The sequence below is a fragment of the Mauremys mutica genome, chromosome 2 (genome assembly GCF_020497125.1).
Source record: "Mauremys mutica isolate MM-2020 ecotype Southern chromosome 2, ASM2049712v1, whole genome shotgun sequence".
Taxonomy (NCBI): Eukaryota; Metazoa; Chordata; order Testudines; family Geoemydidae; genus Mauremys; species Mauremys mutica.
In genome coordinates, this window is record NC_059073.1 from 282,850,864 (window position 1) to 283,095,727 (window position 244,864).

At 43.6% G+C, this 244,864-nt stretch overlaps 3 protein-coding genes across 11 annotated transcripts; 1 reads left to right on the forward strand and 2 right to left on the reverse strand.

Moving 5' to 3' along the window:
• Window positions 1-21,454: 21,454 nt before the first annotated feature.
• On the reverse strand, window positions 21,455-160,082 carry LOC123362874 (sodium channel protein type 5 subunit alpha-like). Of its 9 annotated transcripts, none has more exons than XM_045003413.1 (25): window positions 160,070-160,082; window positions 127,609-127,669; window positions 126,500-126,628; window positions 116,779-116,870; window positions 114,069-114,275; window positions 110,442-110,505; window positions 109,190-109,345; window positions 107,185-107,329; window positions 98,569-98,763; window positions 94,636-94,720; window positions 90,995-91,224; window positions 82,762-82,920; window positions 80,198-80,545; window positions 78,347-78,793; window positions 76,707-76,829; window positions 73,190-73,253; window positions 71,876-72,030; window positions 71,056-71,229; window positions 59,756-59,881; window positions 59,067-59,336; window positions 57,705-57,758; window positions 49,918-50,055; window positions 47,309-47,413; window positions 40,677-40,947; window positions 21,455-23,606 (listed from the first exon to the last, which is right to left on the reverse strand). In XM_045003413.1, the coding sequence occupies exons 2-25, from the start codon at window positions 127,650-127,652 to the stop codon at window positions 22,474-22,476; spliced, it is 4,914 nt and encodes a 1,637-aa protein (XP_044859348.1). In that variant the 5' UTR covers window positions 127,653-127,669; window positions 160,070-160,082; the 3' UTR covers window positions 21,455-22,473. The 9 variants fall into 9 exon arrangements, 8 of the variants coding, with proteins under 8 accessions (XP_044859348.1, XP_044859347.1, XP_044859349.1 ...); XM_045003412.1 differs by having other exon boundaries at window positions 76,707-76,832; XM_045003414.1 differs by lacking the exon at window positions 76,707-76,829.
• On the reverse strand, window positions 139,303-157,996 carry LOC123362876 (sodium channel protein type 5 subunit alpha-like). Its single transcript, XM_045003420.1, has 3 exons — window positions 157,947-157,996; window positions 142,060-142,372; window positions 139,303-139,631 (listed from the first exon to the last, which is right to left on the reverse strand). The coding sequence occupies exons 2-3, from the start codon at window positions 142,330-142,332 to the stop codon at window positions 139,482-139,484; spliced, it is 423 nt and encodes a 140-aa protein (XP_044859355.1). The 5' UTR covers window positions 142,333-142,372; window positions 157,947-157,996; the 3' UTR covers window positions 139,303-139,481.
• A 16,552-nt stretch (window positions 160,083-176,634) lies between the features above and the next one.
• Window positions 176,635-233,919, forward strand: WDR48 (WD repeat domain 48). The gene is made up of 19 exons (XM_045006134.1): window positions 176,635-176,734; window positions 193,148-193,288; window positions 194,189-194,267; window positions 194,552-194,634; window positions 194,774-194,903; window positions 205,869-205,957; window positions 206,280-206,381; window positions 207,787-208,011; window positions 213,383-213,457; window positions 214,993-215,095; window positions 217,230-217,327; window positions 219,436-219,543; window positions 220,024-220,120; window positions 222,201-222,296; window positions 225,416-225,521; window positions 227,119-227,206; window positions 228,552-228,628; window positions 229,761-229,953; window positions 231,956-233,919. The coding sequence occupies exons 1-19, from the start codon at window positions 176,687-176,689 to the stop codon at window positions 232,049-232,051; spliced, it is 2,034 nt and encodes a 677-aa protein (XP_044862069.1). The 5' UTR covers window positions 176,635-176,686; the 3' UTR covers window positions 232,052-233,919.
• The last annotated feature ends 10,945 nt before the right edge of the window (window positions 233,920-244,864 follow it).

Here is a 244,864-nt window from a genome sequence, read left to right on the forward strand (position 1 = left end):
GCCAGTCGTCCAGGTAGGGGAACACATGGAGCCCTTGGCGACGGAGGTGGGCGGCTACCACTGCCATGCACTTCGTGAATACTCAAGGTGCTGTGGAGAGGCCAAAGGGAAGGACTGCAAACTAGAAGTGTCGATGGCCCGCCATAAAGCGGAGGAATTGTCTGTGCGGAGGGAATATGGCTATATGAAAGTACGTGTCTTTCATGTCAAGGGCAGCATACCAGCCCCCGGGGTCCAAGGAGGGGATAATGGTCCCTAGGGAGACCATCCAGAACTTTAACTTCAATAGGAATTTGTTGAGGCCGCGTAGGTCTAGGATCGGCCTGAGACCTCCTTTCGACTTCGGAATCAGGAAGTAATGGGAGTAAAAACCTCTGCCCCAATCTTTCTTTGGTACCTCCTCCACTGCTCCAATGCTGAGGAGCGTCTGTACCTCTTGCAAGAGGAATTGCTCGTGAGAGGGGTCCCCGACGAGGGACTGGGAGGGAGGACGGTAAGGCGGGGTGGAAGCAAACTGGAGGTGGTATCCGTGCTTCACGGTGCGCAGGACCCAGACATCTGAGGTCAGGAGGGACCACGCAGGGAAAAAATAAGAGAGGCGGTTGGAGAACAGGGGCAAAGGATCCCGAACTGAAAAAGGTATGCTGCCCCCGGGCGTGCCTTCAAAAGGACGACTTCGGGTCCGGCTGCGGTTTAGAGGAGCCACGATTATTATGAGATTGCGGCCCCGAATAGCGCCTGCGGTCTCCACGCCCTCGGCGTCTGTTAAAGTCCTGCCTCTGCCTGGGGACAGAGTACGGGCGGAAGTGCTGAGGACAGTAAGTGCGCCGCTGGGTTATGGGGGTATGCATCTCCAGGTTGCGCATAGTAACCCTACTATCCTTTAGGTTCTGGAGCCTGGTGTCGGTTTTCTCCAAGAACAATTCCTTGCCCTCAAAGGGCAGGTCCTGGATAGTGTATTGGAGTTTGGGCGGAAGGTTAGAGGACTGCAGCCAGGAGATACGTTGCATGGTGACGCCGGCCGCCAAGGTCCGGGCTGCGGAGTCCGCCGCGTCTAGGGAGGCCTGCAGGGAGCTCCTAGCCACCTACTTCCCTTCCTCTAGGAAGACTTTGTACTCCTGGCGGGAATCTGGGGGAAGCAACTCCTGGAATTTCGCCATCTCCGACCAGGTGTTGCAGTCGTAGCGACTCAGCAGAGAAGACGGTTACTCACCGTTGTAACTGTTGTTCTTCGAGATGTGTTGCTCCTATCCATTCCAGTTAGGTGTGTGTGCCGCGCGTGCATGGCTCTTCAGAAGATTTTTACCCTAGCAACTCCGGCAGGCCAGCTGGGCGGCCCCTGGAGTGGCGCCGCTATAGCGCTAGATATATACCCCAGCCGGCCCGTCTGCTCCTCAGTTCCTTCTTGCCGGCTACTCCGACAGTGGGGAAGGAGGGCGGGTCTGGAATGGATAGGAGCAACACATCTCGAAGAACAACAGTTACAACGGTGAGTAACCGTCTTTTCTTCTTCGAGTGATTGCTCCTATGCATTCCAGTTAGGTGACTCCCAAGCCTTACCTAGGCGGTGGGGTCGGAGTGAGATGTGGCAGAGTGTAAGACTGCTGACCCGAAGGCTGCATCATCTCGAGACTGTTGCACTAACGAGTAGTGGGAAGTGAAGGTGTGGACTGAAGACCAGGTGGCCGCTCTATAGATGTCCTGGATGGGGACATGGGCCAGGAAGGCGGCAGACGAGGCTTGCGCTCTCTTAGAGTGAGCGGTGAGGCGGCTAGCTGGCACTCGAGCAAGCTCGTAACATGTCCGGATACAAGATGTTACCCAGGAGGAAATCCTCTGAGAGGAGACCACCTTGCCTTTCATGCGATCAGCAACCGCTACGAATAGCTGGGGCGGACGTCAGAAGGGCTTCGTCCGCTCTATGTAAAATGTGAGGGCCCTGCGGACGTCCAGGGTGTGAAGCTGTTGTGCACGACTTGAGGCGTGTGGCTTCGGGAAAAAGACCAGGAGGAAAATGTCCTGGTTGACATGGAAGGCCGACACCACCTTAGGGAGGAAGGCCGGGTGTGGCCGAAGCTGCACCTTGTCTGCATGGAAGATGGTATACGGTGGACCAGCCGTTAGGGCACGAAGCTCGGAAACTCATCACGCTGAAGTTATAGCGACGAGGAAAGCCGTTTTCCATGATAGATAGAGCAGGGAACACGTGGCCAAGGGCTCGAAGGGGGTTCCCATGAGCCTGGCTAGAACTAGGTTCAGATCCCAGGACGGGGCCGGGCATCGTACTGGCGGGAACAAACGATCTAGGCCCTTAAGGAAGCAGGAAACCATCGGATCGGAAAAGATGGACCGGTGATCTACAGGCGGCCGAAAGGCGGAAATGGCCGCTAGGTGTACTTTCAAAGACGAGACCATGAGACCTTGCTCCTTAAGGGACCAGAGGTAGACCAGGATCGTTGGAATAGGGACAACGAACGGATTAAGGCCTCTCTGATCGCACCAGAGTGCGAAACGCTTCCATTTCGCGAAGTAGGTTGAGCGAGTGGAAGGCTTCCTGCTTTCCATCAGGACTTGCTGCACCGCCGCCAAACAGCCAGGCTCCGCGTGTGTCAACCACGCAGGTACCAAGCTGTAAGAAGGAGGGACTGCAGGTCCGGGTGGCGGAGCCTGCCGAAGTCCTGCGTTATCAGGTCCGGCCACAACGGGAGGGGAATGGGATCCCGTACGGAGAGCTCGATCAGCAGAGTGTACCAGTGCTGTCTCGGCCAGGCCGGAGCGACGAGTATGAGGAGGGCCCTGTCCCTCCAAAGCTTGAGTAGCACCCAATGTACGAGTGGGAATGGAGGGAAGGCATATAGGAGGTGATCCGTCCAGGAGCAGAGGAATGCGTCCAACAGGGAGCCTCGGGAGCGACCCTGGTAAAAACAGAACTGGTGGCACTTCCTGTTCTCTTTGGAGGCAAACAGGTCTATCTGGGGAAAACCCCACCATCGGAAAATTGTGTGCACCACATCTGGACGAAGGGACCACTCGTGGGAGAGGAACAACCTGCTGAGACGGTCGGCCACCGTGTTCTGCACTCCTGGAAGAAAGGACGCTACCAGGTGAATCGAGTGGGTTATGCAGAAGTCCCACAGGAGCATCGCTTCCGTGCAAAGCAGGGAGGAGCGGGCCCCGCCCTGCTTGTTGACATAAAAAATCGCCGTCGTGTTGTCTGTAAACACCGCCACACAGCGCCCTTGGAGATGGGCGTGGAAAGCTTGACACGCGAGGCGGATCGCCCACAGCTCCCTGACATTGATATGTAGGGAGAGCTCTCGGGGCGACCAGAGACCCTGGGTGTGTAGGTCGCCGAGGTGTGCCCCCCACCCCAACGCCGAGGCATCTGTGGTCAGGGTGACGGACGGGCGAGGAGGGCGGAATGGGACTCCGGCACACACGACCTCTGGGTCCAGCCACCAGTTGAGCGAAGCGAGGGTCGGTTTCGTGACTGTGACTGCCATGTCTATGGGGTCGCGGCGCGGCCGGTACACCGATGCAAGCCAAGTTTGAAACGGGCGAAGGCGCAGCCTCGCGTACGTAGTCACGAACGTGCATGACACCATGTGGCCCAGGAGGCGGAGGCAGGATCGCACCGTTGTTGTGAGAAAGGATTGTAGGTCCCGGACTAAGGAAACCATAGTCTGATGTCGAGGTCGAGGGAGGCAGGCCCTGGCCAAATTGGAATCCAGGACCGCTCCGATGAACTCCACTCTCTGTGATGGAGCTAACACGGACTTCTCGGCGTTTATCATAAGTCCTAGGTGCTGAAACAGGGCTAGGATCATGGCCATTTGACTTGCTACCAGTTGACGGGATGGTCCGCGGACCAGCCAGTCGTCGAGATACGGGTAGACATGTATACGACGACGGCGGAGGGCTGCGGCAACCACTGCCATGCACTTGGTGAAGACTCTCGGCGCGGTGGAGAGGCCGAAGGGTAGCACCGCAAACTGGTAGTGCATGCTGTTGACGACGAAACACAGGTAGCGTCGATGAGGAGGGTAAATTGCGATATGGAAATACGCGTCCTTCATGTCGAGGGCGGCAAACCAGTCTCCCGGATCCAGGGAGGGAATGATGGTCCCCAGGGTTACCATGCGAAACTTGAGCTTGAGCAGGTATCTGTTGAGCTCTCGGAGGTCTAGTATAGGTCGTAGACCTCCCTTCACCTTGAGGATTAGGAAATATCTGGAATAGAATCCCCGGCCTCGCATGTCGCTCGGCACCTCCTCTATAGCACCCAAACTCAGCAGAGTCTCGACCTCTTGCAAGAGGAATTGCTCGTGAGAGGGGTCCCTGAAGAGGGACGGGGAGGGGGCGAAACAAACTGAAGGCGGTAACCAGACTCTACCGTGCGCAGTACCCAGTTGTCCGTTGTTATCTGGGACCACGCCGGGAGGAAGTGGGAAAGACGGTTGAAAAATAACGGGGAAGGATCCGGTGAAGAGACTGATGGGCCGTCCTCGGGCGTCCCATCAAAAGGTAGACTTAGGCCCCTGAGGGGCTTTGGAGGGCACTTGGGACTGATTTCCCCGGTTGCCCGACGGGCTCTGGCGGTTCACCCTGCCTCTGCGTGGATTGTCAGGCCGTGGCCTGGCCTGATTAAACCGGCAGTACAGCTGCTGCCGGAAGGACCTCCGCTGGGTAGCTGGCATGTGCATGCCCGGGGTGCGGATGGCGACTCGGCCATCTTTAAGAGTCTGAATTCTGGAGCCTGTTTTCTCCGAGAAGAGGCCCTTGGTATCGAAGGGCAGGTCCTGTAGCGTGTGCTGGACCTCGGGTGGCAAGGTGGAAGACTGCAGCCAGGAGATTCTTCGCATGGTCACTCCCGATGCCAAAGTTCTGGCTCCAGAATCTGCGGAGTCCAGTGAGGCCTGGAGGGAGGACCGGGAGGCTTTCTTGCCCTCCTCAAGAAGGGCTGAGAATTCCGGCCTGGAGGCTGCTGGTATCAGCTCCGTAAATTTAGAAAGGGACACGAAGGCGTCGTAGGTGTAGTGACCAAGGAGAGCCAGCTGATTGGCAATCCGTAGCTGGAGGCCACCAGCCGAATAGACCTTCCAGCCCAACAGGTCCATCCTCCGCGCGTCCTTGGACTTTGGCGCCGGAGCAGGTTGCCCATGTCTCTCCCGGTCATTCACGGACTGTACTACGAGGGAGTCCGGAGTTGGGTGCATGTAAAGATACTCGTACCCACTGGGGGGAACCGAGTATTTCCGTTCCACCCCTCGAGCGGTGGGAGGGATGGACGCCGGCGACTGCCAGATCGTAGCGGCATTCTTTTGAATAGTCCGAATAAAGGGCAGGGCCACCCGCAGCGGGGCCTCAGCTCCAAGCACCCTGGTCACTGGATCCTCGTCTTCAGCGACCTCTTCGACCGGGAGGTCAATGGCCTGTGCCACCCGTCGAAGCAGGTCCTGGTGGGCCCGCAAGTCAATCGGTGGGGGGTCCGATGTTGATGCCCCCGCCACCGCCTCATCAGGCGAGGAAGACGAGGATAGGCCCTGGCCCATGGCTTCTGGAGGTGGTTCTTCCATGGGGTGCGAAGCCTCCGCGTCTACGGGGTGCTCTGCTGCTACAGGTGGCGGTGGAGCCTCAACCGGCGGTGATGGAGGAGGCCTGCTGACCGTGGCTTCCGGCACCCTGTGGTCGGAGGTCCTGGGTCGCTGAAGGGAGGGGACCCCTTGAGCCTCGTGATAGGCCCAGGGGGTCCAGAAGCCCCACTGCTGCGGACCGTGGTCCTGCCCTTGGGGATCGGCCCGGAGATCACCACTGCTGCCCGCTTAAGAGGCGACCGAGGGTTGGCGGGAAGGCCACGGGGGGGGGCAGAGGCGCTCAGGGACTGCGCCGTCGATGCCGTCGGTCTGTCCCTGGATGGTGCCGGGGATCGGTGCCGGTCGTCGCGGTGCCGGGAGCGAGAGTGGGACCATCAACCGTGCAGGTACTGGGAGGTCGACCGCGATCTCGACCGAAGTCGGCGGGAGCGGCTTCGTGATGATCGGTACCGGGATCGGTACCGGGATCTGGACCTTCTTCGGTACCGACGGTCGGGTGACCGGGACCGGGACCGGGATCGTCTCCGGGAGTGCGACCGGTACCGCGATGTGGAGCGGTACCGGGACTGCGACCGGCGCCGAGACAGAGAACGGTACCGGGATGGTGACCGGTGCCGGGACCTGGATCGGCGTGGAGGCGACCGTCTCCAGATCGGGACCGGGAGCGTGACCTGGAACGCCTTCTATCCCGTCTGTCAGGGGAAGGCGGCCTCACGATGGCCGGTTTGCCCACTGACTGCACAGCCCGCACCGGCGGTGCCAGGGGCCGGAGGTTTGGTGCCTCTGTGAGCTCTATGAGCTCTCTCGCCGTCGAGAAAGTCTTGGGCGTCGACGGGAGAGGCAGCTCGACCATGGTATGCACCGGGGAGCACGGAGGTACCGGACTCAACGGCCCTGTCGGCGCCAGAGTCGATGGTACCGCGCATGGTCTATGCGCTGTCATAGCCGGTGCCGAGGGAGCCAGCACTGGCAGCTGGACGAGCGGTCCCGATGCAGGTGTCTTGATAGACTTCTGCTGCGGCTTGCGTTTTCCCGATGGCGAGAGGGAACGGTGCCGAGGCGTCGGTGCCGGCTGCTTCTTTTTAAGAGTCTCGGTACCGGACCGGTCAGGAACCGCTGGGGCGCTCCGCGCCGAAGACGACTGCGGAGCTGATGGTGTCGGCACCGCAGGGGTAAGCGCTGACTCCATTAAGAGCTGCTTCAATCTAATGTCCCGCTCTTTCTTCGTTCTTGGCTTGAACGATTTGCAAATTGGGCATTTATCTGCGCGATGGGCCTCTCCTAAGCAGCGCAGGCAGGAGTCGTGAGGGTCCCCAATCGGCATGTGCCACTGGCAAGCTGCACAGGGCTTAAACCCCGGTGCCTTGGGCATGAGCCCGCACCGGGTCAGGAAAAAAGGGATTAGCCCCCCTAATTCCCCCTAATCTACTTAACAAACTAACTTAACTAACTATTTTAACTAACTATATACACTAAATACAACGAGAACCAGAGATAAGCTAGGGATGTGGAGGTCAAAGGAGCACTCCACTCTTCCAACGGCCGTCACGGGCGGGAAGAAGGAACTGAGGAGCGGACGGGCCGGCTGGGGTATATATCTAGCGCTATAGCGGCGCCACTCCAGGGGGCGTCCAGCCGGCCCGCCGGAGTTGCTAGGGTAAAAATCTTCCGAAGAGCCGTGCACGCACGGCGCGCACACCTAACTGGAATGCATAGGAGCAATCACTCGAAGAAGAACATGCTGATTCGCTACGCGGAGTTGTAGGGCGCCCGCCAAATACACCTTACGACCCAGGAGGTCGATCCTTCTGGCCTCCTTGGACTTAGGAGCAGGGGCCGGCTGTCCATGGCGCTCCTTGTCGTTAACAGACTAGACCACTAGAGATGAGGGAGGAGGGTGCATGTAGAGGTACTCATACCCACGGGATGGCACCATGTATTTCCTCTTGACCCACTTCGCCGTCGGTGGAATAGAAGCCGGCGATTGCCAAAGGGTATCAGCCTGGGCCTGGATCGTCTTAATGAACGGCAGAGCCACTCTAGTGGGCGCGTCCGCCGCCAGGATGCTGCAAACAGGGTCCTCAACCTCTGGGACCTCCTCCACATGCAGGTTGATATTTAAGGCAATTTGCCTGAGGAGGTCCTGATGAGCAGCGAGGTCAACTGGTGGTGGGCTCGAAGACGAAGCGCCCGCCACTGCCTCGTCTGGTGATGAAGAGGACGAGATACCAGGAGCCAGGGCGTCTGGAATCTGCTCCTCTAGCTGAGGCTCCTGCTCTGGAAACACTGGTGAGGTGACTGAAGGTGGTAACTGGGCATCCGTGCCAGTTGGCGGAGGATGACTAATTGTGGCCTCAGGGGCCCGATGCTCCGAAGAGGCGGCCCGCGCTGGAGCTAGGGGAACACCTTGAGCCTGATGGTACGCCCATGGTGTCCAAAAGGGCCACTGCTGAGTACCCTGTGCTTCAGACTGTGCCTCCTGAAACAAGCCCTCTGGTACATCCGCTTCCTGGTCCTGGGAGTAGTAGCTTCCCATCTGGGATGAAGCCGACGGATGCCTGGAAGGCCATGGCGGAGCAGATAGGCCTTGAGCCGACGTCCCCACCGACCTGGTGCTCTTCCGCGCCGGGGAGCAGTGCCGCGAACAACTGCGGTGCCGCGAACGGGAACGGGACCTACGACCGGCTCGGTGCCGGGAGGTCGACCTGGACCTGGAGTATCGGCGTCGGGAGCGGCTTCTAGTAGTGCGGTGCCGTGACCGGTGCCGAGACCTCAAGCGGTGCCGGGAGAAGTACGATGGCGACCGGGATCAAGAGCGGTGCCGCGAGTCCGACCGGCGCCGTGCCGAGGAGCAGTGCCGGGACTGCGAGCGGCGGGAGGAGCGAGAACGGTGCCGGGACCCGGAACATTGGTGGGACCGCGATCGGGAGCGGTGCCGGGCGGAAGCGCTGGCGGAAGCAGGATGGATCAACGCTGGCTTCCCCATTGAGTGGATGGCCCGCACCAGCGGTGCCGGGGGCAGTGGCGGTACTGCATCCGAGAGCGCTATCAGGTCCTTCGCCACCTCGCAAACCTCCAGTGTAGAAGGCACCATCAACTCGACCACGGCAGGTGCCGGGGAGACAGGAGCCGGACTCAACGGGCCTTGGCGAGCCGGAGTCGACAGCAATGGCTCAGGCGGCGCCACGGTGGCTGCAGGCACCGTGCGGTGTGGTGGAGCCGTGCCCTCATGCCGCACCGCGGGCGGTGCCGGGGCAGCAGGGGTCTTAGGAATCTTCGCTCTAGGAGAGAGCAAGCGCCTCTGGCTTGACTTAGGCACCGACAACGTTCGGTGCCGAGAAGGAGCGGGTGCACCAGTGCGGCCCGGTGCCGAAGACGAACTCTTCGCGTCCGATGAAGGTGCACTCGGTGCCGAGGACGGAGAGGTTAGAGCCGCTTCCGTGAGGAGCTGTTTTAGTCTAATGTCCCTCTCCTTCTTGGTGCGAGGCTTGAAAGACTTGCAAATGGCGCACTTTGATGATAAGTGCTACTTCCCGAGGCACTTTAAACAGGAGTCATGCGGATCTCCTGTAGGCATCGGGTGATGGCAAGCCGAACACGGCTTGAATCCCGGGGAGCCGGGCATGAGCGCCAGTCCCGGTGCAGGGAGGGCCTGAGCCCCGAACCCGACTAAACTTACTGAACTCTAATTTAACTACTAAGAATCAACTACTAACTAACTTTACACTGATTTTAGAACTATATACACGAAAGCTATGAGAATGCTAGGGAGGTGAAGGTCAGCTAAGCTGCACTCCAGTGTTCCAACGACCGACACGGGCAGTAAGAAGGAACTGAGGAGTGGTTGGGCCGGCTGGGGTATATATCCGCGGCCATGGTGGTGCCACTCCAGGGGGCGCCCAGCCTACCCACTGAGTTGCTAGGGTAAAAGTCTTCCGACGAACGTGCATGCAGCGCGCGCACACCTACATGGAATGGATATGAGCAATCACTCGAAGAAGAACTGTGAGTCATGCATGGACATGTGACTTGCCCAGGTGACTCCTAAACTCCATCTTGGAGCTGGACTTTGCATAGGACAGCGGAGGGGGTCTCCATGCACAAGAGAAAGTCTATTTTAACCCCTGGGAGACCCCTCCATTTTGTTTTTCAGCTGGCTAAAGAGAGAGCATCTCCACCGCCCAGGATACTTCGAAGAAACTGGAACAAAGGGCAGTGACTGCAAGGAGTGCAAGTGATTGCTGGACACAGGCTAAAAGGAGATTAGTCTTTAAAGGGGAGCATTCTGGAACTGGAGAGGATCTTATCTGTATTCAGTTTGATTAGACATAGATTTGCGCATTTTATTTTATTTTGCTTGGTGACTTACTTTGTTCTGTCTGTTACTTCTTGGAACCACTTAAATCCTACTATCTGTATTTAATAAAATCACTTTTTACTTATTAATTAACTCAGAGTATGTATTAATACCTGGGGGAGCAAACAGCTGTGCATCTCTCTCTCAGTGTTATAGAGGGCGAACAATGTATGAGTTTACCCTGTACAAGCTTTATACGGGGTAAAATGGATTTATTTAGGTTTAGACCCCATTGGGAGTTGGGCATCTGAGTGTTAAAGACAGGAACACTTCTGTTAGCTGCTTTCAGGTAAACCTGCAGCTTTGGGGCAAGTAATTCAGACTCTGGTTCTTTGTTGGAGCAGACACGAGTGTCTGGCTCAACAAGACAGGGTGCTGGGGCCCCGAGCTGGCAGGGAAGGCAAGGGTAGAAGTAGTCTTGGCACATCAGGTGGCAGCTCCCAGGGGGGTTTCTGTGATCCAACCTGTCACAGTGGCGTAGTCGGCAGGATCTGTGCACAGTTGATTGCTTTGAGGTACTGGTAGTGATTTTAAGTGAGTTTTTAAGTGTGGTGGCTGGAGAACAGACAAAGTGGTTACTGGTTTGTTATTTTCTGTTTGCTTATTTGGGTAAGGGAAGTAGGGACAGAAAGGAAAGCAAAATAAATAAGATTAAAGATCAGAAGAAGCTAGAACTATACAAGTTGCAAATTGCCCAGAAAGGCTGAAAAGACGGTTACTCACCGTTGTAACTATTGTTCTTCGAGATGTATTGCTCATATCCATTCCATGTAGGTGTGCGCGCGCCGCGTGCACGTTCGTCGGAAGACTTTTACCCTAGCAACTCAGTGGGTCGGCTGGGCGCCCCCTGGAGTGGTGCCACCATGGCGCAGGATATATACACCAGCCGACCCACCCACTCTTCAGTTCCTTCTTGCCGGCTACTCCGACAGTGGGGAAGGAGGGTGGGTGTGGAATGGATATGAGCAACACATCTCGAAGAACAACAGTTACAACGGTGAGTAACCGTCTTTTCTTCTTCGAGTGATTGCTCATATCCATTCCATGTAGGTGATTTCCCAAGCCTTACGTAGGCGGTGGGGTCGGAGTGAGATGTTGCAGAATGCAAACTGCTGAGCCAAAGGCTGCATCATCTCTGGACAGTTAGACCAAAGAGGCAAAGGTCAGGATCGAGGACCAGGTAGTAGCACGACCTAGCCCTTGGAAGGGTATGTGAGTCAGGAAGGCAGCAGAAGAAGCCTGAGCCCTGGTGAAACGAGCAGTAAAGTGGCTCGATGGAATATGGGCCAAGTCACAGGAGGTGCAAAGGCATGACGTCAGCCAAGATGAAAACCTCTGGGAGGAGATAGGTAGGCCCTTCATCCGGTCTGCCAAGACAACGAAGAGTTGGGGCATACGAAAGGGCTTGTCCGCTCGACCTAAAAAGCGAGCGCCTTACGGACGTCTAGGAAGGGCAAATGTGCTCCCTTTGCGATGAAGGTGGCTTCGGAAAGAAGACCGGATGGAAGATATCCTGGATGATAGGAAAGGTCAAAAGCACCTTAGGGAGGAAGGTCGGACGTGGTCACAACTGCACCTTGTCCTTGCGAAACATAGTGCAGCGTGGGTCCACTGTGAGAGCCTGAAGCTCGGAGACTTGTCTGGCCGATGCAAAGGCTACAAGGAAAAAACTGTCTCTCAGGACAGGTATCTCAGCGAGCATGTTGTCAGTGGCTCGAATGGGGCAGGCATAAGTCTGCTTATAACCAGGTTGAAGACCCAGGTTTTGGCGGGGCGGCGAACCTGGGGGTATAATTGCCCCCAAGTCCTTGGGGAACCTAGAAACCACAGAGTGTGAGACTATGGAGCGGCCACTCTCCCGTGGGAGGAAGGTAGAGATGGCTGCCAAGTGTACCCGTAATGATGAACCGCGCCAGGCGCTGCTGTTTGAAAGATCCTAGATAATCCAAGATGAAATGGATCGGAACCTCGGTGGGAGAAACATTGCATTTCGTAGCAGCAAGAGAAACACTTCCAGTTGGCCAGATACGTTAACCGAGTGGAAGGCTTCCTACCACCCAGGAGAATCCTACAGAACCGAGGCAGAACAACGTAACTCGGATCGGTTTAGACCCGCAGCAGGCATGCTGTGATGTGCAGGGATTGCAGGTCTGGGTGGTGACGTTTGCCGTGATCCTGTGTTATGAGGTCTGGGCAAAGAGGCAGGGGAATTGGGTGGCTATAGACAAGTCTAGTAACATGGTGTACCAGTGCTGCCTGGGCCACGCTGGAGCGATCATGATCGGGTGTGCTCTGTCCTTGCAGAGTTTTAGCAGGACCCTGTGAACCAGCGGGAACGGCGGGAAAGCATACGGCAGACAGCTCGTACACGGCATCAGAAAAGCAGCCAAGATCGAGCCCGGGGAGAGGCCTCGGAATGAGCAGAACTTCTTTCTCGTTCTGTTCTCGCGAGAGCGAAGAGGACTATGCGGGGAAAACCCCACTTCCGGAAACGGAATGGATAACATCCAGAGGAATCAACCAGTTGAGAGACAGGAAGGATCTGCTGAGGCGATCTGCCAGAGTGTTCCGGACCCCTCAGAGAAAGGACGCTACCAGGTCCATCGATTGGGCTGTGCAGGAGTCCCGGCTGGATAGCTCCCTGCAAAGAGGGGAGGACTGTGCTCCTCCGTACTTGTTTATGCAACGCGCGTCCGTCGTGTTGTCTGGGAACACCGAGACACAACAGCCTTGCAGGTGCTGCTGAAGCGCGTGTTACACAAGGCAGACTGCTCTCAACTCCCGGACATTGATGTGAAAGGCCAGCTGTTGAGCCAACCGAAGACCTTGAGTGTGAAACTGACCCAAGTGAGCACCCCAGCTGAGAGATGGGGCGTCCATCATGAGGGACACCGAGGGTGAGGTGGATGGAACAGGATCCCAGCACACATCAGGGAGGGCGTCGATCCCCAGTCGAGGGAGCCTAGGATGCTCGGGGGGATCGAGGCGACCATGACCATGCTGTCTCTGGCCGGGTGGTACACGGAGGTGAGCCACGACTAAAGTGTACGGAGGCGAAGCCTGGCATGTTTGGTTACAAACGTGCAGGCAGCCGTGTGACTCAGGAAACCTAGGCAAGTTGAAGCCAAAATTGTCGGAAAAGTCCATAGACCTTGTACAATGGTTACCATCGCGTGAAATCAAGGCGTAGGTAAGCAGGCTGTGCGATACTGGAGTCCAGGGTGGCTCCCAGTTAAGTCTATTCCCTGTGTGGGAATCAGGCGGATTCCTCTATATGGATCACCAGGCCGAAACGCAGGAATAGGACCTTGTCGACGCCCACATGAGTGGTAACTTGGGCCCCGGTGGTCCCTGGAATGAGCCAATCATCTAGATATGGAGAACGTGTATCAGACGGTGGCGGAGAGGGCGGCGACTACAGCCAGACACTGTGGATACACATGGGGCTGTATAGAGGCCAGCCGGGAGAACCGTAAACTGGAAATGACGGTTGGCCACGAACCGGAGGTACCTTCTGTGTGGAGGATAATAGCGACGTGAAAATACACGCCCTTCATATCGAGGGCGGCATACCAATCTCCGGGAGCAAAGGATGGGATGACGGTCCCATGGGCACCATGCGGAACTCCAGGTATATCATGAACTTGTTGAGCTCGCGCAGGTCTAGGATAGGTCTGAGACCTCCCTTCACCTTGGGGATCAGGAATTAGTGGGACTAGAACCCTTTGCCCCATTCGTCCTTGGAACCTCCTCTATAGCTCCGATGGTGAGGAGCGTCCGCACCTCTTGCAAGAGGAATTGCTTGTGAGAGGGGTGCCTAAGAGGGACGAGGAGGGATAGGCTTTTGCCCGATTGGTGGTTAGGAGGACCCTGATTTTGGCCCCTTTGGGGTCCCGACCAACGCCTACGACTGCCTCAGCGACGCCTGCTGGCAAAGCCCTGTCTTTGTCTAGGCGCAGGGTAAGGGCAGTGAGGCAGGGCGGAAAGGCCAGCGGTGAGACATCAGCATGCACATGCCGAGAGGGAGTGCATAGTGACCTCGCTGTCCTTTGGGCCTTGCAGCCTAGGGTCAGCTTTGAGAACAGGCCTTTGTCATTGAAGGACAAGTCCTGTATAGTGTGCAGCAGCTGCGAGGGAAGGCTCGATAACTGGAGCCATGAAATGCGCCTCGTGGCAACACCCAAGGCCAAAGTCGTGGTTGCGGAGTCAGCTACATCCAACAAGGCCTGGAGGGAAGCTCTCGCCACTTTCGTCCCTTTTTCCAGGAGGGCATCAAACTCTTGATGGGAGTTCTGAGAAACCGACTCTGTAATTCTTCCACCGTCGCCCATAGTAACGGGTAAGCAGGGCTTGCTGGTTTGCTATGTGAAGTTGTAGGGCGCCTTCTGAGTACATCTTATGGCCCAGGAAGTCCATTCGCCTAGCCTCCTAGAATTTAGGGGCTGGTACCTGTATGCCATGGCATTGCATCTCATTGACGGACTAGGTGACAAGGGAGCAGGGGGAAAGACGTACATATAGGTGCCCGTCGCCCCTGGAGGATACCATGCACATGCATTCGACTCCCGAGCCCACGGGCGGGACAGTGGCCACTTGGAGATTCATAGTGAATGCCACCCGTCTCGGGAGGTCCTGATGGGCTCCCAAGCCGATTAGGGGAGGGCCCAAGGAGTACGCTCCTGCCACCGCCTCATCTGGGGAGGAGGGAGAAGAAAGGCCGGGGACAAGTGGGTCCTGTGTGGGCTCACGCTCCTGGACGACCTCCTGATCCGGTGGGATGTGGGAATCCGGTGGCTGAACCGGGCATCCTCTGTACCGGTCGGAGGGGGATGGCTAACTGTCCCCTCTGGCACCCAGTGCTCTGACGGAACAGAGCGAGATGGGATCACAGGTAGGCCTTTGGCCTGATGGCATGCTCAAGATGTACAGGGTAGCCACTGATGGGCGTCAGGGTCCTGGGCCTGGGGCACCTAGAAGACTCTGGTGTGCACACCCGAATGGATGGCCATGGAGGAGCTAAAAGCCCTGGGCAGAGTCTCCCTCTCTAGCTGATGTCGCTCGATGCGGTACCGGGGATTGGTACTGGGAGGCATACCGGTATCGGGAGCGAGAATGGGACCTGCGACCGGAGCGGTGCCGGGAGGTCGACCGAGATCCCGAGGCTCGACGCCGGGAGTGGCTACGGGAGTCCAGTACCTGGAGCGGTGCCGGGAGCTGGATCGGCACCGAGTGTACCAGGTCGGTGAACGGGACGCTGATCGGTGCCACGAGTATGACCGGTACCGAAATGGAGAATGGTGCCAGGACCGTGAGCGGTGCCGGCACCTGGTTTGGCGACGGGACCGAGAATATCTGCGGGACCGCGATTGTGAACGCTGCCGCTCTGCGGTGCCGACGCAGGGTGGTCTGAGCAAGGCAGGCTTCCCAATCGACAATATAACCCGCACCGGCGGTGCCAGGGATTGAAGCGCGCAGGCAATGTCATTGCCATCAACTCCCTCACTGGGGAAATGTCTCCGGCGTGGAGGGACTAGGGAGCTCAACCATGGCTCGCACCGGGGAGCATTGAGGCGCTGTACTCGACGGCTCTTGCGTGGCCGGAGTCGATGGTGCCGATATTGTCGGTGCCGCAGCAGGTATCAGAACCGGGCAGACCGACTTAGTATAACGCTCAGGCTGCTGAGCAGGCGGCTCTGACGCAGCTGAAGAGTGAGCTCAACCACAGCTCGTACTGGGGACGGTGCCGATACTGTCAGTGCCGCAGCAGGTAAAGGTGCCGGGCAGTGCGACTTAGTAGAGCGCTCGGGCTGCGGAGCAGGCGGCTCTGACGCAGCTTAATAGCGAGCTCGACCACGGTTCGTACCGGGGAGCTTTCCAGCACCGGACTCGACAGCTCTTGCATGGCCGGAGTTAACGGTGCGGATATTGTCGGTGCCGCGGCAGACATCGATGCCGGGCAATCCGACTTAGCATAGCGCTCGGGCTGCGGAGCAGGCAGCTCGGACGCAGCAAGAATCTTGTGCCTCTTCATCCTCCAGGGGAGGGATCCATGCCGAGTGGACTTTGGAGCCAGCGACGGCCGGTGCTGAGAGGCCTTGGCGGTACCAGCGATCCGGTGACGAGGGAGCGCTCCTTGAAGACTAACCAGCGCTCAGTGCTGAGAACGGAGGAGCAAGAGCTGCCTCCCTCAGGAGCTGCTTGAGATGAAAGTCCCGCTCCCCTTTTGTTCTCGGCTTAAAGACCTTACAAATGCGGCACTTATCTGTTAGGTGAGATTCCTCGGGGCACTTAGGAGAGGATCTCTTGTCGGCATCGGCTTATGGCCGGCCGAGCATTGTGAAACCCTGTGCACCGGGCATCGTACCCGGCACTGGGTGCGGGGGAGGGGATAATCCCCGAACCCCTGTGAACTAAATACACTAACTATACTACAAACGAATAAAGTTAACTACAACTATATAAATCTGAACTATATACAAGAATTAACGAGAGAAACTACGAGTAGCTAGGGAAGTGGAGGTCAGCTAAGCCACACTCCACTGTTCCAATGACTGACACGGGCGGTAAGAAGGAACTGAGGAGTGGGTGGGTCGGCTGGTGTATATATCCTGCGCCATAGTGGCACCACTCCAGGGGGTGCCCAGCCGACCCACTGTGTTGCTAGGGTAAAAGTCTTCCGATGAACGTGCACGCGGCGCGCACACACGTGCATGGAATGGATATGAGCAATCACTTGAAGAAGAACACTGGGCTCTGGGAAAGTCTCTGTTAACTAAGCCCCTGAGCTGAGTGCATCTCAGTTTCAGTGAACTGCTGACGGGTGTGGCCCAACCTCTGTCTCTGTGCTGAAGCTGACTGGAGTGTCTAACGTAGCAAGACAGGCAGAGGTGTAGCGAGCGCCCTCCATACCCTCCGACCGGAGGGGGCCCCACAAGGAAGGGGGCCCCTAAAAGTGGCAAAAAGAAAGTAAGGTATAACTAGGTAAGTGACATTTATTGACGCTATTGCACAATCCATGTCGGTTTTACTGACAAAACCGTGAAGTCATTATGATACATCATAATGCTATTGGCTACATCAGTTGTCTGTCGGTCAGTTTCGAATTTTAGTTGGACCCATTCAAAGAATGTGTATTTGCGTTCATAATGGTGGTCTGCGGATAAATGTTATTAATTTAGTTGTTTAATTTTTTATCGTTTCCAACGCAGAAGTGTGCTTTGTGATGTCTAAGAGAACGTATAAGAGCGGAGCTAGTAAACGAAAGGCAGCAAAAGATGCCGAGAAGGAACTTGAGAAAATTCCAAAGTTGTCAACGTATTTTGCGCTGCAATCCAACGTACAGGTACAGGCACATGAAACGGACAGCGCTAGCAGCAACGAATCGTATCCAGAAGTATCCAGAAGTGCTTCAAGTGAGGTCGAAGGTGAAGCCAGTTGTTCTACCAAACAAACTGTGACAGATATTCCAGCTGCTGCCGGGAAAGAAGTATCTGAATCTGAACCACTGACTGATGATCCAGGAGATTGGCCGTCTATAATATCGGACAGGCAAGTGTGTGACATTGTTGCACGTGGCCCACCGCAGCAGACTGAAAGTTACGAATTTCCATTTAACGAGGAAAGACGGAGGTTCACAAGTACTCATTTCTATCAAACCATGGCAAATGGCGAGAAAATAAGACGTTCATGGTTAATGTACTCAGTTCAGAAAGATGCCATTTTTTGTTTTTGTTGTAAATTATTTGGCACTGGCGACATACCGCTACGTCGTGGAACATCTGCTTGGAAAGCGCTGTCAAAAAGACTTCAGCAACATGAAACAGGCAAAGGTCATCAAGACTGTATGGTGAAATGGTTTGACCTTTGGTCAGGCATAGTAAACCGTACATCTATTGACCAACTCAAATTGCAGGCTTTTCTGAAAGAAAGAGATTTCTGGAGAAATGTTGTCAAACGCATGGTTGATGTCGTTATTTTCTTGTCCGAAAGAAACTTGGCATTTCGAGGAAGTAATGAAAAGCTCGGCGATCCTTCGAATGGCAACTTTTTGGGACGGTTTGAATTGCTTGCAAAGTATGATACTGTCCTCAGCAAACTTTTACAGAGGATTAAGAAGGCAGAGACACATGTTCAGTACCTCAGTCCACAGATCCAAAACGAGCTGATTCAACTTGTTGCCAGTAACATTCAAGAGGCCAACATAGCGCAGCTTAAAAAAGCAAAATAGTATTCAGTTATTTTGGACTGTACTCCCGACGTGTCACATGAAGAACAGATGTCTGTGGTGTTACGCTTTGTTGAATGCAACGGTGAAGATGGTGTCAATATTCGTGAAATTGTTGGTTTTCTTAATGTTCATGATACAACTGGTGAGGGCTTATTGGAAGCGTTTCTTGAAAAGGCAAACAACTTAGGAATAGACATTGCTGACATAAGAGGCCAAGCTTATGATAACGGTGCAAATATGAGAGGAAAGAATAAAGGAGTTAAAGCCCGCATGCTAGAAATAAATGACCATGCCTTGTATGTACCATATGGAGCTCACACTTGGAATCTTGTGATCTCAGACGCAGCAAAGTCATCGAAATATGCCGTTGACTTTTTCGGTCTGATTAACAGAATATATGTTATCTTTTCTTCGTCACCTTCACGTTGGGATATACTTCAAGAACATATGCCAATATCTGTTAAAGGGTTATCGGACACTCGTTGGGAGTCGAGAATTGATGCTGTGAAGCCATTGCATTTTATCACCTTGAAGAATTGTGCAATGCTTTGTCATCTTTGCGAGAATATGCGCTCGAAAAGAAAGATGGCAATACAGCAACAGAAGCCGGTGCGCTTTTAGACCATGTTACTACGTGGCCTTTTGTTCTGACTGTTTACACGTGGTACGATATACTATTTCACGTAAAAAAAAACAGCAAATTAATTCAGTCACCAGATGTGTCAATTGACGTACTGCAGGCAGAAGTCGGTGCTACAATGAAGTTTTTGGAAGACTATCGAAATACAGGATATAACTCTGTGGTCACAAATGCACGTGAAATAGCAGAGCATATGGGTATTGAGCAGGTGTTTCCAGAAACCAGGGTGCGACGTAAGAAGAGAATGTTTGATTACGAATGTGCTGATGATTCGAGTCGTCTTTCTGCCGAAGAAAAATTCAAATCGCAGTTCTTTCTTGTTCTCACTGATCAGGCCATATCTTCTGTTTTGTCGCGATTTGACCAACTCGTGGAGTGGTATAAGTTGTTTGGATTTCTGTACAACACTAACAGCCTGAAGCAGTGTCACAGAGAAAATGAACTGGAGAATCACAGCAAAAATTTTGAAAGAAAAATGGGAGACATTGATGCCAACGAACTCATAATGGAATTGAATCGTTTTATTTATGTCATCGAGAAAGAGAGAGGACTTGTCACGGCAAACAATTTTTTAACGTACATATACAAGAACAGCCTTCAGGAGATATATTCAGATCTTTGCATTTGCATCAGAATTCTTCTGACCACACCAGTTACTGTCGCTGGTGCTGAAAAGAGCTTCAGCAGAATGAAACTGATCAAGAATATCCTGCGCTCAACCATGACAGATGACAGGCTTTCTGCGCTTGCAGTTATCTCAATCGAAAACAAGATTGCCAGATCTCTGGACTATGACACATTGATTAACCAATTTGCGGAGAACAAGGCTCGAAAGAAGCGCTTTGCGTAAATACGGAATACATGTACATTGTAGGCCTATGTATACATAATATGAACCCTGTATATTGTATAAAATAAATACCGCATTCCAGTTTCTGATTTGTAAGGGGCCCCGGACATATGTTCGGAGGGGGCCACGTTCTTTGTTACTACGGCCCTGAAGACAGGAGTGGAGGGGTGCCTGTTCTGGCAGGAGGGGTTCTCTGTGGTATCCCAGCTCATCGAGTGATGGTCTCAAGGGAAGACAAATGGAAATGGATGTATGATTTGCCCGGGAAAAGGCTGCCCTGGAAAAAGAAAAGGCTGCCCACCAGCCTGGACTTAAGAGACAAACCAATTAAGACCCAGAAGCATGAACTGGCTATAATGGAGTGGAAGAGGTGCACAGAGACATGTATCCTGGAGCAGGAAGTTGGGGTCCTGGTGACTGCTGCGGTGGGAACAAACCCCAAGGACTCTAGCTGGAAGCAAACCAAACCTGAGTGAAAGGGGTGGGGGGGATTTTGCTGGCCAGTGAAAGGTCTGTCATAGCTGGTAGCTGTGAGCCTACAGCTGAATCAGGGTCTCTTTCCCTTTTGGGGGACACAGGAGTGTCTGCCCCATAGGGGAGCCCAAAAAATGAATTTTAGGTATACTGCCTCTGCCATTGTCAGTGTCCAAGTCTCTTGCAGTAAGTTCAGAAGGAGGGTATGATGTTGCAGTCTATATAATTTTATAATATGCTAATAAGTTAATATAATGCAACTGGAATATGCTTCATGCAAAAGGTCTCTTGTAAGGTATCATTACAAAGCTTATAATCTACTGAGTGTGGGCATCCTATTTTATAAATGTACCACTCTTGTATCTGAAACTAGAAATATGAAATATAACTCTGAGGGACGATTGTAATTATGCAAAGTGTGGGCCATTAATGGTGGTTTGGAATCTTGATGACTCCCATTAACTAGGACCATTGTCTGCAAATGGCTCTGTTTTACCTGTAAATCTTCCTGTATATGTGTGTGCTGGCAAGTGGACAATGAAGTCTTGCAGTGATCATGTCACCTGAATTTGAATCCCTCTTTAACCTGGTGTCTTTCCATTGAGAAGGAGAGGGTTGAAACCCAGAGAGGGACAAAGGATTCCTGCTTTATGCAAAAGATATATGAAGGGGTGGAAAAGAACAAAGGGAGAGAGGAGCCATCAGGAAGAATCCCCTAGCTACCACCTGAGCTGGAACAAGAGCTATACCAGGGAAAAAAATTGTGCCCAGGCCTGGAAGGTGTCCAGTCTGAGGAAGTATCAGAGGGGTAGCCGTGTTAGTCTGGTTCTGTAGAAGCAGCAAAAAATCCTGTGGCACCTTATAGACTAACAGACGTTTTGCAGCACGAGCTTTCGTGGGTGAATACCCACTTCTTCGGATGCAAGCCGAAGAAGTGGGTATTCACCCATGAAAGCTCATGCTGCAAAACGTCTGTTAGTCTATAAGGTGCCACAGGATTCTTTGCTGCTTCTACAGTCTGAGGAAAACACTTACTGAAGCATTCCTGAGGGTGAGATTATCTGTATTCAGTTTGATTAGACACAGATTTGCACATTTTATTTTATTTTGCTTGGTGACTTACTTTGTTCTGTCTGTTACTACTTGGAACCACTTAAATCCTACTTTCTGTATTTAATAAAATCACTTTTTACTTATTAATTGACCCAGATTGTGTATTAATATCTGGAGGAGAAAACACCTGTGCATATCTCTCTATCAGTGTTATAGAGGGTGAACAATTTGTTTACCCTGTATAAAGCTGGGTCTGTGTTGGAGCAGATGGGAGTGTCTGGCTCAGCAAGACAGGGTGCTGGAGTCCTGACCTGGCAGGGAAAGCAGGGGTAGAAGTAGTCTTGGCACATCAGGTGGCAGCTCCCAAACGGGTTTCTGTGATCCAACCCATCACACTTATCTCACAGCCAGTAGGGAAAAACAGCTACTCCCAAAATCTTCTGTCTAGATACACATGCCTTGAATTTGCATCAGATTACCAGGTAATATTTTCTGTGACAGGTTGGTTGCAGTATGATGATGAAAAATCATATACATCACTTTTTATTTCCAAAGCACTTCAAAAACTTTAATGAATCCACACAACATCCTATAGCCTTCTCCCCTGCCCCCATGTCCCCCCCCCCCACACACACACACCTTTTCTAACAAATTGGGATACAGATGGGTTAAGGGCAAATTTTCAAATCTAGATGCCTAAAGTGAGGCACCTAAATAAATACAGTTTGATCTTCAAAATGTTCTGAGCACCAATAACTTTCTCTGAAGTGAGTGGAAGATGCATGTGCTCTGCAATCTGAAAACCAGGCCACTTTTACTTAGGTGCCTAAATATAAAAATTAGGCAATACCATTCAACATATACAGTAAATTTTGCCTTTTACTGCAATAAACCATGTTTTTTAAACAAACACAAGGTCATCTAATGCTATTAACAAACATACTTGTATTACTCAAAATAAATGTATACAGCAAGGCTTTTTATTGTTTTACAGTCTAATATGTTTATATGCAACCACTGATATAACTGGTATGATCTTGTATAATAGTAAGTTGAAAACTTTACTTCAGTAGCTAAAGATAAAATTGCCATTGTTTGATTTGCAACTAATATTTAGAACTCAGTTGCGTAACTCCTACTCATGTTGGGGAGAACTCGCAAAGCTAAAAATTCATCATTGTAAGGATTATGCAATCATCAACTCTTAATAAAGACTACTATAATTATTGTTAAGTTACAGTATTATATTCTGAAATCAAAAGGTTATTTCCATTTAAGTTAATTGGCTTTGCTTGACTCTGTAATTGTCACCTGCAAGTTATCATTAGTGTCCCCAGTGACACTATCATAAGATGGAGGGAAAGAAATGGAAGATGCAATTTGTGATTTATCTAACTGGCTACCTTCCTTCTCAGATACATCTTCTTCAAAGATGCTACCCTCACATGTTCTGTGTTGGTATGAAAAAGAGCCCTGTTTCATAGAACACTGAATCAAATAGGACCGGAAGGCCCTTTGGATAATAATGGCAGAAAGCTCCTCTTGTCTTCTTCTAAGGGTAGTTGTGATTGGTTTATAAGCAAGCTTGGATGGAATGGCAATCTTAAGCTTATTCTCCATCATTAGTTTGTCCATCTCCCCAGATTCTCCTAACACTCTTTTGATAAAAGCAAGCAAAATATCCCAGTAGTAGATCCTATCGCCACTAAATAAAGGAAGATCCATTACTATAAGCTGAATTTTGTTGGGTTTTGATACACGTAAGGGTTTTTCCAAAGCATCTGCAAAGTCTGAAAGTGCAGAATACTCAATAAACTGAGTCGCCTCAGAATCAAACTTCCCCCATATTTCATAAAACATATCAAAGTCATCTTCACATAAAGGCTCTGTACTTTCCTCAGTAGCAACATTCAAGTTCTCTAAAATAACAGCTATATACATGTTTATAACAATAAGAAATGATATAATGACATAACTTACAAAATATATAATTGCTACAGAGCTATTTACACAAGAAGTATTGTCTATATGTTGTATATTTAAATTTGGAGCGCAAGAATCAGATCTTGGCCTTAAGAAAGGGTTAAGAAAGCCATCCCAGCCGGCTGATGTTGTGATCTGGAAGAGACAGAGCATGCTGCCACCGAAGGTTTGGAAGTTGAAAATGTTATCAATCCCACCATCCCAATGAGCGCAGGCAAAGAAAGACATGCCCAAAATAGCATAAATATACATGATCAGAAAAAGCAGGAGACCAATATTGAACAGAGCAGGAAGGGACATCAATAATGTAAAAAGGAGAGTTCTAATTCCTTGGGCTTGCCGTATTAGTCTGAGGATTCGGCTAATCCGCACCAAACGAATGATTCTCAACAATGACGGAGACTTTAAAACAACAGCAACTCCAACACCTTTAAAATGAAAGAAAAAGAAATGTTTTATTGTTAAATGTTCAGTGTTAAATTATCAAATCAAGAAAACTAGCTATACATATGTACGTTTGATTATCTTTTATGAAATAGCCAGATGAGGTCAGAAAATGTTTAAGGCTTATTTCTGTGTTACAAGGGAGAATGATAATGTTCTGTCAATGCCAGCAAAACTGCTAATGTCCTTGGCACTTAAAGGGAAAGTTACACTGTTAAAAAGGTTATATACACCTGCAAAAGTTTAGAAACAAGCAAACAGACAAAAGACCCTTTAAATGTTACAAAATTAAAGTTCCTAGATAAGTAACATGCATCTGTTTCATTGTGCTGATAAAGGTTGTGCCTAAGACTCATGTCATTGTGCCTAAGACTCACATGGCTTGTTGAAATATACTTCTGTGTTGAATGCAGGATACCTCACTGGATGTAGTACTACAGCAATTGTCGATGTAAATATTTGCAGTTTGAAAAAATCTCTGGACAACAGTTTTAAATCTGCGTGCCTACCAAGTGCCCTTTTTTGCATCACTATGATTTTTTTTTAAAAGGAGGCTTAAAAGGCTTTGCCTTTTCCTTGCAGAGAAAAAAGTTTATCAAAAATGCTAAGCCTTGTCCTTCCTTTTCTGTTTCGGGAATAAGGAAAGGCTCTAACATAGTCTGGTTTTGGCCGGGATACAGAACAGAAACAGTACAGTTATTGCTAATGGAAAATCTCTTACTATACATAAAGAACAAATGTCAATTGTCTCACTCCTGGACCTCTCCACAATATTCATTATGGCTGTTGCAAGATATTATTATCCCATTGAGGGAAATGACAGTGGTCCAAAGAAAGGCTCTCTAATTATATGAATCCTTTCTTCAGAGTCACTCAAAGAAGCTACCTTTGCTACCAGATTTCTCATTTGTGGAGACCCACATGGATTAATTCTCTCCCCAACTTCAATCAGTATTTACATTTAGCCAATGGGAGAAATGGGGAGACTTCATGGGCTCTAATGTTAACAATATGAAAATGGCCCAAATTTGTCATTTTCAACCTAGGATAACAAAATGGTCACCCTGTTTTCCCAGTGACTGGCCAACATCAGCACATGGCTCAGGAAGAGCTTACTACAATTTAATCCCAAGAAGACAGAAGTTAACACTTCAAACAGCTAGCCATCAAGTTGCAGCTCTCTCCAGTCAACAATGCATATCCACAGAACATCAAGACAGTCCACATCTTGGCAGTCTTTCAAGCCTCCTCCCTGACACAAAGTTCTTGCACACACACACAAAAAGGATGTATGGCACTTTTTCTATCACCACAAAACAATTAGGAAGATTTTGTCTCATTCTTGCTACCACTGACTTGGTCATAAGAATACCTTCCCAACTGAATTATAGTAATGCAATTTACTTGAGCTCAAAAACATAAGCCTTGAAAAAACTGCACTGGATGCAGAATGCAACAGCATGCCTCATTGAGGGCACAGATTACCACCAATACAATATCCTGGTGCTTCGCTCTCTTCACTGGCTTCCCATAGAGTATCACATTAAGTTTACGGACTTGGTCCTTATTTCACAGTACTATGTGACCTGATCCCAGGATAATATGAGAGGATGTATGGGTGTAATGAGTGCTAGTCTGAAACTTGGGAGATCTGAGTTCAATTCCCTGCTCTGACACAGGCTTCCTGTGTGACCAGGGGAAAGTAACTTGGTATCTTTGTGCCTATCTTTAAAATGGGGATAATAGCACTTTCCTATCTCTCAGAGATGTTGTGACAATAAATACATTAACAGTTGCAAGATGCTCAGATGCTACAGTAATGAGCAACATGTAAGTACTCAAGATAGATGGATACCTAAAAGATTGCCTTGCTACCACAAGTCCCCCTATGTTTCAATGCAAATGCAAAACATGCTTCAATATTGTCTTCCCTAAGAGCAGTACACTGCATATTAATTTACCACTTCTAACCCACTCAAATAAAAAAAAATTCCTCTGTGACATTACCCAGGATACAGTGTGGACTGCTGAACAGCTGTATCCTCTCAAGTCTTCAGCCTGGGGTGCCTTTTACACTGCTTCACTGTGGGAGCACCATTCCTGTGCTGCTCACACACCACCTCCAGAATGTAAGTTACTCCCAGCTATGCTGTATGAGTGCTATAACCAGCCACTCTTGAATTACACTGCAGAGCAACACCAGCAAACTTCCAGTCCTAGACTTTCCTCCAGAAATGTATGTCTTATATTGTCCAGTCTTCTCCTGGACAATATAAGCTCATATAAAGTCTGTCATTTTATTAATAGAAAATGACATGCTCAAAAATTGTTATCTCAAATGGAGTTTCCCAAACACATCAATCAGATAAAACAAGTTTATTAACTACAGAAAGATAGATTTTAAGTGATTAAAGTCAGAACTGGTTACAACAAAATAAAAGGTAACACACAATATCTAATTTAGCAAGCTAAATGCTGTCAAAGCAAAGGCCTTTCTCGCCACATGCTTCAGCAGTCTTACTGTCTGTGTTCCATTCAGGCTGACTCTGGCTGAGTCAGACACAGTCTGTATGTGAAATAAAAAAAAAGCAGACCCCTTCTGGGATACAATAGGTGCCTCTCTCAGCGCCCTCTGTAATGTTTCTGTCAAGCTGTCCCTGCTCCAATATAGAGCAGTGTCCCAGGGCTCCCTCCCAGAAGGCAATGTTTTCACCCTCTCAGGCTGCAGCTCTCCAGCTGGGCTACTACAGTTCAGCCCCCCTTCTGGGGTGTCTCAAAGTCCAGGCCACTTTCCCAGTGGCTGGTGGTGGGAACCCAGGCCCACCCTCTACTCTGGGTCCCAGCCCAGGGACCCTATAAGATAGCAGCCATCTACCATGATCCTTTAAATAAACTGCATTGCTGCTACAATTCCCTGGGACACTCCCCCATGGCTCCAGAACATTTTTCACCCTTACTTCAGTGCCTTGCCCTGGTGGCATTCCAGCAGCCAGCCCATAGCACCATCCATTCTCATCTAGCTTTGGCCAGAGCTGAACTCACTCTGGCCCTGCAGCTCTTATACTAGCCTGCTGGGTACTGATTGGCTGCTTCCCACACAGCCACTCTAGGCAGCGTGGAGGACCTCTCAATTGCCCTTTTCTGGGGCGGAGTATGGCAGGGCCATAAGGGTGAACATAAGGGTACAGATTGTCACATTCTCTCATTTCATTTCCCTCCAGTGAGAGTGGAATGGAAAGGAACCACATTTGATGGTCTTTTATTTAATCTCCTTACTCTGGAAAGTGCACAGATGTCACAAAGGTGGGCACTGTCAAAGGCGCTAAGTATAGGGTGACCAGACGTCCCGATTTTATTGGGACTGTCCCGATATTTGCTTGTTTGTCCCGCGTCCCGACCAATGTTAGGTCGGGACACTGGACAAACAAGCAAAGGCTCCGGAGCCCGAAGGGCTCGTGCCCTCCCCTGCCCCGACTCCGCCCCCTCCTTCCCCCATTGGATCCGTCCCCAAATCCTCGCCCCCATCCCCGCCCCCTCCTTCCCCCATTGGATCCTTCCCCAAATCCTCGCCCCCATCCCCGCCCCCTCACTGCCCTATTGTCTCCCTCCCCAAATCCCCGCCTCTTTCCAAGCATGCCAAGCCCAGGAGACTCAGGGGAGTGCGGGGCCGGGGTGAGTGTGAGTCTGGCCTGGCCCCGAGCAGGCAGGACTCGGGCGCGGTACCTGGAGGGAGAGTAGGGGGGCGGCCCGTGGGGCTAGGTGGCGGCTGTTCTCCCCACCTGGGCAGGGGACTCGGGAGCAGCCGCTGCTGCAGCTCCCACTGCTGCGGGGGGAGGAAGTGGCCAAGCACGTGGCGCTCGGCGGCTGCGGCTTTGGTGCCCGGGCCCGAACCCCCCGAGCCCGGGCCTGCTGCGGGGCAGCGCGCACACTGCGCTCAGCCCCTGGCCAGTCGCGTCTGGGCTGGCTGCCCAGCTGGTGCAATCCCGTGGCGGAGGCATCGGCAGTCCAGTCCCGTTCGTTCCCCTGCAGGACCCGAGCAGGATGCGGGGGGCTGGGGCCTGCTGCCCCCACTCCGAGGCCGCCCGCAGGATTGCACCAGCTGGGCAGCCAGCCCAGACGCGAGTGGCCAGGGGCTGGGTATGCGCAGCGTGCGCGCTGGGTCCCCGCAGCAGGCCCGGGCTCGGGGGGTTCGTGGGCGCCAGAGCCGCAGCTGCCAAGCTTGGCCAGCGGCCGCTTCCTCCCCCCGCGGCAGTGGGAGCTGCAGCAGCGGCTGCTCCCGAGTCCTGCTGCCCAGGTGGGGAGAACAGCCGCTGCCTGGCCCCGCAGGCCACCCCGTACTCTCCCTCCAGATACCGCGCCTGAGTCCTGCCTGCTCGGGGCCAGGCTGGACTCACACTCACCCCGGCCCCGTGCTCCCCTGAGTCTCCCGGGCCTCCCTCCAGCACTTGCGGAGGGAGGAGGAATCGGGGGTGGGGGATTTTTTTTTTTTTTTTGCTCTGCTGCCATTTTTTCCCCCTCTGCCCCCGCTCCGCCCCCCCGCGTCCCAATATTTGACCTGGGTGATCTGGTCACCCTAGCTAAGTAGAACAGAACAGAACAGAATTTCTTTTTTTCAAGAAGCAACTGTAGGAGTAAACTTCAACACTGAGTCAAAAATAGTGATTGATTAAAGTATTATACAATTTATTCAACTCCTTGCCAAAATCCATGATATACATGGCTTTTTTAATGCAGTTAAAACCATTTATGTCCTGTGCATCTGGAGGTCAACCTCCCCTTAGAGGAGTTGATCAAAGAAATGGAAGCTGTCAATGCACACAGGAAGGAACATTTCAAAGATCTCCTCAACTGGGACTCTGCTGTTGATGACAGTGTCTTCACCCTCATCACACAACACTCGATCAGAGATAAACTCAGAATACCTCCAACCATGGAAGAAGCATGTAGAGCCGTTAAACAGATGAAGAACAACAAGGCATCTGGAGTCGATGGAATTACTGCACAAATCTATAAGCAGTGGGGAGAGGATCTCACTTACAGCTATACACTCTTATTTTGAAAATCTGGAACCATGATAAAATTCCAGATGAACTTAGAGATGCTATGATTGCGATGATCTTTAAGAAAGGAGATAAATCTGACTGTGGAAATTATCATAGAATCTCAGGGTTGGAAGGGACCTCAGGAGGTCATCTAGTCCAACCCCCTGCTCAAAGCAGGACCAAACCCAACTAAATCATCCCAGCAAGGGCTTTGTCAAGCCTGACCTTAAAAACCTCTAAGGAAGGAGATTCCACCACCTCCCTAGGTAACCCATTCCAGTGCTTCACCACCCTACTAGTGAAAAAGTTTTTCCTAATGTCCAACCTAAACCTCCCCCTCTGCAACTTGAGACCATTACTCCTTGTTCTGTCATCTTCTACCACTGAGAACAGTCTAGATCCATCCTCTTTGGAACCCCCTTTCAGGTAGTTGAAAGCAGCTATCAAATCCCCCCTCATTCTTCTCTTCTGCAGACTAAACAATCTCAGTTCCCTCAGCCTCTCCTCATAAGTCATGTGCTCCAGCCCCCTAATCATTTTTGTTGCCCTCCGCTGGACTCTCTCCAATTTATCCACATCCTTCTTGTAGTGTGGGGCCCAAAACTGACACAGTACTCCAAATGAGGCCTCACCAGTGCTGAATAGAGGGGAATGATCACGTCCCTCGATCTACTGGAAATGCCCCTACTTATACAACCCAAAATGCCATTAGCCTTCTTGGCAACAAGGGCACACTGTTGACTCATATTCAGCTTTTTGTCCACCGTAACCCCTAGGCCCTTTTCTGCAGAACTGCTGCCCAGCCATTCGGTCCCTAGTCTGTAGCAGTGCATGGGATTCTTCCGTCCTAAGTGCAGGACTCTGCACTTGTCCTTGTTGAACCTCATCAGATTTCTTTTGGCCCAATCCTCTAATTTGTCTAGGTCCCTCTGTATCCTATCCCTACCCTCCAGCGTATTAACCACTCCTCCCAGTTTAGTGTCATCTGCAAACTTGCTAAGGGTGCAGTCCACACCATCCTCCAGATCGTTAATGAAGATATTGAACAAAACCGGCCCCAGCACTGACCCTTGGGGCACTTCACTTGATACCGGCTGCCAACTGGACATGGAACCATTTATTACTACCCGTTGAGCCCGACCATCTAGCCAGTTTTCTATCCACCTTACCGTCCATTCATCCAGCCCATACTTCTTTAACTTGCTGGCAAGAATACTGTGGGAGACTGTATCAAAAGCTTTGCTAAAGTCAAGAAATAGCACATCCACTGCTTTCCCCTCATCCAATGAGCCGGTTATCTCATCATAGAAGGCAATTAGGTTAGTCAGGCATGACTTGCCCTTGGTGAATCCATGCTGACTGTTCCTGATCACTTTCCTCTCCTTTAAGTGGTTCAGAATTGATTCCATGAGGACCTGTTCCATGATTTTTCCAGGGACTGAGGTGAGACTGACTGGCCTGTAGTTCCCTGGATCTTCCTTCTTCCCTTTTTTAAAGATGGGCACTACATTAGCTTTTTTCCAGTCATCCGGGACCTCCCCCGATCGCCATGATTTTTCAAAGATAATGGCCACTGGCTCTGCAATCTCATCGGCCAACTCCTTTAGCACCCTCGGATGCAGTGCATCCGGCCCCATGGACTTGTGCTCGTCCAGCTTTTCTAAATAGTCCCGAACTACTTCTTTCTCCACAGAGAGCTGGTCACCTCCTCCCCATACCGTGCTGCAGAGTGCAGCTGTCTGGGAGCTGACCTTGTCTGTGAAGACAGAGGCAAAAAAAGCATTGAGTACACTAGCTTTCTCCACATCCTCTGTCACTAGGTTCCCTCCCTCATTCAGCGAGGGGCCCACACTTTCCTTGACTTTCTTCCAGCAACTAACAGAAGTTAGGATTTCACTGTTAAGCCAAGCTGGTCGCCTGCCATATTTACTTTTCTTCCTACACATCGGGACGGTTGGTTCCTGCAACCTCAATAAGGATTCTTTAAAATACAGCCAGCTTTCCTCGACTCCTTTCCCCGTCATGTTATTCTCCCAGGGGACCTTGCCCATCAGTTCCCTGAGGGAGTCGAAGTCTGCTTTTCTGAAGTCCAGGGTCTCTGTTCTACTGCTCTCCTTTCTTCCTTGTGTCAGGATCCTGAACTCGACCATCTCATGGTCACTGCCTCCCAGGTTCCCATCCACTATTGCTTCCTCTACTATTTCTTCCCTGTTTGTGAGCAGCAGGTCAAGAAGAGCTTTTCCCCTAGTTGGTTCCTCCAGCACTTGCACCAGGAAATTGTCCCCTACACTTTCCAGAAACTTCCTGGATTGTCTGTGCACTGCTGTATTGCTCTCCCAGCAGATATCAGGGTCATTAACGTCACCCATGAGAACCAGGGCCAGTGATCTAGCAACTTCTCTTAGTTGCTGGAAGAAAGCCTCGTCCACCTCATCTCCCTGGTCTGGTGGTCTGTAGCAGACTCCCACCACGACATTACCCTTGTTGTTCATACTTCTAAATTTAATCCAGAGACTCTCAGGTTTTTCTGCAGTTTCATACTGGAGCTCTGAGCAGTCATACTGCTCTCTTACATACAACGCAACTACCCCACCTTTTCTGCCCTGCCTATCCTTCCTGAACAGTTTATATCCATCCATGACAGTACTCCAATCATGTGAGTTATCCTACCAAGTCTCTGTTATTCCAATTACATCATAATTCCTTGACTGTGCCAGGACTTCTAGTTCTCCCTGCTTGTTCCCCAGGCTTCTTGCATTTGTGTATAGGCATTTAAGATAACTCACTGATCGTCCTGCTGTCCCAGTATGGGGCAGGAGCCCTCCCCTCTTACACTCACCTACTTGTGCTTTCTCCCGATATCCCACTTCCCTCGGGGCTTTGGTCTCCTTCCCCTGGTGAACCTAGTTTAAAGCCCTCCTCACTAGGTTAGCCAGCCTGCTTGCAAAGATGCTCTTCCCTCTCTTCGTGAGGTGGAGCCCGTCTCTGCCTAGCACTCCTTCTTGGAAGACCATCCCATGGTCAAAGAATCCAAACCCTTTTCTCCGACACCATCTGCGTAGCCATTCATTGACTTCCACGATTCGACGATCTCTACCCTGGCCTTTTCCTGACACAGGGAGGATAGACGAGAACACCACTTGTGCCTCAAACTCCTTTATCCTTCTTCCCAGAGCCACGTAGTCTGCAGTGATCCGCTCAAGGTCATTCTTGGCAGTATCATTGGTGCCCATGTGGAGAAGCAGGAAGGGGTAGCGATCTGAGGGCTTGATGAGTCTCGGCAGTCTCTCTGTCACATCATGAATCCTAGCCCCTGGCAAGCAGCACACCTCTCGGTTTTCCCAGTCAGGGCGGCAGATAGAAGATGACTCAGTCTCCCTGAGGAGAGAGTCCCCGACCACCACCACCCTCCTCCTCCTCCTCTTGGGAGTGGTGGTTGTGGAACCCCCATCTCTAGGACGGTGCATCTCATGCCTTCCAATCAGTGGAGTCTCCTTCTGCTCTGTTCCCTCAGATGTATTATCCACTCCACTCTCTGCACTAGTACCTGTGGAGAGAACATGAAAACGGTTGCTCACCTGCATCTGTGTTACTGGTACATGGATGTTTCTGGTACTCTTTCCTCTTCTGGAAGTCACATGCCGCCAATTATCCTCGCTGGCCTTCTGTCCCCGCTGCGTAGCCTGCTCTGAATCTTCAGAACATTGTGCCCGCTGAAACTGATCCTGACATCTATCCAGGAAATCCTCATTTTCTTTTATGGAACACAGGGTTTATATTTGTTTCTCCAGACCTTGAATCTTCTCTTCCAATATGGAGATCAGCTTGCACTTTGTACAGACAAAGTCACTTCTATCCTGTGGAAGGAAGACAAACATGGCGCATCTTGTGCAGGTCACAACAGCGGCTCGCTCAGCATCCATAGTCTCTTCCTTCTAAGAGCTTCCTTACTTGTGGCAGAAGCTACTCAGAGAAACCTGCGAGAGGGAAGCCTCTGTAGGCTCTCTCCAGGCAAACTCCTTCTGTTTGCCACTCTGCTGTTCACTGCTCAGCTGGTTCGCAGCTGATTGCCTTTTCATAACAGTCAGGCCCAGCTGGAACAAAGCACTCCCAATTCACAGTGTTCAAACAAGCTATCAAACAATCAAGCACACGGTCAAACTGCCAAACTGTCCCCTCAACAGACACTCAGATACTCACCAGCGCAGTCCCCCTAATGCAGCACTTAGCGTACCTCTGCTCAGACAGATCCCAGGCAAACTCCTTCTGATTATAGCGGAATCTCTCTGCTGGCAATTTCAGCAAAAGTCCTTGCTAGATTTTTCATGAACTGTCTTCTTCCTCTTGCCGAAGACATTCTTCCTGAATCTCAGTGTGGATTTAGACCATCTAGAGGCACTACTGACATGATCTTTACTGCTCGCCAGCTGCAGGAAAAATGTAGAGGACAACACAGACGTATTTGGCATTCATTGACCTGACAAATACCTTTGATGCTATAAACAGGAAATCCTTCTGAAGTATGGATGTCCACCAAAATTTGTCAGTATTCTTCATCTCCTTCATGATGACATGCAAGCAGTGATCCTTTATAATGAATCTACTACAGCTCCTTTTAAGGTGAAGACAGGCATTAGGCAGGGCTGTGTCACTGCCCTGAGACTCTTCTCCATCTTCCTCGCTGTGATGCTCTATTTCAGCAATTCTCAAACTGTGGGTCATGACCCCATTTTAATGGGGTCACCAGGGCTGGCTCAGACATGCTGGGGCCTGGGACCAAAGCGAAAGCCTGAGCCCCACCACCCAGGGCTGAAGCCAAAGCTCAAGGTTACAAGCCTCCTGCCTGGGGCTGAAAACCTTGGGCTTGGCCCTTGGCTTTGTCCTCCTTCCCCCGCCCCCCACCCAGCTTGAGCTTTGGCCCTGCCACCCGAGGCAGCTGGGCTCAGGCTTCAGTCCCCACCCCCCTCCGGGGGTTGTGTAATAATTTTTGTTGTCAGAAAGGGGTGGCGGTGCAATGAAGTTTGAGAATGCCTGCTCTATTTGGTCACTGACAAGATCCCAGCAGCAGTGCAGCTAATGTATCGAATGGCTGGTACGCTGTTCAACCTGGGCTGCTTCTGATCCAGAACCAAAACGTCACTGACCTTAGTCATTGAGCATCAGTACGCTGATAACACTGTAGTGTGTACTCACTCAGAAACAGATCTTCAGATGACCATCATCTTTGCTGATGCATACCAGAAAATGGGAATGACACTCAACATCCAGAAGACAAAGGTCCTCTGTCCGCAAGCTCCTGGTGCACAACTCCCAGCACCAGCAACACAGATCCATGATAGCCTTCTAGAGAATATTGTGCATTTCCTGTATCTTGGAAGCCACCTCTCACAGACAGCTGACATTGACAAAGAAATCCAGTACCAGCTCAAATGTGCTAGCCGAGATTTTGGTCTCTGAGCTAAAGGGTGTTTGAAGATTGTGACATCAGAATTAAACCCAAACTTATGGTTTACAAAGCTGTTGTGATCCCCACCCTATGGTGAGGGGCTGAAACTGGGACAACATATAGGGGACATCTTAAGGCACTGGAGAAGTATCATCAATGCTATATGCATAAGATTCTTCTAATTAAATGGGCTGATAGACACATTAGCATTGGTATTCTCTCACAAGCCAATATCACAAGCATTGAGGTGATGATTATCTATCATCAACTTCACTGGGAAGGTCATTTTCTTCAGATGCCTGATACCAGGCTGCCAAAACAAGTTTTCTATTCTCAACTCAGCCAAGGCAAACATGCTAGACAAGGGTAGAAAAAACACTACAGAGATGTCCTCAAGCCTAATATAAAAGTGAATGGTGCCATATCTCCCAGGAGCCTGAGGCAGTTCTTTACTGTGGTTCAGGGTTGGCCCTTGAATGGTGCTCAGAGATCTCATATAGCTAGAAACCTGGGTTGGGGCAGAAAAGCCCCAAGGGTTGAGTCCAGGACCACCCCAATAAACTAGTCTCTGTAGATGCGGAGGTGTTCACTTCCAGGCCTAGGCATTGGAACAGAGCATCCGATGAATTCTGCTCTCCACCTACTGACAGGAATGACCCCACACCAACCAATCAGGGCTCAGGTCAGTGTACTGCCCTCAGGCACACCATGTAGACAAGCTAGTGTTTATCCCAGACAAAGACTTGTCATCTCTGGTTTGGTGGTTCAGCCAAGACAATATTCACTTATGTGACACCCCCCAGACGCTGATCTTGCTCTGCTGATGAAGATGGTAGGTCTGAGGCAGGTTGTGAAAGGTTCCAGCAGCTGCTCAGTACTGACCATGAGCAACCTCTCTGTACTGTGTGGGAAACCTTATCTTCTCAGCAATCTATTTCAGTAGGTTAGCAGCAAAGTGGATCTCGAGTGTGGCCAGTGGTGGGGCTGGTATGGTACTAAAGGCCAGTTATGCCTAGACCAGGCACTCCAGTCTGTAGATCTGCTCTTGTCAGAGTGTCATCTGTGAGAGAAGGAATAAGTCCTGGAGGACACCCTGGATATTCTGAACTGGGTGACGTAACAACCCACTTCACCCTCTGATGAGGAATAGAGTCCTTTGAAGGCCCAGGTGGTGTGGTACTGAGCCACATCATCAGAATCAGAGAGTCATAGACGTTGGTACTGTAACAGACCCCAACATCAGTGCCAAAGTCTGCATTGCATAGGGTTGGAAGAGACCTCAGGAGGTCATCTAGCCCAACCCCCTGCTCAAAGCAGGACCAACCCCAACTAAATCATCCCAGCCAGGGCTTTGTCAAGCCAGACCTTAAAAACCTCTAAGGATGGAAATTCCACCACCTCCCTAGGTAACCCATTCCAGTGCTTCACGACCCTCCTAGTGAAATAGTGTTTCCTAATATCCAACCTAGACTTCCCCCACTGCAACTTGAGACCACTGCTCCTTGTTCTGTCATGTGCCACCACTGAGAACAGCCTAACTCCATCCTCTTTGGAACACCCCTTCAGCAATCAGAGACCGGGACTGAGGGCAGGTCTACAATACAGCAGGGATCAACACATTGAAATCAATCCACTGGCGGTCAATTTAGCGGGCCTAGTAAAGACCCACCAAATCGACTGCAGATCACTCTCCAATCGACCCCTGTACTCTACTCCCAAAGAGAAGAGTAGGGTAAGTCAATGGGAGATTTTCTCCCATCGACCCCCAGCGGTGTAGACCCTGTGGTAATTCGACCTAAGGTACGTCAACTCCAGCTACTTTACTCACATAGCTGGAGTTGCGTAGCGTAGGTCGACTTACCGCAGTAATGTAGACATAGCCTGTGATTTACATAGAGACTGCAGTACTGGTGGTAGCAACAAGAGCTTTCTATCTATTTGTACTGTGAACTGCGGTGGAACAAGGGACTGGAAATCCAGGAGCCAGCATTGAGGAAGCTGAGGAAGATGCTACTAGATCTTAAGTTGTGGGTACTGTAACAGACCCTAACATCGGTGTCAAAGTCTGCACTGCATGTGATGGCCCCAGTAGGGCATTGTCAGCCTTAATGAGTGGTGAAGGCAGTTCCAAGCAGCACAACAGATCCTTCACAGCTGCGTAGGCCTCTGGTGTTGTCTGCACCAATAAGATCCTTTGCCCTGCAGAAATCAAGGGTGATGGATCCTCGGTTGCCACTGATGAAATAGCCAGTCTCAGCAAGCCCAGGATGGATACCAGAGTCAATGGTTCTGTCCTAGGAGAGGCCCTATGTGGTGGTTCTAGGGAGCAGTGAGCCAAAAGGTGTGCTCTGCTTTTGGTACTGGAGCGGCTAACATCTGTTGCAGAGGTGTCCCACATCAAGGACTCTGAGAAAATCAAAACTGTCTTTGATCTCTGTCCTCAGGCAACACCAGGGAAGCACTTTTACAAGGAATAATCAAGGAACTCCCGCGTTCTGACCAAGCAGGCTTCAATGCTGGGTGAAGAGTGGTTTCCCTGTGGATGTATATAAGGGCAGGTCTACACTGGGGGGCGGGGTCGATCTAAGATACGCAACTTCAGCTACGTGAATAGCATAGCTGAAATCGAAGTACCTTAGATCGAATTATTTACCGTCCTCATGGCGCGGGATCGACGTCCGCGGCTCCCCATGTCGACTCCGCTACCTCCATTCGCGTTGGTGGAGTTCCGGAGTCGACAGGAGCACGTTCGGGGATCGATATATCGCATCTAGATGAGACGCGATATATCGAACCCCGAGAAATCGATTGCTACCCACTGATCCAGCGGGTAGTGAAGACGTACCCTAAGTCAATCTTCTCTCTGCTGCTTTGTTCTAGTTTTGAAGCCTCAGAAAACTGGAAACCTGTCTCTGATGTAAACCTCACCCAAACACTTCAAGAGCAAGAGTGATGATCATTTATGGGCATCGGCTTATGAAACCTGGAGCAAGGAATGAAACCAGGTGTCCTTAGCATAGGCTCCCCCAGTACACGGCAAAGCTTAGAGAGCGCACTTAGGTATGATAAGGACTGGTAAGAAGAAATGACAATAATTTACTTGATGACTATTCAAATTTAAAGACTTCATAAATTATGTTTTAAAAGATTATTTTAAGAGCTGAAACCCCTTTCTATAGGGAATAGTGGTGTTGAGATGAATTTGAAACAGAATTTTAAATCCTATTAATTCCTGAGCTGAAGACAATGACCAGAACAACTCCAGGAGGGTGTTGAGCCAATGAGAGGGTGAAAGTGGCTGATATTTGAATCTAGTCACATTTCTAAAAGAGGTGTGTTTTCCTCCTTCAATGAGATTATAAATAGAATGTTATAAATCTCTCTGAATTGAGCAAGAAAGTAGCAACACTTGGTCCTATCTCTCAGTTTCAACAGCAACACACTTCACAGCACCCTTATCTAAGCTCAGCAGCTCATCTCAGCTCTCTAAGAAAATTGCAATAGTAACCAGATAGCTAAGAAGAACAGAGAACTAAATAAACCAAGATGCAGCATAAAAAAGAGGCAACTTTCCAGTCCAGCATTGATTTTGCAACATATACTGATGAGATAGAGTTTGCAAAAGCACTGCCAAGGGATTAGATTAAATTTTCCTTGTAATTATTTTAATGGGCTATTGAAATGCTATTGCAATGTAAGGTATTAACTACATGTCCTGGTACACAAGGTCATTTGGACTATATATTCCTAGAAAGGACACATCAGCTAACCTTGATAAAGTGAGAGAAATAATGGGATTTTATTCAAGTTTAAGATTCTTAATATTTATTAATTTTCCTTTCTCAAGATAGCTCTTTGAATAACTTCTTTTAAGTAACTGACTTTAAATATTGGTTTCATGAGACATAGGGCTTGTCTATGCTTGAAACGCTACAGAGGCACAGCTGCACTATCTCCCCGAAAGGCGGTAGCTAGGTCCATGGAAGAATTCTTTCATCGACCTAGGGCTGTCTACACCAGTTGACAGCACTTAGACTTAGGTTGACTTAACTACAACACTTAGGGTTGTACCGTAGACCAGCCTTAGTTAAGAGTACTCAATTTTATCTGTGATAAACTAAACAGGATTCACCTACCTTTTAAATGAAATTGTTTTGACCCTCTGTAAACTGTGCTAGTTACCTATGCTACATTGAGTCAATAATCAATACTGACCACATACTTTGGTTTATGTTTACCTAAAGAAGAACATCTCCACTCAGGAAAGCGCAACTCTCAAAGGTGTAATCTCTGTTGTAAATTCTCCCCAGACAGGCATTAAGAAGAGATTGTAACTGAAATAACCATTATCTGAGGCTTGTTTATTATTTGTTTTTTCTTTCGTTAATAATAAAATGGTCATAGTTAATAATTATGATTACTTTGTCTTTAATTGTGATGTACTCTCAGCCATGGAAAGAACCCCATGTAACTAAAATATTGGGAGTCATGTCCCTGAATTGACTGTGAGAGAGACAATTATCAAGATTTGGCTTACCATTTCTTGTTTCTCTGTTTAAACTACAATATTTTAATGATTTTGGAGATAAAATTAATTGGCACTCAACCACTTAAAACACCCACTTTCTGCCCCCTCAGGCCTCATGTGCAGGAAGCCTGGCCATATGGCTTGCACCTCACTTTCAATATTTTATTTGAAACTGTGGCCCATGACACCTTCGCCAGGCCCACGTAGATGCTAACTGAGGGACATCCATTAATTCCTGGTATAGCTGGTAATTCCTGGTGGAATTAGCAAGCAGTAAATATAAAAATAAAAAAGAGCAGCAGATTAACCCTTTCATTGCTAATCCCCCACCACACATGACTATGCTTCTATCCAGGGCCGGCTCCAGACCCCAGCGCGCCAAGCGCACGCTTGGGGCGGCATTTTGCCGGCAGGGCGGCAGGTGGCTCCAGCGGACATTCCGCAGTCATGCCTGCGGGAGGTCCACCGGAGCCGCGGGACCAGTGGACCTCCCACAGGCATGACTGCGGAGGGTTCGCTGGTCCCGTGGCTCGGGTGGACCTCCTGCAGGCATGTCAGCGGATGCTACACCGAAGCCGCGAGACCAGCGGAACCTCTGCAGGCACGTCTGCAAGAGGTCCCCCGGAGCCGCGGGACCGGCGACCGCCAGAGCGCGCCCCGCGGCGCGCCACCCTGCTTGGGGTGGCAGGATTCCTAGAGCCGCCCCTGCTTCTATCACTCACTGAATTTAAAATGAAATTAATGGCATATTAGGATTTAGAGTAACTGGTACATTCAGCAACACAGCAGGGGTATAAATGCCAGATGTCATGTAGCTACCCATCAGAGAACTAGACATTTTTTTGAGGTTTGTGGGATAGCTTAGTGTGCTATGCAGAAACAAAGGAGGAAGTTGAGAGCAAGTGTTTTGTCTGTCAGTTCTGGTGAATGATCCATTATACAATCTGTGACTGGGTAGAAAGCATACACAAACCAGAGGACTGGTGAGGAAACCAGAGACAGGGAGAAAGTGGAAGCAACACAGATAAAAGCAGAAAGGATTGGCCTAGCAGAAGCGGAAGATTGTAGTGCTTCACAAGAAGTTGTGGAAGATTTAAAGAGGTGGGTGGTTCACTGCTGTGGAAAGAAAAAGGGATGGTTTAAGCAACTAGAAGCATGGCGGGAATTCTCTTTAGACGGGACAGGCAAGGAAGAACTGAAAATAAGTATATCCACCTTCAGTTCTCTAATAGTAATTATCTACCTTCACCTACTAATAGTATATTTTACTGTCACCCAGTTTTATTTGAAAAGACCAAGTACAATTATATTTTCAACATTCACAAATAACAGGCCAAATCCAGAGAGCTGCTGAGCAACTCCAACTCTCGTGAACTTCATGGTTCAGTACCTGTCAGGATGTAGCTTGATTTTTTAAACAGAAATTAAATAAATATCTGAATTTTCTTATAAAATTCACACAGTGGCCATCATTAACATCTTCACATATGTATCTTTTTGCCTAACTGGTATTACTGTGATATTTCTTATACTTCATACTGGGAAAAATGCAGTAAAATTAATTATTTGCTAGCTGAGAAAGTAAAGATTTTTAAGGGCAGCCACTGTTTTAGTACAAATAACTATACGAAAGTGTTACTGTAATAGAACTGCTGCTTACTATATTATTTACTCAATAAAACCCAAACTTGTTCTTTTCCCAAAAAGCATTTATGGGTAGATTGAAAACTATACCTGTCAGTATATCTCTGCTCTTTTCCAAGGACACTAGTGAAAGCAATGTGGTGGGGTTTTTTTGTTTGTTTGTTTGTTTCTTGGGCTGGAGATGAGGGGGGAATTATTTGCTTTTTTGTTTGCATGCCTTGTTCATTTGGAACAAACGCCTACACCTGGAATAGAACAACTCCAATGGAACCAGAGTTTGTCTATGTGATTTACATGAACATTTACCACTGGTCAAACAAATCTCCATTTTAACCTTTTGTTTGCTTGGTGCTGGCAAAACAAAATTCTTGACCTAACAGCAAATTTTACTTACTAACTAATGAAAGGATCACAACAAGTAAATCAAATATATTCCAGCCATCAGTGAAGAAGTAGTGTCTTAGAGCCAGTATTTTCATGATGCACTCTCCAGTAAATATGGCAACAAAGACCTTGTTGATTATCTCAAGAATATCCTTGCTTTTTTTATCTTGGTCTTCACTGGTCAACATCATAATGATCATGTTAAGGCAGATGAGAGTCACAATGGTAATCTCAAAAGCTTTGCTTGATACAATGTCAAAAAAAAATCCTTGGTATTTGTTCTGATAACAAGAAAATAGTCATTAGTGCTAGTTATAAGAATCAAGCAACACAAAAGTGGTAATATAATTAAATCTCTACCTTCAGGAAAGTAACTCAAGGGAAAATAAATATCACAATAATGTTCCTGAAACATATTTTTAGGTGACACCATAGACATCCAAGATTGAAAGCTGCACCTAATATTTCCACATATCAGACAATCCTGGTTCTTTAATGGAAATTACACAGCAGAGAATTTCCAGAGTGTATTATAACTTATATTTATAAACACTGTTTTAACAAACATTATTAGTATAACCAGTTCTTATTAGAGATGGTAAAACAGCAAAAACCTGATTCACTAATTAATTTATGAAACCAAACTCCAAGTTCAATTTTGCTACTACTTGTGGGTGTTATTTGTTATGTATAAGTATTCAGACAACCATCCATTCATGAAAATGTTAGTGAATCCTGAAATTTTCAAAACTTTGAACATAGAACAATTACTTGCCTTTACAATAGCTGGAATTCTTTAAGATATGCTGTCCATATACAAATACCACTCTTGGTAGTGCGCATGTACTTCGTGACCTTGAGATTTTGTTCAGCAGTGCCTGTTGGTCCACATAGGCACCCTGGATGCCCTTGTACTCATGTTCCGAGGGCCTAAAGGGCAGTGTGGGATCAACCACCACTTAGTTCCTGATCCACAACAAAATCCAATTTACTATGGGATTCTGTAATAGTGGGGAATGACTGTGTAATGTGTGTGTACCTCTGTGTGTGTGTGTGTGTATACCTGGTACCTGAATCAGGCTGTGGAGTGGATTTAAATGAGGAATGAAGAGAAGAGGCAACTGTGACCAATTTTTTGCAGAAGCTGTATGAAGAGGTCTGCTTCTGATTTTAGAGGAATACAAAACATAAGAATGGCTATACTGTATCACACCAATGGTCCATCTAGCCCAGTATTCTGTCTTCTGACAGTGGTCAATGTCAGATGTTTCAGAGGGAGTAAACAGAACAGGAAAATTATTGAATGATTCATCCATCATCTAGTTCCAGCTTTCTGCAGTCAGATGTTTAAGGATACCTGGAACATGACGTTGCATCCCTAACCATCTTAGCTAGAAGCAGCAAAGAGTCCTGTGGCACCTTATAGACTAACAGACGTATTGGAGCATGAGCTTTCATGGGTGAATACCCACTTCGTCGGATGCATGTTATCTTAGCTAGTAATCACTTATGGACCTTTCCTCTATGAACGTATCTAATTCCTTTTTTTGAACCCAGTTATACTTCTGGTTATACTTCACAACATCCTCTGGCAATAAGTTCCACAGGTTGACTGTGTGTTGTGTGAAGAAATACTTCCTAGTTTTAAACCTGCTGCCTATTAATTTCATTGAGTGACTCCTGGTTCTTGTGTAATGTAAAGGGATAAATAACTAAGGCTGTCAAGCAATTAAAAAAATTAATCGTGATTAATCACACTGTTAAACAATAATAGAATACCATTTATTTAAATATTTTTGGATTTTTCTACATTTTAAATATATTTATTTCAGTTACAACACAGAATACAAAGTGTACAGTGCTCATTTTATTTTTATTTTTGATTACAAGTAATTGCACTGTAAAAAAAACAGAAATAGTATTTTTCAATTCACCTAATACAAGTACTGTAGTGAAATCTCTTTATCATGAAAGTTGAATTTACAAATGTAGAATTATGTACAAAAAATGCATTAAAAAATGAAACAATGTAAAATTTTAGAGCCTGCCAGTCCACTCAGTCCTACTTCTTGTTAAGCCAATCGCTCAGACAAACAAGTTTGTTTACATTTGCAGGAGATAATACTGCCCAGTTCTTGTTTACAATGTCACCTGAAAGTGAGAACAGGAGTTCTAATGGCACTGTTGTAGCTGGAATCACAAGATATTTATGTGCCAGATGCACTAAAGATTAATATGTCCCTTCATACTTCAACCACCAAAGCAGTGTGTACCGACGCATGTTTATTTTCATTATCTGAGACAGATGCCACCAGCACAAGGTTGATTTTCTTTTTTAGTGGTTCGGGTTCTGTAGTTTCTGCATTGGAGTGTTGCTCTTTTAAGACTTCTGAAAGCATGGTGCACACCTTGTCCCTCTCAGATTTTGGAAGGCACTTCAGATTCTTAAACCTTGGGTCGAGTGCTGTAGCTATCTTTAGAAATCTCACATTGGTACCTTCTTTGCATTTTTTGAAATCTGCAGTGAGAATATTCTTAAAATGAACATGTACTGCTGGGTCATCATCTGAGACTGCTATAACATGAAATATACGGCAGAATGCAGGTAAAACGGAGCAGAGGACATACAATTCTCCCCCAAAGAGTTCAGTCACAAATTAACACTTTTTTTAACGAGCATCATCAGCATGGAAGCATGTCCTCTGGAATGATGACTGAAACATGAAGGGTCATACGAATGTTTAGCATATCTGGCATGTAAATACCTTGCAATGCTGTCTACAAAAGTGCCATCCAAATGTCTGTTCTCACTTTTTGGTGACATTGTAAATAAGAAGAGGGCATCATTATCTCCTATAAATGTAAACAAAGTTGTTTGTCTTAGCGATTGGCTGAACAAGAAATAGGACTGAGTGGACTTGTAGGCTCTAAAGTTTTACATTGTTTTGTTTTTGAGTGCAGTTATGTAACAAAAAAATCTACATTTGTAAGTTGCACTTTCACAACAAAGAGATTACATTACAGTACTTGTATGAAGAGAATTAAAAAATACTATTTCTTTTGTTTATCGTTTTTACAGCGCAAATATTTGTAATAAAAAATAATATACACGTTGATTTCAATTACAACACAGAATACAATATATATGAAAATGTAGAAAAACATCTAAAATATTTAATAAATTTCAATTGGCATTCTATTAACAATGCCATTAAAACTGTGATTAATCGCGATTGTTTTTAATCACGATTATTTTTTAGTTAATCAGGTGAATTAACTGTGATTAATCAACAGCCCTATAAATAACACTTCCTTATTCACTTTCTCCACATCATTCATGATTTTATAGACCTCTATCATATCCCCTCTTACTTGTCTCTTTTGCAAGCTGAACATGCCCAGTCTTTTTAATCTCTCCCCATATGGAAGTTGTTCCATATCTGTATTCATTTTTTCTGCCCTTCTCTGTATTTTTTCAAATTCTAATATATTTTTTGAGATGGGGTGACCAGAACTGCATGCAGTATTCAAGGTGTTGCATACCATGGGTTTATATAGTGGCATTATGATATTTTCTGGCTTATCATCTATCCCTTTCCAAATGATTCCTGATGGGTCTGTTGGCTTTTTTGGCTGCTGCTGCACACTGAGCTGGTGTTTTCAGAGAACTCCTTCCCTTCAAAATCTTTTTAGCAAATATGAACAACAAAGGCCTATCTTGAGACTATTGTATTTAACGTTATGAATGTTATCTGAATGTTTGAGTCAGCCTTGAAAGCATGAAAACTTCAAAGACCATTATATTGAGGTGGGCCAGATGATATAAGACCACCGAATATAAATAGCCCTTTGTATCAATATATGTTATATGTATGTGTGTGTTATGGTTTACTAGCAGGTGATAAATGCCAAATCCCAAAGCTGGTTATGTTGATATGACTGTGCATTGTGTGAAGTAGTACTTCCTTATGTTAGTCTTAAACAGGCTGCCTATTAATTTTAAGGCTTGACCTCCCAGGGAGAAGGGCAGAGATTGGTTGAACCTGTTTTCAGGAGACTAGGAGACAAAGCAAGAGTTTTGGTATAAAAGGCTGAGTTTATCCTGACAGAGAAGCTTTCTTTTTAATTCAACAAATGGGTGTGATCCATTGCTTAAAGAGGGGACAGGTTAGAAGGACCTGAACCTGTCATCAAACTGATGGCTGACTTCTGGAAAATTTCGTGTGTGTTTAGACCTTTTTATTATTTTATATGTTTTCTCTGTATGCTTTTGTCTTTAAATAAATGTACTAGGCTTTGGAAGAGCTGTTCGATTCCTGATAAATTACTGTCATTGTCCTTCGGAGAGAAAGCAAAGAGGAGGGGCCGGGTGTTAGTCAGACCTTATTGGGATAATCACAGTGGATTGCAGGGGATCTGCAGCTCTCTGGTTAAGAGGAAGTGGAACGTGGGTCCCTGCCTAGAGAGAGGTGACGGCTAGAGGCCTGAGATGGCATTCCTTGAGCAGACCACAGAAGGGAGATTAAAGGAGCAATTACCCCAGAACTGTGACAGTCTTCTTAGGACAGTCCCACCAGAATCCCTGCAAGTCTGTGGCTTCGTCAGTGGCACCCTGGAGCTAATTGAAGCTGAGCTCACAGGGGCATCTCTGGACACAACAGGCATGTGTGTGTCAGTCAATCAGTCAGTATGACCTGGGTTTGAGACAGGCTGCATAGTGTGGTCAAGCAGAAACATTTTAAGCTTCACCTCTCTGGCTTTTAAAGTTCTTTTTTAAAAGGGCTTGTACACAGTGTATTTACTCAGGATATGGGTCTTCCCCAAACCAAAAAGGGACCTATTGTGCTCATCATTAATAGAAAGTACAGCTCACAAAAGGGGCAATATTTAAATCCAGGAGACTTTGAATGTGACATCCTCATGCCCTGGTGCTGGCAAGATCGTGATCAAGATCTTCCCTACAAGGGAAGGTGCAAGTACTAAAATCTTCCACCCAAAAAATGAAATCTATTAAAAAAGAGGTATCAACAGGCAACTAAGTATATTAACTATATTTTTATCAAAAAGAAACAGTGTGGTACATGGATACTGGAATTCTGTCTCAAAGCTATAGGTGGTGAGAAGGAACAGAGTAGTGGTTAGTCCTTCATGGCCTCTCAGTACCTGAGCACAAGTGGGCACAGGGTGTATGCAAGCCCTATCAGACACTGCTGGCCAAAAGACCTCAGTGTCGAGTACATGTGCATCCCCCAAAAATGGACAAGCAGTCAAGGGAGAATAAATATTCATTTGAAATTTAATACTAGGCATGAGTTATTTGTTAATCACTATTCACCTGTTTTAAAAGTTGCAGTAACTTAATCAGGGAACGCAAATCATATTTGTGATTTAGGACAGAGGTTCTCAAACTGTGGTCCGTGGACCACCAGTGGTCCGCGAGCTCCATTCAGGTGGCCTGCAGATAGTTCCCTCTAAGGTGCGCGCCTGGGCGGCCGCACACAAGTAAACAAAGGGCCACCCACCTAATTAGTGGAGCTGCACAGGCGTGGCTCCACTAATTAGGTGCCTGGACCTGGAGAAGATGCACACATAAGGTGAGGTGGTGTCCTTGGGGGAAATAGGGAGTAGGTGGGAGGGCACAGTGGGATGAGAAGAGAGCGTGGGGGGAATTTGGGATGTGCAGGGCTGCAGCGGCCAGAGAAAGATGTGACTTTCCCCAGTTCCAGGGCTGGGGCTGCCGGGGAGAGACGGTCCTCTTTCCCAGCCTCAGCTCTGTGGCTGTTATGGTGTGGGAGAGACCCCCTCCTTCCCAGCCCCAGCCTGGGGGCCGCCGTGGCAGGGGAGAGAGGGCACATCCATCGCATTAGAAAGGTAAGACTACTGATATTAAAATATGAGTTGTGTGCTTTTATTTGTAGAACAAAAAAAGTTAATTATAAAGTTTTTTTATATAGTGCTTTTATCCAAAGCACTTTATAATAGCTAACGGTAAAAACAACATTTGGAAAAATCATTAAGTGGTCTGCCGAGACCCTCAGCAATTTTCAAGTGGTCCATGGAAAAAAAGTTTGAGAACAACTGATTTAGGGTATGTCTTAGCTGGAGCTAGAATTTCTAGCTCGGGCAGATATATCCTGCTAATAATAAGAGGGTTGCTGCAGCAGTTCAGGTGGCAGAATGGGCTAACTCCCACGAGTTTGTAGCTAGGGTTCAAAACAGGATTGCACTTGGGGTGGCTACACTGCTATTTTTAGCACACTAGCTCAGTCAGAGTTAGTGCAGGTGTGTCTACCCAAGCTGGAAATTACATCTCCAGCTCTAGTGTAGACATACCTTTAGGTGACCATCATCATACTGTGAGCACAGTAAATAGTCAACACAAACAGTTCACAAACACCTGATATGATGCCAATATTTTCCCTATGTATTTGGTGAACTTAGAAATAAAAATGTTAGACGAAATTAGGATCAGTTTGCAACTGAGTCACAAATAGAAATAGGTCTGAATTAGTGAAGAATATTAATCCCAATGCATAATTTCATCAGATCTCAATTTGAATGTGTGTTTCCAGCTGATATATTGGTCTAAAAATAGTCACTGGTTATGCATATTTGTTTTAAAGTGATTCAGGATGGACTTACCAATGGCCGTGGGATGGGTTTTTGGGGTTTCTTGGATCCAAGTTTCTTCAGGGCATTATAATACTTTTTCTGTTCCTTTGTCAAAAAGACATGATCTCCTCCTAAGTGCAGGAAAATCATACTGCTATTCATTTTAACTGAAGACAGTTAACTGGGGGGAAAAATGCACTTTTGCAAGAAAATATTTACCTAGTATTGTTATAAGTAGTACCTAAGAGAAATTAGAGAAAAATATGTTTTTCTTGCCTATTTTTTCAGTTGGTTACATTTTGCTTTGGACAGTTTATTGTCAGAATAGTCAGCCAGGACTTGATGTTAAAACTCTTACTCATTTGAGTTGCTCTTACTTACATAAGCAAGGGTTTGCAAGCTCAAGCCCTTAGTCAGTTTCCCTTGTTATTTGTGAGAGTCTTTTTTAAAAACAAATGATGGAAGCAGGGTGTGAATGAGTTCTCTCCTGACATCTAGTGAGACATATGCTGGGAGAAAAGACTTCACGTGCAGGCTGAATTTGCATAAACATGACTACTCTACCTAGGTGTGCAGCAAATGGAGCTGCTTTGCCAAAATGATCAGTTTTGGCTGGTTTGGGTTACAATCAGGGATGAAAGTGAGCCGGTACGGGCTGGTACAGTATACCAGTACGAAGCCGGTACCAGCCTGTACGCAGCCAACATTAAAGCACTGCCCCTTTTGCTTCCCCTGTCGGTGGCCCTGCCAGTATGGTCCATACCAGCAGGGCCGCCGATGGGGAGGTGGGGAAGGGACAGTAACATTAAAGTGTTGTTGCAGCAAAGGACCATCCTTAAGGCTTTAGCATCATTGCCCCCGGCTGCCAACATGGGGGAGGCAAAGGGAGCTGCTGCCCCAGGACTGGTGATTTATAAGGGCCCGGGGCTCCAGCCGCCACTGCTGCCATTTCAATCGCTGCTGAAGGGCTGGCTGGGAGACGCTCACCCACCAGCCCCGCCCCTTCTGCCAGAAGCCCTGCCTCTTCCGTGGGACGGAGCCGGCCCCGGTACGGTAAGTCTTCAGAGATACTTTCACCCCTGGTTACAATCACTCTAGTATTTGAATGCAGAGATAACGAAATGTTGTTATCCTTACTGTATGAGCAAAGAGCAGCAGAACTGTGCTTAGCATGCCCCTATTGAAGGGATCACCCTAACTTGAACCTCACTTGCTAGCAGGGGGTAGGGGTTCCAAATCCCAGTGGAGAAGGGAGTGAGTGAGGATAGGTGTTTCTACCTGGTGGTGTGGCCTCTGCCTACAGTGAACTAGATACCATTTGACCTGCCCCTCTCCAGCATTTAATGACAAAGCTGATTGGACTCATTTAAGAGTTCTGTTTGGTGATTCCTAGAGCTGTTCTCACTGCTAAGCAAGTCTAAGGGTTACATTTTAGACTTTGTGTGGGAACAGTGAAAGGCAACAAAGAAATTGCACTGCCATTGAGGTTTCCCACTGCTTGCTGAAATCACAGAGAGTTGGGTTAAGCAGTGGAACCTCGGAATATGACACTGCAGTAGCACCTGGTGGTGGTGGTAGAAAGTGGCAGCAGACGCTGAGAGCTAGTTGCAGTGGTGGCAGCAGCAGAGGCATTGCTCAACATGCCCCCCTCTTGGGTTGGGAGATGAGCCCCCTCCCTGTGAATGCAGCTCTGAACTCTGGGTCTTCACTGACCAAGGACTGCCAACTGTGGGTGTGGTGCCATGAAGGGAAAGGGGAGTGGTGTATTAAAGGACATCACACCACAAGATGAGAAACTGCAGCAAAGGACACTGTCCACCACACTGTGGGTAGGTGTTTGCCTATTGTCACATCCATTTGAATTGAGGTTGTGATGTTTTCCCAAATTAATGGCTTACTCAAAATGTGCTTGCAAAGCATATTGTCCCAGGTATCCCGGACAAGCCCCCCAAAATGTAACCCTTCTGCCAGGTGGAGTCAGCAGCAACAAGGGCTGGGTAAGATGTTCCCCTAAACAACAGAAAATAGAACCGGCTTGAGCTCCCACCCAGTAATCTGGGAAAACTAAGCACAACTCCTGGGCACCTCTAAGGGTATGTCTATATTGCAATTAAAAACCTGCCACTGGCCCATGCCAGCTGACTAGGCTCATGGGATCGGGCTAAGGGGCTATTTAATTGCAGTGTAGATGTTTGGACTTGGGCTGGAGCTAGGACCCTGCAAGGTAGGAGGGTGAGTGTGTGGGGGGGTGGGAATGGTAGTGATAGAGGAAACAGGAACCTGGAGGTTGTTTTGGAGGGGAAACTAGGAACTTGAATGAAAGCGCGGGGTGGAATAGTGGTGATGAAGGAAGCAGGGATCTGGAACAGGTGGGGAATAGAGATGTGGGGGGAAAGGCGGGACCCAGATTTGGGGAAGGGACTGTTTATAACAAAATGCTAGGTTTCTCAGCTCAGCCTTTACAAATATTGACCCTGGAAGGTGTTAGTAAATAAAGTAAACAAACATAACCCTTTGATTCTTTGTAGATGAGCCAAAGTCCCACCATGACTTGTGTTTATAATTCATCAGTATTCAACAGTCACAGGATTGAAGGGCTTATTTAGGGCTATGAAACACAGTTGATATGCAATACTTATCTTTTTCCTTTGTTGGTTAAAATTGTTGATAACAACTCCAATGAAGAGATTCATCATGAAAAAAGATCCAATCATGATAAAACACACAAAATACAAGTACATGTATAAATGGTGTTCATATACTGGCTGCAGGTCTACCTATAACAATAAATAAATAAACAGAAAAAACTGTCAGAAAAATTGCTGTCATTTCAACTTTGTAATAATTGATCCATTTATCATCAGGAAGGCCCGATTGTTTAAAAGCATTTATACACTTACATTTGCATGCACAAGTATAACAGATCTGCACAAATGAAGACGTAGACAGATACAGATATAACATAAAATCCTGGAACTAAATAACATAATATTAATGCTGACCTGAAGTTATGCTTTTGTTACACTCAATCCAAGTATATTATCTGCTGGGAACCCAATAACAATGTTTGTCTCTCAATACCTGTTGCATTATTTTGCTAGGAATAAAAAACTAATCTTAAATGACTTGAGTTGCCAAGACCACTCTTCTTTCCTTTTTGAAGGTTAGCACTACATTTGCAATTTTCTATTCTTCTGGTACCTAAACAGTTTTCCATTATTTTTCAAAAATAATTGACAGTAAATACATTAGTCAGTTCCTATGGATTAGTCAGTGCCTAGGATGCATATCATCAGGGCAGATAGATACTACGTATTCAAATAAATGCACAGAAGTTCAATACTATCTTCCTAGAATTTCCTTAATACCCAACATCCCAACCAGCCAATATATGACACAATGTAGGAAGAAATGCCACAGGAGGAGATTTTAAAGGCACAAATGCAGCTAGGCATTCATATCCAATGAAAGTCAACAGGAGTTATGCATCAAAATGATATTTGTGCCTTTGAAAATCTCATTCTCCATGTCCATTTTTTCAAAGGTGTATAAAATGACTGTTTCATTAAAGATAATTCATACTTTAATTGAATTAATAAAATAGTTTTATCTTCTTACACCTGGTTTTGGCTCATTTTTGTTCCTTTTCTCCTTATATATTTTCTCTAACACATTTTTTAAATATCCTTAAGTTGTTCTTCATTATTGTCTAACTACATGCCACCCATCTCTTTCCAGTTATTGATTTTTTTCTTCTGTGATCCTGGTTTTGCTTGAATTTTTTTAATCTACTTCTTGCTCCTTAGCAGCTTCTTTTCATTAAGAAATTTTACTTCAGTTTATTATTATGTATCTTCTTATTTTTCTTCTCTTCCTCTTTCCTGTGTACTCTGCTCTCCTAGTCCTTCCTTTCCTTTCACCCACCCATGTTGGGTTCTAAAAAGTGGAAGTTAAATTAAAAAGTGGAAGTTAAATCCTAGTGAGGAAAATAGAAAGGAGCATAAACAGTGGCAAATGAAGTGTAAAAATACAATTAGGAAGGCCAATAAAGAATTTGAGGAACAGTTAGCCAAAGACTCAAAAAGTAATAGCAAAAAAATGTTTAAGTACATCAGAAGCAGGAAGCCTGCTAAACAACCAGTGGGGCCCCTGGATGATCCAGGTGCTATAGGAGCATTCAAGAATGATAAGGCCATTATGGAGAAACGAAATGAATTCTTTGCATCAGTCTTCACAGCTGAGGATGTGAGAGAGATTCCCAAACCTGAGCCATTCTTTTTAGGTGACAGATCTGAGGAACTGTCCCAGATTGAGGTATTATTAGAGGAGGTTTGGGGAAAAAATGATAAATTAAACAGCAATAAGTCACCTGGACCATATGGTATTCACCCAAGAGTTCTGAAGGAACTCAGATGTGAAATTGCAGAACTACTAACTGTAGTCTGTAACCTATCATTTAAATCAGCTTCTGTACCAGATGACTGGAGGACAGCTAATGTGATGCCAATTTTTAATAAGAGGTGATCCCGGCAATTACAGGCCTGCAATCTTGACTTCAGTACCGGGCAAACTGATTGAAACTATAATAAAGAACAATATTGTCAGACATAGAGATGAACATAATTTGTTGAGGAAGAGTCAACATGATTTTAGTAAAGGGAAATCATGCCTCACCAATTTACTAGAATTCTTTGAGGGGGTCAACAAGCATGTGGACCGAGGGGATCCTGTGGATATAGTGTTCTTAGATTTTCAGAAAGCCTTTGACAAGGTCCCTCAACAAAGGCTCTTACACAAAGTAAGCTGCCACGGGATAAGAGGGAAGGTGCTCTCATGGATTGGTAACTGGTTAAAAGATAGGAAACAAAGGGTAGGTATAAATGGTCAGTTTTCAGGATGGAGAGAGGTAAATAGTGATGTCCCACAAGGTTCTGTTCTGGAACCAGTTCTATTCAACATATTCATAAATGATCTGGAAAAAGGGGTAAACAGTGAGGTGGCAAAATTTGCAGATGATACAAAATTACTAAAGATAGTTAAGACCCAGGCAGACTGCAAAGAGCTACAAAGGGATCTCTCAAAACTGGGTGACTGGGCAACAAAATGGCAGATGAAATTTAATGTTGATAAATGCAAAGTAATGCACAATGGAAAGCATAATCCCAACTATACATATAAAATGATGGGGTCTAAATTAGCTGTTACCACTCAAGAAAGAGATCTTGGAGTCACTGTGGATAGTTCTCTGAAAACATCCACTCAATGTGCAGCAGCAGTCAAAAAAGCAAACAGAATGCTGGGAATAATTAAGAAGGGGATAGATAATAGGACAGAAAATATCATGTTGCCTCTACATAAATCCATGGTATGCCCACAGCTTGAATACTATGTGCAGATGTGGTCGCCCCATTTCAAAAAAGATATATTTGAATTGGAAAAGGTTCAGAAAAAGGCAACAAAAATGATTAGGGGTATGGAACGGCTTTCATATGAGGAGAGATTAATAAGACTGGGGCTTTTCAGTTTGGAAAAGAGAGGGCTAAGGGGAGATATGATTGAGGTCTATAAAATATGACTGGTGTAGAGAAACTAGATAAGGAAGTGTTGTTTACTACTTCTCATAACGCAAGAACCAGGGGTCACCAAATGAAATTAATAGGCAGCAGGTTTAAAACAAATAAAAGGAAGTACTTCTTTGCCAGATGATGTTGTGAAGGCCAAGACTACAACAGGGCTCAAAAAAGAGCTAGATAAATTCATGGAGGATAGGTCCATCAATGGCCATTAGCCAGGATGGGCAGGAATGGTGTCCCTAGCCTCAACAGGGGATGGATCACTTGATAATCGCCTGTTCTGTTCATTCCCTCTGGGGCACCTGGCAGTGACCACTGTCTGAAGACAGGATATTGGGCTAGGTGGACCTTTGGTCTGACCCAGTAGGGCCATTCTTATGTTCTTATAACAGGCTGGTATTGATTTCCTGAAACATCCCACCCTGCTATCAGGTACTGGTCCTGCTGAGATTAAGTGGGTTTTGCAGACTCATTGAGGCAAGTTACTAAAGAAAGGATATAGGGCATTGAGACAGGCAGTGCTGAGGGAAGAACTAAAAAAAGCAACCAAGGCTGGGAAGAAGGTTTGGGTTATTCTTTGTTCTCTTTTTTAATAAAATCAAATCCCAGGAAGGGGAAGAGTTTGGACTTTCTTAAACTGTTCTACAAACACAGTGCACATGTAAAGGCATGTGCTGGCAAGGCCCCTATTTCAGGTCATTTCTCCATCCTTCCTATTCTCCTCCTGCTCTTCCCACTCCTCAACTTTCCCTCTCTTTCACAGGTGCCAGTTCTACCCTTTGTCACCTTTACCAGCTCCACATTTGACCCATTTTCTCTTTACCCAACCAATTCCTGGGTCAGCTCCCTCTCCTCAGATAAATTTCTGTTAGCAACTTCTGTCCTCATTCATCACTAATGGGTAATGCTTGAATCTATGGCATTTGGAGGTGCTCTAATATTGTAGAATTCAGGATTAAGCCCTGGCTTTCAGCTCAGGCCACCAGAAGTTTTTTAAAAGTTTTAGAAACACTTCAGCAAGTGATTATTAGCATTAAGACAATACATTGATATAAAATATAAATTTACCTTAATGACATTTATATGTCTAAGTCTCCCCTTAGAGAAAAAAATCCATTCATTACAAATTGTATTCCAGTCATTTATCAAACTACCAGGGTGAGTTGAATAAGGAGAGAAACTGCTAACCAAAAGAAAATTATTAAGTAAGATATTTCTCATTCTGCTGCACAGCTTCTCTGCTCATTCATCACTAATGGGAAATGGTGAGGAATGAATCACAGCAGTAATGTGGAAAGGTTAAGCAGAGTTTTAATTATTACTGGAGTAGAATAATAGACAGAAGTAGAATTCTCACCATATAAACCAACAGTTTTGGGATTTAATAAATTATGTATAATAAATTAATAGCACCTTCCTATCAGTGGACGCCTCAGTGAAGTGTAGCTTCTTTATGAATAGGGGAACTAATTCCAAACCCCGTCTTCGGAGGTAATGGCAACAATGAAGTCCAGCCCAGGCTTCTCTTATCTGTCATTCTGATTAATCTTGACACCTGAGGATACTCAGATGTGGTGTCTGATGTGCCTACCTAAAGAATTCTACTAGGGCTGTTTGTTTCTCATTGTTTTATGGTAGTTAGTTGTAGGACTCCAATCAACCATCCTGCAGAAACTGTAGTGTAGCTGAGATCACCAAAGCTTTGTGGTCAGGTTATTATTATTATTTATTATTATTATTATTATTATTTTTAACAGAGTAGCATTTAGAGGTCAGAGTTCCATTGTGCTGGGCACTTTACAAAGAGATAAATCCCTACCCCAGACAGCTTTCTGTTTCCCCTCATATCAGAAACTTAATTTGACCAGATCAATGAATGAAATTTTCTGGTTGAGTTCTGTCTGGATACTAAAAAGTATCAATAAGGCTAATGGAGAATCCCTGCTGAAGTACACTTCTCTTCCAATGCCTGGGGTGTTAACTGTAGGTGTTCCAGATCCATATGATGATGTCTCTGCTTCAAAAAGATTTGATCTTTTCTAGAGGTGCAACAGAAGTTCCTTAGCTATCAAGTCCCAAGTGCCTTCTGGGCCAGTGGAGGACTAGAAACAGGGGCGGCTCTACAAATTTGGCCGCCGCAAGCAGTCATGCCCGGGAGGCGCCCCCGAGCCGCGGGAGCAGCGGAACTGCCGCGGGCATGACTGCGGAGGGTCCGCTGGTCGCGCGGTTCAGCTGGACCTCCCGCAGCTGCGGGCGGTTAGCTGGTCCGGCGGCTCCGGTTGAGCTGCCGCAGTCATGCCTGCGGGAGGTCCAGCCGAGCCGCGGGACCACCGAACCGTCCGCAGTCATGCCTGCGGCAGGTCCGGTCGTCCCCGGGCTCCGGAGGACCTCCCGCAGGCATGACTGCGGCAGGTCCACCGGCGCAGCCTGCCGCCCCCCTGGGAAAGGGCCGCCCCAGGCGGGTGCTTGCCCCGCTGGGCTCTAGAGCCGCCCCTGACTAGAAAGGAGACTTTAAATCTCATTTATCCTTTTTTCTGTATCCTTTCTGTGAACTGTCTTAAAAGGGAGCAGATTCTTCTCTGGCCAGGACATTATTTTCATTGTCACAGAGAAGCTTTGACCTTTTGTTTTGGAGGAGATATAAACACTCATGCTCCAGTCATAAGCCAATCTCTTACTGGGTGGTAGGAGGAAACTTTCTCTGTGAGCACTGTAATTGCCTAATATGTGGTGCCCTGCACCTTCTTCTGGAGCAGCTTATACTGTCATAGACTGGATACTGGATTCAATGGACCACTGATTCAATCCCATATGGCTATGTTGATGATTGTGTTCAGATACGCCGCTGATAGAGCTCACAAAGTTAACTAAAATCAGATTTTGGAAATCTATCTTCCAGGTATGCTCCCCACCCTGCAAGGCTTGCTTCCATAATGAGCATGCAGTGACAAATGGGTTGGTTTTCAGCATGTTGTTTGTACTTATCTCCCCACAAAAGTAAATGTGGACGTCATCCAGGAACAACATCTAATTTTGCATTGCCTCAGGTGACTATTTCCATGTCCTCACAAGTAATTTCTGGAGGTACGTTTTAAGAAATCTCACTCAGGATTAAAAGGATTCCAGACATCAGCAATCCTAACCACTGGAGATAACTGGCTATGGATTGGCAACTGCCAGGAAATGGCTGATGCAATGAAATTTTGTATCTTTGCATATTTTTACCAGGATGTTAAAATTATGGCCACAGCCGTGCCTCCTTTGATCTCTGGGTGAGCAATCCTCCGTATTGAGTTTAAAAAGTTCTTGATTTTGAACAACGGTGAGTATAAATCTTTTCCAGCAGCTGGACAGTTATGTATAGATCTGTTTCTCTAGACAGGGCACTGATTGGCATGTTGTCCATGAATGCATATAGATGCATAACTTTCAACCTGAGCCTTGCTGTGACTCTACCAGCTATTTCATAAGATTCTGGATGTAAAGGATAGATCAGAAGGAAGAGTCTTGCATAGAAATTGTAAGCCCTCAAACAGAAATGCTCATTTTGTCTTTATCATGCTGAGAATTTTGTTGATCTGTAAAGAAAATTTATCTAGGTTTCCGTGGAAGCTACTGCTCCAAATTTTTTCCTTTGCTAAGGCATCAATCCTTTCTTGAATGCCCTTGGTAATGGCAGTGGCCAGCAGACTGCTATGCTGGCTTTAATAGTAAGGGTTGAGATCTCTCTATTTCAGCTACTGATTTCTCTAATGTTTCCCCAAACAGCTCCTCACCTATACATTTGGATGCACAAGATATCTGTTTGGGATGACTGATTGCTTTTCATAGGTGTAGCATGGCTTCCTAGTCACCACTTTAGAAGCCATAGCTCATCACAAATCACATCAAGGATTTTACTGGGACAAAAGCACAGGGATGGAGCATGCTTAGTCACTCTCTGGGCTTGGCAAATGCACAGTCTGGTCTGTCAGAATTGGAGCAGAGAAGTCCAGGGCTGTTGGCTTCTTGAGGAGGAGAAGGAGAGTGTGGATGTAGAGTAGTGTGGTGCAGGAGCTATTTTTTTACAGTGAGCAATACGGGAGCCACATGTTTTCATGCTCATGAGTGAATGGCTACTTGTGAGAGGGAGTGAGACTGGGAGAGTCTTTATGCATGTCTAGACTAAGAAAATAAATTGTGTTTAAAAACATTTTTAGTGTAGACAGGGCTTAACACCTTTAAAAATGTATTGGCTCCTGTAGAGTTGACCACAAACAGCTAACATGTTTTTAAATACTATCTATTTTGCTAGACAAGGCTTGAGTGAATGAAAGAGGGGAAGTAAATGAGAGGCAAAAAGAAGAGAGTGCGAATGAGGTCAGCTGGACTGAATTTAGGTCAGAGAGTGGGAAACAACACATGAGAATAAGGAATAAAAAGGAAGTGTATGAATGTAGGTGGTGAACAGCTGCAACCATATGTATTAAACATGTACCCAGTAATACTCTTATTGTACACATACAAAAGAGAGAGAGAGAAGGAACTTGGTGCAATTCCTCCAGGAGCTTTCCCTGGAGGGGCTGCACTCTGTTACTACCACAGGATCATACATCATTTTACACAATCTGGCCCTTAAAATTCTCTTAATGTAGAAGGGGTTTTGTATGACAGTACTCAAATTTGACAATGTTGTCCCTAATCTATCCTCTGAGTATTTACTCTTCCCATGTCTATTAATTCCTTATCTTTTTTAGAGTGTCCACATACTGGTATTTTCATCTTGATACAGCTAACTAGACTGAAAAGTGCAACACACAGCTAAAAAGGGGACAATGGCTATAATACAGAAAATTTTCATTTTGATTATATACATCACGTGAATCCACTGCAGCATACATAATGTCCATCCAGCCTTTAAAAGTTGCCTAGAAAAAATAACAAGCACATGATTATGAAAAATGTATTATATTTATTCTCATTAAAGTCAAAAGCACAGTGTTTTAAAATTAAATCATGGTTCAAGTGAGTTTAAATGAGCTGAAATAATTCTACAATGCTAAGGTGAAATGTTATTCACATACGCAAAATTAAAGAGTTCAGGTTGGAAGTATGTTTCAGTGGAATTCACGAATACCTAAAATCAATATTATCTGTAACAAAAAATGCTGCACATTTAAAAAAACCCCAAACATTAGAATATCTGGAAATTAACAATTATGGAAGCCCATGAAACAAGCTTTCAACCTTAAATATTTTAAAACTAAGTTATTTATTTGCAAATTTCCCATTTTTTGAATGAGCACTAAAAGTGTAAGCCAGGTTAGTGTATAAAAGAGGGAAGAACAGCTCTGACAGAGATAATGAGGCCAACAGATCAAAGAATGCCACTTCCCTCCTGAAGACTATAGCAACTCTGTAAGAACTATGGAAGGGTTGTGGGGGCAGAGTGAGTTACACCTGGGGGAGATATAGAGGTAGAGAACACCAAAGGGCATACTTTAAATGTTTTAAATGGTTTCAGTTTTAGATCTAGGAACTTTCTAAAAATTTAAAGTTTACAAGGGTAAGAGTCTAATTTACTAGTACCGCTAATGTCTTTTACTGGAATACTGGGTAATAATGGCACACTGGGAGGATGGACAATCTTGTGATTAAGGCATTGGATTGGGACTCAAGAAACTTGGATTCAGTTCTCAGCTCTGCCATTGACTTCTTTTGTGACCCTGGGCAGGTCACTAAATCTTTGTGCTTCAGTTCCTCATCTGTACAGTGATGATGATAATTTCCGACCTCACTGGGGTATTGGGAGGATAAATTAATTAATGTCTGTGAAGTGTTCAGATGCTACAATAGTCGGAACCGTATTAATACAACTAGGTAGAATACATAGATTATGCTACATTTTTTCTGATCTGTGCTAAATTTAACATTAGAATACAGAAAACAAAAGTGGATTCAGACACACTAAAATACAAACTGTCTCAGGTTTAGCACTCTTGTTAGAGGATTAAAACACATTTGATAAAATATGGCCCTGGGAATGCCTACACTCAACACAAAACATGCAGATACAATGCAGGATTTTAAAATGGTCAGAGTGGCTCAAATAGACATCATTTTCACAGTTAAACATTCTGACTTTTGGTTATCAGGATAAATAAAAGTACAACTATGACGGGGATGCCTGCCCAATACATCTCCCTGCAAAAGAAAGTGTTTGTAATAGAACTTACCACCTGTAGAAGAGCCAAGTACCCCATCCCAACATGATCAAAGGTGACTTTAGCATTCTCCCATTTTAAGGATTGACTCTGATTATGGATTTCACAGTCATTTCTGCTTTTAATTTGATCAATCAAATCACTTGATTTGTTAGTGCATTTCCAAAACTTTCCACGAAATTCTTTCACTCCAATGATGTTAAATGGGAGCCAGACAACAAGGCAGACAAGCATAACATTCATGATGGAAGGGATAGCTCCTACTAGGGCATACACAACTACCTGAAATAAATTAAATGAATGGAGTGGAAAAGAAATGTAGTTATAAAGCAATCACCAAAATATGTTCCCAAAAAAACGATTTTTGAGAACTTTTTTTTCATCTTTGCATCTATCAACTTCTCACTATTCATAAATTAGGCCTTTATCGTGGCTGGCATCTTTAAAGCCAATTTGGATCTGTTAAATATTCCTTTAAAAATAATTTATATATATAATTTAAGTAGGACTCTTTTTTAAAAAAAAAATCGATTTGGTTTTAGAAAAGAAGAATCAACTACATTTTCTGTAAAGAAAGTTTGACTGTGATCAGCATGAAAGACATACACATTCCAAAGGCACATAGTGTGCAGGGGACTGGACTAGATGACCTCTCGAGGTCCCTTCCAGTCCTATGATTCTTTGAAAATAGTTATCTATACCTTTATCCCTTCCAATCTGGATAAGGCTCGGAGGGGCCTCAATGCCCTCAGGGTTCTGAAAGACTTGATGTTTTGGCTGGCACATAATTCTGGTCTTTCCTGGCTGCTAACATTTATAAATGAAACCTGTGTAGATTGAATTGAAATTAAGATTAGCAATCACATCAGAAATGGTAAATGGAATAAAGGGGTTTACTGAATAGATTATAGTAGATATTCATGGCCTGAATGTTATATTTTTTCTTAGGGAATGAAATGGAGTATACATGCCTGTTCTTACTGTACCATAATTACTCTCTAACCCAGGGGTGGGAAAATTTTGGAATTTGTATGGTGGGCCATGAATGCTCATAAAATTGACGGTTAGGGTGCAGGAGGGAGTGAGGGCTCCGACTGGGGGTGCGGGATCTGGGGTGGGGCCAGAAATTTGGAGTTCAGGTTGTGGGAAGGGGCTCTGGGCTGGGGCAGGGGTGTGCGTATGAGGGCTCCAGCCAGGGGTGTGGGCTCTGGGGTGCAGGAGAATGGGACCAAGGGGTTTGGAGGGTGGAAGGGGGATCAGGGCCAGGGCAGGGGGTTGGGGTGCAGGGTCTGGGTGGCACTTACCTCAAGCAGCTCCCGAAGCAGCAGCATGTCCCCACTCCAGCTCCTACATGAAGGCAAGACCAGGCAGCTCTGCACTCTGTCCGGTCCACAGGTGCCACCCCTGCAGCTCCTATTGGCCATGGTTGCCAGCCAATGGGAGCTGTGGGGGCAGCGTGCAGAGCCCTCTGGCTACCCCTACTCATAGGAGGCAGAGTGGGGACATGCTGCTGCTTCCGGGAGCCGCGCAGAGCCACCAGCACACGTGGAGCGGGGCAGACCCCGCTCCATGGCAGGAGCTGGAGGGCTGGATTAAAACATGTCAAGGGTCAGATGTGGCTCCTGGGCCGTAGTTTGCCCACCCCTCCTCTAACCCTTTCTCATATTCATCTACAAATAATAATTCTGAACTGTAGAATAAATCTAAAATTAGAAAATTGAATTAGCTTAAATTTGGTTAAAGAAATCTGTGTTGCAAAGAAAGGCCCTAACTAGATTGGTACCAGGAGGCTTTGTATCTCCTATCTCCTGTCCTGAGGAGATGATGGTTCCTCAGGTGGTTCAGATTCTCCTGAGGAAGAGAAAATTGAGTCCATATCTGTCAGCAGTACTCTCAGTTCTGATGGAGGAAAAACACAACTGGTAGATGGAAGAGGGGATAGACTTCTGTCATAGGTAACAGCTCCTGGTGGAGTCAAAATCTCCCCAGTGAGAGAAGACAGGAGAAACTGAGGCTTGGGAAGAGGAAAAATATCCTCTGGGGTAGTTTAAGTCTCTGTCCTCCCTAGATTGTGAGGGGTCCAAACTGCTCATGCTGACAGAATCGGCGGAGGGAGACTCTGTGCTGACGGTAGATGAGACCGTGACAGCACCATTGGCAGCTGACTCTCTAGCTGTGCTGGAACCGATGGATCCTGGTGTTTTGGGCTTGGACGGTACAAGTGGTAGTGTCACTGGCTTGGTCTACACTACGCGTTTAAACTGGTTTAAGGAGCTTAAAACCGATTTAACGCCACACCCGTCCACACTAAGAGGCCCTTTATATCGATTTAAATGGCTGTTTAAATTGATTTCTGTACTCCTCCCCGACGAGAGGAGTAGCGCTAATATTGGGATTAACATATCAGAATAGGGTTAGTGTGGCCACAAATCGACGGTATTGGCCTCCGGGAGGTATCCCACAGTGCACCACTGTGACAGCTCTGGATAGCATTCTGAACTCTGATGCACTGGCCAGATACACAGGAAAAGCCCCGCAAACTTTTGAAATTCATTTCCTGCTTCCCCAGCGTGGAGAGCTCATCAGCACAGGTGACCACGCACAGGTAACAATGCAGTCTCCTGAGAACTGAAAAAGAGCTCCAGCATGGACTGCACGGGAGGTACTGGATCTGATCGCTATTTGGGGAGAGGATTCAGTGCTAACAGAACTGCGTTCCAAAAGACGAAATGAAAAAGTATTTGAAAGAATTTCAAAGTCTATGATGGATAAAGGCCACAGCAGGGACTCATTGCAGTGCAGAGTGAAAGTTAAGGAGCTCAGACAAGCCTACCAGAAAACCAAAGAAGCAAACGGAAGGTCCGGTGCAGGTCCAAAAACATGCCACTTCTACGCTGAGCTGCATGCAATTTTAGGGGGCTGCGCCACAACTACCCCACCCCTGTCCGTGGATTCCGAGGTGGGGGTTGTAATCTGTGCCATGGCTGAGGATTATGCGGACGGGGAAGATGAGGAGGACGAAGAGGATGACGAGCTTGCAGAGAGCACACAGCACTCCGTGAGCCCCAACAGCCAGGAGCTTTTTCTCATCCTGACGGAATTACCCTCCCAGCCCTCCCAAGCCACTATCCCAGACAATGAAGCCATGGAAGGGACCTCTGGTGAGTGTACCTTTGCAAATATCAAGCATTGTTTTTTAAGCAAGCGTTTTTTAATGATTGATTTGCCCTGAGGACTTGGGATGCATTTGCTGACAGTATAGTTACTTAGAAAAGTCTGTTAGCATGTCTGGGGATTGAGTGGAAATCCTCCAGGGACATCTCGATGAAGCGCTCCTGGAGGTACTCCAGAAGCCTTTGCAGAAGGTTTCTGGCCAAGGCAGCCGTGTTCCGACCACCATGATAGGACACTTTACCATGCCATGCATGTAGCAAGTAATCAGGTATCATTGCATGGCAAAGCATAGCTGCGTATGGTCCCGGTGATTGCTGGCATTCAAGAAGCATCCGTTCTTTATCTCGCTGTGTTATCCTCAGCAAAGTGATATCGTTCAGGGTAACCTGGTTGAAAATCAGGAATTTAAGTAAGGGGACACAGAGATGGCCATTTTCCTACTGGGTTCGTGGACTGCAGCAGCTTAAAAAAAATCCTTTCCTACACGTAGCCAAGCGAGGGGAGGGGAGGAGTGAAATACCGATGATCTTTTTCACGTTTGGTCAGCGGGGATCTTCCCAGCTACCAGCCCCGCGTTGGGGGTGGGAGGGGAGGGGTGGTGATTAGCAGTGAGCTTGCATGGTATTAGCCATGCGTTGGGGGGAGGGGTAAATCACGGCAGAAGCCGAAAGACAGTGGCTTACCATGGCCGCATGCAAGCTGAATTCTGATGCCCGGACCTGTGTCTGTGAGATCTGTAACCCCAGAGCTGCAGGCGCTCAGTATTAAGATGAAAAATGCGACTTTGTAGGGAAATCACATGTGCTATGTAAGGTGAATAGTGCTGTTCACTGTGAAAGAGTATAACCATTGTTCTGTAAAATGTATCTTTTTAAATACTTCTCTCCCTCATGCAGCTGCAAATTTTTCAAGCCTCCCTACTCCATCCCAAAGGCTAGCCCAGATAAGGCGGAGGAAAAAGAAGACGCGAGATGAAATGTTCTCAGATATTATGGAAGTTACACGCAAGGAAAGAGCTCATCTGAATGAGTGGAAGGAGGTGGTATCAAATTACAGGAAAGATGCCAGTGAACGTGAGGACAGGAGGGACACCCGAGATGAGAGATGGCGGCAGGAAGATCGGCAGGAAAATCAGAGGTGGCGGCAGGAAGATCAGCGGTGGCAGGATGCATCTCTGGGGCTGCTGCGTGATCAAACTGACATGCTCCGGTGTCTGGTGGAGCTTCAGGAATGGCAGCAGGATCACAGAGTTCTGCTGCAGCCCCTGTATAACCACCCTCACCCCTCACCATGTTCCACATCCTCCTCACCCAGACGCGTAAGAACGCGTGGGGGGAGGCTCCGTGCACCCGCCCACTCCACCCCCGTGGACAGCCCAACCAGAAGGCTGTCATTACTGTGAAATTTTTTTAGTGGCCTTCTCCATCCCTCCTATCCTCCTCCCAAACCACACCCTTACTTCTCTCCCTCTTTTTATAATGAATTAATAAAGAATACATGATTTTTAAACTATAGTGACTTTATTTGCATAAGTAAGCTGTACTCGAAGGGGGAGGGTGAGTTGCTTACAGGGAATGAGTCAATCAAGGGGGGTGGGTGTTCATCAACAAACACAGCAGTCACACCGTACCCTGGCCAGTGATGAAGCTCATTTTCAAAGGTTCTCTGATGCGCACCGCTTCCTGGTGGGCTCTTCTAATCTCCCTGGTGTCTGGCTGCACGTAATCAGCAGCCAGGTGATTTGCCTTAGCCTCCCACCCCACCATAAAGGTCTCCCCCTTACTCTCACAGAGATTGTGGAGAACACAGCAAGCAGCAATAACATAGGGGACATTGGTTTGGCTGAGGTCAGAGCGAGTCAGTAATGTGCGCCAGCGTGCCTTTAAACGGCCAAATGCACATTCCACCACCATTCTGCACTTGCTCAGCCTGTAGTTGTACAGCTCCTGACCACTGTCCAGGCTGCCTGTGTATGGCTTCATGAGCAATGGCATCAAGGGGTAGGCTGGGTCCCCCAGGATAATGACAGGCATTTCAACATCCCCAACTGTTATTTTCTGGTCTGGGAAGTAATTCCCTTGCTGCAGCCATTTAAACAGAGTAGTGCTTCTGAAGACGCGAGCGTCATGAACCCTCCCTGGCCCTCCCACGTGGATGTTGGTGAAATGTCCCTTGTGATCCACCAGTGCTTGCAGCACCATTGAAAAGTACCCCTTCTGGTTTACGTACTGGGTGCCCTGGTGCTCCGGTGCCAAGATAGGGATATGGGTTCCATCTATCGCCCCCCACACAGTTAGGGAATCCCAGTGCAGCAAAGCCATCCACTATGGCCTGCACGTTTCCCAGAGTCACAACCTTTCGTAGCAGCAGCTTAGTGATTGCTTTGGCTACTTGCATCACAGCAGCCCCCACAGTAGATTTTCCAACTCCAAATTGATTCCTGACTGACCGGTAGCTGTCTGGCGTTGCAAGCTTCCACAGGGCTATTGACACTCGCTTCTCTACTGTGAGGGCTGCTCTCATCTTGGTATTATGGCGTTTCAGGGCAAGGGCAAGCAAGTCACAAAGTTCCATGAAAGTGCCCTTACGCATGCGAAAGTTTCGCAGCCACTGGGAATCGTCCCACACCTGCAACACAATGCGGTCCCACCAGTCTGTGCTTGTTTCCCAGGCCCAAAATCGGCATTCAATGGATAGAATCTGCCCCATTACCATCAGGATCTCCAAAGCGCAGGGGCCTGCGGTTTGAGAGAATTCTGTGTCCACGTCCTCATCACTGTCATCGCCGCACTGCCGTATCCGCCTCCTCCTCGCCTCGGTTTGAAGGTCCTGGTTCACCATATACTGCACGAGAGTGCGCAAGGTGTTTAAAACATCCACGATTGCAGTATTGAGCTGAGCAGGGTCCATGCTTGCTGTGTTATGGCGTCTGCACAGTTCACAAAGCAATAAAGGCGCGAAACGGTTGTCTGCTGCTTTCAGGGAGGGAGGGGTGAGGCTGTACCCAGAACCACCCGCGACAATGATTTTTAACCCATCAGGTACTGGGAACTCAACCCAGAATTCCAAGGGCCGGGGGAGACTGCGGGAACTATGGGATAGCTACGGAATAGCTACCCACAGTGCAACGCTCCAGAAATCGACGCTAGCCTCGGACCGTGGACGCACACCACCGAATTAATGTGCTTAGTGTGGCCGCGTGCACTCAATTTTATACAATCTGTTTTACTAAACCAGTTTCTGTAAATTCGGAATAATCCCGTAGTGTAGACGTACCCTGGTACAGGGTCCAGTACTGATAGAGCCCCTGGCTTTATGGGCTTTTGAGTCACAGCCCTAGGACTTAGGATGTGCTAAGTTATCAGGTACTGAATGAGCAGATTTGCTTGATTTAGGCAGAGTCCTATTCGTCATCTTCAAAGCAGGCTTAGAGGGAGACCTGTTCTCTGCCTTCCCAATGAGATGCTGACAGAGGGTCTGTGGGTATGGATTCCCTTGCACCAGAGTCAGTCCTCATGGTGGGAAGCGCACTCTCTGTTTCAGGCCAATGTACGGGAGGGGATCATTCAGCCTTGGTCTGACTGTGGCCTCATGGCCTTCTCCATGAGGTGCTTTTTAAGTCAAAATTCTCATGCCTCATGGGTGTTTCTAGGGAGAGAGTGGCAAATATTGCACCTAGCTGCAATGTGTGTCTCCCCAAGACAGTACAAACAGCACTGATGGTTGTCACTGACTGAGAAGGAGTTGGGGCAGGACACAGGTTTTTGAAGCTCAGCATTCTGGGAATAGTCCAATACCTGTAATGGGGGTTGGGGTGCAAAGTGTCTCCAAAGCAGGTAATCAATCTAACTAGAAAACTGTGATAAAATATTTAAAAATACTAAAATGATTAAGAATTATGTATAACAGGGGTTGGCGACCTACGGCACATGTGCCAAAGGTGGCATGCGAGCCGATTTTTGATGGCACATGGGACAGGAGCCACTCAGCCCGCCGCCGCCCTGGGGTTCCCACTGCTGGCCCCTTGCCAGCCGGGGTCCCGCCACCGGTCTCACTCAGCACCTGCTGCTGGCCTGGGTGAAGGAACCCCAGACTGGCAGTGGGCTGTGATCCCAGCTGGCAGGAGCCAGCAGCCGGAACCCCAGAGCGGCAGCAGGCGGAGATGCTCAGTCCACCCCCGAAACCCCAGAGCTGGGCGGGCTGACCCACTCAGCCTGCCGCCGCTCTGGGGTGCCAGCTGCTGGCCCCTTGCCAGCCGGGGTCTCCGCCACAGCCCCACTCACCTTGTTTCCAGTTGGAGTTCCAGCACAGGCCCCCTGCCAGACAGCGTCCAGGCTTCCGGCCCTGCTCAGCCCTACCAGCCACCAGCTCCACTCACCTCAGCTGCCAATCTGGGGTTCCAGCCGCTGGCCTCCTGCCAGCCAGTTATCAACTGATCACTGAGAAGCCTGTGTGCAGCTTAAAGTATCCAAATACGTGCCACCAGACATTGGAAAACTCAGCAAGGGAAAGCAAGGGCAAGGATCACACTAAACTAATAAGATCTGCATTTTAATTTAATTTTAAATAAAGCTTCTGAAACATTTTGAAAACCTTGTTTACTTTTCATATAACAGTAGTTTGGTTATATATTATAGACTTATAGAGAGACCTAAAAAAAGTTAAAAAGCATTACGGGCACACGAAGCCTTAAATTAGAGTGTATACATGAAGACTCGGCACACCACTGCTGAAATGTTGCCGACCCCTGATGTATAATGTACACTAAAGGCAATCTTTGAAATATTTACAGATTGAAGAAAAAATGATGAAAAAGTAGCTCCGGACACTGGAACTTTCGACCCAGGCTATGTAGCAGTAAGAAGGAGCTGTAGTTTCCTTCAGGAGGAAACATGAGCAGGGCAAGGGCACATGGGTGAACCAATGGACACTGCTTGCAAGAATTCTCTGACTCTGGGCACATGGAGCATATGTGCACTTAGGGACCAGCACTCAGAAGTAGTTATGCTTTTGTAATACTAACACAAATCAGCATGATACGTATATGACTAGCAGCAACTCTGGTCAGGTTTATAGATTCCAAAACCTGGTGGAACCATTGTAACACATTAATTTGACTTCCTGCATAAGAAAGACCACATAATTTCACCCAGTAGTTCCTGCAGTAAGACCAAATCTTGTGACTGAGATAGAGCAGTTTTTTTCCAGAAAGACATCCAATCTTGACTTAAAGACTTCATGTGATACAGACCACACCACAACCTTTGATTAACTGTTGCAAAGATTAATTGCCCTCTTCAAAATGTGAACCTTAATTCCAGTGTGATAGACTAAACAGATTGAACTCCTAAAGTCTCACGAAGTAAGGCATATTTTCCAGTTCTGGAATCATTCTTGTGGCTCTTTGAATTTTTCAACATCCTTTTTGAAGTAAAAACAATAGAATGTGATAGAGTATTGCAGTAGTGGACTCATCAGTGAAGAGAGAGCCTCCCAAAAGTCTGGTGATGGTGATCTAAAGACCCATTTCCAATCATGAGCATGGATGTCTCTTCGCTTCTAGCCTTTCTGGTTTGTTCTTCGCTGCGGTGCCAGAGGAAGCCCTCCATGGCATCTTTTCATGCTTTTGCACGGGCAACCTTTTTAATCTCTCTCATCTATGTGCAAATACCAAGGTGGTCGCAGCACTGATCCAGGAATTGCTCTATTCCTATGACTCTGCCTTGGTGGCACACTCTGAAGCAGCACTGTGAGATCTTACAAACCATTGTGCTGTGGTAGCTTGTAACTTTGGCTTTACCATCAAAACTGAGGCTATGTTCCAGCCTTTTCCTCAAAAACTTTACCAAGATCCATTAGTAAGCCTGGAAGGTACCATGCTCCAAACCGTCAAACAGTATACTTATCTCAACAGCATGTTTAACAATGGAGCAACAATCGATCACAAAATAGATGCACAAATTAAGAAAGCCAGAGCTGCACATGGTCATCTTTATCACTGAATCTGGAAGCAACACAGAATCTGTCTACAGATAAATATCAAAGTGTATAATGCTGTTGTCCTAATGACATTGCTCTATAAGTGTGAAACATGGACCTGTTATCAATGGCACATTAAAAAGCTTGATAATTTCCACTTGTGACACTTGCAACAACTTCTGGGCATAAATGGCAGGACCGGGTGTCCAACACGGAAGTTTTGGCAAAAGCTGGTTTGGTTGGTATCGAGGCTCATTTGATTTGTGACAAGCCAAGATGGACTAGTCCTGTAATTTGTATGCCTGAGACCTAGCCACCAAAATAAATTCTATATTCTGAATAGAGTTCCAAGAAATAGAAGTATGGAGGGCAAATAAAACACTTCAAAGATACTTTGAAACAAAATCTGCACAAGATGAATACTTCCTATTCAATCTTCGAGCAATTGGCAACTGACTGCATTGCACGGTGCCATGCTGTAAGGGTGCGTGTCCAAAACTTTGAGAAGAACAGCACAGAAGCTGGAAGCACAGAAACTACGTGCAGCTCAATCAACAAAACCAGTCAAATGGCTCTGTGGTCAGTGCAGTAAATGGAGCCATGAGAACTGGTCTATGGAGCCATGGGAACACCTATTACTATAAACTGTAACTGTCAATGTCCTCAAAATCAGTGTGCTAATAGTAGTAGTAGTATACAGAGTTAATATAACCTCCCTACTTCTTCTTAGTATTCCACTGTTTATACATCTAAGGATTGCTTTAGTCTCTTAATCTGGGCCCAGTCCTATTCAACATATTCATAGATGATCTGGAAAAAGGGGTAAACAGTGAGGTGGCAAAATTTGCAGATGATACAAAATTACTAAAGGTAGTTAAGACCCAGGTGACTGCGAAGAGCTACAAAAGGATCTCTCAAAACTGGGTGACTGGGCAACAAAATGGCAGATGAAATTTAATGTTGATAAATGCAAAGTAATGCACATTGGAAAGCATAATCCCAACTATACATATAAAATGATGGGGGTCTAAATTAGCTGTTACCACTCAAGAAAGAGATCTTGGGAGTCATTGTGGATAGTTCTCTGAAAACATCCATTCAATGTGCAGCAGCAGTCAAAAAAGCGAACAGAATGCTGGGAATAATTAAGAAAGGGATAGAAACAGAACAGAAAATATCATATTGCCTCTATATAAATCCATGGTACACCCACATCTTCAATACTGTGTGCAGATGTGGTCACTCCATCTCAAAAGAGATATATTGGAATTGGAAAAGGTTCAGAAAAGGGCAACAAAAATGATTAGGGGTATGGAATGGCTTTCATATGAGGAGAGATTAATAAGACTGGGGCTTTTCAGTTTGGAAAAGAGAGGGCTAAGGGGAGATATGATTGAGGTCTCATTTTTAAATCTATCATTTAGGTAGTTTTTAACCCATTTAATAGATGTACACCGGACCCCGCCTTGAATGCAGGGGTTTAGATCCATGCACAGTCCCGCATTAATGCAGGGACCGCGTTATAGCAGGGACCGTGTTACCATGGATCCCAAAGTAATTAATTAAATTCGGGATCCATGTGCTGGGATCCATACCATGGATCCCAATATAATTAATTAAATTTGGGATCCATGCGCGGTCCCGCGCTATAAGCGAAATTGCGCTATACAGGCATGCGTTCAAGTGACGGTCCGCTGTATATTGATATTGTATTATGCTAATTTTAAATCCGAATGTTTTGTGGTACTAAGTCAAATGCATTTCAGAAATCCAAATATATCATATTACAGCAGTTATCTTTATCAGCTAAACTTGTAATCTCATAAAAAATAATATCAAGTTCATTTGACAATACCTAAGTTCAATAAAACCAAGTTGACTGGCATTAATTATATTTCCGTCCTTTAACTCTTCATTGACAGAGTCTTGTACCAGCTATTCTATTATTTTGCTCACAACTGATGTCAGACTAATAGACCTGTAATTACCAAGGTCACCCTGTTTATTCTTTATTATAGACACATTTGTCCTTTTTTTTTTACAGTCCACTGTAACTTCCCCAGTATTTCAAGATTTATATAAAGTTAATATTAATGTTCCAGAGAGCTTCTTAGCCAACTCTTCTAAAACTCTTGGAAGTAAGTTATCTGGACCTGTTGGTTTAAAAATGTGTAACTTTTTAGTACATGCTTTTAACATCCTCCTTAATTACTGTTGAAATATAAAAGCATGTAATCATTACATGATATGAATATATAATTCAACTTCTTTCCAAATACAGAGTGGAAATATTTACTGAACATTTGTGCCTCTTATACCTCATTGTTGACAATTTCACCATCTCTATGTACACCTATACCAATGTTATATATCCTTTTGTTCCTGATATATTTTAAAGATTCCTTCTTATTCTCCTTAATCTTATTGTCCATGTTTTTTTCATTTATACTTTTAGCTTCCCTGATTAACTGTCTGCATTGCTTAGCTTCTAAATTATATTAACTGCTATCAATTTCCACTTTTCATTTGATATATACTGTCTTTTCATTTATATCACTGCTTCATCTTCCCTCTAAACCAGGATGGTTTTTAAATCAATGTTGCCTTGAGTGATTGTGGGATTGTGAGTTTTGGGGCATCTAGTAAAATGTTCTTAAACAACTCCCAATTCTTGTTCACAATTTTCTATTCACATTTTTCCTCACAGTCAATTTTGCTCAGAATTAGTTTCAGCTTTGGGAAATTGGCCCTCACACTTGTATGTGTGCCTAATCTCATTTTACAGTGGCTTTCTATTTGGCTACATAATTCAGCACACTGAACAAAACAGGTTAAAAGTAATACTTACACATACAATAAAGAAATCAAGCAAACACCAGAAATCTGTGAAATACTTCTGGAAACCATAAGCCACCCATTTCAGAAACATCTCCAGTAAAAAGATGTAAGCAAACATTATATCGGCAAGCACCAGAAGGTATTGAATGGTTGCATATTCCTTAAGGTAAATATCTTCAAATGCCTGGAATTTGAGAATTTAAAAGTAAAACAGTTTTGTAGTTTTATAATGGATTATTTTAAAATTCTGCTAAGATATAGTACTTGTTGTTTGACTTATTAATGTGCTACAAGAATGAGCAAACAATCTACATTTTCTTTTAAAGTTAAAGTCTACATTTTAAAAAGTGCTTTCTATTTTTTGTACCTGAGATATTGGGGGCCTATTTTAAGGCAGCTATGGCCTGATTTTCAGAAATTTGAAAATCAGATATGTTGAGTGCCTGCAGCTCCCACTGAGTCCAGCCACTGTTGTAGAAATCAGGTCCCACGGTTTTCCATATTAGTCTCCCAAAAACTGGGACACCCAAAGTTGTCATGGAGTTAGTGAGTAGAGCTGTCAGGAATTTTCTGATGAAACAGGGTTTCACTGGAAAATGCTGGTTTGTCAAACACAAATGTTTGCAGAAGCATTTCTTGTTCTGTGAACTCCCAGCAGAACCCTGCCTTGTTTCCTGTTAGCTCCCCTGGCTGGCAGCTGGGGAGCCAAAGCTTCTAGAATTTGTAGCTCTAGAACAGCTCCGCTATGCAGGCTGCCTCAGATCTGGGGATCCCCAGGCACTACATACACCCCACAAGCCAAACCTTATAGGAGAGTAAGTTAAATTTACCAGAGTTGCACTGCTCAGGAGAATTATGAATATGATAAAAGTTTCAAACCAGCTATGCTGAACAATTCGGTAGCAGGTTTTCCTAAATCGCCACCAAGTACTTCCTGGAAACTTTGTGATATCCACTGCACAGCATAAGGCACATTGGACACAGCCTGAAAAGAAAAAGCACAGGATAGTCTGTATCCATTTTCAATCAATTTTCTGCATCCTCAGTAAGGGGCAAGAATAGCAGCAGGAGCCCTTACTTCAAACATCAGCAGCTCAAAGTAGGAGAACAGAACACAGGGCAAGAAAGAGAAGGACAGAGGCAGCAACACAGAAAAAAATGTACCAAGATATACAGTTGAACGAGAGAAAAAGCGAGGGAAGGGAAAACAAAAGGCAAGAGAGATATACAGGTTGGTTTTTCATGGTTTAATACATAGCTAAATGTCATGATGTTATAATTATTATGTTTATTCTACTATATAATACATATCCCTACACTCAAAGACACAATAAAGGATCTAGTGAATTGAGGGAAGGAGTTCTATTTTTGTATAATTGTATGGGTCATTCAGAAGATATCAACTGGGAAGTTTGTATTCAATGGGTTCTGGGGACGACAGGGAAAGGATGTAGAAGTGTTTGTTGGCAGGGAGAAATGCCTTTCTTAGGTGAAGGAGGGGAACCCCTGTAGTGCTTCTGAGAAGAGGCCCGAGAGCACCATTTAATGTTGGAGGTATCAGCAGAACTAAAGAAGTTCAGGTGAGGTCAGCATTACCCAGAGGGCTATGGAAAGAAGAGGGATTGATGTCAGCTAGGAAGGCTTCTGGATTTGAAGAGAATAGATGGAAGTCTAAAGGCAGCCAAGAAACTACAGCCCTCCTAGGTTATTCTTGCACTACCTCTGAAAAAGCTCTGGGTCCATCACAACATTTACATATGATCTGATAAACAGGTCCAAGAGTTCTGTCCCAATCTCGAAGCCTTTTTACATCTTGGCAAAACAGAAAAATCAATTAAGCAGGTCAGGAAATAGCTTGCTAATGTAAGCAATAGAGTGCAGAAGGCTATCAAGGTAAAAGCAGTGTAGTGGTTTAGTGAGTGCTTCTTAGTTTGACAACAGGCAACAATTCACTAAGTCACGTTAACAAGTGTCTTCTGAGTTTTACATGTGTTCTGAGAATTATCTGTATAAAGAAGTGACTCAGAGAAACACAAACACAGGTTGCCAGAATGCCTCATAGCTAATATGAAAACATTTTCTAAAGCAATGCCTCTGGAATATTAGTCACACTTCATATCACTATGAAGCAAGCAGATTCTTACCTTCTGTAAAACAGTCCTTAGGGGCATCTAATTTTTCAGTCGATTGGGTGATCCCCGCCAATTCCTGCACAACAGTAGAACAAATAAGGAAGGCAATTTATGAATTTTCCCTTAATGCAGCTGCATTGTCCTAAAATAAACTGGACGTAACAGAAGAAAACATCAAGAAAACAAGTGATTTATCCAACTATTTCAAAGGCCCCTATCACAATGGTACTGAACTGCCAAGACATAATTAAGAATAACATAATAATAGAACAAGGAAACGCTTTTCTGTATTGTTTGGTTCAGTGGCTATTAGTTAAGGTATGTTTAAAAATAGATGTCCTTCTCTTGCTTGTTTTTTCCTCTTCCTTGTCACCTGCCCAACCCTTGTAATTGAGGGGAAGGCTTAGAAGATAAGGTGGGTATTATATTATGCGCTAGGTAAAATCATTAGATTTCCTTTAGAATGGACTTCCACAGTCAAGAGTCCTTTGCTGAGAATGCCCTGCCCCACACTTTTACCACTTCCACACTGGGCTGAGTGTTCACAAGGTTCTGACTGAGCATAGTTGCCTTCCTGTGGATAGAGATGTGAGTTTTCTATGATAGCCAAGCCCTTATACAGCAGGACCGGGTTCTTTAATTTGGATGATGAGACAGTGGAATGCATAGTACTCTGGTATGATGCTTCTCATCTGCCTTTGTTTCTTAGATAGTGGATCGCTGTGTGGTCTACAAGCTGTAGTTTCCTTCCTTTTGTAAGGGGACTGGTATCTCCATACTAACATTCAGTGGGGGTGTTTTGGTTGCTAGCTCCCAGTACCAAAAGGGGAAGGGTCGATGGGAAATCAGGACCTGAGACTGACAGTCCCCAGGGGCAATGGGGAGAGGCCAATGCTCCACATCAGCCTGATTGACAGGGCAGCCAGGCTAATCAAGGAGTCAGGAGGCCAGGGGTGTCCTGTCCTCCATGTGAGCTGGGATTGCCTGGGTCAGACAGAGTGGGGCCGAGCTAAGGAGAGAGCAGGGGCCCAAGCTAAGCTGCTGGGAGCAGAGCTGCAGCTCCAAAGCCAGAGCACAGCCCAGAGATAGCAGACCTGCCTTGGGAGGAGAGCTGCAGCAGCCAGAGCCAGAGGGGGCCAGAAAAGCAGCCCAGGAAGCAGGTCAGAGCTGGGAACAGAGTCACAGAAGCATCCTGCAGAGCAGACCTGCCCTGGGAGCAGAGCTGCAGCAACCAGAACCAGAGGGGCCAGAGAAGCAGCCCAGGGAGCTGGAGGCAGAGCAGCAGCAGCCGTGCTGAGGCAGTGCGGAGCTGGGGCTGGAGCAGTCCAGAGCTGGGTATGGTGAGCAGCTGGGGAGAACCAGGGGAACCCTGGGCAGTAGGCCCAGCACAGGGAGATGCCTCAGCCAAGAGGCTCTGCAGGCCAGACTTGGAGGGGGATCATAACCCTGACAGGGCGGGGGGTGACGCTGGGTAAAAGGGTCCTGCCACCTAGAGCCTGAGAGCGTGTGGCCACCACCAGAGCAAATGTCCAACCCACAGCATCCCTGCAGCACAGCCAGGGCCTGAGAAGGAGGCCTGGGACCTACAAGAAACAGACTGTGAACTGCCATGACGTTCCAGAGACACTGTTTGTGATGTTCCCTGCCACAGAGCAGGGTGATGTGTTTCCTTTAACCTTTCTCATTTTTCCTTATTCCTTTTTAAACTAATTGTTAATTAAATAAACTGTATTGCTTTAAATCGTATGTAATGATCAGTGGGTCAGGAAAGCATCCAGTGCAGAGAGAGTACCCCAGAGTCGGGACATCCTAGCCCCTGACCTAGGTGACCACAGCAAGGTTGGGGGTTGAACTCCCCCAGGAATCCTGGGCCCAGCCTTGTTGGGATTACGAGAATTCTGCCAGACAGGAGAGTGCAAGGGTAGTCCTCGAGGGCAGGGAGGCCTCTGGGTAAAGGAAGTGGGAGTGAGGACTCAGATCCTTCCGCTAACCCATTTCACCAGGATAGTGCAGAAGTCAGGAAAGTTCCGCACAATAGCAGGATCATTCCCCCGCTTACACTTTCCTTACTCTCCAGGAAGTGTGTGTTTTATTTATTTCTCAATATCTATCTCAACAGCTTGTTCAGAAGTATTTCACCTTCCCTAAGACGGAGTGTGATGATCTGTCAGTAGTGGGTCACATGCTCATCACTGGCCTCCTGCAATCAAGAGGGACAGAGTCTTCTTTCACATAAAGGAACCTGGATATCCTTTAGAACTCCTACAAATTGCATTTGTGTTAGTGGGCTAAACTCCAACAGGGAAGGTAGAATAATCCTCTCTCTTTGCTCCAGCTTAATTTACATGGTCCTGGTGAAATCATCATGGATTTGAACAATCTCATTGCTAAAGTAGGTTGAGAGCTCTTAGGAGGTTGGGTGAAGGCAATCTGAGTTAGGTTAATCATCTCACTGTTCAAAAAAGTTCCACTGGCTATGATTTCAGAGATACTATGGAAGAGGGTAAAGAAGGGTCGCATGGCTTCATTTACTGCTGGGGCATAAGACTGTCAATAGTCATTTACTTCACCACCCCAGTGGTTGATAACTACAAACAAAATCATTCTTATTTGAGAGCCATTGCCTAAATATTTTACCAATACATTAAACAATGTTCTTTTTTTCTAAATAGAAAATAGATATTTAGGAGTTCTGTGACTTTACATATTTCAATTATAGCAGATGTCCTTCCCTGGGCTCATATAAGGAAATGTTACTACCATAGTAAATAATCTCTCTCAGGTCTAACAGGTCTTAAAGACCACCTCAAAATTGTAACTTCTTATATACTAGGATATGTGTGACATGTTGTTTGAAGATTAATTAGTCAGGACAAGGAAGGATAAGTTGGTCTGGGTGATCATACCAAGAGATCTTATTTTTCAATATCAGGACTTCAAGTAACTATCCCTGCAGAGTGGTTTCAAAAATACTATTGTTAGAGCTACGTGCTCTTTTGAAGGTGGGGAGTCCATAGACCTATCTGAACTTCCATTTGATTTTCTATATTGCCTAGAATGGAGACATGCTTCTCCACCTTTTTTTGACAGTCATGGATGGACTCAACTGCAATTTAGAAATTAGAGGTACAGGTTTTGAGGATCCACAACTAACATGCCAATAATTTTGCACAAAACTGAATATCAGATACAGAATACCTTTTTTTTAAAATTGCCCTTAAAATTTGGCATTGATCCTAGATTATTTCCTTTGCATTTATTTGGTATAGTACTGTATGTTGTTCTATATTAATAACCTTATCTGTTTATTGGAAATACAAAAGGTCTTTTCAGTTTGGACAGCAATCTCCACATTCTGAAAAAACTATTATGTCTGTTTTATCATTAGAGAACTGCATTGTTTCTTGCATTGCATAAACTTATTACCTCTAGGGAACCACTTCATTCTTCAGCACAGTAATAATGGGACAAATAAAATAATCATTATATCTAGAGCCTTTATAATAGATAATAAAGTTATTACCATTACCTCTGTTTGTTTTTCCTTCTGTGTAATGGTGGAAAACATACTTATGGTATCAGAAGTCCCAGAGGCCTGACTTAAGACCCCTGAGCTTTTTCGTTTCTCTCTCCTATGCTTTAGTTCGTTTTCCTGCTGGAAATAATCCAAGATGGGATTATTTTCTTTATTTTTATTTGGTGGCATACTTATTTCTAAAGCAGAATTTTCTTGACAGAACAAAACACGCTGAGATACTCATAAATATTTTTCTAGAGATAAGGACATTCATCTTCCTCTACTAACACCCAAAACAAGTTGAGGAACTCATAGTTTAGAAAAATAATTGTGTCAAGTATTTTATGTTAGAAATACGTAATCAAGCAATTAAGAGCAGTACTCAAATGACTGATACTTTTTATTTTTCCCTAAAGTAGGTAACCATGTAGAATCCCATATTTTACAAATTTTTACTACTCATTGGAAATAAAAGAAAAAATTGAAAACATGAGGGTAAAGAACCACAGAAGAAAAGAAAGAAAATAAAAGGAAAATAAAAGGTGCAGGAGACATGCAGAGGAACAGGAAATGTTGGTAAAATGCAGAGAAGACATAAGGTAACAAGATCAAGGGACATACTAAAGGCATGGGGGGTGCTCAGAAAATCCAAAAATGAGAGATGGGTACCCAAAAAACATCCCAGAAGTTGAGCTAGAGAAGGGAAAAATTAGAAATAAATTGCTTAATTTTCGTGGTGTAGATTTTATTTGAGTTTCCTTTGGCTATCAATCCAATGAACTATCAGTATTAACTGAATAGCTGAGAGAAATTCAAATAAAGCCTCCCTCAGAAAATTGTGAATCCCACCTATTTGTAAGAACAGAGGAGGAGGTAGCAAGAAAGTAATTTCTGTCTTGGTCAAATTTCATTTAAGGTGATTGGCTTTCATCCAGGAGTAAATGGAGACAAAACAGATAGAAACATAACTTAGGATAGCAAGGGAAAAATGGAATACAAGTCAGTATCAACAGCATCTTCCCCCTGAAGCCACTGGAAGAACAAGGAAGCAGGAAGCTGGTTGTGTTGAGCATTGCCCTGTTACACCCAGGGCTGTGAGTTCAATCCTTGAGGGGGCCATTTAGGGAACTGAGGTAAAAATCTGTCTGGGGATTGGTCCTGCTTTGAGCAGGGGGTTGGACTAGATGATCTCCTAAGGTCCCTTCCAACCCTGATGGTCTGCTTGTATTATTCCTGGGCCACCAAGAAAGCAAATATCCACACAACTAACCCCTTTTTCACATGGACAGAAAATGCACGTCTTTAAACTCCTAACGGAATGGATATTTCACAGGCACTGTGAAATGTACCACACCGAAGTCATGCTGCACAAACTAAATCCTGCCAACTTTCCATTTTCAGATAGACTCTTTCCTCACCCTTATAAAATATTCAGAAGCCTACTGTTCACTCTAGCAAGACTAGGACTCAGAATAATAGAGGTCCATGGGTGGAATGGGAACGAAGTCCACCTTGGACATTAATTAGTTTATTAGATATATGGAAACCACAGAAGGGAAAATGGGTTAAAGTTATAATTTACTGTTGAATACTGGACACTATTTCTTAGAGGTAGAAGTATAAAGAGATATCAAAACATTTAGGCATCTTACCATTGCTGTATATTCCATTTCAGTATATGTGCTATTCTCATCATCATAATCCTCACTGTAAAACTCTGCCTCAGCAAGGGGGACACAAACAAATGTGTTAGAATTGGTCATAAAATCCTCATACTCCTTTGCCATTGGGGATTTCTCTTTGTTTTGGTAAATCCCATTATCGGTGTAATTTTCCCCCATATCTATAGCGGCATGGTAATTCCCACCAACGTTCTGTGCGGTAACTTTCACCGTAACCTTCGTGTTGGTCATTGTTTTCAGCCCTTGTCTGAGTATTTTGCAACACAAATCCCCTGTTATGTGTATCACAAACTGCAGACCCATGCGAATCCGAGAAAAGGCAAGCTGAAGCTTGGTCCTCTTTTCAGCTTCATCTGGTGTTGCTGGATCATCAGTATTGCAGGAATTCAGCAGCAAGGCAATGAACAGGTTAAGCACCTGAAAACAATTGAAGTGAAAAGTAAGTTGACAACACTATTTTGTAATTGAAAAAGCAGTCTTGGAAACCCTTTTTTAAATCCCCCCCCCCCCGCCAATATTTTTTCCTTATTATAACAACATGGTAACAAGAAAACATTTTATACTACACTATCTTATTTAGTGACTACTTAGCTAATGCATGAGCTGAGCATGGATGGATTCCCAAAAGGTGAAACTTAACAATACATCATAAAGACAAAAAACGTATGTCAAAGTTAGAGAGAAAGTATGCAACATGAGGTACAGAAGGGACAGGAAGTAAGTTATATGATAGATCAGTTGTGGTGAAAAATAAGTATATCAGAAACGCTTGGCAGTGTAACCTGCTAAAAGATGTAAGAGCTGACAGTAATTAATTGTAAGACTCACTGAAGAGTATGTTAACCTTGCCATAGCAAAAGAAGAGAGGGAGAAAGGAACCATGGGCATAAATACTGAAGGCAAAGCTTCTGTGATATAATGTATACAATAAAACACTGAACTATCCAAATGGTTTGACCAGCAGTACCCTCTTAAGTCAGGAAGACACCCAAAAACTGGCATATCCACTAATATGCATCTTGCAAAAAATAAACAAATAAATGTGGGGCATGCATTCAAAAACCAACACATTTGCCTCATGGAAACTTCACACTTTCTAGAAAAAATGGCGAGGTTATATTTGCATATGAAAAGGGCCCTACCAATTTCACGGCCTTGAAAATCGTGTCACAGACCATGAAATCAGTCCTTCCCTGTGAAATCTGATCTTTCCTATGCTGCTAGGAGCCTGGGACTCCTAGCTGCTAGTTCAGCCAGGCTGGGGAGGGACAGGAGTTGTCCTTCCCCTGCACACCACGCTTGGTGGAGAAATCAGACCCACCTCCAGAGGCAGAACAGAAATTAGGGTGGTACACCCTCACTTCTGTGCTGCAGCAGCCCGGGAGCTGGGCTCTGGACTTCCACTCCTCCCAACCTGCAGCTCCTGCTGGGACTCTGGGAGCAGACCTTGGGGTTTTCTTCCCCAGTGGCTCCTGAGGGGACTGGGGACTTCTGCTCCCAGTGGCTGCAGCTGAGGCTTCCACCCCCTGCTTCTCCAGGGGCTCCAGGAACCTCCTCTAGCCCAGCCCTGAAGGCAGCACAGAAGTGAGGGTGGCAATCTTGGGACCTCTTCACAACAACTTTGAACCACCACCCCCCAATCCCATTTTGGGTCAGGACCCCCATGGTTATAATACAGTGAGCTTTCAGATGTAAACATTGGAAATCATGAAATAGACCAATTAAAAAACCCTCTGGCCATGAAATTGACCAGAAAGGACCGTGAATTTGGTAGGTCCCTACATATGAGCAATACAAATAGAACAATATTTGGAAACTCACCACTAGGTTTCCTACCACCAGGACCAGCAAGAAAAAAGGAAGACACAGCTCTTTCGTAGCTACTTCCATGCAGCCCCACAAGGTTTCAATCCATTCTCCACATAGAATTCGGAATATAATAAGGAATGAATGGAAGAAGTCAATCATATGCCAGCGTAAATCGTCTGTGCTTAGTTTAGGGCTGTTGCAGTAACATTTTCCAAAAACCTGCGTTCCTACTGCAGCAAAAATAAATACAGTGATACCTAAAACCAGTTGAAGACTACCCAAGGCACCAACTGACTGACACATGATTTTCACAAGTTTATTTAAGGCTTGCCATGACTTTGACAATTTGAAGATCCGCAGCTGTAACACAAAACAAAATAGTACGTCAAATAGCAAAAAAATTAATTCATGTATTTCTAACACTCACTTATAAAAAACTGAGCCCATAATTTTGATATATTTGCTATACTCAGAAATGCATATTTTCTTGTAGTTTTTTTCTGACATCAGAAATACACAAATTGCAATCTGGTAATAAGTAGAACTATTTGTTCTCAATAAGGCCTGGTCTACACTAAGAAGGGGGTTCGAATTAGGGTACGCAAATTCAGCTACGTGAATAGCGTAGCTGAATTCGAAGTACCCTAGTTCGACCTACTCACCCGTCCAGACACGGCGGGGTCGAACTCCGCAGCTCCCCCGTCGACTCCGCCACCGCCGTTTGCAGTGGTGGAGTACTGGAGTCGACTGCAGCGCTTCCGGAGTTCGAACTATCGTGTCTAGATCAGACGCGATAGTTCGAACTCCGAGAAGTCGAACTCACCGCGTCGACCCAGAAGGTAAGTGTAAACCTACCCTAATACTTGTTCTCAATTTAGTCCTTTTGCTCGTTAGAGGATGATTTGCAAACTAATTCTGATTACATTATTTGTTCACTTAAAATATTCTTTATTCACAACTATCCATCAGATAGTTCAGAAGAATAATTTTCAAACTATTGGCTGTTCATGAACAGTTTGAGTTTGCTTATTACTATTTTTTATTTGTGTTGTGTGGCTGCATCATCTAAGTCCCATGGTGTTGTTATTGTTCCCTGACTGACTGATAGAAACTTAACAACAGAATAATGCATTTCTGAAAATTCATTAGGAAGGAGTTATTCATGCTAAAATTCAGGCTTCATGATCATTTTCTTTAACACACAGCAGTTGTCCAAATAAAAATATGACTTCATGAATCAAAGCAAATCATACTTGGTGCTTTTATTCTGGACCATAATTGCAAATATATTGTATGTATTATTTGCACCATTTGACCAGCTCAAGAAATAAGTATTCCTATATAACTAGAAATGGTCAAATAATTAAAAACAAATTATGATTTGTGAATATTTTTGTGAATAAAAATGCTCTGTTTACACTCTGATTTGTGGAGTTCTATTATTCATTAATATTCTAAGCATGGCTATATCAACTATAACTGGCTAGTAAGTCCCTCCTGAACTGATGAGCTCCTTTGCTTCAAGTTGTATAGAAACTTACAGGACTGTGTCCTATTACATTACCATGGACCCAAGCTTCTAGGGCTGGATCAAGAATTGACTGAGTTCCATGAAATGGAAACCAATGGAAATTATCTGAAAACCAAGCTCTTCCCCTAGCCCCCAATCTCATGCATCATCACCAGTAATAAGGGTTTTGCATGCCAAAACAGGACTTTAGTGATCCCCCTTTTTACCCAGTTAGGGCTTTAGTGGCTCCCCATTGTCTTCAGTGGTTTGCACAGATGTCACTGATTATCACAGTAACCAGTCTTGGTTATGATGGACAAGAAGAAATAGAATTCAAATGACTACACCTTAACTGTGGAAGGCTAATAGGAATAAACAGCAGTAAGCACTTATTTTAGTCACAAAATCAGCAGATATGACTCTGAATAAATACAAAGAGGGAACAGATGTGCTGAATAAGAGTGACATTTTTATATAGGGTTACCAGAGCCTATTTTAACTTGCTCTAAACTAGGAGCAATCTTATGAGGAGGTTGCTGGACCATCTTTCCTTTCTCAGCTCAAAGTATTTCTGGTGAGGAAACCTCACCCATAACCCTACCTAAATATCCCAAGAATATTCTTGGGGAGCGAGAGGGGGAAGGCCCTCCAAATCCCCACCTCCGCCAAAAGAAAAGGTCTGGAATGACAGCGCTGATCCTAATCCTTGTAGAGAAATGATAAGGGGTGAAGAGCCAAAGCAGCAGAGCCCCCTGGAGCCAGGCTACTCAAGAGAGACAGCTTCAGAGGTTTTGTAGTATCCAGTATGGACCATTTGGTAAACTTTTAAATGTGTTTTTTGATTACTTGACTTACAGTTCTTGTTGGTTTATTATATACTAACACGCAGTATCAAGTTTACAAATTCATCAAACAATTTAGATATTAACTGGTCACTTGGATGCAGTCTAGAATTTTCATTGTAGCTATTCACTCTCTAAAAATAGAATTATTCGGGGGAATGTGGGCCACTGAAATCATGCAAAGCGTTTATTGTTTTGTCAAACAGATAAAAAAGAATCATTACCAATCTGAAAACTGTCAAATTTTGTTCCAAAATTGTGCTTATTAGGCCTATCATAACAATTATGCTGTCAAAAATATTCCAGCCCTGCTGAAAATAGTAATAGGGATCTAGAGCGATGATTTTGAAGATCATTTCTGCTGTAAAAATTCCAGTGAAGACCTGTGAAAGGGAAAGCGAAACTGATGTCAGCATAAAGGTACGAGGAGCTGGTCTCCTGACAGGGCTGCCTTCTTATAAATATAAGGCTAAAATATTATTTATGTTATTATATTATTATTAATATATTAGCCCACACTAATCCACCCAATATCATTCATGTTATTATATTATTATTAATATATTAGCCCACACTAATCCACCCAAGCAGGCACCAAAGGGCAGAGGAGGTTCAATACAAATTCTCCATTACCGGCAAGCTGATAATTTATCGCTTCCTCCACTCTAAGGAAAAAAAAACACGTGAACAAATGAGCAATGAGCCTTGCAACCTGACCTGAAGAACAACAGTTTCACACACTGGTGAACTAGGTGGGAAACAGTTCTCTAGCTGAGGTGCACACAGTAAGAATAACTTGCTCCCTGCCTCTTTGCAGTTAAACTGGGGAGCGTTAGCTCAGGGGACTCAGATTGTCTCAGTTATTCACAGTATCATATGAAGAGAAAGGTGATCTTAAAAGTAACAGGACCCAATCCATTTAAAGTTAAAAGTTGCATCTGCAAACAAATCAGCAGTCAATGCAGATTGTGTAGCATACATATAACATGCTGTCTCAGAGAAGCACCCCTTAAATGGTATTCTGCTCCAGTGGATGTTTCCAAAATGGTCAGTAGCCCCATGTAAAGCACATTACACCGTCTCCATATGGCAATGACAAGATGCCAAGAATTCATGATGAAAGGCCCTCTGCTGTGACCTAGGCATCCAGAAAAATTCTCAGGTTTCAAACCTGAGTAAGGAACACTTGGCAAACCCCCCAAACTGAGGAAGAAGCTATCTTCTCCAATTCCTCCAGCTTGTCCCCCTCTTCCCCTGCCCCCCGCATAACCATAGTCTTATCTAGACTGAGCCACGACCTGCTTACCCTCATCCAAGCCCCATTCTTGGCATAACACTGGGTAAGACTGTGGGACTAGCTGTTGGAGCGAGGACTCAGATCCTTTCACGATCTGATTCCACCGGGGCAGTATAGATGCCTGGAAAGTTTCCCACAGTATGGGGACCATTCTCTGGCTTACACCAAGGGATCCCACTCCTGTAGTGATGAAAACACTGGCACGAACAGGCAAAGATTTTTTTGCCACCACACACACCTCTGGGGTAGTTGGCACTGGTATCCTTTTGTGGTGCTGAAAAAGATGATGGTGACACTTCTGGCACCAGGCTTGACAGTGCTCTCAGCAGTGCCAGAGCCAACTGTGCCGACTTAGGCACCAATTTGGAGGAGGAGGGCTTAGGTTTCAGGTACACTCTACTCAACTCCTCGCCTTCTTACCAGACTTAGAGGTGGAGACCTTCCATTGGCCAGGGCCTCTTTGGAAGTCTTATGTTTCTCCCTCTGCACAGGTGAGGGAGATCGGTGCCAGGATTCCACTAAAGCTGGAGGCGCACTTCTCATTGAAGCTGCAGCACTTGGTACCGAGTCACACTGCCTTCATCAACAGCGATTTCAGCCTAGCCTCCCTATCCTTCTTCATTCTAGGCTTGAGCTCCCTGCAAATCTGGCACTGGTCTTTTACATGTGCTTCACCCAAGCACTTCAGGCAGCTATTGTGCCGGTCGCTCACAGGTATAGGCCTCCAGCAAAAAGCACACAGCTTGAAGCCCGGTGACTGGGGCATACCTTGGTACTGCAAGCAGAAACACCCCCAAACTGGAAAAACAACAAGTCTGAAAAAAAATATTTTTAAACACAATTAAAACTTACTAACTATACTAATCACTTGATTAACTATATTATAGACACTATTATACACAAAAGCTGAGAGAGAGAACTGTTCTGATATTGAACAGGGTTCCAGCGACCATCACGGGTAGTAAAAAGGAACTGAGGGGTGCTAGGGGCAGCTCTGATCTTTATACCTGCACACAGTGGTGCATGGCAGCAGACCTCTGCCACCTGAAATAAGGTAGAAATGACCGTAGCAGTATGTTGTTTATCTCTAAGTGGATCAGCCCTAGAGGGGCATGGGACACTTTGAAAACACACTCTGGAGGGGAACACACTCTGGAGGGGAGTGTGCTCTAGTGGGCACAGACTCTTCTGCCCCATCCCCTCCAACCTGTCCCTGTCCCAGTACTGTCTCTTCCCCACCACTGGTTCTTTATCACAATGCCATTCTCCTCATCTAGCCAGTTCAGGCTTCTGATCCCAGCCCTTGCCAGTATCTCACCCCTCCAGACGCCCCATCGGAGTCTCCCCCACTCCTGCTCACAGTGTTCTTGCCCAGATCCTTGTCCCCCAGAGAGTCCTAGCTCCTTCACCCACTCCCTGATCTCTCCCTCTTTCTCCCCCGCAGCCTCCAGATGCTGCCTGCCCCCCCAGACTCGCCTTCCCCATTGGCTCACAGTCCCAGTCTTTCTCCATTGGTTTCTCATCCAGTCTCACTGTCCTCCATCTCCCCAGCTACTTGTCAAAGTATTTTTGCCCTGCCATTCCCAGCTCTCTCCCTACACACTGGCTCCTTGGCAGATCTTCCTCCCACCACATGTCCTGTCTTCCCCCATACTTCTTTCTCCCTGCCAGTCCATCTTGACCCCCAAGCTCTTTGTCTTAAACTACTCCCCACGCCATCCCCTGCAACACCCTAGGGTCTGGCTCTTGTCCCTTCTGCAACTGAATCAGACAGCTTCCTTCTCCACACTCTTTGGGTGCCAGTAAAGGGTTCATTGAGAGCACCCGAATGACAGGCTCCCATTACAGGGAAAGTCCTGCTTTGCCCTGTGTTAGTACCTGCAGTTAGAATCTGGGACCATGGGGGTCCTGGGCCACTGATGCCTCTGCATCACACCACGGGAGGCTTAGCCTGGGTTCCCACGGGAGGACCCCTTGAGGCTGAATTTGGCTGGAAGTACTGCCTAGCAGGATCTGATTGGTGGCCCCCTACAGGCTCCAGACTGACTGATACCAGCACTTCAACCAAGACACCATGAAGGGGAGCTGTCTGAGCAACAATACAGACTGCCTGCCCATCTCTGCTCCAGATCCTGCTTGTGAAAGACCCTAGACTTTGGCTTATGACTCTGCTTTGTTCTCAACTTTACTATTCGATTGCTGTCTGTAACCTGATGCCTGATCCTGCCTGTCTCCTGGCACCTGACTCTCGGTTCACCCTTTGGCCCTTCTCGAACTCTGACCTCCCAGTACCTGTCTCGGCCCAACTCCTGCTCTGACCACTAGATCTGATTGCCCTCATCCCAGTCCCCTCAGACCATCTTCACCCACCCCCCAAATCCATCCAACCCCTCCACAGATGATGCAGGGGGTGGGCCACCCTCCAACCAGCAGCTCCCCAAGGACCTGTGACCCAGAGGACCAAGTCATCCATCTGCAGGTGGAGAACCTCGCACTACAGATCCATGCTATGCAGTGTGCACTTGAAGAAGACCCTGTGCAAGGAACTAGCCCTGTCACAAACTCAGGTGGAACAGCTCAGTGTTGGGAGAGAAGGAGTGACACTATGTGCCTGAAGAGATGATTTATCACCAGACTCAGCCCCCGTGGTCCCGCTGCCCAAACAGTTTGATGGGGATTGTTGGAAATACCAGGGTTATCTGAACCAATGCAGGCTTCTTTTCCTGCTCCACCCCTAAGAATACCCCACACACCAGATTGTGCTGGAGCTAGTAGTCAGCCTGTTCTCCAGCGAAGCACTTGATTGGGCCTCCCCACCGTTGGAGCAGAACAGCCCTTTGCTCTCTGACTGGGACGCCTACTCGCAAGCTTTCACAACCATCTCTGATTATTTGCATTACATCCACTCTGCAGAGGCTGCCCTCCAGAAGCTTTGCCAGGGACATGGGCCAGCCACCTCCTGCACTGCCCATTTCCAATGGCTTGTGGCTGGTGTTGAATGGAAAGAGGCAGCCCAACTTTATTATTTCCGGTGGAGGCTCAATGATGAGGTAAAAGACTAACTAGCCAGCATGAAAAATCCCACCTGCCTAGGCACCTTTATTGACCATGCCTACACATTGATTTTCGATTGCATGAACGGAAGGAGGAAAGGAGGGGTAGCCCGACACCTTCACGCCTGCTCTCCACACTGAGGCTTGTAGAACTGAGTCCTAAACCCATGCATGTCCACCTGGGTCACTGGCATCTGACCCCAGGGAAGAGAGAGTGTCAACAACAGCTGAACCACTCTTTTTACTGCAGGAGACCAGGATATTTTCTTACCTCCTTCTCAGCTTGGAAGAACTCAGGAAATGGACCAGTCTAGGCCCAGTATGGACCAGCAGAGCTCCATGCTCTGGAACCACTCACCCCCCGGCCCACCCTCAAGTAGAACCTAGCCTGAGAACTATGGTGCCTCCCTGCACTTCTATTTGCTACTCTGGTTGCAGGTCTTGGGACAGGCACAGCAGATCTCCCCACAACTACCAATGATAGACTCCAGGGCTGCTGCTAACTTTATAAATGCTGAGGAAGACAAAACCCTCCAGATCCCTCTCCAGCTGAAACTCACACTGGTCCTTGTGGAGAAGATGGATGGGTTGCCCCTATCATAGGGACCAGTGACTCAAGAGATGGTCCCCTTAGAGGCTGTAGTGGAAGGGCACTGCGAAACAATATGCTTAGATATGATCCACTTCTCATTAATACTTGGCATTCCTTAATTGGCATAGTATGACCCTTGTATTTCCTGGTGATGGGGGAGCATTAGCTTCTCCTTCGAATACTGTCAGAAAGTGTGCCTCCAAGGAACAACCAACACCCAAGCAACCCACACCTGGGGTCCCTGGATGAGAGGAGATCTTCAGAAGCAGAATCTTGGATGGCAGAGGCTAGCCATATGAGAACAGATTCAGCCCAGAATCTCAGCCTCGCTGACAAGTACTACAACTACCTGGATGTGTTCAAACAGAAAAATGCAGACTCATTGCTCCCACAGAGAGACTACAACTGCCTGATAGACCTACAGCCTGTGGCAAAGATGCCCTACATATGGATATATTCCATAGAGCAAGAGATGCTCCATGGATATATCCAGTAAAACCTTGCCAAGGGCTTCATTTGTCTATCTACCTCTCCATCAGGTGCACCAGTCCTCTTTGTGAAGAAGGATGGGTCACTATGTCTCTGTGTAGACAATCGTGCTCTCTGACTGGGAATCAAGTGACTATTCATAACCGGTACCCCTTACCCCTAATTCTGAAATTGCTTGACTGCCTGAGGACTGCCAGGATCTTCATAAAACTAGATCTTCAGGGAGCATACAATTGATTGCACATAAGGCCTAGGGATGAATGGAAGATTGCTTTTCGTATTCAGTATGGGTATTTTGAATGCTTGGTGATGCTGTTTGGCTTAACCAATGCCCCTGCAACATTTCAACATTTCATGAACGATGTGTTCAGGGATATCCTGGATCAGTATGTGATTATGTACCTGAACAATATTCTGGTATTTTCCAAGAATCTGGAGCAGCACTACCAGCATATCCAGTCTGTCCCAGGGAGACTACAGAAACGTGGGTTGTACACCAAATTGGAAAAGTGCACCTTTGAACAGGCCACCATTGAATTTTTTGAGTACATCATCTCCCCGGAGGGAATCTAGATGGATCAGAAAAAGGTGGAAACCACTTACAACTGGACAGCACCCTGGGCCCTCTGGGAACTGAAGCGCTTCCTGGGCTTTGCAAATTTTACAGGAGATTCATCACTAACTTCTCCCAATTAATATCTCCCTTGACTTCCCTCCTCTGCAAAGCTGTGTAATTTTTTCGGTTGCCCGAAGGCCAACTCACTTTTGCCAAGCTAAAGGCTGTCTTTACCATGGCCACAGTCCTGGCACACACAACTTGTCCATTTATAGTGGAAACAGATGTATCCAATGTGGCCCTAGCAGCGGTACCATCACAGTGACTTGGACCCCGTCAGTTCTGCACCCTTATGCATTTTATTCTCAAAAACTTACTCCCACAGAGATGAACTATGAAATACTGGAGAGAGCTGCTCACCATAAAAACTGAATTTGAAGAATGGCATCCCCACCTTGAGGGAGATTGGCATCCAGTACAGGTCTTCACTGACCATAAGAACCTCAAGTACCTCTGCAAAGCCCATTGAACCAGAGGCAGTTAAGGTGGGCCTTGTTCTTTTCTTGGTTTGAGTTTACAATTACCTACTGCCCAGGAAAGTGAAATGGAAAGCTAGTGTTCTATTGCAGAAGTAGGTATGCTACCAGATAAGTGAAAAACTGACTTCCAAGCCTTCCTACCACCTCAAGTCCAGTAACTTTGCCAATGTAACAATTCAGTGAGACCTACTCTTCCTCATCTGAACCGCCTCCAAAGAAGACCCACTTGCCCAAGGAATGCCACTGGGAGCTAAGATGCACCGTTCCCAGCAGGATGGAATAATATACTTTGATGAGCACATATATTTGCCCCCAGGGCAACCCTGACTGGAGGTGCTATGGCTGTGCTATGATACTCCAATGGTGGGTCACTCTGGCTACCGGAAGACTCCCACATGGTTGCCCATTTTTTCTGTTGGCCCGACATGTGGGCTGAGGTTCAAGCATACACGGACTCCTACAAGTGGTCTGCATGTACCAGGATGCACCAAACCAGAACCATTGGCATCTTAGTAACCCTGGAGACTCCTGGTTTGCATCAGCCTAGTCTTCACTGTGGAACTCCCAGTGTCTGATGGCCATACTTAGTCATAACGGTTGTGGACTGCCTAACCACAATGGCCCACTTCACCCCTGCAACCATCTGCCCTCTGCTGAGGCTACTGCTCAACTCCTACTGCCCAACTCCTACTGCACAGTAGAACTCTATGGATTCCTAGACCACATAGTTTCTGACCAAGACCCATAGTTCACCTCTTGCTTCTGGCATGAAGTATTCAGGCTCCTGGGCATCCACATATACATCTCCACTGCATACCACCCCTAAATAGATGGACAAACTGAACAAGTGAACCAAGGACCGGAGCAGTACTTGAGGTGCTTTGTAAATTATCATCTAGCTAACTGGTCCATACTCCTGCCATAGGCAACATTTTCTTACAATGCTGACCATGCCTTTATGGGTCGGAGTCCCTTCTTCGTTAACTATGGGTTCCATCTTCGTTTCCACCCAGTATTACCAATAGATTTCCTGAACCCTGCCACCACCAGCTGGGTCCAACAGATCCATCTTATTCAGGAAGTGCTCAAGAACCACCTAGAAGAGTTGAAGAAGGCCTACAAAATGCATGTGGACCATTAGCGGCAAAAAATTCCAGTATTTTATGGTAGGCCAGAAGGTGTGGCTTGTCGCCAAACACCTCCAGACCAAATGACCTTCCCGCAAATTGGACCACCAGTTCTGGGGATCCTTCCCAATATGTCAGCAGATTAACCCAGTTACCTTCAAACTTCAGCTTCCCCAATCTCTCAAAATACACCCAGTTTTCCATTTCCCTTCTGAAGCCCTACACCGAGAACCCGCTCCTTGACTGAAATCCAGAGTCACAAGAAATATGAAGTGCATGCCATCCTCAATTCCCAACAGACATGCAGCTGTTTGCACTATCTGGTGAAATGGCAAGTTTACAACTGCCAAAAATACACTTGGGAGCTTGCCTCCCATGTTCACGCCCTTGACCTGATGGAGGAATTCACCAGTCTGAATTGGCACTGTCTCTGACTCTGACCTCACAGTACCTGATTCTGTCTGCCTCCCAACTCCTGCTCCAACCACTAGGTATGACTGCCCTTGTCCCCGTCATGACATCCTGGGTTGGAGGGAGCATGTTCAGATATTCTGTGGGGAAAATGCATGCACAGTCTGGTCAGCACTAGGAACTGTGAGAGACTGGAGCATGCTTAATTAAATGAAAAAACGAAAAAACCTTCAGCCTGAGACAGGCACTCAACATGAAAAAATTTCAGTCTAAACAGCTAATTTGACCAAGTTATAAGCAACTGAAAACAGGGTCTTATATGGGAAGTATCAGACAACCTTAATAATAGGCAGTTACTAGCCATGTCTATAATGAGCATAAGATTTCACTTACTTTGTTGCCTGTAATAATCATGTTCCTAAGAGCTTTTGTCATTTTATGGTGCTCTAGTGCCATGAAGATGGTATTCACCACAATGCAAACAGTGACAGTGAGGTCAGTAAATGGATCCATTACTATAAGCTTCACTTTCTCCTTGAGTTGTATCCACAGTGGGCAACAGTCCCAAATGAGATATTTTTGGGCAAAGCGATTCCAGCATGAAGGACATTTCTGTTTTGACTCTTCCAGTTTAAGTGGGAAGGAGGACAAAGGGACAGTTAAGTAATTTATGCTGAATTATATGGCAAGAAAAGAATTTCAGTCAACCATAGCACAGAGAATTTATTTTAATCCCTCCACATATGACCAAGAAAGTATGGTCTATAATCAAATCACTCACTCATTCTACACAAGCCGCTAATTCAGTCACTTTAAAAGATCTATGGATACAGGTGAAGTCACCCACCTCTTCATATCTGTGTTAACTTTTCTGAGGATGCTACAGTATCTGTATTAAGGGGAGACTTTTCAGGTGCATGGTTAGAAAAATAAAGATTAATTACTGATAAGTACTGTTTTTCATTAGTCATATTTCTGTACTTATAATTCTACAGTTTGGGCCCTGGGCATTGTGCTCTACCAAAGTTGTGTCTCTTGGGGTTGTATGAGTGCCCCTTGGTGATGCCAGTGTTCAACGACAATGTGCACAGGAGGCAGTGCAGACCCCAACCACCTCGGTTCCGTCTTTTGAACAATAGTGTTGCATAGCGTGATAAGAATTCCAAGGTAGAGGGGAAGAGGAAGAGTGCTATCTTATAATCGGTGCTAGCATCGGCTCCTCAGGCATTCTGAGGTAAAATTTCCACTCTTCTTTCCAAATTAAACTAACTGAATTAAGAAACTACAAGTAAAAATGGGTAAAGATGTCTGCAAAGACTGAACAGTAGAAGTGAGAGAGGTTCCTAATGTTCTTTCCCATAGGGGAGAAGGAACTGAGGTGGTTGGGGACTGCACTCCCTCTTCAGTACACTCAGGGTATGTCTACACTAAAGTGGGAGGTGTAATTTTCAACTTGAGTAGACATGCATATGCCATCTTGTGTGGCCAAAGAAGCAGGGGCAGTGGCTTGGGGTATATGCCTGAGTACATAATTAGGACCTCAGAAAGACTGTACTCCGACAACCAGCTTAAACTGCTGCCTGTGCTACCATGGCCACACTGCTATTTTTAGAATATTAATTTGATTATAGCTCCCTCTTGATGAAGATGTCCTTCTGGAATCCCAATGTGGTTTAAGATTGTCTTCAGGCACCACCAACATGACAGATGTTGCATGACAGATCCAAGAGAAGCGTAGAGAACACCAGCCACTGTTTATGGCATTTATTGACCTAACTAAGGCCTTTGATTCCATCATTTGTGAAGCATTATGGAAGGTGCTGTCTAAGTTCAGTTGTCCACTGAAGTACATTTGTGCTCTCAGGCTACTTCATGATGGGATGGCTGCCATCATCCTCTCTAATGGGTTGGAGATGGACCTGTTCACCATCCATACTGGTGGTTAAGCAAAGCTGTGTTATTGCCCTCCGCCCTTTTTTCCATCTATCTTGCTGTAATCTTGATTCTTATTCGTGACTGCCTTTCTTCAGGAATTGGGATTATCGTATCACATGGACGGACAACTCTTCAATCTGCAGCATCTTCATTCTAAAACTAAAGTCACCAGGACTGTTATTACAGTATGCTGATGACTGTGCTATTCTCACGCACACTGAGGCTGACTTGCAATCCACCCTAGATCTTTTCTCAGGAGCCTATGATAGCCTGGGACTTTCCCTCAATATTGGGAAGACTGAGGTGCTCCACCAACCCTGCCCCAGCACAAGTTGCCCCCCTTCTCACACAAATTATCATTGATGGTGAACCCCTGGAAAATGTTGAGCACTTTCCTTACCTTGGTAGCCACCTCTCCCAGACAGCCAAACTTGGTTTAAAGATCAAACACAGGATCTGTTGTGCCAGCGTATCCTTCAGAAAGTTGTTTCATTATGTCTTTGTTGACAGAGATCTGCAGATGGAAACTAAGATCCTTGTCTACAGTGCAGTAGTCATCTCCACTCTTTTTATGGGTGCAATACATGGGTGACATATCGAAGCCCTCTTAAGCATCTAGAATGGTACCAACAGTGCTGCCTTAGGAAGATTATCTGTATCCAATGGGAAGATCGTCGCACCAATGCCAGTGTTCTCTCTGCAGCTAACATCACCAATGTTGAGACAAAGATTGTGAAACATCAACTTTGCTGGGCTGGTCATTGTGTGTGGATGGCTGATACTCATCTTCCGAAGCAAGTCCTCTTTTCTCAAATTAGTCATGATAAGAGTACCCAGGGAGGACAGAGGAAATGCTACACGGGCACCCTGAATGTATATTTTAAGAAGGGAGGCATTGACCCCACAAATTGGGAAGAGCTGGCTGGCAATAGACTACAATGATGTCACATCATACATCAAGCCTCAGCACGTTTTGAACAGAATCGCATTGCTCAAGAGTCTGAGAAACGGCAAAGGAGGAAGGAAAGGGTACAGCATCCCGGCCAGCAGTTGTGCTTTCTCCAAGCAACCACCTGTCACATATGTGGAAACACCTGTACAGCATGAATTGGACTCCTCAGCCATCTTAAGTCTCATCAATGACTTTTCCCCCGGCAGACATCATCCTTGTATCGAGGGATAGCAGCCAACAATTAATTTGATTAGAGCTAGCATGTATATGTCTATCCAAGCAGTGTAGACATACCCTCAGATGTTGAATGCTGATGTCGCTGGAAGGCATGTGTGCAGCCCCAACCGATATAGCTCTGATAGAGGTTCTGTGAGCTCGATGCTGGGGTCACCAAGCATCCAAGTGAAGGTGGAGGCATAGGTTTATTATTTGTGATGATTTAAAATTATTAATAATGGCTAACAAACTGGGTTTTGAAGATCTGAAGTCAGAGGAATGTCATATGTTTATAACGAAATCTCATTTTTATGCCAAGCAACCCAGAGTCTGATTTTCATTGCCAAGAATTCAAGAGTAAAGTTGTCCTGGGTTTTCCCCTTTCTGGCTTTTTTCAAGTCAGCTACAACAGTTCAGTGCCATGTACAAGTAAAGTGGAACTGTGGGGGTATATGTTTTCCACATTATTTTTCGCCATTTTAATTGACAAGGAGTTTTTCTTCTCACACCTCTAGTTTTGATGGCTATTTAATAGTACAAGAATCCTACCTCTCAACTATACCTTATTTTGAGGGATGTCACTCATTTTAGTCCCTACATCCAATTCAAATTTGATGTTACATCACTTATTGAAAATTATTAACATTAGAAATAATCATGAAACTGAGGTTAGATAATGACTTATTTACACTACTGGAATAAATCTCATAGCACTTTTGGGTCTCTGTCACACAATGTCCCATATTTAGGCCTTGACAGGAAGGTGACATGACAATAGCTGTTTTACTAAAACTTATTTTTATTTACAGCATAGCATCCATATATGCTCTACTAATTTTTAAAATTACATTGATTATTTATTTGTAACAATTTGATTTTTCAGATCAACTTATACTAAGTTTGCATTAAAGAACACTGAAGAATGACTTACTTGTGGCATTGGCAATAATATTGGTTGCGCTCATTATCCTTTGTCTTCGAACTGGATTGCTTACAGAGTCTGCTGATATCTGCTCCTTTGGTTAGGAAAATAATATAAAATAAGAGGCAGATGTGGTTAACTGTTGTTTACTATACAAATATAATAGAGCATAAGGTAAATGGATCATATTAAATAAGGATTCCAACACAACCTTGCATTATTGTATGGATGTAAAAATACTAGCAATAACAAAAAGTCATATGAAGTCAAAGGGCATTTCTGAAATAAAACCTAGTATGATTCAGAAAACACCTTCCTTGTGAAATCATTCATTTAACAACAATAATTTTATCATTATTCTGGAAGTGTGAAAACTTAAATTTGATTGGAAACCAATTCTTTGCTAGGCAGTAGCCTGAACTATTTCATGAATATACTGTAACATATCAAATAACTTTAGGCTAGGAATGGAATTAATCATTTTCCCCCCAGTATTTGTTGAATACTGAAGTTAGGATTTAGTATTTGGAGAACACTGAATATAAATCCCCATCCTCCTTGAAGAAATGGGAGGAGCAGGTAGATAAACTGCAACATCATATGGGACATATTCAAATACTTACCAAGATTCATCACATACCATGTTATCACATGCAAGTACATTTTATAAACTGAAAGATTAATGGATAGATCGGATGCAGGGAAGAAGGTAAACACCTGGAACGCAGGAGCAATGCCGGTGTTGGGGAAGAGAAACAGGAGCTGGGACTACAGAATTAGAGATCGGGTAATAAGAGGAAGCCAGTCAAGTAGGAGGGAACTGTTGATTGGCCACAGCATAACCTATGGTAATGAGGGGGCAGTTATTTTAGGCATTCAGTGTTTGTGGAAGTTAAGGGGTTTTTTGATGGGGGAAAGGAGGGAATATTTTAATCTAATCAAAGATTCATCCCATCCCTACTTGAGATAATTTATTTACAAAAATGTAAATGTCATAAAAACTGAGCATTTTCCTCACATTTTTATTCAGAAAGTGGAGCTATCATTGAAATTAAAGTGATTTAAGATGTCAGTAGATTTGCATTCTGATACTATACAGTTTATTTTTGTCTATCAAAAATTCTGATGACTTTAAGTGCTAGGGAAAACTTGGTTGATATGTTAAGACTAAGTCCCTTGTTTTCATCAGTGGTCAAGAAATTTTATTAAATTGTTATAAGGCATAATAAATTCACTTACAATGTAGTGCCATGCAGGAGCCCTGCTTCCTTCCCCAGGGAGCTGGGGACCCACTTTAGAATGTGAATGGTTGGAGGTGTGGGGGGACTCTGAATCCTTTCAGGGTTTCCTGCCCCCCTCCAGCCCTGGTCTTTTGCAAGACTTACCCCTGAGCTGTCCATATAGTTTCCTCCTCATCCTTGGACTCTCTCCCCCAAAAGCTCAGAAGTTCCTGATTGTGCTTTTCTCTGTTGGAGTCACAGCTCCTCGGGGCTGGGTGGGGATCGAACATGATGATCTGACCCTCAGCCCAGTACCCTGACTGGAGACAGGTGGGGCGTAATTCAACCTCTGTAGAGCTACCTCACATAGGGAACACTACTTAGATTTAAGCCAGGTGTTTGTAGGACAGCTCTGACATGGCTGAGTTGGGGCAGAGGAGTCTGGCAGGGAGGCACTGCAGTGGGAGAGCCATATGGTTAAAACCACCATGCTGCTATTTAACCAATCCGGAGGAGGAGGAGGAAGATTATAAATCTTAACAGCACAAAAATGAATAAAAATAAAGGTTTTAAAACAAAATGATTAGGAGAAACTAAACCACTAGTTTGTTCCACTACCAAGGCAAAGAGAATCTGGTGACTGAACTCAAGGGAGGAACTTAGTCCTGGGGCTTCTAGCAACAACACTGGACCACTTCCAAATTCCACTGATAGGAGGCATTAGCCTGTGAGAAATGAATAAAGAGAGAAGCTGTGCAACGGAATGTATGTACCCAGAAAGAGCAAATAATTAAGAAATCAGTTTGCAAACATCCAGAAGACAATAAGGTTATAAGTAACAGTCAGTATGGATTTGTCAAGAATAAATCATGGCAAAACAAAACAATCACTTTCTTTGACAGGGTAGCAAGCCTTGTGGATGGAGGGAAGTGGTAGATGTGGTATATCTTGGTTTTAGTAAGGCTTTTGATATTGTCTGGCATGACCTCATAAACAAATAAGGGAAATATAACCTAGATGGAACTATTATAAGGTGGGTGCATAACTAGCTGGAAAACTGTTCCCAGAGAGTAGTTATCAGTGATTCACAATTAAGCTGGAAAGGCATATCTAGTGGGGTCCCGCAGGGATCATTTCTGGGTCCGGTTCTGTTCAATATCTTCATCAATAGTTTAATAAATGGCATAGAGAGTACATTTATAAAGTTTGCTGATGATACCAAGTAGAGAGGGGTTGCAAGTGCTTTGGAGGATAGGATTAAAATTCAAAATGATCTGGACAAACTGGAGAAATGGTCTGAAATAAATAGGATAAAATTCAATAAGGACAAATGCAAAGTACTCCACTTAGGAAGAAATAATCAGTTGCACACATAGAAAATGGGAAATGACTGCCTAGGAAGGAGTACTGCAGAAAAGGATCTGGGGGCCATAGTGGACCACAAGCTAAATATGAGTCAACAGTGTAACACTTTGAAAAAAAAGCAAACATCATTCTGGGATGTTAGCAAGAGTGTTGTAAGCGAGACACGAAAAGTATTTATTCCGCTTTACTCTGCACTGATTAAGCCTCAGCTGGAGTATTGTGTCCATTTCTGGGCACATTTCAGGAAAGATGTGGACAAATTGGAGAAAGACTAGAGAAGAGCAACAGAAGAGATTGAAGGTCCACAAAACATAACCTATGAAGAGAGACTGAAAAAAACTGAGTTTGTTCAGTCTGGAAAAGAGAAGACTGAGGGAGGACATGATAACACTTTTCAAGTACATAAAGGATTGTTACAAGGAGGAGGGAGAAAAATTGTTCTCCTTAACCTCTGAGGAGAGGACAAGAAGGAATGGGCTTAACTTGCAACAAGGATAGTTTAGGTTGGACATTAGGAAAACCTCCTGTCAGGGGTGGTTAACCACTTGAACAAATTGTCTAGGGAGGTTGTAGATTCTCTGTCATTGGAGATTTTTGAGAGAGGTTGGACAAACACCTGTCAGGGATGGTCTAGATCAGAGATTGGCAACCTTTGGCACACGGCCCATCAGGGAAATCCGCTGGTGGGCTGGTTTGTTTACCTGCAGCGTCTGCAGGTTCAGCTGATCGCAGCTCCCTCTGGCTGCGGTTCACCATTCCAGGTAAATAGGGGCTGCGGGAAGCAGTGGCCAGCACATCCATCGGCCCACGCTGCTTCCTGCAACCCCCATTGGCCTGGAATGGCAAACCTTGGCCAGTGGGAGCTGCGATCAGCCGAACCTGCAGATGCTGCAGGTAAACAAAGCAGCCTGGCCCACCAGCGGATTTCCCCGATGGGCCACATGCCAAAGGTTGCCAATCCCTGGTCTAGATAATACTTAGTCCTGACTTGAGTGCAGGGGACTGGACTAGAAGACCTCTTGAGGTCCTTTCCAGTTCTACAATTCTGTGAACACACCCACATATCTGCAATCCATTACTGTCTGGTAAAATATCAGGTATACTGGATTCGAAAGTGTTACTTTAATTTTAAAAGATTTAATTATAGTTTGGACTGATGTTCCATGCTTCTATCACACCAATGCATATGTTGTTGTGTGAGAAATTACCACCATTGTTCTTGAAAACAAACAAAAAAACTATGACTAAGATATGAGCTGTATTTGTTTTAATCAATGACTGTATTTCCATAATAAAAGGGAAAGAAAAGGAGTTTTATGTGATGTGTATTCTGTACTGTACATAATAAAGTACAGACCTGCTCTTTCCTTAGTAGTTCCTCAGCTTCCTGACACAATTTCTTCTTTGCCTGTGTTTTAGCAAGAGTGGCATTGTTTTGCTCTTCATATGCCATGGTTACTACGGCCAGGATCAAGTTGAAGAGATAAAATGAGCACAGGAAGATGACCACCAGAAAAAAGATCATGTAGGGCTTTCCAGAAGTTCGGATGGTCTGTGGGCACAAAATAAATGTTGTGACACGTATTTTAAAACAAACATAGTTAATTACAGTCTCCATATTGTGAAGTAAGTCAACATATAGTACTGTTTTCTTAAAACAAACTTTCAGCAGCTTGTATCCTGGCCTGTGTTATCCAGGAGGTCAAACTAGATGATCTAGGGATCCCTTTTGGCCCTCAAGTCAAAGACTATGAATCTATGACTGTCGAGCTGTCTGGAGTAGCTCATGAACATGAGTGCCAACCTCAGGGCAGACTCTTACAAATCAGGGCACAAACTTCAAATTGTGTTCCATAACTAGACTTCACTAAGCAAGTATCAAGTGTGAACTCCTCAAGCACTATAACAGCTTTAACATGGAGTCACAGCCAGTCCTCTTGGGCACTCCCGTCTATCTTGCCACCCAGACAAGCCTGCCTTTGTGATAGATGATCCTGTACACCAAAAATCACAACAATATTCAGGCTACTCCCAGTCCCAAAGGACCAATCACTTACCCCAGGTCAATTATACCTTAGATCTCTCACTAGACACAACACTTGTAGCCAATCCTGTAATAAACTAACTAAAGTTTTATTAAATAGGAAAAAGAAATAAGGAAGTTATTTACTTGGTTAAAGCAGGTAAGCATATGAAAACAAATCAGCTACAGTCTTAGGTTCCAAAAGGTAATAGAAACTGCCGCAATATACAAGCTTTCTATGTCTCTAGAACTAACTGAAGCCAAGCAGCACGGGGATTACACTTGCTTACACTTAGAAATATTGCCCTCTACAAATTCCCAGCAGCACAGTGATAGTTCCTTCTGGTCAGGGCTTTTTATTTCCTTCCCTCGGAGTTCAAACTGACAGGACAAGTGTTGGCACCTGTCTCCTTTTCATGGGAGGGGGGGGGGCAGATCAACAAAGTCTTTGTCCTTTGATGTATCACAATGGCTCACTTGGTTTCAATGGGCCTTCTTGTGTGCAGGACCAGCACTTTACATTAATTAATTCTTCTTTCATGTTTGGTGAGTTACATGGTTACATAGTTTACAATGCAAGCACTCAACATAACTTTATACCATGGGATACAGATGTTATAAGTAAGATCAATACATGCAGCCTCCTACAAGCATTTCATCAAGTCTAAACACTAAATACATTGTTATAAACTTAACATTTGTTTTAACAATACACACAGGTGAACCAGACTGTTTTCCAGCTATGCATTTGTCAGTGAGGCTTAGGGACCTTTGCAGGAGCTGGCACTTGGTCTGCCAGCATAAATATTCCTTTGTGCTCATGCAATAATTTCCCCCTCACATAGTCTAATGCAGGGGTCCCCAATGTGGTGCCCGCGGGCGAAATGCACCCGCATCCTGGCCGGCGGTCAAGCATCTGCTGAAATGCCGCTGAAATTCGGCGGCATTTTGGTGGCGACGCCTCTGGATGACGCCACTTGCCACCGACAAGCGACGTCATCCAGAGGCATCACTGCCGAAATGCCGCCGAATTTTGGCGGCATTTCAGTGGATGCTTGACCGCCGCCACGGTCCTTCATCTGGCGCCCGCCAGATGAAAAGGTTGGGGACCACTGGTCTAGTGCATATCATTCATAATGGTAGCACATGCAATTGAAGAGAATGGACTAAAACATTTTAAGTAAATATAATTAAATGAGATATCTCCCAAAAAATACAGCCAAAGAAGCATCAGAGTTTAATTGTACAGAAGACAACTTTATGATCCATTCTAAAAGACACTATAATTAAAGGACAAGAAACTACAATTTGTTTGACAAAGAAGAATGCAAGAAATAAAAGGTCAACATGGCATCAAAAGGGACTGCTCAGAATTAACGTATGAGATTTAAACAAACCAAATACGTAACCTGGAAATGGACAAGGGGGGATACAACCAGCAAGAAAACTCAGCCAATTAAGGCTAGCAGGAAAAAGATAAGGGGTGGGATTTTATCCTTTGCTGTGGCCCACATACACAGCTGGGATGGCATGCAGGAACTGTAAAAGCTCGAGAGTCAGCCAAAGGAGAATTACCACTCCCTGCAGGCATTGCAAGGGCAGCTCAATGAAACCCTTTCCCACACATAACACTATTGGCATTCTTAGCAGTACTATTCCTGAATAGCGCATCTGAAGAGGTTGCTGTAATATAGGTTATGTCTACACTAGGAACTGTACAAACCTCCATGTGTGTTGTTAAGAACATAAGAACAGCCATACTGGGTCAGACTATTGGTCCATCTAGCCCAGTATCCTGTCTTCCGACAGTGGCCAGTGCCAGGTGCTTCAGAGGGAATGAACAGAACAGGTAATCATTAGTCCTGTCGCCCATTCCCAGCTTCTGACAGAGGCTAGGGACACTTCAGAGCATGGTTTTGCATCCCTGCCCATTCTGGCTAATAGCCATTGATGGACCTATCCTCCATTACCTTATCTAGTTTTTATTTGAACCCTGTTACAGTCTTGGCCTCCACAACATCCTCTGGCAAAGAGTTCCACAGGTTGACTGTGCATTGTGTGCAGAAATACTTCCTATTGTTTGTTTTAAACCTGCTCCCTAATATTTCCATTGAGTGACCCCTGATTCTTGTGTTATGTGGAGTTAACACTTAATTATTTACTTTCTCCACACCAGTCATGATTTTATAGACCTCTATCATATCCCCTCTTAGTCGTCTTTTTTCCAACCTGAAAAGTCCCAGTCTTATTAATTTCTCCTTATATGGAAGCTGTTCCATACCCCTGAACATTTTTATTGCCCTTTTCTGTACCTTTTCCAATTTCAATATTGCTTTTTTGAGATCATATATTATATATTGAACAGTACTGGTCCCAGTATAGACCAATGGGGGACACCACTATTTACCTCTCTCCATTCTGAAAACTGACCATTTATTCCTATTCTTTGTTTCCTATCTCCATGAGAGAGCCTTTCCTCTTATCCCATGTCAGCTTACTTTGCTTAAGAGCCTTTGGTGAGGGACCTTGTCAAAGGCTTTCTGAAAATCTATGTACACTATATCCAGTGGATCCCCCTTGTCCACATGCTTGTTGATCCACCTCAAAGAATTCTAGTAGATTGGTGAGGCATGATTTCCTTTTACAAAAACCATGTTGACTGTTCCCCAACAATCGTGTTCATGTGTGTATCTGATAATTCTGTTCTTTGCTATAGTTTCAAACAATTTTCCTGATACTGACATTAGACTTGCTGGCCTATAACTGCCAGGATCACTTCTGAAGCCTTTTTAAAAAAACTACCCTCCAGTCATCTGGAGTTGTTGTGCCATAACCCCCCTCCACGATTGTCCACATCTTAACCCCTGAAGCACATGTCTGATGGAGACTACAGTGAATGAAAGCTAGCACTCATGAGGGGTTTGGGTATGCACAAGCCTCTAATGTGGCTTAGCCCCATACAAGTGCCACAATGTAGTGTGGATGGGGACAAGGGGCATGTACAAAGTCCCAAGTTTCAGTAGCCCATTCTCACAGTGCATTGAACCCTTTTTAACCTTACCCTTACCCATTGTATAAAGGTCCCTGGTCCCTTGTTGCCAGTGGTAGTAGCGAGCTGCACTGTCCACTTTAAAAGAGTTTTCCAGTCCACTTTGATCAGTACAGGTGAACATTGATCATGTTCCAAAAGCAGCCACTTGGTCTGCCAGGCACACAAGGGTGCTGATCAACATGTGGTCACAAGACACTATCCTCCATGACAGGACCTGGAGTGGCAGGAACATTCACGGATACCAGAAGATTCCGTGGAGGTGGAGGAGGCAGGCATTCACCGGACTCTGGCCAAGTGCTGGGAACGTATGAAGCACCTGAGGCTCCTGTACTGAAAGGTAAAGGACTTGAACAGCCACTTAGGGAGGGACTGTCCTTTGAGCCTGTGCTGCAATGAGCTGGACCAGGTGCTCTCCAGAGCTCCCAGGACAGAGCCTGAAGTGGCTCATGACAACCGCCTCAAACCTGCTGGCCTCGTCAGATAACAGTACACCGATGAGGGGCAGGCTGAGGAGGCAGCTGGGACTGTGGAGGAAGCTCTGGGAGACCTGGAGGAAAAGGAGTATATGATTCTGCACCTCTGTCTGGAGGAGCTAGTTGAGCAAGCCACCCTGAGGAACCCAGGGAGGACCCAGAGCCAGGGCAGGAACCATAATCTGAGGCTTTTAAGTTTTACAATGGACTCCCCAACTCTCTTCCCACCAATATCCCCTTTTGTTCTGGTGCTCCATTACTGACACCCTGCCCCTGTCACTCGAACAAGAGACACCTAAAATTTTATTGAACTCCCATGAACCACTGTTGCACATCTAGTGGAAGATATAACAAAGATTATTAATGCACTGTCATTGTGCCCGTGCCTGCATATTTCTCAGCCAGCACACTGGCAACAATAGTTACAGGGCCATGCAGTCCGGGGGAGAGGGAGGGAGGTGGGTTTGAAGAGGGACTGGTTGGGGATAAGACAGCTGTAGAAAACACAACTGTTCAAAGTTCCAGCCCCCTACTCCCATCCCTCTCCCTTGTTTTCCCATTCCCCTATGAACAGGAGCCACATGGAAGGTGTGCGGGGTGTTAGGTGCAGGCCCCCTTATATCTGGGAAGAAAAAGGTGATCCAAGGAACATCCCCACAGTCTTTTCTCCCTGTGAAAATTAAAAATATTTTGTACTATTCCCACTCCCTGGTGTCTGTCCTCTCCCCACTCCAAGCCACTCTGCAAAACCCAGGAGAAGTGGGAGTGGGTGAAGGTTCCACTCTGGTGATTGTACAGACACAATGCCAAGTCCCTTAGCAGTGGAGAGGCGAGTGGCTTGTGGTGTTCATTGGAAAGTTCAGGGAACAAAATAAAAATGTGGTGTAACTCTTTCTTTCCCTGTCCCTATCACTGCTGTTCACTGGACACAGGAGCTGGATTTTCTGGTGATGCAGGGGGCGGTTAGCCATTCTTAGTGGGTCATTTTTCCTCTTCCATGCCTTCCTCTTGAATTGCCTTCTAGTTCTGTAAGCATATTTCAGCAAATGTTTGGTTTAGCTGAAATTTAAGCTGGTTCTTCAGATTTAAAGGCTGTGCAACTGTGCTTGGTTCAACTTCATAGCCAACCACACCCCTCCATTCAGCAATAAGTAGAGATGTATTCATTAGCAGTAACATCTCTCTGGTATAGATGGCCAGATCTCCTCCACAGGACTGGAAAGCCACCTCTCTTTTCCATTCCATACCTTGAAAACTGCTATGTTTTCCAAATGGTGATCAGCCTTTAAAGAAGAAAAAAGTAACTGGTAACATAGCCCCTGGAAGCATTGTAATTTTTAAAAATGTTACTACAGGTGTCTTACCATTATTAGCTTATGCTCCTTCCTTGGAGGCTGCAAAAGTTTTCTGAGAATGAAGGGGAGCATAACAGTCACTTCCTGAATTGATAAAAGGTATCAACATTGTGGACTTCAGCAGCACAATTACATGGGGGGGATTTCTTAGCTTCCTTCAAGGGAAAATAGATATATGATGTTATTTTATGTTTGAATTAACAGGACCCTCTGCTGCCGAGAGGGAAACCGTTCCTGCAGGAAAGAAGGAGCAGCACCCAAAGGCAGCAGAGGCAGAGGCAGATGGAAATGGACTCAGAGGACCTGCTTATTGGCATACACAGGAGGAAGCAGAGGCAGTTTGAGTTCCTCAGAGCAGAGGAGGATCAGGCTCTTCAGCTGGAGGAGGCACTAATGAACCTGTTTCTGCAGCAGGAATCCACATGCCACAGGGAACAACAGTACACCCAGAAGGAATGGGAGATTGCCAAAAGGGAACAGGATGATGTCCAGATGTAATCACTCATTCAGCTAGTGGCAGAAAGAACTCAGGACCTGACTGCCACTATGGCTGAGGCTCCTCTCTGGGAACTGGTACCATGTCCTCCTCCTGCTACTCCTCCTCCAGCTGCTGCTCAGATTGCTGCTGAGGTGGAGGATACAACCCTTCCTCCCTCCGACTGACTGGGAGCAGCCTGCTTGACTCCCAGCACAAGACACTCCGCTAACACCCAAAAACCCTTACAGGGGACCAGGAACTGTGCGCATGAGGGTGGCTGCCTGTACAAGCTTCGGAAACCTGTTCTGTCCTATAACCACTCTGTACAGAAGTATTCCCCTTTACCCTCACATACATTGTGAAGGACACAGTATGTCATGATTACGTGAACCATATTGGCCATATTGTCATTCAGATGGATGTGCAGGCATAGCCAATGAGCTTTCAGTCACTCAAACCCACACTCAACAACCATGCTGCAGCTAATCAGTCTGTAGGTGAGTTCCCTTCTGGGTGGGTCATTGATTTTGGGTATGGCTTCATGATCCAAGTTAGGAACGGGTATACAGGGTCCCCCAAAATAACAGTTGGCACAGGAATACTGTAGAGAACCATGTAGTTTCTGGGAAATAGTCCCTTCTTACCCCTGTAGCAAGGTCGAGACTCACTGGTGCGGCACCGCCTGCTGGTTGTCTTGGGAATTAGCTCTTTTCCAGCTTTGGAGCGCCCTCTGCTGGCCGGTGGCTCACCTGCCTCAGGCCCTGTGTCCCTCCCGGACCCCGGTGGCCTTTGCCCTGGGGTTCTGCCCCAGCCAGTACCCCCTCACTCTGGGTCTCCCCTCCCAGGGGAACTCCCGACCCTCTAACGCCACCTTGCCTTAGTGACTACTGCCAGTCATTATCTAGCCTCCACTCACTGGGGCAGACTACAGTCTGTCATGGCCACTCATCATTGGCAAGGGGTTAGGACCTGCAGCCTTTGCGTCTCCCCAGGCTGCCCCTCTGCAGCCCTGGTATCTTTTCATAGGCCTACATCAAGGCCTGCAGTCTGGAGATTTACCAGGCTGGAGCTCCCCAGCTCCCTTGCCCTATTCCCCAGCACTGCTCCAGTTCAGGTACATGCCTCCCAGGCAGCTAGCTCTTCCCACTCCAGGGCTAGAGTGAGACTTCTCAGCTCCTGGCCCACAGCCCTCTTAACAGGGCCAGCTGGGCCCTGATTGGGCACGGCCACAGCTGTGGCTGCCTCCCCAATCAGCCTAGCTTGGCTGCTTTTAACCTCTGTTCTCCAGGAGTGGAGCAGCCGCCCCACTACAAGCCCCTGCAGTACAATCCTGATCTCTTGAGTACCCTGGAGTCATGAACCTTTCCTGTGTGTCTAGCTTTGGCATTCATAAACTGACCCCGGTGGTCCACTATACCTTGCAGAATGAGTGAATAGTAACATTTTCGGTTTAAATATTTACTTGCCTCCTTCAGTGGGACAAGTATGAAGATGTGGGTGCCATCAATTGCACCTGCACAGTTCAGAAACCCCATCTTCTGAAATCCAGTTATAATTTCTGGTAGTTGGGTTATGTCAACTACCTGTGGATAAATGTCAGTACTGATTTCCTGCCAACCCTATACAATTACCACCCTAACAGCAGAACTCCCAACCCTAAACTGGTTTGCAACTGACCAGAAACTATCAGGTGTTGCCAGCTTCCAAAAGGCAATAGCCACCCACTTCTGCACTAGTATGGGGTTTTGAAAACAAGTGGTCTGGCACTGCAGGGTTAGTGCAAGCTTGCACAGTTCCATGAAGGTCTGCTTCCTCATTCGGAAGTTCTGGTCATCAGCCCAGGTTTACAAACAATGTAATCCCACCACACCATGCTGGTTCTGACCAGAAGCAGCAGTCCATCCATGGGCATACCATGGCAATACTGGCAGTTACAACATCTATTCCATGGGACTATAGTGGATTGTCACTCACCCTCTTGGTCAGCCATCTTCGGTGTGTCAAAAAGTTCTGGCCCAATTCTGTCCACTAGCTTGTGTATTGAGTACTTCCCCACATGAACAGTTGTTTTGCAAGAAGTAGCTGGAGCAGAACCACATCATCTTGGACTTGCTCCAGGTCTTCCACCCAATTTGACAGCAGGGATTGGTGAAGCAGGAGCTGCCATCACCAAATGTGTGAAGGCAGCAGATAATACCAGCAACACACAGTAAGGCAGTTCCTGGAGTGTCTCCTGTGATGCATATAACTCAGAGACACCATTCCTGAAATGGCAGTATGAATGTTGGATACATGGACAATGTATATGGATACTTGGCGCAGGTATGAGGTACATGCACTAACAATACACGGACAACTATCTGAGGATGTGTGCAAGTGTAGACAAAGGCTTAGAGCATTGCCCTGGGCTGAACCAGTTCTGATAATGTTTTGGTCTGTACTTCCATAGTACTTAAAATGTTTTTTAAAATAAATGTGACTGCACAAATGTTAAAAAATAAAATAGTCTATTTCAACATTTTTAGCATAGACATCATACTAGACTGAATGACTGGCTTGCTTAATTATCATTTTAACAACTAAAGTACCTACCTGTCGATATAGACGCTCCCAGTTATCTTGTGTCATCAGACGGAAAACAGAGAGGAAGGCCCAGCCAAAATGATCAAAGCTTGTGTAGCCAAAATCAGGATTGTCCCCAATTTTCTGGCAGGAATAGTTCTCTGGACATTCCTTACTAATAACAGAAGAGACATTATATTATACATGGCTTCCATGTAGAACTGGTTTCCTTACATATCAGATTGTTTATATTGCTCCTGAAAGCGCCAAGCACACAATCTCAAATACACACTCCTTTAGTTCATCTGAAAGTTCACATCCTCCTCCTCAAATATATTTCTGCCATCAGGTGTCATTCAAGTCTCCGATTCCCTGGTAAGTAATGTGGTGGACCTTCTACTACAAGATCCAAGACTTAATATGTGGCCCGGTGGTTTTCAACCTGTCGTCCACAGACTATGTCTAAGATTTCTAAAGCGGTCCACACCTCCCATTTGACATTTTATGGGGTTCACAAATGAAAAAATATTGAAAACCACTGATGTAGTTTGATTCCACACCTCTCCTCCAATATACACCCACCCACACCTTCCCCAAACTCAAATGCCAGCTGGGACAGATGTATACAAGCCCAGGAGAAGCAAGGAATATGAAAGTTCTAGGCATGAATATTTGTGGAGGGAATTGGAAGGATGATGGGATGAAGATTAGATCTTAAATAGTTGGGTGGAGGGGGGAGGAAAGAGAGCCTGCAATGTGCCCAAACCAGAGCTGTACTGAAAAGAGAAACAACCTAATTCTTCAAGCAGCTCAGGTTATCACCACCACAGAGCCACATGTGTAAGCAGGGTCTGAATGAGCTCTCCCCTGACATCTAGTGATCAGCTGGAAGAAAAGACTTCAGGTGCAGACTGTGTTTACATAAACATGCCTGCTGTGCCTAGGTGTGTAGTAAATGGCACTGCTTTGCCAAAATGATCAATTTGGCTGGTTTGGGGTTACGAATCACTCTAGCATTAGGGATAACAAAATGTTGTTATCCTTTTGTATGGGTAAAGGACAGCAGAACTGTGCTCACCATGCTCTTATTGAGGGGTCACCCTGAATTGAACCTCACTTGCTAAACACTGGATAGGGATGCCCAATTCCAGTGAAGATGAGAGTGGGTGGGGACAGATGTTCCTACCTGGTGGTGTGGACTTTGCTTAAAGAGTCCTAGGCACCATTTCACCTGTCCCTCTCCAGTGATTAATGACAGAGATGATTAGACTCAACTGAAAGTCCTTGTTTCCATTCTATGCATCTGAAGAAGTGAGCTGTAGCTCACGAAAGCTCATGCTGAAATAAATTTGTTAGTCTCTAAGGTGCCACAAGTACTCCTGTTCTTTTTGCAGATACAGACTAACACGGCTGCTACTCTGAAACCTGTTTCTGGTTGGTGATTCCTAGAGCTGTCCTCACTGCAGAGCAAGTCTAGGGGAGTAAGCCTTAGACCTTGTGGGGAGAGTGAAAGACAATACAGAGACAGCATTCGCTGTGAGGTTCCCCACTGCCTGCTGAAATCACTGAGCTGCAATCACTAAGAGCTGGGTTAAGTGGCAGGACCTCAGAATATAACATCATGAAAGCAGCAGCAGGGAGGCAGTAGCCAGTGGTGGTAGAGAAACAGTGGCGGCAGCTGTAAGACAATTGCAGAAGTAGCTGCAGAGACTTTGGCTGATGCCCGCTCCCCGATGAACCCTTGTGAATGCACCCCTGAACTTTGAGTCTTTGCTAACTAAGGACAGCCAGCTGTGAGTGGGGTGCATCAGAGGGAGAGGGGAGTGATGTGTTAAAGAGACATTCATTCATCGGACTTTCCCACTGCAAGGTGGGAAACTGAGACAAAGAATACTGCCCAATCCACTGTGGCATCATATGCTTTTGAATCTGGTTGTGGTGTTTTCCCAAATTAAGGCTTGGTTCCCTTTCCCTTTTAATAAAAGTTCTCTTTTGTTTTACACAGACTCAGTGCTTGTGAACAGGGAAGTATCACCTCTTAGAGGCTCCCAGGGTGGTGTTAAGTTTTCCCAGATAACTGTGTGGGAGCTCAAACTGATTTTCTTCTGTACGAACCTCTAGATATTGTACCTGGCCCTTGTTGTTGCCGACTCCGCCTGGCAGAAGGGTTACATGTGTCAATGGACAGGAGCTTGTATTTCACACCACATGGTACGGGAACAAGAATAGTGATCATCACATCAACATTTCAGCTTAGTGTTTGTGAGATGAACACCCACCCACCCTCACGACCAAGGTGCTCCCTGAAGCTGCAAGTCTGGCAGCACTGTGTGAATCAGGTCTGTAAAGCCCTACAAGTACATATAAGAGAGTCTTCATGACTATTAATTCCCTCCTAAGTCAGATATTTTATAATAAGTGTGTAAGATGTCAGTCAAGCCATATAGTGCAGCAGCAAAATAAGTATAATTTATCAAGGTGGTTTTCCCGCCCCCATCTCCAAGTCTATTATCCATGCAAAAGATACCTATTTCTGGATCCACATTTGATAATTTTGATATTACATAAAACCTCCAGTCTTTCAGTGTGATTGTACAGTACCTAGCACAATGGAGCACCAATCCTGAATGGAACCTTTGGGGACTACTGCAATTAAAACAATAAACCGTGTATGGTGCTTGCTAGAGGCCTCTGCACTGAGCTGAATTTCTCCTCAAGTGAATAAAATGTAAATATATAAATAAAACAGGGTCCTGGGCCCACCACCTGACAAAGGGGTTTTGAAGAGGGGAATAGATAGACTCAGCTATGCCCTCCTTCATATGGACTGACATCATAACTTAAGACACAGAGTGGTCTTTGGAAAGAATAAAGGGTTTTTGTTTTTCTATACAAGAGGAAGGCCTTGGAAAGGGAGACACAGACTTTGGAGTGAGCTATCAAGAGAGGAAGTCAGTGCTAGGAACTGACTACGAACAAGTAACAAACTTTGCACTTTAAATTTCCAGACCCATGACCAACTTTATCGCTATATTTTTACCTCCATCTCCCACTCTCTCAGACCACTTATCTTCACTACATCACCAATGTTTAGCAATAGATTACAAGATCATTTCCTTAAATGGGATTTTTTATTCTCCTTATTGTGCAGCCTCACTCTTTCCCCAAAGTGAAAGGAAATCACAGCTTCCAGGAAGCTTACAGTGTAGTTTGTCTACAGCCAAATACAAAACAACAAAAATAGCAAAGAAAAGAAAGAACTAAAAATGGGTGTTAGCTATACTTACCCAAGTTCCCAGCTGAATCCGCACAGTAATACATCCTGGGAATTATTCATTCTGTAGCAGATATCTATTGTTAAAATGAAAGGATCATAAAATCACAAGTTACTTTCTTGTAAGTACCTTCCGAGGTTAATGTGATTGGTCACAAATATCAAGTGAATAGTATATACACGATACATATAATAATCTATGTATTAATGTATTTTTTAAAAAAATCAAGAGGAAATATACATTTCTTTGATGTATGTGCACATGTCTGAGAATCTCCTTTGTAAAAATTTACTATATAAAGCTACATTTCTCTGACAATCTGTGGGCACTATCATTTGTTTTGAAAATTCACTAGTAACTGATCAATAAACAGTATATATCCCTGTTTGTCCTCATATAAGCACAGAAATGTCAGTCTTATGCTCCTTCCAGCTATTCCTCAAAAAGGCAATCTGCATGCCTGGGGGGAGATCTTTATCCTTCTATCTGAATGATTGCAAGACTCTAATTAATCTCTGATAAGGAGTGAGATCGTCTTTTTTCATATGTGTCAAAAGCCGGTATATAGATTGTTCAGCCTAGACGACAGGAGTGAGATATCTAGATTGTAAAGTCTAGATGACAGGAGTGGGATGTGGTAGTTTAAAAGGCAAAAGCGCAATCACCTAGAATTATTATCTCTTGATCTATAAGTGACATGCAATTATGGTTGGAAAGGTGACCAGGCAAAGTGTGCCCTTTTTACCTGGCTTTTCTCTAAAATTACATTTCTGTTAATGATAGGCTGAAGGGTAGCCTGGCAGCTCACTTCCCAAATGAAAAACCTACTTCAGTGCTGCCCTCTTTAAGAGTGTCGAGGAGATATAGCTCATCAACTCAACTCCATTGTGGGAGGATTGTTGCCTGGAATAATGCCACAGGATATCCCATAGGTAACAAGAGATGGAGGTTTCCAAAAAGGCAAAATAGCAGAGGTGTATGTCTTTTTCTACTTAAGTCGAGCTAAGTGTGCACCATACATTTCTGAAGACTGTGAATGCCTAGTGTATTTACTTGGACAAATTAGATGTCTTCAAATCACCAGGGCCTGATGAAATGCACCCTAGAATACTCAAGGACTGACTGAGGAGATATCTGAGCCATTAGCGATTATCTTTGAAAAGTCATGGAAGACGGTAGAGATTCCAGAATACTGGAAAAGGGCAAATATAGTGTCCATCTATAAAAAGGGAAATAAGGACAACCCAGGGAATTACAAACCAGTCAGCTTAACTTCTGTACCCAGAAAGATAATGGAGCAAATAATTAAGCAATCCATTTGCAAACATCTAGAAGATAATAAGGTGATAAGTAACAGTCAGCATGGATTTGTCAAGAACAAATCATGTCAAATCAACCTGATAGCTTTCTTTGACAGGGTAACAAGACTTGTGGATGGGGGGAAGCAGTAGATGTGGTATATCTTGACTTCAGTAGAGCTTTAGATACTGTCTCACATGACCTTCTCATAAACAAACTGGGGAAATGCAACCTAGATGGAGCTATTATAAGGTGGGTGCAAAACTGGTTGGAAAACCGTTCCCAGAGAGTAGTTTTCGGTGGTTCACAGTCATGGCAATCAGACTACAGAGTACACTTATACATTTTGCGGACGATACCAAGCTGAAAGGGGTTGCAAGTGCTTTTGGAGGATAGGATTAAAATTCAAAATGATCTGGAGAAATGGTCCGAAATAAATAGGATGAACTTCAATAAGGACAAATGCACAGTACTTCACTTAGGAAGGAACAATCAGTTGCACACATACAAAATAGGAAATGACTGCCTAGGAAGGAGTACTGTGGAAAGGGATCTGGGGGTCATAGTGGACCACAAGCTAAATATGAATCAACAGTGTAATGCTGTTTCAAAAAAAGCGAACATCATTCTGGGATGTAGTAGCAGGAGTATTGTAAGCAAGACACAAGAAGTAATTATTCCGCTCTACTCTGCGCTAATTAGGCCTCAACTGGAGTATTGTGTCCAGTTCTGGGCACCACATTTCAGGAAGGATGTGGAAAAATTGTAGAGAGACCAGAGAAGAGCAACAAAAATGATTAAAGGTCTAGAAAACATGACCTATGAGGGAAGATTAATAGAATCATAGACTTTAAGGTTAGAAGGGACCATTATGATCATCTAGTCTGACCTCCTGCACAACGCAGGCCACAGAATCTCACCCGCCCACTCCTGTAACAAATCCCTAACCTATGTCTGAGCTATTGAAGTCCTCAAATCATGGTTTAAAGACTCCAAGGTGCAGAGAATCCTCCAGCAAGTGACCTGTGCCCCACGCTGCAGAAGAAGGCGAAACCTCCCCCACGGCCTCTGCCAATCTGCCCTGGAGGAAAATTTCTTCCCGACCCCAAATATGGAGATCGGCTAAACCCTGGGCATGTGGGCAAGACTCACCAGCCAGACACCCTGGAAAAAATTCTCTGTAGTAACTCAGATCCCACCCCATCTAACATCCTATCACAGGCCATTGGGCATATTTATCGCTAATAGTCAAAGATCAATTAATTGCCAAAATTAGGCTATCCCATCATACCATCCCCTCCATAAACTTATCAAGCTTAGTCTTGAAGCCAGATATGTCTTTTGCCCCCACTGCTCCCCTTGAAAGGCTGTTCCAGAACTTCACTCCTCTGATGGTTAGAAACCTTCATCTAATTTCAAGTCTAAACTTCCTGATAGCCAGTTTGTTTAGTCTGGAAAAGAGAAGACTGAGAGGGGACATGATAACAGTTTTCAAGTATGTAAAAGGTTGTTACAAGGAGGGAGAAATTTGTTTTTCTTAACCTCTGAGGATAGGACAAGAAGCAATGGGCTTAAACTGCAGCAAGACAGGTTTAGATTGGACATTAGGAAAAACTTCCCAACTGTCAGAGTGGTTAAGCACTGAAATAAATTGCCCAGGGAGGTTGTGGAGTCTCCATCATTGGAGATTTTTAAGAGCAGATTAGATAAACACCTGTCAGGAATGGGCTAGATAATACTCAGTCCTGCCACGAGTGCAGGGGATTGGACTATATGACCTCTCGAGGTCCCTTCCAGTTCTATGATTCTACGAATGGCAACTCCCATAACCCAGTTCCTTTATACATACCCATGCTTGGGCACACATATGCTTTGCAGTGTAGCTGCCCCCTTTGAATATTCTATAGGCATTTATCTCCCTGGCCTTTCAGTTTGTTGAAGAATATACCATGTTGTGAGAATTTTTATTCAACCATATTTTCAACATTAACTATAATATGTATGTTTAAACAAACATATACACCTAAGGGTATGTCTATACTGCAGTTACTGGGTGTGACTGCAGCTTTAGTAAATACACCCACGCTAGCTTTAATTTAGAGCACTGCAGTGAAGCTGAGACAGCAAGCATTTCAACATGAGCTGTACAACCCTGCTCAGAACCCTGGGTAATTACTTGTGGGGCTAATCTATGCTGAAGCGCACATTGTCATGGCTTCTCTGTCATGGGACCCGAGCTAAGTAGATTAAAGCTATCTCAGTATGTCTACTTGAGCTGAAATCACACATTGTGATTGCATTATAGACTCTTATTTAAAAGAAAAAAGAACAAAAGTTTACCTGACTCCTTTACATGACTTATCTTGGCATCATCACATAATTTCTGATCAAATGCAGTATTGTTACGGACACATTTCATTTTCAAGTTACCCATAAAGAGCTGGACGCCTACAAGGGCAAAAACACTCAAGCAGAAAACGGTCAGGATCATCACATCAGCAAGTTTCTTAATAGACTGGATAAGTGCATTTACGATGACCTTTAGTTCTAGAAAAATAGAATTGAACAAAATGTAGCCTGAGAAGAGAAATTAATATGTAGGCCCATTTGACTATGTACCACAGCTTCAATTATGTAAACAGGGCCCACATGCACTGCACATATTTTTACAACTCTATACCATAAAATGAGGTACAGTAAAACACAGGACTGGGAATAATTTAGTTTTATTGTAATTTTCTCACTAACCTTGGTTTTTTACTTCCCTCTGAGGCTGATCCTCACTCCCCAAGGTCCTGATTTGGCAAAGTATGCAAGCACACTCATAGGAGTTTTGCTGAATAAGGATAGACTTTTGCATGTGCTTAAACTTAAGCAAGTAGTTTGTGTTTTATTGATTTGACTTTTAAATCAAGGTAAAACTCTTATAGACTTCAAGGAGTTTTGTCTGAGAAGACAGTGCATAACAGGGCCCACTATTTTTAAAAGATAACCTATTTAAGACAAAGGAAAAAAAAGTTGCTAATTATAAATTACAGGCACATAGTGAGGCACGAAGTAATCAAATCAATGGGCAGTAGTAATTCAGAATTTTTAATGGCTTTTCTATCTGGAATTCAGAATGCATATTGAAAATAAGAGTTAAATATACAAGACATTTAAGACATTTGTCACCTATTTATTAAAGGTGTGTTAGGATATTGTTTACTATACATAGACTTTATGAAGGCATTAGGGCTGTGAGTGTAAACACTAGAATTTGGAGTTGTTTTTAATGATTTTTTTGCAAGTGAATTTAGCATTCATGTAAAAGGTATTGAGTGCACAAACTTGGAGACTGTAGTGATCTATTTTCCATATTCAATCAGCAGTCCCATCCTTAAATACAGTACTTCTAGAAGTGTTAGAGAAGATCTGTGCAAAAACAGTCTCACCATCTGCAAAACTAATGGCAAACTACACTGAGGATTTGTAAAAACCAAACCTTATTACTATTATTGTGAATTTTTTGTGGAAATGGTAGTTTCCACCACAAAAATGAGAGTTAATTTTAATCTTTGTTCTCAGTGTGGTGAAGGCAGAAAAACCAGTCTGGTTTTTTTTTAAAAAGCACTTACCTCTGTTGTAGCATACATTTACAACAGAATTACAAGCTTTATAAATAACAATTCTGAAGTGACAGAGATAGTCAACACTACTTCCATGTGCAATGAGACCTATAATAAAAAAATCAAGATTTTCAAATATGAATGTCGAAATCCATATTTAGGCAGCTAAATAAGTGGCCTGATTTTCAAATGTGCTGAATGTCCAGAAATCATACCGAAGTACATAGATATGACAGAGCCTCTGTCTGCCATATTAGAGATATGGATTCCATTATTTGTAAATATGTCAGATATGACCTTGTGCAGTTACTTTTTCTGTAAAATGGGTAGATGATCAGAAACTAGCACTTAGCTGTCTCCTGGTGTGGGGGTATAAGGGCTTGCTCAATATTAAGGGGTCATGAAGGGCATGGAGTCATTAACACCAGTGTGTAGAAAATAGGAGATTTGAACTCAATCTCCTATCCTCCTTCACTGAAACCAAAGGTTGGGGTAGGAGGAGGAAAAAGATCCATTTTCTCTGCATCCTGTTCAGCGGTTTAAATTGGTGTGGCTGCTTTAGCAGGCTCAATGAGTATGGAACACATGGAATGTTCAGAGAATTTAGGCGCAAGGCTAACAATTCCTACAGCATATGTGCAAATGGTAATTTTCCTGACACTTATAACTTAGCCAAATGCGCACAAATTTTCATGCAGACAGCAAGAGCTCTCCATAAACATGGCTTGAAAATCTTATTAATATTGTCCAGACTGCCTATTTTTCCCAAATCTTGCTCTTGAAAACAGCAGCACAACTTTTACCTATATTTTGGAAAAAAAAAAATCAACATGAGACAGAAGCCAAAGCGTGGAAAACATCTGCATGAGCAATTACACTTTGGCAAAGTTAGAAGCAATTGAAAACAGGGGGTTAAACAAGAGTGTTAATCAACTTTAATGCAGTGATTGCTACCAGGCCCCAATATGATACAGGGTGCTTCCCAATTTTAGAAATATTGGGAAATATTCACTTGTGCTCACAGATCAATGTTCTAAAATATATTTTATTGATATATTACCTTCACTCACCTGTTCTCAGTGTGTGTATTGTAGTAAATTATTTCTATTTATAGTGTTTGCTAAAAGAAATGGTACGTAAATTTCGACTGCAGATTTGGATATAACCTTGAAGTTCTTACTCATGCAAAACTCTTATTAGCTTTTGTTTTGGACCAAGTAACAACTTCAACACTGGACCCTTAGTGCTTAACCTCATTTTCTCCCAAAATTGTTTTCAGTACTTGACATATTCTGAATACTTTTAAGACTCAGGATTTTGCTCATGTAAGGATAGCCATACACAAAAAGTGACAGAATGATTGAAAACAACAACAGTGAAGGAATAAGAGAGAGAAAACATTTGCAGCTGAGAGCCAGACAGCAAGAATCGTTGCTTCTTACCTGGGATTACTGATATAGCTTTTAAAGACCTGAGTAGCCTGAAAATCCGAAGAAACGAAACCTTCTGTTTGGGTAAAAATAGGCTCACATACCTGTAAAATCAAACCATAGTTATTTAAATTACATGAGAGAAAATACTACTGAACGGAATGAACTGGGGAACCATTTTGCAAGGCTGTTTCAGATATCAGCTTTCAGAGAGTATCCTCATGCAAAATATTTTAAGAGACAAACATGCCATTTAGTCAAGGATTCGATCAAATATTTTCAAAACTGTCTGAAGTCAAGCACCTAAATACATATTTGGGGATTGAAATAAAAGGATGGGACCTTGTCCAGCAATTCTGAAAGACAAAAAGAAGAGCAGGAAATTTTTATTTTGGTGCCTAAATATAAATTTGGCTAACTTTAGGCACCCACATTTGAAAAATTTGGCCTTAATATATACATTTTTGTATTTGCATTCATTTCCTGATTGTTGACTGTGTGTGTGTGTATTCTCTCCGCGTGCTGCACTGGCTCTGGCCAGACAGCCTGTACAGCAGGCTCTGATCAAACTGCCCAAGAAAACCACAGACTCCATTCAGTAACGAAGGCCTGGTTTATTGTTAACGAAGCATGGTCCAAGCTCCCTGGATCAATGTCTACAGTTACACAGACAGGTATGCCCATTACAAATGGAATCAGCTCTGTGAATGGCAGGACTTTCCATTCCCCCCTTGGCTGGACGACTCCCCCTCTGAGACCCCTCTTTATATACTGATACAAACAAGTTATGTATTACCCCTCTGATGTGGTTAGTTACCACCCTTTACCTTGTACCTGTTGGTTCGAACAAAATATCTCTATCCATCACGCTGTCATCCTGATCTTATCTTTAGGAGGGGTTAATGTGTCACTGTTATCTTTGGGGAGTGTGTTTATGCCATACTTGGTATCAGGGTGTTCTGGTACTATCCTTCTGGAATGTGTTTACATGAGTGTCCTATGCCTACCACTTCTTAGGAATGTTTTTGCAATACCAGCTCTGTTTCCACCAGGTTCTGTGAATTTGCAAATAGACATGTTTTGTAACAGGGCCTGACTTTTGCTTATAGCTTTACTCTTGCTAACTTTGCTTTAAATCAGCAGGGCCTGACTTTAGTTCATGCCTTAGGCCTTACACTAGACCCCCTGTCCCATTTCTTCTACATGAAGAATCATAGAAATGTAGGGCTAGAAGGGACCTCAGGAGGTCATCTACTCCAGAACCCTGCAGTGAGGCAGGACCAAGTATACCTAGACCATCCCTGACAGGTGTTTGTCTAACCTGTTGTCAAAAACCTCCAATTATGGAGATTCAACAACCTCCCCTGGAAGCTTATTCCAGTGCTTAACTATCTTTATAGTTAGAAATGTTTTCCTAATATCTAACCTAAATCTCCCTTGCTGCAGATTAAGCCCACTACTACTTGTCCTGCCTTCAGTGGATATGGAGAACAATTGATCAAAGTCCTCTTTATAACAGCCCTTAACATATTTGAAGACTGTTATGAGGTCCCCTCTCAGTCTTCTTTTCTCAAGACTAACAGCCAGTTTTTTTAACCTTTTCTCATAGGTCAGGTTTTCTAAACCTTTCATCATTTTTGGTGCTCTCCTCTGCCCAGTTAATCCACATCTTTATTAAAGTGTGGTGCCCAGAAATCTACTCAGAAGTGCAGCTAAGCCCTCATCAGTGCTGAGTAGAGCAGATAAACTTCCCGTGCTTTACATACAACACTCCTGTTAACATACCTCAGAATGATATCAGCCTTTTTTGCAACTGGATCACACTATTAACTCATATTCAATTTGTGATCCACTATTACCTCTAGATCTTTTTCTGCAGTCCTGCTCCCTAGACAGTTATTCCCCATTTTGTGTATAAAGAAGAGACAGAGAGAGAGATTCTTTGAAAACACAAAGAAGATTTATTAAGGAAGGGGAAAGGGGAATCGCAATCTAGATAAAAGTGATAAATTGCAATTGTGGTTGCCCCAGAAAGGTAGGTGTTGTGTATTTGGTTGTCATGGTTTTTGTTGCTATGGCAACTGAGTTAGATTATTATGGGTTAGCTCAGCCAGCTTCAGCCTGCTGAGTGAGCTCTCTGTCTCTGTAAATAAAATGGTGGTTTTGTTAGCTGTCAGCTCTCTGGCCTCAACTGATTTCTTCCTAAACCGGCTCCCCCCCAAGGATATAACAAGTGGCGACGAGGGTGAGATTCCGGTGCTGCTCCAGTAACAGAAGGAAGTAGAAGTCAAGGTAAAGAACAAACAAACAAAAAAGCTGCCTGTTTGCACTGACTGTGAAAGTGAAACTAAAATCATGGCTACTCTGACCAGGCCACTGGAACCTTTTGATGAGAATATAGAGCAGTGGCATGTGTATACTGAGCGTTTTGAGCTTTTTTTTATTGCAAATGACATTACAGAAGCGAAGAAGGTGCCAATATTCTTAAGTGTTGTAGGGGCTAAAACCTACTCCCTGCTACGCAGCTTACTACACCCTGTTAAGCCAGCAACTAAATCTTACAGTGACATTGTGGAAATCCTGGGGTCCCATTTTTCCCCAAAACCACTGGTAATTGCTGAAAGATATAGGTTCCACAAAAGAGACCAAAAGGAAGATGAAACAGTTGTACAATTTGTAGCCATTTTAAAAAAGCTAGCAGAACACTGTGAATTTAAAGAAATGTTAAATGATGCCCTGCGTGACAGGTTAGTGTGTGGCCTCTACAGTGAAGCTATACGGAAGCGCCTACTGATAGAGGCTCAGCTTACCTTACAGAAGGCTGTTGATATTGCTGTCTCCATGGAACTGGCTACAAGGGAGGCGCAATACATCGGTGCATCCCCTAGGGTGCAAAAAGTGTCACAAGAACCGACCCACAAAACTGTGCAGAGTCAAGAATGTTACCGCTGTGGTAAGCCGGGTCACCAGGCATCGGAATGCTGGTGTAAGGACCTGGTGTGTCGACACTGTGGCAAAAAGGGACACATTGAGTGTGCCTGTAAACAAAAGAAAAAGAGGCCTGTGGTCTGGCCGACAAAAAGAGGAACCCTGCATACCCTAGAGCAGACCCAGGATGATCAAGGTGACACCTCATCGCAAGAGGAAGTGCTACTGCATGTTTTGTCTTTGGCAATGGGCTCACATGAATACTGGGTAACCCCGTTATTGGATGGCAAACCTATACACATGGAACTGGACACCGGTGCAGCCGTCTCGCTGGTCTCAGAGACTGTGTATAAAGAAAAGCTACAGCATCTTCCGCTTAAGGCAACAAAAACTGTTCTGAAGACGTATACGGGAGAAGCTGTGCCCATGTTGGGCACTATTGATGTTAAGGTGGAGCTCAATGGATAGGCTGCTAAATTGCCACTGTTTGTGGTGAGAGGTAACTACCCAGCCCTAATGGGTAGGTCTTGACTTGGGAAGATTCAACTGAACTGGGCAGAAGTGCACCGGATGACTAAAGAAGAAACCAGTCTAACCCCTATACTAAGGAAACATGCTGCTGTTTTTGGAGATGATTTGGGAAGTATGAAGGGAATCACTGTGACATTGAACATTAAACCTGACAGTCCACCAAAATATCTGAAAGCCCGAACTGTGCCATATGCCATCAGGCCAAAAGTTGAAGCAGACTTGGAGCGCCTGGTCACCAATGGAGTCCTAATACCAGTTACCCATAGCTCATGGGCCACTCCTATCGTTCCAATCGTGAAGAAAGATGGCTCTCTCCGGATTTGCGGTGATTTTAAAGTCACTGTCAACCCAGTGTTGTGTGCAGAGCAATACCCGCTTCCCCGCATCTATGACCTCTTCGCAGGCCTGTCTGGGGGACAAAAGTTCAGTAAGATTGATCTGAGTCAAGCATATTTACAGATGCACGTCGATGAAAAGTCCCAAGAGCTGTTGACTATTGCGACTCATAAGGGGCTTTATCGATACTGTCGCCTACCCTTCGGAATAACATCTGCTCCCACCCTGTTCCAGAGGGCTATGGACCAGATCTTGTGTGGCTTGTCAGGAGTTCAGTGCTATTAGGATGATATCCTGGTCACTGGAAGAAATGAAGAGGATCACTTAAAGAATTTAGAGGCTACCCTACAAAGACTGGAAGAGTATGGCCTACGAGTTCGCAAAGACAAGTGTGAATTCTTCAAGCCCTCTGTTGAATATTTGGGACACATCATTGATTCTGCAGGTCTTCATAAGGCCCCTGCAAAAGTTAAAGCTATTGTGGAGGCTCCCCCACCTCGAAATGTAAGCCAACTGCGCTCGTTTCTAGGACTCCTGAACTATTATGGAAAGTTCATCTCACAGTTAGCCACACTGCTAAAACCACTTCATGAGCTCCTTGGGCAGAAAAAGGCCTGGAAGTGGACTGAAGCCTGTGATGTTGCATTTAACAAAGCTAAGGATGCATTGCTAAATTCTGAAGTTCTAACGCACTTTGATCCATCCTTACCACTGCAATTGGCCTGCGACGCCTCCCCTTATGGAGTGGGAGCAGTCGTGTCACATATTATGCCTTCAGGAGAAGAGAGACCTATTGCTTTTGCTTCACACACTCTAAGCAAAGCAGAAACTAACTACGCCCAAATCGAACGTGAGGGATTAGGAATTGTTTTTGGAATTCGGAAGTTTCATCAGTACCTGTTTGGGCGAAAGTTTACTCTTCTCACAGACCATCGACCTCTGGCATCAATTTTTGGACCCTACACAGGCATTCCCCCATTAGCTGCTAGTCGTATGCAACGTTGGGCATTGTTACTTTCAGCACACACATATGAAATCAAATATCGGAAATCCACTCTGCACAGCAATGCAGATGGCCTCTCAAGGTTGCCTTTGCCGGTCAAACACCAAGATAGTGCCCAAAAGGAAATCTTCTACTTTGAACAGGTAGAGAATACACCCATCACTGCTACTCAGATAAAGAAGGCAACTCGCGTTGACCCAGTATTGTCCCAAGTTATGGACCTGGTGATGCATGGAAAATCTCGACAAACCTCTCCGGTCTCATCCGACCTTGTTCCCTACATGTCCAAGCGGACGGAGTTATCAGTCCAATCTGGTTGTTTGTTGTGGGGGAGACGTGTCATTATTCCACCACCACTGAGATCACAGATGTTAGAACAGCTACATTCTGGTCACTGTGGAATAGTGCGCATGAAGGAAATTGCACGAAGCTATTTTTGGTGGCCTGGATTGGACAGCGCTATTGAAGAGAAGGCAAAAGCTTGTATGTCATGTCAGGGTGTGAGGAATGCACCCCAGTGGGCACCCCTACACCCATGGGACTGGCCTGAAAACTCGTGGCAACGTATTCACGTTGACTTTGCTGGCCCCCTTGAAGGAAGCATGTTCTTGGTGGCAATAGATGCCCATTCTAAATGGCCAGAAGTCTCTATAATGCAGTCCACTTCTGCAGAGAGTACTATCCAAAAACTACGAGGACTCTTTAGTCGTTTTGGTCTGCCAGAACAACTTGTGAGCGACAACGGACCGCAGTTCGTTTCTCAGGAGTTTCAACATTTTATGAAGGCAAATGGGATACACCACATCACGTCAGCACCATATCATCCGTCCACCAACGGATTAGCTGAAAGATTTGTGCAGACAATGAAAAACGCTTTGAAATCAGCAAGGGGACAACACTCCATTCAAAAGCGTCTGGATACCTTTTTACTTTCCTACAGAAACACACCTCATGCTACAACCCACGCATCTCCGGCCTTTCTAATGATGGGACGACAGCTGCGCACTTGCTTTGATCTGCTGAAACCTTCTGAACCCCGACAAATTGTGCAACATCAGCAGCAATATCAAGTCATCAGACGGTCACCCAGAGCAAAAGACCGAACCTTTAGCCCGGGACAGCCAGTTTTGGCTTGGAATTATACTTCCAGAGCTAAATGGGTCCCGACCACAGTCATCACTCAAACAGGACCTGTTTCCTACACAGTCCGGACTGCAGAGAATCTTACCTGGCGGCGACATGTAGATCAGCTGTTGCCAGGTCATGCCAGTCCTCAGGACCCATCTGCAGTTGAGGGGTCTGGCTTCACCTCTTCTGGTGAGGCACCGAATCACGAGTCACCTGTTCCTGACTGTTCTCCTCCATTACTGCCGGCGGCTGAGATACCCCTTTGCCCAGCACGAGCTGATACCACCTCCTCACCCGTTCGTGCTGCGGACCCTGAGCCCCTAGTGCTTTCGGGTGCAATAACACCAGAAGTTCGCCGTAATCCGCCTAGAGACAGAAGGCCTCCTCATCGGCTGGATCTTTAGCTAGGGCGAACCCACGGTTATGGGGCAAAATAATCCCCAGGGTTTAGCCGGGAATGGAGGCAGTCTACCCTCCTTCTCTAGTATAGTGTGTGTTTTATTTAGGGGATGTTCTTATTAGGGGGGGAGGAATATGTTGTGTATTTGGTTGTCATGGTTTTTGTTGCTATGGCAACTGAGTTAGATTATTATGGGTTAGCTCAGCCAGCTTCAGCCGGCTGAGTGAGCTCTCTGTCTCTGTAAATAAAATGGTGGTTTTGTTAGCTGTCAGCTCTCTGGCCTCAACTGATTTCTTCCTAAACCGGCTCCCCCGCAAGGATATAACAGTAGGCGTGAAGCCTGGTCCCTCACAACTCCTTTGGCAATAACTTACAACAGAATAAACCCTGAAAAAAACCACCCCAAAACTATACTGTGTCATGACAGATGCCCTTGGTCTGGATTAGGTAACTAATGATGATATCTGTCCTTGCAGCTCAGGTTCATCGAATCCTAGACCTATGACTGATTGATGGGGTAGCTCTTGATCCATAGAGGTGATCCTCGAAAGCCGCACAAACAAATCTGATACCGGCTGCCTCTCAGATGAACAACTAATCAGTTAGGGCGTGCAGTCCTTTTATATATTCTATGGCGCAAACATTCCAGGTTTGAACTGGTCTGAACTGGACCCCTGGTGGCCGTTGCTCCTTCCTGCCACAAGTGACAAGAAGAAATGCGACAAATATGGAGTTGGAGTTGTTAACTGTCCAGTCTTCATTTTGAATCACAGGGTTCTTTAGCCACATTACCTTAATTAACACAGTTCCTTATAACTATACGTTAAAAATACATTATATTCAGTATAGACATCAACATGGACATAACTGAACATTTATACAGGGAAACTTTCCTACACAGTGGAGAAGATGGATGCATCAACTTTTACTGTACATGACAGGGTGAGATCAGGGCATTGAGGTAAAAGCCCTCTTCGAGTGGTTAAAGGCAAGTTGGGCCTCTGGGGATCTGACAAACAGTTTCCTTCTAGGGGAGTGCAATCATTAGAGCTACCAGATGGAAAAAGTCTCAAATAATCCACTAGTAAAAGCTGGAAAAGCTCAGGAGCCACTGCACCCTTTGTGTGTCCGTCAGGGCTGTCCAGTTAGAGATGGTGGCAACCTTGCAGGGATCCACAGTTAGTGCCCAGGAGAAATAATATAACCTAGGAACTTCGTTGTATTCTGATCAAATTGGCTTCTCCAGGATGCAGTGCACATGTTGATTATGAAGAGTCTGAGGATATCATCAAGGTATATCACAACAAACTGATCCAGCATATCCCTAAAGATATTGTTGATAAAATGTTGGAAGGTCACTGGGGCATTACATAGTTCAAAGGTTTTCATCAGATATTTGGTATGGAAGGAAGCCTTCCACTCATCCCCTTCCCACATCCAAGCCAGGTCATTGGCTCCATAGAGATCTAATCTGGTAAACACCATAGTGGAGTGAAGTCTCTCAAAGAGTTCATTGATATACAGCAGGGGTACTGATTCTGGATGGTTATTTTATTCAATGCCTGGTAGTCCACACGAGAACAGAGAGCCATCTTTCTTGGCCATAAAAAAGTTCGGGGCCCAAGCCAGTGATGCGGAAGGGCAGATGAACCCCTTTTCTGAGTTCTCTCAGAGATAGTCTCTGAGTGCCTATAGTTCCAGTCCAGTTCAAAGGGAACCTCAGCTCCAGGCCTATAGAACAATCATAGTGCCGATGAAGGGGCAGAACATCAGCCTTCTTCTTGTCGAAAATATCCGCAAACTCAAGGTGTTTGGCTAGCATCCCAAAGGCTGCTAGGGAGGCTTTTGGGACCTACAGGGACCCCTTCAAGCTGGGTCCCCCTGTTCCTAAAACTGGCCAATCAGGTGATTCTGCTGCATGTCAGCTACGATTCAGCTACAAGTCCCCTGTTGCTCATTAGGCAAGTGGAGCTGCAAGCCCTAATTCTGGATATGCTATTGTAAGTGCACCACGCCCTCTCCTCTGCTCCCTTCACCGGTTCCCATAGAATTATGATTCACGTTTAAGATCTCAGTCCTTATCTACAAGGATATCTAAAAGGCCACCTACATTCTAGAATGAAAACCATGGTCAACAACTTCGCTCCTCAGGCACAATGGAACCCTCTACCATAAGGTAAATGCTCATCTGTGCGAGACAGAACTTTCTCGGTGTTTGGTTCAAGACTGTCACATGAATTCCCCAGGAACCAAGGACCATCACAAACCTTACCATCTTACGGTCCATGCCAAGGAACATTTCTTTAACCTTGTCTTCTCTAACATAATACATAGCAACAGGTATATTTAGAAAAAAATCCCTGCCAAAACAGGACATTCCACTGCACGCACTTCTCCCCCTGGTGAGAGAACAAATAACATGTGACAGATGTTGGTCACATTGCAGCTGATAGGAATATACATAGCTAATGCAGGGATTATTGCACTGTGGGGGAGGGAGTAAAATGAAGTCCAGTCACGACCACCTTGACCCGCCACCCCAGCATCCCTCTGGACACATAATTGTGCAGAAGAGACTCCAAACACACTTTGAGGTCACTAGGACCCACCAGGCAGTGCCACCCCTAAGTACATCCTGTGGCAATTGGGGACAATTGCAAGAATAGCCTGTCAGAGACTCTAACCAGTAGGAACAGGTGCAGCGAAAGCAGGGATCCCTGGACATTCCAATCAAAACTGCAGAATATTCTAACTTTCTCTGTCTTGTATGGATTGGCTATTTGTTCCAGCTCAATCCACCTGCTTCCATCAGTCTCTTCACCTCAGCTTCAGTCCACACCTGCTCTTCCTTTTCTGCCCCACTTACCTTTTTTTAAATTTAGCTGATCCTCTCCTAAATAAACCCATGCAGAGTGAACATGATGTTTGCCATCCATCATCATGTTCACTCTGCTTGAATTTTTACCTCTTCCCCCACTCAGTGTCTTTTCTATTTAGACAATATTGTCTCATTGTTTCCTTGTACTCCTTCATCTGTCTGTATCCATCTATTTTAATTTGCCTTATTTTTGGATTGCAAGCTCTTTGAGGAAGAGACTGTCTTTTGTTCTGTGTTTGTAAAGTACCTAATACAATGGGGTCCTGGTCCATGTCTGGGCTCATACACAATACAGTAGTACAAATAAAATAATAATAATAATAATAATAATAAATAGGTAATGAGTGCAGCGTAAGAACGTACAGAGAATAGAAAGTGAGCTCCACAACAGACATGAGATACAAGATAGCAGTTCAGCCACAATCAAAGTCAAAAGCATGTGGGATATCCAATACTCCAGAGAACTTCAACACAAGCAAAATATAGTTTAACTGAATGTTAGCCCCTTGGGGAAAAGAGTGTTACTTACGTTATAACAATAACAATTAAATCCACAATGTTCCATGGATCGCGAAGGAAGGTGAATTGATTCCAAACAAATCCACTTGCTAATACTTTTATCAATATTTCACAAGTGTAAATACCAGCAAAAGTGAACCTGAGAAGCAAAGTGTTCAAGAAAGCATATATTTTAGTATTTAAATCAGAAGGGTTTCAGGGACACCGTGTTTTCTTATGTTGTGAGCTATTCCCTTTGTGGATGTAGGGAATTTATGAGAAATGGGACAATACATATGCAGGCTACTGCCAGCACTGTAATGTGTTCAAGTTTGAATATGGCATTCCCTTCCTGAATTCGTAGCCTGATTTGCATGCAGTTGTGGAAACAGTATGCACAAATTTGTGCATATTTCTGCACTGTATTTCAAGCCTATTTACAAAAATAAAAATTAACAATACAGATTTCTTTATCTTAAACAGTCTAAAAGGACTGTTCCTCTTTTAAATATACTCAAAAAAACAAAAATAAACCAAAGGACCCAACCTCCCACCAGCACCAAACTAAGTCATATAAATATGGTAACCCCAAAATGCTAGAGGTGAAATCCAGGCCCACTGCAGTCAATGGCAAAACTTCCATTGACTTCAGTGGGGTCAGGATTTCACCCCCAAAAACTAACTATGGATGTAGTGCACAGTTACAAAATGTAACAAGACACTATAATAATCTTTGCTTTATAATATTATGGGCTAAATTGAGGCTGTACTCAGCACAGATGCACAAAGCAGCAGGGATGGTGCAAGGAACTTTCCCCTCTTTATAGCCCCCATACAAGGGCTGATTATAACTGCAGCTCTGAGCTCCCCAAAGTATAAGGTATACTGAGGGCTAGAACTCCCATGTGGAACTGCTTCTCCAAACGGGGTGAGGAAGAAGTGGACATCTTGCATCAGCCAGCGAAGTTAGGTGGCAGAGAAGCTATGCTCTCAAGGAGCTCCCAAGCTGTAGTGACTCCCAAATCCCCAGAGGCCAGGAAGGAAGACTCCACACACCACATCCTACCCTCATTTAATCTATTAGTTCAGTTCTTTATTCTCCCTACTTTGGAGCAGGAGAAAGAGTAAACAAGTACTTACTCAACGTATTCATCTCTCCCTGGAATGTCATTTGGAATCATCATTGCACAATTGAGTAGAACTGTAAACATAATAAACGCAGTAAACCATGTAAATAATAAGTTAAGGAAAGAATATTATATTTTAAAATAATAGAAGTTCATTAACAAACTCAGTTATCACTGTATTTAAGAAATTTTCAGGTATAAAATTTTCCATTCCTGAGAACATCATGTCCATCAGTCTTCACATTGAGTTGTCCCTCTTTCCATAGCACTTGGAGGCATGTCAGGTCTTTGCTGAGATGGAGATAATTTAATGAGAAAAAACGATAACAAATTATCCACATTTGTAACAAAGCCTTTCAATCAAAAAAGAAAAAAATCTTCCTCGAGTCCTACTGGATGTTGTTCATGTCCAACGGGTTGACCCACACGAACATGAGCATGTTGCTTTGATTCTGAAAGTTCCTTTCCCAGACCTGAATAAGAGATCTGTGTAGCTCGAAAGTTGTCTCTCTCCCCAACAGACGTTGGTCCAATAAAATATATTACCTCACCCACCTTGTCTCAATTGAAGACAGTTGGCAGTTTTTCAGAGAGACATTATTAAGGGCACAAGAGCAAACTATCCCACTGCGTACGAAAGATAGGAAGTATGGCAAGAGACCACCTTGGCTTAGCCAGGAGATCTTCAATGATCTAAAACTCAAAAAAAGAGTCCTACAAAAAGTGGAAACTCGGTCAAATTACAAAGGATGAATATAAACAAATAACACAAGTATATAGGGACAAAATTAGAAAGCCCAAGGCACAAAATGAGATCAAACTAGCTAGGGACATAAAGGATAACAAGAAAACATTCTACTAATACATTAGAAGCAAGAGGAAGACCAAGGACAGAGTAGGCCTGTTACTCAATGAGGGGGGGGAGACAATAACAGAAAATGTAGAAATGGCAGAGCTTGTTTGCTGACTTCTTTGTTTTGGTCTTCTCTGAGAAAGTTGGTGGCGTTTGGATATCTAACACAGAGAATGCCAGTGAAAATGAGGTAGGATCAGATCTAATATAGAGAAAGAACAAGTAAAAAATTACTTAGACAAGTTAGATGTCTTCCAATCACCAAGGCCTGATGAAATGCCTCCTAGAATACACAAGGAGCTGACTGAGGAGATATCTGAGCCATTAGCAATTATCTGTGAAAAGTCAGGGAAGACGGGAGACATTCCAAAAGACTGGAAAAGGGCAAACATAGTGCCTATCTATAAAAAAGGAAATAAGGACAACCCAGGGAATTACAGACCATTCAGCTTAACTTCTGTACCTGGAAAGATAATGGAGAAAATAATTAAGAAATCAATTTGCAAACACTAGAAGATAATGAAGTGATAAGTAACAGTCAGCATGGATTTGTCAAGAACAAATAGTGTCAAACCAACCTGATAGCTTTCTTGGACGGGTAACAAGCCTTGTGGATGGGGGGAAGCGGTAGATATGATATATCTTGACTTTAGTAAGGCTTTTGATACTGTCTTGCATTACCTTCTCAAAAACAAATTAGGGAAATACAACCTAGATGGAGCTACTATAAGGTGGGTGCATAACTGGCTGGAATATCATTCCCAGAGTAGTTATCAGTGGTTCACAGTCATTCTGGAAGGGCGTAATGAGTGGGGTCCCACGGGGATCGGTTCTGGGTTCGGTTCTCTTCAATATCTTCATCAATTATTTAGATAATGGCATAGAGAGTACACTTATAAAGTTTGTGGACAATAGCAAGCTGGGAGGGTTGCAAGTGCTTTGGAGGATAGGATTAAAATTCAAAATGATTTGGACAAACTAGAGAAGTGGTCTGAAGTAAATAGGATGAAATTCAATAAGGACAAATGCAAAGTACTCCACTTAGGAAGGAACAATCAGTTGCTCATGTACAAAATTGGAAATGACTGCCTAGGAAGGAATACTGTGGAAAGAGATCTGGGGGTCATAGTGGATCACAAGCTAAATATGAGTCAACAGTGTAACACTGTTGCAAAAAAACAAACATCATTCTGGAATGTGTTAGCAGGAGTATTGCAAACACTGATTAGGCCTCAACTCAAGTATTGTGTCCAGTTCTGGGCACTGCATTTCAGGAAAGATGTGAACAAATTGGAGAAAGTCCAGAGAAGAGCAACAAAAAGGATTAAAGGTCTAGAAAAGGTGACCTATGAGGGAAGATTGAAAAAATTGGGTTTGTTTAGTCTGGAGACGAGAAGACTGAGAGGGGACATAATAACAGTTTTCATGTACATAAAAGGTTGTTACAAGGAAGAGGGAAATAAAACCTTCTTCTTAACCACCGAGGATAGGACAAGAAGCAATGGTCTTAAATTGCAGCAGGGGTGGTTTAGGTTGGACATTAGGAAAAACTTTCTGTCAGAGGGGTTAAGCACTGGAATAAATTGCCTAGGGAGATTGTGGAATCTCTATGTGTCAGAGTCTACCCTCACTTGAAACTGGGCGGTTTCAAAGTGAGGACCCGCATGTCTTCCCCCACCCTAAAATCTTAGGGTAGGTCTCCCCTTCGGCTGCCACCACCCGGTCAATTCCGTGGGCCGGGACACCCCTGTTTCCCCCCTTGGGAACACAGATCAATTCACAGAGGAGGAACCTTCCCCCTCCCCCCTGATTCAACTCCTTGAATCTCACACACACAGGGAAGCAGCCCACTTCCCCCTCCCCTTCCCCTGAATTTCCCCAAGGGAAGGAATTAACCAAGTCCAAAGAAAAGAAAGGAATTTATTAAAGAATAAAAAGAAAAATACAGAATCTCTATGAGCCCAAGCTGGACACTCATAGGGTATAACCTCATCAATCTCTGGAGAGAATCCCCTCTCCCCCTTTTCTCAGTAAAAGCAATATCAGCAAACAGGAATAAAGCATTTCCTTTAGCAAACACACAATTGCAAATATAGAAATCAAATCATAAGACTAATTCGCCTTTCTAATTAATACTCACTATTAATTAGTAGAAACTACTCCAGGAGAACTTGGAGACATGACTGTCTTCTGTTAGATTCAAGAACAGTTCTCACACAGACAAAGGCTTCCCTCCACAGAGATTTGAAAAAATCTTATCTCTGATTGGTCCTCTGGTCAGGTGGTCACCAGGTACTACATGTTAACCCTTTACAGGTAAAACAGACTTTAACCCTTAACTATCTGTTTATGACACGCCCCCCAAATCGCCAACAGTGGGAACTACTGGTGGTGATTTCCTCCTAGCACTGTAACATAAACAGGTAAACAAAACACATGCACTATTACATATACTACTAAGTATGTAAACAACAAGATATTTGACACTGAAGAACACTTTGTATGCATTTGAGCGGACATACTTGGCATTGTCCTTGCCCATCCCCTCCCAGTGGAAGGAATGTTTTTAACCTGTTTTTGCTTTGTTGACCCCAGAATGCCCACTGGGATGTCAGGGCCCAAGCTTAAGAGCTTGTCCCAGTACCTAGTTGGAACTACCAACTGTCTTTGAGGATGCTGGCCTTCCTGGTGGCCACCAGAAAGAATGTTATTATATAAAAGTCCTTGTTTTACAACAAACTGGAATTGGGTAGAAGAGCTGAGAGGCGGTGGGTTGCTTCGTGCCGCCGCCCAAAGCTTTTTTAAGGCTGTCATCGGCTTCCTGCTCAGTCTGGAACTGTTCCCTTGAGGCGGGAGACACCAGTTCCTCTGGGAGCGATGTAGGTGATGAGGTTGTTTTCATTGACTGTGGACCGCTCTCCGCTGGTGCACAAGGTGATATTTCAGGCTCTGGCTGAGCCTCTTGGGTAGAGTTGTCTGCTGCTTCTGCCAGTTTAGGCCCGTTGGCGCCCCCTGGCGGTGGAGTTGCAAGCGCTGGCGTCAGTGCTGGCGCTGGTTCTGCCGCTGGTTGCTTTTCCAGTTCCGGTCCTGGGACTGGATGTACTATGGCTGCTGTAGTTGTTGGCATGGGATCCGGTTCCACCACCTCTGTCTGGGTCTCTGGTAACACAGACAGGGTCCTGGTGGATGGCTCAGGAACAGGGATGGGAGTGCCTGCTTGTTTGGCCTGGCCGCGGGTGACCACTCCCCCCCTCTTGGCCAGCTGCACATGGTTGGCCAAGTCTTCCCCCAGTAGCATGGGGATGGAATAATTGTAATAGACAGCAAAAGTCCTTTTTCCTGACCAGTCCTTGTACTGGTCTTCAGGGATGCTGTACCCATGGCAGGTCCTTTTAACCTTTTTGAAGAAGGCCTTAGTGTCCTCACCTGCCATGTAGGTGGGAAATTTCTTGGGATGGGGAACAGTGCCTTCTGGTGCTGGCCACACCCCTCTGCAGTCAGTGAATTTTATGTGTGGCTTGCTGGTGTTGCTTTTTGGTGCTGGCCACACCCCTCTGCAGTAAGTGAACTGGTTTCTCCAATTCCTAACCCTTTCTATTCCCGAGAGACTGAATAGAAAAGAAACAAAACCTTTTCATTTGCAAATGTGTAGTTGCTGTTTGCTGATATACTGAGAAGACCAAAAAAACTGGTTTGTCCTGTTTCTAGCACTTGCTAAGTACCTCACAGTGGGGGTCCTTTCTAACAAGCCTCCTAGAAAAACTTGCACCTCTTTCCTAGCTGTTTTTAAGCAGACAGAAAGAAAAAAAGGAGAAAAAAGAAAAGAAGAAGGAAAAAAATCCTTTTCTAACACAGCCTGTTAGAAAACCTTATGCCTCAGCTAAACCCAGCTGAAAATCTGTTTCCAAGAAAAACAATCTTCCTAATAAGCCCAGCTGAGCGGCTGGTGCTACTTGTTACCTGCAGAAAAGTGTAGTAAATCCTCTCAGAGATTTGTATTCCCTGGCTCCAGAGGATTTCAAAAGACACAGGGAAAAAAAATCTGGCTGGAGGGTTTCTGTCTTCCCCCCCCAAACCTGTTTTCCCTGTTGGATGGGAATGTACTTTGTCGAGCACTTCCCCCCACCTTAGGAATCCTGAGTGATACCTGATATCACAAAGGAAGGACACACCTCTAGGGAAGAGTTTTTCCTCAGCATAGCCAGCAGAGAAAAAAAAAAACTCCTAACCCTGAAAACTGCTTCAAGAAAGAAAATCTGTTTCCCAACAAAGCCTGCTGGAAACTTAATTTCCTCCAGCCAACCTGGCTGAAACTGTAAACTCCCTCTTCTGTCAGGTTGCTTTCCTGCTATAGAAGAAGAGAATAGCTCCCTTCAGCGTAGCCTAGCTGAAAAAACTCCTTGTAACAATGGGTTCGAAACTCCGCTGCCACCATGTCAGAGTCTACCCTCACTTGAAACTGGGCGGTTTCAAAGTGAGGACCCGCATGTCTTCCCCCACCCTAAAATCTTAGGGTAGGTCTCCCCTTCGGCTGCCACCACCCGGTCAATTCCGTGGGCCGGGACACCCCTGTTTCCCCCCTTGGGAACACAGATCAATTCACAGAGGAGGAACCTTCCCCCTCCCCCCTGATTCAACTCCTTGAATCTCACACACACAGGGAAGCAGCCCACTTCCCCCTCCCCTTCCCCTGAATTTCCCCAAGGGAAGGAATTAACCAAGTCCAAAGAAAAGAAAGGAATTTATTAAAGAATAAAAAGAAAAATACAGAATCTCTATGAGCCCAAGCTGGACACTCATAGGGTATAACCTCATCAATCTCTGGAGAGAATCCCCTCTCCCCCTTTTCTCAGTAAAAGCAATATCAGCAAACAGGAATAAAGCATTTCCTTTAGCAAACACACAATTGCAAATATAGAAATCAAATCATAAGACTAATTCGCCTTTCTAATTAATACTCACTATTAATTAGTAGAAACTACTCCAGGAGAACTTGGAGACATGACTGTCTTCTGTTAGATTCAAGAACAGTTCTCACACAGACAAAGGCTTCCCTCCACAGAGATTTGAAAAAATCTTATCTCTGATTGGTCCTCTGGTCAGGTGGTCACCAGGTACTACATGTTAACCCTTTACAGGTAAAACAGACTTTAACCCTTAACTATCTGTTTATGACACTATGACTGGGTATTTTTAAGAACAGGTTGGACAAACACATGTCAGGGATGGTCTAGATCAGTGGTCCCCAACCTTTTCGTCTGGCGGGCGCCAGAAGAAGGACCGTGGCGGCAGTGGAGCATCCGCTGTATTGCCACCGAATTTCTGCGGTGTTTCGGCGGCGACACCTCTCGATGACATCACTTGTCGGTGGCAAGTGACGTCATCGAGAGGCGTCGCAGCCGAAATGCCGCAGAAATTCGGCAGCATTTCGGCAGATGCTCCACCGCCGGCCAAGATGTGGGCACATTTAGATGCCCCCGTGGGCGCCATGGCACCCGCGGGCACGCATTGGGGACCCCTGGTCTAGATAATACTTAGTCCTGCCATGAGTGCAGGGGACTGGACTAGATGACCTCTCGAGGTCCCTTCCAGTTCAATGATTCTATGAACAACTAAAGAAAGGAAAGACTCAGGTGAGAAATTTTCTTTGAGGGCAAGTCTTCAAGTATGATGTTAAAAGTAGTACAGCATCCCAGAAAGGAGGAACATCAAATATGGTATGTACATATAGCTACAACCTGTGACTGAGACACATGAGGAGAGGTTACTGAAGCACTGCTTGCTGTAGCACTCTTCTACCAAATAATGTGTTCATCAACAAGTGGATATCTAACCTCCATCTCAAAAAGGTGAAGACAATCCTCTACAGATCTCTTCATAAGGTGCATGAATCGTTTCTGACCAGGGCACAGCTGTTTCCCCTTCTGAAATAAGCAGTAATCGCTCTGGGGAGAGCTAGTTTCTTTACCTTATAAGCTTCTCCAATATAACCTTGATCTATCTGCTGCCTCACTTGCAAATCCTATATCATTCTGCAGATGTTCTTCTTGGAATCTAAACCTCATCTCACAAGATCTAAGCAAGACTCAGCTCAAACCACTTACAACAGCATCCCTATATATTTTGTCTATAAAAGTGTCTTTCCTGGTCATGATCATCTACACCATAAGTACCTCTGAAGTAGGAGTGCTTTCTAGACAGTGAACATACTGGACCAGAAAAAGCTGGTCCTATATGCTGACTCTTTTTTTATTCCAAAAGTTAACATTCCATTCCCTAGATCCCAAGAAATATCCTACTCTCTTTCTGCTCTATTCCTAAACACCCCAATGAATTTGAGTGGCACAGTATGGGTATCAGAAGAGATGTCTGAATAGAACCGAAATTTATAGAAAGTCTATGCCTTCTTTGTCATTTTTCATTCAGAAGTGAAGGGCAACTAACTTCTCTGGCAAGTTAGTTCCAACTAATTTCTACAGTAGGTGTCTCTTTGTTGGTACTGTCCAGAATATTTGACCGTGAAATGAGGTCTGTAACAAAAGGAACAGTGACAACCTCTTCGCTGAAATTCTGAGGAAGGCAGGGGCTTCGTTTTTGGCAGCCACCACAACTGCTTCATCTAGAGGCTCCTCAAAGAATTTACCTCCAGTGTACTTAGACACTCATTACATTGTTTGGTCTCCATGCCCATCTTCCAGAGGCAGAACCAAAAGGTGTCTACAGCTTACAGCACTCAAGGCCATAGACAGAGCAGCAAATCTAAGAGAACCCAAGGAAGCCTCTAAGTGAATGAAGCCATCACAATATCTTCTAGCAAACCAGTTTCCTTTTTTTATTCTTACAGGGAACTACATCTCAGTGTTCAATTGCCTATGCTATAACACCACCATTGAAGAGCTGAAGCTAAGGTCTCATCGTTTTGTCTGAGAGACAATTCTGTTCTCCTAGCCTTTGGTTCTTGGGCAGAAATATCCCTTCCAAAGGAACCAGCATATCCTTATGCAAACTTTGGAAGCTGCCTGTTAGGTGTATGCCTCACTCAGGCACTCCCATTCCTCGCTGATAACATCTTCAAGGGAGGTATACAGAAGAATGCAAATCTCCTTCTTGGATTGGTGAAGTGAGTGTCCCTATTACCCTGATCCGTGCTTCTGCCAGGGACAACTGAATCCCAAGCATAAATAGGTCCTTTCACAGCATAGGCTCAAACTCCTGAGGAGGAAAATGTCTGTCTTGGATTTCTTCCTGATCAGATGCAGACAAGCGATCTTTCCTCCTCTGAGAACACCCAAGAATTACTAAAATTAGATACTTTTCTTTGGACTTGTGACTACAAGAGTGATGATCTGAGGGTACGTTTACACTTACCGGGATGGTCGACGCAGCGAGTTCGACTGCTCGGAGTTCGAACTATCGCGTCTGATCTAGACGCGATAGTTCGAACCCCGGAAGCGCTAGTTCGAACTCCGGTACTCCACTGCGGCAGGAGGAGTTGCCGGAGTCGACCCTGGAGCCGCGGAGTTCGCTTCCGCGGCGTCTGGACGGTAAGTAAGTCGAACTAGGGTAGTTCGAATTCAGCTACGTTATTCACGTAGCTGAATTCGCGTACCCTAGTTCGACCCCCGAGCTTAGTGTAGACCAGGGCTGAGCAAGATCTTTTCCCTGACTCCTTGCTTCTGTTAGAACAAAAGCTTTAGAGCCCAACAGTTGCTACTCAGGGGAGAGGAGAAGTGGGAGGGAAAGGCAGGCTCACACTTGTCTGAACACAGATCAACTTAAACTCTTCTGGAAGGGCTAGAACTGGGGGTCTGGGGTCTTTGGAGTTATAGGGGTCAACAGATGTACAGGCTTTGAATGCAGGCATTTTCTTCTTTAAACAAAAAATGTTTGGCCCCTGAATTAGTCAGTTTTGCCTTTGAAGGCTGCAGGCCCTTATTGGAAATCGGAGGTACTTGGAAGGTTTCAGTCTCCCCTCAAGAATGATCAGGTGGCTCAATGGTTATGTTTGGGGAGCTCACTTCAAGGGAGCAGGATGACGGAATGGAAATGGAGAAGCCTCAAAAGGGAAGGAAAGTGAGGCGTGGTAAGGGACTGTTTGACTGATAACCTAGGGGCACACCGAATGCATGCTTCCTAGAGGAAAACAGTACCAGTGTCACTTATTCAATGCGCACAACCTCTCCTTCTTGTGGTTTATTTTTGCTTGTGCCTTAAATTTACAGTGGAACTCCATTTATCCAATCTAATTGGGACTGGGCTGTCAGCCCCAGGCCACTGGTGGTTCAGTTACTACAGAGAGATAGATAATGGAGTCTCAGATAAATAGGGTTCTACTATATATATATATAGTGGCTAGGGAAACTAAAATTCAGCATTTCATTTTAGTCGCAGAAAAAAGTGGATTTATATGGGGTTTTTTAAATCAGATAATTTTGGGGTTTTTATCACAGAAAACTAGGATCCCTGAAGATTACCAAGGCGAAGACAAGAGATTTTTCTGGTAGGAGAGGAGTTTAGAGGCAATAATACTTTACACTTACACAGCCCCAAAACATGTTTAAAAAATGGGTAAACACCCAGTGAAGTACTGGGTGATGCAGTAACTTGTTGTTTGTCACAAGACAAAGACAATGACAGAATTAGAAACAGATTTGAGGTCTCCTGACCCACAACCTCATGTTCAGTCCATCAAATCATAGCATCCTTCTTGTTAGAGAGGGAGAAGCAACAGGATCTGGTGTGAGTTTGGATCTGTGAAAAGAAGCCAAGAGAGCAGTGACATATTAAAAAGTGAGGTTACAAGCCTGTGGAGTGGGAAGAACACTGGAGTGTTAAAAAGAGATGGAGAAGTGATGGTTTGGAGTCAGTTTTGGAAGAAAGATACGAAATTCAGTGTGATGTTATATGATTAAAATATGACCACGTAGATCATTGTTGCTACCACTGTTATACAAATGAAACAAGGCTTGTACAAATTATGTCATGTACGGTGTCAATAGAAAAGTTATGGTTTGCTAAATATGATTATCCTATTTGTATGCATGTATCATTTTTGTAGCTGAAGTTATGAATATTGACTATGTACCTGCATTTCAAATGTGTTTGCTCCCGTGGTAACACCCATAAAGCAGTTTACATCCATTTTAGCCAGCACATTATGAATGGAGTATTAGAGCTGACGGCCTATCAACAAACACAACTGGCCATGGAAAAAGCCATGAACTTTCCTGTGGACACTTCAGCCAGACTATGGGTAATGGCTGCCATGACTCATTGAATCATGCAATGGCATGTGACCACTTCATGTGACACTAAACTCCATCTTATGCCTATACTTTTCCACAAACTGTGCTGAGGGCTTTGCTTGGAACAATGAGTTTCCCTCCACATGTCAGAAGCTATAAAAGGCCTTAGAAACATCTCCATTTTGTCTCTTTCCTGCTCTGATCTCTGGACTATGGACTTACACTAATGGGAGCATTCTAACCAAAGGACTGACGATCTTCCAATCATTTAGAAACAACTAGAGACTTAACAAGCCAGTAAGTTTATTTAATCACTGCTTCAAGTGTGATCTAAAAACTTGCAATTATTGTATATATTTGATTCCTTTAATCAATTTAAACTCAGACTTCTTTCTTTTCTCTTATAAATAAACCTTTAGATATTAGATACTAAAGGATTGGCAATAGCATGATTCTTGGGTAAGATCTGAGTTATATATTGACCCTGGGTATGTGGCTGGTCCTTTGGGATCAGAAGAACCCTTTAGTTGATTAAATTGGTTTTAAAAAAAACACTCATCATTAAGTCTAATGTCTGGGTGTTGAAGCAAAGACTGGAATACCTAAGAAGGTTGCATTTCTGACTTCTTGTTAGCCAGTGTGGTGAGACAGAAGTTTACTTTTGTTGCTGGTTTGGTATATCTTATGGAAGAATAACCACCAGTTATGGGGTGTGTCTGCCCTATTTCTCAGCAGTTTGTCCTGAATTTGGTATTCTCAGTTCTGACCCATTGAGGCATGGTGACATTCAGGTTTTCCCTTTTTCACGATGGAGCAGTGGTAGGACAGTCAGGTGGAGATAAAAATATTAGACTGAACAAAAGGAGATAGGATCAGAGTTCATTAGTCAAACTGGGAGTCCTTCGCAAACACATGATAGTTGAAACCATGGAAACATGAATTTGCCCTGGCACAGAACACAACAGCAGCAGCAGAAGAAGAAAGGGGAGGGACCATGAACAGAACCCCAGTAGTTCACAATGTATCCACCTAAACCACATGAAAACCAGCCTTTTATTAAACATCACTCTCCACCTAATAACGGCTGCATTTTTAATAAACAATACATCCAATTTAAGATTAATTCTGTGTGAACCAGAACAGAAAATAGTATATACCACATACAGTCTCAAAGTAACTACTAACAGCATTCAAACCGAATACTCATTTAAAGGCCAACTGGAAATCTTTTCTACCTTAGGATATATTCTTTCAACTTAATGATCATAAAAGATATCAGATAACTAGGATGATAATGGAGTAGACAACTTGGTGGAGGCCTTCAAATATATTCCATCTCTAACTTCAATCATCTTTCCTTAGAACAATACCAGATGTACTCACCAAAGCACTACTGCAATTCACATTCTAGAAGTTCTCAATCAGTGCTTATCAGTTGTCTTCGAACTTGAAATTTCTGGGTCCACCACAATATAGGTGCAAGTTGTGCAGAAGGCTCTAAAACAGCATAGGGTGATCTGTATATGTATTTTAACCCTAAGTCTCTGACAATAATATCTGAACTCTCAATCTACGAATCATCAGAAATGTGATTCGTCAAATCTAATCACTTCTGCACACTTCCAATTTTGTGCAGTAGATACATGTGAATATTATTATTTTTGTAAAGTTAGATCCAGTATGTACTACTAAGAATTACACAATATTATATGCACATTATCTTGTATCTAACCCCCTATAAACAGACAGTCAGAACGAGGGAAACTTGTCTAGTATTTCAAAGCAGTGTTAGAATGAGGGAAAACAACGGGAAGGATATGGATGGACAAAAACTTTAATTGCAGCTCTTCTGATAGGATGGAAGGGACTAAGTATACATAAGGCACGTGTGGCAGTAAATCGGAAGATTGTTTTCCTTTTATTTAGTACCATAAAAGTCTGCAAGACAAAAGAGACTCATAACATTAGAAATATGCCAACTAAACAATGTTTTTTCCAGAAACTAAACATCTAGGCTTTTAAAATTTATGCCCAGAACTGTAGCTAATCCTGCGTAAGAGTGTGATTTTGCTGTATTCTTATTTGGAGCTCAGGCTTACTGATACTATTTGCTATCATGCCAGTACATTACTGTAAGATCATTCTTATTTCCTCCTCCTGCCTCTTCCGCCAAGGAAATAACTATTATAGGAAACAAACCCCAACACTCACTTTGCCAAAGTAATTAAAGGCTATTAATTATGGGCCAAATTCTGCCACCCTTACTCATGCTCAGTAATACCTTATTCTTCCCGGAGTCCCACTGATTTCAGTGGGCTATTCACAACCCTATGGAACTACTCAGGTGTAAGACTGCCAGAATCTGGCCCCATGAAAACAGGAGTTGTAGCACAAAAATCCCTAATTTTTTGTGCAACTGTCAGCTCTCACTATGATATATCCTACTCCAAGAATGACCAACGTTCTTGTCAGATACAGACAAAAAATTAAACAAATACCCTAAATTCAAGATAATGCTTATGTTAACATTCCTGTAACTTCTTCAAATGAATTAGACTCCTCTTCTCTACTCTAAGAATCCCAGCCTATAACAGCACTTGAAGACAAAGTGAATCTACTTACACTTTGGGAGTTTTATGATGAAATGACTTGTACATGATTAAGTGACAGTAGCCTCTGTGAATATGATGTACTTTCTCATGTATAATGTAGCCTACAAGCTGATTCAGTACAATTCTTCCTTTAACATATCAAATATACACATATGTTTTTCAATACTACACTCCTATATTCAAATTATATTGCTTCTTCTTGGGAATACTGTATTTACATAGCCACATATCATTGCAGGTTGAAAATAAATTCTGATCTGATTGAGCTAAAAATCTACTGCCCTCTTGGATTCTGAGTTTGGTTTTTATTCTATATATAAAGCTGTAATGCGCGCTAATAAAAATGCTCTCATTGCAGCAGAAAACTTATCATTAATAAGGAAAAATATTCAATAAGGAGGAATTGAAAGATTTTGATTGGGTGGACTAGGAGCTGAGGCCCCCTGCTTGGAGGCCTCATGGCCCTGCCACATCCCACCCCAGAAAAGGGCAGTAGAGAGGTCCTCCAATATGCCTAAAGAGGGTAGTGGGAAGCAGCCAATCAGGGCCCAGCAGGCTAGTATAAAAAGAGCTGCAGGGCTTGAGCAAGTTCCGTTCCTAAAGGTGGAGGAGCGAGGATGGTGCGCCAGGCTAGCTGCTGGGACTGCACCAGGACAAGGCGCTGAGGTAAGTGTGAAGAATGTGTTGGAGCCATGGGGAAGTGGCCCAGGGAATTGTAGCAGCAACGCAGTGTATTTAAAGGGACACGGCTGATAGCTGCTATCTATAGAGTCCCTGGGCTGGGACCCGGAGTAGAGGGTGGAAAAGTGGCCTGGACTTTCATACACCCCAGAAGGGGAACAAACCATTTTTAGTGGCCCAGCTGAAGAGCTGGGGCCAGAAAGGCCCAGAGAGGTGAAGAGTCTCCAGGGAGGGAGCCTGGGGGACATGGCCCCACACCAGGACCGGGACTGCTTAAAGGGCAGGTATAATTCGAGGGAGCCCAGAAGGGGCTGAGAGACAGTTTGGACAGGGTACTGTGATAGGCCTTGCTGGACTGATTGAAGACTGAGCCCTAGGATAGGGATGCAGATCGAAGGATCTTACAGAGGGTGCACATAGGCCTCTGGTTGGACTTATACTCCAGAAGGGGTTTGCTTTGCTTTTATCACACAGACAGACTGTGTGAGACTCGGCCAGAGGGCTGAGTCACCGAAGACCCACCACAAAAGGATAGAGAGAGAGTACAGGCACATGCACTCAGCCAGGGGGTGCTCACGAGGGGTGAGTTCAACCCAGTTACAAAGATATGAAAAACATTTAGTTGTGTTGTGCTATTTTCTCATTACTCTTACAATGCAGGAAAACTCACTGCAGTAGGCCATCAAATATGGAGTGATCAATAGTTGTCAGAGAGAAGCTATTTGTATTGCTATGATGTCAGTCCAACTAACCTGCACAGGTCACATAAGGAGGAAAATGCATTACATAAAACAATGTCATTTGCCTAATAAAATATTTTCTGTTCAAGAAGTAGTAGTATATTTTCATAATCAATATAATTTGCTCACTGGGTTTTAAAATTAAGCTTTCGTTATAATGAGTTACTGTTTAACATGGCGTTAGGTAACCCCTAAAGTAAACCAACACACATTATACGTGTAATGACAGCTGGTAAAGGAAGGACCAAAAGAAGAACCCACTGACTAAAGCATTTCTCATCTTTTAACATCTTAACAGACAAAATAAAATCAGTAACACATGATGACTTTAACCTTGTGATCATTGTAGTATGGATCAAGATCTTCCAAGGGTTCCCCGATGAGCTCCAGAGGAGGATTCCCAAACAGAGCAGGCAGCTTTTTGCAAGCTGTCAGATAAGGTCGGGGCTGACGTTTTTCTACTTCAGCCTGTTGAACACGATTTTCCAGCCTAGCCTTGGCTTGCTCTGTTTTTTTCTCAGCAATCCGCTTCTCAATTGTGGCCAATGATTCACATGTGAAAAGATGGAAACCAATATCATCTGATGATAAACTGAAATGATCCATCTTTTCATTCTATTTCTTCCACTTCCAATATTGGGAATAACTAAAAAGAAGGTATAAGTAAAGAGATATAAGTAAAAAGAAGCTAACAGAAACAACAATATCATTAGCTTAACAACTGCAAGATAACTATTTCTCCATTCACATCTGATAGTCGAACCATTAGGTAAAAATAAAACAAAACCAACTGGAACCATATTCTCATAGGAAGAAAAATAATCTTTGTGGTTTCAGTTTTAAATTAAATGAAAATGATTCTGGATAGATTTTTATAATTATGCCTCTAAAATACATTTTGCCACTTTTTCCCTGGGAAGTGATAGAATCACATCTGTGTCAGAGCTCTGACAAGCATCTTGTTTTTATCCTGTGTAATACCCCCACCATATTAAAGTTCTTGCACCCCAGCCACCATTCTTTCCACAAAGGATAATTAGTTAAGTATCTAGCAACTCTCTCCTACGTAGTCCAAAGTGGTAACTATATAATTCTGCAGTGTAGTCACTTCTCGCAGTAGGAATAACAGGGTCTTTCCTTACAGATCTTGAGCCATCAATGCTCCCTCCAAGGACCACCCCCTCCACAACAGCACAAGCAGTATGGCTATTTTCCATACCATTTTCTGCCTCTGTGAAAACTGAATTTGCCCAGGATATATAAAATTACACACAAAAACTATAAGAATATTATTAAGCTTACGAAGTCAACCACTCATAAGTTGGAAAAAGGAAGAATTAAGGTTGTGACAGGTTGGGCCAGAGAAACTTCCTCAAGACTGTCACTAGATGTGCTGGGATACCACTGAGAACAAACCTCCCTGCCAGAAAAGGCTTCCTTCACACCTGTCTTGCTGAGCTAGACACACCAGTCAGCTCCAGCACAGACCCCCCTGCAGTTCACAGAAACTAAGATTCACTTAGCCCAGGGGCTTCTCAGTTAACTGCGCCTTTCCCAGTACCCAGTATTCAGACTTTCTGGAAGCCTAAAACCTGAATAAATCCATTTTATTCTTTATAAAGCTTATACAGGGTAAACTCAAATTGTCCGCCTTCTATAACACTGATAGAGAGATATGCACAGCTGTTTGCTACCCCAGGTATTAATCACTTACTCTGGGTTAATTAATAAACAAAAGTGAGTTTATTAAGTATAAAAAGTAGGATTTAAGTGGTTTCAAGTAAAAACAGACAGAACAAAGTAAGTTACCAAGCAAAATAAAACAAAACATGCAAGTCTAAGCCTAATGCATTAAGGAACTGATTACAGATGAAATCACACCCTTAGAGATGTTCCAATAAGCTTGTCTCACAGCCTGGACTCCTTCCTAGTCTGGGCCCAATCCTTTTCAGACCAACATTGTAGTTTATGGCCTGGGTCCAGCAATCATTCACACCCCCATAGTTACACTCCTTTGTTCCAGTTCCTTTCAGGCATCTCTTTCAAGTGAAGAGGCCATCTCTTGAGCCAGCTGAAGACAAAATGGAGAGGCTTTCAGGGCCTTTTATATTCCCTCTCTTGTGGGCGGAAACCTCTTTGTTCTTCTGTGCAAAGTCACACCAACAAGATGGAGTTTGTAGCCACCTGGGTAAGTCACATGTCCATGAATGAGTCAGCTTTTTGCAGCCCGACACCACTGTTTACATGTTAATTTGAACGTTCCCAGGAAAGCTCAGATGTGGATTCACATCTCCCAAAGTCCATTGTTAGTTAAGTACTCCCGATTACTTGAATAACCCCTTCACACTATGTTGGCCAAATCTGCCTTATGTGTTTCCTACAGCAAATACTTTAAATACAATCATAAAGCCAATGCTCATAACTTCAGATATAAAAATAATACATGCATACAGATAGGATTAATATATTCAGTAGGTCAGAACCTTTGCAAAGATATGTTACATGGCATATCTAGCATAAAACATATTCCACTTCTGTCATATTTACATGCATAAGCATATTTCTATAAAGCATTATGGAGTGCAACATCACAAAGGTTGCCTGTGCCTCCACCAAAGGCATAATGGGCAGGGCTGCCCCAGCTGTCCCTCATTTCCTTCACCACCACAGGAATTTTGATATCAATAGACTCTGGGGAACAGAAGTCTGGTCGTGGAATACATATGTGGACAACCTAACTCAAAGAGTGACAATTACTGTACAGATAAGCAACTATTTCTTCTACTTCAAGTGCTTGTGCACATATATGCCAGTGTTGGTGATTCCCAAATAGTGTCCTTCCAAGAGGTGGTTACAAGGAGTCTATTTAAAAAAGGACTGTGAGACTGCTTTGCAAAAGTTCACACAGGCTTTAGATACTTTCACAATTCCACAATGCAGGGTAAATGTATGGACAGAAGACTGTCGCAGACCTACAAATATCTACAATAAGAATATTTTTCAGGGAGGTCAATGAAGCAGCTTGAGCTCGTGTAGAATGGACTATCTCTTGGTGATGGAGTAGTACTGACTAGTTCAGAACCCAATTTGATGCACAATGTTATCCAATAAAAGATTCTCTGAGCGGTAACAGCTTGGCCCTTCATTCTCTCTGCATATGTAACAGTGTCTGAGAGAAACTCTAAACTGCTTTTCCTGACTAAGTAAAAGGAGAGTGCCCTACAGCTGTCTAGAGAATGCGGGCTCTCTTCATCTTTCTGAATACATAGATTAGGGGGAAATTTTGGCAGATGGATGACTTGATTTAACTAAAAGTTGGAAATCATCTATGATAAGAATCTGGGATGTGGTTTTAGTATGACCATATCCTTATGGAAAATAGTAAGAGAGGGTCCAGCGATAAATGCCTGTAGCTCCTCCTCCCTCTTTGCTGAAGTTATTACCACTAAAAATGCTTTCTCAGCCAATAGATGAAACAGGGATCAAGAGGACACATGTTTAAAGGGGGAGCTGATGAGACCTGCTAGGACTTAATTAAAGTCCCAGGGATGGACAGGCTACCTTACAGGGGGATCAACCCTTACTAGACCTTTTAAAAATCTTGCTATCATGGAGTGGGGAGGAACAGAATGACCTTTAATCAGAGTTTGGATAACAAAGATTGCTGAAAAGTGCACTTTCAGTGAGCTAATTGACAGATCCAAGTTCTTCAGCACCAGCAGGTATTCCAAGATGTCAGGGACTTGAGATCTGGAAGGAGATAACTGGTGGTGATAAGCCCATATTGAGAATCTCTTCCATTTAGTCACGTTTCTATTCCTAGTAGAATCTTTCCTACAAAGAATGAGACTGCTCTGTACCCTCAACGAACAAGATCTCCCTGATTAAGTTAACTATTCAATATCTATGCTGTGAGGTGAAAAGTGCATGCATGGCTGAGGGTGTAAGACTTGACTGTGACTCTGAGACAGTATGTCCAGAGCAACAGTAAGGTTATGGGAAGTTGAATGGACAAGAATTGGAGAACCAATAATCAAAACTGCCTTGGGCATGCCTGAACTATTAATAACAGTTTGGCTGCTTGCTGCTGTGAGTTTTCTGAAAAATCAATTGAATCAATGTGATCAGAGGAAACACATTAAAGGTAAATCTACACTGCACACTCCCTTTGGTAGCATGTAGAGTACATACACTACTTGTATGAATAGCATTGTAGACAATGAAATACTGCTTAGGCAAGCAGGTAAGGACATGCCTGAACTCTGTGGGGAAAGTACTTCATTTGCCCAAGCAGTGCCTTCCCAGTCTACACTGCTACTTTTTAGGTTGCAGGTAAAGGCTCCAGCAATGGGGAAAAGGAGACTTTCACTGACATGTGTAGCTACACACCAAAAGCAGGACTCAGCCTGCTTTTCACTACAACATGTAGCTACGCATACGCTACATCCTTCCGCCAATGGCATGCAGTGTAGATGCAGTCATAAAAGATCTGTGACCCAAGAAATTAAAAATGCATCAGCGATTGATCCTGGGCTCTCACCCCGCTTTCGGAGCAGAAGCAATAAGATTTTCTGTTTTCTCTGGTCACATGCAGATCTACCATGGGGAACACCCACTTGTTGAAAAAAAACTGCTTGAATCACCTTGTCTTTTCTTGTCCATTTGTGGTTGTCAACAAATTATCTGCTGAGGTGATCTGCTGGAACATTCTGCAGCTGCCTTGAGTATGATCCCATAATATATGCAAATATGTATCACCTCCTGACACAGGGGTGTGGATCTTGCCCCTCTCTGCTTATTCAGGTAAAACATGGCAATCATATTATCTGTTATGACCTGTATGGTAAGACCCTGGATGGTTGGTAGACAGTCTTGCGAGCTTGATCAATGGTTCTTAGATGTAGGCTACTTATGTGAAGAGTGGATTCCGAAGCTGTCCACAACCACTATGTTCAAACCCTGCCCACATGAGCTCTCCAGCCCCGTGTGGATGCATCTGTCACCAGAGTTTTTGACAGAAGCTGAGGAGAAAACGGAATCCCTTTGCCAGTGTTTACTGAATCCACTCACCACCTTGACAATTACAGGACTAGAGGAAGAACATAAACCAGTATGTCCAAGTGTTGCTTGTTTGTTTGATACACAGACTTCAACTAGCCCTGTATACAACACAGGTGAAGGCTGGCATGCTGAGTCATGAAGATACAGGATGCCATATGGCTCAGCGATTTGAGACACGATCTCACAGTTGTTCTTTGGTATACCTGTGGATTGTTGAAGAGGTTGTGCACAACTTGAAATCTTTCTGGAGGTTGATAAGTCATTGCTATCATCAAGTCTAGAATGGTCCTGATGAATTCTATCTTTTGTGTAGGAGATAGTACTGATTAGTCTCTGTCTAGTCTCAGACCAAGGCAAGTAAAAAGCAGCTGAGGCTGATGGATACAGTCCACCAACAGTTAATTGGATTGACCTGGAATTAGCCAGTCAGCAAAATATGGAAACACTGGGATTCCCCTCTTCCTGAGGTAAGCAGCCATTACCACCAGACACTTTGTGAATACTCTGGGAACTGATGATAGGCCAAAGAGTAGTACTCTGTATTGGCAGTGGACAGTCACAACGGTTTTGGACAGCTCAGGAATCCACTCTTAACAGAAGCATCCTCACAAACTTTCTGTGGGCCAGGTGGATTGCAATGTGAAAATAGATGTCCCATAGGTCAAGAGCAATGTAACAATTGTTCAGATCTGTTATGGGAGAATTAAACTTGACATTACTGCCATCAGCCATTTTACGTGTCCAGCCACTGTTAGCTGAAAACCAATTATCACATAGCTAGGAATAATTGTGAGTACTCTGAGAGGCAAGGCCAAACAGCTGCATGAGTGCAGTTTTGCTACTCAGAATGGGAGGATGGGACAGAGAGATAATGTACCATGAGAATGGAAGGGAATGTTTGGTTTTAAGTGCCCTGATTTATACGTTTTATTGTTGTTATGACTAAAAGTGCTTTGATGATAAGAGATAATGAGAAATTTGGTGAAGTTAGGAGAATTGGTGACCCACTAGGAGTTACTATGGTGAGTTATGTGCTTTGTTTAAGTTGGCTATAAAAGATTAAGTAAAAGAATACACTTTGGAAAAGTTTGAGGGAGCTTGTCTTCGAGTAGAGACTGACATCCTCTCCCCAGCAAGTGAATGGAAGGAAGGCCCCCAGAAGCCTGACTGTTGATCACTTGAAACCATCTCAGACTTTGGGTAACTATAATTTGGGATGATCTAAACCTATTGCTATGGCATGTGTGTGTGTGCTTAAGACTCAATAAAGAAGGAACTTTGGGTGAAAGCACTCCTGTTTGTACCAATCATTTATCAAACATAAGAAATGTGTCCCCACTGATTTATTCCTGACACTGCCTGGAGAAACCAGATTAAGTTACCACAGCTTTGGGTTCTGAAAACCCCAGATAACAGAGCTAGGGATGGGGATAATGGAGGCAAGAGACACCATCCTGAACTTTAGTTTTCTGATGCAAGTGTTTAGTTGTCTTTGGTCCAAGATAGGCCTTATGCCCCCTCTCTTTTTGAGAAAGTAACTGGAATGAAACCCTTTTCCTGAAGGGGAACCTCCTCTGCTGCTTCGACAGTGAACACAGGTTGAATCTCTTGACACAGTAAACTCTCATGAGATGGCTCCCTGAATACTAATGGGAAAGGTGGATAAGAGTGTAGTAGAGCCTGGAATTGAACTGGGAAGTGTATCCCAGTTCTACATCTAGACCCAATTGTCAGTGGTAATGTTCCAGAAACTGCAGAAGCAGCACAACCTGTTCCCAAAAGGGAGGAGATGGGATGGGAAGATCTGATCTTGTATCGAGTGAGCAGTCAAACTTACAGCCTGAATGTTGATTGAAAACGATGGATGGGCACCAAGAATGTAGTGGAGGACTTCCTTCTAGTGAACTTTTGGTGTTTATTTGAGGAATCGGTTTGTCTAAACTGATGTAAGCCCCACTCTAGGGCTCTAGAGAGAAGGAGCTCTCTGCACCATCTATTGGTGAACAGGAAGAAGAGAGAAAATAAGCAGATTTGCATCGGTGACTATTTTAGGTCATTTTGTTTAAAATTAATTTAAGTTTTTGGTGTAGGGATAATGAAATGTTATTATCCTTATTGCATCCCCGTAATGATAGAAGCACTTTCTGGTTGAGTATACTGGTCAAGCAATCCAGCTGTGTCTTGAATCCACTCCTGGAAAAATGGCTCACCTTTATTCTCACGGACATTATGCAGTGTACGACAGGCCACAGTAATATGGATAGCATTGAAAACATTGGTGTCCAAACAACTTTGAAGGCAGCAGCATCATTGAGATTTCAATCTGTCAAACACACATTCCATCACCATCCTACAGCTACTAAGCATGTATTTGGACCTTCTTTTGCCAGGCACTTTGTGATCCATGTATTCTTTCATAAATCGTGGCAAAAGGGGGCATGTGGGTCCCCTAGAATTACAGTGGGGACAATGACTCCATTTATAACAATGTCACTTAGTGGGAATGGTGTCCCTGATTGTCCATGAAGGTAAAGTCCCAATCTTTGGAAAACCCTGGTATCATACTTCCTGCCAGTACATCTCATGTTGGTGTCCATGAACCTGCCTCTGTACTTGACTAGGGCATGCATAACGATGGAATAGAACCTTTGTAGATTATGTACTCATATGCTCTTTGCAGAGGGCAAGTTATGTGCACGTCCCATTTTTAGCCCTGACAGAATTTGGAAAGCCTATTCTCTCAAAGCCAACAATTATTTCAGCAACATTGTTTATGCCCACCACCTTTGGTTAAATCACAGACTATCGCCTCACAAACCTCCACCATCACAAGTCCCACAACTGACCTGCCATCACCAAACTGGCTAGCCATGGACCTGTAGCATCCTAGAATAGCCTGCTTCCAAATAGCTATAGTGACCCACTTCTGGACCAACATGGCCTCTCTTGTGCATGTGTCCTGACACTGAAGGGTTGGTGCAAGCTGATCACACAGCTCCAGGAACAACTGCTTCTTCATGTGAAAGTTCTGGAGCCGCTGCTGTTCATCCCAGATCCACATGATGCTGTGATCCCACCAGTCTGTGCTCATGGACTTGCTCCATGAGTGCTGGTCTACATATGGAGAATCTCTAGCTATGGCAACAGGCATAAGTAGTATCAGCTGGGCTGTGGCTGCCGTATCAGTATCCATCCCCAAGAGATGCCTTTGATAGGACTAATACTGCTACTAAAATGTCCATCAGCATCTCACAGATGCTCTACTTCCCAAAATAGGACTGAAAACACGAGCAGAAGTTCTTCTACCTGTGCTGGATCTATGTTGCTGGGTCTGGTTGCAGGAGTGTGCAGACCCAAAAATGGTTCATCTGGACATGTTGATGGGCTATGAGCACTTTTGATTAAATGCTGTGGGATGGACCGACAAGATCTCCCACAATACTCCATGAACCAAAACCTAGGGCAGCTATAGCTAGTAAGGGCACTCAGAAACCTGTGATACACCCCCATAACTAACAAGGTCTGATTCAGGTCTGTGTAGTGTAATATGGACACATCAGTGTGGATTACTTCTGGGGGAACTCTGCGCCAAAAAATTAAAAATTCTGCACCAAAAAATTAAAAATTCTGCAAATTTCATTTGTCAAAATAGTGCAATATAATCACACCAATTTCAATTGTTTTGGTAAGTTATTTAAACTACAATACAGAAAAAAGTCACAATAACTATTCAGCCTTTCCTAAACACATGAAAGTTAAGTTACAAATACTTGGTAACTAATATCCTGTATTCCAGTTATAATCCTGGATTTTCATTTAAATTACATTACAGAACACCAAACAGAAAAAAAAGTAGAATGTCATTTTAAATTGCTCAGACTTTCATACATGAAAGTCATACAGTTTTGCTAATCATTGTCGTGGATCTAGCTGGGTACTTTGGGAAGTGCTTGGTAGTGATTGTCCTGACATTTTATTGACTGGTTGGTAAATGTTTTATTTGCCCTTGAAAGTCTTTTTTTTTTTAAATAGGTAAGTAAAAATCTAACCCCATTGTGCCACTTTGGCACAGGAAAAAAGTGAGAAAACACATAGATCTTCCTAGCTGATTCCTTTACTGTCATTTATAAGTTTCAGAGTGGTAGCTGTGTTAGTCTGTATCAGCAAAAAGAACAGGAGTTTTTGTGGCACCTTAGAGACTAACACATTTATTTGAGCATAAACTTTCTTATGCTCAAATAAATGTGTTAGTCTCTAAGGTGCCACAAGTACCCCTTGTTCTTTTTGTCATTTATAAGGCTTTACATCACTCTGGCAATGTAGGGGCCTTAAAACTTTTACAGGTTTTTATGCTTCTGGGGGAACTGACTGAGAATGGGCTACATTCTGCATGGGTGCCGAATTCTGTCAGGAGTTGTGGATATGAGGCTTGCGTAGCAATGCAACTGTGGATGTTCAAGCATGAGCTGGAAAAAACAGGTCTGTAGGCATGGGTCCCATAGACCTGGGTTCACTATGCAGTGCAGACATACCCAAGCAGGGGTGGGCAAACTTTTTGGCCCGAGGGCCACATTGGGGTTGCAAAACTGTATGGAGGGCCAGGTAGGGAAGGTTGTTCCTTCCCAAACAGCCTGGCCTCTGACCCCTCCCACTTCTCTCCTCATGACTGCCCCCCTCAGAACTCCCGACCCATCCAACCCCCCTGCTCCCAGTCCCCTGACTGCTCTGACCCCTATCCACATCTCCACCCCTTGACAGGCCCCCTGGGACTCCATGCCTATCCAACCTCCCCTGTTTCTCATCCCTGACACCTATCCACACCCCCGCCCCCTGAGAACCCCTACCCCCGAGACTCTCACACTTATCCAACCCGTCCCCATCCCCTGACCGCCCCCCAGAACCTCCACCCCATCCAACCGCCCCCTGCTCCTGTCCCCTGACCACCCTCTGGGACCCTCTCCTCCTTATCCAACCCCCCTGCCCCAGCTCCCTTACCATGCCGCTCAGAGCAGCATGTCTGGCAGCCGCACCGCCTGGCCGGAGCCAGACACACTGCCGTGCTGCTAGGCAGGAGCACGCAACCCCGCCACCCAGAGCGCTGCCCACATGGCGGCATGACTGCGGGGAAGAGGGACAGCGGGGGATGGGACGGGGGTTAGCCTCCCTGTCCGGGAGCTCAAGGGCCGGGCAGGACAGTCCCGCAGGCCGCATGTGGCCCACGGGCTGTAGTTTGCCCACCTGTGCCTAAGATGTGTGTCCTGAACTATCTCTACTGGGATATCTAAAGTAGAAACCACTCTCCTCATGAAGTGTTGGCATGATTTATAGTCATGCGGAGTGGATGAAGATGATTCTGGCAAACAGCCTTATCTGGAGATGAAGAAGAAATGTTGGTAGGGATAGGTTGGCCATCTTCCTGTAACTCCTCATCTGACAGAGCAACGGTGCTGACTCACTGTGCCATTTGTAGAGATGGAAGGTCCTTAAAATGGTGAGGGGAGAGAGACTGATATGGGGGATATGGAGTGTGACACTGAAACAGTCTTTGTAGAATGAGGGATGCTAAGGTGCCAATGGGCCAAGGGTAATGGTAGGAATATGAAGCTGGAGGCCAAAGAAGAGGATAGCATGGACCTGTGCCTTTGGTATCCAGATCCAGCTCTAACATCCCTTCCTGCAAAAGAGGATGCGAGTACCTTGAGCCAGCTGATTTCCCTGATGCCCTCCCAATTTTGAGGAGGAAAAGGTGTACTTCTTAGGCATACCAAGGGCTGTACCCATAGGTGTTCTTGGTACTTGGACAGACATGTGTCTTGTGGGTAATGAGGATGGAACCAGTATTGAGGTGACTACCAAAGTGCCAGTTGTGGCTATTTTAATGATGCCAGTGGAGGAGAGTCCAGCATCAATGATACCAACAAGTTTTTAGTAGCCATATAAGCTCTGAGGGCTTGTCTATACAAACACTTAGTTCGCAGCATGCTGGGGTGTAGATCTATCCCACACTAGTCTGCTGCACACCAGAAGTCTGTATGGACACTGTTACTGCACACTAAAAGTTCCTTAGTGCACTTTGAACTACCCCTCTCTGAAATGAGAATAGATTAAAGCACATTAAAAGGCTGTGGTTCTGACAGAAGTGGAAGTCAGGGCACTTCATGAAGAGGAGTAATGAGATAAATCTGCTCCAGGCAGGTCAGGATCAGAGACCAGGCACATTGAGCTTTCCGTTAGGAACATGTTGAGTCAAGACTCCCTAACTGACTATGTTTAGAGAATAACTTGCAAATAGCACATAGGTCAGTGATGTGCCTTTCACCAAGACAATGTAGTATGCCCATAATTCAAGAGCATTAGTATCTCACAGGAAGGGCAGTTCTTAAAACCAGAGGACGTGTGTTCAGTCATCATGACTGAAGTGGTACAGAGAGTACTTCCCTGCTAAAGAGCAAATAAAGATAGTTTCCCTGCAAATCCTATACAATTCCCAACGCTGACCTAACTATTGAAATAACTACTTACCGTAATTGCTAACTATTTAAACTAATCTACATAAGAAAACAATAAAAAAATCGAGAAGCAAGGCATCACTGTGAGTTTCTACTTCTAGCTATGGGTGCTGAGAAGTAACTGAGGACAGTTGGGTGGCCCTGCCTTCTATACCCTCAGACAGAGGCATGAGGACAATCAGCAAATGTACTGCTTCATCAGGTATTACTGACCAAAGGTCTCTGGCTCAAGTACCTTGGGTGCACATGTGGACAAGCACTCAAAGAAGAAACAAATTCCATAACATAGCATCATAGTGACCCCCTACATGCATCATCAGCAGGGTTGGAATCTTTATATCCATCACCCAGACCTCTGCCACTTGAGCTAATGAAGTAACTGATGATAGTAGTAGTAGACCATTCCTACAGGACTGGACTCAGTGATTGTGGTTTTCCATTCCAGACTGTGGCTGGGAGGGTGCTTTAGTGGCAACAGACTCTTCTATTCATTTCACCCAAGCCTGACTCCTTTTTGCCCCACCCCCTCCAACCAGTCCCTGTCCAATCCTGTGTCTATACCACCATTGGCTCCTCATGCAGTTCCATTCTGCTCACCTAATCAGCACCAATCTCACCTCCTCAGACTTCTGATCCCAATCCTAGTCTTCTTGCCCAGTAAATCTTAATCTCGCCCCTTGAGACTTCCCATCAAAGCCTCAGTCTCTCACCCTCTCCCACTCAGAGTCTCCTTATCCAGTCATCCCTAGCTACAACCACAACCCATTGGCTCCTCGTCCCCAGTCTCCTTGCACTAGTCCAAATTCCTCTCCCTACTCTCCTATGTGTCTCTCTCTCCCCACCACCAGCCTATAGTCATCCACCACCCTGCCCACATTCCCCATCCTTATTGGCTCCCAGCTCCACTCTTCCTCCCTGGACTTCTCATCAATCTCAATGCCCTGGCCTTCCCCAGCTTCTTGTCCAAGTCTTTTGGGCCAGCCAGTCCCAGTTCTCCTCCAGCACACTGGCTCCTCAGATCTGTCTCCCCGCCCCTCCTTCCCCCACCTCACTGGTTCCCAGTATCAGTCTCCCACCCCAGGCTCCTCATTCAGTTTCAATTTCCACTCCACCCACTGGCTCTCTGTCTTCTCCCTGACCCCATTTTCATTCCTGGCTCTCAGATCTAGTCTCCTTGCCCAGCCAGTCCCACTCTCCTAGGCTCCCTACTCCCCAGCACTCTCCTGAAACTCCCTAGGTCTGGCTCTTATCCCTTCTGTATCTGAGTCAGGCAGTTCCCTCCTCCGTGCTACCAGGGTATCAGTATGGGGGGACACAGAGCACAGAAGAGACAGGCTCCCTGCTCTCAGTTTTGGTACCTGGCCTCACTACAGCCCAGAGTGGAAGGGAGCACCTATCACAGGGAAAGTCAAGCTTTGCCTCTATAGTCCTGGGCAGGAGGAGGCATGCTCAGTCACTCTTTGGAGACTGTGCCTGTGCAGTACTGTCAACGGAATGGACCAAGCTTGGTTTTTCTGTGGGAATGGTGTATGCACAGACTGGTCACACATAAGAGCACTGAGGGGATTGACCATACTCAGTTGCTCTGTGATTGGCCAGTGCATGCACTGTCTGGTCATATGTAGGAGTGGTGAGATGATGGAGCACACTTAATTGCTCTGTGAGAATGACGCATATGCAGTCTGGAACAGCTCTAGGAGCTGTGAGAGGCTCAAGCATTGTCAATGAGAATGGAATATTCCGAAATTTTAGTTGTTTAACTCTAGCAAATCTCTGCTGAACATGTGTGAACTGTGATTTTTCAAAGACTTATGAGTTGGCCAAATTTGGCTACATTTTTATGGGGTGGCAAAAGGCACATCCCTGACACAAAGGCAACCTCCTTTCAATTTTCAAGTCCTTGCTCCAAATCATATGGGGCTAAAGCTTTCTGTCAGACCTTGTGGGTCTCAAACCTGGGTCCTGAGAGTCATCACACTTCAATCCTCTACCCAGTAACTCACAGACAGCAGGTAGGACTTGGGGCCACACAACCCAACTGAGGCACATGCTACACCCTTATGCTCTGTCTGGGAGAACTCCAAGGCTCCTGATTAGGCTGCAGTCCCTATTTAAGCCAGAGGAGGAAACCAGAGGTTGTTTGTACAGCTGGGCTTCTCCCTGCCATGGACAACTGGTCTGGTGTTTACCTGTTCCTCCCTTCTGATCCTGACATCCTGGTCTCCTGACTCGCCTAGAACCAGAGTTTGTTGTAGTGCCAAGTCAGCTTTTGACCGACCTCTTCTGCAGGTGCAGAGAGAATATTTTCTTCATTTAAGTTTACTCAGCAAGTTCAGTTCAATTACTAGCTCATTTAAAGTTAAGTAAATTGGGAGTTGAAAAAAGCAGTAAAGTATATTTTCCTCTTTCAATCTATGAAAAAAATAAGTTATGAAGGTATAAGATATACTACTTCTAAAGTCTTGAAACTCATGGTGATCAGAAACAACAATTCACGAACTACAGATACTTCTTTCTTTAATAAATCAGTTATATTTTGCACTTAAAACCGTTTGATACGCTTACTTTTTTATTTATCCAACATATTTAATGTAGTTTTATTTAACTAAGAAGTTTTTTTAAATAATGCTGATTTTGTGCATTTTAATGGAATTCCAATTTTCATCCAAATGCAGCTTGATACAGATCACAAATTCAAAATTAATCGTCATCTTGAAAATAAGAAATGAGTCATTCACCATTTTCTAACAATATAAAAATTAAGAATCTGAATTAACGTATGTGATGCTATATAACTGCTTAAATAAATATGTATATAGTATTCTCTTGGTAAACAAAAAGAAATGCTAAATTATATTAATGAGAATCAACTTTCCATTAGGAAAATAACTAAATAGTATAAATGCAGAACAAGATTAAAATGGATTATTTAAATCAATCCACTCTACCACCAAAATGCAAGAATTTCAAGCCACACTGATGAAACTTCCTGAATGCTAAGATTTACAAAGAAATACTAGAAAGAAATGAATCAGAAGATATTAAATCCTTTACAACATGAAAAATCCCATACCCTGATGATTATGGTACAAATATCTACAAAAACTTCCTGCCCTTTCAGTACAATTTCTTCAAGAACATCAAAATACTGCCAAAAGAAGGGAATGCTTACATAGTGTTTTGCACATACAAATTACAAAATCATAGGAATGTAGGGCTGAAAGGGACTTTGAGAAATCATCATGTCAAGTCCCCTATGCTGTGTCAGGAACAAATAAATCTTCTAGACCAGGGGTTGGCAACCTTTCAGAAGTGGTGTGCCGAGTCTTCATTTATTCACTCTAATTTAAGGTTTTGCATGCCAGTAATACATTTTAACATTTTTAGAAGGTCTCTTTCTAGAAGTCTATAATATATAACTAAACTATTGCTGTATGTAAAGTAAATAAGGTTTTTAAAATGTTTAAGAAACTTCATTTAAAATTAAATTAAAATGCAGAGTCCCTCGGACTGGTGGCCAGGACCCGGACAGTGTTAGTGCCACTGAAAATCAACTCGCGTGCCGCCTTCGGCACGCGTGCCATAGGTTGCCTACCCCTGATCTAGACCATCTCTGACAGTGTTTGTCCAACCTGTTCTTAGAAACCTCCAATGACAGGGATTCCATAATCTCCCATGGAAGCCTATTCCAGAGCTTAACTACCTTTATAGTGAAAAAGTTTTTTCTAACATAAATCTCCCTTGCTACAGGTTATGCCCATTAATTCTTGTTCTACCTTCAGCGGATATGGAAAACAATTGATCATCATTCTCTTTATAACAACCCTTAACATATTTGAAGGCTGTTATCAGATCTCCTCTCACTCATCTTTTCTCAAAACTAAATATGCCCAGGTTTTTAACTTTTCGTCATAGGTCAGCTATTCTAAACCTTTGATAATTTTTGTTGCTTTCCTCTGGACTCTTTCCAATTAGTCCACATCTTTCCTAAGTGTGGAACCCAGAACTGGACATAGTACTCCAACAGAGGCTTCATAAATGCTGAACAGAGTGGGTCAATTGCCTCCCACACCTTACATATGACACTCCTGTTACTATACCCCAGAATGATATTAGCCTTTTTCACAACTACATTACATTGTTGATTCATATTCAATTTGTGATCCACTGTAACCCCCAGATTTCAACAGAACTACCACCTAGTCAGTTATTCCCCATTATAACTAAGATAATGCCTTTATTGAACAACTCCATGTACTTTGATTAAAAAGGCATGGGAGGCAAGGGTAAGATAGCTAAAAAGGGTTCATGTCTTATGTGCAGCTCCTGAGTTCAGTTCAGTCCAGGTGAAATCCAGAACTTTTTTCTACATCCTAGTGTTACCAGAAATGGGTACTCCTTATCCCTAGTACTTTTTGTGTTACCAATCGAACCCTTAGCCAACAGACTATTGATTAAATCACAAATATAAATACAGAGGAATGTGTAAATTGATAGAATTCCTCAGCAAAAAAAGTCACAGTCAGGAAGGTCTTTTCTTCAGTGGTTAGTGTTTATAACAAGAAAGTAAAATAAATTAAAAAAGAAAATAAATAGAAAAATACCAGTTTGGGGTTTAACTCAGACCTAACCATGAGTGCAGATTCTGACCTTTCCAAATGTGTTCACTCTCCTCTGTGTTCACCAGCAGCCACTCTAACAGACCTTCCTATGAACACTTGTGCAAGGGGAAAGGAAGAGGGAGTTCTGTGTATCAGGATCATAGGGTGCTTCTGCACCCTGTCATAAGGGAATAAAGAACAAAACTTCTGTTTATGTCAATGACATTCTGATATACAGCACAAAATCAAATGTCGCTGAAGATTACTGAAATAGAGAAATCCAGCTCTAATGTTTTTTTAAAGTCTATGACAGAAGCCACTATAATTAGTCCAATTCTATAAATTTAGTATCTCAAGTCCTATAAATGGAGTAAAGGAGACTTCTGAAACCTGGAATAATAATACACTTGAACATAAACAGTAGAGAACGACCTCAAAATGAATAAATAAAAAAAAATTAAGCACTTGGCTAACTTTACCACTAGCCCGAGTTGGTAGAGTAGGACTCATTAAATAAAATATCCTACCAACATTCCTGTTCCTGTGTGTATATTTAGACTATTAATAAAGCATCAGGAAACATATCACTACACAATAGCCAGTTTGAGAAAGCCCTATAGATACAATGGGCTAGACTGTGCAGCACTTATTGCACAAGGAGTCCTATAAGTGTTCACCAATATTTGTAATAGTATGGTTGCAAATTCTAGTCCAATATTACCAAACAAATTACAGCTCAAATTAGATAGTGCTAAAATCAGTCTGAGGAGTACTGGGCATTAGCCAATGAGCTACATGTAACACATGAAATAACAGAACAAACAATAGCCTTAAGTTAACAGTAGAAAGATGTCAACATTTAGAAAGATATCACTCTGTCATATATAATCTGAATAAATAGCTGAATAAATAGCTGCGTATTTACTGAAGTACAACAATTCTGTACCATTTACGAATCTAGTTTTTACCTCTATATAATAATACCATGCATAAGATCTGTCTTTCTGCAGGCATATACTTCATGCACATTTACGTGAGAATTTACTAGTTTTTAAAATTAACAGATCCCACTATTACAAGATTTTCGTACTTGGAAACAAAAAGACTTACATTTTTCCCTTCTAAACAAAAGCCTGTAGGTTCATTTCATCATATCCAAAGTGTTCAGTTAATATCTCCTAAAAAGTAAAAAATCCTCCTTACTTTGTTACCCTCTCTATTGTCTTCTTGAGAAAGTCCTCTCAATCATAGCTAGCTACTGACTCAGAAAGTGTGGCTTTTGTATGAGCTGGATGGGGTGGGGGAGAAGTGGGAGGAGTATGTTGTTATCTTGAAAGTAGTTAATGTGATTTTATAGACTCATTAGAAACACTGCAACCTGAGGAAATAAGTGTGGATAATAATCATTTAAATATTGCTGAATTATTTTATCCCTGAAGAAATGTTAGTGTTGCTGATAAAACACAAAAGGCTCATTGTTCAATGTAAAGCAAACATGTAGAAAAAAACAACAGCAGAATCTGTCTTGCAATCTCTTACTTGTATACAATGGACTTTCAGTAAAAATACTTTCGTATTAATATTTATTTTCAGTGTTTCCTTCACTCTCCTACAACACTTCAGCACACACAGGATGCATAATCTACAATTGCTACTTGAAGGATACAGTACCATAAAAATTAGAAAAAGACACAATATTAACTGGGGCAAAAATAAGTGTGTGTAGTACATGCATGAATACAATTCCTATCCAAAAGCCTTTAATACAGGAAAAAAGTGTGTGTCAAATGTTTAACATATGTAGAAAAGATCAACTAGTTGAAACCAGTAAAAAAAAGTTTGTGTTGATGAGAGAGGTAAAAGCAATTGAAGTTACTTGTTGACCCTCTATTCTCGCCATTACCTGAAGATTTACTATTACCTTGGGCTTTATAAACTAATCCAAAACATACTACAGAGTTATCCGGTACACACAAAAGCAGAACCTGAAATACATTCACAATTATGTATTTTCACAGCCACTTTATGAAATGCATGCCTCGTTTAATTTAAGGTACCAAATTACAAGGCTTTTACCATATTTGAGAACATGACAGCACTTTTAAAAATAAAAATTAGTTGAGAAACTTCCCCTTGAAATGAGTGTAAAGATATTAAAGTATTATTACTTACCACATTTGTTCCAACAGCTCCCACTTCTGTCCAAATATGACTGCTCTTTATCAGATAGATTCTAAACCTTTTCTGCATGATGAAAACATGGTTATGTGAAATGTTTTTGCTGGAAGAATTATGTGGAAAACTACTCTGCCTCTAAGAGCAAGGTCAGTCCTAATGGAAGAAAACAGAAAAAAAAACCAACAATCATGATCCAACATTTTGCCTGACAGACACCCTCAGCTACGTAAACAATGATTTTTTAAAAATAAATATTGAGTATTTTGCAAGACAACAAACAGCAATAAGCCATTTTCACACCAAGCATAAACTAGATGCTTCAAATGAGTAATAGTATATGCAAAAGATTACTTCAATTAATAAAACAGAATCTCAATATATTTCTGTAAAGCACCATTCTATTGTGGCATTATTTCTATTGCTTTCAAACCGAGTCATATTTATGTGAAATATCAGTAAACAACACTGAACATGGAATTTATCCTTACCTGAAAACAGATTTTCTGCAGCTGCCACTACATCATTTTCCATTTGTATGGTTACATTTCATTGCCAGCAGGAGGAGACAGAAACAAAACTGAAGTTACGGACTGTAGAATTACAAAAAAATGAATGGGGGAAAGAAGGGAGGAAAAAGACCACTATAGCTGTTAATAAAAATCTCCATGCCTTTTATCAGCAGCAAATCATAAAGAAAAAGGTAACTTTCCTTGCAATACTATGCAGAATTTTCTCTTACCTAATATAAAGTTGGGTTCTCAGACTGGTACAGAAAACCAATTGTATAGCAGGACTGGAGATTCTTAACTAGATGTTTTCTTCATTATTCCTTAAAACAAGGAAAGAAAAATAAACTAAAATTTAGGGAGAAAACACTCTTTGTAAAACATTTATTTACAAATCCTACAGTCTCTCTGCCTTTTTCCATAACTTCAGAATCCATCCCTCATTTTTTCTCTTCTTTATTACCCCAAGACAGGGCATGTAGTTTTCCTGAGGTAGCATCAGAAGGTTGCTATGGATCTAATGACCAAGAATACATAGTTGCCATCATTTGAAAACCCAACCGATTGCACAATTTTTCAAATATACTGGGGGGAAGTGGGGATTTGGGCACTTGAGCATTGTAGGCAATTTCTGATTTAAATTACTTTTAAAATAAATATTTATGGCCTCAAGATGCTTGGAAGTTTATCCAAACTTCAAAATCCCTCATTACACCCCCATGATCTTTCAATCCCACCAAACCCCCCGTCTTCAGTATCAGGTTCTCCCTACCTGTGATAGTTTTTTGGAGTAGGCCCAGTAGCTTGTTTTCCCATTACTTGACATTCAGGTGGCAGAATACCCATTCCTGCCCTCCCCTTCTACCTTCCTGAGAGGCGGGTTGGTGCAGGACTTCTCCTTTATCACCTTAGAGAGGCAGGGGCTTCTCCTACTGAGGATCTCAACTGCACTTGGCCATGATATGCCGATTTCTTTTTTTCAGTGACATTCTCCCATTGTTATGTTTCCTTTTCCAGCACTGCCACCCAGTTGACTGGGACTTATCTTCAGTTGCCTGCTTGAGGGCTCACCAGTACATGCACAATTCTGAGACCAAGAACTTAGAAAAAACAAGTCACTTTCTCTCGCACCATGCAAGTTTTAAAATAGGCTGTCCTATTGTATGTTTGTAATGTCTAGAAGGGATGTCAATCATCCAAGCAGCCCATAAAAAAATCAGATGGTTGGATAATCCACTTTCTGGATATTGTCAAATGTGACCATTTTGGGTAGAGGAACAATTTGTTCCGCCCAATGGGTAACAAGGAGTGGCTTACCCTAGAGGAATTGCCAGGGTTTTACCATGGGGTTGGTCTCTGACCCACAGAGGACTCCCCAGAGCAGGCTAATCTTGCTAACCCATGGGAGGACACGGATACAGCCCTCCACTCATAGGATTGACATTCAAGCAGTAATTCTTCAAAAACAAAGTATCATTTATTTAAAGGAAATAATCAGTTACAATACATTCAATAAAGCAAGAAAGAATACACTATAATCTATAAGGCATCATAGAACACAATTATCTTTCATTGAGAATTATACAGTAAAATAGAATACAAAGAATACACAGACTATATAGTGGTTAAAATGTAATACCTAAAGCACATGGAGGCCCTTCATACATATGTATAAAGTATTAATATAATGCCACAATACTATACTAAACCTGCTACAACGTACCATGCAAAACTTCTAAACATATGTATAAGAGAACACTATACCATGTATACATCACTGAAGCATCTACTATTTAACACTGACATCCTATGAGCACTGGCCAAATCGTCACAGAATGGGTGGGTGGGGGAGTCACACTTAAACGCAGGCATCCAGCTTTATTTACGGGCACACTCAGACATTCTAAAAAAAAAAAAAAAAACCAGAAAATCAGACTTATACTCTGTCTTCTTGAGTCCCTCTGAACCATCTAAGTCCTTCGCGTCTGTCTATTGCTCTCTGCTCTTCCCCATTTGCTTCTGCTGCTGCTCTACTCTCGCCATTCTGTTGTCTTCTCGCTCTGCCGTCTTCCTTTGCTGCTATCTTCTCTGCTCCCTCACACAAGCCTGCTGGCTGTCAGTCTTATATTCAGTTCTGGCCTTCTCTGATTGGTTGCTTTCTCAAGTTCACTAATTAGCATGGAACCTCCGTGGGTGGGTGGCAACTGCTCAGCCAATCAGTCTTGCCTGTCTCTTAAGATGAACTTACCCCTCCCTTCAGGTATTTTGGAGTGAGCTGAGTCATACCTGCTGAATTTTATTTCAATACTATTTCTTATCTGTTACTGATTGATTTGCTCTGAGTCCTCCATTTTGGATTTTCAGTAGGGCTGTCGATTAATTGCAATTAACTCACACTATTAACTCAATAACATTAATCACAATTTAAAAAATTAATTGTGATTAATCACAGTTTTAATTGCACTGTTAAACAATAGAATACCAATTGAAGTTTATTAAATATTTTAGGTATTTTTCTACATTTTCAAATATATTGATTTCAAATACAACACAGAATACAAAGTGTACAGTGCTCACTTTATATTATTATTTTTATTACAAATATTTGCACTGTACAAATGATAAACAAAATAAATAGTATTTTTCAATTCACCTCATACAAGAACCATAATGCAATCTCTTTATCATGAAAGTGCAACTTACAAATGTAGATTTTTTTGTTACATAACTTCACTCAAAAACAAAACAATGTAAAACTTTAGAGCCTACAAGCACAAAGGGACATATGAATCTTTAGTGCCTCTGGCACGTAAATATTTTGCATCACCGATTACAACAATGCCATGTGAACGCCTGTTCTCACTTTCAGGTGACATTGTAAACTAGAAGCAGGCAGCATGATCTCCTGCAAATGTAAACAAACTTGTTTGTCCATGTGACTGGTTGAACAAGAAGTAGGACTGAGTGGACTTGTAGGCTCTAAAGTTTTACATTGTTTTATTTTTGAACGCAGTTATTTTTGTACATAATTCTACATTTGTAAGTTGCACTTTCACGATAAAGAGATTGCATTAAAGTGTGTGGAGAAACTGACTCTATTCAGCGGATAGAGTTCCTAGGGGCAGTACTGGATTCAACACAGACCAGGGCATACCTGGCAGCAAGGTTTCGAGCTCTGAATGACATCATTCGAAGTCTCAGGCAGTTTCCCACCACCACGGCAAGGAATTGCCTGAGACTGCTAGGACACATGGCGGGTTGTATCTATGTAGTACAGCATGTCAGACTCTGACCTCTTCAGTTGTGGCTGGCGTTAGTGTATCAGCCAGTCTGGGACAGTTTGGACAGGATAGTAACCCTGCCTCACCCGGTACTAGACTCCCTCCTGTAGGAACTTGACAGCAGGGGAGAGATAGCTCAGTGGTTTGAGCATTGGCCTGCTAAACCCTGGGTTATGAGTTCAATCCTTGAGAGGGCCACTTGGGGATCCAGGGCAAAATCAGTACTTCGGTCCTGCTAGTGAAGGCAGGGGCTGGAGTCAATGTCTCTTCCAGCTCTATGAGATAGGTATATCTCCAGATATTTTCTTTTTGGCTGAATTTTGCACCTAATATTTATTCTTCTGACATTTTAAGTATGGGAAGGAAAAATCACACTATGGAAAATATGGAACTAAATTCAACATAATTGGTCCAATCCTGCATCTGTTATGAGAGTAAACATCCACTGAAGTTTTGTCTGAGGAAGGACTGCAGGACTGGGGCCAAGATAGCTAATTGCAAAAATTTCTGAGATGAACAAAAGGTATTCTCTAATCCATAATGTAGAAGGATCTAATATAAAGTAGTTAATTGATATCTTTGTCAAGATGAAAGGCAAATTTAAAGGAATTCCATTTCCTTTCATCATACTGTACAACGAAATAAGAAATCACACTGATGTGAAATTTCAAATCTTTTAAATGGATAATTGTTTTTACAGAATAACAGGAAATAGCTTTTATGATAAGTACACAAAGTAGTTTTCTGCCCTAATGATCTAGCATACACTGAATTAGCTAAGCACCTGAAGTCTGAGTTCCTCCATATCTCTCTTTTTTAGCATTCTAATAAAGCAACAGTCAGAGTAGCACTGTGTAATCCTCAGATGTAAGATGCTGTAGGAGAGCAAAATATCACTGTTACTATCTAGGTAACAACGAACATGGTGTGGAGAATCTGGGGATTTGACTTGCCAATACCTAACATTGGAACTTCAGTCCTGATGAAATTCTGCATGCCCTGATCCTGCAGTAAGATGTGCATAGTCACACTCCCTTATGTGTGGAGCCTCAATGAGGTCTGTGGGACTTTGGGCAGGTACAAGGGTGTACATGCATGTATCTTACTACAGGTTTCGGGTTTTAATCCTTCTAAAAACAATTAAAAATATAATTTTAATAAGTGTCTTGTTCATGGAGAAACTGCAGGAAAAATCATATATTCATGCATTTCAAGGGCAGAAGAGACCATTCTGATCATCTAGTCCAGTGGTCCACAAACTGTGGGGCATACCCCCCTGGGGGGTGAGTGGAAACATTTGGGGGGGCATGTGTCAGGGCCTGGGCCAGCCCCCATGGTGGGCGGGGAGGGAGTGCCCCCCAGCTGCAGCTGTACTCCACCCGCAGCCCAACTTCGACACCAGCCACAGCTCTGCTCCGGCCCTGGCCCTCCTCCAACACCAGCCCAGCTCTGCCCTCATTCCCAGGCCAGCTCTGCCTCTAACTCCAGCTCCTACTCCATCCCCAGTTCTGTCCCCAGATCCACCTTCAGCCCAAACTCCTCTGTTGAGCCAACAGAGCTGTAATGGAGGGAGGACATGGACAGATTCCATTACTGATGGGGGGGCGCAATAGGAAAAGTTTGGGCACCACTGATTTAATCTGACCTCCTGTATAACACAAGCCAAGTAATTTCACCCAGCAATTCCTGCATCAAGACCATAACTTGTGTATGAGCTAGAGTACATATTTAAGAAAGACATCCAATCTTGAAGACTTCCACAAATCTTTTGGTAAGTTCGTCCAGTGGTTAATTAAATAAAATGTGTACCTTATCTCTAGTCTGAATTTAACTAGCCTCATCTTCCAACCTTTGAATCTTGTTATGCCTTTCTCTGATGAAAAAGGCAGAGGAAGGAACAGAATTCAGGGTGGCATTCAATTGCCTTAACTATGAAACCATTCTTTCTCTTCCTGAAATCCCCTGCCTCATTCACTACACACATTCCAGCTTCTGTTACAAATGAGATACAGGTCCTACAGATAAGAGGCTAATTAGCTACCCAACCTTGATTCATCCCAGAACAGATCCATCTTATCTGCAGAAGGAGGCAGGGGTCCTGGGGAAAAAACAGTATGTGATCATGCAATTAAATCTATCATAATGATTAGCACAGGTTAACTTAATTCTGGTATATCCTAACTTTTGAGTGCTTGACTTTGCAACCTTAATGTTCTTTTTATGTAGATTTTATATGCAATTTCCTAAGTTTACAAAAAGCAAACTGAAAAAAAAGAAATTCCATCATGTGGAGCCATATTGACTCCCACTTGTCTCATCACAGCATGGCTAGAACCACAGCACAGATTCTGCCACTTGGGCTAACACAGTAATTGATAGCAGTAGTAGGCTGTCATCCTCTCTATGGACCAGAACTAGAAGGAGATGCTCCACATTTTGCCAGTGGGTTTAACAATAATTTGCTAATAGCAGAGGAATGGTGAAACTTAGGAATCCTGTGTCCTATTTCAGATTCCGAGGGCAATGTACTCTTTTGCCTGTCTCTCCAAGTCTTGCCACTTCTATACCAGTTTCTTTCATCTGTTCTTATCCCAGTTAATTATCCTCCCTCAGCTTCTCATCCCAATTCCTTCTCCTGAGTCCCACCCCTCTTTGCTTCACAGCCCAATCCCAGACCCAACCTCCCACAGAGAGTTTTCAGAGGCTCACAACTTGGCCCAATTAAGGCAGATTTTCATGAGGATAGCAGAAAGACATATCCCTGATGCCAGCCTATGTGTTCCACTCGCTCACCAAATTTCAATTTTCTATTCCTACACTAGGAAGCACTACAGCTTCTCAACCAAATGGTTGTACAAAATTTTTAACGTTAGCAAAACTGTATATTTTTCCATAATCTGTTACGAGGAATGATTGAACCATTTTGACTGAAATTTTCCCACAAAATACATCCTGAGGGAGATAACCTGGATGGAAAATTGAAGTCTAAATGGTTAAAGTTTGTCAAAGTTATAAGCAATTGAATATAGGTTCTTATAATGGAAAGTGTTGGGCTGACTTAACTAGAGGCATTGCTACCTGTACCATTTATAATTCTAGTTTAATTTGTTTTTTAAGTCATTCTCTATTTTATTCACTGAAAAATATAGCACTTCAAAAGTTGCAACACCACATCTAAATTTAAAAAATCACATTATCTAGTACAGTGTCTACATTCTGGATCAAAGATGACAGATGAGATTCATCCCTAGTTGTTCCACTTACTTTAATTATGTTCAAATCCTCACACAGCTGTAATTTCATAGAATCATAGAATATCAGGGTTGGAAGGGACCTCAGGAGGTCATCTAGTCCAACCCCCTGCTCAAAGCAGGACCAATCCCCAACTAAATCATCCCAGCCAGGGCTCTGTCAAGCCTGACCTTAAAAACCTCTAAGGAAGGCGATTCCACCACCTCCCTAGGTAACCCATTCCAATGCTTCACCACCCTCCTAGGGAAAAAGTTTTTCCTAATATCCAACCTAAACCTTCCCCACTGCAACTTGAGACCATTACTCCTTGTTCTGTCATCTGCCACCACTGAGAACAGTCTAGATCCATCCTCTCTGGAACCTTTCAGGTAGCTGAAAGCAGCTATCAAATCCCCCCTCATTCTTCTCTTCTGCACACTAAACAATCCCAGTTCCCTCAGCCTCTCCTCATAAGTCATGTACTCCAGCCCCCTAATTATTTTTGATGCCCTCCGCTGGACTCTTTCCAATTTTTCCACATCCTTCTTGTAGTGTGGGGCCCAAAACTGGACACAGTACTCCAGATGAGGCCTCACCAATGTCAAATAGAGGGGAATGATCATGTCCCTCGATCTGCTGGTAATGCCCCTACGTATACAGCCCAAAATGCCATTAGCTTTCTTGACAACAAGGGCACACTGTTGACTCCTATCCAGCGTCTCGTCCACTGTAACCCCTAGGTCCTTTTCTGCAGACCTGCTGCCTAGCCATTCGGTCCCTAGTCTGTAGCAGTGCATGGGATTCTTCCATCCTAAGTGCAGGACTCTGCACTTGTCCTTGTTGAAGCTCATCAGGTTTCTTTTGGCCCAATCCTCTAATTTGTCTAGGTCTCTCTGTATGCTATCCCTACCCTCCAGCATTTCTACCACTCCTCCCAGTTTAGTGTCATCTGCAAACTTGCTGAGGATGCAGTCCATGCCATCCTCCAGATCATTAATGAAGATATTGAACAAAACCGGCCCCAGTTAGCATTTTTATTAACTTTTCAAATTAATGAAGTTATAGATTAAATAATTTCAAAAATCAAAAAGACAACAGGTCTAAAATATGTCATATAATAAACACTGGGCTAGAAAAATAAATGTTTAGCTACAAAGATATTTTAAAACTGTATATTAGAAAATGGTTAGCCATTTGATTAGACATAATCAGTCAAAAGGCAATTAATTAACTTGTTAATTCAGCATTTCCTAATCAAGATCTGATCCTTCCCTCATTGAATACAGAGAATTTGGAACTAAGCAGGACTGCAAGACTGGTCTCTCCCTATTCAATTAAGAGCTACTACTTGTCAAACTAAATTAACCCTCTGAAAAATTATTTAATGATTTGAGATGGGTCAATTTCCTGAAAAATGTGACAAGATAAATAATGCCTTTGAATATGAGGAAATGGAAATTCACTTTTTTTCTACAGCGAAGTAATGTTTAATTACCACATATGTTATTAAGATACATTTCAATACTATTCCTCTTATAACATTGTGTAATTAAGTTGAACTCTGAGAATTTTTTACTTTATTATTAAAATCTTAACTCTAAAAGGACATTTAAATTAAAAAGAGATTTTTATAAAAATAAATATGAATAGAAATGGTTTTTGTTTTTTAATTGTGCTTTAATTTATTTAAGATTAAAATAATTCACTTCTTCTGTGGGGACAGGTTGATTGATATTCCTCTCTTATGCCACTGTTTCTCAACAGATCGGCCATGAGAGACAAGAAAGGTGTCAAGAGGCACTGAAAATTTTATCATCTAAAGCAAAGAAAATCTCACTCCCTCACAACCGTTCAAGATCAAGTATTCTCTGTCAAACTCTCAAAATACACCCACAAATAAATTATATAGGCTTATCATTGATACACTTTTACTATTACTTTTATAGTAAAGGTAATGGGATCATGATTTTTTTTGTCTTCAGATAAGGAGTTGCCAACCAAAAAGGATTGAGAAACTCTGTACTATACAACAGAACGACCTTGGAGCAACAGCAATGTCCATCTATGAAGAATCTACATAATCCCCTGACATATGAAGACAATCAAGAGGAAAATTAATAACAAAACCCATGGAATGATGGAAGCTGGAGATGTTCTACATTATATCCTCAAGAAATAGCAAAGTTCTTATAGTAAATAAATACTTTCATTGTAAGAAAAAGTGTAAAAACTTCCAGGAAAATATGAAGATTGTCCTTCAAGACATAGAATGCTAGGAACCATTAAGAAACAGATAATAAAATAGAAAAATAGCATAATGACACTATACAAATCAATGGCATGCCCACTTGAGTTCTGTTCACCCTATCTCAAAAAGATATATTAGAATTAGAAAAGGTACAGAGAAAGGCAACACAAATGATGAGAGTATGGAACAGCTTTCATGAGCAGAGAGTAAAAAGAATGGGACTGTTCATCTTAAAAAAGAAAAAACTAAGGGGAGTGGGAGATGATAGAGGTCTAAAAAAATCATGAATGGTGTGGAGAAAGTGAATAAAAGTGTTATTTATCCAGTCACATAACTAAAACCAGGGGTCACCCAATGAAATAACAGGAAGCAGGTTTATAACAAATATAAGGAAGTACTTCTTCACAGAAAATGCACAGTTAACCTGTGGAACTCATTGCCAGGGGATGTTGTGAAGGCCAAAAGTATAACTGGATTAAAAAAAATTAGATTAGTTCATGGAGGTCCCTCAATGGCTATTAGCCAAGATGGTGAGAGACACAACCCCATGCTCCAGGTGTCCCTAAACTTCTGACTCCCAGAAACTGGGACTGGACAACGGGATGGATCACTCAATAATTGCCCTGTACTGTTCATTCTCTCTGAAGCTTCTGGAACCAGTCACTGTCAGAAGACAGGACATTGGGATAGATAGATCATTGGTCTGACCCAGTCTGGCCATTCTTATGTGAAGAAGTTTAATTTAATTAATAAAAGAATCAGTTGGTGACCAGGGATGGTATAAAGGATTACTTTATTTTATCAGAGGATACTACAAAAATTCACACCCACATAAACATTTCAATGTTTTTTAAAAACACAGGATAACGGGAAATGACTTATAAGAACAGAGTGAACCCATTATGTACAAAAAGAAATCTTCAACTTTTTAATGGACTAATCCATGCTGAAAAGTAATGAGGCAATTTGCTCAATACCTACTTAAGTAGAAGACTCTGAGGTACCTGATTCTTTCCTACTCTGGGGTTTGATAAAAACATATTGTATGGGTGAAAGCATCTGTGATACTTTGATACCAACAGTAGATGCTCATTAATAGCAATATATTGGTGTCCTTTTGCTATGTTGCTCCTAAGCAGCTGTTGGTGTTATGGGAAGTATCGACAATTCGCAGTAGGGAAAGTGTTCCCAGGGGAAATGTTGCTCGTAAGTTGCAGATGCTCTTACAAGATGTTGCTGCAAACAAACGTCTACTATACTGTTATGTTGGAGTCAATATATAATTGGACTCTGATAAAAGCAATGTCTTAATTTATTTCTTGTAAAACATCAAACACATTACACAGAATGAAAATACTTTAATCAATTACCTTAAAGTCATGCTAACACAGAGTGAGCAGAGCTAAACCCGTTTAAAGCTAGCTGAGGTTACAGAGTTATGGAATGGGTTGGAAGGAGATTTGATCAGGGAGGTTCTCTCTAAAAAAGCATGACTTGTCCTCTAACTGTAATAAAAGCATCACACACTCAGGAATGCTAGAAACAGACTGATTTTTATTTACTGGGCCCAGTCACATGATCTAGATCAGAATTACTAACAGATATACCCTTGTCACGGGGTAGTGGTAAGTATCCACCCTATCCCGTCATTCACTCTCCCCCACTCCATTCACGAACTCTCATTCACTCTCTACATCATTTTTTCTCACCCTTACTCCACCATCATCACCCTTCTCTCTCTGCCCTTTTACCTCTTTGCAGTTTCCTATTCCAAATAAGGCAGTGTCTGACTGAAGTTTCAATAAGCATGCCTTATCAAAAAATTCTGTGTGAATAAGGGAAGAGTTCTAAAAACTTATCTTTCACTTTCTGCTGTGGCTGTACATCCAATAATACATCTGTCTGTTTTATCTGTAGCTGCTGCTGTTGTGGCCTTTTGAGATGTCCCTCCACACCAGCAGAACACCTGAACCTGAGGAGGAGGAGGAGAAAGAATAGGACTAGGGAGGATATGTTTAGTGAGATCCTGCAAGCCAGTTTTGCATTGGACTGTGAACAAAGGGCCTGGCTGGCCAAAATGGCAGATGGCCTGGAGAGGGACAGAGACAACACCAAAAAATTAAGACCCAGGAATCCCACAGGAAAAGAAGCGGGAGTTGCACCAGGACATAATGGGGCTTTTTAAGCAGAAAACACTAATACTGGAGAGTCTAGTTGACCTACAGGTACAACAATCATGGACTTATTACCCTTTACAGTCCCTGGAGAACTCCATGATTGCAGCTCCCTGAACCCCCTCAACATTCCATGTGATATCATGGATCACACTCCCTACTTCTCCAGGTCTGAGAATACTAAATACAACCACAGCTTCACATACCCCAACCATGCCTCACAGGCCAGTGTATTTGTAGCCAAAATGGACTCCATTTGTGCACTGGAATAGGCAAAAATGTTTGCTGCCTCTTTAATTTTAAAGTTCCATTCTGTTAATTTATGTTTGAAACTTCTATTGTATTATTCTTTTTTATTTGTACATTGTTGTTTTTCCACTCCTTTTATCCCTAAATAACATTTTAATTTTTGAAAATAAATCAATCTTTATTAGTTCACTACAAATATTGCAGAATGTATAGAAGTACTAAAAGCACCCAGTACTTGTAAATGTACAGCATCACAGAACACATAGGTTCAAGAAAATACCTACTCATGTGCAAAAGTTCAGCAAGTACTGCATAATTCATAGGTGCAGTGACAGACTTGATATAATGATTATAAATGTACAGCAAGGACCAAATAATTCATAGCTTTATTAAAAGACAGAGAATTCTATGTATAAATGTACAACAAGCACTACACAATTGCTACAAGCCCACAACCTTCAGGTCCACAGCACAGTCAAGTATAGTACATCAGTGCAGCTGACCATTAAAGGGCTCTTTCAAAGCCTCCCACAGCTGACTCTTGTAAAGGCCCTTGTGTCTGGCGCTTCAAACTCAGCAGACAGACACTCCACCACTGCCTTTCAATCCAGCAGCAACTTTTCTCATTTTCTCTTACAGATATTATGCATGACACAACAGGCAGCTCTAACTACTGAGATATTTTTCTCACTGAGAGCCAATCTTTTGAGTAAACACCACCAGCATCCCTTCAATCTACACATCTATTGTGCACCTCTTGGGCCAGTAGCTGAATCTTTTCTTGGTGCTGTCAAGGTGGCCAGTGTATGGCTTCATGACCCTAGGAAGCAAGAGGCAGGGTGGGTCACCTAGGATCACTACTGACATTTCAATATTTACTCCCGGGGGAATTCTGCGCCACTGCACATGCATAATTCATATGCCACACATATTTTTCTTTCCACAGAAAATAACTTCTGTCAAAAGTTGCTGCAGTTCTGCCTTTTGCCCACCAGAGGACACTGTGGTGCTGAAACAAAGCAGCTGCCCCCCATCAGCCCCAGTTACCATAGGGAAGAGAAAGAACCTGCGGTGCCTTCACCACAGAGCCTGTCGAGCCAGGTCAGAAGACAGGGGACATGGGGCTGCAGGACGGTCACAGACTGGGGTTCATAAGGGCTAGTGAAGGACTGGGGCAGCGGCCGAATGGGAGTGGAGGCGCAGGGCCACAGTGGGGAGGGAGGTGCAGGCTACATGGCAACAGGGGAGGGGGTGCAGGGACACCTGGAGATGAAGGGAGGGGTCTGGCTGAGAGGGTGCAGGGCCACATGGGGAAAAGGGGATGGCTGAGTGAGGGCACAGAGACACATGGGGACAGGGAGGAGGGATGAAGGGACACAAGAGGATGGGGGGGATGGGTGTTTGAATCAGGGTGGGAGAGGCTAGCGGTCAGTCAGCATCTGCATGGGAGAAGCTCCCTAACAATCCCTCCCTACCGCCCCCCAAAAAACTGTTCCATACTTTTCCCACCCATACCCAACAACCCTCCAAGTTCACACCTAGGCTCCTTCCCAGGAATTAATTCCCTCTCTTTCAGCTCCTCTGTTACCCTTAACTCCCCCATGCCTTTGCGCTGGTTCTGAGAGGTTCAGTTACAATACTTGTACAGGTACAATACAGTTCTGTATTGTAGTTTAAATGAATTATTACTCAGAGTTCTGTATTAATATGCCTAGTAAGGAATCTATTTGCCAAAAAACGTTTCTTTAATCTTTTTTGTTGTCTGTACTGTTACAGACATACCTGCTGACAGGTATTTTGAAATAAATTACCAAAATAATTGAAACTGGTGTGATTATATTGTGTTATTTTGACAAATAAAATATGCAAAATTTAAAAATATTGTGTGCAGAATTTTCAACTGTTAGGTGCAGAATTCCCCCAGGAGTAAATATTGCCAATGGTAATCTGCAGTTAGGAAAGAATGTCACTGCTTGATGCTTTTTGAACAGTCCTGTTGTCTTAAAGATGTGTTATGCACTTTCCCTGATCAGTCCACATTGATACTGGTGAAACATCCCTGGTGATCCACCAACGCTTTCATAACCATAGAAAAGCAGCCCTTTCTGTTGATGTATTCTGTGGCCAGGTAGTCTGGTGCCAAAATAGGGATATATATGCTGTCTATCCCCCCACTGCAGTTAGGGAAATCCATTAATGCAATTCCATCCACCAGGTCCTGTACACTGCTGAGAGACACTTATCATACAGGAAGATCCGGATGACCATGTAAGCTGGAGTTTTAGTGATAGGATGACATTTAATAATGAAAAGTGCAAGGTCTTGCATTTAGGGATTAATAACAAAAAAATTTGTTATAAGCTGGAGACGCATCAGTTGGAAGTAACAAAGGAGAAGGACTTTGGAGTATTGGTTGATCACAGGATGACTATGAGACTCCAATGTGATATGACCGTGAAAAAAGCTAATGCAGTCTTGGGATGCATCAGGCGAGGTATTTCCAGTAGCGATAAGGAGGTGTTAGTACCGTTATGCAAGGCACTGGTGAGACCTCATCTGGAATACTGTGTGAAGTTCTGGTCTCCCATGTTTAAGAAAGATGAATTCAAACTGGAACAGGTACAGAGAAGGGCTACTAGGATGATCCGAGGAATGGAAAACCTATTTTTTGAAAGGAGACTCAAAGAGCTTGGCTTGTTTAATCTAACGAAAAGAAGGCCGAGGGGAGATATGATTGCTATCTATAAATATATCAGAGGAATAAATACCAGGGAGGGAAAGGAATTATTTAAGCTCAGTACCAATGTGAACACAAGAACAAACGGATATAAACTGGCTATCAGGAAGTTTAGACTTGAAATTAGATGAAGGTTTCTAATCATCAGAGGAGTGAAATTCTGGAACTGCCTTCCAAGGGGAGCAGTGGGGACAAAAGACGTATCTGGCTTCAAGACTAAGCTTGATACGTTTATGGAGGGGATGGTATGATGGGATAGCCTAATTCCGGCAATTAATTAATCTTTGACTATTAGCGGCAAATATGCCCGATGGAATGTTAGATGAGGTGGGATCTGAGTTACTACAGAGAATTCTTTCCTGGGTGTCTGGCTGGTGAGTCTTGCCCACATGCTCAGGGTTTTGCTGATTGCCATATTTGGGTTCGGGAAGGAATTTTCCTCCAGGGCAAATTGGCAGAGGCCCTGGGGGTTCTGCAGCATGGGGCCCCATCACTTGCTGGAGGATTCTCTGCAACTTGAAGTATTTAAACCACAATTTGAGAATTGCAATAGCTGAGACATAGGTTAGGAGTTTGATACAGGAGTGGGTGGATGAGATTCTGTGGCCTGCGTTGTGCAGGAGGTCAGACTAGATGATCATAATGGTCCCTTCTGACCTTAAAGTCTATGATTCTATGACACCGCCCTGTGCCACAAGACTCTATTAATGGCCCTAAACACTTACATGACAATGACCCCCACTGTGGATTTGCCAACTGGCAAAATGATTTCCCTCTGATTCTGATCAGTAACAATCCAGCACTGCAAGCTTGTAGAGTGCAATTGCCACTCACTTCTCAACTCAGTGCAGCTCTCATTCTGGTATCCCTGAACCAGAGGGCTAGAGCCAGCTCGCAACACAGATGCAGAAATATGACCTTTCACATCTGAAAATTCTGCAGCCACTGCTCATCATCCCAAACCTGCATTATGATGTGATCCAACCAGTCAGTGCTCATTTCTCCAGCCCAATAGCAATGCTCCCACCATCTCCAGCCGCTCTGTGACCACCACCAACAACCTTGACTTGTTTTTCACTGTTTCAACACTCTATCCTTGAAGAACTTGTCTTGTCCCCCATTCTTGCCATTCTTCTTGCAGGTCTGCAAATACTGAATTTTTCATCCTGTATTTGCCACATTCCTGTAATTAGTGGGCTCCATACTTATGGCAGAGATGAGATGGTGGCCTCAGGGCACTGAGTGGGAGGGAACTTGGCTTAAGGGCACTGTGACAAGGCTGAGAAGGGGAGGTGATGCAGCCTCAGAGCACCAGACAGGAGGCAGGGCACGGTGCCTTGGGTTGGGAGGCAGGGCATGGTGCCTTGGAGCATGAGGGCAGGAGGCAGGGCACGGTGCCTTGGGGCGGGAGACAGGGCATGGTGCCTTGGGGTGGGAGACAGGGCATGGTGCCTTGGAGCACGAGGGCAGGAGGCAGGGCACGGTGCCTTGGGGCGGGAGACAGGGCACGGTGCCTCAGAGCAGGAGGCAGGGCACAGTGCCTTGGGGTGGGAGACAGGGCATGGTGCCTCAGAGCACCAGAGCAGGAGGCAGGGCACGGTGCCTTGGGGTGGGAGACAGGGCATGGTGCCTTGGAGCACGAGGGCAGGAGGCAGGGCACGGTGCCTTGGGGTGGGAGACAGGGCATGGTGCCTTGGAGCATGAGGGCAGGAGGCAGGGCACGGTGCCTTGGGGTGGGAGACAGGGCATGGTGCCTCAGAGCACCAGAGCAGGAGGCAGGGCACGGTGCCTTGGAGCACGAGGGCAGGAGGCAGGGCACGGTGCCTTGGGGCGGGAGACAGGGCATGAAGCCTCAGAGCACCGGGGCGGGAGACAGGGCCCGGGACATGGCCTCAGGGCGCTATAATGGGTTGGGGGTGGGGGAAGGCTCGCGGCCTCAGGGCACCGTGACCGAGTGGGTTGAGGCGGGGGAAGGCACGAGACCTCAAGACACCACGACGGGGCGGATCTCCTCAGCCCCATGATTAGGCGCCGGGCGGGACAGCCTTCCGCCCCCGTCTGCTAGGCGGAGACTCCTCCCTGTGGCGCGCGCAGGAGGCTGCCGCGCGGGTCTAGCGGCTAGGGGGCGGGACTTCCGGGCCGGGTCGACCTCTTCGGAAATGACGTTAGCGTGTCAACATGCAAGATGGCGGCGCATCACCGACAGAACGCGGCCGGGCGCCGGAAAGTGCAGGTGAGCGGTTGGCCGGGTTTCCCGCCGGAGCGGGGTTGTGGGGTGACTGCGGGGCCTGCGGAAGAGGGAGCGCGGCCCGAGAGCGCGCGAGCACCCGGGAGCCGTTGGAGAAGGCGCCGGGCTGCGGGCGCCGGAGGCGGTTTGATGATTGGGGCGGCGGGGAGCCGTTGGAGGAGGCGCAGGGCTGTGGGCGTTGGAAGCCGCTTAGGGGGTTGGGGCGGCTGGGCCGTTGGAGAAGGAACAGGGCTGCGGACACCAGAGGCGCTTTGGGGGCGGCGTGTGTGGGAGGAGCAAGGGGGGTGGGGCGAGGAGAGGAAGCGGTGGGTCTGCTCCCCTGTTGCCCTGGGGGTCTCCTGGGACAGCTGCTGTTGTACCTGGGGAGGGCAGGGGTGGGGCGAGCAAGGCTGCCTCTCCTGCTGCTGAGAAGAGCGATACAGAATCTGGTAGAGACCCTCCCCAGCCTCGCCCACGGCCGCTCGGTCCCCGTCAGTGCTAGACATAAAATAATTAAGAAATAAAATGGAGCTAAAATATATTGCAGGCACTTGTTAGCCGACGGTCTGCCCTTTGCTCCCACCGTCTACCACTGGGATCTGGGGATCTGACGCGGAGGGTGGGGGCGTTTCCTTAGGGGAAACGTGTGTCTGGCTTAACTGTGTCAGATGCTCCATATTGAAGAGGCAGAAGTACATGTTCAGCTTTAATTACTGTCTTTTCATACTGTTTTTAAAGTGAGAATATGCCTCAGCCATCCCATTGGGTCTACGCTTTGTTTCAGCCTGGTGTGTTTGGGGCATACAGAGTATCTTTCAGAGCAAGAGGAGGAGGAATTTTTATATGTGTGTGTGTGTGTGAGAGAGAGAGAGAGAGATCAAGAAATGTTTTGATGATCTTCCTGAGGATTGGATCCTCTTACTGAAATACATGCAAAAGCAAATATTCTTAAACAGGAAAAGTAGAACACTATTGATAATTATGCTTCTCCATTTTGTTTGCTCTAGTAGAAACATTCTTAATTTCATTTTAATTAGAAGTGTCCATACAGAGGAGACTGGATGGTTTAGGGGATTGTTGATCTAGAGAGCTGTCTATAGTAGGTGGTCAATTCAAATCTGGCCTAGGTCTATCCACAGTGACCAAAAGTTACCACTGGATGGTATTGGAAGCTGTCAGTTCAGTTCCTACTGGACAGGTGTTCATCTTTGTCATAAACAGATAGTTAAGGGTTAATGTCTCTTTTACCTGTAAAGAGTTAACAGGCTCAGTAAACCTGTCTGACACCTGACCAAAGGACCAATAAAGGGACAAGATACTTTCAAATCTTGGTGGAGGGAAGTCTTTGTTTGGGTTCTTTGTTTTGGGGGTTGTTCTCTCTTGGATCTAAGAGGGGCCAGACATACATCCAGGCTCTCCAAGCTTCCTAAAATAGTCTCTTCTATTCAATATAGTAAGTATTAATTAAAAAGGCGGATTAGTCTTTTATTTGTTTTCTGTATTTGCAAATGTGTATTTGCTGGAAGGATATTTTATCTCTGTTGCTGTACTTGTACTTATGCTAGGGTGAAGGGAGTCCCTCTAGTTTTTATAAGCTGTATACCCTGTAAGCATTTCCATTCTGATTTTACAGAGATCGTTTTTACTTTTCTTTCTTTAATTAAAAGCTTTTCTTTTTAAGAACCTGATTGATTTGTTCCCTTGTTTGAGACCTCAGGGGATTAGTCTGCCCCACCAGGGATAGGTGGGGGGAAAAGAGGAGGGGGAAGGTGAATCCCTCTTTGTTTTAGATTCAAGGAGTTTGAATCAGTGTGGAGCCTCTCAAGGCAACCCTGGTGGGGGGGGGGGGGAAGGAGGGGGGAATGGTTAATTTCTCCTTGTGTTAAGATCCAAGGAGTTTGGATCTGTGTTCCCCAGGGAAAGTTTTTGGGGAACAGAAAGTGTACCAAAACACTATATTTTTGGTTGGTGGCAGCGCTATCAGATCTAAGCTAGAATTTAAGCTTAGAAGGGTACATGCAGGTCCCCACCTTTTGGATGCTAAAGTTCAAAGTGGGGAACAAACCTATGACAATCTTACAGAAACCACCATGACAATTTACGCCTTGGTGTAGGTTGTAGACAGTCTATGGAAATAGAATTACTCTCATCCTCCTATGAAGTGGGTTATTTTTCCAGGTCAGGGCATAATTAGCATAGGCAACCCCAAGGGTTCAAAAATCATGAGTGAGGTCCAAAAAATCATGATCAGAGATAAAAAGAACACACATATATATATATATATACTAATAAATTTGCTAAACTTTTTTTTTAACAACCAAGAGGGATAGAAACTTCACTTCAAATTTTCTAAAAGTGTGATTTTTTTTTTCCATGCAACTCCATGATTCTAGGAACCGCAGCTTTCAGAAAAACAACCAATATTGTGAGACTCACAATAAAATCATGAGCTGATAACAGTTTGTAAGCACACAGCTGAGGAAGTAACAGAGTCCTGTGGCACCTTATAGACTAACAGATAGCAGAGGTGAGGAAGTGTTACTAGGGAAGTTTGCAATGCTATTACCTTAGTTGTACCTATTCTGTAGATAAACAGAGAACCTTCCAGGGCTGTCAATTGGTGTGCCTTACATGAGTATAAATTCAAAGCTAAGGGCTTGTCTATAACAGGAGGGTTTTGAAGGTATAATTGTACCAGAGTAACAGAATCAGTAAAACCCTCCTAATTTGGATGCAGTTACACCAGTGTAGTTTATATCTGTTTCTCGAACTTGCAAAGTTATAGTGGTATACACACAGTTATATCGATATAACTATGTACACAATAGGGGTTAGTCTACACTTCCAAGGCTTGCCTGGGATAGTTATACCGGCAATGCCCAATTGTGGAAACAGTGTTTACCAACAAAAGTATTGTTTTGCTATTATAGTTAAACCACCTCCCTGAATGACAAAAATGACTCTTGCCTGTACCCTTGGGGAATGGAGGTTGTTCGTAACTCTGAACAAAACATTATGGTGGTTCTTTCAAAGGTTTACAACTGAACACTGACTTAATACAACTTTGAAGCTTTACGATGCAGAAGAAATATGCTGCTTTCCCCCTTTTTTAACACAGTACTGTACTGCATTTGCTTTTTTGTCATCTCTGCTGCTGCCTGATTGCATATTTCTGGCTCAAAATGAGATGTGTGATTGACTGGTTAGTTCGTAACTCTGGTGTTCATAATTCTGAGGTTCTACTGTATAAGCTGCATCAACACAGGGGTTGAGATGGATAGCTATGTTGTCTAGATGAGTGATTTGGGTTTTGCTGGCAAAACTTTTTATTGTATGGCTTGTCTAGGGCTTATACTGAAATAGGTATGTTGGTTTTAAAACCAAACAAACAAAAAGGCCCTCATCCTTAACAAATAGCTATATCAGTGTTACCTTTTACGTGTAGACCAGGCATAAAATAAAAATGTCCAGATCAAAGCTCTTTGTTCCTTTTAAGCTGCAGCAGAAAGGCTGCTTGAATAGGGATGATGTAATGTGGGAGCTATTTGAAATTAGTGGAATATATTAAAACATTTACATTTAGAAAATATTTTCAGCTAATGATTGCTACTGAAAAAGATACATAAAATGAAGTTTGCTTTTAATAAGTGAAGATTTTATAAAGGTTGGCAAATAGGACATGTAATTCTTGTGATACCTCATGGCTTGTCTATACAAGAGGTGTTTTTACATCCGGTTAATTGATTGCCAGTTAACTCAAGGTAGCTAATATATTTGTAAAACTTAAGAATGTGTATTCTGGTGTCCATGGTTAAATTGGCAGTCAATAACTCATAGTAAAAATTCTGGTGTAGACATACCCTTAGTGAAGAAACCCTATTAAGGAAAAAATCATTCTGGGATACCCACTAACTGCTAGGGAAAGAATGTTCTTTCTTGATGAACAGGCAGTCTGTCCGGTTGAGTAAGTCCCTTCCTCAAGTTACTAGAATTTACTGTTGACAAAATTCCTAGTTGTTAAATGTCATGAAATCCTCCAGTGACTGTGAAAGGTAATTTTTAAATCATCCACCCTAGCATTTGAACTCAAGTGTTTTCTTTGCTTTTTCAGGAACAAAGAATGCCTTGTATCAGAGTTTTGATCTCCATCTTATCCTCCTCTACCATAGCCTTATACTTGAATTGTCACTCAAAGTAGAGTTACAGGGTGGGGGCACCACTCGTCCATTAGAAAAATATCTGCATTAAGCTGTGTTTTGCAACATGCTGTAAAGGTGGCAAAAAACTCTCTCAATTGAACTTGAGAAGAATCAGTTTCCACAGGCTTCCCTACAAAGAACTCTCTGTGCGTCTGCATAAAAATCTTCTCTGGGCTTTGTCAGTCAAAATACTCCTGGTAAATATAGCTTTAGAGCTAAGGGACACAGGTGGCCACTGAGATAGCTAGGCCCTCTCCATTTAAGAAACTAAAGAATACCATATAAGTTCTTTAGGACAGAGATTATCTTTTACTGTTATGTTATGTGTTTTCACAGTGCCTAGCCCAGTGGAGTCCTGGTCTGTGACTGTGGCTCCTGAGCGCTACTGCAATACTAATGATAAAAGATCCTTGTCATTATATTGTTTTTCAGACGTGGAATTGAATAAGCAAACCAGTGCAAAGCATGAAGCATTGGTGTGCTATTAGTCTTTCCTGCTTGGCAGATGGGCCATGGCATGGTATACCATATGTAACTTCCAGGTGACCTTCATGGTCAGCCCTAAATATAGGACACTGCAGAAATCTAGCCAAGAGGTGGGAAAGGCATAAGTCACTGTGAGTAAGTGTTGAAAGGACTAACTGTGGTGGTAAACTTTTAAACCGCAAAGTACAGTCTATTACATGAACATTACGTATCACGGCATATTCAATGGCATTCCAACCAGAAAAATACTATCAACACTTCTTTTTATTTACCAGAATTAGGGTTACAGCAAAGTTATGTTTGTGTTACTAACAGCCATCCTCTGGTTGTGTTATAAGAGAACATAAGAACATAAGAAAGGCCGTACCGGGTCAGACCAAAGGTCCATCTAGCCCAGTATCTGTCTACCGACAGTGGCCAATGCCAGGTGCCCCTGAGGGAGTGAACCTAAAAGGCAACGATCAAGTGATCTCTCTCCTGCCATCCATCTCCATCCTCTGACGAACAGAGGCTAGGGACACCATTCTTACCCATCCTGGCTAATAGCCATTTATGGACTTAGCCACCATGAATTTATCCAGTCCCCTTTTAAACATTGTTATAGTCCTAGCCTTCACAACCTCCTCAGGTAAGGAGTTCCACAAGTTGACTGTGCGCTGCGTGAAGAAGAACTTCCTTTTATTTGTTTTAAACCTGCTGCCTATTAATTTCATTTGGTGACCCCTAGTTCTTGTATTATGGGAATAAGTAAATAACTTTTCCTTATCCACTTTCTCAACATCACTCATGATTTTATATACCTCTATCATGTCCCCCCTTAGTCTTCTCTTTTCCAAACTGAAGAGTCCTAGCCTCTTTAATCTTTCCTCATATGGGACCCTCTCTAAACCCCTAATCATTTTAGTTGCTCTTTTCTGAACCTTTTCTAGTGCTAGAATATCTTTTTTGAGGTGAGGAGACCACATCTGTACACAGTATTCGAGATGTGGGCGTACCATGGATTTATATAAGGGCAATAATATATTCTCAGTCTTATTCTCTATCCCCTTTTTAATGATTCCTAACATCCTGTTTGCTTTTTTGACCGCCTCTGCACACTGCGTGGACATCTTCAGAGAACTATCCACGATAACTCCAAGATCTTTTTCCTGACTCGTTGTAGCTAAATTAGCCCCCATCATGTTGTATGTATAGTTGGGGTTATTTTTTCCAATGTGCATTACTTTACATTTATCCACATTAAATTTCATTTGCCATTTTGTTGCCCAATCACTTAGTTTTGTGAGATCTTTTTGAAGTTCTTCACAATCTGCTTTGGTCTTAACTATCTTGAGTAGTTTAGTATCATCTGCAAACTTTGCCACCTCACTGTTTACCCCTTTCTCCAGATCATTTATGAATAAATTGAATAGGATTGGTCCTAGGACTGACCCTTGGGGAACACCACTAGTTACCCCTCTCCATTCTGAGAATTTACCATTAATTCCTACCCTTTGTTCCCTGTCCTTTAACCAGTTCTCAATCCATGAAAGGACCTTTCCTTTTATCCCATGACAGCTTAATTTACGTAAGAGCCTTTGGTGAGGGACCTTGTCAAAGGCTTTCTGGAAATCTAAGTACACTATGTCCACCAGATCCCCCTTGTCCACATGTTTGTTGACCCCTTCAAAGAACTCTAATAGATTAGTAAGACACGATTTCCCTTTACAGAAACCATGTTGACTATTGCTCAAGAGTTTACGTTTTTCTATGTGTCTGACAATTTTATTCTTTACTATTGTTTCAACTAATTTGCCCGGTACCGACGTTAGACTTACCGGTCTGTAATTGCCGGGATCACCCCTAGAGCCCTTTTTAAATATTGGCGTTACATTAGCTATCTTCCAGTCATTGGGTACCGAAGCCGATTTAAAGGACAGGTTACAAACCTTAGTTAATAGTTCCGCAACTTCACATTTGAGTTCTTTCAGAACTCTTGGGTGAATGCCATCTGGTCCCGGTGACTTGTTAATGTTGAGTTTATCAATTAATTCCAAAACCTCCTCTAGTGACACTTCAATCTGTGACAGTTCCTCAGATTTGTCACCTACAAAAGCCAGCTCAGGTTTGGGAATCTCCCTAACATCCTCAGCCGTGAAGACTGAAGCAAAGAATCCATTTAGTTTCTCCGCAATGACTTTATCATCTTTAAGCGCTCCTTTTGAATTTTGATCATCAAGAGGCCCCACTGGTTGTTTAGCAGGCTTCCTGCTTCTGATGTACTTAAAAAACATTTTGTTATTACCTTTGGAGTTTTTGGCTAGCCGTTCTTCAAACTCCTCTTTGGCTTCTCTTATTACACTCTTGCACTTAAGTTGGCAGTGTTTGTGCTCCTTTCTATTTGCCTCACTAGGATTTGACTTCCACTTTTTAAAGGAAGTCTTTTTATCTCTCATTGCTTCTTTTACATGGTTGTTAAGCCACGGTGGCTCTTTTTTAGTTCTCTTACTGTTTTTCTTAATTTGGGGTATACATTGAAGTTGGGCCTCTATTATGGTGTCTTTAAAAAGGGCCCACGCAACTTGCAGGGATTTCACTTTAGTCACTGTACCTTTTAACTTTTGTCTAACTAACCCCCTCATTTTTGTATAGTTCCCCCTTTTGAAATTAAAGGCCACAGTGTTGGGCAGTTGAGATGTTCTTCCCCTCACAGGGATGTTGAATGCTATTGTATTATGGTCACTATTTCCAAGCGGTCCTGCTATAGTTACCTCTTGGACCAGCTCCTGTGCTCCACTCAAGATTAAATCTAGAGTCGCCTCTCCCCTTGTGGGTTCCCGTACCAGCTGCTCCATGAAGCAGTCATTTAAAGTATCGAGAAATTTTATCTCGGCATTTCGTCCTGAAGTGAAATGTTCCCAGTCAATATGGGGATAATTGAAATCCCCCACTATTATTGGGTTCTTAATTTTGATAGCCTCTCTAATTTCCCTTAGCATTTCATCATCACTATTACTGTCCTGGTCAGGTGGTCGATAATAGAGGTTTAAATGCATTTGTATGCTGTTCCCTTATCTTACTACACAAACTTTGTCATTTCTTTTTATGTAAGTCACTGGGATTTTTTTTCTATTGATCCACTTTGAGTTCTCCAATTTGAGCCTTTTTTCATTACACATGGGTGTCTCCACACCCGTTGGATCTTCTTCTCCGGTATAGATTCAGACAAGCCACTCTTCTGTGTTGTCACTCTTTGGCATGTGAATGTGTAATTCATATATTCTGGCTTACAGCCCCATTGTGATGTCCAGCAAATAGGTTTTGATGCAAACATCTTGTGGGATCACTAATTTTTCTCTAGCAAAATCTTCTGCATGTGTCTTGACATGTTGCTTTCTTGTTTCATACATGTTCGTCCTTTCCTTAGTGTTTCCCAAACTGTCCTCTGTGGAGCACTTTCTTGTGATCTGCAGCAGCTGGCTTGTCACATGACAGTGATTCTTTGCATTGAAAGAAGTTAGAAATGCATGAATTATTTTTCATGTAAGCAGTTGATGTAGTTGCCAAAGGGATGTTATTAGGTCGTGGTTGTGAATGAAAAAAGAAGTGTCTGACATTTTCTCCATTAAGAAGTGGTTCATGCTGTTTGAATTCCTGCCTTACCTAGTTGTCCTAATAATAGGAGCACTGTTGGCCCGATATATTTCTAATGTTAGAGGATCCTTAGTAAACCTATCCAACACACAAACATTTTCTTTCTTTCCTCCCCTCACCCCCCCCATCACCCCTATCCTCTTAACAAGATCTCTTCAAAAGTGATCACTTAATACAAGTAATGGTAGGAGGAATACAAGAAGCATTTGCTTTATCTCCAGGAATATTATTATTGTAATTTAAAATTGATTATGACAGTTTCTTTTTATGAGAGGCAGAAAGTTATTGCTACAGGTCATTCTTCAGAGGATAACTTTTTTTCCTTTCTTACTCCATTTGTCTTAAGCTTAAAATATACTAGTCAGGAATAGTTTTCTTTTTAAAGAGGGGAAATCTTACTACAGAGGCATTGTAAAAGTTGTAAAGATTTCTTAGGTAAGACAGGAATGTCTGTTTGAAATTCTACCTTCTGATGGTATCTGAAGAGCATGTGACCTATCATAAGCTCTCTTGAGCCTTGTCAACAGTAGCAAAATTACCTCTTGCTGACAGTGGGCTTCAGCAACATGCATCTTTGTTGTTGCTGACAAGACTTTGCTGGCTGTCTCTGTTTTTAAAAAAATGCAGATAGTTCTTGCTCTGAAAACATTTCATTTACCTGTTAAGTTCACATGACACTACAGTCCCTTTTTCCCACTTTGACACTTGTGGGAGGAAAGTAATCGTGTGATTAAGCCCTGAAGTGATAGTCAGGTGATGAAAATTCTGTTCATTGGTCATCTGGATTTTCTATGTGAGCACAAACAAGTGAGTTGTCCTCTTCACCTCTGTTTCACCCTCTGGAAAATGAGGATAACACTCCCCTCCCCCAGTTTCCCCAGGTATAACTATATTAGCAAACCTCTTCTAGTATAGACCTGTCTTAAGTATCCTACGTTCATGTCCTAAGAATGGCCACACTGTGTTAGACCAGTGGTCAATCTAGCCCAGTATCCTGTCCTCTGGCAATGGCCTGTGCCAGATGCTGCAGAGGGAATGAACAGATCAGAGCAATTATCAAGTGATCCATTCTCTGTCGTCCTGTCCCAGGATCTGGCAGTCAGAAGCTTTGCCGTCTTGGCTAATAGCCATTGATGTATCTATTCTCCATGAACATATCTAATTTTTTTTCTTTTTTGAATACAGTTGTAGTTTTGGCCTTCACTGCATCCCCTGGCAATGAGTTTCACAGGTTGACTGTGCTGGTGTGTGAAGAAATACTTCCTTTTGTTTGTTTTAAATCTGCTGCCTATTAATTTAATTGGGTGAGCGCTGATTCTCGTGTTATTTGAAGGGGTAAATAACACTTCCTTATTCACTTTCTGCACACCATTCATGATTTTATAGATGGCTATTGTATCTCCTTTTAATCATCTCTTTTCCAAGCTGAACAGTCTCAGTCTTTTAAATCTCTTCTCATATGGAAGCTGTTCCATACTCCCATCATTTTTGTTGCACTTCTGTATCTTTTCCAATTTTAATACATCTTTTTGAGATGGTGTAACCAGAATTCCCTGCAGTATTCAAGATGTGGGTGTACCACGCGTTTATGTAATGGCATTATGATATTTTTTGTCGTCTTATCTATCCCTTTCCTAATGGCACCTAGCAGTCCATTCACGTTTTTTTGACAGCCACCGCACATTGAGCAGATGTTTTCAAAGAACTATCCAAAAAGACAGCATTCAAGAGACTGTGGAAACAGCTAATTTAGATCCTATCATTTTGTACGTATACTTGGGATTAGGTTTTCCAATGTGCATTACTTGGCATTTATCAACAGGGAATTTTGTCTTCCATTTTGTTAGCCAGCCACCCAGCATTGTAAGATCCCTTTGTAACTCTTTGCAGTCAGCTTTGGACTTAACCATCTTGAGTAATTTTATATTTTCTGCAAACTTTGCCAACTCACTGCTTACCCCTTTTTCCAGATACTTTTTATAAACGTGTTGAATACCACAAGTCCCAGTACAGATCTTTGGGGGACCTCGCTATTTACCTCTTTCCACTGTGAAAACTGACCATTTATTCCTAACATTTGTTTTCTGTTAATCAGTTAACTGATCCATGAGTGGACCTTCCCTCTTATATCATGACTGCTTATTTTGCTTAAAAGCCTTTTGTGAGGGACCTTGTCTAAAGTTTGTCTACAGTCTACACATGACTTTCCAGAGTTTGTTCCTTTCTATTTTACTCATTAGGATTTGACTTCCAGTTTTTAAAGGATATTTTTTTTCTCTAACTGCCTCTATTACTGTGTTTAGCTATGGTGGCATTTGGGGGGGAGGGGGTCTTCTTACTGTTTTTTGGTTTTTTATTTGAGGTATACATATAGAGTTTGAGCCTCTATTATGATGTTTTTTAAAAGTTTCCATGCAGCTTGAAGGCATTTCACTATTATGACTGTTCCTTTTAATTTCCATTTAACTAGCCTCCTCACTTTTGTGTAATTCCCCATTTTGAAGTTAAAGGCTACTGTGGGGGTGCGGGGTTGATATTTTTCTCTCTACAAGGTAGTGAAATTTAATTACATTATTGTTGCTATTACTGAGTGGTTCAGCTGTATTCACCTCTTAAACCAGATCTATGCGCCACTTAGGACTAAATCAAGAATTGCCTCTTCCCTTGTGGGTTCCAGGACTACTGCTCTAAGAAGTAGTTATTAATGGTGTCTTAAAATTTTTATCTCTGCCTCCCATCCTGAGGTGACAAGTACCCAGTCAATATGGGGAAAGTTGAAATCACCCATTATTGTTGAGTTTTCTGTTTTATAGCCTCTCTAATCTCCCTGAGTATTTCAAAATCACGTTTGAGGTGGTAGGTAGTATATTTCTGCTGCTATACTCTTATTATTCATACATGGAATTTCTGTCCATAAAGATGCTATGTCTTTATTTTCTTTGTTGTTGGTCTTGATTGCTTTAATTGTTGACTTATTCAGATATTGTACGATTGCACAATCTACTGAAAAAGAGGCAATGCTATGCTGTGTTAGTCTACAGTGGCTTCTTAATAGTATCATGCCTTGGTTTGCCTGAGTTCCCCTGTATTTTCACTTAGAATTTAGATCAATATGTTTTCAGGTTTCATGGCTGAAAGGAACTTTAGAGACCCTTATTTAAATTTTTTGATATGGCTTCTATTTTATGAAAGCAGGAAACAAGTACAGTCTCTGCCTGATGAGCATTCTAGTGACAAAAGTTAACTGTCCTTAACAGTTTTCAGTTCCCTAGTCAGGTGTGCATTTGAACAATGTGAAAAGCAACTGCTTAGCCAACAACTAATATTTCAAGGGCCTCTAGAGCAGAATAATTTAATTGCCATGCCTGATCAGTCACAGAATAAAGCTGAAATGACTATCTTCTTATCTCCTATCTGTACGAGATGATTTCATTACCATAGTTTCTGTGCCAATAGTATATAAGAATTGTATGCTGGTTGGTGGGGAAACCTAGAATGAGAAGAGATAAGCAGCTATAAGATTAAGTTTTGCAAGTTTTCTTGTGTGGGTTTGATCAAGAAATATATGAACCTTTTCTTCACTTAATTCCATAAAAGTCTCACTCATGTGCAAAAGTAACCAGTTATCCTCCCACCCCAAACACTCTTCACAAATGGTACTATTGGAAGGGGCTATCATTTATTTTTTATTTTAATGTTTAATAAAATTATAGGTGCTCTGGGTGCCTGTCACATACATTTAAAAATTACAACATGAACGTAAAAAAGGACTGCCCACAAACATGTCCATGTCAGCCCATACTGTCTCCTCTCCCTCCATTAGTGCTGCCTTGTAGAGTGTGAGGCTACATTAACAAAAATGTGTTAACCCTTGAGGGCTCAGCCACGTGCTAGTTTATCATTTAGCAGTAAGGCATTCCCTGGGAAATATCCCACTCTCTTCTAGCCTCTGACTTCACCACCTCAACCAAGCTTCACAATCATCATTGCTGTGTACAGTATTAAATTGTTTGTTTAAAACTTGTACTGTGTACATTATATAGAATAGCCTTTTGTCTGGTGAAATTTTTTTCCCAGGAACCTAACCTCCCCTCCCCCATTTACATTAATTCTTATGGGGAAATTGGATTCGCTTAACATCGTTTTGCTTAAAGTCGCATTTTTCAGGAACATAACTACAATATTAAGCGAGGAGTTACTGTATTTAGGTTAATCTTTCTATCTACCCAATGGGACTCAGTGCTCAGTCTAGAAGATACCATCAGAGATGCTTAGTTTTGCAGTTCTCAAACTGTGGATTTGTGTCTCCAGAGGTAACATGCATGTTAACAGCAAAAATGTTTTAAAATAAATAAATTAATATATAGAGGTGAGAAACAACAGACCTCAACTCTATTGTCTTTCTGCAAATTTGTGTACACAGAGTCAGTCCCTTTGTACCTCTCTCTAAAAGTGGAAAGTTTCAAAAAGTTCAATGAATAGAAGATTTTTGGGGGTGGAATAGATCAGGACAAGGAGAAAGTCTGGAGATAAATATGAGAGGCGAGGGACATATGCTTTTTTGTTAAAATATTATGTTTGTTTGCCGTTGAAGAAAAAAATCCAGAATACGTAACGTTGTTGTTTTAGTTAACCAGACAGATATTTAAATTGTTTTATATATGTTCTCCTCCTAATACGGCATGGCAAGAAAATCCTGCAAATATTAATGATTAACCTGTTGAACTGGAGATAGTTCACCTCCCAATGACTTCATAAATATCTGCTTCAATTACCAAAGGTAATTGAAATAACCAATCATTCATTTTCTGATATAGCTGTAAAACTAAACTGAAAAGTTTTCAAAATAAATCACCGTTTGAAAATGTAGGTTTCATTTTTAGAAGGTACACACTATACATCTATCGCTGAGTTGTGAAGAATGCGTATTAAGGTTATAACAACCACCAAGAATGCACTTTTATGTAGAAAACCATGATTAAATTGAGTCTTCCTGACTAGTGATTTAAATCAAATCTCCCCTGCAGGCAAAACAATAGAAGTGTAGATTTTACCATCACAATCGTTGAGAAGTGATTTCTTGCTCCACAGCATTCTGTCGAGCAAGTTTTCTTTAACCATCTTAAGATCTGTTTCTTTATCTGGTGATGGTTACTATTAGGACAGGATCACCTTCTTAACAGCCCGATATTACTTTGTTTTAATGTAATATAGATGGAATGTGAGAATGACATGTTCTGCTTTTTAGCTCATGGCTGCTGCTTTCCTAATCTGGCAGCAGATAAAGGCCTCAGACCTTACAGTATGGCTACAGGAAAAGGCCTTATCCTTACAGCAGGGTGATAGAAAGTGCAGGTCAGAAGATGGGCCCAGCCCTCGTGAGGAGGTGGTGGATTGTTGTGACAGAGTAGGGAGGTAGGGTATATTGTGGGGACCTTAATAGGCAGAGCTGAGAGATTGTAGATGGGATCCAAGTAGGTGGGAGAATCTAGCAGTATTGAGAGCCAGGCCACACAGGATGGAAAAAGTGGGAGAGGGGCTTGGGGCTATACAGGGAAGGAGGGTGGCTGATGAACAAGACGACTGTGAGGGGAAGAATGTTTGTTTTTTGTATTTTTAATAGGTATCTGTTCAAGACCTTAGCACAGTGGGGTCTCTGATCTAGTTTGGGGACTCCTGGCTCTGTTGTATTAAGTACCATATATACTCGTTCATAAGCCAAATTTTTTTAGTAAAAAAGAAGCATCAGAGAAGGGGGTCGGTTTATGAACAGGTATAGAGAGGGAGAGGTGGGACACAGCCCCTCCCCCCAACAGAGGGGGCAAGGAGAGGCAGCAGAGCCAGAAGGGAAGAGGCGGAGCCAGAATCTCTCTGCTTCTGGCCATGCTGCTCTCCCCCCAGCTTCCCAGCCTCCGAAGCAGCTGCAGCTCTGGGGCTGGCAGGCTGCAGCCATGCTGCTCGGCCCTGCCCCCCAGAGCAGCTCCAGCCAGGCCAGAGACATCCTCCCCTGTCCCACCCCAACTAAGATGCGATGGGATGGGATGGGGAGAGTGTGGGGGGGTCCCAGGCTAGGAGAGGGGTCATGTGGGGGGTGGTCAGAAGGGTTACTCCACTAACCTCCAGCTTCTCTCCCCTCCTTCCCCCCCCCCCCAAAAAAAATCTCCACCAGTTGCTGTCCCGGCCCATCAGGGTAAGCAGCTGGTGGGCCAGGACACTTTGTTTACTTGGGTTTACCTCCATGCCTGCGGACGCTCGAGGTAAACAAACCGTCTCGGCCCGCCAGTGGCTTAGCCTGATGGCCCAGGAGCCAAAGTTTGCCAACCCTTGAATTATAGGGTCGGCTTATGAATGGGTCACACAAATTTTCCATTTTTACTTATCCATCTTGCGGGGGTGGGGGTAGCTTATAAACTAACTGGCTTATGATTGGTTTCAGACTAGCAGCCATGTTAGTCTGTATCCGCAAAAAGAACAGGAGTACTTGTGGCACCTTAGAGACTAACAAATTTATTTCAGCATAAGCTTTCGTGGGCTACAGCCCACATCTTCGGATGCCTGGAATGGAATATATATTGAGGAGATATATGTACACATACAGAGAGCATGAAAAGGTGGGAGTTGCCTTACCAACTCTAAGAGGCCAATTAAGTAAGGAAACAAAAAAACTTTTGAAGTGATGATCAAGATAGCCCAGTACAGATTGTTTGAGAAGAAGTGTGAGAATACTTACAAGGGGAGATTGATTCAATGTTTGTAATGGCACAGCCATTCCCAGTCCCTATTTAAACCTAAGGTGATTGTAAGGAGAAACTGCTGAGCTGGAATTGATATGCAAACTAGATACAATCACCTTAGGCCTCTTAGGGCTTGGCTACACTTACAAATTTGCAGCGCTGCAGCAGGGTGTGAAAACACACCCTCTCCAGCGCTGCAAATTGCGGCGCTGCAAAGCGCCAGTGTGGTCAAAGCCCCAGCACTGGGAGCGCGGCTCCCAGCGCTGTCCGTTATTCCCCACAGGGAGGTGGAGTACGGACAGCGCTGGGAGAGCTCTCTCCCAGCGCTGGCGCTTTGACTACACTTAGCACTTCAAAGCGCTGCCGCGGCAGCGCTACCGCGGCAGCGCTTTGAAGCGCTAAGTGTAGCCACAGCCTGAGAGTTGGTAAGGCAACTCCCACCTTTTCATGCTCTCTGTATGTGTATATATATATCTCCTCAATATATGTTCCATTCCAGGCATCCGAAGAAGTGGGCTGTAGCCCACGAAAGCTTATGCTCAAATAAATTTGTTAGTCTCTAAGGTGCCACAAGTACTCCTGTTCTTTTTGGCTTATGATTGAGTATATACGGTAATAACGCAGGAACCAAATGTTTACTGCCCGTAAAAAGTTTACGGGTGTTGGAAACACTTGTGTACGCATGTGTTTCTTGCTGTGGCAAGATGTATTATAACAGACAAAAATGTTGAGCTAGAGATACTTTTTTCCCCACTTTACCACTGGGGAGCCAAGGCACAGACTAAGGCTATGGCTACACTTGCACTTCAAAGCGCTGGGAGAGAGCTCTCCCAGCGCTGTCCGTACTCCACCTCCCTGTGGGGAATAACGTACAGCGCTGGGGCTTTGACCACACTGGCGCTTTGCAGCGCCGCAATTTGCAGCGCTGGAGAGGGTGTGTTTTCACACCCTGCTGCAGCGCTGTAAATTTGCAGATGTAGCCATGGCCTAAGTGACTTGCCTGGGGACATATACTATTTCTGTCGTAAAACAGGGAATTAAACCCATGTCTCCCAATGCCTAGGCTAGTACTTTAACCACTGAACTGTCCTTCCTTTTGGTTTTGTTCCAGACTCTGACAAAGTCATCTTTGTGACTTAGAACAAATCTCTTAACCGCTCTGTGCCTCAGTTATTCTGTCTGTAAATTGGGAATAATGGCTGTTAGTCTCACAGAGGGTGTTGAGACTTGGTTATTTAATGTTTGTAAAGTTCTTTGAGATTTTTGAATGGAAGGTGCTATTAAAAATGAAATGGCTATAGAGTCACTTCTTTCATGTAGACTAAATATCTGAATACCATAATCAGATTTGTATAAATATATTTTAGGTCTCCTATGTGATTAGAGATGAGGTAGAGAAGTATAATCGAAATGGCGTAAATGCACTCCAGCTGGATCCAGCATTAAACAGACTCTTCACGGCGGGTCGAGACTCTATAATAAGGATATGGAGTGTCAATCAGCACAAGGTAACCAAGAGACTGTCTTTTATTAATTTAAAAAGTCACTTTTTACATTAGCAGACTGTCAGATTGACTAATTTAAACCAGATTACTACAATGTTGACATCTTGCTAAGGGTTTGTAGCTATCCTTATACTATTTATACTATTTAAAACTGCATGGCATTTTACAGACAAATAAGATGTGATTCATAACCAAATTGCTTACTTTCTATGTTAAGAGAATACAACAAAAGTAGATAATAAAGGGTATATAGTTTGGGGGAAATTACATCAAGTCAGGTTATGGAGTTGCTTTGCTTATTAATGTACTTCTTGGATCTGGACTTTTTTCATAGGTTACAGCTATTTAGGTTGATCATATATTTTGTGTGTATCCTAAGGAGACTCCGTTTTCCGCTTTTCTCACTCTCCTTTATTTTATCAGGATTCTCCATTCTTCTCCCCTGGCATGTTATGTTGTTTTACTAACCTGTTGTCTGCCTTAATTAGGGTCAGATCTTGCAAGGTGGTGAGGGTCCTTAGCTCAGCACTTTTACCGGATTTTAAGTTCTGAGCTCCTTTGCTTAGGAATCTTGTCTTAAGTTTACTTGGTGTCTTGCACAGCTGTCATGCTGTACAAAAACAAGAATTATAAAATGGTATGAGATTAAACTTTAATATAACATCTATTCCACATATAAAGTATTTTAAAATATGAGTTCTACTAAAGACCAAATTGTGACCCACTTACTCATATTGCTGGGTAGTTATCATCACAAGTAGCCCCATTGACTTCAGTGGGACTATTTGAAGTAACTGCTAATCAGCATAAGAGGTAGAAGGGGATATCACAACTGAATCCAAAAACCAGTTTAGTCTTTTCCAATGCTGAAGGGACCTCATACAATTTATTTTTTAATTCCAGCAAGACCCTTATATAGCATCTATGGAACATCACACTGATTGGGTAAACGATATTGTACTTTGTTGCAATGGTAAAACATGTAAGTATCTCTTTACTTTGTACAGTATTTAATAGCATAAAATGGGAAAATATGGCATTCAAAAATGTATTAAGTATATGACTGTTACCTACTGCTTCACTTCCTACAACTTGAGTAACTTTTTGCATGCTTTCTTAGTATATAAAGTAAGTTTCGGTAAAGTGTATTGTATGAACAACGAAGATATACAATTCCTCTAATTTTTAAAGAGAAACTAAAAGATATTAAGAGCTTCACATGCTCTGATGAAATAATCTGTTAATGTACTAATCTTTTCCATTTAGTGATATCTGCTTCTTCAGATACTACTGTTAAAGTGTGGAATGCACATAAGGGATTTTGCATGTCAACACTAAGGACACATAAGGTAAAAGGCATGAATTATAATTGCATAAATGATCATTACTGTTCTAAAAAATATAGTGTAAGTATTTAGATGCAGACTTCATACTGAAGGATATTTGCTGGTTCTGTATTGTCATGTTGCTGTACCCATTTTATTATAGGATTATGTGAAAGCCTTAGCATATGCAAAAGATAAAGAACTGGTAGCATCTGCCGGGCTGGACAGACAGATATTCCTCTGGGATGTAAATACTCTAACAGCACTGACTGCCTCAAACAACACTGTCACAAGTAGGTACATGGGAAAAACTAAAATATAACGCCTCTATTAACATTTTCCACTAGTTCAGTTTAGGACAGTAAACTCGAGTTTTTGTGTGTGTATTGTTACATGTTTGAATTTAATAATTTGAAATGATCAAATAACAGGTTCAAGTGGAATTATTTAATCAAAGATTATTAATTGGAGATTAGTACAGCACTATACAGAAAGAATAGATACATTTACCACAGTGGTTCTCAACCAGGGGTATATGTAACCTTGGGGTACTCCGAGGTCTTCCAGAGGGTACATCAACTCATCTAGATATTTGCCTAATTTTATAATAGGCTACATAAAAAGCACTAGCGAAGTCAGTACAAATTAAAATTTCATATAGACAATTGTTTATACTGCTGTATATACTATACACTAAAATGTAAGTTCAATATTTTTATTTGTTAATTTATTTTATAATGATATGGTAAAAAGGAGAAAGTAAGCAAGTTTTCAGTAACAGTGTGCTGTGACTCTTTTGTATTTTTAAATCTGATTTTGTAAGCAAGTAGTTTTTAAGTGAGGTGAAACTTGGGGGTATGCAAGACAAATCAGACTCCTGAAAATGGTTTAGTAGTTGGGAAAGACTGAGAACCACTGCATTACCACATTTGGTGTAAGGCAAAGAGATGACCTTTGTCTTTCTCTTCTCTGTATCTGATAAGATGCCAACGATTTTGCATCCTCTACCTAATTCCCAGTATCTGTCTTTTTTTGTAGGGTATGAGACAAAGAAACACCTTTTGTGGATAGAAAAATATTTTCCCATGATCGATTTCTCTGTATATTATGTTTTAATGTTTTTGTTTCTTGTTACTTATGGAATTTCCTTTATGGTATCTTTAGGTTACATGATTGATAAGCAAAAAGGGAATTCTAATCTGGTCATTATCCCTAACAGCTAGGACAACTGACATTTCCCAAAACATCTTTTAATGGATTCCCATTTCATCATTGCAGAAAGCTTCTACAAAAACAATTGTTCCTTATCAATCCTGCTTCTATTTCTGTAGACCCTTTTGGTAGTTTGAGGAGGACTCTATCCTGGACATTAGTTTTCTCACAGATGAGGAGGTGCCAGCAAGGATGGATTATAGCGTAATAATAAATAATGAGAAATTCTTGAATATAAGTTATTCCCAACACTCTGGCCTTACTATTCAAATATACTCTTTGCTAATACCTTAAAGATTTTGGGAGAGTAGTTAATACACTGCTACCTCGATATAACGCCACCCAATATAACATGAATTTGGATATAATGCGGTAAAGCAGTGCTCCGTGGGGGAGGGCTGCGCACTCTGGTGGCTCAAAGCAAGTTCAATATAACATGGCAAGATTTTTTGGGCTCCCAAGAACAGCGTTATATCGAGGTAGAGGTGTATGTAAATGAATTTGATATACTAAAAGCTTTGTTATTTGCTAACAGGTACTAATAGTATATATAAAATTATTCAAGTAATTCTCATCATTTTTTAAAAAAAAGATAATCAATCTCAGTTTATTGCAATACATACTCTTAGCTGAAAAACTAGAGCAGCTGATAACTACAGAATCTAGAATACAGGGGAAATCTCTTTAGCCTGGTCTACACTACGTGTTTAAACCGGTTTAAGGAGCGTAAAACCGATTTAACGCCACACCCGTCCACACTAAGAGGCCCTTTATATCGATATAAAGGGCTCTTTAAACCGGTTTCTATACTCCTCCCTAACGAGAGGAGTAGCGCTAGTATCGATATTACCATATCGGATTAGGGTTAGTGTGGCCGCAGATCGACGGTATTGGCCTCCGGGTGGTATCCCACAGTGCACCACTGACCGCTCTGGACAGCAATCTGAACTCGGATGCAGTGGCCAGGTAGACAGGAAAAGCCCCACGAACTTTTGAATATTTCCTGTTTGCCCAGCGTGGAGCTCCGATCAGCACGTGTGGTGATGCAGTTAAAAATCAAAATAAAGAAAGAGCTCCAGCATGGACCATGCGGATGTGATTGCTGTAAGGGCAGGCAAATCTGTTCTATCAGCGCTCTGTTACAGAAGACGAAATTCAAAATCATTTTTAAAAAATCTCCAGACAGACGCCATAGCAGGGACTCAGCGCACTGCTGCGTGACAGGCGTAACGGAAAGCCAGAGAATCAAATGGACGCTCATGGAGGGGGGACTGGAGCGGGGACTGGAGGACTCAAGCTATCCCACAGTGCCTGCAGTCTCCGAAAAGCATTTGCATTCTTGGCTGAGCTCCAAATGCTTCTAGGGTCAAAAACAGTGTCCGCGGTGGGTCAGGGCATAGCTCGGCAATTTACGCACCCCCCCACCCACCCCCAGAAGTGAAAGGGAAAACAATCCTCTCTTGACTCTTTTACATGTCACCCTATCTTTACTGAATGCTGCAGATAGACACGATGCTGCAGCACTCAACACCAACATCCTTGCTCCCCCCCCTACCCTGCCATGGGTGGCTGATGGTGCAATAAGACTGATATCCATCGTCATCATCAGCCTATTGGCACATGGGGCAGTGCAAAAGGGCTGGTAACCATGCCAACTAGCATCAGTTAGGTTGATCAAGGGTGCCTGCCCCTAATTTTTCCTGGTAGATGGTGCAATATGGCTGGTAACCGTCTTCATCATAGCAACAGGGGGCTGAGCTCTATCAGCCCCCACCCTTCATGTGTAAAGAAAAGATTCAGTTGCCCCTGGACTAACAGTGGGATGCTGGGCTTCTCTCCTACACACTGCTTAATGTCCTGTCTGGACTATCATAGCAGCTGGAGGCTGCCTTCCACTCATTTCTCACTAACAAGTCACTGTGTCATCACACAAGTGGGGGGACAATGCTATGGTAGCCCAGGAAGGCTGGGGGAAGAACAGAATGAACAGGTGGGGTTGTTGCAGGAGCACCCCCTGTGAATAGCATACAGCTCATAATTTCTGCAGGATCTGACACAGAGCAGTTGTGCTCTCTGGTTCTATGATACAGTGGTTCTCTAGTACACTTGCCCATATTCTAGGCAGGACTGATTCTATTTCTAGATACCAAAAAGGAGGGATTGACTAAGGGAGTCATTCCCAATTTTGCCTTTTGCGCCCCTGGCTGATCTCACTGGTAGCCACGATCATCTTATTACCAATTTATGGTATGGTAGATGGTGCAATATGGCTGGTAACCATCTCTGCTATCATGCAAAAGCAAAAGCATGCTGCTGTGTAGCGCTGCTGAATCGCCTCTGTGAGCGGCATCTAGTACACATACGGTGACAGTCACAAAAGGCAAAACAGGCTCCATGATTGCCATACTATGGCATCTGCCAGAGCAATCCAGGGAAAAAAGGCACGAAATGCTTGTCTGCCGTTGCTTTCCCAGCGGAAGGAGTGACTGACGACATTTACCCAGAACCACCCGCGACAATGATTTTTGCCCCATCAGGCACTGGGATCTCAACCCGGAAATTCCAAGGGGCGGGGGAGGCTGCGGGAACTATGGGATAGCTACGGAATAGCTACCCACAGTGCAATGCTCCAGAAATCGACGCTAGCCTCGGACCGTGGACGCACACCACCGATTTAATGTGTTTAGTGTGGCCGCGCACACTCGATTTTATACAATCTGTTTTGCTAAACCGGTTTATGTAAATTCGGAATAATCCCGTAGTGTAGACGTACCCTTTGAACATAATGTAATGAGCCTTTATTTCATCGATACCGAATAGAGCTTTAGCTTCAAAAGCTCTTAGCTTCTCAATTAATACATTGTAGTATTTTTCCCATAGGATATTAGTTTAGTGCTTTTTCTGCATATTGTACTTCCCATCTTCTGTATTTAGGCCAAAGCAGAAATGAATACAATTAATCTTTTAAAGAAGAGCTTGATAAATCTACCTAATGCCTACTAATGGAAGGACTAAAGCTATATAGTCTACAGCTATAGGCAGATATAGATACAAAAGGAGAGGGCGGGATAAGGTGGGAGTGAACACTAAGGTCTAGGAGCAATGCCCTGGTGAATCCCAGTTAACCCCAGCTACTGGGAAAAGCATTGTCAGCAGATCCTTTTATTTATCAGAGAGGTAGCTGTGTGAGTCTTTATCCACAAAAACAACGAGGCACCTTAAAGACTAACAGATTTATTTGGGCATAAGCTTTTGTTGGTAAAAAAAACACTTCTTCAGATGCATGGAGTGAAAATTACAGATGCAGGCATAAATATACTGACACATGAAGAGAAGGGAGATTACCTTACAAGTGGAGAACCAATGTTGACAGGGCTAATTCAATCAGGGTAGATGTGGTCCATTCCCAATAATTGATGAGGAGGTGTCAATACCAAGAGAAGGGAAAATTGCTTTTGTAGTGAGCCAGCCACTCCAAGTCCCTATTCAAGCCCAAATTAATGGTGTTAAATTTGCAAATGAATTGTAGCTCTGCAGTTTCCCTTTGAAGTCTGTTTTTGAAGTTTTTTTGTTGAAGAATGGCTACTTTTAAATCTGTTATAGAATGTCCAGGGGATTTAACTGTTCTCCTACTGGCTTTTGTATGTTACCATTCCTGATGTCTGGTTTGTGTCCATTTATTCTTTTACATAGAGACTGTCCGGTTTGGCCAGTGTACATGGCAGAGGGGCATTGCTGGCACATGATTGCATCTGTCACATTAGTAGATGTGCTGCACATCTATTAATGTGATAGATGCCAGCCAATGCCCCCCGGACAGGATTGGTCCTGCTTTGAGGAGAGGGGTTGGACTAGATGATCTGATATTCTATTATTCATGTGTCAGTATATTTATGCCTGCATCTGTAATTTTTACTCCATGCAGCTGAAGAAGTGGGTTTTTTACCCACAAAAGCATATGCCCAAATAAATCTGTTAGTCTTTAAGGTGCCCCAGGACTGCTCGTTTTTGTAGATCCTTTTTTTTGTGAGTTGGTGTTTAGTATCAGCCTCTGTTTAGCGGATGCCTTACATGAAGCACTGCAAAGCATTACCCCTGCAATAAAAAATAAAGCGGCTAAGAGAGAAACTTTCTCTTTTTCCTCCCTCTAGAGCATTCTAGCTGCTGAGAAGATGGGTGGGTCTCTCCTACATTGTTGCCCTAGGGTTCTGAGTAACAGCAATGAAAATGACCTGTTTCGTTAAGTTTAGTCCTGCACTGCTTGATAAAGTAGAATCAGGAAGACTATGTCATTTTGGTTTACATTTAGTTCACATTGGAAGGTTAGGTTACCATGAGGGGTAGAAACACTTTTTTTTAAAAATGAAAGCTAATATTCTGCAGAAATTTATGGCTCAGGCTCCGGCTAGAGAAGAGTATCTCACTAATCACTGGTGGGTGGATTGTTTTCAAGCCCTGTTTTAAAGATTGTGTGCTTGGAATGAATGTAATGTAACAGAACATATAAACAGTTTGCAGGAACATTAAGTTTTTTAAAGACAGAATGTATACAGTTCTTGGTGTTGCAGGTGGATATTTTGTCGTCTTCCCCAAATGTCTGGCAATGGTCTCTTGCTTTTGTTTTTGATGGTTTACTCCAGTAATTCCTTCTGAAACTTGGTTATTGTTGAAGTAGTTGGGAGTTTCTATTTCCAAGTAATCTTTGCTGACAATCATGGATAGGTCATTTTCTAGCCTAATGGGTATGGATTCAATAGGAGCTTAGAGATTTACTAGCTGTCTCATAGGAAAACATTGTAGGTCAAGTGAAGATGGCCTTATTAGAAACTTCTATAGTGATATTGGGACAAGCTGAAGCAAATGAACATTGATTAAAAATAATTTGAGGGCCATTTTTTGACCTGAGATTAAAGAAGGTAGAGAGACTGTCTCAAAGGCAGTAGAAACAAATGTGTGCCTGTGGAGTTGAATCACTAAAGATTCCCAAAAGAAAAAAAGCTCTGTTTTTTTCACTCTTCTTAAGCACTTGTTTGTTCAGTAACTAATGTTCCTAATGGGCTAGAGAAACACACACTGTATGCCTCAGAGGCCCTTTGAAACATGGGCTAGATGTAGAGCTAAATTGTGCCCTCTCCTCCTGCCTAACTCTACAGACTTCACTAGGGCTTTGGCTACACTTTCACTTCAAAGCGCTGCCGCGGCAGCGCTTTGAAGCGCTAAGTGTAGTCAAAGCGCCAGCGCTGGGAGAGAGCTCTCCCAGCGCTGTCCGTACTCCACCTCCCTGTGGGGAATAACGGACAGCGCTGGGAGCCACGCTCCCAGCGCTGGGGCTTTGACCACACTGACGCTTTGCAGCGCCGCAATTTGCAGCGCTGGAGAGGGTGTGTTTTCACACCCTGCTGCAGCGCTGCAAATTTGTAAGTGTAGCCAAGCCCTAGGTTTTATAAATGTAAATGTGGGCAGAATTTGACCCTTAATTTCTTACCAGACTGAAAGGAAACAGTATAAGGAGCCTGACAGTAGACAAACCCTTGTTAAAAGGGTGTATCCCTCAGTCTTTCTAGATGTAGGCACTCTAATTCAGAGGGAAAAGTGTTTACTTCTGAAGGCCACCTTCAAGAGGGAAGGTGTGAAATTTCTGTTTCTGGTAAGATTTGTACTTTTGGATGCTTTACAGTGAAGACACACAATATCTGTTCCCCTTTGCTCACTTGTTAATGTTGTATGTTAATCAAATGCTGCATATTATGAAACTGGAAGAATTTTTTTTTGGACTGGTAATATCCTACCACAATATGATCATGGCTGCTGAGCAAACAGAACAGTAATTTCCTAATATCCTATAATATAAATATATGTATGCAAAGTTCAGCGAAATCAGGCATGTTTTGCTATACATATGTGGTATATCTACTCAGTGTTTCTCAAATGCGGCCAGCAGGGGCTTTTCTTGCTGCCACAGCCTCATGAGCAATGACTGGCGGGAGGAAGAGGTGAAAACAGTGGCCCCTCCCCAAGAGCCACCAGCAGGGGTCGGCTCCTGCCCTCCTCTGTAGCCACAAAGGTCAGAGAAGCAGGCAGCCAGTGAATTCCCCATCTTCCTGGGTGCGGTGAGGCTCTGGCCTCGGGCTTCAGCCCTGGAGGGACGGGCAGCAAGCTCCAGTCGTGGGGCTTCAGGCTCCAGCTGTGGATGCCAGCCCTCGGCTCACCACCCCCCGTATCATCCCTGGTCCCTGCTGCCTTCCTGGAGCCCCATCCACCTCCTTGGCTCTCCCTGCCTGCCTCCCCATCCAGGGCTTAATTTGTCTCCTGGCTCGACAGGGCTGAGTAAGTCTGCTGTGACAATTGATATTTGTATGTATGTTAATATCACATTTCACAGCCTCCCAGCTAGCTAGTAAGTCTGCTGTGAAAAGTGATATTAACAAACATACAAATATTGCTTTTCGCAAAAGCAGACTTATTAGCTTAGCAAGTTTTTTTTTTATTAAAGCAACCTAAAAAGCAAAAGAAGCAACAACAAAAAAAGATGAGAATGTGCAAAGTATTTGTGTGCCTGTTCTGTTTAGGTCCAGTAAAGAAGAGAAACAACTGTACATTATTTTTATCATTGAGTCTGCAAAAAAAAAAAAGCTCTACATAAATAAATTACAATGATTTGGATATGTTTATGTGCATATTTATCTGTTTTTCCTAAAGTTAGTTGAATATTTTAGGGGAAATTGTCAGAGCGGCCACCACCAAGAGCACTCTGAGACCACCAAAAATTTTGTTGTGAGAACCCCTGACCTATATTATGGATTACATACAAAGCTGGGAGAACATGGGGTTTTTAATATCAAAGAGAAAAATATCTGCTCCATATGTATAGACTAGACTTAGAGTAAGACCAGTTTTCATCTAACATAAACTTGGAAATGACTGCGTTGGCAAATCTCATTTGAGGGGTTTGGTCCTGTTTGTTGATCTTCCATTGGTTCTGCAATAAGAGTCTGAGCCAAAGCATCTTGATTATAAATGACAAAAAAGGCTTTGCATGAAAGGTTACAGCTGCGAGCAGCGGCACAGGAGGCAGCAAACAGGGCTGCTAACAGGGGAGTTTGAGTGGGAGTTCCCATTGGAGGAGCAGGTGAGTGTCTTTGCGTCTGTTTGTGTGTAGTGTTTGTCTCTCTCAGTAGAGGCCCGGAGGGGCAGACTGCTGAAGGGGCAGCCGAGCCTGGATTGGCTGAGCCCTGATTAGGGGGTGGAGCCAGGCTAGGAGGGGCCTATAAAAGCGGCCGCCCAGCCAGGCAGCGGCACAGCTGCGAGCAGCGGCACAGGAGTTAAAACTGGAACGGGTACAAAGAAGGGCCACTAGAATGATCCGAGGAATGGAAGGCCTGTCGTATGAAAGGAGACTTGAGGAGCTCGGTTTGTTTTCCTTAACCAAAAGAAGGATAAGGGGAGATATGATTGCACTCTTTAAATATATCAGAGGGATAAATACTAGGGAAGGAGAGGAATTATTTCAGCTTAGTGCTAATGTAGACACGAGGACGAACGGATATAAATTATCAGTCAGGAAATTTAGGCTGGAAATTAGACGAAGGTTTTTAACCATCAGGGGAGTGCAATACTGGAACAGCCTACCGAGGGAAACAGTAGGGGCGAAGGACCTCCATGACTTTAAGATTAAGCTAGATAAGTTTATGGAGGAGATGGTATGATAGGATAACGGGCTTAGTCAATAGGTCAATTAAGTGCCACACTGGTAAATAGTACAATGGATCAATGATATGATATTCTTAACCTTTTTTCCAGAGGGTATGGCTGGAGAGTCTTGCCCGCATGCTCGGGGTTCAGCTGACCGCCATATTTGGGGTCGGGAAGGAATTTTCCTCCAGGGCAGATTGGCAGTGGCCCTGGAGGTTTTTCGCCTTCCTCCGAAGCATGGGGCAGGGGTCGCTTGCTAAAGGAGTGGGTAGATCGGCTTATGTGGCCTGCATCTTGCAGGAGGTCAGACTAGATGATCATAATGGTCCCTTCTGATCTTGAATTCTATGATTCTATGATACACTTCAAATAACAATACCAGATTAAGAGGATACTGAAATGAAGCCACAAGTTTTTCAGCTAGACAAACTTTATGCTGCTGCATGGTGAGCCATGTGTTAAAAACCTGGTGGAGAATTTATGTACTGTACAGAAATATCTACAATGCCTTTTTGTTGCAATAAAGACAATGATAATTGCTGTCAGTACCATTACCACCATTCTAGTCATGCCTATGCCTTAGCTATGGGCTTGGCTACACTTGAAAGTTGCAGCGCTGGGAGTTACAGCGCTGGTCATGCAGCTGTGCAGGAACAGCGCTGGTGTGTGGCCACACTCACAGCTACCAGCGCTGGTGTATGGCCACATTTGCAGCATTTGCAGTGCTGTTGGGAGTGCTGCATTATGGGCAGCTATCCCAGCATTCAAGTGGCAACAACGTGCTTTTCAAAAGAGGGGGGTGGAGGGTGGTGTACTGTGACAGGGAGCGGGGAAGATAGAGAGAGTGGATTTTTGGAGCCAACACTGTGTGTTAGCTTCCTGGATTGAAAAATCACAAAATGTTCGCGAACCCTTAGTCTTAATTGCAAACAGCCTGCATCCAACGCTGTTTCTCTGTCAAGCAAACATTCACTCCCTGCCTCTCATTTGATCGTTCACAGCCAGGTACAGATAGCTCCTGTTTGCTGTGATCAGTGTTTGTTTTTTTAGGCTTTGGCTACACTTACGCTTCAAAGCGCTGCTGCGGCAGCGCTTTGAAGCGCTAAGTGTAGTCAAAGCGCCAGCGCTGGGAGAGAGCTCTCCCAGCGCTGTCCGTACTCCACCTCTCTGTGGGGAATAACGGACAGCGCTGGGGCTTTGACCACACTGGTGCTTTGCAGCGCCGCAATTTGCAGCGCTGGAGAGGGTGTGATTTCACACCCTGCTGCAGCGCTGCAAATTTGTAAGTGTAGCCAAGCCCTTAGATAAGCAGTTCAAGGAGCTCCGATCGGAGTTCACAACAAAACAAAGAGAGGCTGCATAACAAAACAAAGAGAGTAATTTAGTTAAAAGCATTCTGGGATATCTCCTTATTCCCTGGAGGCCAATAAAAGCGCTGGTGTGTGTCCACACTTGATGAGCAGCGCTGGATCACCAGCGCTGCAGTCTCTACACCCCAACCTGACCAGGTGTACAGCCAGTGCTGCAGCCAGGGAGTTGCAGCGCTGGATGTGCCTTGCAGGTGTGGACGGTTACTAATTGCAGCGCTGGAAAGCCTCTACCAGCGCTGCAACTTGCAAGTGTAGCCAAGCCGTAAGTTTGAGGGATGGTTGACTGTGAACTCCTCTGATGTTTTGTGTCCCTGCTCCTCCAGTATTGGGGAATGGAACGCCTGCACTGATGATGGGATCCTTACAGCCTTCTTCTACACACACCCCTACAATTTGGAGAAACAGCAAGTTCTCTGACACACACATCCCCACCCCACACTACAACTTCCCAGGTGCACACATCCCTAACCTAAAAGTGCTATGTCTGCTCCACAGGACTAAGGAAAAGGTTCCTTAATCTATAAAATACAATTTTAAAAGTGGTGGGATGGAATTTCCATATGCAAAATGTTATAGTCTGTGTTTGCAACACAAACCCAGTGTATTTCAGTCTCTTATAAATCCCTCTCTTACAGTGGAATTAACATAGAGTGTCAGAGAAGAAGCTGCAGACAGCACTCTAATGATCCTAATGCCAATCAGTGGTGTTGCAGTGGTACCATGATTATAGTGATTCTTTTACAGAACTGCAAATCAGGAATTGAGAAGGCTTTTTCTAGCAATGTTATCCATATTCTTTTTCTATTAAAAGTAATTCTAGATACTTGGGTGGGTCCACTGCTGTCTTTCCACATAGGACCATCATACTGAATCAATACCTGCAGTTGGCTCTTAAGTGTAGCATTTTCAAGTGTATGGAAAGTGTTTAGTTTTTGACAAATGGAGAAAGCAAAGCATTAATACTGTTATCTTATTTTGCAATAGCTTCTTCCCTAAGTGGGAACAAAGATTCCATTTACAGCCTTGCAATGAATCAAATGGGAACAGTAATTGTATCGGGGTCCACTGAAAAGGTAAGCAGGATCTGGTAGACTCTTTCAACCTTAGTAAAATGATTGATAATTTTTTTTAGGCACTGAGTTCTAATCTAATTCTGAATTGACTCTGAAATAAATATCCTTTTGCTGCAAATATTCCTGATAGCAGATAACATGTTAGGTGTTTGTGAGTTTAGTAAAATATAGGTATCTTGCAAAAGTATCAATATATATATTTTTTAACTTTTGGAAGAATCACTTATTTGAAGAATGGGAGTTACTTCAAAGATCTCTTCATATGTAGGCAATGCCAGTGTGAAAAGAACAACATATGTAATTATCTTATCTGCTTTGACAGGTTTTAAGGGTATGGGATCCAAGGACTTGTGCAAAGCTGATGAAACTTAAAGGGCACACAGATAACGTAAAAGCTTTGTTGTTGAACAGAGATGGCACACAGGTATGGGTTTTCATTTGAAGCACAAATATCTTTCACTAAGGTTTTTCTTTAAAGAGCTATAAAAATTGTTACTTTTTCAGTACAGAACAGTTTTTCCACCTTTTCTATGTAGAATATAGAAAGTCTTTTAAATAAAACTTAAAATAAGTTGGTTTAAAAGTGAGTGCTCTAATATAAATATTTTAAACTAAATTAATAATCTAACTTTTCGCTTTACTTTTGAAGCATAGTTGTGACCTGTAGCTAAGAGAATTGACATAAGTATATTGTTAAAGAAATGAATTTGTGATTTCAAATCTGAATATTTTATCCTTTATTTTACTTGTAAACTAATATATAGGTTAGTTCGTGTTTGGGAGAGGGAGATTTGGAGGAGGGAATAAAACAATTACCGTATATACTCATTCATAAGCCGAATTTTTTTAGTATAAAAGGGAAGCATCAGAGAAGGGGGTCAGCTTATGAACTCGTATAGAGAGGGAGAGGTGGGACACAGCACCTCCCCCCAACAGAGGGGACAAAGAGAGGCAGCACTGCCAGAAGAGAAGAGGTGGGGCCAGAGTCTCTCTGCTTCTGGCCGCGCTGCTCTCCCCCCAGCCTCCGAAGCAGCTACATCTCTGGGGCTGGCAGGCTGTGGCAGTGCCGCCTGGCCTGGCCCGCTGGAGCATGCTGCGGCCGCGCTGCCCGGTCCGGCCCCTGAAGCAGGCTGTGGCTGCGCCCGCCCAGCCTGCTGGAGCAGGTCCAGCCAGGCCAGAGACATCCTCCCTGGGCCCACCCCAGCTAAGGTGGGAAGGGATGGGATGGGGAGAGTGTGGGGGTCCCAGGCTAGGGGTGGGATCATGTGGGGGGTGGTCACAGGGGTTACTCCTTTGACCCCCAATTTCCCCACCAGTTGCTGTCCCGGCCTGTCAGGGTAAGCAGCTGGTGGGCCAGGACACTTCATTTACTTAAGTTTACCTCTGTACCTGCGGACACTCGAGGTAAACAAACCATCTCGGCCTGCCAGCTGCTTATCCTGATAGCCCAGGAGTCAAAGTTTGCTGACCCCTGAATTATAGGGTCGGCTTATGAATGGGTCATAAACATTTTCCTATTTTACTTATCCATCGGGGGGGGGGGGAGGGTGTCGGCTTATAAACAAACCACCTTATGATCGAGAATATATGGGAATATTATCTCAGTCTCTCTTGGTTTAATGTACAATATATGCATCAGGTAAAGAAAAATGTGACCAGAATTTTGACTTTGCAATTCTCAGTTTAACACAGTCTTAATGGAAAAATATGAATGTAAGATTTCTAGAGCCTCCATACAAGAACTGGTTTTGGGTTTTTTTTTAAACAGTCACTTTTTTCCAGGTACTTACTGGTATAGTTTAAGTTTAAATACAATGTTTGTTGCTCAGTGTCTTTCAGGCAGCTCTGATGGAACTATTCGTCTGTGGTCCCTTGGCCAGCAGAGATGTATAGCCACATATCGAGTCCATGATGAAGGTGTTTGGGCTCTGCAGGTCAATGAACCCTTCACTCATGTTTATTCAGGAGGAAGAGACAGAAAGATTTATTGCACAGATTTACGAAATCCTGATATCCGTGTGCTCATCTGTGAAGAAAAGGCACCAGTTCTTAAGGTAATTGATTTACTTAAAAGATTGCTACAAGTTTGATCTTCCATAAGAGCTTTTGGTACCTCCTAAAATGCAAGATGGTAAATGGAATGACCTTGCTGTTTAAGGTACACCATCTTATAACATAACAAAGCTGGAAACCCTTTGGACCATTGCATTTGTTCTTAGGGCCAGTAAAATTTTCTAATTACTAGTCCTGAAGAGAGTATTTTGATCCCTGGTAAAATTTTGAATCTAATGACGATTTGCAGATTTTCATTCTCTGAAAAGGACTTTTCAGATCCTTGCATTAGGGAGTGAGTTGCTCTGAGAATTATTTCCATTAAGAATTATGGAAAGAGTTAAATTCAGTGGTTAAGTACTCATGTGTTTGGAAACAAACTTGGCTCTCCCACTTGGTGTGTATGTATTTCAACAGCCTTTAGGTACAGTGTTGGTTACATGCTATTTCTCAAATACACTAATTGGATGTTTTTTTCCTACAATATCAGATGTGGGTAACAACTGGTAGCTTTGTATGCTGTTCAGTATTCTAGACCAGTGGTTCTCAAACTTTTTTTTTTTCCACGGACCACTTGAAAATTGCTGAGGGTTTCAGCAGGCCACTTAATGATCTTTCCAAATGTTGTTTGTACCATTAGCTAACTATTGTAAAATGCTTTGGATAAAAGCGCTATATTAAAAAAAAAAAAAAAGTAATAAACGTTTGTTCTACAAATAAAAGCACACAACTCGTATTTTAATATCAGTAGTCTCACCTTTCGAATGCGATGAATGTGCCCTCTCTCCCCCGCTGCGGCAGCCCCCTTGGTGCTGGGAAGGAGGGGGGGTCTCTCCCTCACCGTAGCAGCCTCCAAGCTCGGGCCTGGAAGGAGTGGGGGGTCTCTCCCCCTCCACAGCAGCACAGAGCTGAGGCTGGGAAGGAGGGCCATCTCTCCCCGGCAGCTGCAGCCCTGAAACTAGGAAAAGTTGCCTCTTTCTCTGGCCACTACGGCCCTGCATGTCCCAAATTCCCCCCACCCCCTCTTCTCACCCCACTGCACCCTCCCAGCTACCCCATATTCCCTTCAAGGCCACCACCTCACCTTATGTGTGCGTCTTCTCCAGGGTCCACTAGTGAAGTGGGTGGCCCTTCATTCTCTCGTGTGCAGCTTCCCAGGTGCGCACCTTAGAGGGAACTGTCACAGACCACCTGAATGGAGCTTGCGGACCACAGTTTGAGAACCTCTGTCTAGACAATCCATAACTCACTCATATGAAAAGTGTAAAACATAGTTATACTTAATCTGTGGCATGTTATATAACAGAACAGCTGCAAATGTAACTATGTAAGAATATATGTAAAACAACCAATGTTCACTAAATTAAATTCTTATTTGAATGTATGTCTGTGGATCCCACTGTAGGTGTGTATGTGTGTCATGGACACAAGCTCCGAATTGTTTGAGTAGTAGTGTCCTTGGGTGCTGTGCATGCACCTTATTCCTCAGTGTGCTTCTATCCAAGGGCATAAAGGGCAGAGCAGTGGCAATCCTGCCTCAGTTCCCTCTTACTGCCTGTGGCAGCAAGACAGAACTTGAATAGTATCAAACCCACTGTAGTTTTTAAAGCTTCATTCTCAAAACTCTTGTGAAGAAATTCTTCTTCACCCTTATTTTTTTTCTTATTTCTCATTGAATGTTCCAAAGAAAAAGGGATAGGGAGGCCCTCTATACGCTACTTCACAGCAGGGTGAAGTAGTTCACACCAACCACCAGTATGGCATCCTGTAAAGCCACAGGATATAAATCTAGGCCACCGTGTGATGTCTTTTCTGTCTCAGAGAAGGACATATCCAAAGGTCATGGCCAATCCTGGAGAAGAGACATCCTCCAAGCTGGAGTTGAGGAAGCTAGCTATGGCAAGTGCCCCTGGGCACCATACCTCTGATGCCAGCAGGGAGAAGAAGCCCATAGGGGCCAAATCTCTTTGCCCTGGGGTTGATGCCAATGCACTTGGCGCTAAGGCAGTCCAGGCTGATGATGCCACTAGCACTGTGCCATCCACTTCAGACACCAAATGATGTATCTACACTGAGCACAAGCACAGCTCAATGCACAGTGGGCTCCACCCATAAGGAAGACTTGGAGCGTTCCTCCAAAGGCAAGTCTTCCAAATACTTTTCAACATTAAGGATTGGAAGCAAGCCATCAGCCACAGAGAAGTTTCGGGAGACAGTTTGGCCAATAAGTGTACAATTTACCATTGGGGCCTGCTGTCGGTATTGGGGCCCACCCTCCCATAGGTCCCAGAGTAGAGCTCCATTAGTGTACCAGAAAACAGGAGGTCTCAGTCACCATCCGCATTAGTAGCCAGGAATTTTGCACCAGAACCGGAAGAACCTCCCTGTGATGGAGCAGATGTGGTTTAGAACACTCTCCAATCGCCTTCCCCATCTAACGAATCCTTCTGTTCCCCAAATGAGGCTGTCACCTGGTCATCAGTAACTTTAGGGCTGGTCAAGATCTGTTTTGGAGGATAGCTGAAACTTTGGATGTTGAGACAATGGTGATTCCAAAGAACAAGCACAGACTGTTCAATTACCTCATTTCCTGGGTGCTGACAAGATCTCTTGAGGTCCCTTCTAACCTCAATAATCTAAGATTCTGTGAATTGTCCTTCCAATCAATGAGACTATATTGGACTCAGCAAAGGGACTGTTGCATGCTGCAGTCTCCCTTTCTCCTACTTCAAAGTGAGTAGAAAAGCTCTATCGAGTCTCGTTTGAGGGCTTCAAACATTTTTATGTGCAACCAACATAAGGTTCTCTTGTGTTATCTGCAGGTCTAAGGGGAAAAAAAACAGGTCCACCAAGGGGATTCTAAAAGATGAGGGCTCCGAGAAATGAATTCTTTGTCTCAAACAATAGAATAAATTGTGGACCAGGATAGAGTCCACAACTGCAAGGGCTTACTTGCCAGAAGACAGATTCCTCTCCCTTTAGTCATTCCTGAACAATGTGAAATCGCAGCCAGCTATGATGGTACAGACTTCTCTCTCGTTATTAGGCTATATATCTGCCTGTACGTATGTGAAGCCACTTACCAGACTTGAGAGGAGACTGCCACATCATTGGCTCAGATGAGCTTACTCCCCTGCGAAGCATCCATTTAGCAAGAAAGTCCTAATTCCACTCATGTCCTTGAGCTACTGAACTATTAGCTGCATCCTGATAATATGCAAAAAGAGATACAGTTCATGACCTTGTAACCTTCCAGGGCATTAGTCATAGACACATCTGGGATGGGGGAATCCTCCTGGACCCATCCACAGATACAAGGGATGTGGGGTTGTTGTTTTTTTGTTTGCTTGCTGAATGCCTTCCTTCTGCAAACTCCCCTCCTTCCCGCAGCTTCCTGCACCCATCGCTCCTCAGCTTCAGAGGGAGGGATCCCTGTACAGGGAGCTGCTTCCCCATCCTCCCAACCCCCATGCATTCAGACCCCTCATACCCACCCCCTCAAAACACCACCACCCCTATGAGCCCCACTCCCCCTGCATCTGGACCACCCCGATGAGCCACCTGCACCCAGATCCCTGCCACACCAAGACCCAACCAACTACACCTGGATCCCCACCTCACTGAGCCCCACTCCCCCAACATCGGGACCTGCACTGAACTCCCCACACCCAGACCCACCTGCTGAGCTCTATCCCCCCACACACCCAGATCCTTCTCACTCCCCCTGCCCCCCCGCTGAGCCCCAACCACCTTCACCTGGACCCTCCCTGCAACCTCCCATTACCGTTGCATCCAGAATCCCCCCCTTCCCCCAACAAGCCCCTGTGCATCCAGATCCCGCCCTCTCCCCCCCCCCGCACCCGGATCCCCCCCCCACTGAGCCTCCTGCACCCAGATTGACCCACACAGAACCCTCTTGACCCATACCTGGATCCCCCCACACTAAGCCCCTCTACACTTGGATTCTGCTTGTTCACACCTGATGCACTAGGCACTGACGGGCAAGGCCCTGGGGTGTTTCTGGTTCAGGTTTGGTCCTTGTGCTATGTCAGAGTTGGATGCAGCCTCACCGCTGAGTCTGTGTCCCAGGGCGGGAACTACACAATGATCTCCCACTTCTGTAAAGCCAGTGACCTGTGCTCCCCAGTGCCATGCTGGAGCCTCCACATTTTTTGACAAAATTTGCAGAGTTTTAAAATATTATATGCAGAATTTTTATTTCTTTGGTGCAGAATTCCCTCAGGAGTAGATAAACTTACCCGTGTTTTTCCGTAAATGCTTTCCACACAAAAAAGCTATGCACTCTGGGTGTATCCATGTACCTGGTAATGTAGGTATTCAAGGGGAGGGGGGAATGACAAAAATTTACAGCAGTGTTTCTAAGTCTGAAGAAAAAAATGTATATTGTATTTGAGAAATAGTATATGATCATGTAACTAGATTGTACTGTGATGCATAACTCACAAGGGAGAGCAGAGTTAAGGTTGTATAGGGCTTTGGAGTATCTAATTTTGCAACAATAACATTCTCTTAATTTAGGAAATTGCATACAAAAATCTAAGGTCTTATTTTTAAAAACAAGGAAAAAAGATGAGGGAAGGAGAATGTCATAGCTGATCACTATTTGGCTATGTACCACTGGAACAGCTAGAACCCCAAATGGTGTATATTCTAATGCACAGCTAAAATGCATGAGCAATCTGGTCTTCCTTAGCTGCATGCTTTACTGGCTTAGCAAAAGAAACATTCAAAATGTACTGTGCATATCTAAAGTTTAGTTTTTAAAGGGGTCAAAACCTGGACAATTTCAACTGAAAATGAAATTTAAAAAATTGTGATCACACATAGGGCTAGAATAGAAATGTTCTATGATCCTTAACTAGGATGGATCACTACTACTATAGTAAACCAGCAAGTGAATCTAATTTTCTGAAATTCTACATATTTAGTAGTACTGAGCTTTAAGTGTATCTTTTTAAAAATGATCATCCAGTCAAATACTAAAATCTTAGATAATGTATAAAAATACTGTCGTTTTGAAACATTTTAAACCACAGCTGATTAGCTAAAAACAACTTAAACATATTCAATATTTATTTAAACTACACAATTTCTAGTCACATCTAAAATGTTTTTAGAGATTTAAAATAGTTTTTATTGTTTGTAATGAAATTTAAAATCACCAATAAAGTTAAAAATTACAATTAGCTATTTACTGTATTGAAACTTGTATTTCTTCAGTAAGCTTGAAGGTAGTACTGTTTCTGGAGCACATCTGGCAATGAATGGAGGTCACTCGAAAGCAAAAAATTCTTGAAAAGGAAAAAGTGAAACTTGGGTTATTTAAAAGTGTTCTGTGGTTTAATTATTCAGATGGAACTTGATAGATCAGCTGATCCTCCTCCAGCTCTTTGGGTTGCAACAACTAAATCTTCTGTGAATAAGTGGGTGAGTGATTTTCTTTTGTCCATTATATGGCTAATATTTAAGTTCAGTATGAGTTTAGTGTAGGGCTGTCAAATAATTTTTTTTTTTAAATCACAGTCTCACAATTTAAAAAAAGTCGCAACTAATCTCAGTTTTAATCTCATAGTTAAATAATAATAGAATACCAATTAAAATTTATTATAAATATTTTTGTTTTTTCTACATTTTTAAATATATTGATTTCAGTTACAACACAGCATACAAAGTGTACAGTGCTCACTTTATATTTTTATTACAGATATTTGCACTGTAAAAATAAAAGATATAGTATTTTTCAATTCACTTCTATCGTATAGTGCACTCTCTATCGTGAAAGTGCAAATTACAAATGTAGAATTTATTTTTACATAACTGCTGTCATGGAGTCATCGGGGCGATGCTTTGGAACTACTCCATATGAAGCCAGTCAGGACTCTGGAGGAACATGCCGCCTCCTCTCTCTGAGCATACTGTCTCCAGGGCAAGAAGCTCACACAGCTTTGACCTTCCTGGGTCTGACCTGGGGGAATTCAGCATCCCCTTCCACATCATGCACTTCCCACAGCGAGTCTGCCCGGGTGGGGCTCCTGGGGAAGCCAGAGGGCCCTGCACCCCAACTCTGCAGTCAGACGTGACTCTCAGCCAGCCAGTAAAACAGAAGGTTTATTAGTCGACAGGAACACAGCGTAGAACAGAACTTGCTAGCACAGAAATCAGTGACTTTCATCCAAGTCCATCTTGCGGGGGAGGGGAGCCCAGAGCCTGTGCTCTGGTCCTCCCACTGTGCCCCAAGCCAGCTGAGATTGACTCACTTCCAGCTGCCTGATCCCTACCCATTGCTCCTCCTCCAGCCTTTGTCTCGTTTCCCGGGCCAAGAGTCACCTGGTCTCATCCCCCTCCTGGGTCTCAGGTTATGAAGGGGCGACCAGAGCATCCATTCAGGCAGCTGGAGTTGCCCCACAAAAGTCACACACCCTTATTCCCACCACCTAGACATTGGTGCAGTACACAGGGAAACTGAGGCACGCACCGCTTTCATGCAAAACAGTAAGACTCGCATAGGCTCACATACAACATAATGGAAAATCCCCACTACGTCACATATGGATTAAAAAACAAATCAGTATAAAACTTAGTGCCTACAAGTTGAAGCACGAATGGGCATACGAATGTTTAGAATATCTGGCATGTAAATACCTTGCAACGCCGGTTACAACAGTGCCATGTGAACACCTGTTCTTACTTTTAGGTGACATTATAAAGAAGAAGCGAGCAGTATTGTCTCCTATAAATGTAAACAAACTTGTTTGTCTTAGCGATTGGCTGAACAAGAAGTAGGATTGAGTGGACTTGTATGAGGTGAGAGACAGGCTTTTGAGTTAGCACAAAAGCTTGTCTCTTTCACTGACAGAAGTTGGTCCAATAAAACATTACCTCACTCACCGTGGCTAGCTGGGTTCGTAGATTTTAATGATCTCTGCAAATTATTACTGTCATGCTTTTGTCTCTTCTTTTAGACTTTGAAGGGAATTCATAATTTTAGAGCTTCTGGGGACTATGACAATGACTGTACTAATCCTATAACCCCTCTTTGTACACAGCCTGACCAAGTTATCAAAGGTAAATGGGTCTTTCAGAACATCTCAAAAAATAATTAATATTGCTAGCAAAAATGGCAGGTGAAGAGGGTAGCGTGACAAATACGGGACCTGTTCCAAAGCGCATACAATTCTTTTGGAGCCTTTTCATTGTCTTTATGGGGCTCTGGAGCAGGCCCATATTTATCTGAAAATGCAATATAAAAAATTTGCAGTATAAAACTTTAGTATGGTATGTGAACATTAAGTGGAAGAACAACAGAAAAGTCCACTAAAAGCATTTAAACTGTTTTCTTGTAAACTTAGTGGGGCAGGAATGTGTTGGAATGGGAGGGGTTTGGGAGACGGCTCTTCTAGATACCACCCGTTCAACCTATTTGCTCGTTCTAACTTGGTTTATCAGAGCTGATGGTCAAGGCCTTTGAGAAAATAAGGGACCAGTCCCATGGGTTGGGTGCTAGCCAGGAATGCTAGCCAGGAATGCTGGAGACTTGGGTACAATTCCCTGCTCCATCACAGACTTCCTGTAAGACCTTGGGCAGTTCACTTAGGATATGTCTTCACTGCAGGAAAAAAGTGTGGTTTTGGGGTTAGCTAACTCAAGTTCTCTAATGCTGTTTTAAAAAGCAATGAAGACGTGACAACTTGGCTTTTAACTTGGGTTAGCAGCTCAAGATAAAGCCTGTAAGGAAACCTGGGGTTGAACTTGAGCTGCTGACCTGAGTGAAAAGCAGAGTTGCTGTGTCTTCACTGCTATTGTAACCTGAGTTAGCTAACTCAGGTTACAAAACACACCTTTTTCTGAAGGGTAGATATACCCTTAATCACTTCCTTACAGTACCTCACAGGGCTATCGAGGATAAATATATTAACGACTGAGTGCCTTATATGCATTTGAGTACCTTAGATAAACGATATGACCAAACGATTATGTGAAGATGGATAAATATACATGTCAGTCATAATGAGGGCAATTTAGCTAAAAAAAAAAGTTAGCATCTAAAAAATATTAACTTTTTATATTCAGAGTAGACATTTTAATAAAGTTATAATAAACTAAGTGCATGAATTCCTTGGTATTTTGTCTTTGCTATAACCTGAACTACAGAAATTAGCATGTTTTGTATAATAGTATCCTACAACTGTGTGTGTCAGGCATATTTTTAGCTTGTGAGGTGAACAATATAATTAATTAAAAAAAAATTCACTAACCCGTCTCAGCCTTTGATTTTAGAGTTATTCTATTGGTACTTTGTTAACGATGACCATAATGTAAGATCTGTGAGTGATTAAGAGTTGGAAATGTGATTAGTTATTTCAGATAAATATCAAATACTGCTCCCTGTTTAGTACAATTTCAAAATCATTGCCACAGTTAAAGCCTATAAACGACGTAAAACCTGATCTAAAGCCCACTGAAGTCAATATGGACCTTTCCATTGATTTCAAGGGGCTTTGGATCAAGCCCATATTATAGTCTCTGTATAGAACCTTTTTCCTGTATTATATTATCATTGCTGTATAGCAGCGGTTCTCAAACTGTGGGTTGGGACCCCAAAGTGAGTCACGACCCCATTTTAGTAGGGTCACCAGGGCCGATGTTAGACTGGCTGGGGCCGAACCCTACCTCCCGGGCCCAAAGCCCAAGGGCTTCAGCCCTGGGCAGCAAGGCTCAGGTTACAGGCTCCTCACTTGGGGCTGAAGCCCTTGGGCTTTAGCTTTGGTCGCCCCCCCTCCCTCCCAGGGCAGCGGGGTTTGGCCCCCCTCCACCTGGGGTGGCGATGCTCAGGCTTCAGTCTCCCCTCCTGGGGTCATGTAGTATTTTTTGTTGTCAGAAGGGGGTTGCAGTGCAATGAAGTTTGAGAACCCCTGCTGTATAGCAATAAACTTAACTGAAATTGGTTATTTTATATTTTGAGTATATTTCATAACAACCCAAAGTGGGTTAAGCAATTGACTGTACAATATATCAACATCATTGTTCAAACACATGTAGATATGTATACACACCATATATTCATTATGTGCTGAAATAGCTTCATGCCAAATTGGTGGAGCTGAGGAATAGCCCCTACTTTTGTAGCAGTCTAACGTTGTTGTTTTTTTAATTAAATGAAATGGCATTGCTGACTTTATTTCTTCTTTATAACTGCTAGGGGGTGCTAGTATTATTCAGTGCCACATTCTTAATGACAAGAGACATATATTAACCAAAGATACAAATAATAATGTGGCATACTGGGATGTATTGAAGGTAAGTGTAAAATTTTGGATTAGACATGTATTAATGGACTTCTGGTCTTCTGTTTCCTTTGCTATTTGTCTGCATGTGAGGTGATGATTGGAGAAAATAGGGTCCTCATTGTGCCACAAAACATAGTGCAAGTATTTTTTAAAGACTCTCATTGATAAAGGATGATATCTGTCTCTTCTGCTGCATTACTGTTCATTCTTACATGAATGTGTTTAAAATTCTGTCTTTAAAATAAAACACTGAATACAATAAGAATGTATGGGGGGAGGGGAACAGATGGACATCAGTCAAAATATTATAATTAAGACTACGCTTTTTCACGGAGTTCACAGAAGTCACGGAATCCGTGACTTCCAGTGACCTCTGTGACTTCAGTCCATGGTGGCCAGGAGCTATGGGGGGCCCCCACAGCTCCCAGCCATCGTGGACAGTGGGGGCTCTCCCAGGCAGCATGGGGCCCACGGAGCTCCAAGCGGGCCCCTGCAGCTGCCTAGCCACTGTGCGTGGTGTGGGGCCCCCGCAGCTGAGCTTCCCATTTTGTCATGGACATTTTTAGTAAAAGTCACGGACAGGTCACGGGCTTCCATGAATCTTTCATTATTGCCTGTGACCTGTCTGTGACTTTTGCTAAAAATATCCATGACAAAATCTTATCCTTAATTATCATCAATAAGCAGCACAAATCCAGGAAATGCCAGTTCAGATTGCATATTTGTGCATATGCCGTCTAAAAAACCTGATTATTGTGGGATCTGCTTGGATGTTTGGTAACACTTTAAAAAATGCCTGAATTCCATTTACAAAAATGACCCACACTTAAGCTCCTAAGTCTCTCCAAAAGTCAGTGAGATATGGGCTTTTAAGGCATGTAAGTGCTTTTGAGAAATTGGCATTTTCTCTTGATACATGGAATGCTCCAGACAAAGTTGTATAACAAAGTGCAGTACCCTACAGTGCCTTAGAATCCATTATAGACTGAAGAAACAGGAATGGAGGTTGAAGAGTGTATTTGTAATAAGTCTGCTTGAAGAATTCCAGAGAAAGGTGAGTAACTTTTCTTTCTCCCTTTGTATACTGTCAGTACAAATTGGGCAGATTCACTAGCAGTAGGAAATTGATGAGGAGGCTATCAAATGGCACAACTATAGAAAACTGCTCTCCTGAGGTGGGCATTAGATCTCTTGGCCAGGTCCAGAGATCAATGCTGTGTAAAGGATGAACTGAGCACCTAATAGCATCTTTACATATTTCACTACTGGAACGTTCCAAAGGCATGTAGTTGAATGCACCTTGCCGTCAGGGACCCACTAGCTCACAAGAAGTTTCTATATAGATTCAGTCCACTTTAAAACTGGGGCTCTGTACTGACTATATTTAAAGCAAAGAGAGAAGAGTTACTCACTTATGACTCCACCCTCCATCCCTACTTCCTGGAACTTATATTCAATTCTGAGAGAGTGTAAGGAACTGAGAGTAAATGATGGTTTTGGTGGAGAGAGGGTCACGTTTACTTATACCAGAGTTTTCCATGACTCGAGAGTATCTGAGAGCCATAACACTGCTCAGACCTTACTAGAGGTTCCAAACTTAGTGTGCAGGCGCACTCCAGTAGTGTGGGGAGGAGAGAAGGGTGTCTTTACTGACAAGTCTAAGAACAGGTAAGTAATTAAAAAGGAAGTTAAAAATAAAAAGCGCATTTCAAAATCCATTTTTGTATTTTGTCAGTAGATCAATAAATACCACTATCAGATTATCATTTTTATAGAACTAGTAGATGCTGAACTTGTAATGAATAGTATTAATGTTCACTCTGTTCCTTTTTTTCTTTGATTCAATCTGTTTTGTTTTTTGTTTTTTGGCTAAATGAACTACAGTTCAAGGCAAGGCAACGTTCAACACTGGGGAAGAAGTTTATGTTGCTTTAAAGTAGTGTTTCCATACTTCTCTGTTTTAGTGTTTCGAGGGCAGTGGCATCAAGCTATCAAGAAAAATAAAAAGCTTACTTAGCATACAATTTCTGATATGCAAATTAAAGGTTTTAACAGTGGATATGACTGCATATTCAGTATTAAGAAACTTCCATATTTTTTTAATACTCTGGTGTACAGGCATGTAAAGTTGAAGACCTTGGGAAAGTAGATTTTGAAGAAGAAATTAAGAAGAGATTTAAAATGGTGTATGTGCCAAACTGGTTCTCAGTAGACTTAAAAACTGGGGTAAGACACAACTTAAATTCTTTCCTAATTTGGGCATTTGTCATTTCATATGACCATTCATGAAAGCATTCACATATACCCTTTATTAAGCAACCCTTCTATGAGCCATATAAAGCTTTGACTCTAAGATTTAATTTAATGTGTGTATGGCATAAACTATATTTTGATTATCTGATATATAATTTATCTTTCAATCAACATGTCAATGAATGCTTCTTTGGATCTTGATAACTTGAAAAGTAGTTAATTACAGAATTCTTTGTAAGGAGATAATGTTGATTTAAACTAATCTTGTACACTGCAATTACTAATGTAATAAAATTTGACAAATGGAGTGTTTGTAGACAGTCTGTGTATAATCAAACACTGCCTTATTTTGTAGTTGCAGTTTAGTGTGTCTTTTGTATACATAAAAGAAACCTGCAGGATTCTTAATACAATATTCATATTGTATTCCTCCCAATGGTCTTCTTTTGACAGATGTTGACAATTACTTTAGATGAGAGTGACTGCTTTGCAGCTTGGGTCTCAGCAAAAGATGCTGGGTTTAGCAGTCCAGATGGATCTGATCCAAAATGTGAGTTTTAATTGAAATTAACATTTCATTCAAACAATACAAAACCCCATTACATAAATTAGTATATTTCTGGCAGATGGTAATTTTGTGCTTGCTTGGACTTCCCCACTTTTCTTGAGACTAAATCCTCCAAATGACTCTCCAATGAAAATGCACTGACATGCTTTGTAATGGCAATCTTGTGTTTACTTTGTCTATTTCATTTGTCCATTTCATTTTCCTTCAAAAAGCAAAATGAAAAATGCTAGACATGAAAGATCTGAACTAGAGAATAATACTGTAATAAAGTCATATCTTAAAATAATTGTTAAAAACAATTCAAGATGACAGGAATTATAGCAAAATTAGCTTTTTCTATAAGACTAAAGACTTAAGGCCAAATCCATAAAACAACTTAGGCATTGCAACACAGCACGGGAGCGCCTAACTTCTAAGTGCTTTGCAACCCATTGGAATCCACAAACCAGAGTTGGGCACAGGGCTCCCTGCTTGGTGCATGGAGAGAGTTAGGCACCTAAGAATGTGATCCACAAAAGCCATAGTGGTAGGTGAGGAGCTGCCTAAGCTAGCCAGTAGCAGATGCCAAGGAAAAAGGTGTGTTCTAAACCCTGTCCCTCAAAGGGAATTAGGTGCCTATCTACATTTTGGATTCCTAGCTGTAGATCCCTTCCTGGAGTCAGGCACCTAAGCTGTTTCTTACAAGAAAAATGGCAGCACACACCTAAATCCATGCAAAAGCCCGAGGGGGGGGGGGGTGAGTGGGGAGGGTACAGGAAGTGGCAGCCTCCCTTATAACCTTTAGTCCAGTGGTTAGTGAAATCACCCAGGAAATGGGGGACTCCGGTTCAATTCCCCCCTGTGCCTGGAGAGAAGAGAAGATTTGAACAGGGTTCTCTCATGTCTCAGGTGAGTGTCCTAGCCCAGTGGTTCCCAAATGTTTTACCAAAGGCAACCCACCAACAGCTTTCTCTTTCTTTTGTGACCCATCATTTACATATATGCACCCTCTGCCCTGTTACCATAACCCTAATCTTGGCCCAGCATAGAGGGGAGACTTGGATGGATGGGGATGGGGTTCTTCCCTCCTTCCCTGTGCAACCTGACACTCAAGGTCTCAGCACCACTCACCTCTCTCAGGAGGGAGGGCTGGCCAGGCCAAACCTAGTGGTGCTGCAGCCTCATGTGCCAGGTTGCAACAACCAGAGTGGGGAACTGGACACAGCCCCACTGTGGGGTGAGTGCAAGGCAGGCTTGCTCACCAGTCTCCTCTTCTCTCCACCTCCACCTGAGGCTTTCTGGCCAGGCCAGGTGAAGTGTATGTTTGCCTAGGTCAGGGTCAAGTGATGAGTTCATCTGGCCCTGGATGTGGCAACCATCTAAAACTTTCCCATAATGCACAGGTGGATTGGGATCAACTATTTGAGAAGCACTGCCCTAACCGCTGGACTAAAGGTTAGGGAGGTTGCTGCAGGTGCCTCTTCCTCCTTTCCCCCTTGCAGTTTTGTTTGGAATTAATGAGCTCAGAGCATGTCCACCAGATTGGGCCCAGCCAGCAAGATATGCAAAGGAATGCTTAGTTTCACATGGTTCAAAGATCCTTCTGGGGCTTAGGCATGAGATAGGTATTCAAGCTCTTCGAGTGAGGCAGCAGTGCGTGTACCCAGAAGCAGAAACTTAGGTGTCAGAAAGACTTTATTGGAAATTTAGGTGCCAAAGGATTTTAGGTACCTTCAGGGTTAGTAGCCAGGGTTTTGAGGATCTCAGTGGTGCCTACAGTGGGAGTTAGACACCTAACTCCATTTGTGGATCTGGGCCTAAGTCCCTGACCCTGAGATGAACTCCACATCAGTGGACCTCAGTGCCAGCATGGAATTCGTTGCAGGATTGGGACCTAACTTTTTTTTAAACGTTTAATTTCTCTTGCATTATCTTCTTAAGCTTTGATAAGAAATACAAACTATTGGCTTATATTAACCATCTGTGAATTAAAAACCTGGAGAGTTGTCTTTTTCTCTAAACTGGCTATATGTGTCAGTGATTTTACATAATTATATTCTGTGTTTTCAATCATGTGTTATAGTGAATCTTGGAGGGCTTCTACTACAAGCTCTTCTAGAGTATTGGCCTAGAACACACATCAATCCAATGGATGAAGAGGAAAATGAAATAAATCATGGTTAGTGTTCACCTGTACAATATAGGAATCTTTCAGTCCTTTTGTCTCTATCAGTCATAGCTATTTTGTTCTACATGAGTTTTTATAGTTTGTCTCTACACGTACAATAGCTTTTAATATAACATTGCTTTGGAATGTTTCAAGTAGCACTCCTCCACTGACAATAGTGCTTTTAAAAGCCTTTGGAATGCCACAATAAAGAGGAAGCAATTGAAAAGCTGATCCTGCATTGAGGGTGAATTTACAGAAATGCTATTAATTGGCAGTTAAAAAAAATTCTGGCAAAATTAAGAGGTTGGGCTTTTAAGGGAGAAAATAAATTCCTTAAGTTCTAGACAGGGCAGAGGAATGGGAGTAATTCAGTTATGCTTTTCTGGGTAAGTGTCCAGGGCACATTGCCTAATTTGCTTGTAGACATTACTGGGTAGTATAAACTAATAAATAGCAGTCATGTTTGTTGGAATGTGTTATACTTAATGGGTGTTTGAAAATAGAATTGTGTACTGACCCAGGAGGCTACCTTCTGGAGTAATCTACAAAGGAAAGGTGAGGTTAACAATAGGGTTATGTAAATGGCAAACAAGATAGGTGGGTGGATTTGGCAGAAAATAAGAGAATCTGTAGCTCAAAGGCTTGGAAGCTGATTGGTAGAGCCTTTTACTGGGACACAAGTTCACATCCAACCAGAGCCAAAGCAATTCAAAAGTTTTCTGCGTCCATTGGCTATTTAATGGTCTTCATAAAATGAGGTGGTTTAAATTCAGATGTCTTACAGATGTTTACCTTACAAAACTATTAGTTTTGGTAATCTCTTGGTTCTTTTATCAGATTGGCCTTCAACTGAAATCCTTGTCATGTGTTGGAATAAATTTAATGTGGAAATTGAAAAAGTTTAACAATTGGAGGAGTGAAATTCTGGAACAACCTTCCAATAGGAGTAGTTGGGACAAACTAACTAGGTTTAAGATGCAGTTTGATAAAATTATGAATGAGATTATATGATAAAATTGCTTGCTATAGCAAGTGACTGGACTTGGTGACCTAGGAGGTCCCTTCTAGTCCTATATCCCTATGGATTATGTGGGTTTAACTACTATTTCACTCACAGTATGGTCTCAGAATGGGGTTGAGGCACTGTTAAGCTATTTTGGAGGCTCTTGCATTGTTACTTCCTGTGCTGTGTATTTAGAAGGCTTAAGGGCTTGTCTTCATTATTATGCTAAATTGGCGCCGCTGCAATTGATGCAGCTGTGTCAATTTAGAGCATCTGGTGAAGACATGCTACGTCAATGGGAGCATGCTCTCCCGCCAATATAGTGCAGTGTAGACACCATGTTAAGTCGATGTAAGTTATGTTGCTCAGGGAGGTGGTTTTTTCACACCCCTGAGCAACATAACTTAAGCAGTAGTGTAGACAAGCCCTTAGTCTTGGGGTGGGAAGAATGAGTGGCAATTTACAAACTTTTCAAGTTATTAGAGACATGATTCTCCTATAGACTTGTGAATAGTAGTGTACTTTAGTAGTACTAGTCAGGTAAATAAGTATTGTAAAACCAGGTTCTAAATTTGCCTTTAAAATATTAAAATTTAACAATACAAAGCAAATACTTAATAATGGCTTGGGAAATCAAAAGTGCACTGGTGGTCTCTTGGATCAGTGATATTGTTAATAGAGAGCTGAGGGACCACACAAAGACTCTGGCTAGGCAAGCTGAATCCTAACTATTTTAGTAATAAAATACTTCATTAATTTTGTAGTCTGGGGAAAAAACTCAGGGAGAAAAGTGTTCATAGTTTCTCTGGAGTCACCATTATGAAAAATAAGTTGGAGGACACAGGTTTGAAATCTGCTTATTAACAAAAAGGGATGTCTGTTGGCATCTATGTTTTTTGAAGCATTTGAGAACAGGGTCATGATGTATGCTGAGGTAGCACCATTCCCGTACCTTACTTCCAGTGGGATTTTTTTTTTAAGCTGAAATTTCCACTGCCTCCAAAAAAGTGTTTGATATTTTTTTTAAATAATTCAGGGAGATAACAAATTATTTTAAAGAAATTTCTAAAACCCCCAAATTTCTCCCTTCTGATTTCTAGAATGATTTTATTTTGTTTCTGATGAGCTCCGGGCATGGAAATATACAATAGTGTTATCTCTAGACTTTACTCTTGGCTATGAATTCTGATCCTCCCTTTTATTTTATGCTCTGCTCGTAATGAGCTAAGCAGTCTTTTTGGAACTCATATCACCCACAGGAACCCATATTATTCAATTTTCTGGTATGTTGTAGCATTCAACAGAACATTAAAACTTGGTAATTGGTGGATTTTAGATACCACGTAGTAAGTCTGGGTTCTTTTCTGACTGAAAGGCATTGCACCCAAACAGTCTTTGTCCACATTTTTCAGAGAACTTTACATTGCACTGCAAAATAATAATTTATCAGATCATTTCATTTTGAAAGCTGTAGTCAGTCTGTAACAAGTGAATCACCAATACTGCTCTTTTAATCTGACCCTCTGCATCTGAAATGTCATCAGTCACTTCTGGTTGTATAGTCCATATACATGAACCTGATCAATAATTTAATGGAATGTATGGTGCAGTGAAATCAAGATGTCTCTGTCAAGTTCTCCTGGTCCTCTGTTTTAGAGTGGTAGTTAGGTGGGAAAGCAGAGAAGATGCTTGTTAAGACGTTGCTTTGTGGTGTTCAAGGCTTTGGATGTGAAATAATTGCCTTTGCAGAATGATTTTTTTTCTTGTTCACCTCTAAAGTAAGGGTCATTCAATTCCCCCAGATACTTACACCTCTGTATTGCTCAGAAACTGGGGGAAACTGATAGTAATCCATGTCCCATTCATGGCCCCTATGCTCTTGTACATCAAACATTTGAGATCTGCCTCCTATGAAGTTATAATGTATTAATTGTGCTTTGGTATTTCTCATGAAATATTTAAGTGTTGGAAATTTTGGTTTATGAGAAATCAACACTTCATCTTTGCATGTGTTTTATTTCCTTTTTTAATTCATCACTGTATTGAAAAGAGACAAGAACTTATGTTAGTCTGTATACTTGGCACTAAAACTAGGTATATAGTCTTGGTGTATATTTTTCCATAGTGAATGGAGAGCAGGAGAACAGAATACAGAAAGGAAATGGATACTTTCAGGTACCACCACATACACCAGTTATCTTTGGTGAAGCAGGAGGACGCACTTTGTTCAGGTACAGAAATTCAGAGAATGCGGTATGACTAAAGCAATAGAATTGTTTTCTTTTTGGCTCTTGGACAATTTCAGAAATGAATCAATATCCAGGAAATAGAAGCTTGACCATACAAAGTTGGTTTGTGGCTGATAATATCATTCCATAGTCAGACTAGGAACATCTAGATCAGGGGTTGGCAACCTTTCAGAAGTGGTGTGCCGAGTCTTCATTCATTCACTTTAATTTAAGGTTTTGCGTGCCAGTAATACATTTTAACGTTCTTAGAAGGTCTCTTTCTATAAAAGTCTATAATATATAACTAAACTATTGGTGTATGTAAAGTAAATAAGATTTTTAAAATGTTTAAGAACCTTCATTTAAAATTAAATAAAATGCAGAGCCCCATGGACCGGTGGCCAGGACCCAGGCACTGGGAGTGCCACTGAAAATCAGCTCGCATGCCGCCTTCGGCACCCGTGCCATAGGTTGCCTACCCCTGATCTAGATTCCAAATCATCAAGACATGGTGCGTTACAAGGTCATGAATTGTACAGTAACTCTTACAACTCTTGTTGATTTATAGCTCTGAGAGCACTTCCTGTACACCATCCTTCCTATAGGCTAATTAACAACAACCTAAAGCTGATCCATTTTCCTCCTAAGACTATTTAATGTACCCCTCAAGTTCTAGCAGGGCTTAATGTATAATTATTGTATTTTTTTTATGGTACTGCAGTGTTAGTCTGCAGGGGTGAGATTTTTTTTTTTTTTTCCTGATCCACTGATGTGGGGAACTTCTCCTAAAAGTATATTTGCTGGCCTAGCAGAGTGCTCTTAAGTCTGACCAGTCAAGTAATATGAGATCTTATCATGCCACTCTGATTACCATCCATCTTGCCTTTTACACCACTTTGATTCCAGCATGACTTTAGCAGCTAATATATCATGATGAATATCCCTGGGATGCCAGGCTCTTGAATGTCATAAAGCATTCATGTTTATCCCTGGTAACCGAGGAAATCCGTTCTTAAATTAAGACTGTTTTTTCAGTCTGGGTTTCTTCATTTTCTAGAACTTAATATAGCACATCCCAAGCCTGGGAACAGTGTAACTTTCAGATCACAGGTCATTCAAGTAAAATGAGGATACATTTTCCATTTAAAATGAACCCCATTCCCGCAGCTCTTAATCCTTTTGAGTTATAACTAAGGATTCCAGACCTTCAGTTTGATCTGCACTGGCAGATGCTTATGTCTACCGAAAGTTCCATTCAATCAGTGGGGCTCTACACAAGGGCAAGGGCACATATCAAACTTGAAGGATTGGAGCTAGAATGTATATACTTGTTTGGTTGGTTTTTTAAACAATTTATTTTGGATTTAAAGTTCATTTAAACAAAATTTCTAAAACACTAATGTTGCTTAACTGGTGGTTATGGAACTATTATTTTTCATCGATTAACTGATTATTTTACTAATATCTGTATTTGCCTATCACTGTTTATGCACACTTTTTTAATCTTTGCACTTAGGTTCTGTAATTTATGTGCTGTACAGCAATTTTCTTCTCGATGCTTAAAAGTATTGTTTACAAAACTCATTTCTGTATATTTTAGATTATTATGTCGGGATTCAGGTGGTGAAACTGAATCTATGCTGCTTAATGAAACTGTGCCACAATGGGTAATTGACATCACTGTGGATGTAAGTGTCATTAGGTATAGACTTTGCCCTTCTTTTAAAGGTGAACTGCAAAGGAATTTAACTAGACTCCAGCATCTCAAGTAATGTATATTGAATATCTTCAGTAATCAGACCTAATGGGGTATTCAAGGCATTACTAGCTCTTCTCATATACCACTGAAATTCAGCCTCACTACAGGTTGCTGGCACCTGCCCATTGTAAACCCCTACTTCCCAGCATGCACTGCACTTATGTTTCATAAACCAATAGGAACCAGAGTGATGTGTCAGATAGAGGTCTCCTTCAACTTAATTTTAAAGCCTGACCTTGACTCAAACCCAATTCAGGAGTGTCAGTTTGTCATTTTCAGAACCAACCCAAACCCAACACTCCCCACCCCCAAACCTATGTCAGCATTGTCACATGCGGCTTGGCCTAGTGGGGGCTTGCCACTCCCCATGTCTGTGTTCTGTCTCCAGCTGCTTTCTGCCTGTGGGCTTGGCATGGCAGATGTTGTGTGCCCCACTTCTGCTGGCTGCTGCCACTGTGCAATGAAGTAAGCATGCTGACAAATCACAGCCTCCAGGTGCTGGTGGCAGTGCTGACAGGTTTGGGGGGAAAGTGTTGGGTTCAGGTTGCATCAGTTCTGAAAATGACTCAGCACTGGCAGTTTGGGTCTGGGTCAGGTTTTTAAATTAGGCCTGTGAAGATCTCTATCTTAAACACCACCTTGGCTTCCTCTCAAACAAGCCAGCTTCATGGGGTCTCCTGGTTGACGGGGAAAATGACCAACATTGTGTCTACGGGGGTGTCGCTTACTGGCATACTGAAATAAGAGGAATTTGGGGGAGTCCAAGAGAAGAAAAGGTACATTTTTTGAGTTAAAACCATACTAAATGTCCCTCATAGCCTGGTTGGGCTGAAGAGTTCTTCACATGTGTCTGGAATTTGATTCGATTTCTTAACAAATCACCTTCTAAGAAACCTGATTTCTGATGCTGTATTCCAGATACTTAGTCTTTTTTCTTTAAAACTTAGTTCTTTTTTTAAACAAAATATTTAGTGTTTTGACTTTATCGTTTAGAAGTGCTGTACACTTTACACCCACCTGCTTCCGCTGAAATGAGCTCCAACTTATATAAAAGCTAGGTAAACAAAGGACTTGCATGAGATAGATCTGAGCTCCTCAGAAGCTTAAGCAGTTCAAAGAAAAGTTGTCCTCAGTGGTTGTGCTAAAGAAAATCTCATTTTTATTTGATATAATAATACACGTATTAGGTAAACGCACTTTCCAATTGGAAATGACGTGAATATAATTTGTGTGATGCCAATTGGTACTAAATGTAACATTTTGTTTCCTTTTAGAAAAATATGCCCAAATTCAATAAGATTCCCTTCTACCTTCAACCTCATTCATCTTCAGGGGCAAAAACTTTAAAAAAGTACGTATATATTTTTGACTCTTAATATTTCAGAGATACTGATATTACAGACTCGTAAAAGGGTATGCCAAAGAGAATAACAGTACCCTTGGTTAATCCAGAGAACAACATTGGACGTGCTGTCTCCATTCTTGTGAGAGAAGGTATTTAGTATTACAGGACAATATCCTGCTACACTGGATGATATAAAAATATTTTAAAGATCTGGGAGATAATGTAGTTGTAAATGGCAGTGGCTTAAATTAATTGTACTTTAGAAAGTTTTACCTTAGTATTAATAACGAGATTTGAGTTGGTACCATAACATTTTTGGCTGGATCAAACCCAGTGGTTCAGCTAATCCTGTATCCTATCTCAAACAGATGCTTTAATCAGAGAAAGATGCAAGAAACTCCAGAGTAGGCAGGCTTGGGAGAACCTGCCCCTCACATTAGATGTCATCCTGGTTTCTAATGGTTAGAGATTGAGCGCTGAAGCATGAGTTTTTTTAAATGTTTGCTATCATTTAATTATGACAACCATGTGTATTCTTGATATTCCTATAAACATCCAGTCCCTCTTTGAACCTGGATAAGTTCTTGGCCTCAACAACTTCCTGTGGCAGCAGTTCCACAGTTTAATTACATGTTGCCTACAAAAGTATTTCCTTTTATCAGTTTGAATTTTCTACCCTTTTAGCTTTATCGAATGTCCCTTGTGTTATAAGATAGAGAACACAGAAATTCCTGACCTCCCTTCTGTTTACAAGTCATTATTTTATATACTTTTATCATCTCCCCTATAATTCATCTCCTTTCTAAGGTAAACATTCCAAGTCTTTTCAGTCTCTCTTCATCTGAGTTTTGCCATGCAAGATCTTGATCATTCTTGTTGCTTGTCTCTGAACAACCTCTAGTTCTGCAATATGCTTTTCAGATAAGGTGCCTGGTACTGCACACAGTATTCCAGATGGTGATGAGTCTTCACCATTGATTTATATAAAGGCATTATTATAAAGATATTATTTTAGATTATAAACAGTATAATACAAACAAACAACTGCTATCGCAAACACCATTGCACAGGATACTGTGAAGATAAGTGTTTGAAAGGCTAAATCTGGTGTTTCACAACTTTTAATTACCTTGTACAGAGATCGATTGTCAGCTAGTGACATGCTGCAGGTCAGAAAAGTGATGGAGCATGTTTATGAGAAAATCATAAACCTGGATAATGAATCTCAGACAACTAGCTCCTCCAATAATGAAAAAGCTGGAGAACAAGAGAAAGAGGAGGATATTGCTGTGTTAGCAGAAGAAAAGATTGAACTCTTGTGCCAGGACCAGGTAAGTTGACATAAGCACTCATTTAGGCCTTCTTGCAAAAATAGGATGATCAATAGTAAATCATTTGTGAACCTCTAGGTACTGTTCGTAAAATGTGCTACAGGTAAACTATTTTAACAGATGCCTTTGAAACTAAATTTTATATTATGAACTCAAATGTTAACTGATAATACTATTTTGCTTTTTGCATCTAAAGCATGGGTGGTGTGACAAAGTTCCTCCTCTACCTTGGTGGGTCCTGCACTTATTGGCGGATTTGCTCGCCTCAGGGATTCACAGCAGCTCTCTGTTTGGCCACTTTTGTGGCTCAAATCATGCTGTTCCCCAGCATGGGGAAAAGGAAGGAGAACAATCCTTGCAGTCTCTGCTGATCCACCATGTGGGTTGGGGAACAGCCCAGAGACCTTCACCTCTGGTGGAACCCACAGTCCAGGTCAATTCCTCCTGTGTCTGATCAGGAGTTAGGAGGTTTGGGGGGAACCCGGGCCCGCCCTCTACTCCAGGTTCCAGCCCAGGGCTCTGTGGACTACAGCTGTCTAGAGTGCCTCCTGGAACAGCTGTGTGACAGCTACAACTCTCTGGGCTACTTCCCCATGGCCTCCTCCCAACACCTTCTTTATCCTCATCACAGGACCTTTCTCCTGGTGTCTGATAACGCCAGCAATACACCAACTCACTCTCAGCTCCTAGTGCCTCTTACTCCTGTCATGCATACCATAAACAAGTGAGGTCCTTTTTAAACTCAGGTGCCCTGATTAGCCAGCCTGTCCTAATTGATTCTAGCAGTTTCTTCTTAATTGTCTCCAAGTGTCCTAATTAGCCTGCCTGTCTTAATTGGTTCCAGCAAGTTCCTGCTTGTTCTGGAACTGCCCCGTTACCTTACCCAGGGAAAAGGGATCTACGTCATCTGAGACAAATATATCTACCTTCTAACACTCTCCTGTAACCATCTGGCCTGACCCTGTCACAGTCGATAAATGGCATCACCAAATGTCTAGATCACAGAATTTTGGTGGTTGAACTGTATTCTCTTTTGGGGCCTAATACTCCAAACCCTTGCTCATGCTAATAATCATATTATCAATATAGCTAGTATATGGTTATGAATAGTAAACACAGATGACGGTACTTTGTTATTCTTGGAGATCACAGGCTTTAAAGAAGAGTTCCGTTGAGGAGGGCCTTAAGCTGCTCATGTTTGTTGGATACCAGTTAGTGTTGTGTAGAGTATACCTCTCTTCCAGACAAAATTATTTAGAAATCTGTAAAACCAGACTAGGAACAAATTAGTTTTAAAAATCATTTCACATTTTCATCTATTGTATGCCTCCTAGAATTTGATATCAGTCAGAATGCACATCTGCAATAAATTGTAATCACACTTCTGTATAACATCATTAAGATTAACTAAGCAAATAAACTATGGGGTTTAGAATATTGTTACATTTCTAGTCAAGTTCAAAATCTGTCTGACTTCAGAGCATATCTTTATATTGCCTGTTAGGTTTAGTAGTAAAATTATTTAGTGGCAATATGTGCAATAGCACAGCAAGAGGCATTGCTACTTTGGAAGCAGGTTTCAAACTTCCTTGGATCACAAGTGAAAGGAGTGTAATAGTCTCAGTTATGGGGGGAAGACAGTAGATATTCAGATTCAATAAGTTAAAGCCACCTAAATGGCACCCCTGCTCCAACTCCACTAATACCAGTATTACAGTACATTTTATAGACAGTAAGGTGGGACTCAAGCAGCAGCATTTTTCTTATTTGCCTATCTATACATTTTGATGTTTACTGACATTTACTGATAATCATTCCAAGCCTATATATGCTGCTGGTGGTGCTCTCGAATGTATATTAGCCCGTTGGCACCAGTCCTCCTTCGTTCGGTGTACCACTGTCAGCCTAGAATATGCTTGTCTGAAAATCAAAACTTCCAGCATCCAAAGATTTAACATCTACCAGTCTTCTGCAATAAAATATAAATTCTCTTATATTGCAGGTTTTGGATCCAAATATGGACCTTCGAACTGTTAAGCACTTCATATGGAAGAGTGGTGGCGATCTGACACTTCATTACCGACAGAAATCAACGTGAAAGGAATGATGGACTCAAATGGTTGTTCATTTACTTGACCTTACTGTACTGGTTCCAAGAGTAGTACTATAGAAGCCCACTGAACCCTAAGGTAGATGAGACTTCTAATGGCTCAGTATGGACCAGAGAGTATACATTTAATAATTGAAGTGACTAATAGATCTGTAATATAGAGAAAAAAATCTATATGACTTAAACTAAAGTCTGTCCTAGTTAAGGCACAGCAAGTGAAATGAGAAGTCCCTAGTGGTTCGTTATGTGAGGTGTACAGAGAACAGATGACGATCCAGTGCAGACTTTTGCTTCCTTCTTGTTTTGTTTTTTCCAGAGCATTAAATTTTCATCTGCTCGGGCTTGATATGAAACACGGTTTTGGCCATATTAGTCACTATGTTCATAATGCATGCACTGTATTTTTTTGAATACATTCCATTCGTACATTACCTACAATGATTTTTCACAGGTTATTCATAAAAATAATTTTTACCACTTTGAGAAATTTCAAAACACCGAAAGCTATTGCACACTTGAAAGTAGCCCATTTAATTGTAAGTCAAAAATTAACATAATTAGAATTGTTTTAATACTGCAGTTCAAACGTTCTTATATAGAGAGCTATTGACATTTAGATTAAGAACACTAGAGAAATATTATAGCAGGGTCAGTCCAGTGATGCTGTGCATCATAATAGAATAAACATGTTTTGCAAAATTTAACAGATTTTTTTAAGAAATTTAATTCTTCCTGCACTGTGTCCTTATTTTAAAGACACGCTAGTTGGAATTCCAAGAAACTGCTCTATACTTCTGTGGCATTTTGTTAGAAAAACTTAAGACCGTTCTGAAAATTTTAACTTTATTTGTTGATATCAGCAGCAAATTTCATATCTATGATATAAAAGCATTTGTGTCCTTTTTTTCCCAAGTTTTATATGCAGATTTTGTTGTTATAGCTGTACACATCTTTTCATGTTCTTTCTAAAAATCTAAGGCTTTCATATATTAATAGTAGCCTTGTATAAAGTTTAACTTACTGGGGGAGGGAAGCATTTCAGCTTTTGGCAAGAAAATTTGGGACTGTCCCAAAAGACTATTTGTAGCCAAAACAAATTAAAAATCCTCACCACAAAATTGTGTAAAATGATTCTTGTCTGAAAGAGAAGCACAAGTGCCTTCAGAGGGCAGTATATTTATTCAGGTTTCTTCAGGAGACGTGCTCTTGCCCTTCCTGTGTTTTGCTATCAGGATTTAGGCTGGGGCCTACAGAAAGTCCCAGATACATTAGTTTACTGGGATTTTATAGTGATCAAATGACACAAAAACAAGAAAAAAATCCACTGTCATATGTTATTTGAAAAATATCTAAATACATTATGTCCTGGACAAAGTCACCACTTAAACAAGAGGGTCTGGTTAAGAATTAAGCTAGCATGTCTTTTTCCCTTCCTTGAAAGAAAGTCAAATTTAATTTTTAAGCCCCATTTTTGTGCATACTCCATTTGACACAATTGTGCTATATTGCACATTTTTAGTGATATTTGTGAATTAAATGGTTTAGCAGAACTGTGTAACTTTTATTAATAAATTGTCCTGAATTATATTTATTAATAGCAGAGGTCTATGCTTTGTTCTAATAGACAGTGATTCTTTCTGTTTGTCTTGCTGTCCCTTTGTATACATTGTAACCGCTCCCAGTTCGTTCGTTCATTCGTTTTTGGTTTTTTTTGGGTCTGAAATCAGCCAAGGTTACTGTTCCAAACATCCCAATAATGCAGTTTCAGGAAAGATTGAAGGGAGTCTGCAATGCCAAAAGGGTGAATGATCTGTATTTCACAGTTGTACAGAATAAAAGGCTTTAGTTAAAATATTTAAAAGTTGTTTTGATCATTCATTGGTTCACTTATGCAACCCTGGGGTTGTCATTTTTTTCACCCTTTTCCCAAAGGACATATAAATCCTTTTCTAATTTTTAAGGAAGTTGCACAGTCGGGTTCCCAGTAGCTTAAAAATAATTGCAGTGAAATGCACACAGTAATTTATGCAGATTTTGTAATGCAGCATAAGATGGTTGAATGTGACTACAGGAAGAAATGTATGCTGTTTCTCAAGGGATAATGCTTGCAACAAGAAAACAAAATTAAGGGAACATAAGCAGGAAAAAGTTGAAAAGACTCCTTAGCGTGTGGTTCATCCCAGGCTTACTGACCCTGGGAGCAGAGCTCTGTTTTCCCAAAGACATTGTCCCTACTCTGTTGCCAAAGTAGCCCTTTACCCTGAGCATCTGTACAATGGGAGGAGGCAGCAGAGCTGAGTTTAAACTCTCCATTACCCAAGAATACATTTACAAACAAGTTCACTTGCTGTAGACCCTGATGGAGGGTGGGGGCCTGTAGTGAGGTGGCCTGGCTCCCAGCCACCCCAGAGAAGGACGAGCCCCTGCAGACGCCAGAGTGGGCGGAGTCGCTGGAGCCTGCGCCCACCCCCCAGAGGTCAAGGCGCAGGGCAGGAAGTATAAAAGCCCAACCCCCAGGGCTCAGAAGTGGCCTGGCCACTGGAGAGGCCAGGCGCTGATGCCCTAGCTCCCGCTGGGGAGACTCCTGCCGCCTGTGACCGACCCGAGGACAGGCCATACCTGCGGAGGCTGGACGCCGACCAGATGCCGGAAGAGCCAGTAAGCCGACCAGTACAAAGGGACCCAGAGGAGCTGCCCAGGTTACCCCTCGCTCAGTATCCTGAGGAGCCCATGGTGTTGGACGCCATGGAAGATGCCGCAGAGACGCAGGTACTAGTAGAGGGTGAGGTCGGAAGTAGCCCGGGGGCAGCCGACCCTAGTCTGGCTGCAGCACACCCAGAGCCAATGTCAGTGTGTTGCGGCCAGGATCCCCACTGACACAGCAGCAGGCTGCCTGCCGTTGTTAGGGCCCCAGGCTGGGACGCAGAGGAGTGGGTGGGCCTGCGTCCCCCCTGCCACCCCACTCACGGGTGGCAGTCTCCCCCTCGCCCCGACGCTCAGGACCTAGGGCCTGGGCCTAATACTGAACTGTTTGCTCAGCCCCTGCCTGAGGGTCTGAGCCCTGAACTATTGTTTGCTGCCCCGCCCTGACCTAGGACCTGGGCTTAAAATACTGAACTGTTTGCTCAGCCCCTGCCTGAGGGCCTGAGCTCCTGACTGTTTCCTGCCCCACCAGGCTAATTCACCAACTCACCGGACTCGTGAAGTGAGGCGGCCTGGCTCCCAGCCACCCCAGAGAGGGGCGACCCAACAGCGGATGCTTACAGGGCCCTAGGGTGGTACTGTATTGTAATTAATCACAAGTGTTTACCTTCATTAAAATGTGAGGTGTAGCTCATTAAACGAGCAATTCACAATCCTTTTGCTGTCAGCATTCATATTTTCACACACTAAAGTTTATAGATGAGTGGCTTGTTTTAATTTCCTAGACAGAGGTTCCGAAACCCTGTTCTTTGGACTCTGGTGAGCCAGCAGAGCAGAGTTGGTCACATGTTCCCATTTTCAGCTCCTAAATTCCATTAAGACATCTACAAATACACTAAGGCCTTCACCTTTTTCATGTAAGCAATGGCTATAGTTGCAGCTTGTCGTGACAAGAAAAAGACTTCTACTTACCTTATAGCAACTGTACTTCTTCAAGATATGCTGTCTAAATGTATTCCACTCCTGGTGCCCAACACACTTGAGTTAGGAATCTTTTGCTAGAATTGTCTTTTGGCTAGCACTGAGCCCTGAATCCCCTTGCGTCCCCAAGAGCATAAAGAGCAGAGCGAGGCCAACTGTCTCAGTGCCGTCACACGTACAGAATCCAGGTGGTGTCAGATTCTGTACTAGCGGGAAAAGAGCATGGGTCATGGAATATATATGGACAACACATCTCAGACCTTACAGTAATTGTAGTTAAGTAATTGTTTTTTATTCAAGTGATTGTCCAAAGGTATTCCACTCTAGGTTGTTGCTTGCAAGTCACCAAATGTACAGAAGGTGCATACTCAGAATCTAAATAAAGAAGATGGCTCTGCCAAAACAGGCATCCGACCTAAATGCCTCTACAAGGGAATAGGGTCTTGTAAAGGTATGTGTTGATCCCGGGTAGCTGCCCTACACGTTTCAGAAATTAGAACACCTCTTTGAGACGCCATAGATGCTGCCTGCACTCTAGCTGAATGAGCTCTGACCTGACTTTGATGGGGAGGTCTAAACTAGCCAGATAATATAGTTTATTGCAATTGGAGACCCATTTTGAAAGTCTTTGGGATAATATAGCCTGACCGTTAACCCTATCTGCAAAAGTAGTAAACAGTCTAGGTAAGACACTGAATGTTTGGGTTCTATCAAGGCAAAAGGATAGAGCCCAGAGTACATCTGAAGTATGAGCCTAGCCTCCCATTGATTGCCATCTGGCTTAGGAAGAAAACAAGTAGATTATCTGGTTCAGATGGAAGTAGATCTCAAGATGCATGAGGATGGGTGCCAAGGGTAACTTTGTGGAAGACAACGTATGATGGCCTTGCTGTAAGTGCCTCATCTCCCCTATGCTTTGGGATGATGTGATTGCCACTAAAAAGGCTGTCTTCACTGAAAGATGCTGTAGCCAGCATGATGCCAAGGGCTCAAAGAGCGGGGAGAAAGGGAACCTATCTAGTTAATAACATTAACATCCCAGGAAAGAGGGAGTCTTAGATTGAAGGAAATACATGAACTAGGCCTTTGAGGAACCTAGCTAGTGGTGGATGTGAGAATATCATGTGACCTTGGATTGGAGGATGGTGGACTGATAGTGCTACCAGGTGCACTGGGGGGAGGGGAATAATTTTAATAGGCAAGTTAATGCTGTTATTTTTACTCATTATCTATTGGTGTAGGTGGCTAAATCTTGCCTAGGCTGCTGAACTTTAATGAGTTTTGCAAGGCTGACTTAACTAGGTCTGATTTTTGCCTATCACTGTATCTTGTAATATCCATTCTTTCCAGAATCAGTTCAATCGGGGTTAAATTTGAGTCTCCTTTTGTTTCCATATCTTAGGCCTCAAAGGGACCACTTGCTATGAGACAAACCCCAATTTTGTATCACTAGTTGAAGGGATTTGATAAACACTCATAGTAAAGGTAGCAAACATAACTTACAGCAGGGCTCAAGCAAACTAGAAAGAGTAACGGCTGGGAGTTGAATTCACATTGGGACTAAGATACATATTTTTAAGTGAGAGTAACTAACCAGTGGAATTTACCAAGGGATGTGGTGGATTCTCCAGCACTTAATTTTTAAATCAAGATTGTGCATCTGTCTATAAAATACTCTAGTTTAGCCAGCAGTAATAGGCTTGATGCAGGAATTACTGGGTGAAGTTTATGGCCTGTGTTAAGCATATCCAGAAGGCCAGAAAGGACTATAATTGATGAACAAAAGTTAAATGCTGCTCTGAGAGGGAGCCAGTCAATGTCTGCACCACCACTTCCTGCAATATTTGCACCGTTTTTCTGATTTTGTAAGAAGTGACATCTGATAGGGAACACCATCTAGAGGCCTGTGCCAGGCAAAGGGGGAAGAGCTTGTGCTATCTGTAATTTCTAATGGGGGACTGTGACATACCAGGAGTGCAATTCAGAGTAGTGGGGGACTGTCACCCCTGCCTTGCAACCTTGGGTGCCTCACATTGCCCTGCTGTTGTAGCTGTCCATCTGGGGTGCTCAGAAACAGCATGCAGGTCACACCCTGAGTGTCTATGTATAACTACAGCCTGCCAGCTACAGGCTGGCTCTCAACAGCCTTGGTTATACTACAGGGTGACCCCAACACACACCCAATCCCAGATTTTCCCCCAGAAATATATGTCCTGTACTTCCCAGCCTCTGCTAGACAGTACAAATATATTAAATCCATTTCTTTAAGATAAAATGGCATATTATTTCCCTAAAGAGCTACCCAGACACTTCAAATTAAACTAACTGAATTAGATAATCTCTTCATTGTTAATAAACTTGTTTGTTTTAAGTGCATATAAGTAATGAGGCATAAAAGTCAGAAATGGTTACAAGAAAAATAAACGCTTACTAGTATCTACTTAAGAAACTAACTTAATTGTAAAGCAAACTTTCTCACCCCATTTCCAACAAGGTTACTGACCAAACTCTTCAGGTCAGGACCCTGCCCCCAGAGTCCAACAGCTGTTTCCTTTTGTCTTCTCAGGTGCAGAGAATGAGGTGGGCAGAGAGAGAGGCATTTGTCTCCTTTTTACAGTTTGTCCCCCTCTTGGAAAACATTGCCAGGGGCTTGTTTACATTACCCGCTGGGTCGATCGGCAGCGATCAGTCCAGTGGGGGGCGATTTATCGCATCTAGACTAGACGTGATAAATCAACCACAAAGCGCTCTACCGTCAACTCCGGTATTCCACCAGGGCGAGAGGTGCAGGCAGAGTCGACAGGAGAGTGTCAGCCATCGACTTACTGCAGTGAAGACACCGTGATAAGTAGCTCTAAGTATGATGACTTCAGCTACGTTATTCATGTAGCCGAAGTTGCGTAACTTAGATTGATTCCCCCACCCCCACAGTGTAGACTAGGCCCAGCTGTGAGAACCAAAAGACAAAGAGTGAAGGTGGAAGAATATTCCCTGCTAAATTTTATTGAACCTGTTTGAACTTCCTTTCTTTTCCATTCCTGCTTGATGACTGTTTACTGCTTAAATGCAAATGGAGGCAAGCACACATTCCTTTGTTTAGCACAGACCTGTTTGCCAGTGTCTGCTTGGGCAGGTCTGTGGGGTTTGGAAGATGTGTTATCATATGGAGGAATCATAATTTAAAATGTGTATGGCAACACTGTATGTGATCAGGACAATATTGAACAGCACATTGAGTTTTCAAATGATACCTTACACCGCATACCTTGTACTAAGATTATTACAATAGGATGTGAATACAGAGGTGTGTTCCATCACAGGGACAAAAGCCTCTTCTGTTGGTCATTAAAAACTTAACATTTACCACAGCCAGGATTATTTTTAAAGCATGATTCTTCAGGCTAAGGTCTATCTCCAGAATGAAACTGACAGAAGGAATTACAGCAGATGTGTCTCTGAGTGTGCCATGGTTTAAGATGGGGTGGCCAACCTGCACCCGAGGAGCCAGAATTTACCAATGTGCATTGCCAAAGAGCGACAGTAACACGTCAGCAGCCCTGTCAGCTCCCCCCACCCCTGCCCCCAGTGTTTCCCACCTGCCAGCAGCACTGCCAATCAGCACCTAACATTCCATCCCTGTACCTCCAGCCCGCCACGAGCAGCTGTTTTGTGGTGTGCAGAAGGCTTGGGGCCAGGGGAGGAGGAGGAGGAGCAAGGGTGCAGCAGACTCAGGGGAAGGTGTGGGGGCCTTGGGGAAAGGAGTGGAGTGGGGCTAGGGCCTGGAGCAGAACCAGGGATTGAGCAGTGAGCACTGTGTCACACAGTGGAAAGTTGGTGCCTGTAGCTCCAGCCCCAGAGTTGGCATCTATGCAAGGAGCCACATAACCTCTGAAGAGCTGCAGGTGGCTCCCGAGCCACAGGTTCGCTACCCCTGGTGTAAGACAAAAGCAGGGGTGGAGAGTATTTAAGGATTAGTGGCAATATCGAAGTAGTCCGACTTGCATCCATTGCATGTGTTACCTTTTATTTCGTGAGTGGCAGGAGGGTTGAAGCTGTACAAGGGAGGAAGGCACAGCAAAGCAGACCACCACTGCTTGCTGTAGCAGACAAAAACCACCGCTAACTCTAACTTCAAATCCAAGGAAGAAGTTTGTTGCAGCATAGGTACAGAAAGCCAACCCCCAGTGATCAATTGAGGCCAATGGAGTGGTTGTGTGTACACAAACAAGGTTGTCTCAGTACAATGTTTTTATACCCAAGATGACCCCCTCCTTTTATTATCACCCCCCAATTCATTATATAATAAATTATGACCAAATATGAAAATCCACATTACACACTAGATCAGGGGTCCCCACCATGGCGCCCGCTGGGGCACCTAGGTGCACCCACGTACTGGCCGGCAGATGAGCCTCTGCCAAAATGCTGCAGAAATTCAGCAGCATTTCGGCAGTGACGCCTCTGGATGACACCGCTTGTCGGCAGATGCTCATCCACCGCCATGGTCCTCCGTGGCTCATCTGGCACCTGCCAGACTAAAAAGGTTGGGGACCACTGCACTAGACTTTATAATGTGTTTATCTACTTACTAGCAATAACAAGCTATTAATCTCATTATCTGACAGGGACTTTCCTTGTTTAGCCTCATCATATCTGGAAGGTCACAGTAACTTCATCCTTGCCCTGTACCCAAATCAGGGACATTCTAAAAACTGAACAGCAGCATATTTAATAAACCAAAAAGGTTTTGTTTGCACTCCTTTCCCCAAACAGTTATTCAAAGATCTTATTAACCACACTAAAAACTAGGCCAACAATTATATTGCTTATGTATTACTAGCTAATATGTGATATACATGATCCACTAAATACACTGTCTTTATTATCTTACATGAGGTAAGTTCACCTAATCACTGTTTCACTTCCTTACACACACCTCCCTGTCATCAGCACAAAATTACTTGAGTGCCTAAAAATTAAATACACAGAGCAGATGTGGGGAGGGAAGGAAGATGCTTCTCTCCACTGAAGTAGACCTTTGTCTTTGCTTCTATAAGCAGAGATTATTAAGATTGGATTCCCCCCCTCCCAGTTCTCATGCACTAGCATTGTACAACAACCTGCTCCAAGATATTGCAGCAGATTAACTGGGTATGTGTTTCAGAAGTTTAAATTTATACAACTTAAACATTGGACCAAATTCACTTGAATGTCTTCCCCTATCCCTTTTAAAAAAAAACAAACTGGTTTTGGATTCTTCAGGTTTAGGACACAGAATTATACTTTGAAATCATTACTTCTTGTAACAACTCCTTCTGCCTTCATAATGAGTTTTAAAACAGACCGCTTGCCCCTAAGTACTGTGAATCTGAAAATGCATTCCAAGTGAATGATCAAAACTGCAGCCCCACCTCTCTACAGTCTTCCTAGACTGGTTTCATTTCACACATCCTCCTAAAACACCAACGCAGAAAGAGTTACCCACAGTAATTTAGCAACACAAGGCATTTGAACAAATCAGTGACATGAAACTTAGACATTTATAAAGGTTTTACAAGAACATGAAAAAAGTCATTAATCAAAACAGGAGAAAAAAGTGAGTATTTTAGACTGTTTAAAATGTGCATTATAGCAAGTTTAAGCCACCAACAACTTCAAGTGTGAGATTCTGTGGCCTGCATTGTGCAGGTCAGATTAGATGATCATAATGGTCCCTTCTGACCTTAAAGTCTATGATTCTAAGTGTCATACTTCTGTTTTTAGCATCCATATGAAAGCAGTTCCCCGTTAGTGCTCCTATACACTTTAAAAAATCAGAAGCATTAAAACACTCAATTGTTCTTTGAACCAACCAACCAACACAGTAGGGGAATATACTCATGCATATGTGTGGTGTTTGCTTGTCCATGTAATTCAATATCTGGAAAGAACTGTTGTCCTTAAGTTAGTTGCTGTTGGAGCAGGTGTGTCTGAGGTTTCCCTGAAGTCTGATTTCACTGCAGAGCCTCATGTATCTCCCCACCTTAGGGTCCTGCTGCTGCAGATGGCCATGAAAATTCCCAACAGCTAAACAGGAACTAAGGTGTGGGGAAAAGGGAATTCTGAGTGTGAGAGGTGGTGAATACTAGGAGTAGGAGACATTGGTGCTTGTATGATGACTGAGGATGGACCAGAGTGCTGTACGACATATAATACAGTGGGAGGAGAAATAGGTTTAGCCCTGCTGTTTGAAGGGTCTGAAGGAAAGTAACATGTACTCCGAGCAAGTAGTAATGGAGTACAATAAAAGAGGTGTTTTAGTTACTCCTCTCGCATGATATATTTGAATTCTGTGGTTTCCCCAGACATTTCACAAATGTGGATACACACTTGGTTAAACAACTGCATACAGAGTAACTATTAATGGAATGACATCAGATTGGAAAGAGGTCTCTCTACAGGGGTCTGTTCTGGGTCTGGTGTTAGTTAACTCTTTATTAATGATCTGGATGTAGGAATAGAGAGCATACTGATCACATTTGCAGATGACACAAAGCTGGGGGTGGGGGATGTTTTCAAACGCTTTGGAGGATAGAACTAAAATTCAAAGAGAGCTGGATAAATTGGAGAACTGGGCTATAGACAAAATGAAATTCAACAAAGACAAATGTAAGGTGCTAAACTTAGGGAGGAAAAACCAAATGCACAAATAGAGAATGGGGGATAACTGGCTTGGCACCAGCACTGCTGAAAAGGATCTGGGAGTTGTGGTGGATCACAGCCTCAAGATGAGTTAACTATGTGATGGTATTTCAAAAAAAAGCAAATGCAATTTTGGGTTGCATTAACAGAGGTAGAGCATGCAAGTCAGAGGAAGTGATAGTACTGCTCTACTTGGCACTGGTTAAGCTTCAGCTGGAGTACTGTGTCCAATTTGGTCACCACTATATAGAAAGGATGTAGAGAAACTGGAAAGGATCCAGAGATGAACGACAAGATCATCAAAGGGATGAAATGCGAGCCATATGAGCAAAGGCTGAAGAAACTGGGTATGTTTAGTTTTGAAAAAAGAGGAGGTTATGGGGGGGACATGATATCGGTCTTCAAATACTTGAAAGGCTGCCATAAGATGGAGAAAAAAATGTTCTCTTTTGCCACAGAGGGCAGGACAAGATGCATTAGCAGATTTAGGAAGTTTTTCCTGAGATTTAATCTAACTAAGAACAGCAGGACAATGGAACAGATGCCTTGGGAGGTTATGGAAGCTCCTTCACTGGAGGTTTTCAAAAAGAGGCTGGATAGCCAGCAGTCTTGGATGGCTTAGACATAACAAATCCTGCATCTTGGCAGGGGATTAGACTAGATGACCCTTGTGTTCCCTTCTAACCCTATGATTCTATGTCAAGTCCTGTCCAGGTGTTTTCCAGCATGGTAATCCTGCCAGGCAGGGCAGTGGGATGAGTAAATGTTTGGCAAGGAACTTTTCTGCCATCACAGAAAAGAACACTACAGATGCCCCCAGCTAGCACATCCTACTACCTCCAGCATTTGCATTAGCCAGGTGGACACACCTTCTATCTGACAGACCACGCGCCCTTGGGACTTGATAGAGCAAAAATTAAGTATTTTTCAAACTTGATACTTAGATTGTTAAGCCATGCTTCCATCTTTGTGTACCTTAAGGAAGTTTCCAAGTATTAAGGTCAGAGGAACTTTGGTTCTTGTCTCTCAAATTAAATTCATCTATGCTGGAAGAGTTAAAATTTTGAAGTCATATTCACAAAAATATCAATTTCTTTCATTAATGTTAGCGGTGCAAAGGGTGTTCAGGTGTTCTCAAGAACATAATTCACAGCTTACCTATTATAAGGAAATCATAAAAACAAAACTGCAGATCTTTAGAGATCTTTCAGCACAAGTGCTTTACAAATGGTGAATTTAGCTCCAACCCACAAATTCTTACAGGTGAAGTGCCTGAGGCAGAGGCAGAGGCTAAGATAATCAGTTGTTCAGAATGCTAGGGGCTACAGTCATCTACAGTCAAATAAAAGTTTGGAGTAGGTAAGAAATTTTCAAAATTCACATTTTAGATAATTTTTGATGAAAAATTAGAAGAATGACAAGATCTTTGTAATGATCACAAAAAAAGTTCAAATTCTGTTTTTCAACCAGTCCTAAGTTAGCTAACGTTAAATGCTGTGAACACCCAAAACACCATATAAGTAGCTACATTATTTATTACTGTTACATTTGAAATTTAAGATTAGGGTTGGTATTTCCTTTTCTGTTTTGGAATTGCTAAAAAGGGACCTCTTGCTGTATCTAGGGTGCCAAACAGTAGCTCTAGGTTTGTGAAGGACCTGAAATCCCCACCACTCCTTTAGCTGAACTGCCATTAGCTTAAAAAAATAAAATAAAAAAAATAATAAAAAATGAACCACAACCATAACTCCACTCCACACCTGTTAATGAGAATATGATGCTTGTCTACCTAGATCCTCCTTTATGTAAGGGTGGCTAATTCTTTCACAGTGCTCTGAAAACAGAAGGACTGGACAAGAAAAATAAATTGACCAGTAGCTTAAGTTGTAGGATCTTTACTTTAGAAACACTGAATATTCACTCATGTGGGCTTTCATTTAGCAAATACCGTATTCTTCTAATATAATGTAGTGAGAAACAAATTACACAATGCATGTCAAACTTTAACTGCAAATATTTTAATTGCAAATCCCCTGTACTTAATGCTTGATATGTTGGCCATCCTGTTTAGACAGATATCCTATGTCCTGTCAAACTAGAGTTTAATAAGAAATTGCACAGTGATCTAAGGAACCTTGCAGAGGACCCTCAGCTGATGCAAGCTATCATAGCTCCACTGTGGCTATGACAACCTACACCAGCTCAGGATCTGCCTCCTTGTGTTGTGGCTTCATCTACAACACTCTTCTAAATCCTGATTACTACATGTGAGAACAGACAAAGCCATCTGACCAAGACAGCCTGGCTCAAAGATATTATCCTAAATATACTGAAGTCTATGAAATACACAATATCTTATGTAGGATGGTGGAAAAATGCCAGTTAACATTTTCCATTTCTACGAACTGTTTTCCAACTAAGATGCATTTTAGACCTCACTGGACCTCATTCTCTTCGTTTATATTGGATTTACATCAGCATAAATGACCACAGTGA

Bases quoted from the DNA above. Each gene is read 5' to 3' on its own strand.
- WDR48 (XM_045006134.1), top strand. From the start codon at position 176,687: ATGGCGGCGCATCACCGACAGAACGCGGCCGGGCGCCGGAAAGTGCAG. The intron at 215,096-217,229 runs GTAAATGGGTCT...TATAACTGCTAG, and splicing joins GCCTGACCAAGTTATCAAAG to GGGGTGCTAGTATTATTCAG. The intron at 222,297-225,415 runs GTTAGTGTTCAC...ATTTTTCCATAG, and splicing joins GGAAAATGAAATAAATCATG to TGAATGGAGAGCAGGAGAAC.
- LOC123362876 (XM_045003420.1), bottom strand. From the start codon at position 142,332: ATGGATCATTTCAGTTTATCATCAGATGATATTGGTTTCCATCTTTTC. The intron at 139,632-142,059 runs GTTAAAGTCATC...TTTGTCTTGCAG, and splicing joins CATACTACAATGATCACAAG to ACTTTTATGGTACTAAATAA.
- LOC123362874 (XM_045003412.1), bottom strand. From the start codon at position 127,652: ATGATGATTCCAAATGACATTCCAGGGAGAGATGAATACGTTGA. The intron at 114,276-116,778 runs GTAAGAAGCAAC...CTATTTTTCTAG, and splicing joins AGCTATATCAGTAATCCCAG to AACTAAAGGTCATCGTAAAT. The intron at 59,882-71,055 runs GTAAGTATTACT...CAATCTACACAG, and splicing joins TTGATTTCTTTATTGTATGT to GTTTCATTTATAAATGTTAG.